Raw genomic sequence first — 288,072 nt, forward strand, 5'->3', positions numbered from 1 at the left:
CCCGTGTTTGACGTGTGTCCTTACGCACGAACTCTATCAGCTTTCAAATGAGTGTGTATTGGAGTTTCTTAGGGAGTGTTAAGACCTATTGACCTCCAACATCTGCTCCATTTCAAAAGTGCAAAACAAGCCCATTATTATTCTTATCTATCCAAACAATTTATTTCTCAGACATTCTATCCGTCTCACTTGGCTTCGCACATACAGGGAACTGGGAGCCAGGTCAAATCGACCTTCTTTGGCGCCAGATTTCCTTAGTGAAAAAACAACCTTATAAGGAATAATTTCGCTCTTACATATTTCATCATTTAATATATTTGAGCCAAAGAGCCACTTCTGTTAGCCTGTGTCTGCAGGTCTGAGGCATTTTGTTAGCATGTTTTCTATCATTCTTATAGCTTTATAGGAAGCCTTGTCCAAACTGGCAACCCACATGAATAAAATGGTTACATAATATTGACCACAAAACACTGTATTCATTAAAGATATCAACATTTTTCCTACACAATCCTAACAAACATTTTTAATGTTCTCTTCACAATATTTATTTATTTACTATTAATCTATTTGTCCTCTCCTTGGGCTGCCACCTTATCGTGGTGGAGGGGTTTGAGTGCCCCAATGATCCTAGGAGCTATGCTGTCTGGGGCTTCATGCCCCTGGTAGGGTCACCCAAGGCAGACAGGTCCTAGGTGAGGGACCAGACAAAGCGCAGCCTGAAGACCCCATTGATGAATGGCACCATTGGACTTCGTGTTCCCTCGCCCAGACCCGGGTCACAGGGGCCCCACTCTGGAGCTAGGCCTGAAGGGGGGGCACGATGGTGAGCGCCTGGTGGCCGGGCTTTTACCCATGGAGCCCGGCCAGGCTTAGCCCGAAGAGGTGACATGAGTCCCCCCCTCCCATGGGCCCACCACCCGTGAGAGGGGCCAAAGGGGTCGGGTGCATTGTGTGATGGGTGGCGGCCGAGGGAGGGGACCCTGGCGGTCCGATCCTCGGTTGCAGAAGCTGGCTCTTGGGACGTGGAATGTCACCTCTCTGGTGGGGAAGGAGCCAGAACTAGTGTGTGAGGTTGAGAGGTTCCGGCTAGAAATAGTCGGTCTCACCTCGACGCATGGCTCTGGTTCTGGAACCAGTCTCCTTGAGAGGGGCTGGACATACTTCCACTCTGGAGTTGCCCAAGGTGAGAGGCGTTGGGCAGGAGTGGGCATACTTGTTGCTCCCCATCTCGGCGCCTGTACGTTGGGGTTTACTCCGGTGAATGAGAGGGTAGCCTCCCTCCGCCTACGGGTGGGGGGACGGGTCCTGACTGTTGTTTGTGATTACGGGTCAAACGACAGTTCAGATTACCCACTCTTTTTGGAGTCCTTAGATTGGGTACTGGAGAGTGCTCCTCCTGGGGACTCCCTTGTTCTGCTGGGGGACTTCAACGCTCACGTAGGCAATGACAGTGAGACCTGGAGGGGCGTGGTTGGGAGGAACGGCCCCCCCCGATCTGAACTCAAGCGGTGTTCTGTTGTTGGACTTCTGTGCTCGTCATGGATTGTCCATAACGAACACAATGTTCAAGCATAAGGGTGTCCATATGTGCACTTGGCACCAGGACACCCTAGGCCACAGTTCTATGGTCGACTTTGTCATCGTTTCATCGGATCTGCGGCCGTATGTCTTGGACACTCGGGTGAAGAGAGGTGCGGAGCTGTCCACTGACCACTACCTGGTGGTGAGTTGGCTCCGGTGGTGGGAAAGGAAGCCGGTCAGACCTGGCAGGCCCAAACGTGTTGTGAGGGTCTGCTTGGAACATCTGGCGGAATCCCCTGTGAGACGGAGCTTTTAACTTACATCTCCGGCAAAGCTTCAAACACGTCCTGGGGGAGGTGGGGAACATGTAGTCTGAGTGGACCGTGTTCCGTGCCTCCATTGTCGAGGCGGCCAATCGGAGCTGTGGCCGCAAGGTTGTCGGTGCCTGTCGCGGCGGCAACCCTCGAACCCGTTGGTGGACACCTTCGGTGAGGGATGCCGTCAGGCTGAAGAAGGAGTCCTATCGGGCCTTTTTGGCCTGTGGGACTCCGGAAGCAGCTGATGGGTACCGGAGGGCGAAGCGGCATGCAGCTTGGGTGGTTGCTGAGGCAAAAACTCGTGCGTGGGAGGAGTTTGGAGTGGCCATGGAGAAAGACTTCCATACGGCTTCGAGGCGATTCTGGTCCACAATCCGGCGTCTCAGTGGGGGAAACAGTACAGCACCAACACTGTTTATAGTGGGGATGGTGTGCTGCTGACCTCTACTCGGGAGATTGTGGGCCGGTTGGCAGAATACTTCGAAGACCTCCTCAATCCCACCAACATGCCTTCCATTGAGGAAGCTGAGCCTGGGGACTCTGGGTTGGGCTCTCCAATCTCTGGGGACGAGGTCGCCGAGGTGGTTAAAAAGCTCCTCGGTGGCAGAGCCCCGGGGGTGGATGAGATCCGTCCAGAGTTCCTTAAGGCTCTGGATGTTGTAGGGTTGTGTTGGCTGACGCAACTCTGCAATATTGCATGGACATTGGGGGCAGTTCCCCTGGACTGGCAGACTGGGGTAGTGGTCCCCCTGTTCAAAAAGGGGGGCCGGAGGGTGTGCTCCAATTATAGAGGGGTCACACTCTTAAGCCTCCCTGGCAAGGTCTATTCAGGGATCCTGGAGAGAAAGGTCTGCCGGATAGTCGAACCTCGGATTCAGGAAGAGCAGTGTGGTTTTCGTCCTGGTCGTGGAACACTGGACCAGCTCTACACCCTGAGCAGGGTCCTGGAGGGTGCATGGGAGTTCGCCCAACTGGTCTACATGTGTTTTGTGGACTTGGAGAAGGCATTCGACCGTGTCCCTTGGGGAGCTCTGTGGGGGGTTCTCCGGGAGTTTGGGGTACCCGGCCCTTTGATATGGGCTGTCAGGTCCCTGTATAAGCGGTGTCAGAGTCTGGTCCGCATTGCCGGCAGTAAGTCGGGCTCGTTTCCGGTGAGTGTTGCACTCCGCCAGGGCTGCCCTTTGTCACCGATTCTGTTCATTACTTTTATGGACAGAATTTCTAGGCGCAGCCAAGGTGTTGAAGGGATCCGTTTTGGTGGCCTTAGGATCTCATCTCTGCTTTTTGCGGATGATGTGGTTCTTTTGGCTTCATCAGGTCGTGATCTGCAGTTCTTGCTGGAGCGGCTCGCAGCCGAGTGTGAAGCGGCCGGGATGGGGATCAGTGCCTCCAAATCCGAGGCCATGGTCTTGAGCTGGAAAAGGGTAAAGTGCCTTCTCCGGGTCATTGGGGGTGTCCTGCCCCAAGTGGATTAGTTCAAGTATCTCAGGATCTTGTTCACGAATGGGCGAAGAAGGGAGCGGGAGATCGACAGGCGGATCGGCGCAGCGTCTGCCGTCAAGCGGGCGCTGTACCGGTCCGTCGTGGTGAAGAGAGAGCTGAGCCAATTTACCGGTCGATCTACGTTCCCACCCTCATCTATGGTCATGAGCTTTGGGTCATGACCGAAAGAACAAGATCGTGGATATAAGCGACTGAAAGGGGTTTTCTCCGTAGGGTGTCTGGGCTCTCCCTTAGAGATAGGGTGAGAAGCTCAGTCATCCGGGAGGGACTCAGAGTAGAACCGCTGCTCCTTCACATCGAGAGGAGCCAGTTGAGGTGGCTCGGGCATCTGGTCAGGATGCCTCCTGGATCCCTCCCTGGTGAGGTGTTTCCAGGCACGTCCCACCGGGAGGAGGCCCCGGGGAAGACCCAGGACACGCTGGAGGGACTATGTCTCTCGGCTGGCCTGGGAACGCCTTGGGATTTCCCCGGAAGAGCTGGAAGAAGTGGCCGAGGAGAGGGAAGTCTGGGCCTCCCTTCTGAAGCTGCTACCCCCGCGACCCGAACCCGGATAAGTGGAAGAAGATTGATGAATGGATGGATGGATTAATCTATTTGTATGATTTGTTCTTTAAATGGCCATTTATATTATGTTTCGGTCTCAGGAAATGATTGAGAGATGAAGAGACTGATGTTTGGTTCTTTAGGTTCTGCGGTTCCTCTCTTGATACATTCTGTCTGATATCAAACAACCCACTGTGCGCCACTGAATATCGCCGACACATTTTTTAAATGCCCCTATTAAACGTCACTGTGATTGTTTAGCCTGTTTCCTCTCACTCACGTCTGTATTTTTGCCAGAGGTTTTACTCCGAAGAAAGGTGTAGTGTTGGGTGGACATTTTAAAAAGACGCGGGTTGGTAGCAGCTCACTGAGGCTGCGTAATGTCCGTCTCTAAGCAACTGTGACAACAGCGTCAGTTCGTGGGGGTTTGGAGTTGGGAGGGAGGGGAGGGTTCTATTTAGGTCCCGCAACGACAATTTAGCTGACCTTAATATTGCCCGTGTTTTGTTTTGGTCATTATTATTACACTTATTGTTGAGATGTGTGTGATAGGTGTGTCTATCAGACATTTATAGCAATACGGAATAAATCGCGTTCCGTATTGGTTCAATACGGGGCGGAGACAAAAACAACCGCCTGTCATTTTAGGCTAGCTTAAGCTAACCTGAATATTTATAACTCTCTTGTTGTTACACTGACATTACTTACCTTCTGTCTTTCAACCACTTTGAAAAGCTTTTCTTCGTCTCTCCAACATCTTTATCCCTCCCCCTCTTCCGTTTTCTGTTTTGTGCCCCGGAGTTTCTTTCTGCCGCCCCATCTTTAGCTCCCTGTTGTCGAGTGCATTACTACAATTCAAATTTAAAAGAAAAAAAAAACCCGCGAGTAAGCACGTTCTCGAAAGGACGCTGCCCAAGCTACCTGTATGGGAGGGGAGAGCGGCTGGCAGGAGGGGAGGGGCGCCTAATCAGTGCTATTCCTCTGTTATTGTTGGAACCTATTAACAATTAGATACATTTTTTTTTGCTAATGTATTGTTAGGGTTAGGTATCTAAAGTTATGTGAATGATAGATCTATTGTTACTTGTTTATTTATTTGGTTTGCTTAGACCAGGGGTCGGCAACCAATGGCTCCGGAGCCACGTGTGGCTCTTTCATCCTTCTGTTGTGGCTCCCAGTGACTTTGGGAAATAGAATATTTTATTCAAATTAAATCATTAAAAAAATATAAATTAAAATCATTTTAAAATAAATTTCTAAATCTGAAGATTATGGTAAACTTGTAACATTAAAACAAAAGTTTTGAACATTTTTAGCACCCAAAATATACGCCATGTCCGCCGATGTGCGACAGGCATTCCTGGCGAACCCCACATGTCTGGCAAACCGCATTTTTTTAGCGCACTGATTTATTGACTTTTTGATCCTTGCCTGGAAGATACATCATGAATAAATCCAAGAAAAGGAAACATTCTGAAGATGGCAGAACATTTAATGCTACGTGGACAGATCATTTTGCTTTCACCGCTGATGAAACTGGTTCACCAGTCTGCGTAATATGTGGCGAAAGACTGGCAAACAACAAGAAGTCAAATGTTGAAAGACATTTCAAGAGCAAACACTCTGTCTTTGCTAAAAAATATGACGAGGGAGAGGAGAGAAAAAAGGCCGTTTCGGAGCTGATGCGGAAGGCTGAAGCGTACGGAGCCCCATAGGGGACATGGGGGATTTTTTTTCCTTTTGCGTTCCCTCGCAATACTGTACTGGTCAGTTATGCAGCATAATTGAACACTGCAAGCCTTTTTTACGGTGGGCGCCGTACTTTCTGCTTTAATATAAGGTTATGTGAGGTTTTTCCATGAATGTTAGTAGCCTATCTTTTTGTGAAATATCTGAAGTTTTATATCTTTCTTTAGGATAGAAAGGCACCACAAACCTACGATATAAACAGAAACCTTCTGTAAGTAGGAAAGAAATAAAAACACATTATAATTTGGACTATTTCTGAGTTATTATCGCGGGTAATAAATCATCTGACAGTTTTGATTGTGTCTCTGTTGTGTTCGTAGTCTGAATGGTTTAAAGAGCTGCTTTCAGTGCCGCTCCATCTTAGCCTTAACAGACATAAACATGCAGTAAAAAATAAATCGATTTTCAATCAGTGTTTTGCACCAAACAGTTAATAATAATAAACAAGTTTTCACTGAGGCTCTGTAAGAGCCATATGAATGAAATAAGTAATTATTGATATGACAGGAGCAGGCGGCTTTGACACTTAGGTGTGTCGACGTGGGAGTGACGTCACCAGGTATGAATGGGAAGGATACCTGCTTTGTGTGTATGAGGAAGCGGTGAGCGGGGCGGTCAGTCCTTGCAAAGTTTGGAGCCTGATCATCAAAATGGAATAAATCGATAATTGTGACAGAACAAAGAAAAGGTTTGGAGTTGATTGATACACGGACAGATGAGATTCCCCGAGTTAACCCAGTGCGGCCCTTTACCATCATTAGTTTGTCGTGTTTTTAATAATAAAAACTTGTTAATAGTAAAAACTGTTTGGTGCAAAACACTGATTGAAAATCGATTTATTTTTTACTGCATGTTTATGTCTGTTAAGGCTAAGATGGAGCGGCACTGAAAGCAGCTCTTTAAACCATTCAGACTACGAACACAACAGAGACACAATCAAAACTGTCAGATGATTTATTACCCGCTATAATAACTCAGAAATAGTCCAAATTATAATGTGTTTTTATTTCTTTCCTACTTACGGAAGGTTTCTGTTTATATCGTAGGTTTGTGGTGCCTTTTTATCCTAAAGAAAGATATAAAACTTCAGATATTTCACTAAAAGATACTAACATTCATGGAAAAACCTCACATAACCATTAAAGCAGAAAATACTGCGCCCACCGTAAGAAAGGCTTACAGTATTCAATTATGCTGCATAACTGACCAGTACAGTATTGCGAGGGAACGCAAAAGTTTTGCGAGGGAACGCAAAAGAAAAAAATTCCCCATGTCCCCTAGAGGGCTCCGTACCGTACTACGGGACACAGAAGCAGACTGCGCATTTTTTGGTTTGCTTGGTTCGTTCAGTGCCGGTGGATAATATTTGGATAAGTTTTGATTTTTATCTCCTGAATAAGAGGAGGACAGGTGACTGCATTCTGTTTCTATTTTTCCTTCGGTGCGGGTTGGGTAAGTTTCGATTTTTATTTCTTAAATACAAAGACCCAAATAGACAGAGGGTATTTTGTTTGAAATTGAGCATCAACAAAGTGTAAAATGCGTTTTGTTACATGCAGAAATACAATTTTGTGTTCTCTGCAGCAGTTCGTTGATTTCATAAACGCAACATAGTATCGATTTTTGTACATAGCATATAGGTTTTATATATATGACGTCAAAATGGGTTGTGGCTCCAAGTGCTTTCTTTTTATTGGGAGGCGGTCCCAAATGGCTCTTTGAATAGAAAAGGTTGCCGACCCCTGGCTTAGACCCTCCTCCTTGTCAGTCAGTCTCCTGCTGTGATTAACAAGAAGAAGCAGCTGCTGTAGTTGATCTGATTGTTTGGTTAAGGAGTGAGGAGTGAAATAGTTTTTCTACAACCAAATAAAGTTTATTTTTACATTTTTTGTAAGTCAACTCGGAGAGTGTTTCTGTTATTTTTCTAAGTGAAGGAAGCTCACATTTTGAAACCTGAAAACTATCCGTGAGTGCTTTTTTGTTTTGGGTGAGTCAAAAACCTCCTCCTGGAAACTACTCTGGCACTTTTTTTAATTTTTGGGAACTTGTTATCTTGGAAAAGTAGCCGTAACAATTATTGATTATTTCATACACAAACAGCTGTTAAGTACATAAAATGCTGACTAGGAAAAAAAATTCTCCACATAGTTTTTGCGCCCCGTCTAGTGCAGCGCCCCTATGCCTTGCATACACTGCATACCCACTTTTTGCGCCACTGAATATATTGACAATTTGTACAATTCTGTGATAGTATATTGTCAATGTACTCTTGAAAAATGTGGGTAAAACTTTATTTGACGAGGTGTGAATAAGACTGACATGATACTGTCATAAACATGTCATAACACCTGTTAGGAACATACTAACAAGTGTTATTCAGTAAATAATGACACTTTTAATAAAAACTTGCTTTAAAAGTTGGATTAGAAGTCCATTAACAGTGTCAACCTGTGTCCAAATTAGTCTACGTTGTGATTCAGTGGTTTGTTAGAGGAACATTGTTGAACAAACAGGATAATGAAAAACAAGGACTGTACCTGTCTTGAAGTATGGTACAACTTTAAACATATCAACCACTCCTTGAGGTGCCATCTAGCACATGACCATTGTCTGGAAAGACATCTAGGGCTTTCCAGACAATGAAAGCACTAACTCGAGAAGTAATAAAGAATCTTGGTAAACTTCCAACAACAAACAAATTTACAGCACATCTTTTAGTAGTAGCCTGCAGAAAATCAGTACTTTATGAAAGTGTGGCAGAAAGAAAGTCAGAAGATATCCTGTTTGTAATTTACCATGTTTCCAACACAGCACACAGACAGAATAAGGTGATTTGGTCTGACATGACACAAAAAGTCTACTTGTCTGCCTAGGCAATCAGCTATGTGTGGTAAAATAAGTAAATAATAACAGTGCACATCAGCCTGCACACACTGTGCCCATGGTGAAACACCATCATGATGGCATCTTGCTGTTCTTTGGTAGGGACAAGGAATCCGGTTAGGGGAGAAGGATGAAACTCAGTACAGGGCAAATCTGGACGAAAAACTGTTATAGACTGAAAATGAAGTGAGAATAGGGCAGAGGCTCACTTCCCAGCAGCAAACATAAAGCCTGTGTGCTCAACATGTCGGTATTAACATTTTTGACTTCAACATAGGGCAATCTCTTTTTCCTGAGTGCTGAGTCAGTAGAAAAACATGAGATACATGGCATTGATATATTGACCATTGAACTGAGAAATGAGAAATTGTTTCTTGTGTTGACGGACAAGTTAAATCTATTTTTTTTTTAAAAAGTTTTGTGTTTGTAGATTGAGAGTCAGCTTTATTCAAGCCCCGAATGAGCAATTCATGTTACAGCAAGTATATATAAAAAGACAGAAAAATTAATCAAAAAGTTAAATTAAAGAAATAAAATGTACCAAAAAACCCCAAAAAAGACATCAATTATAAATCAATATGTTAGAAAAATTATCTAAGTTTATTTACTTGTGAGTTTATTTGAAAGGTTATGTTTTCATATTATTATTCTGTTTGATGTTTACTTGACTCCTTTTCTTCTGTGAAACATTATTAACTTTGTTTAGGATGTTTGCCTGGAACGTTTGCCTAAAAACGTTAAAACATTCATGTGTTATCAGCTTCATGTGAAACTGATTAGTTGCGGTCAGCCTCATGCCCTTGTAAGGGCATGTCCACAGAAGGTTCCAGAACACCCTGTAGAAAAAGGTCATTGGACAAATTCTTTGTGTGACTATGTGAAAAAGCCCAACCTCCTTCCTTGGTCTTTCTAATAAAGAGCAGTGCAGACAAAAGATCTGGCAGAGTTGATTCCAGACAGTGTTTGACAGCGATTTTCCGCGTCTGTTTTCAACTCTCCTCTTCTGCAGAAAAGTAATTTTTGTCTCTGGTTGATTCTTTGCAGGTTAGGACATAAAATAAACCTAACACAATACATGATCGGAAGAGTACAGCAGTGTACGTCATTGTCAATCGAACGTTACTATTAACACCAGTAATATAATATATGCAACAAATGGCAACAGAGGTCAACAAACAGTCAAGTATGAGTCCCTCTTTCCTACCCCGGATTAAAAAGAGAAATTGCTATAGGAATAAGAGTGCTTGAAGTTTATTCACTGGAATCTTCTCTGACTTTTAAGTTTGTAAGTCCAGGCAGAGAACAACTGTGACATTCAGAAGCAGAGGTAGCCAGAGTTGATGGATAAAAGCTAGCTATAACTAGCAGTAACTGTAAGCAGTTATAGCTTCCATGTTTGCTTTTTTAGTTCTTGTCATTATATTTATGTTTCATGTAGTTTAAAAAGTTATCCTTTCACCACCTAATTAGAATATTACCATTTAGGTTACAATTAAAGCACTAAACGTTAGGGTTTTTTTTTTTCAAATAAATATATTTTTATCATCTATTTCTCACCTCCCTTTTGTTGTGTTCACCTTAGGCTCCCTCACAACGGCAGATAGACCGGTGTGTGGCACATGGGAAACATTAGAAAAAGGTGTTCTGGTCAGATGAGTCAAAAATCTTTTGACCTTGATGCAAAATACTGTGTGTGGTGGAAAGCTAAAACTGTCACAGGTATGCACTACTTTGTGCTGATTTATCACATTGTATCACTAGTCCAAATAAAATTCACCAAAATTGTTTTGACGTAACAAAATGAAAATAACTTATGGTGGTATGAATATTTTTGCCAGCCTCTGTATCCGTGTGTTGCTAACTTCTTTTTTCATGTCTTGAATGCTGGGACAGACTCCAGCCCACACCTGGCCCTGAACAGGGTAAGCACCTCAGATATTGTATCCATAGTAACAACATCTGATTACCAAACAAGATGACTGTAGCACTCTCACAGCTTTGTAAATGTGTGATGTATCTTGCAGCACTGAAATACTGAAATGAATACAAAGTGAAGGCTGTCTGACACAGCAGAGATCTTGTTTGTACTGTATAGTTGCTTTGAATAGCCCCAGTGATTCTCTGACATTTATGAATGATCCCAATTTCACACATTTCTGCTTTGACAGAACTTCAAAATCCTTGAGAAGCCCTGGAGTTCAAGAACAGTGGCAAAAATTCTAAACATCATCTAGTTTCTTTATGTCCTGAAGAAGTAACATGCAGAATGTAAAACAGATCTGATTAGTTATATTTGATCAATTTATAAGTGCACTGTTGCACTGCTCTGATTCCCTTCTGCTAGTTCTGGTATTTTTGCTTTTATGATCTTGTGTATGTAATGCTTTTAAACTCCTTGCCTGCCTGGGTAAATTAGAGCTGCTGTCACACTGAGACTGTAGAACACTACAGCTCCACCTTACAGGGATGTCAGGGAAATAAATGATTATGTCATTAACAGGTCAGACAGTGAAAATTTTTACAGCTTGTGTTTACATTCAGCACTTGCATCATGCAAATAAAGCTACCACTGCCTCTGCAGACCAGGTTTTATAGAGTTTTTAAACCATGTCCTGTGAATGTCCTGAACATAGTACCCAAAGAATCAGAGCCTTTCACATATTTTACAGTGCTGTGATGCTTTGTTCCCCAGCATGTGTGTGGTTTCAAATTTTATATAGAAATATGTTGGGTTTTTTTATATATTTGTTAAAACCATCACTATTTTGTGATAGTAGCCATACTGTCACAAAAACAAGATGAGACCGATAAACTGTTAAAACAATCAAACTCCTCCACCTCCTCCCAGTACCACTTTTGGCGTCTACAGAAATGCACAGCTCCCAATCAGAACCAGGAGGAGGGTCTTAGCGCTGTCAGTCAAGCTCGTGTACATCCTGCTCAGTATGCTAAAGGGGGAGAAACAATTTACTGGCCATGTCCCAATATTCAAACTTCCACCCTTGTGTCCTTCAAACGTATGTTCCTGCTGAAGGGACCTAGGAAATTAAGGTGCTTTTCCACTGGTAATTCACGCACCAACTGGTTAATGTGCGGTTCGGTTCTACCCCAGGTAGTGAACTTTTCTATGATACCAGGGGTGTCAAACTCCAGTCCTCAAGGGCCAGTGTCCTGCAACTTTTAGATGTGCCTCTGCTGCACCACACCTGAATAGAATAATTAGGTTGTTAGCAAGGCTCTGGAAAACTTATCAACACAAGGAGGAGGAAATTAATCCATTTCATTCCAGTGTTTTGTACCTGTGGCACATCTAAAAATTGCAGGACACCGGCAGCAGCAACTGTGTTCAACTCTCTGCTGAGTTTTGCAGTATTGATGGCGCCGGATAGAAAGATGATAAATATTTAAAAAATTTTGAAAGTCATTGAAATATTAAATAGTGCACTGGTTATAGATCTGAGAACAAACACCGTACAGTTGCCCATGTACACTCAGTTAAATTATTGAGGACACGCTAATGAATATTCATTAATATTTATCTTAATGTTAGTTGACATATATTACATTTACCCATCAAGCTGCAGCGTAGTGTAGCAGTTATGATGCTGAACTCATCTTAAAATGAGGGAATCAATATGCCACACACCTGGTTGAATCTGTGGGTGATTAACAGCCTTCTGCAGTTCTTGATGAGTGCAGAAGGTCATACAATCATCTGAGTTAGCTGTTCTAGAATAGAGGCACATCTAATATCAGTAAGCACATCATAATAAAAATGAAAACAAGTGATTTACAGCTCACCTGCAGCAGCCAGTCCTAAACTTCCTTGTCCACCACATGGTCTCCCAGACCAAACAATAGACCCTGCCCTACTTTTAAAAACTGAAATCCCACAAAATCTCACAGGATTTCATACCTAGGCTTAGAGTGGTGGGCAGGATAAAAAAAAATGCAAAGGGAGACATGACCTTAATTATTAAGAATATCTGGTTTGCACCAAAATAACCTGGGTTACAATAGGCACAAAACAATGTAGTTACTTTTCAATAGACACATTTAAGATAAAAGTAATATTGCCAAACTTACCACAAAAGAGTTCAGAGTAGAATTAAATTCAGAAGCAGATTGCAAACAAGCCAGCAGCAAAGTGGCTGTTTGGTTGGGACAAACCACTAGTGTAAAATGGGGGTTGTGGACCATGACACTCCTTGTAGTAAGTTGTAGATGTTTTTGTGTCAACACATTATGCACAAACAATCAGTAATAATATTTACAGACAAGTAAGAAATTGTACAGAAAGGAACCTACTGTTCTCAACATGTAGTGCTTAATTTAAAACTTGATAAACCCCCATCCAGTAATAAAATGCTCTCACCCAGAACTCAAGGAGGAAGAGTGGAAGGGAAAGGACGGAAAAAAAAGAAAAGGGCTGGGAAGAGGGGTGACAAACAGCATACTTTGATTCAAAATTGATTACCAGTTTTTTCCCAACCATGGTCCTTAAGGCAAGCTGACCTGCATGTTTCCAATTCAGCAAAACCCTGTTATTCAGCCATCAATTGAAATCCTGTGTGCTGAATTAGAGAAATACCTAAAACCTGTAGGTCAGTGTGTCTTGAGGACTAGTGTTGAAAAACACTGGATTAGATGTTGGCATTTCAATCATTAGATTTCAACCACAAAACAACATTGATTCAATGACATCTCTTCAACATTGATTGACCTCAACCAAAAATCAACCATTCTGACAATAATTCAACATTGAATTACCATCTTGTGCTCTCTAGGGAGTGTCCAATTCTCTGGAGGGGTCTTTCACCCAGCCCCTTTTGCACCTTTGATCCACACTTCGGCTAAGCTCACATCCAAGTGGACTTCAGCAAAATATATTGTCCACAATTTATCGCTGCATATGCAATTAAATGGCAGAAATATGGCAATGTTCACAGAGCAAGCTGTCTGTTGCAAAAAAGATGTCTTCAAATGTTAAAGTATTGAAGCCCTTTTTGTTTATTTCTACTATATTGTACTGTAGGATACTATCAAATTTTGCTCTGTATTCAACAAGTCATACCAAAACATATTTGAACAGCCAAATATATCCTGCAATGACTTTGCAAAGCATAAATATCTATACTGTACATTTAAATTCATACTGCCACCTAAAACATATACAGCAGTTATTAACTATTTCACTATTTTCCGTCACTTTGGATGTTGCAGTTACCGAAATCTGTACTGTCCATATTCTGCACTTTGAGTACATACTTCATTAGAGGGTCATAAGGTGTAGTGCAAAATGAGACAATTATAGGAAAATCGTTTATCCGTAGTCATCAGTAGTCATGCTAAGTATCATTAGCATTCATGAAAAACTCTGCTGTCAGGAGAAGCTGCACCGTAGAGGGTGGAAGGTGTGAGCAAGTTTGCACACAAGCATGATTGACAGTGCTAAAACCTGCCACTTTGCTCTGATTGGTATTTTCTGACTGAGCAATGTATTTCTGCAGTTTGTACTTGGAGTGCTGAGAGAAGGGAGAGGAGTTGGATTTTTTTCACAGATTATCTGTCTCTTATTATTCTGTCACGACACAGTGACAGAATAATGTACCCTTTTATTTGTACAAGTTTACAAATAAAAAAAACATTTTTTATAAAAGTTACATGCAACTTTTTGCATGTACCATTTTTGTTTTTTAAATTAGTTTCTTTATTGTAATAATCTCATTTTAATGTTATATTTTCATTTGCTGTAGGTGAAAAATCACTCTAACAGAAATAAAGGCTTTCAAACATCCATTTGTGTGTAATTTAGAGTGTTTCACTTAGTAATAAAGTTCTTTAATTAGATGGGCTTTTTAATTTTATTTAATTTATTGAATAGATCTGTACAGATGCATGGAAAAGAGCTATCTATATATGCAGCTAGATAGACTGTGTACATTAATAATGAAAAATCAAGCAAAAAAACCCCAAAACAAAACAAAAAAAACACAGAAATGCAAATTAAATAATTTGATAAAAGTTTTAAAATATTTACAAATTCTAAGCTTGACTTTATTTGTTTGGTCTCAAATGAACAAATGCAAAAGTCTAATGAAACATTCTGTTTTATGCATAAGCACTAAATGAAGAAAATAAAGTAACCTGCAGGTGTCACTTGCCATCAACATTAAGTCAAATCTTTCACAAAGAAAAAGTAAAAAGTCCTAAACTTATCAGAGAACATGTTTCCTTTAGATAAAACTAGTAAAAATGTGTACCAATAAAATGTCTGCATGAACTTACCTGAAAGTGTTTCATTCCTTCTCATAAAAATCCTGAAAGTGCCATTTACTCCAGTTGATAGGCCACTGGCAGGCTGCAGGTCAAATAGAGCCTGGAGGGAGAGCAGACAGGCTGACGAGTGAAACGAGGTTCTGAAGATACTGAAGTCTAAAGTACGTCAGATGAGAACAGAAAGCCTAGCCTATGGCATCAAAGAGGCAGGAGGTGCCTAACCAATGGCAGCACGTTCTTTTATGAGCACCCACGATCCAGACGATGGATTCAGTCAAGCACTTGCGCAGGTAAGACTAATTTCTTTTCACCTTCATGCATTCAGTCTGCTGATGTGTGGAATGACAATAGTACCGCCAACGTCAGTGGATGGTTCAAGGTTGCAGGCACATTTATCTTGGTGAAAACTGCACAACAAAAAGCTTCACTCATTACATGGACACAACAATGTTCCCAGAAGTCATCGATGTAGAGAGACAGAAAGCTTGGCTAACACACAGGGACGTGCTTCAGTGTTGTTAGGCGGCATGTGAGGATCCAAAATATATTCACAATATATTCTATTGTCATTAAGTGTCATTCAGTAAATAATAACTTTTCTAATGCAAAGTTGATGTTGTTTAAAATGTCTTTGTTATGACAACTTGACATTCATGACTAAATGTTCATTGCAGGTGTAATGCCATGTTTGACAGTGTCATGTCAGTCATAATAATGTACCAACTCCAGATGAGCCGTGCCCCCACAAGTTTATAGAGTAGACAGGATGAGATGTGTGCATCACTTCCTCTGCCTCTCTCTCTTCTTACCCTGATGTGTCCATAGGCATGAACACAGTTAGCTCATTGATCGGGTTGACCCGTTACTGCAATATGTCACAGGGTCCATCTTACTGACTGTGGCATATCTTCCGCTAAGCTAATACAAGTAAATGGACAGAACTTTCTAAAGTGCTGTTCTACAAAGTATTTTAAGTTAACACCTGTCACTGATACATTCTCTCTCACACTAATATGTCTGAGAATCAAAGAAAGCACTAAATACAACATTTCTAACTTTTTGATGCGATTAATTGTTTTGGAGGCTTTCTGAATAAAGAGCACAACATTTGTATTTGATACAACATATTCTGACCAATCACTTTTATTTAGACATTGATGAACAGACACACAGCTTTACAGAGGTGTGTTCATGAACATATTTTCATGATTCCATAATTTAATGTTCATTTGTCATTTCAAGATATGAAAAAAGAAAATGCTCCTTTTAATTTTTAGGTATTTTATTATAAAAAGCCCTCTCCTTGGGCTGCCACCTTATCGTGGTGGAGGGGTTTGAGTGCCCCAATGATCCCAGGAGCTATGCTGTCTGGGGCTTTATGCCCCTGGTAGGGTCACCCAAAGCAGACAGGTCCTAGGTGAGGGACCAGACAAAGTGCAGCCCGAAGACCCCGATGATGAATGAAAACTTTGGACTTGGTGTTCCCTTGCCCGGACGCGGGTCACCGGGGCCCCACTCCGCATGATGGTAAGCGCCTGGTGGCCGGGCTTTTACCCATGGAGCCCGGCCAGGCTTAGCCCGAAGAGGTGACATGAGTCCCCCCCTCCCATGGGCCCACCACCTATGAGAGAGGCCAAAGGGGTCGAGTGCAGTGTGTGATGGGTGGCGGCCGAGGGAGGGGACCCTGGCGGTCCGATCCTCGGTTGCAGAAGCTGGCTCTTGGGACATGGAATGTCACCTCTCTGGTGGGGAAGGAGCCGGAGCTAGTGTGTGTGGTTGAGAGGTTCTGGCTAGAAATAGTCGGCCTCACCTCGACGCATGGCTCTGGAACCAGTCTCCTTGAGAGGGGCTGGACATACTTCCACTCTGGAGTTGCCCACGGTGAGAGGCATCGGGCAGGAGTGGGCATACTTGTTGCTCCCCATCTCGGCGCCTGTACGTTGGGGTTTACCCCGGTGAATGAGAGGGTAGCCTCCCTCCGCCTACTGGTGGGGGGACGGGTTCTGACTGTCGTTTGTGCTTATGGGTCGAACAACAGCTCAGATTACCAACCTTTTTGGAGTCCTTAGAGGGGGTACTGGAGAGTGCCCCTCCTGGGGACTCCCTTGTTCTGCTGGGGGACTTCAACGGCCTAGGGTGTCCACATGTGCACTTGGCACCAGAACACCCTAGGCCACAGTTCGATGATTGACTTTGTCATCGTTTCATCGAATCTGCGGCCGTACGTCTTGGACACTCGGGTGAAGAGAGCTGTCCACTGACCACTACCTGGTGGTGAGTTGGCTCCGATGGTGAGGGAGGATGCCGGTCAGACCTGGCAAGCCCAAACGTGAAGTGAGGGTCTGCTTGGAACGTCGGGTTTAATCCCCTGTGAGACGGGGCTTTAACTTCCATTTCCAGGAGAACTTTGAACACGTTCCGGGGAAGGTGGGGGACATTGAGTCTGAGTGGACCGTGTTCCGTGCCTCCATTGTCGAGGCGGCTTATCTGAGCTGTGGCCGCAAGGTTGTTGGTGCCTGTTGCGGCGGCAACCCTTGAACCCGTTGATGGATACCTTAGGTGAGGGATCCTGTCAGGCTGAAGAAGGAGTCCTATCAGGCCTTTTTGGCCTGTGGGACTCCAGAAGCAGCTGATGGATACCGGCGGGCAAAGCGGCATGCAGCTCGGGTGGTTGCTGAGGCAAAAACTCAGGAGTGGGAGGAGTTTGAAGAGGCCATGGAGAAAGACTTCCGCACTGCTTCGAGGTGATTCTGGTCCACCATCCGGCGTCTCAGGAGGGGGAAGCAGTACAGCACCAACACTTTTATAGTGGGGATGGTGTGCTGCTGACCTCGACTCGGAATGTTGAGGGCCGGTGGGCAGAATACTTCGAAGACCTCCTCAATCCCACCAACATGCCTTCCATTGAGGAAGCTGAGCCTGGGGACTCTGGGTTGGGCTCTCCAATCTCTGGGGACGAGGTCGCCGAGGTGGTTAAAAAGCTCCTCGGTGGCAGAGCCCCGGGGGTGGATGAGATCCGTCCGGAGTTCCTTAAGGCTCTGGATGTTGCAGGGTTGTGTTGGCTGACGCGACTCTGCAATATTGCATGGACATCGGGGGCAGTTCCCCTGGACTGGCAGACTGGGGTGGTGGTCCCCCTGTTCAAAAAGGGGGACCGGAGGGTGTGCTCCAATTATAGGGGAGTCACACTCTTAAGCCTCCCTGGCAAGGCCTATTCAGGGGTCCTGGAGAGAAGGGTCCGTCGGATAGTCGAACCTCGGATTCAGGAAGAGCAGTGTGGTTTTCGTCCTGGTCGTGGAACACTGGACCAGCTCTACACCATGAGCAGGGTCCTGGAGGGTGCATGGGAGTTCGCCCAACTGGTCTACATGTGTTTTGTGGACTTGGAGAAGGCGTTCGACCGTGTCCCTCGGGGAGCCCTGTGGGGGGTTCTCCGGGAGTTTGGGGTACCGGGCCCTTTGATACGGGCTGTCAGGTCCCTGTATGACCGGAGTCAGAGTCTGGTCCGCATTGCCGGCAGTAAGCCGGGCTCGTTTCCGGTGAGAGTTGGACTCCGCCAGGGCTGCCCTTTGTCACCGATTCTGTTCATTACTTTCATGGACAGAATTTCTAGGCACAGCCAAGGTGTTGAGGGGATCCGTTTTGGTGGCCTTAGGATCTCATCTCTGCTTTTTGCGGATGATGTGGTTCTTTTGGCTTCATCAGGTCGTGATCTGCAGTTCTTGCTGGAGCGGCTCGCAGCCGAGTGTGAAGCGGCCGGGATGAGGATCAGTGCCTCCAAAACCGAGGCCATGTTCTTGAGCAAGAAAAGGGTAGAGTGCCTTCTCCAGGTCGGGTGTGCTGCCCCAAGTGGAGGAGTTCAAGTATCTCGGGATCTTGTTCACGAATGACGGAAGAAAGGAGCGGGAGATCGACAGGCAGATTGGCGCAGCGTCTGCCATCAAGCGGGCGCTGTACCGGTCCGTTGTGGTGAAGAGAGAGCTGAGCCAAAAAGTGAAGGTCTCGATTTACCGGTCGATCTACGTTCTCACCCTCATCTATGGTCATGACCGAAAGAACAAGATCGCAGATACAAGCGGCCGAAATGGGTTTTCTCCGTAGGGTGTCTGGGCTCTCCCTTAGAAATAAGGTGAGAAGCTCATTTATCCGGGAGGGACTCAGAGTAGAACCGCTGCTCCTTCACATCGAGAGGAGCCAGTTGAGGTGGCTCGGGCATCTGGTCAGAATGCCTCCTGAATGCCTCCCTGGTGAGGCGTTCCGGGCACGTCCCACCGGGAGGAGGCCCAGAACACCCTGGAGGGACTATGTTTCTTGGCTGTCCTGGGAACGCCTTGGGATTCCCCTTGAGGAGCTGGAACAAGTGGCTGGGGAGAGCGAAGTCTGGGCTTCCCTTCTGAAGCTGCTACCTCGTGACCCGACCCCAGATAAAGCAGAAGAAAATGGATGGATGGATATTAGAAAAACAATAAACTTTGATCAATCAATCAATCAAATTTTATTTGTACAGTACATTTCAGCATCAAGGCATTTCAAGGTGCTTTACATCATATCAAACACAGAAACACAAAGTCATCAAGTGGGGGGTTCTTGCTTTTGCATCCATAAAAGGTTTACCAGTTACACTAATACTGTGTTATATGGAACGAAATACCTATTGGTATTTTTATTCCTACTCATGCTCACAATCACGCAGTTTAAAACGATGTAAACAGCCTTTCAACGGGCTTCCGGCACAAGGCTCCATACACCTCTTTCACGGAATTTCAAGCAGGGACTCCGTCGTCCGTCACAGATTTTTGTGCAATTCTATGGTACCTGTTAGTGTCTAGAATTTACAGGGTTTCTGTTACGCGCAATGATCCTCAGTCACTCGCCGTTTTTCTTCCGGCACGAGGCTCCGTACACCTCTTTCACGGAATTTCACTCTGGAAATTCACGGATCACGGATTTTTGTGCAATTGCAGCATAGAATCAACAATCAAAACATGACATTAAGTCAAGCTCCATCATTAAATTTGTAATTGATTACATTTCAAATACAATCCTAAACAGGAGGGTTTTTAGTCGAGATTTAAAGGAAGTCAGTGTTTCAGCTATTTTACAGTTTTCTGGAAGTTTGTTCCAATTTTGTGGCGCATAGATGCTGAATGCTGCTTCTCCTCTTGTGGTTCTGGTTCTGGGGATACAGAGCAGACCAGAACCAGAAGACCTGAGAGGTCTGGAAGGTTGATACAACAACAGCAGATATTTAATGTATTTTGGTGCTAAGCCGTTCAGTGATTTATAAACTAACAACAGTATTTTAAAGGCTATTCTCTGAGTTTTGATAAATCAGTCATTGTCAAACATCAGCTACATACTTCTCTTACTTTTACATCTTAATGCCTTTCATATACAACTACTTGATTGTGTTTTACCGTCATACTTTCACTGTCAGGTTAAAACAGCAAATGGTGTAGTTGTGTGAGTGCAATACCATCTCCACCCAGCTGGCACGTGGCTCACAGAAAATCAAGCACACCCGTCTCTCTCACTCAGGCCTTCAGGAGCCTATAAGGCAACTCAGCACACCTGTGTTTGGGATAATCTCTACAAACAAAGACCTCATCTTTAAGCTCCTGCAGAAACACCACTGGTAGGAACTGAACTTTAAACCTGTATTCGGAGGACCTAGCTGGCTTTACAAAAATGGATTTATGAAAGTAGTTTATTTTGTTTATTTTTTTTGATGACTTAAAAGTAATTTGTAATTTGTTTGTTTGTAGGTTTTCAACCTGCTTGGGTGTCATGTATTGGAAAGTACAGTGATTTAAAGAAAAAAGAGAAAAGAGAAATAAAATAAAAGGATGACACTGAGAAGAGTTGGTCCTGGATTTCTTTGATGGGAGCAAGCCCTTGTCAAGTTTGGGCAGAAGCTAAGGTGATTTGTAGAGGCCAAAAAACTTGACATTCACAATGAAGTTTTTTATAATACATCTTAAAATAATGTAGTCCTGTGTCCCCGGGCCATTTGGGGGCGCTGGTTTCCAGGGGTTTTTTCCCCTGGAAAGTAGAAAAAGTAAGTAATCCAACAAGAAGACTTCTTTTCCCAATATGGGAAATAAAGCGATACCTTTTTCTCCAATCAAACACAACATCTGCTCCTTCATATCCCTTTGAATGACAATACGAGTATCTCAGTATAAGATTGAAAGACATTACAGTCATCGTATTTGGCTGCATGCACTGTTTATTAGGTCATATTATGATTTGAATACATGCAGTGCTGTCTGGAACTCCTATTATTAGAACTTATTATGATTCTTCTCCATACATTTGTTTACAGTGTTCTTGACTTGTTGATTTTTTATTTTATGTTATTTTTTTGTATTGAAAAATTATATCTTTCAAAAGGTGAGAAACATCTCCCTACCATAGTGTAGTAATTTTCTTTGGCCACATGATGGAGCCAAATCCACATTATCTGGCCCCTATAAACTATTTAAGGCATCAAATCTACGTATATACGGTGTTCATTAGGCCAAAGTATGATTTGGATACATGCCATGCTGCCTGCATGTATGATATACAGTATATCATTATCATTTGTTGACTTTTCTTTTCTTGGGGGTGCACATGAAAAGAGGGGTGCAAGGGGAGGGGGGGGGGGGTGAAGGGTTGGGAGAGGAACCCATTAGAACTGCTTGCAGTTCTAGCGTCATTTTGCTTCACAGCTGTTCAGTCCCAATCCCTTGAGTTTCCTCCCCATGTGGATGTGGAAATGCTCAACAGCCCTGAGATCTGCTGTTGTTTTTTCTCCAGGCAATAATTTTCATATCAATTTCACAAAAATGAGCCACTGTTTTATTGGTCTATCACATAAAATCCAACACTGACATTCATGGTTATCACTGGACTGTATTAAAGATCCAGAATGATATCACAAGCAAAGACCTCTTTTCTATTAATTTTCTTAAAAACTTTTACTTATTCAAAGTTAACTCCTGAAATAATGTATCTTTGCCAAGATACTGCTCATATCTAAGACTAAGACTATCGTTTCCTTTCTTTAGACACAAAAATCAGCTTTCTACCATGTGCTACATGTCCCCTAATCTGTCCTGATAGAAAACTGAGGTGAAGAGAGTGGAACATCCACATTGTGAAAAGAGGAATAATTGAAGATCCAGTTCTTTAGATGATACAACCTGCAGAAGACTTTTCTATTGGTTCTGAGTATGGCCTGCTTCCCAACATTGACATTACCAGGAGCACCACAACCGACATGAAAAGACTCAAAGCACTAAGGACTTAATGATTAAAAGATTTGCATTTTATTTCAAATTAAACATTTCTAGCTTTGATATGTTTCAGCTTGGTCAATTAGTTTTTCTAAGTTATATAAGTGAGAGAAACTAATATATGCATTTGTTTTTAGTAGAGAAGCTTCAGTTACAATAATAATTACACTTATTTATCTCGGTCAATCAACATACAACAACACTGAGCAGGAAAATGGGAGCTTTGATGAAATGCTCCCATCTCCTCCCACATTCCCAAGAGATGCTGATCAGATTGATCATAACAATGACCGTACACCCTTTGTTTAACCTACAAGAGCCAGAACACTCTCTGCTACCAACTGTGCCACCACATTTATAGTGAAATAAAACAGTAAATCTGCCTGCATGTATGATATGCGTCAACATTTACAGTGCATTGTCTCATGATCTTATTTCTTCATATTACGTCATTTGTTAAATATTTTCATACACTTCAAATCTGTATTGAATTCCATTCTCCTCCTGAAGCTCTTTCGGGACTCCTGGGAACCTGAAGAAGAAATAAATATGATGTAATGCACAAGAGTAGAGAAAACCTTTAAATATCAGTTTTCCAAAACTGTGTTATACAGCCAAAGCCTCCATGTGGGGCTGCACCATATTAGAAAATCTAATGATGCCAATAATAACGACAAACATTGCAATGATGATCTCAGTTGCAATCCATACCAAGTTTCTTTCTCATCAGTCTTCCATCAATCAGTGACCTTCAGCATTTTAGGCAAGGTCATTTGTGTCCTTAGGGAGAGGCTGTCCAATTGGCTAAATATTACATTAACAAGTAAAATGCATCTTTAACTCTTAGAATACATTAACCTACCATTTGTATTACTGTCATTATTAGGCCTGGGCAATACAGCTTAAAAAATAAAATCTACATTTTTTTCACATATCTGATGTTTTTCAGTTTAATTTACAATTCAGTTTGTTTATATAGCGCCAATTCACAACAGTCATCTCAAGGCACTTTACAAAAAAAGTAAATTCAATTCCACATACATTCCAATTGAGCTTATTATCAATTAATTATCCAAAGTAGATTAATAAGTTTCTGTCTAAAGAAAAAGCCAACAGATAGCATCATCGACTAGCAGCATTCACTCCTCCTGGATGAACATGTAGCACTTGTGTTGTGTTATTCACTTTACAGCAATCATTGTAAAGTCAACAATTACAAACGACAAAACTTAATTTTATCTAATTCATCTACAAATTATGGATCTGGTCAGCTGGTCTCTCAATGTAATTGATCAAATTTTCTCAACGAGAAGACTGGACAAAGGAGAGCCCGCGTGTCCTGCTGGAACTCACCCAGCGGGATACATTTTGGACTCTTGGGATGTCTACAAAATTTTTTGTCTGTCCAGGTTACACCTGGAAGACGTGGAGAATCTGTGTTTATTTCATGACAACGGGATTTCTGCTGGCAGATACCTGGCATATCGACAAATTCAGAAGACGTCGGCAGCTGTTTCGACCCTAGTCAAGCTGCCTGATCAGTGTGATGGATTGGGCCTTCTGGTGAACACTGTGAATGCTGTGGGACCACAGCAAACCGGATGCAATTCTTGCTGAGATTTGCAGCCCGGCCGGAGGTACTGGAGATCACCAGCGGGTTGGAATTGATCTGGGAGAATTTGCAAGTCCGGCCCGGCGGGAAAGGCCATTTTAATCGGAATGATTGGAATTAATAAAGATGACCCGGGAGAGTTTAGGACAGATTGAAAATCTGTCCGAACTAAAGAATATTCTTATCTCAATTATCTTATCTTATCTCCCCTGTGTCTGCCTCTGCTGGCTGGCTATCTCTAATCTCCCAGAGGATATGTAAACAAGCCGCTCTTTCCTATCTCCTACCCCCTAAAGGACTTGCTCTGAGATAATATCACCTTTATCAGAAACTGTTTGCATGGGAGAGCAGGCTCTAACGGAATTCACAGTCAAACTGAATGTACTGTACATCCTCATGGTTACAGATACACACTCCCTGACTTCACTGCCTTCGCTGGCTCATGTCTTTATTGTGTATTATCTGAATGTTGCTACACGTGCTATTTTTCTTAATGTGTCATTTCTTTGCCCTGTCTGTCTAGTTTATTATTATTTTTAGAAATTGTGGAGTAATCATTACTTTAGACCAATACATTGCTTTATACTTATTAGGCCCGAGCAGCAAAGCGCTGCGAAGGCCTATTGTATCTGTACTGTTTTATTATTAGGCCCGAGCAGCAAAGCGCTGCGAAGGCCTATTGTTTCTGTACTGTTTCTTATTAGGCCCGAGCAGCAAAGCGCTGCGAAGGCCTATTGTATCTGTGCTGTTTATTATTATTATTCTTATTATTCTTCCACCCAAATGAATTGCCTTTTTGGGGGCTTTATCATATTCAAAAACTCACCAAACTTGGCGGTCGCGACTAGAAAAATTCAAAATTTTGAATTTTAAGGTTGTCGCAAAAATCGCAAAAAAAATTGCTCAACGGCGGCAACTAGCAATTTTCTGTTGACACAATGGTATGAACGTACTTCATCGTAGAGACATGAAATTTGGTACACTTGTAGAGCTCACCAAAAGACTCAGAACTTACATTTAATGTTATTAGCCAACTATCACAGGAAGTCGGCCATTTTGTCTTGAACGTCCATTTTTTACCTCGATTTTGACGTTTACAGCCTTCGTATTTGATCGAACTCCTCCTAGGGATTTCGATTGATCGACTTCAAACTTGGTCAGTCTGATCATAAGGCATGTTTGATTTAAAGTTATCAAATTGGTGAGTTTTGGAGTATGTTGAAGGGGGGTTAGCAGGGGTCAAAGTTCACCTACTCGCCATGAAACACGAAACTCTTATATTTCCTATATAAAAACACATAGAGGGACCAAACTTTCATTGATTGATCGTCATCGGGTGTCCTAAAATACCCTGTGGTGAAATTATTTTTTTAAGTAGGCCACGCCCCCTGAGAACAGGAAGTGTCATGTTTTACTGTGAACGGTCGCTATCTTAGCCCTTTGACCTAATCAACATGAAACTGTGTCCAGAGACAGAAGACATGTTGGTGTGTTGTGGATTCCAACCCCGACCGGCTTTGACATAGCAGGTGGGCGTGGCGGCGTGGCGAAGTGACCTGTAACGCCGTTGCCATACGTTTGGCTCTGAATTCCACAATTTCGGGCCCAGCTGCTCCAAACTCACTAGGATGGATCCTTATCCACCCACCGACAGGAATTCATAACAAAATTTGGTGGGCGTGGCCTAATTTCTCTATAGCGACCCCTAGAGTATTTTAAATGAACAGCCCCAAGCCATGCTTAAACCTAGAATTACGAAACTTGGTACACATGTGTATCTTGTCTGGACGTACAAAAAAGTCTCTTAGAGCCATGCTCTAAACCCAACAGGAAGTCGGCCATTTTAGATTGAATTTCATTTGACCTCGATTTTGACGTTTACAGCATTCGTATTTGATCGAACTCCTCCTAGGGATTTCGATTGATCGGCTTCAAACTCGGTCAGTCTGATCATAAGGCATGTCTGATTTAAAGTTATCAAATTGGTGACTGTCTGAGATTGCTGAAGGGGGGTTACCAGGGGTCAAAGTTCACCTACTCGCCATGAAACACGAAACTCTTATATATCCTGCACAGAAACTCACAGAGACACCAAATTTTCAGTTATTGATCAACAATAGGTGTCCTAAAATACCCTGTGGTGAAATTATGACATCGCTTAGGCCACGCCCCCTGAGAACAGGAAGTGTCATGTTTTACTGTGAACGGTCGCTATCTTAGCCCTTTGACCTAATCAACATGAAACTGTGTCCAGAGACATAAGACATGTTGGTGTGTTGTGGATTCAAGCCCTGACCGGCTGCGATGAAGCAGCTGGGTGTGGCGGCGTGGCGAAGTGACCTGTAACGCCGATGCCATACGTTTGCTTCTAGATTCCACATGTTTCGACCGAGCTGCACCAAACTTGGCCTCAGTGATGCTGTTGTGATGCCTGACAATGCTATGTCATCATATTATGACGTCATCTAAGCCCCGCCCCCTCAGAATGAATTAGAGAGATCTTCTGTGTAATTACATAATAAACAGTACATGTTCGTCGTTTGTAGGGCAATGCTGCCCTCTGCTGGCCACTGAAATAGTTTCATTATTTCAGTAATTCGACACCAGAGGGCAGCATTGCCCTGCAGATGAAATTCTTCGATTTTGTAATACACAGGAAAAAATGAAAAATTGGTATTTCTAACACAAAAAGTCACAGAGACTCCAAACGTTCAGTGATTGATCGTCATCAGGTGGCCTACAATACCATATGGTCAAATGATGACATCACGTAGGCCACGCCCCCTGAGAACAGGAAGTGTCATGTTTTACTGTGAACGGTCGCTCTCTTAGCCCTTTGACCTAATCAACATGAACCTGTGTCCAGAGACAGAAGACATGTTGGTGTGTTGAGGTTTCCAACCCTGACCGGCTTTGAGATAGCAGCTGGGCGTGGCGGCGTGGCGAAGTGACCTGTAACGCCGATGCCATACTTTTGCTTCTAGATTCCACATGTTTCGATCGAGCTGCACCAAACTTGGCTTGAGTGATGCTGGTGTGATGTCTGAAAATTCTATGTCATCAGATTATGACGTCATCTAAGCCCCGCCCCCTCAGAACAGGAAGTGCTATTTTTTTCCTTGGAAACTTTCATCTATGGCTCTCTTGACCTAATCAAGGTGATTCTGTGTTGGATGACAGATAGGAAGTTGGTCTCGCTTGCTTTAAAGTGCCAAGAGTTTTCAATGGCGGCAACGCCGTTCGTATACGTTTGCCTCTACATTCCACATATTTTGACCGAGCTGCATCAAACTTGGCCTGAGTGATCCTGGAGGCTTGCCCGTCGATCCTACGTCATCACATTGTGACGTCATCTAAGCCCCGCCCCCTCGGAACCGGAAGTGCCTTTTTTTCCTTGGAAAGCTCTGTTTATGGCTCTCTTGACCTAATCAAGGTGATTCTGTGTTGGATGACAGATAGGAAGTTGGTCTCGCTTGCTTTAAAGTGCCAAGAGTTTTCAATGGCGGCAACGCCGTTCGTATACGTTTGCCTCTACATTCCACATATTTTGACCGAGCTGCATCAAACTTGGCCTGAGTGATCCTGGAGGCTTGCCCGTCGATCCTACGTCATCATATTATGACGTCATCTAAGCCCCGCCCCCTCGGAACAGGAAGTGCCGTTTTTTTCCTTGGAAAGCTCTGTTTATGGCTCTCTTGACCTAATCAAGATGATTCGGATGATAAACTCTGTCAATGCTCACTGCTGGCTGAACCGTGTGGGCGTGGCCAAATGGCGAATATCAGTCCCTCGCCATATACATACGTTTGGCTCTAATTCACACATGGATCATCCGATTGGCGCCAAACTGGATATGTATGACCTTTGTTCTGCTCTAAAGAGCCCAACGGGTTTGAGATGTAATTTGGGGAAAATGCGCGACAGCTTCTGCAGCGGCTAGCGGGCGGCAGTGCTGGAAACTGCGGCAGAGCTTCTGCGGTGGGGAGCGGGCTGCGGCTCTGGAAAACGCGCGAGAGCTTCTGCGGTGGCCGGAACCCCCGCGGTGGCCAATAGGCCGGAGCGGCGCTTGCTGCGAGGGCCGCCCGAGGCTGCTTGCAGCTTTAATTATTATTACGATTCTGCCCCCCCAAAGAGGCGCCTTTTTGGGGGCTTTATCATATTCAAAAACTCACCAAACTTGGCGGTGGCGACTAGAAAATTTAAAAATTTTGAATTTTAAGGTTGTCGCAAAAATCGCAAAAAAAATTGCTGAACGGCGGCAACTAGCAATTTTCTGTTGACACAATGGTATGAACGTACTTCATCGTAGAGACATGAAATTTGGTACACATGTAGAGCTCACCAAAAGACTCAGAACTTACATTTAATGTTATAAGCCAACTATCACAGGAAGTCGGCCATTTTGTATTGAACGTCCATTTTTTACCTCGATTTTGACGTTTACAGCCTTCGTATTTGATCGAACTCCTCCTAGGGATTTCGATTGATCGACTTCAAACTTGGTCAGTCTGATCATAAGGCATGTTTGATTTAAAGTTATCAAATTGGTGAGTTTTGGAGCATGTTGAAGGGGGGTTAGCAGGGGTCAAAGTTCACCTACTCGCCATGAAACACGAAACTCTTATATTTCCTATACAAAAACACATAGAGGGACCAAACTTTCAGTGATTGATCGTCATCGGGTGCCCTACAATACCCTATGGTCAAATGATGACATCACTTAGGCCACGCCCCCTGAGAACAGGAAGTGTCATGTTTTACTGTGAACGGTCGCTATCTTAGCCCTTTGACCTCATCAATATGAAACTGTGTCCAGAGACAGAAGACATGTTGGTGTGTTGAGGATTCCAACCCTGACCGGCTTTGACATAGCAGGTGGGCGTGGCGGCGTGGCGAAGTGACCTGTAACGCCGTTGCCATACGTTTGGCTCTGAATTCCACAATTTCGGGCCCAGCTGCTCCAAACTCACTAGGATGGATCCTTATCCACTCACCGACAGGAATTCATAACAAAATTTGGTGGGCGTGGCCTAATTTCTCTATAGCGACCCCTAGAGTATTTTAAATGAACAGCCCCAAGCCATGCTTAAACCTAGAATTACGAAACTTGGTACACATGTGTATTTTGTCGGGACGTACAAAAAAGTCTCTTAGAGCTATGCTCTAAACCCAACAGGAAGTCGGCCATTTTAGATTGAATTTCATTTGACCTCGATTTTGACGTTTACAGCATTCGTATTTGATCGAACTCCTCCTAGGGATTTCGATTGATCGGCTTCAAACTCGGTCAGTCTGATCATAAGGCATGTCTGATTTAAAGTTATCAAATTGGTGAGTTTTGGAGCATGTTGAAGGGGGGTTAGCAGGGGTCAAAGTTCACCTACACGCCATGAAACAAAAACCTCTTATATTTCCTATACAAAAACACATAGAGGGACCAAACTTTCAGTGATTGATCGACATCGGGTGTCCTAAAATACCCTGCAGTGAAATTTTTTTTTTATGTAGGCCACGCCCCCTGAGAGCAGGAAGTGTAATGTTTTACTGTGAACGGTCGCTATCTTAGCCCTTTGACCTAATCAACATGAAACTGTGTCCAGAGACAGAAGACATGTTGGTGTGTTGTGGATTCCAACCCCGACCTGCTGCGATGAAGCAGGTGGGCGTGGCGGCATTGCGAACGCCATCGAATTTCGTTTGGCTCTGAATTCCACAGTTTCGGGGTGAGCTGCTCCAAACTCACTAGGATGGATCCTTATCCATCCCCGAACAGGAATCCATAGCGATATTTGGTGGGCGTGGCCTAATTTTTCTATAGCGACCCCTAGAGTATTTTAAATGAACAGCCCCAGGCCATGCTTTATCCTAGAATTACGAAACTTGGTACATATGTGTATCTTGTCAGGACGTACAAAAAAGTCTCTTGGAGCCATGCTCTAAACCCAACAGGAAGTCGGCCATTTTAGATTGAAGTTCATTTGACCTCGATTTTGACATTTAGAGCCTTCGTATTTGATCGAACTCCTCCTTGGGATTTCGATTGATCGGCTTCAAAGTCGGTCAGTCTGATCATAAGGCATGTCTGATTTAAAGTTATCAAATTGGTGACATTTGAACAGGTGGAAGGGGGGTTAGCAAGGCTCAAAGATCCCCTGTGATTGACTGTGTAATACAAAGGGCTTTGTCATGTGTAGGGCAATGCTGCCCTCTGGTGTTGAATTACTGAAATAATGAAACTATTTCAGTAATTTCAGTAAATCGACACCAGAGGGCAGCATTGCCCTACGGAATGACAGTTCAGTGTTGAATTAAAGAGGAAAAAATTAAATAATTTGTAATTCTAACACAAAAACTGACAGAGACACCAAAGTTTGAGTTATTGATCATCCTCGGGTGTAGAATAATATCCAATGGTCAAATGATGACATCACGTAGGCCACGCCCTCTGACAACAGGAAGTCTTGTATTTTACTGTGAACGGTCGATAGCTTCTGCACCAAACTTTGCACGAGTGACCCTGGTGGGATCCTTGACGACCCTATGTCATCATATTATGACGTCATCTAAGCCCCGCCCCCTCGGAACAGGAAGTGCCGTTTTTTTCCTTGGAAAGTTCCATTTATGGCTCTCTTGACCTAATCAAGATGATTCGGATGATGAGCTCTGTCAATGCTCGCTGCTGGCTCAACCGTGTGGGCGTGGCCAAATGGCGAATATCAGTCCCTCGCCATATGCATACGTTTGGCTCTAATTCACACATAGATCATCCGATTGGCGCCAAAGTGGATATGCATGACCTTTGTTCACCTCTAAAGAGCCCAACGGGTTTGAAATGTAATTTGACTCCACTGCGCCCCCTAAGTTCATACATCGGCTGTATCTCCTCGACGCATCGACCGATCTGCACCAGATTTTTTGACAGTCGTCGTGAAGCGCTGCCGAACGCATTAACGCGTATCGCCCGGTGGACGGGCGGGGGAAATGCGCGACAGCTTCTGCGGCGGCTGGCGGGCGGCGGTGCTGGAAACTGCGGCAGAGCTTCCGCGGTGGGGAGCGGGCTGCGGCTCTGGAAAACGCGCGAGAGCTTCTGCGGTGGCCGGAACCCCCGCGGTGGCCAATAGGCCGGAGCGGCGCTTGCTGCGAGGGCCGCCCGAGGCTGCTTGCAGCTTTAATTATTATTCTGCCCCCCTCTTCGTGTGCCTTTTTGGGGGCTTTATCATATTCAAAAACTCACCAAACTTGGCGGTCGCAACTAGAAAATTTAAAAATTTTGAATTTTAAGGTTGTCGCAAGAATCGCAAAAAAAATTGCTGAACGGCGGCAACTAGCAATTTTCTGTTGACACAATGGTATGAACGTACTTCATCGTAGAGACATGAAATTTGGTACACTTGTAGAGCTCACCAAAAGACTCAGAACTTACATTTAATGTTATAAGCCAACTATCACAGAAAGTCGGCCATTTTGTATTGAACGTCCATTTTTTACCTCGATTTTGACGTTTACAGCCTTCGTATTTGATCGAACTCCTCCTAGGGATTTCGATTGATCGACTTCAAACTCGGTCAGTCTGATCATAAGGCATGTTTGATTTAAAGTTATCAAATTGGTGAGTTTTGGAGCATGTTGAAGGGGGGTTAGCAGGGGTCAAAGTTCACCTACTCGCCATGAAACACGAAACTCTTATATTTCCTATATAAAAACACAAAGAGGGACCAAACTTTCAGTGATTGATCGGCATCGGGTGCCCTACAATACCCTATGGTCAAATGATGACATCACTTAGGCCACGCCCCCTGAGAACAGGAAGTGTCATGTTTTACTGTGAACGGTCGCTATCTTAGCCCTTTGACCTAATCAACATGAAACTGTGTCCAGAGACAGAAGACATGTTGGTGTGTTGTGGATTCCAACCCCGACCGGCTTTGACATAGCAGGTGGGCGTGGCGGCGTGGCGAAGTGACCTGTAACGCCGTTGCCATACGTTTGGCTCTGAATTCCACAATTTCGGGCCCAGCTGCTCCAAACTTACTAGGATGGATCCTTATCCACCCACCGACCGGAATTCATAACAAAATTTGGTGGGCGTGGCCTAATTTCTCTATAGCGACCCCTAGAGTATTTTAAATGAACAGCCCTAAGCCATGCTTTAACCTAGAATTACGAAACTTGGTACACATGTGTATCTTGTCAGGACGTACAAAAAAGTCTATTAGAGCCATGGTCGAAACCCAACAGGAAGTCGGCCATTTTGTATTGAAGGTCCATTTTGGACCTCGAGTTTGACGTTTACAGCCTTTGCATTTGATCGAACTCCTCCTAGGGATTTCGATTGATCGGCTTCAAACTCGGTCAGTCTGATCATAAGGCATGTCTGATTTAAAGTTATCAAATTGGTGACTGTCTGAGATTGCTGAAGGGGGGTTACCAGGGGTCAAAGTTCACCTACACGCCATGAAACACGAAACTCTTATATTTCCTATACAAAAACACATAGAGGGACCAAACTTTCAGTGATTGATCGTCATCGGGTGCCCTACAATACCCTATGGTCAAATGATGACATCACTTAGGCCACGCCCCCTGAGAACAGGAAGTGTCATGTTTTACTGTGAACGGTCGCTATCTTAGCCCTTTGACCTCATCAACATGAAACTGTGTCCAGAGACAGAAGACATGTTGGTGTGTTGTGGATTCAAGCCCTGACCGGCTGCGATGAAGCAGCTGGGTGCGGCGGCATGGCGAAGTGACCTGTAACGCCGATGCCATACGTTTGCTTCTAGATTCCACATGTTTCGACCGAGCTGCACCAAACTTGGCTTGAGTGATGCTGGTGTGATACCTGAAAATTCTATGTCATCAGATTATGACGTCATCTAAGCCCCGCCCCCTCAGAACAGGAAGTGCTATTTTTTTCCTTGGAAACTTTCATCTATGGCTCTCTTGACCTAATCAAGGTGATTCTGTGTTGGATGACAGATAGGAAGTTGGTCTCGCTTGCTTTAAAGTGCCAAGAGTTTTCAATGGCGGCAACGCCGTTCGTATACGTTTGCCTCTACATTCCACATATTTTGACCGAGCTGCATCAAACTTGGCCTGAGTGATCCTGGAGGCTTGCCCGTCAATCCTACGTCATCACATTATGACGTCATCTAAGCCCCGCCCCCTCGGAACCGGAAGTGCCGTTTTTTTCCTTGGAAAGCTCTGTTTATGGCTCTCTTGACCTAATCAAGGTGATTCTGTGTTGGATGACAGATAGGAAGTTGGTCTCGCTTGCTTTAAAGTGCCAAGAGTTTTCAATGGCGGCAACACCGTTCGTATACGTTTGCCTCTACATTCCACATATTTTGACCGAGCTGCATCAAACTTGGCCTGAGTGATCCTGGAGGCTTGCCCGTCGATCCTACGTCATCACATTGTGACGTCATCTAAGCCCCGCCCCCTCGGAACCGGAAGTGCCGTTTTTTTTCCTTGGAAAGCTCTGTTTATGGCTCTCTTGACCTAATCAAGGTGATTCTGTGTTGGATGACAGATAGGAAGTTGGTCTCGCTTGCTTTAAAGTGCCAAGAGTTTTCAATGGCGGCAACGCCGTTCGTATACGTTTGCCTCTACATTCCACATATTTTGACCGAGCTGCATCAAACTTGGCCTGAGTGATCCTGGAGGCTTGCCCGTCGATCCTACGTCATCATATTATGACGTAATCTAAGCCCCGCCCCCTCGGAACTGGAAGTGCCGTTTTTTTCCTTGGAAAGCTCCGTTTATGGCTCTCTTGACCTAATCAAGATGATTCGGATGATAAACTCTGTCAATGCTCACTGCTGGCTGAACCGTGTGGGCGTGGCCAAATGGCGAATATCAGTCCCTCGCCATATACATACGTTTGGCTCTAATTCACACATGGATCATCCGATTGGCGCCAAACTGGATATGTATGACCTTTGTTCTGCTCTAAAGAGCCCAACGGGTTTGAGATGTAATTTGGGGAAAATGCGCGACAGCTTCTGCAGCGGCTAGCGGGCGGCGGTGCTGGAAACTGCGGCAGAGCTTCTGCGGTGGGGAGCGGGCTGCGGCTCTGGAAAACGCGCGAGAGCTTCTGCGGTGGCCGGAACCCCCGCGGTGGCCAATAGGCCGGAGCGGCGCTTGCTGCGAGGGCCGCCCGAGGCTGCTTGCAGCTTTAATTATTCTTCCACCCATTTCGCGGGCCCATTTGGGGGCTTTATCATATTCAAAAACTCACCAAACTTGGCGGAAGCGACTAGGCGGTTTAAAAATTTTGAATTTTAAGGTCGCCGCAAAAATCGCAAAAAAAATTGCTCAACGGCGGCAACTAGCAATTTTCAAAAGACCCATTGCTATTCACTTACTTCATCGTAGAGACTTAAAATTCGGTACAGTTGTAGAGCTCACTAAGACGCTCAGAATTTACAAGTAATGTCATAGTGCAAGTATCGCAGGAAGTCGGCCATTTTGTATTGAAGGTCCATTTTGGACCTCGATTTTGACGTTTACAGCCTTCGTATTTGATCGAACTCCTCCTAGGGATTTCGATTGATCGGCTTCAAACTCGGTCAGTCTGATCATAAGGCATGTCTGATTTAAAGTTATCAAATTGGTGAGTTTTGGAGCATGTTGAAGGGGGGTTAGTAGGGGTCAAAGTTCACCTACACGCCATGAAACAAAAACCTCTTATATTTCCTATACAAAAACACATAGAGGGACCAAACTTTCAGTGATTGATCGACATCAGGTGTCCTAAAATACCCTGCAGTGAAATTTTTTTTTTATGTAGGCCACGCCCCCTGAGAGCAGGAAGTGTAATGTTTTACTGTGAACGGTCGCTATCTTAGCCCTTTGACCTAATCAACATGAAACTGTGTCCAGAGACAGAAGACATGTTGGTGTGTTGTGGATTCCAACCCCGACCGGCTGCGATGAAGCAGGTGGGCGTGGCGGCGTTGCGAACGCCATCGAATTTCGTTTGGCTCTGAATTCCACAGTTTCGGGGTGAGCTGCTCCAAACTCACTAGGATGGATCCTTATCCATCCCCGAACAGGAATCCATAGCGATATTTGGTGGGCGTGGCCTAATTTTTCTATAGCGACCCCTAGAGTATTTTAAATGAACAGCCCCAAGCCATGCTTAAACCTAGAATTACGAAACTTGGTACACATGTGTATCTTGTCGGGACGTACAAAAAAGTCTCTTAGAGCCATGCTCTAAACCCAACAGGAAGTCGGCCATTTTAGATTGAAGTTCATTTGACCTCGATTTTGACGTTTACAGCCTTTGCATTTGATCGAACTCCTCCTAGGGTTTTCGATTGATCGGCTTCAAACTCGGTCAGTCTGATCATAAGGCATGTCTGATTTAAAGTTATCAAATTGGTGACTGTATGAGCTTGCTGAAGGGGGGTTACCAGGGGTCAAAGTTCACCTACTCGCCATGAAACACGAAACTCTTATATATCCTGCACAGAAACTCACAGAGACACCAAACTTTCAGTTATTGATCATCAATAGGTGTCCTAAAATACCCTGTGGTGAAATTATGACATCGCTTAGGCCACGCCCCCTGAGAACAGGAAGTGTCATGTTTTACTGTGAACGGTCGCTATCTTAGCCCTTTGACCTAATCAACATGAAACTGTGTCCAGAGACAGAAGACATGTTGGTGTGTTGTGGATCTAAGCCCTGACCAGCTGCGATGAAGCAGCTGGGTGTGGCGGCGTGGCGAAGTGACCTGTAACGCCGATGCCATACGTTTGCTTCTAGATTCCACATATTTCGACCGAGCTGCACCAAACTTGGCCTGACTCATCCTGGTGTGATGCCTGACAATGCTACGTCATCATATTATGACGTCATCTAAGCCCCGCCCCCTCAGAATGAATTAGAGAGATCTTCTGTGTAATTACATAGTAAACAGTCCATGTTTGTCGTTTGTAGGGCAATGCTGCCCTCTGCTGCCCACTGAAATAGTTTCATTATTTCAGTAATTCGACACCAGAGGGCAGCATTGCCCTACGGAATGACAGTTCAATGTTGAATTAAAGAGGAAAAAATTAAATAATTTGTAATTCTAACACAAAAACTGACAGAGACACCAAACCTTCAGTTACTGATCATTATCTTGTGTCCAATAATATCCAATGGTTAAATGATGACATCACGTAGGCCACGCCCCCTGACAACAGGAAGTCTTGTATTTTACTGTGAACGGTCGATAGCTTCTGCACCAAACTTGGCACGAGTTACCCTGGTGGGATCCCTGACGACCCTGTGTCATCATATTATGACGTCATCTAAGCCCCGCCCCCTCAGAACAGGAAGTGTCTTTTTTTTCCTTGGAAAGCTCCGTTTATGGCTCTCTTGACCTAATCAAGGTAATTCGGATGATGAGCTCTGTCAATGCTCGCTTCTGGCTGAACCGTGTGGGCGTGGCCAAATGGCGAATATCAGTCCCTCGCCATATTCATACGTTTGGCTCTAATTCACACATAGATCATCCGATTGGCGCCAAACTGGATCTGTATGACCTTTGTTCACCTCTAAAGAGCCCAACGGGTTTGAGATGTAATTTGACTCCACTGCGCCCCCTAAGTTAATACATCGGCCGTATCTCCTCGACGCATCGACCGATCTGCGCCAGATTTTTTGACAGTCGTCGGGGAGCGCCGCCGAATGCATTCACGCCTGTCGCCCGGTGGACGGGCGGGGAAAATGCGCGACAGCTTCTGCGGCGGCTGGCGGGCGGCGGTGCTGGAAACTGCGGCGGAGCTTCTGCGGTGGGGAGCGGGCTGCGGCTCTGGAAAACGCGCGAGAGCTTCTGCGGTGGCCGGAACCCCCGCGGTGGCCAATAGGCCGGAGCGGCGCTTGCTGCGAGGGCCGCCCGAGGCTGCTTGCAGCTTTAATTTAGATTATTATAGAAGAAAAACTCCTATTAATTTATCCAGAGAAACTGCTTCTACTTTATAAATTAGGGTTAGAGTTATAAATTATGGCGTACTTATTCTTGCCTAGCAACCCAGAAGAGGAGCATCTAGTTTATATACTTTATAAACTGTGGAGTACTTATTACTTTAACTCATGTAAAGAACTTTGAATTGCCTTGTTGCTGAAAATGTGCTATATAGATAAAATTACCTTAACTTTTATGTCAATGTCAATTTTATTTAAAAAGCATTTTAAAAACAGATATTAACTACACCAAAGTGCTGTAAAGTATTCATAAAACGCAGACAAAACACATACGAATAAAACACAAATTAAAATAGACAAGGCAAGTAAATTACCATGTCAGGTCTTATGGAAAAGCTAAAGAATAAAAATAAGTTTTAAGGAGTGATTTAAAGTGTTCCAGACTGTGGGCAGATCTAATGTTAAAAGGCAAGTTGTTCCACAGATTAGGAGCAGTGCCCGGTCTCCTCTTCTTTTCAGTCTGGTTCTGGGAATATGTAAGAGAAATGTATCATTTGATCAACGGGTTCTAGAAATGGAATGGTTATGAAGAAGGTCTTAAAGATAAGCTGGGGCTAAGCCATGTAAAGCGTTAAAAACCAATAAAAGAATTTTAAAATCAATCCGATAAACTGGCAGCCAATGAAGAGAAGCCAATACTGGTGTTATGTGCTCTCATTTCCAGGTTTCCAGTTTCCAGTTAAGAGTCTAGCTGCGGAATTTTGAATCATCTGGAGACACTGTAAAGAAGATTGGTCCATATTTTTATAAAAAGAGTTGCAATAGTCTAAACGTGTAGTGATGAAGGCATGGATAAGCTTCTCAAAGTCTTTAAGACAAGAAGGCGCAGATGAAAAAAGCTTGATTTTCACAACAGAGCTCATCTGCTTATCCAATTTAAGACAACTGTCAAAAATGACACCAAGATTCCTAAGAGAAGATTGATAAAAAGTAACAGAGGCACCAAGAATTTTATCAATCATCTCTTCTGGGAGTTGACCTGAATTCAAAGTCCAAATAAATATAAGCTGTAAAACATGCCTGGAAACCAAGATAAAAGGCCCTGAGTGAGCAGATATCACTGAACTATGGAAACCCCGGGTGAGCAATGGTGAAAAAAAAAAAAAAATTCCAGATTTCCAAAAATGACATTTTATACAGCAAATTCAAATAATCGATAAAATTGTTTTATTGCCCAGTCCTAATTATTATTAATGAAGTCCAAACAAGCCTCTAAGATATCAATATTGTGGTGATGATATATTGTTGGCCCTGCTGCTCATATGATGGACCAGTTTGTTCCCAAATACAGGCTCCTAATATCAGGCTCCTACCATTTAACACCTGACCTCATGCTCTAATTTGCCGTCATATTCACCTCCACCCCTCACATGATCAGCCAGTTCCACTAGAGATGCATCAATATGAACATTTAGTTTGAGATTGCTATCCAATATTAATGTTGCTGTTATGGCCAATAATCAATATTAACTGATAATAGATAGCCTTTCAATATCTGTCACATGACTAAACAAATACCACATGGCCGACCCCTTCCACTTCCTCTGCAGACACAAATGACAACAGGATGGAAATAAATATTGATTATTAATAATGGCCCAGTTTTACAAATCGGAACAAAACACCCTGGCACTTTCATCAATATTATCTGCCCCAGGCTTAAGGAAACTAAGTGGCTGATAAGGGCCCCAGGGCCACTAGGGGAGAAGGACCTCGCTACAGCAAACAGAAAGGGGCGGGGACGGACCACAGTCAGTCTCATACCTTATTTGGAAATGGGACCATTGCTCTCCAGAAGTGAAGGGGGCGCTATTTCCTATATTATCTGGGGTCTCCCATTTTTATTTTCTTTTGAAATCTGATATATTTTCACTTTTAGGAAGGATTTCTACTCTCAGCATGTATTTGAACTTCTCTCTTTTATTTACTTCAGCGCAGCTCATAGTTTTTAACAAATTCTGTAGCCCAACTACTGCCTCTAGTGGCGTGGGGGTGGTAACGCAACTAATTTAATTACATTACTAAATCAGAATACCACAAATTCTTAATTATTTATTATTAATTTCGGCATTTCTGGCACCTTTAAAGATAAATTATCTCATAAAACACCATATTTTTTCATTTCCTTAAGGATGTAGAGCTAATTAAATGACAAACAATACTTTTATACATTATAAATTATATCTACAGTACAGACCAAACGTTTGGACACACCTTTTAATTCAATGAGTTTCCTTTATTTTCATGACTATTGACATTGTAGATTCACACTGAAGGCATCAAAACTATGAATAACACATGTGGAAATATGCACTAAGCCAAAAAGGGTAAAACAACTGAAAATACCCCTTATATTCTAGTTTCTTCAAAGTAGCAACCTTTTGCTGTGATTACTGCTTTGCACACACTCTGCATTTTCTTGATGAGCTTCAAGAGGTAGTCACCTGAAATGGTTTTCTCTTCATAGGTGTGCCCTGTCAGGTTAATAAGTGGGATTTCTTGCCTTATAAATAGTCATGAAAATAAAGAAAACCCATTGAATTAGAAAGGTATGTCCAAACTTTTGGTCTGTACTGTATATATCTCCATCAATTATTATAGGAACAAAAGAAATAAGGAGACATGAAAAACAACATGATCGACTATAATAAAAAATCCATTTGCAATATATATATATAAGAAATTCAATAGAGCAATAGTCAATAAACAAATGAATTAGGTACAGAAGAATAATAACCCAGGTCGTTACAACCAGGGTTGTTAAGCAGATACAAGCAAAAATTTATATTTTTGTTTTTACGGAGCCATGTATATTATTCTGAGAGACTTTTTGTTGGTACAGTCTTATATATAGGACAAAATAAGATGAAACTATTTAGTCTATCAATGTGGTAATTTTCCTTCAACTCTAAAACAACAAATCATATTCATAGAATCACATTATCAACAATTTGTGAATAGAGCAAAACACCTAGCTATAGGTAAATGTTATCATTTAGTTTGGTTAAGAATAATTATTGCACCGTCAATAAATGACTTTTAATAGATGTTCTTAGTTGCCAGAGGAACACTGTAACACCTTCATGAGCTCAGAGGCTCAAACTGGCAAAAAACAAGATGGAGGTTGCACAACCTCAAGTTGGGTAACCCCAAGATCACTAGATCGAGTTTAACAGTTCTTAAAGAAACAGGGTTTTTAGCAAAGTTGAGCTGACTGTCCAGGAATGACACAAGGAATTTAAAAATTGCCACAGTTTCTATTTATATTTTACGGTTCCAGTAAAGCCAGAATTAATAATAAATAATAAAGACTTTGTGGTATTCTGATTTAGTAATGTAATTAAATTAGTTGTGTTACCACCCACACGCCACTAGAGGCAGTAGCTGGGCCAAAAAGATGCAACTAAGGAGCAGATTTAGAAGTACACAGAAAGCTACAGAATTTGTTAAAAACTGTGAGCTGCGCTGAAGTAAATAAGAGAGAAGTTCAAATACATGCTGAGAGTGAAAATCCTTCCTAAAAGTGAAAATATATCAGATTTCAAAAGAAAATAAAAGAACAGAAAAAAAAGCCAAGATGAAGGTATGTTTTCATGTCTCTTGCTAATGTAATGTTTACCAAAAAGATTTGTGGAGCTGCTAATATAAAATTAGCATCATAGTGACCTTCAACAGTCCAGTTAAACAGCCAAAACTTTTATGGTAGAATGTTTACATTTGTGTGAAACTGAGTTTTAACCTTAAATGGGCTGATTCTCCTGGTTGGTCCTATATGTTTGAGGTTTTTTGGCTTCAAAACAGTATGTTTATAGCAGGTGCACAAATGATCTAATTGTCTAACTGTTGATTGCAGCAGTCCACATTATTAGCAGAAATAGTGGGCCCCAAAAACAGATTTTGTTTACGGCCCCATGGAGGCTTGAGTCGGCCCTGCTAACAGCCTCTGGTCTCATTTCACTCTGTTGCACCCATAATTATAATCTCTGCCTAGTTCACAGGATTACACACACTGTGCATTAGACATTCAACTCCATTTCTACTAAAAATCAGCTGAAAACAATCCTTAACCTTTAATTAACCTTTAACTCTACATTAATTAAAGGGATGTTTCACACTTAAATACATTTTACCAGAGATTATGATGCCCTTACTCTGGCAGCAGTTGATATTTTTCTGGGACGATTTCAGGAAGGAAAGTGTCACAGTCAAACTGCTGCAGGACTTGTGTGACAAACAGCCTCCTGGTTCCCGGGCTTTCCATCAACTCCTGTGCAGCCCAAAACAAAACAAAAAGTGAGAGTTGTAGGTAGCTGCAGTTACTTTGCTTCATAAAAAACAAATTAACTGAAGCAGTAAGCAGAAGGGCAATTAAAGTAAGCAAAAATGTGTAGTTTACTCAGGTCATATGTTCTACCTCGGGGTGGGATTTAAGACAAAACAGAAAAAAATAATGACCTTGTATAGAGAGCTTCCTCCTATAACCCAGACCTGGTCAGCTTGTTCTGCCAGTTCTGTGTCAACTAGTGTTAGAGCTGAGCTGAAGTCTGAAACCAGGTAGTGTGCGCCTGCAGGTGGCACCCTAGAGCAAATTAGATCAGATAAGGTTTGCTTTAACATTGCAGGTCACTTGGCATCAAGGTAGATTGAATCAATCCAGTATATACACACATACATACAGTACAGACCAAAAGTTTGGACACAACTGTGTGTCCAAACTTTTGGTCTGTACTGTATATACACGTGTACATACATACACACACATATACACGCGTACATACACGTATACATACACACACACACATTCTTTTTATCCTAATTATTTAGACATTTCTATGGAACTACGATCCTTTTAAATTTTCCATCTGTTCCTGTTTCAGCTCTTTAGGTTCAGGTTTCTGGTTCCCACTTAGTTACACAATCAATCAAATTTTATTTGTATAGCACATTTCAGCAGCAAGGCATTTCAAAGTGCTTTACATCATAACAAACACAAAAACACAAATTCATGCAACATAGACTCAACAATCAAAACATTACATTAAGTCAAGTGCCACTGTTAAATTTGTAATTGATTACATTTCAAATAAAACTCTAAACAGGTGGGTTTTTAGTAGAGATTTAAAGGAAGTCAGTGTTTCTACTGTTTTACAGTTTTCTGGAAGTTTGATCCAGATTTGTGATGAATAGAAGCTGAATGCTGCTTCTCCATGTTTGGTTCTGATTCTGTGGATGCAAAGCAGAAAATGAACCAGAAGACCTGAGATGTTTGAAAGCTTGATACAACAGCAGCAGATCTTTAATATATTGTGGTGCTAAACCATTCAGTGATTTATAAACTAACAGTATTTTATAGTTTATTCTCTGAGCTACAGGGAGCCAGTGGAAGGACTTTAAAACTGGGGTGATGTGCTCCGTCTTCCTGGTTTTAGTCAGAATGCAAGGTTTGTTTGTTTAACAAAATCACGGCACTGTTTGTTGCGACTTAATATACTTTTCTTCATAAACTCAACCTGGTTTTAATTAAGCTCATTATGCGAAAGAGACTTTGATATTGTGAGGCTGTTATAACTCATCATTGTTTTTATCTTCAACATATTTTTGCAGTCTAAGCAAATTAAGATGAAAGAGGAAGCCAGTGAACAAGAATTAGAAAACCTAAAGACTTTCCTGTCTCAGAAGAGGCTCTGGCTCCACCAGATCACCAACCAGTTCTGAGGATGAACCTCCACATCGTCTTCATGGTGGAAGGCTCTTTGTTTTTTTACACTGAGCAGCTGGCCACATTTTTAACAGCAAAAACTGGTATGTAACCAACGCTAAGTTCTTAATAAACATGATTTGATTTAAAAAGTAATTGGACAGAATTTATTCCCCTCGTTAATCTACCATTTCTCGTTCATACATTTTATTCATTGTTATCTTTCAGGGCCCTGTGATGGACTGGTGACCTGTCCAGGGTGAACCCCGCCTCTCATCTGATGACTGCTAGAGATGGGCACCACCAGCCCCCCTCACCACCATGCAAGGATCAGAGTGTTCAGATCATGGATGGAAAGATTTTAAGGTACTTTGTCTCCCTTAAATCCACTTAAAACAACTTCATAGTTAATGCCAGCATCAGCTGATTTTATGATATTGCTGAGTATTTTTTCTACTTCTAACATAAACAGGCAAAGAAGTCACCCAGAAATGTTTTTCCACACCAGGCATCCGGTCCCAATCATTGCCAGTTCTGATGATGCCACATACATAGTGAGTCCACAACGTCTAAAAATTGTAAGTCTTGTGTTTTTCTTTGCCGTTTTTCTGTACTCTTTAAAATGCAAGTGCTTTCTCTGTTTAATTGCTCTATTGTACTTTTTTGTAGGTTTCTGTAAAGTGCAGTGGTCCAGTGAATGGGAATGTTCTGCTGATCCTCACTGTTCTTAGGAAGGAGAAATGTCAGTTTGTCTGGAGTAATACTGGAATACTGTGACATTAAATTAAAACAATACTCCTTGGTGAAACATTTTCACATTTCTTCTAAAGTGTATTTATTGTTTTATTGTGCTAATTTTCATAACCATGTTGTCTATAAACTTTGACTATATTGACAATTTGTACAATTCTGTGATAGTATATTGTCAATGTACTCTTGAAAAATGTCAATATATTGAATACACAACGTAAGTTTTTCAGCTGTGGAGTGTGTTGTAGTTGATCCTTCTGTTTTCTTTTAGCCTAATATGTTTGCAGTACTGTAGTGTGTATGAAGCATGTAATGTACAAAGTGGCCATAATAAAAGATATTGATAAGTAACTGAGAAGTGTACTTCATTAGCAATTATAATAAACCAATAGTGTAATTGTAGCATACTGTAATCACACTAATATATAAAATATGTAATGCCAATATACTGAAAATACATTCTAAATATATTTTAAATGTAATTCAATCACAAAAATAGTACACTCAAAATATACTAATCAAGCATGTTTATATTACATAAAAAGCAAAATACTTAAAGTATACTAAATTTAACTTAAATCATTTCCAAAAAAGTATATGAAAGTACACTTAGTACACTTTAAATTGTGCTTTAATACAATTTATATACTATTAAAATACACCAAGTACAAAAGTTGTTGTTCCAAAATGTCACATTTTAAGTTAACTAATCCTAAGTGAACATAAAGTATACTCATGATTAGTCTGACTTAAAGTATACTAAAATTGAACATACTTAGTATATTTATTTTTCACCAGGGGTGTGTCCGACTGAATAAAACTTACATTTTTTAAAAATTATTTTGTATTCAAAACAGCAGAGTGAAATATAAACTATAGAAAACTGAAACAAATGTTAAGGAGGAGTTCCTGAACGGTGGGTCACGTGCACTCGGTGTTTGTGTGCGTCATACTTGTACTCCCTGCTGAGGACGATGTTGATCCTGCCTTTCAGTGGCCTGTTCTTCTCTGGGATTGAGAACCAGGTCTTCCTGCCCATGACCACCACATTCTTCCTGCCTACCGGAGCAGTTTCAGTCGCTTACTAATCCAACTGATTAACAATTTCTCTGTGTGCTCATCACACAAAGAAATTGATTATTTAAGAAGCAACAATTAAATCAGCAGCTCCTCCATAACGCATGTTTATGGAGGCTCTGTCATCTAGAAGGATGAAGTTACCTGCTATTGACGGTGTGGCTGTCATCTTTCGGAAATGAGCGAATTCGTTGCTGAAAATTTGAAAATACAAATTACTTTATTGATCCCAACGGGAAATTGAATGAATCAACGAAGAGGTTCAGCACTTTGACAGCTTAATTCCTTCCTGAGCAACTGCCATGGTAACTGACCTGAGTCGAATAGGATGCCAGGGCAGATTCCCATCTTTCCCAATGCCCAGGTTGGGGCACACCGCCACAATTCCGTTCAGGACCCGCGACATGGAGAATGTAGTCTGACTCTTCTCAAAACTGCTGACAGCCAGCGTTTCCCGCCAACACAACATAACCGGAAATTACGATCTTGTTTTCTGGATTACTATTTCCGCATATTTTATCTACTGCCCCCCTGTGTACATAGGTGGTATTGATTGAATTTAAACAACTATTCTGTACCCTTAAATCAAGATCTTAAAAAGGACATTTTCTAGTCAAAAATATAATTTTGTCAAAGAGATTGACAAAATTATATTTTACAAGGTTTAGGCATAAGACAAAGTGAGGATAGAAAGTGGTTCAGAAGTCACTTCTACAAGTGCCAAATGTGGCAGTATGAAACTCGAGCAAAAAACTTTTTGTTGTTATTGACTTGCAGAATTAATTCCTCCTGCAGTGACAACTGCTTGCATTGTGTTGTTGACTTTACAGCAATCCCTCATACAGAGCATGAATGTAGCAACAGTGGGGAGGAAAAACTCCCCTTTAACAGGAAGAAACCTCCAGCAGTACCAGAACCTGACTCAATACAAGTGGCCATCTGTCACGACCAACTTAATTGGTGGCAGCATTATCTCAGCTGATGTCCTCCTCCAGGAAGGAATCATAGTCAAACAGAATGCCACACAAAATGTCGCTTCTATGGAGAGGAACTATAAAAGGAGAGTAGATGTAGACTGACATTACGGTCTTTGGGGGAAAGGTGTGGTTTTGTGAACCATTTGTTTTCACAAAACCACACCTTTCCCCCCAAAACCATAATGTCAATACAGACTGGCTGATAGTTAGTTAACATTGGAATTTAAAGCTAGTGATGGTTCCGGCAACACCGATGCGTCGGCGCATGCATCAAGCCCATACTCGTGTCGGTGCACGTATTGATTTCAGCAAGTCACGTGACCGATACAGAAACTGTTTTGAAATGACGCTGACGCGCCAGACTGTGTTTATAAGGAAGCGAATCTGTAGACGGGATGCAAAAAGATTCTTTATCTTTTATTGTACGGCGTCAACTATGGAGCCTCAAGGCAAGCGAAAGTTTTCCGCAGTGTGGGACCATTTTGATCTGATCTTACATCGGAAAACAAGGTATCTGTTTTCATTTCGTTGTTTCATCCGGTTCTTTTCAGTTTGTACTTGATCTATCTGAATCCAAATTCAGCTGAAATTGAGTCTTACTTTACTTTCATATTATGTTCTGCAGGTTAAGAGTCGCATATGTTTGACAGAAATGTCTTATTTAAATAAATTCACCTCCTCAATGCTGAGGCATTACAGGGCCAGGCATCAGAATGAAGTCGCAGATACAACTAGGATAAATTCAGGTATACAGCCATTCTACAAATTACTGTTGCTTTTTATAAATTATTTCATATAAATGTATTGTTTACTTAATTTTTTTCTACAGCAGGAGAAGATGGGTCAAAAAAAACGTAACAGACTAAATTTCAAAATGTTGGAAAAACGTATTTTTTTGAATGAAAATTTGTGAAAAAAACCCAAAAAGAGTCCACAAGCGTCCTCATTCCAAACATGTTCACTTTCATTTTCATGACTTGGTACATGTTCACTTTGTTTATTGACTGTATCGAAGAATATAAAATATATTTTTAATTTAACTGAAGATATGAAATAATACAATATATAATATACAATAAAATACAATGACTTAAATCTTAATGTATAGACTAGGTCATCAAATCAGTCTGTGAACTATGTTGCCTGTAGAGATTTTTAATGTCCAGCATTTGTCAGTATTCAGTGACGCAGCATCGACACAGTATCAATACAGTTTTGCTTTGGGTCGAAACGATACATGACACCTCATTTACCCATCACTATTTAAAGCTAATGACATCCACCTACAGCAGGGGTGTTCAAGTCCAGTCCTCGAGAGCTACCCTCCTGCAACTTTTAGATTCATCCTCACTGCAACAGACCGGGATCAAATGGATGAATTCCCTCACCATCAGTCATTCAGCTCTGAACAGGCCTATCGAGCCATTTGATTCAGGTGTGTTGGAGCAGGGTGCATCTCAAAGATGCAGGATGGTAGCTCTTGAGAACTGGACTTGAGTACCTCTGATCTACAGGTACATCTTCAAAAAAAAAAAAATATATATATATATAAAGAATGTCACAAAGTTCAATGTTTTGTGTCACTCATGTCAGTAAAATTATTATCCAATTTTATTACACAGAGTGAAATACAAGCCTTTACTTTTTTGGAAGTGTCTCACAAAATTTTAATATTACATGAGATCAATAAAAAAAGGATATTCTTCACAGAAATTCAAAATTCAAAAATACTTTATTGACCCTGAAAGGAAATTAAATGTTGTAACTCATATTAATTTAAATTCTTCAGAGTTGATGTAGGTAGAAAAGAAGTAATGGGGATAGATAATTCTTCAGTCTTCCATTCTGGCTTAAGTGGCAGTGTGGTTTATATTTCACCTGATTTTATAATTTCTACATTAAACCCTAGAAGTGACAGTTTTCTAATATTTCATAGTAAACAGCAAGATAAAAGAGTAGGGACGCATGATATAGTGGTACTAAAATCGGTATCGACTGATTGGTAAATTTTTAGCATATTGGTATCAGTCCAATAAATAAAACTGGGCCGATACTAACAACTAGTATTTATTTTTTTGTTGCCGTTTGTTTTTAGAGAGGGAGGATGGGGGTTAGTCATGTGGTCTTTGTTTGGTCACTTGACTGTGATGCAACACAGGATTGTGGGAAGTTTAACTGAAGCAGAGAAGCAGTGAAGTCAATGTTGTGGAGAAATAGTAAAATAATATCGGTACAGGTAAAACATGCAGTACAACTTTGGAAATTTAACCAAGAAACACATGAAAGTCAAAGCATTTGAGTAAGTGCAAAGAACTGTTTCATTGAACTTGTCCAAACTGTATACTTCAAATCTGGATTCAGATGATGTAAAAACCCACATCAGGCACTTTGTGCTTCAAACCAGTTTTTCTTATTTTCAGCAGTTTTATCCTTAATGTTTTGATGGAAGGGAAGGAATGAATGAAAAACACAACCTCTTGCTCTTCACACAAAACATTCCAAGCATTGTTAGTTGGATGATCTTCATGCAACCCGAAAAACAAAATCGTGAGTTGTGAGAGTCAATTCTTCAGACAGAGGGATCACTGACAGGACAGACATGAGGAATCAGAGGTGATGGGTTGATACAGGGCAGGAAGACTGATTCTTTGGGCTCAGTGGCAGTTTCTGATATCGGCAGAATGGGCAACCGCTCAGGGTGTTATCTTGTGGGGTGGCATGAGAGCCCCCAGCCCCTCTCATTGTGTATATTCTCCCCTCCTGCCTTCCCCCACAGCTCTCAAACGGAGAATCTGATGGTCAATAGTGCCTACTACAAAACACCCAATCCCACCCACTCCCCGTTGTAAAGTGTTTTGCCCAGAGCGCCAAACTGGCTACGACTGCCTCTGTTTGGGCCTCATGTAGCAGTCCGATTGTGAATGCAGCAGGGACAGCAGTGCAGTGATTCATGGATGAAGAGATCACACTCTCCACAGAACACACTGCGACACAAAGGACAGGCGAAGACCTGGAAGCCAGCAGAGAGAGGGAGAAACATTCCAGATGTTGAGGAATGATTGGTCCAACAGAGCTGGTCAGTAGCCAATATAATGTGAGAGCAAATCATTCCCCAGTTTTAGTTAAATTAGTTCATTCTGGGTTCCCTAGAAACATAATTTATGTATGTTTTAAGCTCAACTGACGTGTAAAGGCTTTATGGGCTAATGGCTGAATGGTTGAATGTAATGGAGAGAAAACTAATTCCAAAGATTACAAATTCCAAAGAAATGCCAGTGTCTTTAGGAACTCAACATTTAACACTTTTACAAACACACAGCTGCTTTAGTGTTGATAAACATATGCTACAACTTTTTATACAAACCAAACATTCTCATTTATACAACTATTTCCAGGAAGAAATAGAGCCGGTTAGGCCTGTCGCGATAAACGGTAAATCAATTAATCGTACGATAAATTAAAACTATCGACGTCATTTTAATTATCGGCATTATCGTTTCTTCCGGCCTTTTTCTCTTTCTGTTAATGACACCGAATGAAAAAAGGCTCAAAACCAGTGCTCTCCACTGACCCCCCCTTCCTCATTTCCTTAGTGTAAAGCCCAGCGCAGACTGCAGGATCTTAGAGCTGTCGGCCGATTGTCGGCCCATTTTCAAAACCTGACAGACCACACATTACCCGACAGAAATCCTATGTATAACTGTTCAATCGGGTTCGATCGTGCCGTGTGGTGTCCAACAATGGGCACAAAATAATGGCTACAAGTCCAGTGAACTAATTTTAAAACCAGGCATTAATCAATGCTTTACTACAATCTACCTGCAATGCATGTGGCTAGTGTCAGCGTAAAGTCCTGACTGAATGAAAATCATTAGAACCTATTTACGTCACGTTAACGAAGAACAGCTGAAAAGTTACCAGGTTTATCAACTGCGGTAGTAATTTCGCTCCAACTCCTCCCCTTGTCATTTCTATATTCTTTGCATGTTGAATAAACATTAATGTTGTTTCCACATATCATCTCCAATGTCCGCTGGACTTCGGGTTGCGCCTTGTCAGCTGTTTGGGATTCCCCGACATAATTTCCCCTCAGAAAGCGCGGAGGAGAATCCGTGCTTTCTGATTGGCTGCCTGTCACATTCAACAGGCTGCATTAACTCTCTCAGTTGGGAAAAACCCCTGATTTAGATCGGAGCGGCAACAACGATCTACCATAACACACCACACAATCTTAGAACGTTGGTCTTTCTAAGATTGTGTGGTGTGTTCTCTTAGAATCTTAGAAAGACCAACATTCTAAGATTGTCATAAGGGGAAAAATAGGAGCAAAAAATCATGTAGTGTGAACTATTGCATCAGGTAGTCGATGTGCCCATCTTCTCTATTTAAATCTAATTATTACTGAAGGGCAACATAATATACAGACTTCATAATCTGCACTCTTTTGGTTGAATGCAGTATTTATTTCCACTTTGGCTTTATGTTGTTTAGTGTTTTTTTTCAAGTGAGTTTTTTGTTAATGGAGACTGAGAATCCATTTTATTTTTGGTTGTTTTGTTTATTTTGTTTATCAGTTCCAGTGTTTAGTGTTCTTTTGAAAATAAAGTGTATCTATCTTTGGCAGGAAATCGCATGCATTATTACATCATTTCCATTAAATCAGTGTAAAAAGGTCTTCAAACAATATTATCGTTTATCGCAATAATTTTTGAGACAATTAATCGTTGAGCAAAATTTGCTATCGTGACAGGCCTAGAGCCGGTGCTCTTCTTCCTTGAAGATCTAAAGAGAAACCAATTTTCTGGAATTCTACTTACATTTTTATCTTTCAGCTGCCCTTGACAGGCCTGACAGAACCTGAAAGAAATGACATTTAAGGCCACACAGGAGCGAATTACATGGCAATAATGACACAGGTAAATTAATAAGCGTTACCTATTCTGCTGATAATTCTCAGCTGGACTCTCAATAAATGCTTGGAGGGGAAACAGATGATGAAAGGATCTGGCCAGATGTGGAGCAGACACCAGCGTCAAACCTGAGAAGAAAACACCCACATACTCACACAGCTAAAGCTATGTTAGCTTAAAGATATTAACAGAGAAAAATGAGCATCAGCTTCATAAAACATTCCATACATAATGAATGCCTGCATCACACATACCACAGACTTTACACTCCACAGGAAGCTCGGTGTATTTTGCTTGGCACTGAGGACAGAAGTATCCTCCTAGAGTCAGAGCCGGGCCGCCACTGCTGTCTAGATGACTAGGAACAAACACACACACACAACTCATTGTGGGAACCAGCTGTTAAAATGGTGGAGTTTCATTTTTTCTGTACTTACGACATGCTGAATGACGGTTTGACATCTTGGTCACTCAGAGAGGCTACAGTGTGCTGAGGAAAACCTAAGCAAACATGGGTTCCTGTTAGTATCAACAGTCCAAACAAAGCACAGACAAAGGAACCGACTCTAGCTAGACTGCCTGGATACAAGTACTGTACATCTTTTTAATACCATTTTAATAATTAGAACCATGTGCATTTCAAGGGCCCTGGGAACTTGATTTTCAAATGAAATGCAGAATTTTCTTTAATGCGAAAACAGGACTCAACAGTCCAGGTAAGACACCTCTTCCGTTGCCTCTGGCTTATGCTTTTCTGGAATGGATTTAGCTTGACTATCCTTTCAAGTCTTAAGTTCTCCCTGTTGTTTATGCATCTTTTTCTGCCATACCTCTTCCTTCCACTCAATTTTATGTTAATATGCTTGGATATCTACATCGTTTTAAACTGTGTGATTGTGAGTGTGAGTGGGAATAACAATAGCAATAGGTATTTTGTTCCATATAACACAGTAGGAGTGTAACAGGTAAACCTTTCATGGATGCAAACTCGACTAAAAACCCACCTGTTTAGGATTGTACTTGAAACGTAATCAATTACAAATTTATTGATGGAACTTGACTTAATGTCGTGTTTTGATTGTTGATTCTATGTTGCATTGTGTTTCTGTGTTTGATATGATGCAAAGCACTTTGAAATGCCTTGCTGCTGAAATGTGCTATACAAATAAAATGTGATTGATTGATTGATTGGATACAGAACTCTCTGAACAGCCAGGTTCTTCAGCAATGATGTTTTGTGGCGTCCCCTCCTTGTGAAGGGTGTCAATGACTCTGTTCTGGACATCTGTCCAGTCAGCAGTGTTCCCCATGTTGACCCACTGACCTGGAGTGAAAGAAACCTCTGCAGGTGTCTTGAGTTCATTAGCTGATTAGGGTGCAACATCATGACACTCCACTAATGACCTTTACACAGTAACACTATTTTAATAATTAAAACCACATGTATTTAATGTCTAACTGGTCATAACACTAGTCAATGTTTGCCTTGACAACAGACTGGACTGAAGACATAGCAGTGAAGCGTCTATAAGAAGGAGCAGAGCAGACTGGACTTCTTGAGGAAGATCCTTCAAGGTTTGCACCAAGATGCTGCAGATCTTCTATCAGTCTGTTGTTGAGTGTCATCTCTTCTGCCATCATCTGCTGGGCAGTAGCATCAAAACCAGGGACCTAAAAAGTCTCAACAGCCTGAAAAAGAAGGCTGATTCTGTTCTGGAGGCAACTGTGGAACCTCGTGAGATGATTGCGCAAAGAAGGATTCTCATATAATCAAGAAAATTATGGATAACCCTGACCATCCTCTTTGTGACACTGTCTTGGGAAGGCAGAGTATCTTCAGTCAGAGGCTTCTTCAGAGTTACTCTAATACAGACTGCTGCAGGAGATCTTTTCTGTCAACAGCCATCACAAGCTGCATCTTGAAGAATTAATGAGTTACAACATTTAATTTAATTTCCCTTTGGGATTAATGAAGTATTTTTGAATATGAACTTGTAATTCTGTGTCATAGCTGAGCTCCAATAACCAAATTTTTCCTGAGGGGTGAAACAACAACCACCATTCACTGGCTGACATGTCAAACAGCAGGTAAGACACAATACCCCCTACAACCAATAGAGGGCCCCCTGGTCTCAATGTGACCGTAGCTTTACTTGCCCCCCTACTGCCATACGTCTAGGGCGGTAAACGAATATTTTAGTAATCGAGTACAGTGACCCCTCGCTATAACGCGGTTCTCCTTTCACGGTCTCGCTGCTTCACGGATTTGCATCGTGCATTGTGTTCTGCATTCTGATTGGCTAAACAGTCTCTCCGTTTCTTTTCTACTTGTGTGTCAACAACGTTGCGATTTAATATGTACACGTACGTAAAACAGCTTGCCAAATTCAAGAATCTTTTTGCCCAGAAGAAAAAAGAGCGACAACAACTACCGATAACTATGTTCTTCTCTTGACAAAACACACCTGCACCGCGGGCTTTAGAAGAAAAAAACGCTGCAGAGCGGAGTCAGGATGCTACGGCTCAGTCAGAAGAGCAGTGACACGTGAGTCACTATTTGTCCTACTCTACTTTGTATTTTTTTTCATAATCATTTTTCATTTTTTCCCGTTCTAATCCAATGATTCGGGTCACGGTGGGGCGGTGCTGATCTCTGCAATTTGAAGCCTTCAGTTCGTATTGATGATTAGAAGTATTATTTTACAGTACAGTAGTTATTTGTTAAAAAAAACAAAAACGTTTATACAGTACTTTTATTTGTTAAACAAATGTTTGGGCCTGTAAAAAGGTTTTGTTCTTTGGTTTTAATGTATCATGGATAGCCAGGTTCTGTCATTATATAATAATTGTAAAAAAATAAAGGTTACTACTTCACAAATTTCGCCTATCACGGGTTCTTTTGGAACCTAACCCCCGCGAAAAAACGAGGGTTCACTGTAATCTATTGATTATTCTTACGATTAATCGAGTAATCGGATAAAAAAAAGATAAAATAAAACATTGGTGAATCTAACATAACAGCAGTATTACTATCGCATATCAACACCAGTCCAATTTTTCACATTTGAATAACTTTTCTGTAGTTTAGAAAATTAACCTGTAACAATAACAGCTCACTCCAATTTCTAAATTAACCTAAAGAAACGTTATATAAAAAACCCGAAACTATATTCAATTTAATAATAAAGAGGCAGGCTCACAAATACGCTTATAAAAAAAATTTCTATAGTCCAGCTTTTCGTTTATGTATTCACCTTCAGTCAATGTAATAGATGAACTCTCACCTTGCCCAGACATTTATAGTTTTTGTGTCCATGTTAGCGACGGGATTTGACACACAGGAACTCATATACCAGCTATGTACCGTCACGATGAGCTCCGCCACCCATTTGCGACTGGAATGATATGAAATAAATTTTCCGGTTCGTCTGTAATTCTACACTTATGTTAATCATCTAATGCACAACCGCCCGCTGTGTTCAGTCTATTCGCTCAGGTGTATAAATACACCTGGAGCGTTCTTCCCCGCTGTTCACTCTGAACCGGCCACTAGGCAGCGGCTCAGGGAGGAGAAAAGCTGCCGTAGTCCAGGCATCGCGCCACTCATTTTAAGGATGCTTATTGGTCCCCCGAAAAATGACAAAGACCTGGACATTATCATCAATCAATAAAAACCTCCCAGGCCGAACTTGAAAACTGGACGTTATGCTGCTAACACTTAGCATTCTTCAACAAACTCAGGCAGAAGTGAGAGCGCTGCGCATCGCAAGTAATAACCCGGCCGGAACAGGTGTATTAAATAATAAAAAATTACTTAACGAAGCTTCAAGGCAGATAAATTTTCCTCGAGGAATTTTAATAATCAAGGTGCTTGAATCACTCGAGGAATCATTTCAGCCCTACAAGCGTCTCTGTGGCGCTGAACATTTCATTGGCAGAACAGAGTTATTCCTTAAAAATTGGTTTATAGTTGATGAATTTAACAAGCCACAAAGCTGGAGAATGGACCAATCACACCACTGGCGCCTCTGCACGTTTGATCTCTGAAGTTTACCTTAGCGCGGGTCGCATGCACCTCCGTTCACTCAATCTGGACACAGGCTGCCCTGTATGAACATTTACATCAACCCAAAGTGAGAAATTATGATTTGAACTGCAGGTATAGCCTGTAGTCGCGCTTTCAGATGTGCTTGTTGAGCGAGCAATGAGAATGATTTATGTCTGTGAACAAAGAATTATGTGCAGCTTTAACATCTCAACACGCTTCCCAGCTCGTGGCTCTGTGTCTGGGGTTAAGCTAAAGCACCGGCCAAAAGCTGGAGCTCCACGGAAAGAGCTAACGCACGTTATTTTATACTATTTTTTTATTTTATATTATTTTCAGTTATATTATTTTACGGTTACACGATGCATCAAATATATTAACTCTGTCCACTTAGACAGATCTGAAAAACACAGTCCATAAAGATCGGGCAACCAAAACAGTCTCTGTGGTACTTATTAAAAACTCAACAGACTTAAAATGGAAGAGCTACCAAAGTCACATTAGTAGCATTAAATTAAATCTCCCGTTTGCTGTGCATGTCTGTACAAATTTAACATATCATGCAGGGCCGGTCGAAGGCTGTATTAGGCCTTGAGCAGAAATTTACTTAGGGGCTTCTCTAGCTGTTAAGAACATCAGGACCACTAACAGCATTTCAACATGGATTTAGTACATTCTGGGAGAGGGGAGTAGTTGAATTTGCCTAACTAAAAAGCAATAAGTGATAATTGTAGTTTACTGAGATACATTTGTGAACAAACAGAGCTCAATCTCAAAGACTAAACTCAAAGCATCAGATTGTGGCTGTGGTAACAAAACAATCTAACTATGAAAATTGTTCTTTGACCCTTTACAAAGTAAACTTGCCAGCTGCTTAAAACCTTAAATTTAATGTTGCCTAACTGGTCATAACACTAGTCTGTGTTTGTTAAACAATTTAAAATCTTTTAATTTATGAAACCATTAAATCAAATTTAGTAGCATTGATATTCTCATTAAACAAATGTTACATTTGTATATCTGTGGTCTGTGTTAAAATATTAGTGTTCATGGGGTCCCTGAAGGCCTGGGGGGGTCTTACTGAGCTGCTGACTTAATTTGGATTAAAAAGAAGTGCAAATAATTGATATTCATTTTAATTATATTTTTTTTATTTGTTGTTCTTAAGATTCTACATTTGTGTGTTTAAATAGCGTGTCACTGGCGATGTCTTCCCGTAGCATATAGTTAGCTAACCAGTAATATTTTTGCATTTCTTGTCAACTTAACAGCCTTTAACACAAAACCCCAGGGACCGCCGGTGGACCACCTTGGCACCCCAAACACTGGGTTGGCAAGGTTTCTGGGGGAAACCCTGACTCCCCATCCAGTGCCAGAATACTTTTAATCTGTGACATAACCTGAAGGAAACAGCAACATTAAAGAAACCAAACATCTCTTTCAGGAGAGGAAACTCAACTTTTATCATGCCGGCAGCAAAATATGTTGCAATTCTAGTTAATTTAGAGAATATGAATGTCAAACATTCTAGTACTGACCCATTCGTATTAAAGAGCTTTCCGATGAGAAGCTTGCTGGCGGAGGTTTGACATGAAGCATGAGCAGCTCTTTGAAGTGACTCTCATCTAGGATAACATGGTAGGATCCACCTGTGTCTCTGGTCAGAACCGTGCACACTCGGACTTCCGCTGAGAGGCCAATTACTGACACTCGCACCTTAAGAGACTTCAGGGTCTGAAAGCAAAGAAAAACATGCAATTTGTGCTCTTTGCTGCCAAACAACAAGTTAGAGAAACAGAGAATATTACAAAACAAAAAAGTTTTGTTCAGATAAAACAGGTTAACTAAAGAAAGTGATGATAAACCAGTATGTGAACCTCAGCACAAGTTAAGAGCCAGTTCTTAAATTACTTTAAACAGTCACATCAAACAAAATATGCTTTTAAGGTGGTTTCATTTCCATCTATATTTAATAAATATAGATGGAAATGAATCAAAATATCCATATTTCAGATATTTTGATGATATATCTGAAATATAGTCAGATATATCATTAAAAAAAACACTTTCCTTACAACAATGAATGCCTTCTTGGCAAATGAAACTACATTATAACATTATGATCACTGACTTTACTGATTTTCTTTAATGACTTCTGCCTCGTCTGCACGTATCCCAAATTGAAGCATACTGTTAGTGTCATTTTTTCTAACAATCAACTGATTTTTTTTCACTGGCCAGTACACTATACCAGAGTCGACTATACCGTTTCAGAAGGTAAGTCCATCAACGTACGATTGCCTTAGGGTGTTGCGCCTAGAGTCTACAGTAGGACCTAGACGGTTATCTGGACAGATAACTCTTCTAATTACCAGCTTGGGATTAGAAGTCTGGGATTAAACATGTCTTCACCTTGATTAGCTCATAGATGTTAGCTGGGTCACATGTGGTCAGGCTGCTGAGGATGATGAGGATTTCTCTGCTGGTGTGCCCAGGCATGTGCCTTTAGAGAGAGAGAATCTAAGTGTTGCTGTTTCACTCAAAAAGCCTCTGTGGAACAGCATCTGTGGTGAACCCACTTGAGAGTCTGTATAGCCAGGCTGAGAGAGTTGTACAGGGAAGGCTCTCCGACACATGAGCTGTCAACTGCTTTCTTCAGAGCAGCAATGTGCTTCTTTGGATTTCCTGTTGGAAAAACAAAATAAAGGATGAGCAGGTTTAACTGGCACAGCGTAGACTGAGGGAGCAGGAGAACCCACACAAACATTTATTTTCTCTGGTGATGCACAATATTAGGAAAACATGTAAACTGTTGGAAGGACAATGTGGTGTGTAATAAACACATAGTTAGCTGAACAATATGAATGTGTTTCTGCCTTGGATTCATTGGAAACTTGGATCCCAGACAAAAAGCAGTGTATCTAGCTACTGTGAACAACTGGACATCACTATTTCTATCTTAGTAACACAGTTTCATTGAAAAAGTTTCACCTGGCTACATCTGCTGCTTCAAAATAGAAACAGCTAATCTGTAATTTATTTACAGCTTTATCAGAACATGCTATTGGCTCCTGAAACACTTTGGTTCTTTAGAAAATCAGGCCACATCAAACAAATGACTAGCTGAGAGACTGAATGCATTGTACTTCTATAATTAGCTAATATTTGTTGCAATCCAAGCTGTTCCTGTGACCAGCCTTCATTGTCTCCTAGGAATATTTGACTTGGAGTTACAGGCTGCTTTCTATACACTGTGGGGACTGTATATTGTCAGGGATAAATTAAAAGCTTTCTAAAAAACACACTGCTCATATGTCCCTTCAGTCACATTAAAGGTGTGATCCATCTGAACCTCAGATATTTAGACCCGAGTTATTTATTTGTTATGAAATAGAAGATTACTATAGTAGGCCTGTCACAATAACAAATTTTGCTGGACAATAAATTGTCCTAGAAGTTATTACAATAAAGGTTGTTTTGAGACCATTTTCAAGTAAAATAATGGCATAATAATGCAACATCTTTGAGATCTTTCGATTCAATAAACTATCAAATCTAATGAACATTTAACCCTGGAGCTGGAAAACATTTTAATTGTATCCAAAATAAGCGAACAACAACAGATACAACAACTAAGTTAATAATGACGTCTCCGTAAACAAAATTGTCCTTCAAAAAAAGGGCTAGTTGATGTCAATGCACCAGACTGAAGACTTTTGTAATCCAATTTTTGGTAGAAAGAAAAAGAAAAACAATAAATCATGTAAATGTAAATTACTGAATTTGTTTAATTATGCAATTACTTAATTTATTGCAACAGGCCTAAACTATAGTTGGTGCCATACCATACAATTGTACAGTTTTTTGTTTCCAACTGGCAAGCTTGTCTCTGTTTAGTGAACCAGAAACCATCAGAAGATTTCCAATCTGAGCTCCCAGGCTGCTAATTAGAAGAGTTATCTGTGCAGATAACTGTCTAGGGGCAACACCCTGAGGCAATTCTATGTTGATGGACTTATTCTCTGAAAGGGTGTAGTCGACTCTGGTACAGTGCACTGGCCAGTGAAAAAATATCAGTGGATCGTAAAAAAAGACACTAACAGTATGCTTCAATTCGGGATATGTGCAGACGAGGGTGAAGTCATTAAAGAAAATCAGTGTGTAAGCCTTGGGGACTACATGATGTCTGATGCCATGGTTCTAGAATCGTTCTCTGTTTAAATCCCTTTTGTAACAATGATTCATTCATTTAAGGAGGGCAGGAAATTGATGCAAGTCCACAGACTGCTGGAACACATAGCAGCAGGCTGAGATAAGCCCCTGTGCACATGAGCAGAGCAATGCTTCCTGTTTCATCATTCAGTACCAAAGACAGCTTTAACTCAGACTTTAAAGGCTGATTGTTTATGTTCCATCCTCTAAAAAAGCTGGAATACTGAAATTAAGTCTATATTCAGATTAGGCTGTGACAAAAAATATATGTGAATAAAAAAATATACTAAAAAGTTTTTTTAGGATCCTCATCAGGTGTGAGCATAAATGACAATTAAAGTGGTCAAATATATTATTGACAGGCAACGCTGGAAACTCTTAAATCCTCCTAACACAGCATTCTAAATTTTGCACAAATTTTCACCCACAGTGATTGCAATTTGATATACAGTATATTGAGCTCTTTTTTGCTTATTTACATTTTGTACAAAATGTACGTTTTGCACCGCAAAATGTGCATTGCACAAACAGCAGTGTGCAATGCATCACAAAAATCTTACTAAGTTGCCTATAAATACCAGTAAAAGTGCAGTTAATGTAGTTTGAGCTGCAGGAACAATGTTGTGCATGTAATGCAGAAGTACCCATTTGTATGCACATTATAATGTTTTACAAATTCCATAAGTGAACATGGGATTTTTTAAGAGAGATTCCAAGTGTGCCATTTAAATCTCTGATGTTCTTAGGAAATTATTTCCATTCCTTAATTGCTATGTTGACAAATTTTTTGTAACAAATTGTCTAGGCACAGTTTAGGATTAAATTTGTCTCCCTAGAGTATCTGGTAAAATGATTAAATATCAGAATAAAAAAACTTTTCATAAAATGATTTATGTTTCCCTGTTAGTATGACTTTCTTTATAAATGTGAGTAAATCATGCTCCAACCTAACAGTCAATAGAGGCCACTCAAGTGTGGTGCATTTCAGTAACACTTGTAGAGAATGGACATTTTAACACTAACTCAGCAGCCTTAATCTGGACTACCTGCAGCCTGGACTAACCTTGCTGGCAGCAGACCACATAACTGAGCCTGGTCTACATAAAACAGGTCAAACATGGTTGATTTGTGTGTAGAAACTATTCCTGGTGGTTGGGCTGACAAATACATGTTCAGCAGATAGCTAATGAACTTTGATCCTCACCTGCAAGTTCTGTAAGCTTCTCAGCCCTTTTGTTTTTGGTGGTGATAATGCCAACCTGGAATTAAACACAACCCATTTAATTAGCTTAGCTACATAATCAGAGGAGCTTTAGAACCACCCCTATTTACCTGAAACAATTGCTGTCCTCCTGCTTACATTCACTTAAACATTTATTACTCAACATCACTACTATTGAAACTGAGTGAAATAAAAAGAATTAGACAATCAACTGTAAATTTATACTGCTGCTTAATGCTTCATATTCTACCAATGTTAACACTGAGCAGTTTTAGAATCACAGAGCAATTGTTTGATTTTTCTTAAAGTAATATTTGAAACACTCCTTTTTATTAGAAGCCTGTTAAATGTTACTGAAACTGAAAGAATGTAATCTACACATAAATTGAAGTATTTTTAATATTTACACTTACACTCCTGTGAGTTGGAACAGTGAGGCTGCAGAGTGCAAACATTTACCTCTAACACAACACAACATAACTGAGTCAAGAGATAAACATTTCATTTACAGGTATGCGGATCTGATCCACAGTTCAGAGGACAGCAATAATGTTCTGAAGACAAAAGAGACGTCAAACAACACAGTTACATCACCAACAACCACCAGAGGGCAGCAGTGATTGTATTATCATCAGCCAAACTCTGGAAGATCCTTCATCATGCTAAACAACACAAAACACACTGCCAAAAAAACAGGAGAATTCATCGGGTGGAAGAGGGGGATGCTGCTGGTCGGGTAAAGTGTTTCTCCAGAAGCCCTAAAAAGTAGCTAAATATTAGTAGTGAAATATTATTCACTCTAATATAGTGAATATTATTAAATTATTAGATGCTTCAACTAACATCAAAGTGTTAGTTGAAACACTTTGATGTTCCATTCCAGATCATTTTTCTACAGTCTTCTGAGTGTAGGTGGAAGACAAAAACTAATGTAGTTTATTTCAGAAAATTCCAGATGAACTACAACAGGGGTGGGCAATCCTGGTCCTCGAGGCCCGGTGTCCTGCAACTCTTAGATGTCTCCCTGGACCAACACGCTTGAATCCAACAGCTGAATCACCTCCTAAGTGCAGTCAAGTTCTCCAGAGTCCTGCTAATGACCTCATTATTTGACTCAGGTGTGTGGAAGTAGAGACACATCTAAAAGTTGCAGGAGGCCGGCCCTCGAGGCCTGGAGTTACCCACCCCTGCCCTACAACTACCAACACTGAGCATGTTGTCCGTCTGCTCCGTTCTTTAAGCGCAAATCTAACGGTGTCATACCTGGCTGATGGGATTCTGGTCGAAGTATTCATCGATGAATCCCTCCATCAGCTGAAGATGAAGAAAGGGAATATGGCTTAGAGACAATCACCATGTGCAGTAACTGGTGCTAGGTGTGTTCTGTCTCACCTTCAGGGTAGAGGTGAGACGGTTGGGTTTTAAGTCCTGGTCCTCCATACTGCGTGAACAGTCAATAACAACATATATGTGGCGCATCTAGAGCACAAGACAATGATAATCTCCTCTGGGTTTCAAAATGATTTTTATGATAACACAACGTGTGAGGCTGTTTCTGATAATTCCATCAGACACTGGTCTCACTCAGGGCAACGCTGGAGCCTGGTTGCTCACTTCATTCAAGAAGAGAGATGCACAATATATTAGCCCTATCGTGGGTGTCGGTGGCTATTTTTCTAATAACTAGGCTGATGTTAACAAGTGAGATTTATTTTTATCTTGTTACCATTTGATAGCTGGAGGAGATTGAGTATGTGGTATTTGTTTGGTCCTGTGACTGTGATAGTGATGCAAAACAGGATTGTGGGGGGTTTAACTGAAAAGAAGCTGTTGCGAAGTCAACGGTGTGGTCTGTTTTTTTTTCGAGGTGTCAAAAGGGTAGGGAAATGTATATAATATCAGTAAAAATCAGTTGTCGGCCATGACAGCAATACTAATATTGCATGTCAATATCAGCCCAAATTTTTATATCTGTGTATCCCTAATTTAAAAAAAATTGCTGACAATAAGCTTGGCTGGTTTGTTTTGGTTCTTTTCATTAACAGTAATTCCATTGGCTGAACTTATAGAATGTCTAAAGGTGGTTGTCACTGTACAACACTTTTATTCTAAAGATACTATGTTAGCTGTGAGAACATGGCATCTATTAGAGCTGTAGCTCATATGAGATCTGCTGTAGTTTCACAGTATGGACTGAGAAACCCTGTGGAGAAGCAAAGATCCAGACTTCACTCACCATCCCAAGCCTCACTTGTGCATGGCTTTGTGTCACCCTATGAGGTAAGCAGAGCAGTGATGTAAAAACCAGGCTGAAAAACACATGCAACTAAAGACTGAAACACATCACACTCAATAAATTACAATATATGCCTTTTGAAAATAACTTTTAAGCAGGTATTGAACATATTTTTAATTAAATCCAGGTTTCTGTTTTTTATTTTCTTTTATTGAACTGATGTAAAATTCTAATTGTATCATATGTTCATCAGCTGTAAGTGGAAATAATAATTAAACAAAATTAAGGCTTTCCATTCATCTGTGTAATTAATCACTTAATGATAACTGTTTCTATAATAAATGAGCTTTTCCAATAGTATTGAAATTGCTGTCTAACGCACCTTTTTCTTTTGGACTCGTACAGAATCTCCTCCACTGTGGCTTTAAGGGAGCCAGACTCATCCTCCTTAAGCACCTCCCTGTAGAAATTCAGGAATATCCCATGTAGTTGTATCAGATACCAGCACATGTCCCAACCTGAGAATATTCTCACATTACACATCTTACCATGTCCTTTCATAACCTCCTTCCCAGCGCTTGGCTCTCTCTGGCTCTTCATCCATCGTGTCTGCCAGTCAAACACAATGAAACAATGATCAATTACAAACTATTTAACTGGAACTCGACTGTGAACTGATGGAAGAGTGTGTACAGGTATCACACCTCAAGAACAATAAAGCCTGAAGAAAAGCAAAAATATATTTCACTTATAGCTGTTGATTGGGTCGTCATTGTACCTCTTTCTAATTGACTGTTAAAATGCTTCCTCGATCAATAACCGAGGTCATGACCATCTAACATTTCATTTTTTAGGTCAAAAGCTGGAAAGTTTTGGAACCTCTGCTGAAAATTCATTTGTTAGCAACAGTGGTTGCTAACCAGATTTGTGGTCAAATGTTGGATTAGTGACCATTACATATTTATGTTATTTTTGTTTGTTTTTTCAATATTTTGTAATTCAATTATATGCTTGAAAGATTCACCACCCGTAAGAGGCTAAAAATTAATCTCCATGACTAGCTCTCGTACAGTTACATGACAGACTGAAAAACTACTAATTAATGTGGATAAAGGTTTGTCATCCATCACTACTGAGTCCGAAACACACTGAGCTGAGACGAAGCCGTTTTAGCGACAACCACCAGAATGAGGGCCCAAACGGTACACCATCACAACAAAACCCTTCGCAGGCGGTCCGCCCGACTAGAGGTCACAAAGCTGTTGCTACGGCCAGCCGGAGAGCTTAAATACTCAACGGGTGTCTCGATGAATCCTATGCTAAGTTAGAGGATTAATTTTCCGCTCCCTTTACTTACCAGAAGTTTCTGTGTTCTTGTCTTGAAACCAGAGATTTTACTAGCAGTCCAACTGCCAGTTGGTGCACCAGAAAATTCTTTCCGGAAGGAAACACGATGCAGCGACAATCCCTGACAGTCCATTAATGACATTTTTAATTAAAACTCCCGAGTACAAATTAATAGAAGATTTTATTGTGCACAATGCCGTTTACGTTGCAGAGATGAAAATCCTACACATATGTCAATTAAAGAACGCTCCAGCAACAACAAAATCAAAATTATATGATAGTTGTTAGAATGTAATTCAATTTTGTACACTTGATAAAACCCACTTGATAGGACAGAGATGCATCAATAATCAAAGTATAACTTCATTTTCCAGCAAGCTGCTGCTCTATTATTGACATGTATCCAACGAAAATACTATAAAAACACTTGAAAAGATTACATCTCAAATTCCAAAACAATCATATGATATGGATAACACAGGTTCATGCATTAAAACTTTAATGTATACAAAAGCTAGCTTTAGCATGTTATGTAGAAAGAAAGATGGCATTAAAGTGAATAAAATAAGCCAATGTATGGATGCAGATTAATAGCTAGATACAACAGATTTTATACACAGCAATTGAATTTGGAAAGTATTCTTAATGCAAAACTATACTCTTTTAGTCATCTCTTGTGGTGAGAATATAGTGAGAGACTTGGTTAAGACATCCTTCATACAGAGATTAAATAATATGCTTCAACTGAACCAAGTCACAGGAGAATGTTCAAGGGCGGCGGTCGTATTCACTGATTTTGGTCTTGATGTGTGACAGTTTGGATTTCAGATATTTACATCTCCTCTTCTTCATCTGGTAATCTGGGGACTGACAAGAAAAGAAAATACAAACTTTTCATCAACGTGGGTTGACTCATCCGAGACAAAGCCAAGTTCAACTTTGAAACATCTCTGGCTTAAAAACAATAAACTGAACCGCCTGCCCTTATAGAACAGATTTAGGTGTTTGGGTTGTGCCCAGTGCTTTACAGTGAGCTGCTGATTCATACACTTGCTGATACAGTGCTTGTCCTCGGCTAAATGAAGAGTAGCTCTTCTTTGATCACAGGAGCAGGTCATCTCCTGACCCTGCCAAATACAAAGCTTCAGCGTTGTGTTTATTTTTATTACAATTTTATTCTAGTTGATATCTTATTTTTAGTATAATTCCAATGCACTTTAGTCAATTGTTTTTTTAAATGTTACATTTATAAATAAACATGACAATGACTATCATCTAGCCCCCTGTGTCATCCTCTCTGTCCTTCCCTCCACCATTCAAATGAAGACCAAAGGATTTAGAGTCTGAACTAATTAAACCAAAAAAGATGAACTACTGTGACTTTGTTCTGTGTTTGTCCTTTACATGCTAAATATGAATTCCATTTTTCATGAAAATTTACAATTTTAGGAAAACCCTATTAAGGTTTTACACCAGCAACCTTCCTCACCATAGTTACATTTATCTTATTTTTAGAGGGACCCAACACATTTCATTGAGCGCTGACCTTACCGTGAACAAAACTGCTTTAATATTCCTAGTAAGTAATGTCCACCCATTGAAGGTTGGGGCATTTTTTGTCATTTATCCACTCATCTGGATGTGACGTGTTTGGGTCAAGAAGCATCTCATTAACTAATGTCAATTTGGTAGCATAACTTATTTTATCATGCTGTGATAAACAGTTGTAGTGTGCTGACAACATGCTGGCTAATATTAAAACAGCAAGTCATTGGCGGTTACCATGTCAACTGGTGACAGTTTAAAGGCAGGCTGGCTCTTTCTGCAGTCAGGTTGCATGTGCATCAACTGTATTTAAAAACAAATAATCCCTCTATTTTCATCATTATGGATAATCTTGTTTTTAAAAATATTTTTTAACACTTTTGTGACTTTCGTGCAGTGAAATGGTTGCTACACAGTGAGGACCATGGAATGGGAAGCCATCTGTTCTCTATACTTGCTTTGTCCACTGATCCTTTAGATTTTATCTTTTGGGAATGCTTATGGGAGGCTGTTGGGAGGCTTATGTGTTGACTGGGGTAATTAGAACATTCAGCTGCTAAGCATCTTTTTAACATTTATCCCAGTATACTACAACAAACAGAGATAATGAAGACTAACATGTTAATGCACTGGATGCTACATTCATCTAGGGTTGAACCTTTCAGAAAAAAAATAAGGGATGCCTTCCACGGTGGGGTACCCGCTGTGGAAGGCAGGCACCCCACGGCCTTTTTTATGGCTGCTTTTGGTAAAAATAAAGAAATTTAAAAAATCAATAGTGCAATTATTTATTTACAGAGATTGGTTAGAATACCCAAATATTATACTCAAATCAGAGTAGTATAACTTCAACATGTTAAGTAGAAGCTTTAAATAAGCAAGTGTAAAAAGTATTTAGTAAAAGTCTACTCAAATACTGTTTAATTGATCATAAGACATGATTTAATATTTTAAATGTGTCATTAGACAGCCAAAACTAAGTTCTGTGCAAATTCCGGTATTTTAAAGTAGGCTACTGCTTTAAAGTAGTAACTTACTTTAACACAAGCTGTTAAAGTAAGTAACTTTAACACATGGTGGTCCAAAGTACTCTTTAGTGGTGGAAAAGTCCATTGTCCACTTCATATTTATCATCAGCTTGGCTAACCTTACCTTCTTGAAGCTTTTGACTTGAGTGTATTCATTCAAGGCATCCTGTAGTAAGACCAATTCATTGTTAGTGTCACAATATAGAAAGATATTATTCAAGATTCATACACAACTTTGATTATGTAAAACACAAGACAGATGGCTGCTCCATCACTACTCCACTTTAATTATTATTTATTATCGAAGCTCTGAAACCATTACATGATAATAGAAATATACAATAAACACAAAGACAAGCTTCTAGTTCCCCATCTAACTCACTCCAGCATATTACAAAACTGACATCAAAGAAAAAAACCAAATAAACCCAACCAGACAGCCATGAATGTGTGTCGTAATCAGTAGTGGTATGCAGTACCAGTACTATTCAATTCCAGTACCAACACTGTAATTTGCACTCTGATGAAACCCACTTGTCAGATTAAAAGTATGTTTTAAAAAGATTTTGTATGAAAATGGCTTTCATTGGTCTGATGTGATATTCTAGCCACAGATATCATGTTTTCAGTAGCTCTAAGCACAATATCATCATAACAGAAAAAAGGCTTCAAAACCTCAGTCTATGTGGGATTAATCTAAATGTGTTTCACTTTGTGAATTGAGTCACTGAAATAAATTTATTTTTCAATAATATTTTAATTTATTTAATGCCCTCACCAGATACTGTGAGCTCCCCTCAGGGAGCCTGTCCAAGTCTCCTTCCAAGTCAGCTAGGTTCTGGTTTAAGTCATCCATCCCAGCCTGTAGGCTCTTGTATTCAAGATGGTCTCGGTCAAATTCTCTTTTGTAGCTTAGACGCTCTTGCTCATCCATAATGGGTGGAAATAAACTGTAAACAACAGCAAGATACAATCTCATATACAGTATACATACTGTATATACACACACACATACTGTACATACACAGGGGTGTCGCCAGGAATCTTGGGCCCCATGACAAAAAATTTTATTGGGCGCAGCTGCTGTTACAATTTTTTGAGTCTATCTGACCTATCAAAAGCGTCACAATTTTAAAGGCTTACCTTGCTTCCTTTGGTTCAATACTGATACTAGCACAATATTTACTGCTCGTGAATTTTACATCCAACAGTCCGCATATAATATGCAAGTAGGTTGCTTAAATTTTTTCTATTATTTTTAGATTACTGAAATGTCTCTCCCCACAAGTAACAGTAAAAGGCAACATGCAAAATATACATGAAGAAATCCTGTCTTCTCAAAAATGCTATGTAGTTGTATTTTATTCAAGCCTCAGTATATAACTGTAATAAAAAATATGTTTTCTTCATATTTGTTATAGCTGGCACCATGTTGTGACAGTTTGTTATGAGCTCCCTGAGCTGCTATTCCTGGTTAAAGTAATGCAACGTTCTGGCCAAAAACAACCACTCAGAACCAGGAGGAGGGTCTTAGTGCTGTCAATTAACTCATTCACTCACTACTAAATGTGCTAATGGTGGAGAAACAACTTATCGTTATTGCTAGTTACAGCATAGCACATAGCAAGGGGAAGGATCCGCCACATGAGATTGTGATTGACGGCACTAAAACTCTCCTGCCTCTGATCGGTTGTTTCTAGAAAGCACTGGGAGAAGGCAGATGAAATTAATTTTTCACAGATTATCTCTCATGCCATACTGTCACAACATAATGACAGTTTTAACAAATATGTAAAAAAAATATTTTTATAAAAGTGCAGCTTTAATTTCACTTAGGAGAGGACGGGTCAGGAGGGACGTGGGTTAGAACTGCTGCTGACTGACTCATCTGTTAAGTCTGGTAAGAGGTACAGGTACATGTTCAATATATGAATATGATGGTAATTTTTTTCCTTCGTTCATAGAATGCTAATGAAATAGAGGCAAAGAGTAGTCTGAAGCTGAGCTAATTATGCTAAATGGTTGATAATCTCACATAGTCTACCCACCTCTCTTGGAGAAAAACTGGGTTATAAATTGACACTCTTGTTTTTTTTCTCTCTCCGTCTCTCTATTTTCTGAAAACCTACTTTATTATTTTTCTTAGCAACATAGTAACAACCACAGTAGTTCTTGTCGTCTACTGACTGCTGCTGAACATGTCACCATCAAGCGCTCCAAGCAGGAACGAACCATTTCATGCAGATCCAGGGGGATTCAGGGCAAATGTGTTCTTTTTGGTCTGGGAGGGAGAACATTTGATTTTTACTGCTAAAAACTATTTTAGAAAACACAATATCATTAATTTTGTAATTGACAGGGCCCCAATTTTTTTTATTTCTATGAAAAAATAAAAAATAAATAAATTGTGGAGGGTCCCTGTCGGTCAGGGGCCCTTGGAATTGTCATAACTTTCCCCCCCTATACGGCACCTCTGCATATATATATATATATATATATATATATATATATATATATATATATATATATATATATATACACAGTACAGACCAAAAGTTTGGTACAAACTTTTGGTCTGTACTGTATATATAAATCACTTACACACTGAAATCTTCTTCTTCCAAGTCATCTCCGGACTCAAACCCAGCATCATATTCCTTCAGCCTGGATTTATAGCCTCCTGCAAAACTGCTTATGTCGGAGTCTCTGAAAACAAGAGTGAGAATCTTTAGGTTTTTGTATGAGCCAAACCATTTTTACAGTGCTACAACATACTCAGAGACAGTTTTTCCATATATAGTCCTCTGCATTCCACAGAGAATGCAGAGGACTATATACTAGTCCTCTGCCCCTTTTCCAAGTAGATCTAATTGGAAAAGGGATTAAAAGCAGTGATCTCCCAAGGCAGAAGTGGATTTGAATAACTAAGTTACCCTGGTAGGTAGAGAGGCTTGTTGTAGTCCAACTTGTCCAGGTACTCTCTTGAAACCCCAACTCTTTCATTAGGGTCTCGGACCAACATCTCTGGTTCACCTGACACATTCTTCACCTGAAGTGGGGTAATTGAGTTAATGTCAATTTAAAATCAGAAGTTCAAACAGATAATTCATTTAATCTAAACAGAATTCCATTACCCCTCACAAAAACCCGTCAAGTGATTATTTCATCATCATACTGAATGTTTCTACTTTCATTAAATGTGTCTGGAAATCTGTTTATCATCATCTTGCAAAAGAGGCAAATACAGACAGACGGACATCATTAGTTTTTTTTCTGTTTCTTTGAGTCTCTTATTCCAGAAGTCTGCTTCTTGAGTTCTATTGAGGTTCTTTTTACCCTGAGGTAACCTGTTTTCTTTTATGACAAACTCTGTGGGTGGAAGAGCCATGCACCAAGTCTGACCGGTTCCTCCACTCTTTCCTGCATGTCTGAATGCCACAGATACCATCACTGCCGTCAGCAGGAAGTCTGACAGAACTGTGTTTTAGTCTCCAAAACTGTCTAAACTGTTGAATGTTCTTCTGGAGGACTTGACTAAATTGAAAACTTCAATTTTTATTGATTTTTAAAGGCTGTTCTGACATAGTTACTAATGTTCCTAATTTCTCATCATTGGAATAAACTTTAACATAAAAGCTCATTCCAATTCTGCTTTGTGCTCAACACCTCTTCTGAGTTTCAGGACATCATCCTGAAACCAACAATTGCCCAACAGACCACACCCAGAAACTGCAAATGAAACCATCCAACCCTTTCTCACAGTTCATTGAGAAAGGTTTGAAAAACTTACAAAACAGTTTGCTTTGCATAAAACAAAACATGTGTAGCCTCTGCCAAAATAAACCTAACCCACTAACCTCTTCTTCTCTACCTTACATAAAAAAGTAATAATTTTTGAGACTTGGAGCCTTTGGATATATAACATCGTTAAATAGGAGTAATGTGTTATGAAACAACTTAAGGAATTACATGATTCAGTTCATATTTAAATAAATATAGATCTAATCATGACCAACATTACTACCAGCACAGTATTGGTTCCCTTTGCTACATCAAGACATGGAGGGTTCTAGACCCCCCAAGTTGTGCTGTAAAATCTTGCAATGAGATGTTAGCAGCAGATCATTTGAATTGGTGCCTCCATGGACTAGACTTGACAAACAAAAACTTGTATTACGCTGGGACGCTGTGGTGGCACAGGGGTAGAGCACAACCCACATAAGCCTTCATCCTCAACACGGATGTCTCCCCCTGCTTTCATTACCTACTTTACTGTATAACTACTCTCCTGGCTGTCTGAGCTAAAATATATACTGTATATATATATTGTGTGCACTATGCTTTTTCACCATCAGAACCAATGTCTTCAGGCTTCACAAACTAAATCTGTTTATCACTATTCCTTGCTTGGACCACAGCAGTATGTAGACTATTACTGACTATCTAAAGCTTTACTCAGCTCTATTGAGTAAATAGAGCTGAGCTATTTACTCAGTAAATAGAGCTGAGTAAAGCTCTATTTAGGGCAGCAGTGTGTGAAAAAAAACAGCTGAAGTTTCCCAAGCTGAAACTTGTGTGTGTTGCTAGTGGTGATGTCTAAACTTTTGTCAAAATATATATATATTCTAAAAAAAAAAAAAATGGAGAAAAACAGTACAACGGGTAAAGTTTTGATCAGCAAAGGAAAAGTGAATATCCCTTGACAGGTAGGTTCAGGAGTCTAATTTTTTTTTTTAGATAAATGTTGCAATTTCATCTATGTGTAGCCTTAATGCTGAAGTTGTCTATTAATCCAGATCACTATTTAAGAGCCACACATAAACATCAACATCATATTACAACATCAATACACAAAGAAATAAAGCCAACAGGTTACAATTAAAACTTATCTAACCGTTCACCTTTTTTAAATTTTTTTCCAGAGAGTTTGCAGTTAAAATTGAGCAGAAAATAACATTTTAGGTAAAGTGATCTGTTTTTAGATTGACAAACTCGTTCCCATTCCTACTTACCCACTCTCCAACACTGTTGTGGGGAGGAGAGTTAATAATCTTCACTTCCTCCCAGAGAATTCGGTCTTGGCCCCAGCGCTGGATCAGTGAGCGAGTCTTGACAGCAAACACCAGTAAGATGATGAGGCCAACAACGACCAGAAAGCCCAAGACAATTGCTATGGCCTGCAGGACAAAAGCATCCAATATCAGTGATCTAAAATTACATCTAGCTACAAGCATAGTAAATTCCTCCATGCTCCAAGTAAACAGTGTCTCTTGAAGGCTCAGATCTCTCACTGCATACTTAAAGGGTTAGTTGAAAAAAACATTTTCAACATAAAATCCTTACACCTTTTACAAGATAAAGAATTCTGAATGTAGCTTGGATTTGTTCATAACTAGATTTACACGTTAAAGAAATGCTTCATTTACTTGTACTGTATTGGCAAAGAAATTAGTTACTGTAGGCTAACATCATGTAACATACGATGGACAGTTGTCCATCACATTTAGCACATTAGTCAAACCTTGTAGTCTATTGTAAAGGATCACATGAAATTCCAACAGCAGCCAATGAATCTAATCGATTGTGTTTACCATCAGCATACTAAATGTATCATTTATTAAAGCTAAAATAAACCCCTACACAAGATGTAAATAAAAATAGCATCTTGTGACCAGAGTAGTTGAATGTTGCCTGGGTCACATGTGCAAAATCAAACTACTACCAACATCAAGGCTAAATAATATAAATAATATAAATTACGAGTCCTCAAAGTTTATGATAATATTATGAAACAAGAATAAATTTTCTAATATCCAATGGTTGGAAATAGAAGAGAAATTTATACAAATGTTGCTTCACCTGAGATTTAATAACCCTGTATTCATCCTAAAATTAGAATTATCTAATCGTGGTCCAGTAAGATGTGTACTGAATTTTGCACTTTACACACACAAAAAATTGGTTTTTGCTTTTACCTGCACACAAAACACACTCATACATTTTCAAAATGAAAACAGTTTCACAAAGCTTGTGCTCTGCTCTCACAGTCTCAAAAGTAATTGCATTAAAATAATTTAACTCACCTCTTGGGGCTCCACCACACAGTAATGGTAAAGGTACTGGTTGATGAAGATACCCTGGGCCTGAGTCTGTGTCTGGTATTGTGCACATAACTGGATCATCTGGTTGTATAACATAGATCCTGAGGATTGTGCGGTTGGGTTCACTGACACCAGGTAGACAATGGTGGAAATAAGCATCAAAAATGCTAAAATGGCACAGACAATAATGGGTGCTAGGTAGAACTTTGAAGAACGGGCTGCATTTTGCCTTGAAATCACCAAGATAAATATGACCAGCGTGGCTATGAAAGTAATGGCAGCAATGGCAATGATAAAGCCTTTGCCAGATTTGGGGTCAATTTGTGTTCCTCCATAGCCATAGCTGCCGGAACTGCCGCCAAGACCAGCACCGTAAGTGCCGCTGTATGTGCCACTGTAACTGCTGCCGTAGCTGCTGCCGTATCCACCGGTTAAACCCGGCATCAGGGCAGTTCCACCTCCCATGACACTCATGTCATAGTCCCATGCCAGAGTTGAGGCCACACACGCAAAGATGGCCACACACATGATGACAATGATGATGCACAGTATCTTCATCACACCTGGGGGGGAAGTCCAGCGATAGAATTGAATGTTCTTGTCTGCTTTATAGTAGGAGAAGGTTGGGTTTGACATCGGCTCACTGTGCCTATGTTTGCTGTCAACAGAAGAGAGTAGACAAGCTTTTGTCAATATATGAATGTCACAGTAGGTCAGATTCAAACAATAAGGCCAAATAGTAAGACTAGTACAGAGAATGTTTGCAGTAAATGTTTCACCAATAGCAAACTTTGATTACCTCTCAAAAGAAACATCCCAATAGTTGATTTTGACATGTTGGAAGCAACACTAACAGGAAATAGATTTACCATAGTTCTGCTTTAGCCATGACAGAATTATATGAAAGAGTGTACCATGTTTTAGCATGTGAAAATGTATACTAGAAGTAGTATAGTTTAACATTCTTATGATTTTAAGAGCTTGTGTTTAGCTCACTTTAATTAGTTGTTTTAATATTATTTACCTTGAGAGATTTTTAAAGCCTGACTGGATACAACATGATAACATTGTGTCGAAAGTCCAGTCAGTGGTTGGAAGTAGTACAAAGCACTGCAGCATAAAAATGTGATGCAGGTGATTTAGATGCCATGGAATATTAAAGTAAGCAGCAATGACTCATACAGCAACACAAAATCCTACAGCGGCAGTATATAAGTAAGCACCCATATACATGGTAATGCTATAGGAAGTTTTACCTACATGTTATTAACCTCTCACACGGTTCCATAAAGACTCCATCAATTTGATTGATAAAAGTTATACAAAGTCATATCTGAATTAAATATTCTAGATATAACTGTAAAGAATTAATTTCAATTTAGCATCAATAGCTTACTGAATATCATAGTTAATTCTAATTTTTTTTTGCAAGTATTGCCACAATTTTACAAAAGCAATTTTATTTACGGTTAGCTGAGAAAACAAGAGGGAGAAACATTTTCCATGAAAAAACACTGTATATGGATATTTTTCTGTATGCAAGACATGCTATTGCTATGTCATTTAACATTTATCTGGATGCTTCAGAGCTATGCTGTAGGCTGTCTCTTGAATCGGTCACCAACTTAAGACCAGATTTTTGGTGTCAGTGGGATGTAGTTGAAGCTCTCCTTGGATGTAAACTGGGATTCACCTACAGTGGTGTAAAAACAGTTTTTGAGCCCTTCCTGGTTTCTTTTGTTTCCTTTTTGCATAATTGACACTTAGGTGTTATAGGGATAGCTCTTAGGATAAGATGAACGCCAGGACAGCGCCGTTCTAAAATTGGGGATATTCAACTTGTTGGATTGTCTTGGCCCAATCTCACAGCATGTGATGTTGAACTCACGTTTGATCTCGAGAAGTTTTGTGGGATTTACTGTCTGATTTCTGAATGCTGGTGAGTGAAATCCGTTTGTGTGTGGTTGCTTCTGATGTGCACCACACATTCCACAACTCAAGCTGTTTTAGTTAAGATTTTCTATTGTTATGTGTGTGGTATTAGATTTTGAAAAGAAAATCAGTCATGAAGTTAAAGGTTGGGTGCAGATTGGTCTTCCAAAAGAAAAACAACCCTATAACATTCAGACAAAATAGCTATAAAGTGGCTACAGGACAAGAAAGTTCATGTTTTAGTGCAGCCCTAATCTCAGTCGTATGGAGAAGTTGTAGGTAAATCTGGAAAGGAGTGTGCTAGTGAGGCAGCTTACAAACATGAGTAAACTATATCAGTTCTAAGAGGACGAATGGGCCAAAATTCTAGTAAACTGTGAGATGCTAGTGGAAGGAAAGTCAAAAGGTTTGACCCAAGTCATTCAGTCAGTCACCGTTACTTACCAAATTCATATAAACTTGTGAATTCAAAAGAAAGAAACACAAAAACAATCTACAAAAAATGTAAGTTTCTGGCATTTAGCAAAAAATTCTGGTAATTCTAACCAACCTAAAATAAGAAAACGTGTCTTTTTATTGTGTGTAGGTAAACGTCTGATTTCAACTGTAAGTTAAAAAGATATTAAAAGTTGACCCATTTACAATGGGAAAGAAATTTGTGATGTATGATGCTCATACCTAAAAAAGCAAAGTAGAATGAGGTAAAAGTGTGATCACTCACTGTTTACTTCCACTTGGCGGGTACAGATGGTTGCTGTGCCGGTGGCTTGGCATCCTGGAATGATTCTGGCTCTCAAACTTCTTAGAAAAAAAGAACAATCCTCCGGACTTGAAGAAACAGAGAAAATGTTTGTATAAGACCTTTTGCTATTCATAAGAACTGTGACATTCAATGCTACAAGGAACTAACAACCATTAAGGTTTATGTTGAGGGCATTTTATTCAACTTCTCTTTTGATTTTTTTTTTTGTCTATTAAAATACACTAAGCTGTTCCTCGTCAGGGGCTGATAATTAAAAATAATAAGCACTATAGTATATTCAGAAAGTATTCAGTGCTTTACTCTTTTCAAATTCTCTTTGTCTTCTTCTACTCCAATTTTAATTATTTACGGATGTTTGAACTGTTAACTTTTGTTTATGTAGTAGGTTGCGATTCCTTCCTGGAGGATGGCATCGACTGAGATAATCCTGCCATTAACTAATCATTTTCTCTCTCCTGCTGTTAACTTTGTACTTTTAAAATTGTTTACAATGTTCATCAATCAGTTCATCAGTTTCTTGTGCATTCTGCTCTGTCTTCTCAAACCCCAGTCTGTCGTGGCAGATGGGCACTTGTACTAAGCCCGGTTCTGGTTCTGCTGGAGGTTTCTTCCTGATAGAAACTTTTTAATCTATTTTGAATAATTAATTGAACACACTGTATTGTTTGATAACATTCATTTGGAATGTACTGTATGTCATTGAATTGAAATGGGATTTTTTTGTACAGCCCTTGAGACAACATTTATTGTGAATTGGCGCTATATAAATGAACTGAATTTAGTTGAATTATTCTTAAGTTATGTTGAGTTGAGTTTTCTATAAAAACAGACGATGTACTTAAAAAAAATTACTTTTCAGAATAACTGGTACATAAAATGTTTTCTTTGGTCATCGTTCAGATGTTTCTAAAATGTGACTCTAGTACACCAGTTGTCATATCACAGCAAAAACTAAACAATGACGTCAAAAGGCATTATCTGTAGACATATGAGAGCATATTTGTCAGAGGACAAATATGTAGAAGGATACAAAAGATCTTGGAAGCACTAAGCATCCCAAAAAGCCTTCAAATGTAAGAATTTAGATCCGACTGCCTGACCAAAGTAAGTATTCAAGGAAGAAGAGTTTTGGTCAGAGTTGGCCAAAACCCAATGGCAACATATGGCGTTAACTTGTGGAGATAACAGAAAAATCTAGAACCGGCTTGTCAACCTCCAGTCCTCAAGATATTGTGTCCTGCAACTTTTAGATGTGTCCCAGGTAAAACACACCAGAATTGGATCGCTGGATGAACTCATCATCCAATGAAGTTCTACAGAGTCCTGCTAATCACCTAATTATTTGATTCAAGCATGTTGAAGCAGAGAGATATCTAATAGTTTCAGGACAAAAGCCCTCTAAAACTAATGTTTGACAGCCCAAATCTGTAAGGTCAAACATTGATAACCCAGTCCACTAATGTCGCATTTATGATACCTCTGAAAACACACTTTGGAAATTGTTAGACCAGGAAAAACTAAATTCTCTGGTCTGATGAAAACAAACTAGATCTTTTGGGCCTAAACTCCAGGTATCGTTTTTAAATTACATGTCTAACACCATCCCCAGTTTGAAGCATATGATAGCATTATACCATGGAGGTGTGAAGAAGTGAATGGGTGTGAATACTTTCTCGATACATTGTAATTTACAGATGAATTTTACATGCAGTGATTTTTTTTTATGTATGTCCATTTAAATTTTAGAGCAGTTTAGATAGCGATTTATTTAAGTTCCTATTTGTGTTTGGCAAGTGAATGAAGCAGTCTGATGGATGGCCCCTTCCAAATATTGACCTTGCTCAAGAGCACAAAGGAAAGGCTGCTGTTTGGACCCGAGCATGGTTGCGGTTAAAGGAACTGGTTAAAAACTAAATAAATGTTGCCTACAGATGCTGTCATTCGGAAAAATTAACAGAGATAGGTCAGGTTAGGTACAGCACTTTTAAGGGAAGACGTTGGATTACATGAAATACACAGCAGGTTTGTTTTATAGAGCACAGGCTAAAATAAACTTTTCAAGGGACTCCGTGATGCTATGACTAAAGTGCAACGGACACTGTTACTGAAATAATAACAAATTAGTTTTTCTGATACCTTGTAACAGAGTCGCATTAAAAAGTGTGGATAACAATGGACAGACTTCAGGCGAAAATTCACAGGCCTCAATAAAATATTTTTTTAAGAAAAAAAAACTGTTTAAGTAATCCATTGAAATAAGTTATGCCTTAATTAGAATACTTTTGGTCATCAAATTATCACGGTAAGATCAAAAAATGACCGACCTTGTGATGAAGCTGATCCTGAACAACAGAGTGGCGTCGTCCAAGAAGAACAAGCCAAATATGCGCACGCGCGAGCCAACATCCATCCACGCCCCGCGCGCAGGAACTCCTTACCTGGCCTCTGCAGGTGTGCTTGCATCACGTGATCTGTTCCTCAGGCCACACAGGACTATCCTGTCCCCACTCCATAACAGGTATTTATTTGGAGTGACAGTGTTACTCATAACACTGTCACTCCAAATAAAAAGAAAAGGTGTGGTCTTCTACAGTTCCCAGAAGCTGGACTTCCCACTCCAGGAAATCTTCTTCTGTCGCAGCTTTTATTTTTCTGACTAGTTTCAGTCGGAAAACCAGTCTTAATTTTAGCTCGTTGAAATGAAAAGCACTGTCGCTACTTCACATTGCATTATGTCCAGAAAATTATCAAGACTTTTAGAACAGACAAGGTCACACAACAGTTTTAGTCTGAATACGTAGGAATTTTTATTTTTTGTCTTGATTTTTTTACTTACCATAAGTATGCAGCGATTGTATTCATTCCAGAATTAATAAACGCTACAGGTGATTTAAATGCTAAAACGAATATTTATAGAATCTAAAATAGAGACACCTCATTACTAAGACCTTCCGGGTCAGAGGGGGACCAGCGAAATTAAGCATTGCGAAACCTACAAGGAGAATTACTGTCCCCAACTGACAAAACCGGCCGTTCAGGTTTTTATGGAAAGAAAAAAGAAACTTAAACCGCCATTTTGAGAGAGCCGTTCAGAGACACGTTGTTTGACAACATGTACAACTTTTATAGTCCATACAGCATGAGCCACACAGTTTGAACCATTTTTTTAACAGAAAAAAACCTGCAAAATAATTTTCTGCAATTTCTGCACAGCACATTTTTAAAAATCTGTTTCACAGAAAGAAAAAATTTCTCCTGCTCAAGTCCCAACGTCAAATATTTTTTATTCCTACCAGAAATACTTTTAAGACCTCTTAAAGTGGTAAAAAAAAAAAAAAAAAAAACAATAATAAATTAATATTAGCAATGGCATTCATAATATTTCCTTTGGACAATGACTGCTTTTTCAAAAATCTCAAATCACTATGACCTCTTTAATGCATAAAAAAATTATCTATTTTTAAGATGCTTACAACACTAGGCTGGTGGGCTAGGCTGCATTTCTTGTAAATCAAGAAGTGTAGCTTTTTTATTATTTATTTTTATAGAATAAATCCCTTTGAGACATAAAACCTTTAGTTAAAAAGAGGCGTATAGCAACATTATATTTCTATATAATGCTTTCTGGCTTTTTGGCTGTCCTCAGTGGCGTCATCGTCGACAGTAATCAGCAGCGGTTGCTGAAAATGTTTTTTTTTTTGAGTTTAGGTTTAAAGATGGCGGATTGAATGATGTTTTTCTATTAAATAAAAATTATGGACATTATATTTCTATATAATGTTGCTATACGCCTCTTTTGAACAAAAGGTTTAAAAGAAAGTCTCAAGACTTTACTAATCTGAGAAAGATAAAAGCATCAGATATTTAATATGAGATTTTAATGACAATTTTATGAAGAAATGTATTCAAATCTTTAGGTTTACTTGCTATAGTGCAAGAAACGAGGTCAGAGAGAAAAACTGTGTGTACAGCAATCTGTAAACCATTGTTGTGATCTCCAGCCTAATTTCTATCTATTATTTATATACTATCAAAAGTGATAGAATACAAATCAAGAAAAATACCATTAGGTTTTGAACAACCTCCTCCTGACTGCCTTAAAATGTTTGTACAATACTAATGTTTTCTGAGTTCTATCACACAAAATCCCGTCATAACTCAGTCAGACAAACACATCAGAGTCCCCCAGAACACACATCTGTTATAGGAAAGCATTCTAGAGTTCTTATAAAAAAACACTAGGTTATAAAACAAAACCACATCTGACACAAAATACACACATATAGGATTTAACAGTAAAGTTAACAGTAGAGTTGCACTGAAAACAAGTTAAATCTCACATTTTGCATCAGTCCTGATCTGTAGTCTGCAGAACTACAGCACAGGGTTTGGTTCACAACAATGTTTGAAAAGGCATTATATTACACTATATAATGCAACAGATGAGCTGCTTCACCACAAAACACAGCTGCAAAAACAGTCATGGTAGTAAAAAATTATAGGTGTTTCAGGAATGTACATAATTTTTTGTAATCTTTCTGTTCTGTTTGTTCATTGATAATGACATGGTGTGTTCTGTGCTCTTAAGGTTAGATTTATATCACTGTTGAAACTGTTAAGGAACTGTTCATTTCTGCATTTCTATCGGACAGATTGCATTTTCTTTTTTTTTGTATTCTGATTAAAAGTGAACATTGACCTTTGTGTGTTTATAGGTACTAATCATCAAGCAGACGTGAAGTTGAGATCTCGGACAAATCCGTGTTCAATGAGCAGCAAGTTATGTTTATGTCTGTTTTACATCCACATAAAATGTTTTCCTCAGTGTAATCTTGCCCACACTTTGCTGAATACACCATTCCATGTGTTAGTACAGACACAGGCTCAAATGAAATCAATCCATGTTTCCATGCCTGAAGCACATCTATATGATGGGACTCTTTCAAACGTAGGCTAATACAATTAAGGCACAGCAATGAGCAGATACAAGTTATTAACTTTAATTGTTCTTTTATACAACAAAGTATTTTTAAAGAAAAGTGATTACAGACATTAATGTTTCTAACACCCTAATCCATGGTATTGTTGTACTCCTGAATCTTCTGTTTGATGTGGGACAGCTTGCTTTTTAAGTACTCACAACGCTCCCTTTTTTCCAAATAGGTTGGGTCCTGACAAAAAAATGAGTAGAAGAGGAAATTAATCAGTGTCAGAAACAACTTTTTACTTAATTAAAGAATAAAACTCTTATGATGTTGCAGCTAAGTATGGTTTGTACACTATAGAAATGTTAACATTGATAAGTTCAATCAAATCTTTATTTGTCTTATTATGTCCCCTCAGATGATATTTATTGTGAATTGGAGCCACAAAAATATTGGAGCGTGAAAAAACTTGATCATAATAAGTGGGACAACGAATAGGCTGTAAATCTCAGTTTTTACATGTACTCACAGCTTTCTTCCTTTCATATTCTGATAAGATGCTACTAATCCGTTCTTTCTCCTGAAAGAAAATGAAAGGATTAATGGGCAGAAGCATTCGGTCTATGTCCAGTTTTGTATGTAGGTGACTGAGTGGGAGATGTACCATTTGACTTGAGGGCCTCGAGGGGAGATTCTGCATCATCTCATCCATCTCTTCAAACTTCTTAGCCATGATCTGGACTTCAGCATGAAGCTCTCTGTATTCAGCATACTGGTCATTGAAGACGGCCTTATACTGATCCCTCTCCTCATCCGAGAGGATGCTGGGATACTTTCTGAAAAGGCATCACACATCAATGTGCAAACAGAGGTAAATTAATTTTGTTTCAGGTTCTATAAATCCATTAGTATATATTCCAATAAAAACAAATAACATTAGCAGGTTTGTGGTTTTAAAGAAATATGAAGAGAAGAACATTTTAAAGTAAATATATTTTTAATTTGTATTTATTACGTGTTTGTTCCTTAAACAGCTACTAGGGAATGGTGATCTTGAGCAAGATGATTATGGCTAATTCCCATTCTAAGAGAATCATGAGTAAAGCACTTTTCAGACAGGGCTGTCATAGTGAGCCCTGAACCTACACTATGGAAGTTGTTCTGCTGAGAGTGCAGGGAGCGCTTTTAGAACATAGAGCAGATACTGTGGAATAAATGGCACAGTGTCAGCAGTTCAAACATCAATGTCATGATATGTGGTGTGAGGTGGTGAAGCAGATGAAGTGAACCCAGCTTGAAGTGAAGAAAGTGATGATTTAAAGATGAAATTAACAAAATCCAAAGTCCAAAATCCCAAATACCAGGCACCACAGATGAGCAGAAGGCAAACGCTCAATTCTGGTAGCAACTGGAGGAAAAAACTTGAGACATATGCAAACAACAAGACAGATAATGACAATGACCCGACAAAGATCAAGAAACACAGGTGGGTATAAATATACAGAGGGTAATCAGGGAATGAGACACACCTGGGAACAATCAAGGGGTAGACAGGACAACATGGAGACTCAGTGGACACAGAAACCTAAAATAAACACTCAGAAAAACTCAAATCCTTACAGTGAACATATAGAAGATATTTCTGTTTGGATTTCTAATGGTTATTATTATTATTATTATTATTATTATTATTATTATTATTATTATTATTATTATTATTCAGATATGTGCAAAGTTTTATTACATCTATTCAGCTTTCAGGTGTTTCAAGAACTCCTGATCATTCAAGGAACTTTTTTGAAAAAAATCTTTCTCTAGAAATGTGACCTGTGAACAGTTGTTTCCTGGATCCCTTTAGATTATTTTTGAAACAAAAATTAACCTAGCGGACCAAGAGAAGCTTCTTTGTCATTCATGTTGTTTGTAAATGTTGATTGTGCATCTGATTTGCAGGTGTACCAGAATCACACAAATACAAAGGTTCTAGCCTGGAAATTTTGTATGTGTTAAATTCTTCAATGCCTTAAATTCTATTAAAATCACCTAAATTTAGGTGTTAAAGTTCTGGGTCTAATTATTATTGATTCTTGGTGACAGCAATGCCATTTTATGTTGCAGTTTTCTAAAGTTGAGCTTTAGAAATGTTACGTCAATTAGCATCCTGTTCACTGCTTCAGTTATTGTCTATTTTTATTTTATTTTTTTTTCTGTATGCATAGTCTGGTAAGGAAAACAGCAATTCAATTGCATCCATTCTCTGATACAGGCCACCTCTGTCTTACTTAATTATTATGTTTTCTTATCTTTCCCAATAAAAGATTACATAGAGAAATCGACTCCTGTCAAATGTATGTATACCCAGGAAAGAGAAAATCATATTTAATGATCTACAAAATCCTGGGCTCTCTGGTCAACTCCACTTAAGTTTAACTTCAGATGGTTCTTTCAACTCAGCAATATTGAAACACAAGAACTTAGAGGCTTATTTGTTTTTAAGCCTTTTCAAACATAAGAAATGCCAAAGGGACACCTCAAAAAGATAACAGAAAATTGTATCATAAAAAGATGTCAACAGATGTAAGAACACATATTGGAAAATGGAATAGATCACTCACGCAACATAATCTGCTATGATGACAGGTTTGGGAATATATCCAGATGGTATGTGACCTCGAAGAATCTCTGGTTCTGCTGCCATGAGAGGAGCAGATCCAGCATTGTTTGGAGCATTCATAATGTCAGGCTGAATGGTAGGAAGAGGTGTCGTCTCTGAGGCTCTTGAGGCTGAATCCAGCTATAGCAGTAAACATTTAGTACAACATACTGTGAAGATGTCTATGCAGTATGGTGGGAAAAAAATAAAACTCTTCATACTCACTACAGACAGTGGGATGGATGATCCAGTGGTTTTCATCTAAAATTGTTGAAATGGATAGAAAACATTACAGGACATTAGCTATGTTAACTGCATAAACCGCTATGACCACATATATATTGGCCAAAGAAATATGTGTATGTGTGTATATATACCGTGTATATATATATATATATATATATATATATATATATATATATATATATATATATATATATATATATATATATATATATATATACACTGCCTGGCCAAAAAAAAGTCGCCACCTGGATTTAACTAAGCAAATAGGTACAAGCCTCCTATTGGATAAGTACTGCATAGGCAATTATCTTTCAGCTGGCAACAAGCTATTTAACCCCAGCTGATGCAATGAGTAACTCCTCATTTCTTAAACAACCATGGCAAAAGACACATCCTGTGGTCGTGGAAAAGACGTTAGTCTGTTTAAGAAGGGTCAAATCATTGGCATGCATCAAGCAGAGAAAACATCTAAGGAGATTGCAGAAACTACTAGAATTGGGTTAAGAGCTGTCCAACGCATCATTAAAAACTGGAAGGATGGTGGGGAACCATCGTCTTCCAGGAAGAAATGTGGTCGGAAAAAAATCCTGAATGATCGTGATCGGCGATTACTTAAATGTTTGGTCAAATCAAATCGAAGAAAAACAACAGCAGAACTCAGGAGTATGTTTAATTGTGAACGCAAAAGCATTTCCACACGCACAATGTGAAGGGAACTCAAGGGGTTGGGATTGAACAGGTGTGTAGCCGTAAGAAAACCTCTAATCAGTAAGGCTAACCAGAAAAAAAGGCTTCAGTTTGCTAGGGAGCATAAAGATTGGACTCTGGAGGAATGGAAGAGGGTCATGTGGTCTGATGAGTCCAGATTTAGCCTGTTCCAGAGTGATGGGCGCATCAGGGTAAGAAGAGAGGCAGGTGAAGTGATGCACCCATCATGCCTAGTGCCTACTGTACAAGCCTGTGGGGGCAGTGCTATGATCTGGGGTTGCTGCAGTTGGTCAGGTCTAGGTTCAGCAACATTGTGTGCCCAAAGAATGAGGTCAGCTGACTACCTGAATATACTGAATGACCAGGTTATTCCATCAATGGATTTTGTCTTCCCAAATGGAACGGGCATATTCCAAGATGACAATGCCAGGATTCATCAGGCTCACATTGTGAAAGAGTGGTTCAGGGAGCATGAGACATCTTTTTCACACATGGATTGGCCACCACAGAGTCCAGACCTTAACCCCATTGAGAATCTTTGGGATGTGCTGGAGAAGGCTTTGCACAGTGGTCAGACTCCCCATCATCAATACAAGATCTTGGTGAAAGATTAATGCAACACTGGATGGAAATAAATCTTGTGACACTGCAGAAGCTTATTGAAACAATGCCACAGCGAATGCGGGCTGTAATCAAAGCTAAAGGCGGTCCAACAAAATATTAGAGTGTGACCATTTTTTGGTGGCGACTTTTTTTTTGGCCAGGCAGTGTATATATATGTATATATATATAGAGAGAGAGAGAGAGAGAGAGAGGCAGAGGCAGTATTAAATTCCTCTTTATGTGGGTTTTATGAGATGGAAGCCCAAATTATGTAAAAATAAAGAAACAAATACTTGAAAAAGTCTAAACTGTGGACCCTGACTATAACCTATGAAAGTGTAATATTTTGAATGGAATTATAGGAATTACACAATGTTTCCATGACATTCTAATTTTTTGTAAAGGGTCTGTATATATTGTGGTCAAAAATATGTGTGTAGTAAAATAAAACTGATATGGACAGAGTCAAATACAAACCAAAGATTGCTAAAGCTCTTTGATTCTATATCAGCAACAATGGTTCAGAGCAGAGGCAGACACAACAGTCAAATTACTTCATCAATCAGTCAGTAACAAGTTAAACAGACATTCAAATTAACAAAAGATGGTGGTGAGGAGAACGATAAAATAGTGCTTAATAAATAACTTGAATAAAGTTATACTGAACTTTAATTCAACTGAATTCAAACTCTTTGGACTCAAGAAGGATTCAGAGAATTTCAAAATGTACTAATACTATATTAGAAATATATTTGACAGGAAAATGTATGTAATGATTTTCAATTAGAGCTACAAACAAGCATGCCAAAAAGACTTTCCCATATGGTGCAGAAAAAGTTCTTGACAATTTTTTTAGCTTAAAACTTGAAATGATTCAAAGAAAGTTACAGAGTTATAGAAGTTTGCAGTGCCCAAAGTTGCTTACTGCAGAGGTGTCTGTTATTTATTTATTTTATGCACCATGCACCACAACACAGCTTTTGTTATTTTTAATGGGCACCAGAAATGTATGTAATGGACTTCTTGTCATGTAGGACAGGTTGTATGGTGAGGGATCTGGTGAGCTTGATGAAAAACAATTACACTACTGCTTTTTTTCTTATTACCTTATATAGCATGGACACCTACAAGTAAAAGAATCCTGTTTTTACAACCCTTCTGACTCTGTAATCTAGCTCGACATGTTAGTAGTTCTGGTACCTTACAACCTTTCATGATCAATTCAATTGATTTAGATATTTGCCACATGTCCAGAGTAGCAAACAATTCAATAAAATCTCAAATATGTTTAAAGCCTGACTGCTTTAATACTGACTGTTTTAAAGTCAGTTAAAACAGTCTTTCTTATGTTCACATGGAGGTGGATTATAACTCCACCATATATGTAATGTCAAACTACTATCTGAGATTAAACATTTATTCATGAAGGTGAAGAGAGATGTTTGGGTCAGACCTCCTGTGCCAGCACCTCCTTTCTCATCCTGGCTGCTTCGTGCCTCCACAGCTTCAGACAAACTCCTGCACTGATAAAGTAGAGCACCATGGTGAGGAACAGGAAGACTATGGCTGCTGTTTGGCCAGCCTCTGTGCGACAAAATGCACCATTGACTCCATTATTGAAGATGGGCATGTAGCATAGTCCTCCTCTGGTTGTGTCTCTTACATACACTATACCTGCTGCCATATACAGCACTGCCAATACAAAGTTGATAGAGCACTCTGTCAGTGGCCACCAAGAGGAATCAAGAAGAATGGCTCTGTAGTACAGAGTCATTCCAAGAACAACAAGGATTACAGTCACTATCCATGCTATCCCTGCCACTACAAGAACAAAAGGCGTTTTGGGACCTGTGTAGATACTGCCCCCATTTCCATATGCTGAAGCCCCTCCACCAAGTCCTCCATACATCTGTGGCTGGGAGTATCCATACATATTAAACCATTCATTATCCTTGTGCACATAAGCACAGACACATGCAAACACAGCAGCTCCAAGTAGCAACTGCACACAACCCAGGATCCTGAGTAGGCCAGCCCAAGACTTCATGTAGGCATAGCGCTGATGGTACTCCTCCACCCGCTCCTGGTAGGTCTGGGCTGAGAAATTACTGTGCACTGCAGAACCCAAGTCCATAGCTTCAGTACCCAGCATCAATCCATCTTTCTCCTTTTGAAAGGTATAACCCCACCCTGACCCACCGTAAGGGTCCCGATAGGAGCCAGGAAGCGAAGGAGATGGAGGGGCAGAGTTGGGTGGTGAGCAGGGGACTCCTGTTGTGGTGTGGCAGGTGGTATTCTTATTGGCTGATGGGGCAGGGGAGTGAGGCTGTGTAGAAGAAGTAACAGGCCACCCTTTGCTGCTTCGACTCCCACTGTTGCCCCGGAAAAGGTTTTTGACAGAATCGGGAATAAAGCGACGAACTGGCTTGATGTCCATTGCTTCACAGTCCCCCTCAGCTGGTTCCTCATCACTGGAGGGATAGAAAGATTCAGGCCCCACAGCTGGCTGCTCAGGTAGGGGAGGAGGGGGGAAGGGATCTAAGCTGACTGCTGGCACAGTCACATGTAGTAGTGGTGGGGGTGGGAGAGGGGGCAGTTCAGTGTCCCTCCATCCAGGACCCACTGGGACCTGGTCATAGAGAGGCATTTCCCTCACACGGTCAAACCTAGATGCGGACATCACAACCTGAGCTCCCTCTGGAAGCAAACACAAAGAAAACATAACATAACATTGAGCCAAGAGCTGCTTTACAAATTAAAACTTTTTTATTCAAACTTAGCTTGAGTTAGCATTGGATTTTTAATACAAGTCCTTGAAAGCATTCATCAATACCACATAATTGTTATGTATTTTTTCTTGCATTGCCTTTAATTTAAAGATATGATACTTTGATTTGACCATAGGTTTTTTTTCTGAAACATGGGTGCATCTGTGATAATTCACTTTCCAAGTGTTAAGATAAGACACTATTAGATGTTCACAAAAAATGGAAAGATGACAAGGCAGACATGAGGTCAGGCAGCTTCCAACAATTGGATGTCAATTACTTAATATTATTGTTCAGCTCCATATAGTAAAAAAAAAGCATGTGCCTACTCTGGATATCCCAAGACTTTCCAGACGTTTCCTTGCAAGAATCATGGAGGGACCAAAATGTTTCTCTACCTTAGACTGTGAAATTCCTGAGTTTGGAAACTCACTAACACCAGCCAGTCAGACCTCTGGGAGTGTGACCTTAAATGCTAGTTTCACTATTTACAACACAGAGATATTCTATTGTGGAGCAAACAGACTTAACATGGCTGATGAAATGTGACTTGTCTTTTGTCTCACCAGGTAAGCTTCTCTGATTACTACTGTTAGTAAAGTCATTAAGAAAGCAGCTTACCTACTGATAATTCTCCGTTTATTCCTCAGAGTGCAACAGCTGTGGTGCTTGTGGCTGTGTCTCTGATTGGGGGTAAAGGCATCAGTATGAGCTGAGGGAGCGGAAGCTGTTCCCAAGTGTGAAACTCACTTGACCTGTCTGACCGGACCAGCCTCATGTTGCATTCACTGTCTCCTTTCATAACCGACTTCACAGTTAATGTTGTTTTAGTTGTTTTTGTCCCTCATCTCCTTTCTCTGGTATAGTGTTGGTCTGTAGTTACTGAAGGAAATTGAACTTTTTTACAATATACAGTGTGAATAGGATTTAGTTTAAGTTAAATTAAAATGTTTTTCTTAAGCATTTAATTGTCATGAACTTACTCCACTTAAGAAACTGACATGTCAACCTCTATTAATAGAAAATTATTTCTCTGCTATATTCAACTCACACGCACAAAAAAACACTGATATCCAGCAAAACTTCATAAACCATCCCTCAAAACATGTTAGGAACTTCTGAGATGTTGTTTTTCACTTTGAGTAGAAGAAAAGAAATATGGAAATACAAAAGCTGAGTCTATCTGCAGTTAGAAAACAGAACTTATAGACCCAGCAAGCTTTTGGAGCAGCTAATTGGCAGGAAACATAACCCCGAAAAGAGAGCTGTCAACAAGAGAAAGAATGATAAGATTCCTTCAAGATGGGACACCGGGATAGAGTACCGAACAAATGGGAAAGTTGTAACAAACAAAAAAACACCCAGGTACATCAAGAGAGACATGAAAGCATGAGGGTAGGAATTTCCAATTAAAATGTCTTGCAAGGAGAAAATGCAGAAACAAAAATCTGTGACTGAACCATGACAAATAATTTAGTTAAAGAAAAATTACTTCTATACAAAGAATCTGACCACATACCTTGACTAACACCTAAAAAGGCAAATTATGCATAGAGAAGTAGTCATGCACTCTGGATGAATTGATGAAAGTGGGTTTTAGAGATGAATTCTGGATTTTTACATTCATTAATGAAAGATATGAGACCCAAAGATCTGTTTCCATCCCAGTTGAACATGAAAAGGACTGTACAAATCTAATTTCCACAGCTGTTAATAGCATGGAATGGAACTTCAGGCAAATGTACAAGTGTGTCTGCCAGCTCTTCTTTGCAGTTCGTGTGATGAGAGAGGTCAGGAGGGCCCCATCCTTATGAGGGCACTTGATCTGCTGCAGGTGTTTTAGCACACGTTTCCTCATCAGGTGGAATATATTAGGATCTGGATACCAGTACTTTGATGCTTACACAAAACGATATGTGGCAACAGGAATATTTATTCAAGAGTTTAAAATATAAATTTCCAAATGCTTCTCAGATCAACTATCTGTTTTTACAGCTGAGATGGTGGCAGCCATAATAAGCTTGAAGTGAGTAGAGGAGGTTCGACCAGACAGGGTGGTAGTGTGCACGCTTTCCAAAGTAGTAGTATTCAGGGAAAAGAAAAAAATAGGAAAGACTTAATATTAGAGAATCAGCACCATTTATATAGGTTACACATGGGTGGCATTCCCTTGCAAATTTTCTTTCTCCACAGTGATTTTTGTTAAGTAACATTGGTCTGTGGTCTTATTACTGATCATTTATATCAAAGTCAATTTGATATAAAAATTGACTTTGATATAAAGTCAATTTATATCAAATTTGATATAAATTTTGATAAAATTTATATCAATTTATATCAAAGCTTTTCTCAAATATTTCCTGTTATGTCAAAAGTTTATTCAAGGTTATAAAATAAAAAGAAATTCAGGAAAAGAGGGCTTTGTTGCACTAAAAAAAAATTCCCTTCTCACCCACCGCGGGTGGTTCTTATCCTCTGAGCTCGGGTCCTCTACCAGAGGCCTGGGAGCTTGAGGGTTCTGCGCAGTATCTTGGCTGTGCCAAGGACTGCACATTTCTGGACTGAGATGTCTGATGTTGTTCCTGGGATCTGTTGTAGCCATTGGTCCAGTTTGGGGGTGACTGCCCCGAGGGCCCCGATGACCACAGGCACCACTGTGGTCTTCACCTTCCAGGCCCTCTCCAGTTCCTCCCTGAGGCCCTGGTATTTCTCTAGTTTCTCGTGCTCCTTTTTCCTGATGTTGCAGTCGCTTGGTATTGCTACATCTATCACAACGGCTTTCCTCTGTTGTTTATCCACTACGACAATGTCTGGTTGGTTCGCCATTACCATTTTGTCTGTCTGGATCTGGAAGTCCCACAGGATCTTAGCTCTGGCGTTCTCCGCCACCTTTGGGGGTGTTTCCCACTTTGATCTCGGGGTTTCCAGTCCATATTCTGCACAGATGTTTCTGTACACTATGCCTGCAACTTGGTTATGTCGTTCCATGTACGCTTTCCCTGCCAGTATCTTGCACCCTGCTGTTATGTGCTGGACTGTCTCAGGGGCCTCCTTGCACAACCTACACCTTGGGTCTTGTCTGGTGTGGTAGATCTGGGCCTCTATTGCTCTGGTGTTTAGGGCCTGTTCCTGGGCGGCCAGGATGAGGGCCTCTGTGCTGTCCTTGAGTCCAGCTTTTTCCAGCCATTGGTAGGATTTACTGATATCAGCCACTTGGGTTATTTGCTGGTGGTACATCCCATGTAGGGGCTTGTCCTGCCATGATGGTATCTCTGGCACCTCAACCTCCGTTCCCTGTTGTCTGAGATATTCACTGAGCACATTGTCTGTTGAGGCTTTGTCCCTGATGTATTTATGGATCTTAGTTGTTTCGTCCTGGACTGTGGTTCTCACACTCACTAGTCCTCTGCCTCCTTCCTTGCGGCTCGTGTACAGTCTCAGGGTGCTGGATTTGGGATGGAATCCTCCATGCATTGTTAGTAGTTTTCTAGTCTTAATATCAGTGGCTTTTATCTCCTCCTTTGGCCAGCTAATTATTCCAGCAGGGTATCTGATTACTGGCAGGGCATAGCTGTTTATTGCGCGGATTTTGTTCTTGCCATTGAGCTGGCTTCTCAGGACTTGCCTTATTCGTTGGAGGTATTTAGCTGTGGCTCCTTTCCTTGTGACCTCATCGAGGTTGCCATTTGCTTGTGGTATACCTAGGTACTTGTAACTGTCCTCTATGTCTGCTATTGTTCCTTCTGGGAGTGAGACCCCTTCTGTGCGGATGACCTTCCCCCTCTTTGTGATCAGCCGACCACACTTCTCTAGTCCGAATGACATCCCAATGTCCGTGCTGTAGATCCTGGTGGTGTGGATCAGTGAGTCGATGTCTCGCTCACTCTTGGCATACAGCTTGATGTCATCCATGTAGAGAAGGTGGCTGATGTTATATATATATATATATATATATATATATATATATATATATATATATATATATATATATATATATATATATATATATATATATATATATAGTTTTCCAACTGTTAAGTTTTAACAGTTGAAAAATAATAATCGCAACTGCCAAACTTGTTCAGGAGCCAATTATTGATAAGATCTATTTTATTAGATCTATTTTAATTTCTAGTTCTTGGATGCCCCACCCTTTTATGATACCGCCAACGGCAACATGAAGCCCATATACAATTATATACCTATGTATACTGTATATACATATATAATTTCTACAAAACTTTTTTGTATAAATGCAAAGCTAAAAAAGGTGATATTAAGGAGGAAAGTTATTAGGTTAGCTTAATTTTGGAAAAAGCATGGCTCTCCTCTCCTCCTGTTAGCCGGGTCGCGAGCGGATGACATCACGCTGGCAAGGAGACGGCAAGGCACGATGACGTCACAGAGATACAGAATTTAATTCAATAGAAAACACTGTCTGAATTTAACAAGAAACTTCAGAGTATACAGAAGTACATTTTTACCTGAGACAAAAGAATTAAAAGAAAAAGAACAAAGACGTCTTTGGAGACAGCTGATGCTTAAAAGCAAAACAGGGCAGTTGTCTGAATTCTTATTATTGAGCATTCCCTTTTCTAGTGAAGGCGTTTCTCTTTGTTAATATATGCAAATAGGGCGTACCCCTGTTTTGACCAACCAAGAGCTACCTTGGAAAATACTTAGACCTTCCCCTGAGTTTTAATGACAAATATCAAGAGTCATTTTAATTATTAAAATTATAAGTTATTTTCACAAAACCTATCTTGCTCCTCTGCAGTCAACTTCTCCAAAGATTTGAATCTTTACCTTATCACAAACAATAATGAGATAGAAGTCTTTTCCAACCTGTAAAACATAACATTCAAACCATTCTCTTTTGATTCCAATATTGTCATAGTTAGCACATTTTCAAATACATTTCCCTTTACTAGATTATTATTTGTATCTTGGGTAATATACTTTAATCTAACACACTGTTGCTATTAATATTAAGAGGTATATCAGAAATTAAACTAAGTGTTTTCCAAGATTCCTAAGTTGTGGTCAACTCCAGATGCAACTCTGAACTCCTGAGAAACCCCCGACCTCTGACCTGCGAGCCGGGGAAGATATTCTTTATGGCCTCCTAATTTAAAACCTTTCAAGAGCTTTGTGTTTTATGGCTGGTCTAAATTACAACCTTGTCAAAAGAATGTTTATCTGTGAACTCCTGCCTTGCATCTGCTTTTGTCCAAATGGAATGTTGGTCTACTTAAACGCACATGGCATTAGTTAAACCATCAAAAATAGCCATGATTCCTTAACAGTGAACAACACGTTTCAGGGTGAGAATCACACAGTGAGCATTTTGTGTTAATATCCTTTTTGAATTGTAGCATGTAGTGAATAGCTGCACAGTATTTGTGTATAATTTTGTAAGACACCTCTCTAATTTTATTAGTTATTAAAAATTTATATGGAAACATCCAGACTTTTGTCCTATTTATATTTTTAATATTACGTGACAAGTATAAAATGACATATGGGGCAGTAACACTGTTTTTAAAACAGAACACAAATACCTTGATTTATATCTTTTTGTGGATGCAATGAGAAACATATTTTACCTACAGGACAATCAGTAATTGAAGACGGGGGAGATAATAATCCAGGAGACGTATAAGTGTGCTCTTAAAGAGTATTTTATTATAATTTGATATTATAATACAGATGATTGTCCCTTCCGGCATGTCGTAAACATTCCGACGAAACATAAAGGTACACTGACCAATCACATGCTGACATTTATTTCCGTGTTTTGGGACTTGTCAGGTGTTGATTGGTTGTGGACTGAAGTAGTGCTGTTACGAGCAGAGGCTGAGCATACCGGGTGTGAGAGCGAGCAAGCTGCAAACATGGAGAGGTCGTGGTTGGTCCGGTGGCAGCTGCTGCTGTTGCCGCTGCTTCTGCTGCTGTTGTCTGACTGCAAGGGGAGAGAATCGGAGTTAAACTATGTGACTTGCGGCTCGCTTGTCAAACTACTCAACACCCGACACAACGTCCGTCTACATTCACATGATGTCAAATACGGCTCAGGTAACTGCAGGCCCAATGTAAAATCAAAGTATTGACCAGTAAAGCTATGAAGATGTTGTTTTAACTTTGTAAAGCTAATTTATGTGTGTGAAAGCTTCTGGATCCCCTCAAAGGCTCTAGAGTCTAGAGCGCCTTACAGTTAATAGCTGAACAGTAACAGAGCTTCTCATGCTCATGCCAGGGAAGATTAAATAACATGCTTCATTCTAAAATCTGTTAAAGCTGATTTTATGCAAGACTCATAGAGATTTCTTAAAAATGTTCAGCTCTTCTTTTTTTAAATGCCCAGCCTTGTCAATATTGCATGGATGTGAAATCATCAGGTGAACTGGTTTTATACTTTACCACTACTGTGGTATAATTTTGTATTTGTGTTTGAATTTGTTTTCGCCTCCTGCCATCTTTAGTCGTTACCATGTAGTGCTGTTTATTTAGTTCTACAGGAATCAGTATAATTTCAGTTTAGTGTCCTTATTTTGAAAGACTGATGGATGGAAGAATTTATTAATTAGATGGTTAGATAACCAGCACTGCTGTAGATGTAAGACTGCGTGTCTTACATCTACAGCCAGTAGATGTTTTACAGGCCAGTTTTACAGATTCAATTGTATTTAATTTAGTTTAATCTAAAACAAGGTTGTATTTAATGTTGTCCTCAGGGTGGCGCTGTTGCCTCACAAAACCTTTTTTGAAAGATTTAAAAAAAAAAACTTTATTGGGAAAAAAGTAATCAATACAGAACAGTTATACATATATATATATATATATATAAATATAAATTCCCTTCTCACCCTCTGCGGGTGGTCTCTCTCATCCTCTGAGCTCGGGTCCTCTACCAGAGGCCTGGGAGCTTGAGGATTCTGCGCAGTATCTTGGCTGTGCCTAGAACTGCATATTTCTGGACTGAGATGTCTGATGTTGTTCCTGGGATCTGTTTTAGCCACTGCTCCAGTTTGGGGGTGACTGCCCCTAGGGCCCTGATGACCACAGGCACCACTGTGGTCTTCACCTTCCAGGCCTTTTCCAGTTCCTCTCTGATGCCCTGGTATTTCTCCAGTTTCTCGTGCTCCTTTTTCCTGATGTTGCAATCACTTGGTATTGCTACATCCACCACAACTGCTTTCCTCTGTTCTTTATCCACCACCACAATATCCGGTTTGTTCGCCATTACCATTTTGTCTGTCTGGATCTGGAAGTCCCACAGGATCTTAGCTCGGTCATTCTCCACCACCTTTGGTGGATATATATGTGTGTGTGTGTGTGTGGGTGGGTGGGTGTGTGTGTGTATGTATGTATCAGGGATGGCTGGTATATGTGGGCTAGTAGGGCTAAGCCCTCCCTGACATTTACAATAAAGTTGTTAAAATAAACAACTTAAAATTAAATACCTAAAAATAAATACATTTTAGAAATAATGTATCACATTTTGTTAAATTTTCAACAAACCTGGTGTCAAACCGCCTGGGGAAAATCCCGGGGTCTTTCCAGAGGGCTAACTTCTGACAGCCCCATTTAGCGTTACTGTCTGTCAGGGCTCAGAATGATTGACAGGCGTCTAGCCACACCCCCTCGGTTTGCGGCTCATTGGGTGTTCTACCATTTGACCCTTCTGTGACACCAGTGGGCAATATATGCTTTTCTGTTAAGTTGAAAAATAATAATCGCAACTTCCAAACTTGTTCAGGAGCCAACTGATTGATAAGATCTATTTTATTAGATCTATTTTAATTTCTAGTTCTTGGATGCCCCACCCTTTTATGATACTGCCAACGGCAACATGAAGCCCATATCAAACATGCACATTCTGAAAAATGTTTTGTTGTCTCAAACCAACCATGTCTGAAGATTCTTAGTTTTCCAGGTTTTTATGTTCAGGAAGGTTTATAGAAAGTCTGTTTGTTTTAAACGTTGGTTTAGAAATGTTCCTCTACATTCATATCCTGTGATGAGGCAGCACTATGTTATCATCCAGCCAGCGAAGACCGGTGTAATTCGTGCACGTGTAATTACGGGCTAGTAAACTAGATGTGCACAACATTGGCTAAAGACCCAACACAAGAAAGTTGAAACTGTTCAACTCTTGTTGCTGTCTGCTGTCGTGGAAAAAGTATTTCGCTGTTCGTAGCTCCCCGTGTGTAACGTGCTGCTGTGAACTAGATAACCCTCTGCGGGAGAGAGGCTCTGATGTCAAAATAGATGCTGACGTCACCGTTGACAGTCCTATTTGTGAGAAAAAAAGACAAAGAAAAAAACAGCTGAGGCATCCTACCCTCAAACAACTTCCACAAAAAGACCAGAGTATAGTCATCTGCATATTCTAGGTGAATTAATTGTTGGCCTGCCCTCTAGCCTGTGAACGTTAGCCTCCAGCCGGTAAATATCCCACAATGTAACTGCACATTAAAAATTTACAGTACAGCTGTAAATTTCTGCACGTGATCCAGCGGTCCAATCACGTCCCATATACTTTCCATACACATTTCAGATCACAGTAAAGAGCTGTATTTTCAAAACCCAGCCACCTTACTGTATTTTCATGCTGTAGTTTTTACAGCCATTTGTTACAGTGTAAGGCATAAATGAAATAAGAGAATATTAATGAAGCTAAATTTGATTCAATGGTTTCAGCATAGATAAATTAAAAGATATTAAATTGTTTAACATTTAAATTTAAGATTTTAAGAAGCTGGCAAATTTACTTTGCAAAAGTTCAGAGAACAATCTTCATAGTTAGATTGTAGTTACAATCTGATGCTCTCAGTTTAATCTTTGAGTTTTAACTGTTCATAAATACATCTTAGTAAACTACAATTATCACTGGCTGCTTTTAAACTTTGCCAATTAAACTAGGCTCCTCTCCCAGATTTCACTAAATCCATGGTGAAATACTGTTAGTGGTACTGATGTTCTTAACATCAAGAGGGGCCCCTAAGTCAAATTAGGCTCAAGGCCTAATTCAACATTGGAAAAGCCCTAAATGATGAGCTAGACCCGCTGCACTGAGCATCTCTGCAGCTGATTGTAGATTTAATCTATGTGGCTTTAGAATCTCTTCTTTTAAGTGTCTGTTGAGTTTTTAATGAGCGCCATATCAGCCCTTTTAGAGCCAAAACTCATGTTTTGGTTGCCCAAGCTTCATGGGACAAGTTGTTCTGATCTCACGCGCCCGCGAGGAACTCTACCTGACTCCAAGTAGACAAAGCATTTGATATGCATTGTGTCAACGCAAAAAACAAACTAAAATAAAAACAAACCAGAGTGCTGCGCTAGTCACGAGGCAAGCTCGAAAGCTCCTCCACGGGCTGAACCACCATAACGTACCGGCTAAACGAGAACTCAAACTTTATCACCGCAAACAGAGTCAGCATGTCGAGACGTCAACGCACACGCCACATATAATGCTTTGTTCACAAAGAAATATTCTCAGTGCATGCTCAACGCGCACCTCTAAATGTGCAAGAGTGAACACCTGTAAACTCTGAGCGCAGCTCACATTTGCGGTTCATATTAAGCTGCACGAAGTGGGCAAACGCGGTGGATTTAAACTTGATTCTTACCTTTATGAATTCTACAAAGAAACATGGATCCTCACCCTGGACTTATATAGTGTTTTAAATTGATTAAATTTAATCAGTTGATAAAATTTTTTGTATGCATGTTATTCACTTCTCTGATATGAGAAAGAATTATTACTGTCACGTATTAACTACAAAGAAAAGTTGTTCAGACAGTTACATGATTGTATTTTCAAAGTGGAAAATCTCAATAAAAATATTTTTGTAAAAAAAAAAAGAAAAGAAATTCTAATAGAATAAAATGAAATACCAGAAGTTTGGAGGAACTCAGAAAAAATGAAATTCCCATTATTGTTGAATAGCTGAGTTACTAGAACTATATTGTTGTTACACCACAATTTAAAACAGTTGAATTTATTTTTGTATTGGTTGCACCTTTTTTAAAAATCTTTTTGAATAGACAAAATTTCTATGATATACTTACAGTGAAGAAACGTGAGCCACCATTTTTTTGTATGCCAAAACAACTTGTCCAGACCGCACACTCTAGGCAGAGTAATAACAATTGTATAAAATGCAAAATGCTCCTCAGTTGTTGTGCAATTCAATGAGATTCCAACGCATGACCACAAACAAAGTGATTCTTGGATCAGAAACATCCAGAAAGTTTGTCCTTTAGATCTATATGTCTGAATTTAGTGGACACTTTATCTGAGGTACGCAGCCAGTAGAGGGACAGAAATGTTTTAGTTCTTCTCATGAAGCTCTTTCCTTAACTACCTGCCTGCTTGAGTCTGAAACAGAGACACAGAATAACAAAAATATTATTTAATGTACTACTAAATTGGACACATAAACAAGATCAATAGAATGATTAGCTTGTCACGATCAGCATGTGAATGGGTGAATTACTGCAGTGTGAAGGTTTTTCATTTGAACAAGTTTGTTTTGCAAACACAAATGAAGGCATAAGCTTAAGTCTATTACTTACAGTATGATGTGTCTGTGTGCCTGTGTAGGTAGTGGACAGCAGTCTGTAACTGGAGTGGAAAGTGCTGACGATGCTAACAGTTACTGGCAGATCCGTGGGAAGCCAACACGTCCATGTCAGCGTGGGTCAGCCATCAAATGTGGTCAGCCCATCCGGATCACACACATGAAGACCAGCCGGAACCTTCACACACACCGCTTCAGCTCCCCTCTGTCTAATAACCAGGTCAAAAGTTTTCACAAACTTACTTTAGACTTTTCTTATTTCAGCTGTTTCTACTGAAACGATTCCAGTGTCTCAAGGCTTTCTTTCTTTGTTATTCTAGTCTGCTAAGGACAAAATGTTTACCAGCACTTTATTAAACACACAATGCTAATACAGGTTGAGGTTCGTATCAGAAGACTGTGGTCCTGAAGGGATTGACATGGTCAGCAGGCTGTTATGTTGGTTTCCCCTCCTCTACCAGAATGAGTCACACTCTGACCCCACCAGCTGAATTGGGGTGTTTTGCACAACCTTTTTCCAGCCTGTCATTGTCTACTTCTGGTGACTGTGTGAATTATAACCTCCGTTTTCTGCTCTTGGCTTTGTAGATGAGGCCATTGTGCCCTGTTACAGAAAAATGTTCAGATTTATTAATAATAAACTGAAGATGTGCAAAGCCCCACAACATTTCCTAGGCTAGCATAGGCCTCAGTTCTTCAGATATTAGTCCCACATAGGTGACACCTATGGGCTAGTCTGTGAATGCTAACTATAGGAGAACACATTGTGCAAATTTGAAATGTAATTCATTTCTCCACTTTTGTAATTACAGGATATTAAAACATGTGCAAAGTTGGGCAGAAAAACCTGTCACAACAATTTGCTTATTATTATGATGATTGTGACTACAAATTGTGCACAAATGACCAGCAGTGGACGGATCAGTCAACACTAGTGCACAGATCAGCATGCCTGAGCTTTCAATTTTTGAGACTTTCTTGCCACAAAATCTCACTTGGGATTCTGTAAAAAAAATTGACAATTTCTTTTGTACCGCAGATGAGCGTTCACGGCTGGTGAAAAGCTAGGTTATCTGAGTATTAGAATTGTACTGCTCCGTTCACAGCAAAAGAAAAACTTGTATATCTGAGCACTACCAGATTTATGGGAAATACCGTACTTTTGACTTGACCCAGCAGCTCAAAACAACCACATTAAAGACATGCACTTAGATTAAAATGACTGGATTCCAAAAATATTAACTTTGTAGGCTGCACTGCTGAAATACACTAATTTAAGTGAGAAGGTTTTTCTTTTTCTAGAAAAATAAAAACTCCCTGAAGACTAACAAGAGCAGCAGCAAAATATTATGGGGAAACATCCATCAGGGGCTTGTTCTCATTGTGGAGAAATGGAAAGGGTTGAACATGTTTTGATTAAATGTAGAAAATATGCAAGAGAAAGAAAGGAAATGGAAACGGCAATGAGAATTTAAGTGACAATTGCCAATATATTAGGGAAGCATCAATCATAATGTAGCACTTATAAAGCATTATAAAGTATTTAAAGGACACAAAGTTAGCTGAGAGAGTTTGATATATTTAAACTCATTCTTTGATATTTAAAAGACAAAGGGACACAGTGCATTGCTACCATTTGTCAACATTATGACAACTAGATCACAAGGTCGAACAATTCTGTTGCCACCTCGAGTTGTCTTGCTTTTTATAGGAAGTCAGCGCCTTTGGAGAGAATGGAGAGGGTGACGATCTGGACGTGTGGACAGTCCAGTGTGATGGAATCTACTGGGACCGTGATGAGCCTGTGCGCTTCAAACACGTGGGCACAGACGTCTTCCTTGGCATCACAGGCGAGCAGTACGGCCACCCGATCCGTGGCCAGCGCGAGGTGCACGGCATGAGCACTCCCAACCAGCACAACTTGTGGCGCACCATGGAAGGCGTGTTCATTCAGCCCAGCCAGGAGCCGCTCCGGCACGATGAACTCTGACATCTGACAAATAGATTTTGGACATGCTTTCTTCTGTTGTGGGGCTTTAGCAGCACATCTGAGCCAAATGTTTTTGTGTGAGTAATGTAGATAAGGACTTTTTATGTGACAAGGTGGAACATGTTCATTTATTACACATGCTGTTAGTCCCACATGCAAACTTGAATCACCCATTCAACCTGCCATGAACGTTCTCTTTTCACTCCTTTGTTCTGTTAATGAAAAGATACAGAATCGTTAGTTTAAATAGTGTGAGACTGTTTTGAATACAATCACTGTTTTTGTTGATTTGCTGCAATGCACTTAGGAAGGAAAAAAACATGATAAAAGTACTAATGTCATTTACACCCAGTAAAGCTTTCTGACAAACTTTGATGTGTTCTGTTAATAATGCTGCATGTCATGGGACACCTAACCACTAAAACCCACTAGTGGTTATAATGCTAGCCATCTTGTTTTTACTGTCTTGATCTCTTGGTTTGGATTGCTGATTATTTGGTTGGGCTTTTAGAGTTTACTACATTTTGCAAAAGAATTTCTAATGCTTTTATATTATCGTTGAAAAATGTTTGAGATCCTTGCTGAATCCTGATTATTTGTTAGAACTAGGGGTTTTAACAAATAATCTGTTGTACACTTCCTATTGGCCATAGGAAGTGTACAATAGTTTAGTTGCTTGCTCAATCTCAGAGTCCACAGTAAGATCATTTCAGATTCCTTTGGGTTTTCCTCAAGCTTTTAAAAAGGATTGAAATAAGGATTGCTATTATGGAAGTATATTAATATCTGACCATGGACCATGCTGTCTTCTATACACAGATCAATGCCTGATCAGATAAATACCTAGATGGACTTTAAGCCAAAAATCTCTACTGGATAAAGAATTTATGAAATATGTGGGGAAAGAAACAGACAACTACTTTAATGAGAACAAAACACAAACATCTGAAACGATGAGGTGGGAAGCCTTTAAAACCTTTTTAAGAGGACACATCATTAGTTCTACCTTGACTAAATCTAAAGAAAGAAGACTGAAAAGACTTGGAATCTAAAATTAGAATCTAAAGTACAAACTTTACAAAAACAGTTCTTTAATAATAAAGTCCCTGGAGTAGAAAAGGAGCTGCTACTTTTAAAAGCTGAATCTAATAAATTAATGGCAGACAGAGCAGCCATACTCAGTTTGAGTATGGTCAAACTCAACCAAGCATTTTACAAACAGGGAGGGAAGTCGGGTAAAAATCTGACCTGGCAGATTAAACAGTTGCAACCAAGACAAAGAATAACTTGCATTGTTAATGATAATGGTGAAACCATAGCAGACCCTAGGGAAATAAATAAAGAGCTCGAAGTGTATTATACAAACCTGTATAAGTCTCAAATTAAATGTGAAGCCCTCAGAAAACATTCTTAGAAGAAAGTAATCATTCCAACCATTTCCCAGGAATTTAGCGAACAGTTAGAGGCAGACCTAACAGAAGGAGAGTTGAATGCAGAGCTGGATGAGCTACATGAAGGCAGATAAAGCGCCAGACCTCCCAAAGTCAGGAAAATCCAGAGAGATGTGGAGCAACACAGAAAATCATTTCTGCCTGCAGCCATTAGACTTTACAATGTCCAAGACTGAGTAACTTAAATCTAATTTTCTCTGCACTCATTTATAGATTAACATATTTGGATGTGCTTGCTTATTATTTATTATTTATATTCAGTCATATTGAATTACTTGCATCACTTAAAAAATATATATATATAATTTATTTATTTTTTTATGGGAGGGGTGGCAACCCTAAACACCGACATTATTTACCTTCTGTCTTTCAGTCATTTTGAAAAGCTTTTCTTTGTCCCTCCAACATCTTTATTCCTCTCCCTCTTGCTTTCTGTTTTGTGCCCCGGAGAGCTTTTTTTTCTTCTGCCACGCCATCTTACCCGTATACAGTATCGTGTCAAGTGAACTATGTATGAAGATTCAAATTTAAAAGAAAAAAAAACACGCCTGAGCTCGTTCTTGCCCATGCGACCTGTGTGTGAGGGGAACGCGACAAGACGGGAGATGAAGGAGCGCCTCATCTGTGCTGTTCCTCTGTTATTGATCATTTCATACATGCAAAACAGCTGTTAAATACATAAAATTTCAACTAGAAAAAAATGTCCCCCACATCGTTTTGGCGCCCCCTCTAGTGCAGCGCCCCTATGCGTTGCATACAGTGCATACCCACTTTTTGCGCCACTATCCAAGTACACCTCGCTGCAGCAAACACGGAGTGCAATGGTCCCATTTCCAAATATGGTATTGGTCTGCCATGTGGTCTGTCCCCGCCTCCTACTGTTTGCTGCAACGAGGTCCTTTCCCCTTAAAGTAAATTTTCTTCTCTTCTCTGTTTTAAGTAGCAGAACTCATCCACATAACTTCAAGTTATTGTTTTTTAAACAGTTTCTTTAGCTCTCAAAACTTATAGAATTGTTCCAAACAGAACATCGTAGTATATACGGACCAGTATAGCAATTTTCCGTTAAAAGTACCCTGCTCCGTTCTTTAAAGTCTTGTTCCGTATGTCAAAGCAGTGGCGAGATCAGTCGTCTTTCATATGGCCATGCCCTGTTACCCCTGTTTCCTAGGAAACCAAGGCGTGGTTAACGCGCTCCTGAAACAGGTGACTAATATGATTGGCTAAAGTGTCGGATGATGTAGTAGCGTATCATCGTTCCATCGTTGTTGACTCCTCGTCCGAAAGCTGCTGAAGCTCTGCTGTACAGGCTCAGCAGGTGAGAGCAGTCCACCGCAGCAGGACCTAAGGTAAGAACCTCATTTCTTACCGTTTACTTCTAATTCCAATGTCAGTCATCATTCTGCCACAATACAAAAACTGCTGGCTCGCGCGAACACTGCATTAACTGCTGTTAATGAGATAAGCTGAAGGCATGAAGTTAGTGGCTACAGTGTACAGTCAATCTCTTCCGTTACATCTTCATATTTAACAGCAGTATTTTATTAAAATTACTCATATTGCATACACGTAATTTTTATATATATTTTAAAAATAGCAAAAAAAAGTTGCAAAACCTTTTCATAAAATTGGCATCATAATGCATTTTCTTTAAAAAATTTAACCGATTTCTATGCTGAAAAGAACGCATCGGCAGGGATATTATTTTTTTAATTTATTTATATGGAGAAGTTGGATGAGAGCAAAATAGTCATTCTAATTAATTATGTACACTTTCTCTTTTCATCCTACAACATATTTGCAAATTTTCATCTCAATATTTTCCTGTTTTATTTCTTAGCTTTGTTGCACCATGCTAAGTCCTCTGTTTCGCGCCCACGGCCTCCTGGTGGCCTCACACCCATGGGAGGTGATTGTTGGCACAATCACCCTCACCATCTGCATGTTGTCCATGAACATGTTCACTGGCAACGATCAGATCTGCGGCTGGAATCTGGACTGCCCCAAAACAGAAGAGGTAACACAACCAACAATCCTTTCAAATGTGCTCACAAGGGCTGGGTAATATGTCTCAAATAAGTTGTCACCACAGTGTCATGCCATTAATATTATATTAATATCAATAAATTTCTATTTTGAAAACAAATTTTGTTGGCTGTAACTTTTCAAGTGTCTAAAATTCATACAACGCATGCCAACAAAAAAATCAAGCTGTTTGAGCAAGTGGCCCTGCAGCAGATGGTCACACATGTCACAGGTGAAAATGTCCAAAATGCTAAGTTTCAAGGAGAGAGTTAGATATACAGTATATGGCAGATGACTGAGAGAAGAAAATCTGAATTTATTAACTTTGCAATATTAACAGTACCATCATCATTGCATGACTCCCTAACAATGCAGCCCTTGTTCTCATGTTATATTTAAGAACTGTAAAAGCTAGGAAGAATAAGGATACTTTACGGTATCTATGAATAATATTCTCCTCTTGTTGCTTTTACAAGTCAATCATGATCATTAAGATTAGTTTTTTTTTTCAAAGAAAAGTAATTTTAAAAAACTGTTTAGAGTCAATGTGAAATTGATTTCTACAAAATACTGACAATTAAATGAAAATATTTAACATAAAATAGGTGATTCCAAAACCCCCTTCAAGTCAGTATTGAATGGGGTTTTCAATACTGACTTCTATACTGTATTGAAGTCAATGTATTGACAATACTGAGTGTAGAATAGAATAGAATAGAAGTACTTTATTCATCCCAGCAGGGAAATTACTTCGCAGTTACAGCATAGAGACAAGACACAATAACAACTACCACTGAGTAGTAGTTGTAGATAAAATAAAAAATAAAATATAAAATGCTATAAATTGTAAAATATAAAATGCTGTTAATATAAAAAGCAACTTAAGAGCAGTCCTTGCAAAGATTCAAAAAATGCAGATATGTATATGTAAATATATGTACATCAACTATTGTCAATGTACATTGACAGTGACAGTTCGTCAATGTACCTTTGACTGCAATCGCAGCAGGGAGTCTGACTGGATCGGTCTCAACTAGACTGCACATCTGGACTCTGCAATTTTCCTCCATTATTTTTTTTAGCAAAACTGTTCCATGTTGCATGGGAATTGGCTCCTTTTGAAGTCTAATCACAATACTCTATCAGACTAAGTTCTGGACTATGACTGGGCCACTTCAGAACGTCTGGTTTGCTGTCTTCAAATCATTTCTGTGAAGCTTTAGCTGGATGTTCCAGGTCGTTGTCTTGAAAACAAACATGCAGTGTTGTATAAAATACTGAAATCTCAGAGTCAAGTAAAAGTATAGGTACCTCTCCAAAATATGACTTTGGTAAAAGTCCAAGTCACTGACTGAAATGTTACTTGAGTTAAAGTCTTAAAGTATCTGAAACTTCTTGTACTTAAGTATGGAAATTGCTGTAAAAATGGATGTACTCAAGTAATGTAATGAAAAGTACAAGTAAAAAGTAAAACAAGGCAAATGCAGTTTGAATGACATTTTTTATATTTTGGTAAACTTGTCAAATACACTTAAAATAATGTACACAACCAAGTGCAGGCAAAATTAAACCTGCTAATAGATATACCTGCAGGCATCATTTAGTTAAGAAAATTAGGTGCTTTACCTATAGCACAAGGTTAACTTAACCTGCTTTACAACTGAACCAGCTTCTTAGTATACCCTCCAGGACAGAAAATACAAAGTTTTTGTAAGCCTTAAGTTTTCCCTTCAAGTAAGGTCAGTGCTGAAAATGAGAAAAATAAATAGTACAGAAAATGCGGCCAACATGAAGAAAAAGAGCTGTTACGATTACTCTACTTCACAAATCAGTGAATCAGTCAATCCTACAGTCAGTAGGTGGTGCACACAACTGGTCATTATGCAAAAGAAAAAAAGAATTGGGAGGGAAATGCAGCTTATTGGCATCTGTAAACCTGGTTTTGAACTTGCATGCCTTTCCTATATTCGTTAAATTTAGTCTAAATTGCTATCGCTATGGCTTCTGTCCCCCCTTAAACAGAGGAGTCTAGGTAGCCTGCTACAGTCAACATTAGGCCTAAGCTAAATACACCACGTGTGGAACTGAAACAATGCCAAACAAAGTTCATTTATGGTCAACGTTTCACAATACAGTAGTGCCTAGTGACCAAGCTATAGTTACTGACACAGGAGGATTATAACCATTTCATAAGAAGTTACCTCGATGTGTTTCTTCAAGTTGGACGGGGAGTTTTTGTAAGATAGAATTTCCACATCTTCGGGCAGGAATAACATACACTGCATGCGGTACGACAAATCTTTAACACCCACGAAAGAGTATATTGTGTTTAAATAAGGCCATGGGCTCTCATCACCAGCTGGTGGTTCCCCTGGAGCCGTGTCCGACGTAGTTGCAGTCGTTGTGGTCTCCGTCTCCTCCTCCATGTGGCTGCTGCTGATTGCGAGACTTGCTTTGTGTTTAATGGGAGAAGCGAAACAGGTGTATCCTATTGGTGGTGATGAACAAGCCCAGGCAAGTAGGCTACCGACTTTGTTCGGTAGCCTACTTGCTAATCAGTAGGTGGGGTCAAAACACTTGCGTTTCTCTCTCTCGCTTTTTTGTAACGAGTAACTAAACCACACATTGAAAATGTATCGGAGTAAAAGTACGCAATTAAGTTCGGAAATATAGTGAAGTAAAAGTGAAAGTTATCAAAAATTTTCATACTCGAGGAAAGTATGAAGTACTCCAAAATATACTTAAGTAAAGTAGTGAAGTGTTTTTACTTCGTTACTATACAACACTGCAAACATGCTTCAAAGCCATAGTTTTCTTGGAGTTGGAAACAAGTTAACCTCCAGAATTTGCCTATGTTTTGCTGCATTCATCTTACCTTTTATCTTCACAAGCCTTCCAGGGCTTGCTGCCAAGAAGCATCCCCACAACATGATGCTGCCACCACAGTTCGTCAATGTCAATCTCAATTTTATTTAAAAAGCATTTTAAAAACAGATATTAACTACACCAAAGTGCTGTACAGTATTCATAAAACTCAGACAAAACACATAAGAATAAAACACAAATTAAAACAGACAAGGCAAGTAAATTACCATGTCAGGTCTTATGGAAAAGCTAAAGAATAAAAATAAGTTTTAAGGAGTGATTTAAAGTGTTCCAGACTGTGGGCAGATCTAATGTTAAAAGGCAAGTTGTTCCACAGATTAGGAGCAGTGCCCGGTCTCCTCTTCTTTTCAGTCTGGTTCTGGGAATATGTAAGAGAAATGTATCATTTGATCAACGGGTTCTAGAAATGGAATGGTTATGAAGAAGGTCTTAAAGATAAGCTGGGGCTAAGCCATGTAAAGCGTTAAAAACCAATAAAAGAATTTTAAAATCAATCCGATAAACTGGCAGCCAATGAAGAGAAGCCAATACTGGTGTTATGTGCTCTCATTTCCAGGTTCCAGTTAAGAGTCTAGCTGCGGAATTTTGAATCATTTTTAGATGCTGTAAAAAAGATGTTAGAACTTGGAGGGGTTTTGTTTTTGGTTTTGCTTTTCATTTTATTTATCATTATGTTTTAGTTCATTTTAGTTTAGTCCTTCATGGTCATTTTAGTTTTATAATTTTGATGTAAATTATTTTGGTTAGTATTGTCTTGTTTCTTGTTTCAGTTCCCTTGTAGTGTTTCTAGTTATGTTTATTTCTTAGTTATTTTGTCACTCTAGGTTCAGTTATTCATATATGTCCGACTCTATGTATACCTTCCTTTAGTGGTCCTAGTTAGATTATTTCTTTATTACTTCTAGTTGTTCCTTATTTCAGCTCCTTTGCAGTGTGTCTAGTTTTCTTATCTAGCTACCTTAGGTTTAGTTCTGCTATGTCTGCATCCATGCCCATCTTCCTTTAGTAATCCTAGTTAGGTTATTTCTTAAGTCCTTCTAGCTTTCCCCCATAGTGTTTCTAGTTTTCTTATCTTGTCACTTTAGGTTTAGTTAGTCTTTTTGTCTGAATCTTTCTCAATCTTCCTTTAGTAACCCTGGTTAGGTTATTTCTTTGTTTGGTCCTTATAGTTACTCTAGCTCTATGTTCCTTAGTTCTTATTATTGTTAGATCAGCCTTCTTTCTTTTATGGGTTTGTTTTTCTCTTCTAGTTTATCAGGTTTTCTTTAGTCATAGTGTTTCTTTAGTATTAGAAGTATTTTCAGCTCCCTGTCGTTTCCTCCCTTTTGTATTCCCCAGAATATCTTTTTAGCTTCCCTGTGCCACCTTCTCCCCGCCCCCCAGCTAGTTCCTGTGCCAACTACTCACACCTGCAATCAGTTATCTCATCTAGCTAGGTCCATTGTTCCTTTTGCTACCTCCCAGTATTTAAGCTCCTCTGTCTCAGTCACAACTTGCCAGTCAGTCTTGTCTCTACCCTTGCTACCTTACTGGTATTTTATGTTATTCCCTTGTGTCTCCAGTGTGCTTTGTGTTTGGATTGTCTTGTACCCTGGACTTTGGATTTTTTGTAAGTTGATTTCTTCATTAAATATCCCCAATATCCACAAACACCTTTTCACAGGGCAATAAGGATGATGATGGCGCACATAGAAATTTAATTGCAAGTTTGTGTAAGATAGGGTAATGTCTTTTTGTTTCCCAGTATTGTAGTGGATCCTGTGATCTTGTTCTGTTCGCCTCAGAGATGCATATTTATACCTCAATAATGGCAGTGGGGTTGACGTTTGAATCGGCCTTGTTCTTTTCGACTTCCATGTTCACCTGCTGCCACAGGTCGTCATTGGAGAAAAAATAAAATGCATCTGTGTAACTAATTCATTGTAATTACATGGAGTGATTTGCAAGAACATTAAAATACAAATAAACACAATTAACAATCATGACAAATCTGAACCGGGAGCAGATTGTTGAGTTGAAGGTCCAGTTCAATCGCCTGCTTTCTGGAAACACCAGGGTTTTATCACGGAGTGTTAACCGGTTCATCCCCCTCATGCCGGGCATGATGATTCCTCAGCATTGTGGAAGTGCTCCGGTTACAGACAACACCTGGGAGCAAATCCAACATTTCATCTACAATATAAATAAAAGTTAATCCATATAAATTAATTCAAATATTCTATAGAAAGGAATTGAAATAATCAGAAAGAAAAATGATCAAAAGTGGAAATGAGAACAGAATAATCATTTACCTTATTCTCTGTGATAAGATGAAAATGATCCTACACAGAGGAAAACTTCCTCTTCCTTGGTTGATCCATGCCACTATTCAAATATGAACCAAAAACCAACGCAAGGCAAAGAACATATTCTCCATCCAATAAAACCCACAAACGTGTCGACACAGTTTCTCCCTCATAAATACAATTTGGCGCGTTCACATCCAAACGACACAGGAAGTGGTTTTCCTTAAAGTGATACGCGCACATACCTAACAGGACACATCCTGGATTTATTTGGATTCATGACAACAGGATTTCTGCTGTTTGGAGTTGGCTGATACCTGGCATATCGACAAATTTGTGATGCATTTTGCTAACTAGGGAACACTCAGACTAACATGCTGTGGGACAGAGGTGCAAATGGATGTGATCGCAAGCCAGCTGTGAACCCTAGAACTCACTAGAGGGATGGAATAAATCTTGGAGAAGTTGCTAGTTTCAGTCTGGTGAACGGCCACACTAATTTGGATGATTGAAATCCAAAGAGATGTACTGGAGAGACAGAAGGGCAGATTGAAATTTAAAATCCACCCGACCTAAAGCATATTGACTGTATTTGAACTGGTTCCCATGTGTCAGCCTTGGCTGGCTTTCTATCTCAAATCTCCTCAAAAATATGTAAACATGACGCTCCTTTCCCATCTCCTCTCCCCTCTGAAAACAATCTTCAAGGACTTGCTCTTAAATGATACCACCATATCAGAGACTCTGTGTGTGTAGACTTATTGAAAACACATTTCATTGCCACAGATATACTCCCTCACCTCACTGACTTTTGCTAGCTCATGTTTGAATGTCAATATCTGAATGTTGTTACATATGCCTACATATACGTTGTATTGTCTTGTTGCTGAAAATGTGCTATATAAATAAAATTACCTTTACATGTGCCAGGCTGGGCATTTTTTGCCTAGCCTGGCACATAGTTTAGTTTATTACCTTTAGAAATTGCGGAGTACTCATTACTTTAGACCAAGATTTAGATTTATGCTTTTTAGTTTGTTACTAAACTGTGGAGTACCGTATTTTCCGGATTATAGAGCGCACGTTACTATAAGCCGCAATTACAAATTTTTTGGAAAAAAACTGGAAACATACATACATAAGCTGCACTGGGCTGTAAGCCGCTGGTATCTCTGCCGCTCTCAGTTTTTCACAAGGACTAATAAATCTGCTTTTAAGGACGCAGCCCTCCCTCTCCAACGCCGAACCATGGATTGTTCACGCTGTGCTTACGTGCAGCGGCTCTATTTCCCTCTTGCACTGCCAGATCGATAGTCCTCAACTTAAAAGCGACATCTTTTTCTTCGTGTTGTTTCCTTGATGAGGGGGTATGAGTTTGAAAACATTTCTCCGTCGTGCCTGCTGCTAGCATGTGCTTGTTCTAAATGAAAAGTAGCCCTTTCTTCTTCTTCTGTTGCGTTTTATGGCAGTTTACACACTTTGCGCATTACCGCCATCAACTGGACGGAGATGTAACTTCAGAAATTAATTTTTACTATATCTTCAAAAAAAAAATTACTAAATTATATTCATACTTATACACTTACACACACATACATACTAAATCCTCTCAGCTAATTTTGTATCTTTTAAATATTTAATAAGTGCTTGAATTATGTCATGTGATCGATGCTTCCATAATAAATTATCCATAGTTACTAAACTCCCCATTACCCTTTCCAGTTCTTTCCTCTCTTTTATATATTTCCTACAATAAAAGTAGCCCTTTCTTCTTTGATGTCCAATTTTGACTTCCAATGATTCACTTCCTGCTAAAGAGCCCCCTGGTGGTTGAAGAAAAATCCACAGAAAAGCCGCACCGGGCTATAAGCCTCATGGTACAAAGCGTGGGGAAAAAAAGTAGCTTCTTATCGTCCAAAGAATACGGTATTTATTACTTTAGTTTAGACCAACATTTAAAACAGAAACCTATTTAGTTTATTATTTTTAGAAATTGTGGAGTAGTCATTACCTTAGAATCAACATTTAGCTTTGTACTTTTTATATCAGAGCAAGACCTAGAGAAACTCCTCTTAGTTCACAAATCCAAAACAGACTTAGAAAGTGCCATCAACTTAATAACCCAGAACAAGAATCAAACATGGATAACCAACATTTAGCTCTATATTGTTCAAATCTAGAACTCAGTCCAGAACAACTTGAACCAACATTTGGTTCAAACATTTGAACCTACTAATGGAATCAAACATGGAGAACTAACATTTAGTTTTCTCAGAGCAAGAATCCAGAGAAACCCCTACCAGCTTATAAATTATTTACTTCTTATTCTTATCAAACATGGTGAACCAATATGTGGTTTTATACTTTTGTCTTTTAATCTTTCTTTTGGTTTGTATTTTCTTCTAATTCATGTAAAGGACTTTGAACTGCCTTGTTGCTGAAAATGTGCTATATTAATAAACTTACCTTACCGTAAAAGCTGTTGAGAGTTTTGAACAGGTTTTGATAGTGTATTTTTTAATATTTTCTGTGACCTTGTTGCTTACAGGAAATTCTAAGCAGTGACATCATCATCCTGACCATCACTCGTTGTATAGCCATTGTCTACATATATTTTCAGTTCCAGAGCTTAAGACAACTGGGGTCCAAATACATTCTAGGTGAGATATTGTTTCCACACCAGCATATTTGCAGGATACCGGAAGCATGTAAAATGTAACAGTTTTCAACTGTAATTCTTTGTTTATGCATTTTCTTCCAGGAATTGCTGGTCTTTTTACCATTTTCTCCAGCTTCGTGTTCAGCACAGTTGTTATTCACTTTTTTGATAAGGAGCTCACTGGCCTCAAGTAAGATTGCCCTAAATCTATCATTTTATCAGCTTGTTGTGCATTAAGCTCTAACATGTCCTTGTTCTACAGCGAGGCGCTGCCCTTCTTCTTGCTTCTCATTGACCTTTCCAAGGCCTGCACCCTTGCCAGGTTTGCCTTAAGCTCCAATTCTCAGGTAAGACAAGACATTTTCTTTCAGCTTGTTGAAGCATTCTTTACAAAATTGCTATGCTTTTTCCCTCTATGCTTTTTCAGGATGAAGTGAGGGAAAACATTGGAACTGGAATGGCTGTACTCGGACCTACCTTCACTCTAGATGCTCTGGTGGAGTGCTTACTCATTGGAGTAGGAACCATGTCAGGTACTTCCTTCTGCTCTGATGTTGCAAAAAATGTAAAGTGAGTCAATACAACCGGTATCATTGAAAAGAGCAGAAAAGTGGCCTTTAAAGAGAGAAGTGCCTACCCAGATAGCAAAGTATGAGTGAATCAATGTTGAAATATGGTTAAGCAGAAATATTGAATCCACGTTGAGGCCTGATATTGAAAATTTACAGAATATTTATTCATGAATATTTTAATGTTTGTTGACATGTATAATCACACATTTACCTATCAAGCTGCAGCACAGACACAAAACAATGCAGTCATTTTTCAATAAAAGTAATATCACCAAACTTACTGCAAGAGGGCTCAGAGTAGAATTCAATACAGAAGCAGACTGCAAACAAGCCCACAGCAAAGGTGCTGTGTAGTTGGGACATACCACTGGTGTAAAAAGGGAGAAGTGGACCTGTCCAGTGCTTGTAGTGACTTGTAGATATTTTTATGTTAACACATTGCATACCAACAGGCCACAATAATTTTTACAGCCGAGTAAGAAAATGTACAGAAAGGAATCTCAACCCACTGTCCTCAACATATATTGCTTAATTTAAAGCATGGTAAACCCCTGCCCAGTAATAAAATTCTCCCACCCAGAGGTCAAAGAGGGGAAGAGGAAGGGAGGGGACAGGTAGGGTGCAACAAACAGCATACATTGATTTAACAGTGTGACTTGAGGACCAACCCTTGTCCTCAAGGTACTCTGACCTGCATATTTTCAACACATTCCATTCAGATGATAGCAATTCAGCAAAACCCTGTTAATCAGCCATCAATTGAAATTATGTGTGCTGAATTAGTGGAATGTTTTAAGCACCAGGGTGTTTTTCAACCCTGGTGTCTTAAAAGTCCAACATTCTTTCAATGCTAGAATAGATTACAAGTCTCTATACTGGGGCCTCTGTTTTAGGCTACATATTTATTTGCTGCTGCATGTCATCCAGGACTCTCTTGAAAACAAGACTTTTAATGTCAATGCAATTTTATCCTGCTTAAAAGTTAAATGAAAAAACCTTGATAAGAGCAGTAACAGCTTTATGTGGACAAATGAAACAGGAAGTGAAAAGTCCTGCTTCATTTGAAAAGAAAAAAGCACCTTTTTTTATTATATCTTGCAAATTTTATTAGAATACTCTAGATACTACCTTGATCTTGTAATATTTTCTAAAGCTTTAACTCAGCTACACATATAATACAGTATATGTCTTTATTGACAAAAAAGAAGTAATGAAAAAGTATGCTTTAAATACTTTGTGGATGTTTGTTTTTGCACTGTGGTTCCTTCTTATGTGAATTACAACTGCTGAAATGTTTCTCTTTTGTCTTTAAGGTGTGAAACAGTTGGAAATCATGTGTGGCTTTGGATGCATGTCTGTTTTAGCCAACTATTTTGTGTTTATGACTTTCTTCCCTGCCTGTGTCTCACTGGTCCTTGAGGTAAAACCCCCTTTTTGAGCTCCCATAGATAGCTGTACTAATGAAACTGTTTTTCGTCATGTTGATTTTTTTAATATATATATTTGCTCCAGTTGTCACGTGAGAGTCAGGAAGGTCACCCGATCTGGCAGCTAAGTGACTTCTCCAGAGTGATGGAGGAGGAGGACAACAAACCCAATCCTGTAACCCAGAGAGTCAAAATGATCATGGTAATGTATTGCATGCAAAGAAAATCCTCTCTATGTATTTATTTTGTAAGGGTGTGTGCATCATTGCTGGTTCCTCTATGTGCAGTCTCTTGGACTGGTGATGGTTCATGCCCACAGCCGATGGATTTCCAAACCATTGTCCTCAAATACAACAGGGAGTAATGCACAACTTGGCATGGAGCTGGATCAGTTATCTCCTAGAAAAATCGAGCCAGAAATGCCACTGTGGCACTTCTACCTGAGCAGGTAGGGCTCATCTAAGCACTTTTCTTTAAATAATTGTTTTTGTGTTTGGCAGTGTGTGCAGAAAGCATGACATACATTTGCTTTCACTCTCACCCATTACCAGGGTCTCTTTTGTCCAAGGACTTGCACAACTTGCAGTGTGAATAAGTCCTTGTTCGCGCTGGTCAAGTGTCCAGGCCAGACTTTTTGGAATAAAAGTTAACACTCAGAACTGACCCGTATATGATTTTTTGGAGTTAGATTTGAGCCACTTCCATACATAGTCCTGAATCCGACTTGTTTCCAGTCTTTTTGGATGTAATTCCATTTGGAATAATCAAAGCAGCTTTGATGTGACTTTGATACCACTTTCCATTGATATTTCTCATAACTGTGCACTGGTGGGAGGTGTTAGTATTCAGGAAGATGAACAATACAATCCAAAACATTTTAGGCCCACCTGTAAAGACGCTGCTGCAGTAATCAATACAACTAAAGATAAACACATGGATGAGTTTCTCTAATGCTGAGACATTAGTCCTCTATTCCTGGAAATGTTCTTCAGGTGATAGAAATGGTTGTACCACTGTATATCTGTTTGTAGCCATTTTTACATGTCTGAGGTGCTAATGTAAATGCTGAGTTAGAAGGGTGTGGCCAGCAGCAGCTCTCTGGCATAACTGTATCATAGCCCAGCGTATTCTTTAAAGAGCTCAAAACAGGCAGAACTCATTGGGTGAAATCTCAATATTGGAGAATGATTTTGTCTATTAAATGTAATGAACATGTTTTGTATAACCCACAGACATATCCTAGCTTGTTCAAGGAGTCATAATAGTGAACCTTTAAATATACTGAATGTTTTGAGTTATTGTTGCAGAATATCTCCAATTCACCAAATAATTAAGTTTGTTAAATAAATATTTAGGCCTGTCGCGATAAACGACAAATCAATTAATCGTATGATAAATTAAAACTATCGACGTCATTTTAATTATCGGCATTATCGTCTCTTCCGGCCTTTTTCTCTTTTCTGTTAATGACACCGAATGAAAAAAGGCTCAACTCCAGTGCTCTCCACTGACTCCTCTAACCCTAACCCTAACCCTCCTCATTTCCTTAGTGTAAAGCCCAGCGCACACTATCTTATCCTGCACGATCTTAGAGCTGTCCACCGATTGTCGGCTCATTTTCAAAACCTGAGAGACCACACATGAGCCGACAGAAATCCTAGGTATAACGGTTCGATTCTGCCGTGTGGTGTCCAACAATGGGCACAAAATAATGGCTACAAGTCCAGTGAACTAATTTTAAAACCAGGCATTAATCAATGCTTTACTACAATCTACCTGCAATGCATGTGGCTAGTGTCAGCGTAAAGTCCTGACTGAATGAAAATCATTAGAACCTATTTATGTCACGTTAACGAAGAACAGCTGAAAAGTTACCGGGTTTATCAACTGCGGTAGTAATTTCGCTCCAACTCCTCCCCTTGTCATTTCTATATTCTTTGCATGTTGAATAAACATTAATGTTGTTTCCACATATCATCTCCAATGTCCGCTGGACTTCGGGTTGCATCGTGTCAGCTGTTTGGGATTCCCCGACGTAATTTCCCCTCAGAAAGCGCGGAGGAGAATCCACGCTTTCTGATTGGCTACCTGTCACATTCACCAGGCTGTATTCTCGCTCCCAGTCGGGGAAAACCCCTGATTTAGATCGGAGCGGCAACGACGATCTACCATAACACACCACACAATCTTAGAAAGACCAACGTTCTAAGATTGTCATAAGGGGAAAAATAGGAGCAAAAATTCATGTAGTGTGAACTATTGCATCAGGTAGTCGATGTGCCCATCTTCTCTATTTAAATCTAATTATTACTGAAGGGCAACATAATATACAGACTTCATAATCTGCACTCTTTTAGTTGAATGCAGTATTTATTTCCACTTTGGCTTTATGTTGTTTAGTTTTTTTTTTTCAAGTGAGTTTTTTGTTAATGGAGACTGAGAATCCATTTTATTTTTGTTTTTGGTTGTTTTGTTTATTTTGTTTATCAGTTCCAGTGTTTAGTGTTCCTTTGAAAATAAAGTGTATCTAACTTTGGCAAGAAATCACATGCATTATTATGTCATTTCCATTAAATCAGTGTAAAAAGGTCTTCAAACAATATTATCGTTTATCGCAATAATTTTTGAGACAATTAATCGTTCAGCAAAATTTGCTATTGTGACAGGCCTATAAATATTATTTTGACCATCACTCAGTCTGTATCTTGAGAATTACGTTGTGACCAAAGCAAAACAAAATGAACAGCCAGAAGAATACCAGCCTGCAGTCAGTCTGAACCTGACTGCCTGTTTGTCTTGTTTACAGAATGATAACCATGGACATAGAGCAAGCGATCTGTCTGGCCTTAGCTCTGCTGCTGACTGTCAAGTACATCTTCTTTGAGCAAGTGGAGATGGAGTCTACACTGTCTCTTAGGAACCCCATCACCATGGCTGCGCCCAGCCCAAACCAGCAATACAACAAGACCTGCTGCATGAGGGAGCCTTCTGCACCCAGATTTGCAGCACCTGCAGCCCCCTGCAGGGAGGAGAGAGGTGTGTCTGCCCTCACTGACGATCATGGAACAGATAAGCTTGTGTAGCACTGTGCGTTATTCCAACTTGTCTCCCTAGATGAAGTTATTCGGCCATTTCCTGCCCCCACCGCTGACTGTCAGTCAAAGAGCTTGTTTGTCATTGGGGAAGATGATGGGGAGATGAAGTATGACAACACTGAGCCCAGTCTGCTGCAGAATCCCAGAGGACTTGATGAATGTGTGTCTATCTTTAACAACCCTGAGGTAAAACATAGAGAAGAAATCCTATAATGCCCCTATAACAATTCACAAGTCATATGATTAAATTTTTTAGAATTTAAATTTGACTATTTTTTTGTTTTGTTTTTGTACACATCAGGTTAGAATGAAGACCTTTGAGAATCTGGTGAAAACCACATTATTAGGATCACGTCTGCATATTTAAAAGAGGGTGTACTTGCTTTCTTATGATTCTTACCATTACATTTATATGTATAGCCTCACCTGCATTTTAGCATCATAGACACAATCAGATCTATCTAATCGATGAGGGTATAACCAGTAAATACATAGTTAATTGGTCAGAATCAAATATGAAATAAGTGTTATGAAATAGGCCTGAGCTTTTTACAGTTTAAATAGTTGGAGTGGCCTCTGGGTGGAGCAACAGCTGTTCAGACTCCAATAATAACTATCAGCTCCTAAAACTTTGAACAGTCTGATTGTGTTTCTACAGCAAGGGCCATATCATTTAAGTGATGCCGAGGTGATGCTGCTGGTGACCTCCAAACACATCGCAGCATACAAACTGGAGACTTTGATGGAGAAACCAGAGAGAGGAGTGGCGATACGAAGACAGATGATCTCTGCCAAGCTTTCTTGTCCTTCTGCACTCTCCTCGCTTCCATACATGAACTACGACTACTCCAAGGTGACATTGAAAGCTATACAAGAAACCCTACATCCACATGAACCTGTGTCTTTAACAAGGATGTATTTTCTAGGTTATGGGTACCTGCTGTGAGAATGTGATTGGTTACATCCCAGTACCGGTTGGAGTTGCAGGACCACTACATCTGGATGGAAAACAGTTCCAGGTTCCCATGGCAACTACAGAAGGTTGCTTAGTTGCAAGCACTAACCGAGGCTGTCGTGCAATTGCTGTAAGTGTCTGAGTTGTTGTTACTGGCTGTTACAGGCACTAGCCTGACTCAGTGTTGGCAGGACATTTGACTGCGGAGAAGTATCAAGTGAACGAACATGAAATTCCGCCACCCAGGCAACATCCCTCCTCTGAGCGGCTTTATTTCCTTCCCATGTTATACAAACAGCTTCACGTGACAGCTCCTTTTTGCAGGATTTCATATACTTCTCCATATCCAGTGGGATGCGGGATAATGTATCAGCATCAACATTGGCTTTTCCCGATCGATATTTTACATCGAACCGAAAATCAGACAGTTCTCCCACCCACCGGTGTCCAGCAGCATTTAGCTTTGCTGTACTCATGACATATGTGCAGGGGCGCAACTACATATTTTTGAGGTGGATGCGAACATCTCCCTCCCACCCCCCCCCCCCCCCCCCCCCGACATAAACTTGTGCAAGTGAGCCAAAGAGCTTCTGTTAGCCTGTGTCTGCAGGTCTGAGGCTTTTTGTTAGCATGTTTTCTATCATTCTTATAGCTTGATAGGAAGCCTTATCCAAACTGGCAACACACATTAATAAAATGGTGAAATAATATTGACCACAAAACACTGTATTTATAAAAGATATCAACATTTTCCCTACACAATTCTAACAAACGTTTTTAATGTTCTCTTCACAATATTTATTTACTATTAATCTATTTGTATGATTTGTTCTTTAAATTGGCATCTATATTATTTTCAGTCTCAGGAAATGATTGAGGGATGAAGAGACTGATGTCTGGTTCTTTAGGTTCTGACGGGTCTGCGGTTCCTCTCCATTCTGTCTGATATCAAACCCACTTGGTGCCACTGAATGTCACCGACACATTTAGTTTAATGCCCCTATTAAACGTCACTGTGATTGTTTAGCCTGTGTCTTCCCACTACCATCTGTATTTTTGCCAGAGGTTTTACTTTAAGGACGGTGTAGTATTGGGTGGACATTTTAAAAAGACACTGGTTGATAGCAACTCACTGCGGCTGCATAGTGTCCGTCTCTAGGTAACCATGACAACAGCGTCAGTCTTGGGGTCCTATTTAGGTCCCACAACGACAATTTAGCTGACCCTAATATTTCCCGTGTTTTGTTTTGGTCATTATTATTACACTTATTGTTGAGATGTGTGTGATAGGTGTGAGTATCAGACATTATAGCAATACGAAATAAATCGCGTCCCGTATTGGACAACAACAACCGCCTGTCGTTTTAGGCTAGCTTAAGCTAACCTGAATATTTACAACTCTCTTGTTGATATACTGATATTACTTACCTTCTGTCTTTCAACCACTTTGAAAAGCTTTTCTTCGTCTCTCCAACATCTTTATCCCTCCCCCTCTTCAGTTTTCTGTTTTGTGCCCTGGAGTTTTTTCTGCGGCCATCTTTAGCTCCCTGTTGTCGAGGCAAATTTAAAAGAAAAAAAATGCGCCTCAGCACGTTCTCGAAGGGCCGCTGCCCAAGCTACCTGTAGAGGAGGGGAGAGCGGCTGGCAGGGAGGGGGGCGCCTAATCAGTGCTGTTCCTCTGTTATTGATCATTTCATACACAAACAGCTGTTAAGTACAGTACAGACCAAAAGTTTGGACACACCTTTCTAATTCAATGGGTTTTCTTTATTTTCATGACTATTTATAAGGCAAGAAATCTCACTTATTAACCTGACAGGGCACACCTATGAAGTGAAAACCATTTCAGGTGACTACCTCTTGAAGCTCATCAAGAAAATGCAGAGTGTGTGCAAAGCAGTAATCACAGCAAAAGGTTGCTACTTTGAAGAAACTAGAATATAAGGGGTATTTTCAGTTGTTTTACACTTTTTTGTTTAGTGCATATTTCCACATGTGTTATTCATAGTTTTGATGCCTTCAGTGTGAATCTACAATGTCAATAGTCATGAAAATAAAGGAAACTCATTGAATTAAAAGGTATGTCCAAACTTTTGGTCTGTACTGTACATAAAATGCTGACTAGAAAAAATAATTCCTCACATCGTTTTTGCGCCCCCTCTAGTGCAGCGCCCCTATTTGTTGCATACACTGCATAGCCACCTTTTGCGCAACTGCATATGTGAGGGGATTATTGTCTGTATAAATTGTAAAGTGTGGAGCGCAGTAAAGATAATCTCTAAACTTCATTCACACTGCCCATTTCAAAGCCAGAAACTACAGCTTCCCGCTGTGGAGGTTACAGTTTCTCTCAGCTGATGTCAGTCTCCTTGAGCCATAACCGGCAACCCTCAGCTTTCCTTCTTGTTGTTGGTAGAGGATGGCTCCAAGCCCCCTTTCAGATGCATCAGTGTGTAGTACAAATGTTAAGTTGAAGTCCGGGTAGGCTTTTATTTTGAAATTTTCAGTAAGCTTTATTTTAAGGAGCCATACTACACGTGATCCGGATGACCGGTCCGGAAGTGGATTTCTCCGGTTCAAAAAAAAGCAAAAATTGATCACGAGTACGCTAATGCCCTAAATAGGCTGGAACAGATAAGGCATCTCGAAAAAATACGTGTATATTTAGGATATGATCAGTATTATCTCGGTAAAAAAGACTTGTCTTATAATCTTGAGGATTTACCCGACATCGAGGCGATCCACATAACTAACTATCTGGAGCTGCAGAGTTCATAGTATACGACGAGCCAGAAGAAAGTTTTCAAAAGCCTGGAGAATACAATCATTTAGTTTCAAGTTGGGTCTGTTGGAGTTCATTCATTTCTGTCTCTGTGCTCCACTAGATCCGTCAACCAGTTTCAGGACCTGACCAGAACCTCTCATTGTAAATTACCTTCAGAAATAATGAGATTTGATTATAGGGCTTTAATGCCAAAAAATGATCACATGTTACATGTCATACAAATGGAACAGATACAGAGTTACATTCACCATCCAGCGCTGGGCCACACTTAGCAAACCTTATGGATGTAACCATGTGAGGCAAAGATTGTAGCGCAAGTTTAGCTTTTTATTCTTCTCTGCAATCTGTACCCTCCCAAAGGGTAGTCTAATCAGTTTCAGTCTGTTTACATATGACTGCTGGCAGGCACACATAAACATGGTTATGTAAGCTGCGACATGAATGTGTAAGCAGTTAAAAAGAGGCTAAAAGAGATAGAGGAAAAGACAGAACCTACAACAGTCAACGATTTAGGATCAAAAGAAGTATTAAATGGCTGTCGACTTGTTTCTGCTGGGTGAGTAGTGAGTTGTGCTATTTTAAGTAATTAGTCTATGATAACGATGCTAGCGTCATCAACGAACTAACCCATGTTATTTCTATGAGCTTGGATCTCCCGTTAAATAACTTACCATATTTTCTGGACTATAGAGCGCACCTTACTATAATCCGCATCTACAAAGGTTTTTTAAAAAACTGTAATCATACATATATAAGCCACACCGGGCTATAAGCCACTGGTATCTCCGCCGCTCTCGGTTTTTCACAAGGACTCAGCAGAGGGCAGTGTCCTTAATAAATCTGCTGGATTTATTAAGGACGCAGCCCTGCGTCTCCAACACTGAACCATGGATCCGTCCACGCCGAGCTTACGTGCAGCGGCTCTATTTCCCTCCTGTACTGCCAGATCGATAGTCCTCAACTTAAAAGCTGCATCATATGAACTTCTTATGAGGGAGTATGTGTTTGAAGAAATTTCTCCGTCGTGCCTGCTGCTAGCATGTGCTTGTTCTAAATGAAAAGTAGCCCTTTCTTCTTTGATTTCCAATTTTGACTTCCAATGATTCACTTCCTGCTAAAGAGCCCCCTGGTGGTTGAAGAAAAATCCACAGAAAAGCCACACCTGGCTCTAAGTCGCATGGTTCAAAGCGTGGGGGAAAAGTAGCGGCTTATAGTCCGAAAAATACAATATATAGCTTCTGTAAGCCCAAATTCATGCTGGAGATGTACGTTAATCTTGAGTCAAAAATGCTATCCTGGGAAGTGAGCTAACAACGGGAGCTGATGTACAAGAAGTGACGGAGCTCGGTAGGAAAAACGAACTGGCATATGCAGAACTGTGTGGTTGTTTGGATGATAAGACTCTAACGCTAATCCTCTACGAAGCGCCAGATGATGGCAAGAAAAGCCTAGGAATATTGAAACGCCATTTTGAGTCACAAGAAAAGCCACAAATTGTCGGACTATACACAGAGCTAACCAATGTGCTAATGGCTGAAGGGGAAGCTTTAGCAGACTATCTAGCCCTTGTTGAAAAGATAGTGGCTGCGTTAAAAGAGATCCTTAGTGATGCACTTCTGACAGCGATGGATCTTCAAAGGTCATACGGATGATTACAACCCATTTTCTGTGCATGTCACTCAGTCAAAAGAAACGCTAACTTTCAACGAGTTCAAGGCAAAGCTGAGAAGCTTTGAATGCACACTGTGCCCTGAACAGACAAAGTAAAGACTGCAAATTACAAAGCGTCCAAACATAAGTTTAAAGAGAAGAATATTATTCAAAGGAGAATGCTTTATTTGTGAGAAAATGGGGCATAAAACAAAAGCCTACAGAAACAAATACAAGAAAACTCAGCGCAGGGGGACCAACGCGCAAAACAGCAACAAGGAGACGCTGGACAACGAACTGTTTGTGTTAAGGGCAGGCATAAAACCATGAATGAAGAAGAGACATTTGTGCTTTGATTGAGTGAATGGCAACCCCACGGCACACAGCAGCAAGGTCTACTGGTGGACAGCGGTGCCTCTGCCCACATCATGACTGATGAGAGTGCTTTCATCAAATTTGATGAGGCTTTCCAGCAGAAGAACCAGATCATGCAGCTGGCGGATGGAACACGGATCACCGGCAGTGTCCTGAGGAAAGGAGATGCCCAGATTGAGCTGACAGACTGCGACTGGAAAGTGGTGAGTGTCAAGCTCATGAATGCATTCCTGAGGAAAGGATACCCACAAAATATCCTATCTGTGAATGCAGCAACTTTGAAAGGAGCAAGGTTCAACTTTGAGAAGAATAACAAAAAAAATGGTCCTTCCTGATGGCACAACGTGTAAAATGAAGGTAAAAGACAGATTGTACTACGTATTTGGACATTGTCACAGAGAAAGATGTAAATGGTGAGTACTCCTGCAATGTATCTTTGGATCTAAAAACATGGCATGAGATAATGGGTCATTGCAACTATGATGATATTGCAAAACTTGAAACAGTTGTAAATGGTTCCAAACCCAACCAATGTGAAATTTGTCTAGAGGGCAAATTTTCACAAAGGGCAAACAGACAAAGTGATATGAAGGCCAAAGAGCTGCTGGAGCTAGTACAGTCCTGGGTGGACCTATTTCACCAGAGTCATTTGAAGGGTACAAGTATGCCATCATTTTCACTGATGACTTTTCTGGTGCCACTTATGTGTACTTCCTCAGGAACTAAAACAAGGCAGTTGAGGCAACTAAGCAGTTCTTGGCAGACACAGCACCTGACGGTAAAGTAAAACACCTGAGATCTGACAATGGGATAGAATTTGTGTCAGAGGAGTACCAGTCACTGTTGAGCGACAATGCTATAAAACATGAGAGGTCAGCGCCCTACTCTCCCCATCAAAATGGGAATGGGCGCAGAGAGGAATTGGTGCACATTATTTGAAATGGTCCAATGCATGCTGATTAAGTCAGGTTTACCCAAAGAGCTATGGCCTTATGCAGCCAGGACAGCCACGGTTATAAGGAACAGGTGTAACTGTAAGAGAACTGGGGAAACACCCTATTTCCTTTTCACTGGAAAGAGGCCAGATTTGTCAAAAATGAAAAAGTTTGGTACCAAATGTATGGTGTATGAACAAAACAAAAAGAAGCTTGATCCTAAAGGCAAAAAGGGGAATTTTTGTTGGTTTTGATCGTTATTCACCTGCTTATGTGGTTTATTTTTCAGAGACAAACAAAGTTGAGAAACACAGATTGGTCCACCTCATTGAAAAGAGTGTGACTGAGAGGCGTAGACAGACTGACTGGCACCAACCAGAGGACCACTACATAGAGTGGGTAATTACACCTACTCAAAATAGCCATAGCTGTTTCTTCCACTGACTGAAGAAACAGGACAGACGGTCACATACATTGAGAAAGACTCAGAAATGGACACAGATCCACACAGACGCCATGTACTACAGGAAGTGTCAGAAAGAAACCTAAATACTTGGAGGACTATGAATGTACAGGGCAGAGCGGTAACTTAACCATTGACTACTGTTACAGAGCTACAGTTGGGCTGCCACAGACCTATAAAGAGGCTATAGTATTGTCAAAATCTGATATGTGGAAAAAGGCAATGAAAAATGAAATGATTTCATTTAAAGACAACAACACCCTCTCACTTGTACCATCACCAGAGGGTCGGCAGACAGTGGGGGAAAGGTGCTCTGAAAGGGGATGATAAAGGGGAAAGGTCATTTTGTTAGTGTGGATTGATGATATAATGGTATATGCTGCAAGCAATGAGATGTGTCTAAGAGAGGTCAAAGAGAAACTGAAAATTAAGTTTAAAATGAAAGATCTTGGCCATCTCACACATTTTATTGGGATCGATTTCACACAAAAAGAAGGTTCTATCAAAATGAGCCAGTCCAAATGCATTGAGAAGATACTGGAAAGGTTTGGTATGGCTGACTGTAAACCCAGAGCCACTCCAGTGAAATCAAATGTGATCTGGTTCCAGAAGAACAAACTGATCAAAGAAAATACAGAGAAATGCTGGGCAGCCTCATCTACATCATGACCTGAACTAGGCCTGATATAAGCTGGATCATGAGCAGACTGTCACAACATATGTCTGATCCCAGACAGGAAAATATGATGGCTTTAAAGCATGTGTATAAATACTTACAAGGGACTAAGAACTATGACTGAATTCCAATGTATTGCCGCCTGCAACCAGTTTTCCAGCTTCTTTTCAGAGAAAATTCAAAAAATCAGAGGATTAATCTGTACATCCACTATAAAGTCAGTACCAATGCTGTGCCCAAACAAAACAAATACAGGAAAAATGACCCAATTTCAACTACTTAATTTTAAAACCTTAGAGGAAATTATAAGTCAACTAAGCTCCAGTTCCTGCTGTCTGGATGTTTTACCCTCACATTTCTTTAAGAAAGTCCTGCCTGTTATTGTTACTGATCTGATCCAAATAGTAACTCATGGCTCTCATCAGGCGTTTTCCCCCAGGCTTTGAAAACAGCAGTAATCAAACCACTTATAAAAAAGAACAATCTGGACAAATCACTACTGTAGAACTACAGGCCGATCTCCAACCTCCCATTCATCAGCAAAGTTATTGAAAAAGCTGTGTGTAAACAATTAAATAGCTTCCTAACTATAACCAACCGCTTTGACTCCGTCCAGTCTGGTTTTTGTGCTCACCACAGCACAGAGACTGGCCTAGTCAAAGTGTTCAATGACATCCATATAAATACGGACTGTGGCAGAACCACAGTGCTGGTTCTGTTGGACCTCAGTGCAGCTTTTGACACTGTTGACCATGACATATTACTGAATCGACTGGAGAGTTGGGTCGGACTCTCCGGTCCAGTGCTTAACTGGTTTGAATCCTACATAAGGAACAGGGATTTCTTTGTTTCAATTGAAAACTTTTCATCAAAGAGGTCAAAGGTCACATGTGGGGTACCCCAAGGTTCAATCCTAGGACCCCTTTTATTCAATATTTATATGCTCCCACTAGCTCAGGTTATAACAGGAAATAATATTAGCTACCATAACTATGCAGATGACACACAGCTCTACATTACGATGTCACCAGGTGACTCAGAGCCCATCCAATCACTGAACAGATGCTTAGAACAGATAAATGTGTGGATGTGCCAAAACTTTCTCCAGTTGAACAGAAACAAAACTGAAGTTATTATTTTTGGACCTAAAGAGGAACGATCTAGAGTCAACGCACAGCTTCAGTTATTACAACTGAAAACCAGCGATCAGCCCGAAACCTGGGAGTAGTGATGGACTCTGACCTGAACCTCCAGAGCCACATAAAGACAGTTACAAAGTCGGCCTTCTATCACCTGAAGAACATTTCCAGGATTAAAGGACTAATGTCTCAGCCAGATCTAGAGAAACTCATCCATGCGTTCATCTTCAGTCGTATTGATTATTGCAACAGCGTCTTCACAGGTCTGTCCAACAAATCAATCAAACAGCTGCAGCTGATCCAGAATGCTGCTGCTCGCATTCTGACTAAAACCAGGAAGATAGAGCACATAACACCAGTTTTAAAGTCCCTCCACTGGCTCCCTGTAGCTCAAAGAATAGACTTTAAAATACTGTTGTTAGTTTATAAATCACTGAACGACTTAGCACCACAATACATTAAATATCTGCTGTTGTTGTATCAACCTTCCAGACCTCTCAGGTCTTCCGGTTCTGGTCTGCTCTGCATCCCCAGAACCAGAACCAAACGAGGAGAAGCAGCTTTCAGCATCTATGCACCACAAATTTGGAACAAACTTCCAGAAAACTGTAAAACAGCTGAAACACTGACTTCTTTTAAATCTCAACTAAAAACCCACCTGTTTAGAATTGTATTTGAAATGTAATCAATTACAAATTTATGGATGGAACTTGACTTAATGCTTTGTTTTGATTATTGATTCTATGTTGCATTGTGTTTCTGTGTTTGTAATGATGTAAAGCACTTTGAAATGCCTTGCTGCTGAAATGTGCTATACAAATAAAATTTGATTGATTGATTGATTGATGACTTGTGTTATAACAAGTGTGACACTAAACTAGAGCCGATAAGATACTTTGATGCCGACTGGGCCAACGATGTTCTTGACAGGAAGAGCACTACAGAGTATTGTGTATGTCCAAATGGAGCTGTCGTTTCAAGGAAAACAAAGAAACAGCAAACAGTTTCGTTGTCAACATGTGAGGCTGAGTATGTAGCATTAGCAGCTACCATCCAAGAAGCGCTCTATCTATCCCAACTACTACAGAACATGGACCACAGTTTTGAGCAAACAGTGAAGGTATTTTGAAGATAACCAAGAGACAATACGCCTTGCAAAGAACCCTGTGAATCGCTAGAGGAGCAAGCATGTGGAGATTAAATACCACTTCATAAGGTCCAATGTTTTGCAGGGTAAAATTGTTTTGGTTTACTGTCAGAAAACATGGTCGCAGATGTGTTTACAAAATCTGCCACAAGAGCCAAGATGGAAAAATGTTGTTCTTATATGTTTGGAAAATAATGTTATGGCTAGAATGTGTGGCACCATCGAGTGGGGGTGTTGTGTACGATGCTTGCCATTATTGTATTTTCGTTGGCACTACTTTGTGAAACAGAAGGTTACGCGCTTATAAAAACAATAAAGGCAGAGCCTACTCATTCTCTGTGTGTTCGGCCAGAGTAGCAGGGGCAGAGCCAAAGGATCCAGAGATTTCCGATACTCAGTTGCGCCAGTTATAAATAACTGTCAATATTGTACAGCATGTTGCCCTTCATTTGTTTTTTATGTTTTATCTTTGAGTGAATCTACGTGCTTTGATTGTTTGTAGAATGAGATCTAAGGGAAACAAATACCTAAAGAAATCAACTGGTTCTCTTCCGTCAACATTTACTCTCCTGTCTCCTAGAAAAGGTGGCAAGTCTCCATCAAAGTTATTGTCTTGGATCTTCCAGACATATTTGCGAGGTTGAGTGCAGGCATGTGATAGGTATTTTGTTTACCTAAATACAAAGAAAGAACCACAGACGATGTTTATGAGTTTTCAACCAAGCTTCTGCAGAAGGAGAAAACATAGCAAACCACTTCTTCAAGGTGTTCACCATGCGTTCTGACTCCCTGCAGCAGAGCCTGTCTTTTTATTAAGCAGGAGAAAGAAGGGAGTTGAGAGTGAAATGTGGGAGAGTGATAAATCAAAGACTGGCTAGTCTGAAACAAGGAAGAACACAGAAACTAACACAGTGGCCCTTTAACATATTCTTCCTCCCTGGGGTGTGAATACTAAACCTTTAAATGAAAAACAAACTAGTAACTACTTATGTAAGAATGATAACAAAACATAATTATTCTAACAGCATGGCCCTGGTGAACATTTCTCTGAGCAGGTACCATATGGACATTTTCCTCAGGTCCCTCATCATGCTGACCTCTCTCTTTATCCTGTCTTTCATCATCCTGGCCCTCATCATCTTGACTTTCAGCAACCTGACTGTCGGCATCTCCTTCATCATCCACATCTATGTTTCTAGTATTCTCTGACAGCCACTCCTCATCACTGATGTCACTATATTCATCATCAAAGAAGTCAGAGGGAATTTCCTCGACTATTATATAGTGTTCCTTATTCTTTGCTGCACTTGTGGTCTAAAAGTATGAGAAAATTATAGTTTTACTAACACAAACTACAACTGATCTGCATAAAAATGATATATTTTTAAAACTAACTTACAGATATACTTAAAATTAATTTAATTGCAAGCAAAACAGTCATAATGAAAGATAAATCAACTACATGACTTGTGTTAAAAATATAGTCAGCAATGCATGCCTTCCACTGTGTTGGACACATGGTTAATCACAATTTCCTACATATGAGGAATAAAATTTTCCAAACTAAGTTGATAATATTGTTACTTAGATACTCCTGCATATCAACATATTTTTTTACCTCTATGATTCTCCTAGAATAGAAGGATTGAGAGGATATTCCAGGAGTGGTCATCGAGTGTGTCTGTCTGCCAGCCATCTTGGACTCCAATGACATTCACTTGTAGTTACAACAACTTACCACTGAATTAACCTCAATGGGGGGAGCAGTAGAGAGTATTCTCAGTAGTTGTGCTGCAGAGCCACAGCTAACAGGTAGCTCCTCACCTCAGCGGCTCTGACGGAGCCTGTACCATTCAGCTGTGCTGTTGCTCCTCCTACACTTTGGACTGAACCATTGTTCTAACAATGGTGGGGGGGACCTAAAAATTAATACTTATTTTTTTCTTAGAGAAATGGCAGATTTACTTTATTCTTTGTTTCTATTGCCTTTTTATATTGATATTGTTTAAATACAATGGTTTATTTTATGATTTCTGTGGGGGGGACTTTTCCAAGATTGGGGGGTCCTGACCCCCGGGATTTACGCCCATGACAGTGACGCCAAAGTTATTTTTGATAAAAATGTGCTCTTAAATACAAGTAAAGTTACTAATATTAGAAGTAACAGATACCTCTTCACAATTTTACTTTAGTTACTTTGTGATGAGCAAAACAAAGTTCAGTCGTCACAAAGGAAATGAGAACATGTTGGTGTTGAGCTATATTTATTTAAAGGAGCACATTTATAAATAAAAAAGCAACAGAAAATATTATGGGTATTTTCAATGGGACATTGATTTCCAATATTTTATATCAGCTGCTGTTTGTTACTCCCATCTAATAGTTTTAAATAACCGACTCCAAACTAAGCACCCGATCTTCTGTTTTCAGTTTTAGTCAATACAAATTATAATCACAAGTACCTGATAAAATTGACATTTCGATTTGTTGTTTAAATACTATTCAAGTTTACAATGTATCATAAACCTGCTGCTTATGCAGCAGGTTAACAGTTAAACTGATGCATTAAATTCAGCAAGAGCTTTTCTTTTTCTCAGAAGTTAACTTGAACTAAACTTGACCGGTTTTCCTTGCTCCTCTGTCTTCCCATTGATGCAACACCATAAGAACCCAGCCAAAAGATCAATGCTGTTTTTTCTGCTGTTTTTAAAAAAAATCTTTACTCATTAATGAATATGATTTCAAATGTAACTGAGTAACTTTATTCAAAACAAATTCAAGGAAAAGTAAAAGTTCAGCTTTTGTAAACAACTTAAAGAAAAAATTAGGCAAATTGTAAAAAATTAGGCAATTTTTCATCAATAAATGTAAATGTAACTTATTACTTTACACCCCGTATGGCAGATCCAAAATATATATTTTTTTCCACATTGTGAAGTGCTTCTACTTTCTGCGTTATTCATACAGGTAGCATACAATACAGTAAAATATTTATGATTTTATTTGTTTTGGTTCACAAAATGTGTGAGGATTTGTTTTTTTTTTTGTATGTGTTTATTTAGGTTCCTGTGTTCAGTTGAGTCTCCATGTTGTCCCACCTACCCCTTGATTGTCTCCAGCTGTCTTGTTTCCCCTTAATTACTTCCTTGTGTATTTAACCCAACCTGTGTCTGTGTTTCCCTGTTGGATCCTTGTCATTCCTCTATCCCGTCTGAAGTCATGTTTATTGCCAGTTGTCTCACTTGCTACCAGAGTGAGAATCTTTGCCGTTGCTCGCCTGTGCTGCCTGGAAAATTGTACCAGTTGCTACCATTTCACCTTTGCTTTTAGTTTAGTTTTTTAAACATTTAGACATTTATAATTCCAAGTATATCTATTTAATCCTTTTTGTCTCCTTGCTTTAGCTGTCTGGAGGAGCCAGCAGCTGCATCCTGTCTGATGGCATGACTCGTGGTCCTGTGGTCAGACTCCCATCTGCCTGCAAGGCTGCTGAGGTCAAGGCCTGGCTGGAGAGTCCAGATGGCTTTCAGGACATCACAGAGGCTTTTGACAAGAGCAGCAGGTAAACCGCTTGGTGTAGCTGTACAGACTCACCACATAAACTGTGCTTAAGGACCAATACCAGTAATCACTTCTTCTCGTCTTCTACAAATAATTTATGATTTTTGCATTTATTATTGACAGATTTGCTAGGCTACAAAAATTGCTGGTTGGCCTGGCTGGGAGAAATCTTTACATACGCTTCCAGTGCAGGACAGGAGATGCTATGGGAATGAATATGATCTCTAAGGTAACCATGAGAAAATAGTCTTCAACATATCAACTGAATTCATCACTTTATATAAATACAGTGTTTGACATGATAAGCAACCTTTGTTTTATAGAAAACTTGATTGTCTGCAGGGCACAGAAAAGGCTCTGAGCAGGCTGCAGCAGCACTTCCCTGAGCTGCAGGTAGTGGCAGTCAGTGGGAACTACTGTACAGACAAGAAACCTGCTGCTATCAACTGGATCGAAGGCAGGGGCAAGTCTGCCGTCTGTGAAGCTACCATCTCTGCAAAGGTGGTCCAAGAGGTAAGAGGAGTCAGGCCTACAAGTGCTGCTAACTCTTTATACCAAACAGCTATGAAGGTTCTACTTTGCTTTCACATTTTATTATGCTTTCTTCTCATCACGTGCATACAGTTCAGTAAATTATTTCCATAGTTTTAGTAGCCTGGTGTTATATTATACTACATATACTTATATAGGGTTATTTTTTCCTTTCCCTACTTTTCCCACCACAGGGCCATGTCAGACAAAATGTGTATAAAAGTTTGGAAGGACCCTGAACTTTAGGTAAAGCTTTGTGATAAAAAGGCAAAAATATTTGTATCTTATTTTACCTTTAAGTTTTATAACTTCTACATTTATTTTCAAAGATAACATATAAATCTTGTTTTTAAAGCTGCTGTATGCCAACAAAAAATAAAATAAGTCATCCCCATCCCTCTCCATTCCTTCCCTCACTTCAAGGTCATGTTGAGGGGCGCCCTTAAATAAAAATATCCAATGACCTTCATGATCTTAAAATCTTCAAAGTAATTATATAAAAAAATACAGCTTTGTCCAAAGTCTATTTAAACTTGTTTCAAATCAATCTTTACTTCAGTTCAGTAAATTCCTATCATTTGTTCAGATTATTTATATAGAGTCGAATTCAGTCCAGCTAAGTAGGTAAAATTTTATATGTGTAGGACCAGTTGTGTGGCAACTGCCACCCCAGTAGATCCGCCCCTGTGTAGGACCTTTCACTGATAAAATTACAACGTGCGCCACTGAGGGTGGCAGCAGGTTGGAGTAGTTCTGTGTTTTCATTGAGATTTTTTTTTTTACTATTTAAATTTGATTTTCAAACATTAATTAATGCTTTTTTGGATGAAAAAAACTTTTTTGGACAGCTGTTGATTCATGTTTTGCATGCTGTGTTTTGACTGATTTTGGCAATATTTTTCGTATTTTTGCCATTTTGTTATGATGCGCAACTATAGCAACAGAGTGGTATACAACAGGAAACAGCTAAACAACATTTAAAAGCTGAAATAATACCACAGCTGAAGCGAGAAATCCCAGAGAAGTTGAAATGGAGGCATTGTGGATGCAGAGCAGCAGCAAGGAGAGAGAGAAGGAGGAAGATCAAACCATCTGTACCATCCATCGTAATGGGCAACGTGAGATCATTGGCTAACAAGATGGAAGAACTTCAAGCCCTGACAAGAACTCAGCCAGAGTACAAGGAATGCAGATTAATGTGCTTTACGGAGACATGGCTGTGGGATTGTATCCCCGACTCCAATGTCTCTCTGCCAAGCTTCCTGACTATTCGAGCAGACAGATTTAAGAGCAGCAGGCCAGATTTAAAAGGGAGGTGGTTTAGTGGTGTTTGTGAACAACAGATGGTGTTATCCAGAACATGTTATTGTGAAGTGTCATCTCTGTAGCCTAGACATTGAACTCTTAGAAGTAAGTTTCTGACCATATTATTTACCAAGAGAGTTCACCAGTGTTATTTTGACAGTTGTTTAAATTCCACCCTGAACTGTTGCCAATAATGCATCTGCAATACTTGGTGATTTTTTATCATGCCTCGCTCTCTTTTACACTGCCAATGTTTCACCATTTTGTCAGCTGTTCCACCCAGAAAAACAAGATTTTGGATTTGCTTTACACTGATGTCAAGGATGCATATGTCTCCAAACCAAAACCTCCTCTGGGGAAATCAAACCATAATTGTGTTTTTCTCTGCTCTGAATACAAACCCCTAGTGAAGAGGCTGCCTGTTAGGAAGATGACTGTTGGGAAATGGTCACAGGAAACAGAAGAGGCCCTCCAGGCTAGTTTGAAGCAACTGATTGGACTACTCTCTGCCAGCCACATGGAGATGACAGCAGTGCCATGACTGAGTGTGTGACTGACTATATTAACTTCTGCGTGGACGGCACCATCCCTACCAGAACAGTGAGATGCTTCCCGAGTAACAAACCCTGGATCACCAGTGACCTAAAGGAACTTTAAAACAAGTTTTTAAAAAAAGAGCCTTTAGGGAACAAGACAAGGAGTTATTGAGGAGTATACAGAAACAGTTCAAAGTCAGGATTAGAGACAACAAGGAGAAGTACAGGAAGAGGCTGGAGAATAAACTGCAGAAGAACAATATCAGAGATGTGTGGTCAGGGATGAAGAAGATTACAGGCTTCAATCAAAAGGAGGACCAAACAGATGGAAGTAGGGACAGAGCAAATGAACTCTGTTCAACAGGTTCAGCTCAAGAACAAACTCCTCATTCTCTTCTCCTGACCCCAGACAAACAGACATCCCACCCTGTTTAGGATTCTGCAGCATCTCTTCAACCTGTTGGGTAGACATCCTGCCTGGTTCCGGTACCAAAGAAAACTCACCCGTCAGTCTGTAGGCCTGTTGCCCTAACATCCCACAGCATGAAGGTCCTGGAGAGATTCCTGTTGGCCCATCTGAGTAAGAATACAAGTTCATATCAAGACCCCCTGCAGTTTGCTTATCGCCATATAGTTGGAGTTGATGATGCCATCGTACACCTGCTTCAACAAACCCACTGTCATCTGGACAAAGCAGTCAGCACTGTTGGCAGTTCCTCCGGGGGAACCCCAGATGTATAATACAATATACTCAAATTTAGTTGACCATGTTATAATAAAACATATCTAAGAAAGCTCAGCAGATTGCCTTTAATTATAAATTCTTGGATGAATTCCTCATCCAGAGGAAGCATATGGTGCCACCAGGGAGAAATATCTCACTATTAACAGTGCTCAGTATGAATGGTGATCTCCAGGACACAGAAACACCTATGAAGGTTGTCTCACAATTAATTTCCCTGTTTTTCCCATTCCTCAGGTTTTGAAGACTACAACTGAGGCACTGGTAGAAGTTAACATCAGTAAGAACCTGGTTGGCTCAGCCATGGCAGGTAGCATTGGTGGATTTAATGCACATGCTGCCAACTTGGTGGCTGCCATCTACATAGCCTGTGGGCAGGTAAGGAGGTTCTTTTTAATCATGTTTATTCCTTTATTTTATTACACTTAAGCATTAAACATGTCTCTCCATGTGTGTTTACCAGGATCCGGCCCAGTCAGTGAGCAGCAGTAACTGCATTACTCTCATGGAGCCATCAGGACCAACAGGGAAGGACCTGTACATCAGCTGCACTATGCCCTCTATAGAGGTGGGCACTGTGGGAGGAGGCACCAACCTGCCCCCTCAACAAGCCTGCCTCAAGGTATACACACACACGCCCACACACACGCCTGCAAACCTGTTTCACTAACTCATACTAAAGCTGAGTTGGCAAACAACATGCATAAATATTATCGTTTCCTCTGTACAGTTTAACCAAGTACAGCTGGTTTTGTTAGGCCTGACGGTTGCACTGAACTGGATCAGTTTATTAAAATATGGTACAGTAATTACAGATTACTGTATTTACAGCTCTACAGCTGTCAGGTGAGCTGGTTAAACACCAGCCTAATTTTAACAGGATTCCTGTAGCTCCATAAACACACTGTTCGTCTGGGTTACCTTTAAGGTTTCACAGGTTCAAGTGAGGAATTGTTTCTTATCATATGGGGGAGTTTTTAATATATATATATATATATATATATATATATATATATATATATATATATATATATATATATATATATATATATATATATTATGTTTATTAGGTATTTTGAAATTTATACAGAAAGGGGGGGGAAAAAAAGGAAAGAACAATAGCAGGACAAAACTTATTACACCGATACAGAAAGCAAAAAACAGGATGCATGTACATAAGTTACAGCAATTACTTGAGAAAAGTAACCATTTATATATAAACTTAAAGATATACATCATTCGGGTTCACATTACTGGTCTTTTAATTTTGAAATATTCAAGTACACGTTCCCATCTTTTTTAAAAAACATAGAATTTCCCATTCAGACAGTATCTCAATCTTTCTAATACAATAATTTCAGAAATTAAGTTTTTCCATAGCTGGATCGTAGGGGCATCACAACCAACCCATTTAAGCATTATTGACTTTCTCATCAATAGGAATTGTATACTCTCTTTGTGGGAATCCAGGTGACTGGGTATGAGCCCAAGGAGACACAGCACTGGGTTAGGGAGAAGTGTTTGTCCTAGAGCAGAGCTAATTTCTCGACATACTCCTCTCCAGAATGCCTCTAATTTTACACTCCCATAAGCAGTGAATTTTAGTCCTTGTGGTTAGTTTACATTTGGGACAGTTTGGAGAACTTCCTGGTGTGTACTTGCTACATGTACATATGGAGATATGTATGCATTGTGTAAAATATTATATTGCATTTCTTTATATTGGTTACATACTGAGATTCTGGAAGGCAGAGTTAAAATGTCTTCCCATTCTTCTGAATCAATTGTGCTTTTCAGAGTTATGTTCCAGGTTGATCTTAAATTCTCCATATTTTTCCTTAGGGCTTGTAATTCAGTGTAGAATCTTGACACAAATCTCCCATATTTATGATAATCAAGAATAGTTTTTCAGGTAAATAATAATCCCCTGGGAACATTATGTTTTTGTCTTAACATAATTCCTTAGTTGAAGATATTTATAAAAATCCCTGGAGACAATGTCATATTGTGTTAAGTCCTCAAATGTCTTGAATTTTCCATTATTCCCTAGATCATGTATCCTAGTAATGCCAGCATCTTGCCAAAACCTAAGATCAAGACCGTCAGATCAGGGTTGACTACCAATGTTGTCAAAGATGAAAATTTTTTATTGTCATAACATTTTCCTCAGAATGCCCCGTGCCTTAATAGTATTATTAATTAGAAAGTTATCTCTGACAATGAGTGGGAGTTCTCGGTTTTGTTTAACATATTTATAGGGTGACAAGGTTTACAAACACTTTCCTCAATCTCAAGCCATAGATTAGTGTGTTTTTGGGTAGCCCACAGTGAAATAGTTCTTGCATGTAAAGACAGTACATAGTTCTCAACCTTGGGCAGACCCCATCCACTCGAGGTTCTAAGAAGTTGTAAGACTTCAGTTTTAATTTTAGGTTTCCTGCCTGCCCAAATAAATTCTGATATTGCTTTATTGATTCCAGCTAAATCTTCAGAGTCAATAAACAAACCAACATAGACACTGGATAAATTAACTTAGGGAAAATTATCATCTTAATAAGGTTAACTCTCCCCAGAAAGGATATGGGGAGCTTCTTCCATTTCACCAACTTATCCTTAATATGAATAATCATAGGATTGATGTTTTCTGGGTAGAGCTGGCTAATTCTAGGTGTAATGCGTATTCCTAGATATTTTAATCCTGTAGGAGCCCATCGAAATGGCTTGATGAATGCTGGTTCTCCCTTGTCACAGGCATTTAAAGGAATTATTTCTGATTTTACGTAATTTACCTCACATCCAGATATCTTACCAAATTTGTTGACATAGTCAATTAGAGCCAGGATAGGTTTCACAAGGTCTGTCAAAGTTAAAAGTATATCAGCGTATAATAATATTTTATACAATTTTGTTCCTATTAATATACCTTAACTACATACTTTCTGAGGCGTATGCAAACATGTCATCGGAGCTGTATTAGCAACACTTCATTTATAAAAGATATCGTTTTTCCTACACAATCCTAACAAACGTTTTTAATGTTTTCTACACAAAATGTATTTATTTACTATTAATCTATTTGGAGGAGTTCAAGTATCTCGGGATCTTGTTCACGAATGGGGGAAGAAGGGAGCGGGAGATCGACAGGCGGATTGGTGCAGCGTCTGCCGTCAAGCGGGCGCTGTACCGGTCCGTCATGGTGAAGAGAGAGCTGAACCAAAAAGCGAAGCTCTCGATTTACCGGTCGATCTACGTTCTCACCCTCATCTATGGTCATGAGCTTTGGGTCATGACCGAAAGAACGAGATCGCGGATATAAGCGACCGAAATGGGATTCCTCCATAGGGTGTCTGGGCTCTCCCTTAGAGATAGGGTGAGAAGCTCAGTCATCCGGGAGGAACTCAGAGTAGAGCCGCTGCTCCTTCACATCGAGAGGAGCCAGTTGAGGTGGCTCAGGCATCTTGGTCAGGATGCCTCCTGGACGCCTCCCTGGTGAGGTGTTCCGGGCACGTCCCACCGGGAGGAGGCCCCGGGGAAGACCCAGGACACGCTGGAGGGACTATGTCTCTCGGCTGGCCTGGGAACGCCTCGGGATTCCCCCGGAAGAGCTGGAAGAAGTGGCCGAGGAGAGGGAAGTCTGGGCCTCCCTTCTGAAGCTGCTACCGCCGCAACCCGACCCCGGATAAGCGGAAGAAGATGGATGGATGGATGGATGGATGGATGGATGGATGGATAATCTATTTGTATGATTTGTTCTTTAAATTGCCATCTATATTATTTTTCGGTCTCAGGAAATGATTGAGGGATGAAGAGACTGATGTCTGGTTCTTTAGGTTCTGGCGGGTCTGCGGTTCCTCTCCTGATCCATTCTGTCTGATATCAAACAACCCACTGTGCGCCACTGAATATCGCCGACACATATTTTTTTAATACCCCTTTCAAACTTCACTGTAATTGTTTAGCCTGGAATGTGTGTCTTCCCACTTCCATCTGTATTTTTTCTAAGGACGGTGTAGTATCGGGTGGACATTTTAAAAAGACGCGGGTTGATAGCAGCTCACCACGGCTGCGTAGTGTCCCTCTCTAAGCAACCGTGACAACTGCATCAGTCTGTGGGGGTTTGGAGAGTCCTGTTTAGGTCCCGCAATAACGATTTAGCTGACCTTAATATGTCCCGTGTTTTGTTTTGGTCGTTATTATTACAATTATTGTTGAGATGTGTCTGATAGGTGTGTCTATCAGACATTTATAGCAATATGGAATAAATTGCGTCCCATATTGGTTCAATACGGGGCGGAGACAAAAACAACCACCTGTCATTTTAGGCTAGCTTAAGCTAACCTGAATATTTACAACTGTCTTGTTGGTACACTGTGTACACTGGCTAGTCCCACAATAGCCAGCCCCGCCCTAAACCTCACAACTCCCATGGATTGACTACTGACCAGCTCTCCGTCTAACGGGTCCGGAAAATCTCTAAACCTTCGAGTTTTACCCTAAGACAGGTCTAGGAGAGATAATCTGTCTAAACTGGTGTGGAGAGAGACTCATCTACCCTTTAACTACCTACAATCCAAGAGCTATGACCCTTTTCAGTTAAGAAGCAATCATCTGAGTAGCCCTCGCAGTTGCGAGTGTAACTAACTATTGTGTAACTTCAATAACCACTCTTGTTAATGGTAGCTCTCTCTCTATTAACAATGTGCACTTGTTACAGACTAGATCATTTTTAGTGGCTCAACATAAGCCCCAAAGTCATTATTTTACCAACACTAAAGGAACTTCTGAAGCCACCACATTTCTAGAAACATGTTCATGGATTTCACACTAATTAGACGAACTAAAAACAATAGATGACTCAATTAATTTCACTGTCCACAAATCTTATTAGAATTTTAATGCATCTTTATTAAGCAAGCTTTGTAGCAGGGGTAAGCGACAGACGGGTTAATTATCAATGATTACAAATTAAGAATAGAAATTAAAATTATTAAAAAACACCTTCCTTATTTCCTAACTTCTTTCCCTAAACTGTGTCACTAATTTACTGAGTGAGACTTTGGGGTGCAGTTCAACTCATACCCAGATGGTCGATGATCTCGGCAACAGAAAACTTCAATGTCCTTGGTTAGAGTTTTTGTCTTTGTATGGCAAAAATCCTCTTCTTAATAGAAGCAAAGCAGAACTGATTGTGGTCTTCCGAACACTCAGATCTTCATCACTCAGTGACCTTTGTCTTTCCTGCAACAAGTCTGTTGCAATAGCCTTGAGATCTTTGGGTTGAGCACAGAGCAGCTGTCGAATCAGGAACCAGGGTTGAGGGTCGATGGATCTTGTCCCCCTTCTAGCAGTGTGAAGTCTCCGCTCCTCCGTGGTTCCAGGGTGCGGTCCTCTGCTGATCTTCTGTCTGCATGTTTTTGTTGGCTTGACTTCAGCACCGGAGACTAAGAACACTTTGTTCCTCTTTTCATGGGTTTTTATACTCTCTCACCCCACAGTTGTGTATGGGGTGATGGCTTAAGTGACTTCTCGAACGTTCGATGGCTTCGTGGAAAGTACCAAACCTTCCGACAGCAGTTAACGCCTTGCTCACTTCTCCTTTTTTGTTGTTTGTCCACTGACCATCTGGATTCACTTCTCTAATCTGGTTTTTGAAGAAAACATTCTAGTTCCTCTTTGGAGTCCCCCTGCCTTCCCGCTCAGCTCAGACTCTTGACTGGCCCTGACCTCCACTATAATTATAACACAGTCTGAGAACAACATGTCACCATGCTTCATACAATGTATGATTACTTCAGTTGCAATTCTGTGTATGCTGTGTGATCACCATAAATCATTAAACATAATCATCTTTCTGATTTAATTCAAACATAACTTATTATAATAATCATCTGAGTTTAATTCTATTCACCATTTATTCATCATGTTATTCATTTCTTGATCTGCTTCTCATTACATCAACTCTGTATAATCATCAGTAAATCAAAATACAAAAATCCTTATTTTAATAATCATTAATAAATCAAAATCCAAGAATACATATTTTATAATCAGTAAATCAAAATGCAAGATTACTTGTCTCTCAGGCCTTTATGATCTGTTTTCTGTGTTTACCTGGAAAGATCTCACCACTCTATACCAGTTTTCACGACAACTGACATTACTTACCAATTGTCTTTCTACCACTTTGAAAAGCTTTTCTTCGTCTCTCAAACATCTTTATCCCTCCACCTCTTCCATTTTCTGTTTTGTGCCCCAGAGTTTTTTTTTCTGCGCCCCATCTTTAGCTCTGCGTTCTCGAGTACATTCCTAAAATTCAAATTTAAAAGAAAAGAAAAACGCCCTTATGCATGTTCGCGAAGGGACGCGTGCCCAAGCGACCTGTATGGGAGGGGTGAACGGCTGGCAGGAAGGGAGGGGCGAAAAATCAGTGCTGTTCCTCTGTTATTGATCATTTCATACACAAACAGTTAAGTACATAAAATGCTGCCTAGAAAAAAAAATCCCCACATTGTTTTTGCAACCTCTCGAGTACATCGCCCCTATGCGTTGCATACAGTGCATACCCACTTTTTGCATCACTGTACGACACAGTCAAAGGCCTTTTCAGCATCCATTGAGACAATGATGCCTGGTATTTGTGTCTGATTAAGGTGTTGAATAATATTGATAAGTCGTCCAGTATTATTTGATGACAGACGCTCTTTTATAAAACCAGCTTGGTCTATACTGACTATGTTGGAGACTACCTTTTCCAATCTAGTGGCCAAAATCTTGGATAAAATCTTTATGTCTGCACCAAGCAGGCTGATTGGTCGATATAACGAACATTGTTCTGGGTCTTTATCTTTTTTTGGGACTACAATAATATTTGCCATATACATGGTATCAGGTAGTTTAGATTTTTCAAGAAATGTATTAAAGACCGGTTGTAACAATCAACTAATTTTGCCTTTTAAGGTTTTAAAAAATTCAACAGGATATCCATCAGCACCTGGGCTTTACCAAATTGGAGAGAAGAGATGGCCTTTTCAATTTCTAGAGTTGTTATAGGTCCTTCTAATAAGTTTGCCTGTTCTGGTGCCAACTGTGGCATATCTAGGTTATCCAGCAGTCCATGTTCTAGAGCATCTTTTTTTTTTTTTTACTTCGGAACAGTACAATTTTTCATAAAAATGTTTGAAGCATTCATTTATGTTATCCATATGACAATGGCCGTTTTCGTCCTGAATTGAGGCTATAAAGTTTGTGCCAGGGGTTTTGTTTACTAATCTTGTCAAAAATTTGTTTGGTTTGTTGCCGTGTTCGAAGAATCTTTGCTAGAATATATTATTTTGCTGTGCAAATAATATATCCTCTTCAGCTTTCTTTATTATGTCGGATAGTGAAGCCCAAGCTGTTTTTAGTTCCCCTAGAATTTTAAATGATTTAGATACAATATATTCCTCTTCAAGTTTTTAAATTTTATTTTCAATTTTATTTTGTTCTGCTAATCGTTCTTTCCTCTTACGACTGGAATATGATATTATTATCCCCCACATATATGCCTTATAAGCATCCCATACCAACCTGGGGTCAGTATTATTATTGTCATTGAGTTCTAAATAAGTATCTGCTCTTGTAGCAATTTTTGTAAATCTTTTGTCTTCATTTAGCAGCAGCAATCTACTTAACCTCCATGAAGCGGTGCGATCCAGTGGTCTGGGAGGTTGCATCGCTAGCCTAACGGGAGTATGGTCAGAGAGGGAAATAATTCCTATCCCTGACTCTTCCACAAAGTGGACCAAATGATTCGAAATAAATAAATAATTAATGCGTGTCATTGTTGAATGTGGCAATGAGTGAAAGGTGAAGCTTTTTGTTAAGGGGTTGAAATGCCTCCATATGTCTATTAAATCCAGTTCCTCTAGTATATTTCTTACTGCCCTAGAGATTTAAACTGGGTGTTTTGGGGAGGGCACCTGTCCATGAGAAGGCATAAAGACCAGTTAATCACCACCGATAAGTATGTTTGGGCAATCCATCTCAGCAATTTGATTAAGAAGCACCTCAAAGAAGTCCTCATCATTCATGTTTGGGCCATATACACTACCAAGCAAAAACCTCTCTTCATATAGAGTACCCTTAATCAAGATGATTCTACCTTCTGTGTCTTTAAATGTGTCTAAAGCTGTGAAAGGGAGATTTTTATGTATTCAAATTATGACCCCCCTTTTATTTGTTGAATATGATGAGAAATTAACTTGTCCTACCTAGGCCTGTCACGATAAACAATGAATCAATTAATCGCATGATAAATGAAAGTTATCATCGACCTAATTTTAACTTATCAGCTTTATTGTTTCTTGCGGCCCTTTTCTCTTTCCATTGATGACACTGGATGAAAAAAGGCTCAACTCCGGACTCTCCACTGACCCTTCCTGTCCTCATTTCCTTATTGCCCAGTTCACACTACACGATTTTAGAATTGTCGGCCGATCACCGCCCATTTTCAAAACCTGAGACCACAAACTAGCAGACAAAAAACCGTAGGTGTAACGGGTTCTATTGGGTTTGACCGTGCAGTGTGTCCAGCCACACGGCAAGAGCAACACACCACACACGAACCAATTTCTCTCACCGACATTCACATTTCAGACAGAAAATCCTGTAAAAGCCCACTATATCACACGTGAATTTAGTGTAAACAAACACGGATGATGACGTAGAAGCAATAGCTATAGCTCACAAACTTAAAAAAGAAAAGGCGTTGGATAAAAGAGTGGAGGACAGGGCTTCATTTGCTGCACTATGACGTGGGGTGAATTATTGTGTTTCTTCGTCTTTACCATTTGTGTGTTTAAGCTTCATCGGTTAATTAGCATTTACCGTTTTAATGTTTAAAATTACATTGAGATCAATGGGCACAAAATAATGTCTACAAGTCCAGTGAACTAATTTTAAAACCAGCATTAATCAATGCTTTACTACAATCTACCTGCAATGCATGTGGCTAGTGTCAGCGTAAAGTCCTGACTGAATGAAAATCATTAGAACCTATTTATGTCATGTTAACGATGAACAGCTGAAAAGTTACCAGGTTTATCAACTGCAGTAGCAATTTCACTCCAACTCCTCTCTTTGTCATTTCTGTGGATATTCTTTGCACAAAATGTTGAATGAACATTAATGTTGTTTCCACATATCATCTCCGATGTCCGCTGGACTTTGGGTTGTGCCATGTCAGCTGTTTGGGATTCCTTTCTGAATGGCTACCTGTCACATTCAACAGGCTGCCTTCTCGCTCTCAGTTGGGGAAAACCACATGCTGCAGTGATAAACTGGCCGAGACAATATAACATGTTGAATATGCCTGATTTAGATCGGAGCGGCCACGACGTTCTACCGACTGGACCCGATCAGTCGTAAAACACTACAGGATGATCAGTTACGATTATCATAAGCGACAATCTTAGTTGGTCGTGTAGTGTGAACTGGGCTTAAGGTAGGAGTGAACTATTGCATCAAGTAGTTGGATGTGCCCGTCTTCTCTATCTAAATCTAATGATTCTCTGGAGAGTCTACCATTGTGCTGCTGTGCGGCTGTAGAACCACACACAGAGACAACAGCAGATGATGCTCTCAATAGAGCATCAATAAAAGGACACCAGCAGTTTTTGAGAAATATTATTTCTCTCTGCTGGGCCTTCTTTGCCAGTTTTGCTGTGTTTACATCCCAGGCCAGGTTATCCATGATATGAACTCCCAGGAAATGGAAGTTTGACCCTCCACTGGATCTCCACAGATGTATAGTGGTTGAATGACCCTTTTACTTCTCCTAAAAACCCACTATGATCTCCTTGGTTTTGCCTGTATAAAGAATGAAGTTATTGTCTGTGCACCACGCTCTGAGTCACTCCACCACGTTCCTGTAGGCAGACTCATCCTTCCCCGAGATGAGGCCCACTACAGTTGTGTCGTCTGCAAATTTGACAAGGGTGGTACTTTGATGGACTGAAACACAATTGTGTGTGTACAGTGTGAAGAGCAGAGGGCTCACCACACAGCCCTGAGAGCCAGTGCTGAAGAGGTGAGGGCCCATTCTGACTCTTTGTTTGTGATCTGTCAGGAAGTCCTTAATCCAGCAACAGGTGGGAAAGGGGATTCCCAGGTCTGCCAATTTACACACTAATATGTCATGGAGGATGGTATTGAAAGCCGAGTTAAAATCATTGAAGAGTATGCGTGCATAGCGCTGTGGGACAAGACAACATGCAGGACAGTGGCAACAGCATTTTCAGTTGACCTGTTAGCTCTATAAGCAAACTGGTGTGTATCAAAGGTGTGAGGAATGAACGCTAAGATGTGACTGTGAACCAGTCTTTCAAAACATTTCATCACCAATGGGATGAGAGCCACTAGTCCAGGGGTGGGCAATCCTGGTCCTCAAGGCCCGGTGTCCTTCAACTCTTAGATGTCTCCCTGGTCCAACACGCTTGAATCCAACAGCTGAATCACCTCCTAAGAGCAGTGAAGTTCTCCAGAGTCCTGCTATTGACCTCATTATTTGACTCGGGTGTGTTGAAGTAGAGACGCATCTAAAAGTTGCAGGAGACCGGCCCTCAAGGCCTGGAGTTGCCCACCCCTGCACTAGTCGGTAGTCTTTCAGGCAGGTGATCTGTGATTTTATTTTTATTTTTTTTTTAGGAATGGGAACGATGGTGGAGGATTTCAGGCAGTATGGGACTCTAGCCTGAGACAGGGACAGATGTAAGGTCTTAGTAAATACCCTATTCAGCTGTTCTGCACAGTTCCTCAGCACACATCCAGGAACACCATCAGATACTGCTGCCTTTCTGGGGTCGACAGACTGTAGCGAGCGTCTCACTTCATATTCCTTCACTTTGAGGATAAAGGCGCTTATCTGCACTGCTGCATTCAGAACAGCTGCCACTGGAGGCTCCTACTCGAAATGAGTGAAGAAATGGTTCAACTTCTCCACTAGTGAGATGTCGCCTTCAGCTGCTCCATTGCTAGTCCTGTAGTTGGTGACAGGGGTGGAGCCAAAGGGGGGGCCAAGGGGACACTGGCCCCCCCTGATATCTGACTGACGACCCCAAGTGTCCCCTTTGATGATTGACATGTAACACCAGGTCATTCCTATACATTATTTGGAATCATTGTAAGCCAACCTAATATCCAAAGAAGAAAAACAATAATAAATATATGAAAAGAACATTTTTCATCACATGGACTTTATATAAGTCCATGTGATGATATATATATATATAAATAGATTTATATCAGGCGCGATGCCAGCCTCCATTATACTCGTACTCATAAAAGCTCTGCTGGATGTTTCTCTTGTTCTACGCTGTGGTGGAACGCAAAGGCTAAACCACACTCATACCAGGTGGTGATGGTAAAACACCAATAAGTTATTTACTGATCCTCCACAAAAAAAAAAAAAAACTGAAGAAGAGAGAGGGGGGCGACAGTGTTTGCAGTTTGGAGCAGAGGTTGCACTAGATTCTTTTTGTTGTCCGTCAAAGAAATAAATAATTTTATTTCCATTCTGTAGTCATTAAGCTGAACATGTAGCTTTTTCTCTCTAGTGAGAACGTTTTTGAAATCGGGTAACATTTTACCAAATTAAGTTATTAGAAGACGGATAAACGCTGATCATTACCCGATTTCGCACTCACTCCCCTCGGCGGGAGAAAAACCCCGCAGAAGCGGATCAGCTATGCTAAACGCTAAAAGGCCTCTGGTCCATTAAAGCGTCCAGATCAGAGATGATACTCTGACAGATATTGTTCTTATAATGATTTATAGTGAGCTGCGCCATGTTCTCTGTGCGTAAAGTTGAAACTGTCTGCGCACCAAGTGGTCAGCTGCGCGTCATCACAGTCTGGATACGAAACCAGCGGACTGCTCTCTGTGCTTATCAAGACGAGGGTGAGGAGGGAATCTGACATATTACTGCAGTTAAGTTTTTACTGGTTTCATTTTTAGGCCACCATTAGCATAAAGCAGAATAACTATATATTGTATATTTGTCGTTTGTCATCTGATGTGTGATTAATTGTAGCGTAAAGGTGGAGCATTTATGTGCAATCATTGTCCAGTGCGCTGCGCTTGTTTCTGTCAAACGGACATCTGCACTTTAATTTTTTTCCTTCAACAGTCAACTGCTACTCCTCTATTTAAACTACAATAAGTAGATCAACACAACTTGATCACACATTCTCTTTAGGTTTTCTGTGTGCTGCAAACTCATTAAATGCATTAGAAGCCCCAGCCACCATCAATTGTGGTCCGACCCGGACCAGATTTTGGGTCGGGCTACAGATCTAAATTCTAGCGAAAATGCATCTTTTAACCATTAATATGATAAAGCATTGGAAGACTAAACTATCTGTACTGCTCCATTTGAGATTTGTTAAAACAGTCAGAGAAGAAGAGCCAACCTTTTCTAAATAAAATAAATTTGTCTTCAAAAGTTTTTGTGTGAAATATAAGGGCCAACCTTTTAAATTGGTATCTCTACAGGAAGTACCTGTGTCTATACAGTTTAACCTGATCTGATTGTCTTAAAAATAAAAGTGAAGTGTTCACAGAGTAGGTTTAAATATTCAACAAAATGATAAAAAAAAACAGACTGTTGTATTCCATTTATTCTATACATATGTACTGTATATACACACTATATGTGTGTATACATACACCTCTGATATATACATGTGTATACATGCATATAGATAGATGGATCTATATATAGATGCACATTCTCATTTTTGTCACCCCCGCCCCCTCGAGATGGCCCTCTCCCCTCCTTGGGCCCCCCCAACTTTAAAAGTCTAGCTTTGCCACTGGTTGGTGATGTGCTGGATTCCCACCCAAACCTGCCTGCCGTTATTGTCTACAGGGCCGTGCAGAGACCTTTGGAGGGGCAGGGCCTCAAAGTTAAAAAAGGGCACATTGAACAAGATCTTAAAAACTGTACAACAACATAGCAGCAACCCATATTAATCAAGAATTTAATTGAATCCTACTATATCATTGCCATCATGTGGGGACAATGCAAAGCAAATGTAATATATTTTCCCCAACAGGTATAAAGTTTCTGTTTCTGCTGCTGACAGTCCTGGAGGGCTGCGTTGATCTGAGACTGTAGCTGTTAAACAGACCAGAGGAGAGAAAGTTACTGGTTATGAAGTTATGAAATAAGTAAATTTACTGAAATTTTACTAATTAAACCCTAATAGTATCTGTTTAACCTCTACAACAACTTGGCTGCAGACTGATTTATAGATCAAAATAGCTCAAAGGGGTTAACGCTATATAATTTTTTGATATTAGCACCACTGAGATGTAGAATTGTAAGACTGGGATAAAAGGCAAAGAAAACTCAGTAGCTGCTCGTAGGGGCCATTCAGGGGCCTCCAGGCATTCAGGGGCCTCCAGACACTCAGGGGCCCCAAGAAATGGTTTAATTGTAACGCAGACCATAGATCTAAACCTGTAGCATCATTTATAGAGAATAACAATGTTATTACATTTTATTTAATTAATGCATTCGGCTGAGAAAAATAAATAGTACATTTAGGATTTAATTAGGAAGTTTACTTTGTAAAAGTTTAAAGAATCATCTTGATAGTTTGATTGTTGTGTTACCATGGCTACAATATGGTGTAGCCATGGTCATCTAATCTTTGTGTTTGAATTGGGTTTGTTCACAAATACATCACAGCAAATAACCAATAATCAGTGATTGATTTTAAACTTGGCCAATAAACCTGGTCTCCCTCTCACAGATTCACCTTATCGATATTTAAACATGTTAGTGATGCTGAGGTTCTTAGTAGGACGGGTTCTGGGGGGAGGGCGGTTCTGTCTAAGGCCCCATATTACCTTGATCCAGCCCTGGAGGAACAGCTGCGGCGATGCGCATCTCTGGAATCTACCTGGAATCTACCTTTAATCCCCCGGTGGCCCCTGTCAGTCCCCCGATGCTTTAGGGTCATTTTGATTCATTTCATTGTGGCATGTTTGGCTTTATGCTGCGGTTCTAATTATTGCTACAATATTTTCTCTGATGTTTATTTTGTGAACTCTAAATGCTCTGGGCTGAATCTTCCTTTAACACTTGAGGTTCTGCAGTAACTTCTATTTACAGCTGCGAACCTCCAGCCCAGATCCCATCAGCAGCGGCTTTAACCTGCCTGGTAGAAACGTTAAGGAGAAGCAGAGCGAACAGTCAGCAGGTGGTACCGGGTGGTACCAGGTGGTACTGGGCTTTGATTTGTGTCACGACTCGCGGTGACAGTCGGTACCGTGTCTTATATCAGGATGTCTTGATATAAAGACAGACATTCTTTCTACCTGTCGGTGGACCGACTCAGACTGCCTGTAGTGAACCGGGCATTTAGCAGAATGATGAAGTTAAAGTCAGAGGTTTTTTCTGCAGTTAAAGCATTTCTGTGTTTAGGGGAGAGGCGGGTTTTTTCCTGCTACTGTAAGGACAATTACCAAAATATAAATAGAAACAGTTTTTCTAACGTCAACGCCTGTTTTTAATCACAAACCAGTATATGAAAAAATATTCTTGCCCATAATTTGATAGTTAGAGGTCACACAAAGAATTTGACCAATGACCATTACTACAGGATATTCTGGAACCTTCTGTGGACATGCCCTTACAAGGGCATGAGGCTGACCGCAACCAATCAGTCCCACAGAAAGCTGACAACACAGGAATGTGCAAACGTCTCTAGCCTCCAGGCAAACATCCTAAAAATGGTTAATAGTGTATCACAGAAGAAAAGGAGTCAAGTAAACAACACACAAAATAATAATATGAAAACATAACCTTTCAAATAAACTCACAAGTAAATGAACTTAGATAATTTTTCTAACAAACGTGTGCGTGTATTTGTTCAGATGCTGGGAGTCCAGGGTGCCAGTCAGCAGTACCCAGGGGAGAACGCCTGCCAGCTGGCCAGGATTGTATGTGCCACTGTGCTGGCTGGAGAGCTCTCACTGCTGAGTGCTCTGGCTGCTGGGCACCTTGTCAAGAGTCACATGACTCATAACAGGTAAGAGCAAAACATGCTAGCTAAAAGATTTAAATCCCCCACTTGTTCAAATCCTCCTTCAGTTGTGTATTGATTTCCCATGTAGTCCGGTCCGTTCTCCTGTGTTCCTGTCATTGTATGTGCTAGCACAAGCATTAGCAACATACCACTGTAGCTTCCCTATCCTGAAAAAGCTAATTTAATTAGTAGTTCAGTTTCGGTTTATTATGACATGTATGCATGGTTCAAAAAAAATGATTCCAGCTGTAATGTAAGAATGTAAGGTTCTCAATAATTTTCAGTTTTACCTTCATAAGGAACTTTTTTTTCGCTGGCACACAATCACCTCATTATCAAAACTAATAAGTAAAATGAATGGAACAGCTTGCATTTCAAAGGGGGTATTGCGTAAAATCAATTTTTTTGCGTTTACATCAGGTACCCACTTTTGATGTTTCATGTTTCACTGTTTGTTCGATTATTACTTTAACTTTTAGAGGTTGTTTTTTTTTAAAAGCACATCTAGGGACAAGTGCTACGAATTAGCTGTTGCTATTGCACTATGACGTAAACATGGGACTGCTGTTTTGTTCAGTTTGTCTATGTCGCTGTATGTCTGTCCCTACCAAATAAACCAATGAAATTATAGTGATATTGCGTCATCAAAAACACACCTGGAGTGTTGCTTTGATTCTTTAAACAAAATGGATCAGTATAGACAATATATTGGTTGATACTACAGCAGAATTTTTGGACTTGAGAAATATTTTTTTTTAAACTATCAATACAAGTATACTAAGAGAAAATACTTACATTTGGAACTATATTTACAATCACATCTCTGATTCTTCTTCATCAATGCACCCATGAAAACCCATTTTAAGGGCTACAAAGCCCCTGTATACATAGCTACAAGAGACCTGTGGGAATAACTTTGCTTTAGTCTGCAGGGTTGTTCAGAAAGGGGGTGTTGGAGTTAGGCTCTTATAGTTGCATGCTTTTGAACAGAACAACTTAAAAGTTGTCAGGACAGAATACTGAGAGTATAATTATAATGTTTTGTTTGCAGATCTAAGGTGGACTTACATGGGACTCAGGGAACATGCAGCAGGAGAGGCTCAATGCAGACTGACAGAAGTTAGGTCGTGTTCAAGAACTGGATGGAAGCCATAAAGATTAAGCCAGTTTGAACGGATTAATCATTTATCAATGAAGAAAAGACCTCACCTGTCTTCCACAGCTCTTTATACAAGGTCATATTTTGATCAACTATTGTTCAGTTCATAAAAAAAATCTTAAGCAACTCAGTTTTTCTTACTGTATCTACTTGTATTTGGTGATTTTGTCATCAAGCATTTTGCCAAACTAATCACAAACTGAGATGTACAAAGGTAAGACTTAAGCTCAATAAATGTTTCTTGCTGGGTAGTCATACTCACCAGCAAAGTTGCTTTTTACACATTGTTGTTTCCTTTTTTCATCAGTCTTTGCTACTAAAATGCTCTGTGTCAGAACTGGGGGAACCCACTAAGAAATACAACAGTCCAGATGATCCAATACTGGCTGAGGATATACATTTATTTATGCATGTTATTCATTTTAGCATGTATCCAAGGACAAAGAAGTGGAATAATTCTAGCAGTCCTAAATGACAAAAATGGCTCAAAACTGCATTTTTCAAAGCACAAGAGAAGGGTGAAAGTGAAACAAACCAAATCTCATTTGTAATGCATTTTTGACCTCTGCTTTACAAATGTAGAACTGGTCTGCAAGAGGAAATGTGGGGTACTTAACTAGAAACCAGTTTTACTCAAAGTTTCTGCCTGGTAGTTTGAGTTGATGAGTCATTATCCAACACTTTCCGTTGTTTTAAAGAAATGCAATAAAGATTAACAATGGTTAATCGAATGCGTCAAATATTTTGGGTGATTATCTTAAAAAGAATTAATATAATTTGTCTTTTCCTCTGTACTTTCTGTGCTTCTCAGCCATTGTAAAGGGTAATATTTTTGAAGACTGTGGTGTGTATTTTTTTTTAAAATGCTTTTGATTGTGGTCATTATTCACCCACAGTTTGTGGTTTGGGAAATGTAAAAAAAACCAAACTCCGTTGTGTTTTCTAGGTGGATTTATTAAAGGCTTTAGGAGCTATTGGGAGAAGTCCACTTAGAGCTTTGGAGCCATAGGTTGAAGACCGCTCTCTTAGAAGAAAGGAAGCATGTAAATGGGAGAAACGTTTATGGGTTAGGATTTTTAAAATCCTTTTTCTATGGGTTCTTTTTTCAAGATGGCAGAGAGAATAGGAGCATAGTCAGCTAGTTCCCCAGAGTCGGGTAAAAAATGCCCACAACGAAATAAGCACTTGATAGACAAAACTAAGGCATGAGTGGGATAAGCAAGAGAAGAAGCCAGAAAAACTATAAAAAGCACGACAGAACCAAAGAGATGCCTGTAATGGAAGAAATCTCCGAACACGAAGCTAGCGAGCACAAAAAATCTCCAGCAGAGAAAATGGATGAACACGATAGCAAGGAGATGCTACAAAATGGGCGTAATAGTGCGCATGCACATGTATGCAGCCTGTTGCGGTCACTCCTCATTGTTTCACTTTTTAAATGCTTTAAATATTTTTTTATTTTACCACTTTAATTATTTTACTTTGCCAGAAGAGTATCTCCAACAATGTTGACTAAGAAAGTCATAATCTTTTTCTTCGTTATTGAGATACTTTTTATACTCTGCCGAGCGCAGCAACTTGGCTGCATTGTTCACACCAGGGATCAGCCGATTGCGCTGAAACCAGCCGGCATGAAGTCCAGATCCACTGAAATCCCCGAGGAGATCTGGAGGACACATCGGGGTTGCAGAAGAGGAAACAGAGGAGAAGAGCAAAAAGGAAGAAACAGAGGCTTATGGAGAAGAGAAGTTATAAGCCGTGTCTCCCCTCTGTTACCATGGGCAACGTTAGATCGATGACTAACAAGATGGATTTTTTTTTTTTTTCTCCGAAGAGTTTTTGCGGCGCTAGTGGCTCGTATATCTTTTTATTTTTTTTAATTTTTTTTTAGACAGTAGGCAAAGGTTGTCGGGACCGGGAGTCGAACCCGCGACGTCCTCATCGAGGACTAAGGCCTCCAAACGTGGGGCGTGCTAACCCCCTGCACCACCACAGCACGCCCCGGATTTTTGCTATTAGAGCAGAATAATCCAATCGAGGTTTGAAGTGTCTAGGTGTTGTAGTTTTGGAATGAGAGCAGATCTCATGTGACCGAGACCAAAAACAAAGGTAAAAATAGCCTTTTATTGCAGTTTCACAAATCAGAAAAAAGTTTCACAAATCCCAAACCTGGTTATAAATATTCTGCTATTAGAACAGAATATTCCAGTGCTGATTTGAAGTGTCTAGGTGTTGTAGTTTTTAAACTAGAGTCTATTAAAGATGCGGAAGGTAGTAAAAAATTAGGTGGAATTGCCCTTAAGCCATTTCCCAAATCGGAAGCTAGAATCGGAAACCAACTTCAGCTTCGTGCAACTTTTTAAGGAGGAACCCGAACTCCAGATTCAACGAGCCCAGCGAGCCCTCACCCTAAACCCGAACAAAAATGCGGCACCAAGGTCTGTCGTGGTTAACTTTCTACAATTTGAGACCAAAGAAACGATTTTGAAGAAAGCAGAAAAAGATCCAGGTAATGGGTAAACAAATCGACTTTGACCACGATTATCCGACCGAGATTGTCCAGAAACAAAAGGCATATACACAGGTACGTGCAGAGGGGGTTGGGGGCGAGGGGTTTGAGCCCCTGCCCTTTTTATCCTTGATGCCCCTGGTGCCCTTTTTGAGTTTTCTTTTTCAATTTGTTATTTTTATCTGTACATCAGAAGGCCTGTTTGTGCCCCTCAGCAATAATATTTAGTTAAATATAATAATTTAGTACAAATAAACTAGTCTGGCTGCCCTCAGTCTAATAATGACTCTCAGAGCCTCCATGTTGTTCAGACTCCGGGTCCATGGTGAGGAGGAGGGCGGATCTGTACCTCTAACTATCAAATTATGGGCAAGAATATTTTTTCATATACTGGTTTGTGAATAAAAACAGGTCTGATGTTGACGTTAGAAAAACTGTTTCTATTTATATTTTGGTAATTGTCCTTACAGTAGCAGGAAAAAACCCGCCTCTCCCCTAAACACAGAAATGCTTTGACTGCAGAAAAATTCTGCTAAATGCCCGGTTCACTACAGGCAGTCTGAGTCGGTCCACCGACGGGTAGAAAGAATGTCTGTCTTTATATAAAGACATCCTGATATAAGACACGGTACCGACTGTCACCGCGAGTCGTGACACAAATCAAAGCCCAGTACCACCTGGTACCACCTGCTGACTGTTCGCTCTGCTTCTCCTTAACGTTTCTACCAGGCAGGTTAAAGCCGCTGCTGATGGGATCTGGGCTGGAGGTTCGCAGCTGTAAATAGAAGTTATTGCAGAACCTCAAGTGTTAAAGGAAGATTCAGCCCAGAGCATTTAGAGTTCACAAAAATAAACATCAGAGAAAATATTGTAGCAATAATTAGAACCGCAGCATAAAGCCAAACATGCCACAATGAAATGAATCAAAATGACCCTAAAGCATCGGGGGACTGACAGGGGCCACCGGGGGATTAAAGGTAGATTCCAGGTAGATTCCAGAGATGCGCATCGCCGCAGCTGTTCCTCCAGGGCCGGATCAAGGTAATATGGGGCCTTAGACAGAACCGCCCTCCCCCCAGAACCCGTCCTACTAAGAACCTCAGCATCACTAACATGTTTAAATATAGATAAAGTGAATCTGTGAGAGGGAGACCAGGTTTATTGGCCGAGTTTAAAATCAATCACTGATTATTGGTTATTTGCTGTGATGTATTTGCGAACAAACCCAATTCAAACACAAAGATTAGATGACCATGGCTACACCATATTGTAGCCATGGTAACACAACAATCAAACTATCAAGATGATTCTTTAAACTTTTACAAAGTAAACTTCCTAATTAAATCCTAAATGCACTATTTATTTTTCCCAGCTGAATGCATTAAATAAATAAAATGTAATAACATTGTTATTCTCTATAAAAGATGCTACAGGTTTTGATCTATGGTCTGTGTTACAATTAAACTATTTCTAGGGGCCCCTGAGTGTCTGAAGGCCCCTGAATGCCTGGAGGCCCCTGAGTGTCTGAAAGACCCTGAATGTCTGGAGGCCCCGAAGTGTCTGAAAGACCCTGAATGTCTGGAGGCCCCTGACTGGCCCCTACCAGCAGCTACTGAGTTTTCTTTGCCTTGATATCTCAGTCTTATAATTCTAGGTCTCAGAGGTGCTAATATCAAACTATTATATAGAGTTAACCCGTTTGGGTTTTTTGATCTATAAATCAGACTGCAGCCAAGCTGTTCTAGAGGTTAAATACATATTATTAGGGCTTAATTAGTAAAATGGAAGCAATTTTGCTTATTTCATAACTTCATAACCTTTGACCTTCTCTCCTCTGATCTGTTTAACAGCTACAGTATCAGATCAGCTCAGCCCTCCAGGGCTGTCAGCAGCAGAAGCAGAAACTTTATACCTGTTGATAGGTTTATTTTATGTCCTAACCTGCAAAGAATCAACCAGAGACAAAGATTTACTTTTCTGCAGAAGAGGAGAGTTGAAAACAGACGCGAAAAATCGCTATCAAACACTGTCTGGAATCAACTCTGCCAGATCTTTCTTTGCATTACTCTTTATTGTATAGAAAAAGGAGGTTGGGCTTCTTCACACAGTCACACAGAAAATTGACCAACGATCTTTATGTTCTGGAACCTTCTGTGGACATGCCCTTACAAGGGCATGTGGCTGACCACAACTAATCAGTTTCACATGGAGCTAATAACACATGAATGTTTTAACGTTTTTAGCTTCCAGGCAAACATCCTAAACAAAGTTAATAATGTACTACAAAAGATTAATAAAGTACTACAAAAGAGAGAAGTTAAGTAAACATAAAACAGAATAATAATATGAGAATAATAATATAAAAAGAATAATATGAAAACATAACTCGTAAAATAAACTCATAAGTAAATTAACCTGGAGAATAATTTTTCTAACACCTGTTGGGGAAAATATCGACTATATTTGCTTTGCATTTCCCGCATGATGGCAATGATATAGTAGGATCCAATTAGACTCTTGATTAATATGGGTTGTTGCTATGTTGTTGTACAGAGTTTTTGTTCAATGTGCCCCTTTTTTAAATTTGAGCCCCCGCCCCTCCATAGGTCTCTGCACAGCCCTGCATATACAGGCATTATAAAAATATTCAAGGAGAAAGGAATACTTTTCGCTAAAATCCGGAAACACTGGAAGAAAGGAAGGAAGACATATGAAAGTGCCAGGACAGCAACGCAGGACATGAAGGAAAGGGGGACACTGTTGCTGAGCCTGGAGGAGATGCCGCGGCAACGGAGGAGAGACAGCGAGGAGCCGCGGGATGGCAGCGAGAGAAGGGGAAAGAACGGGAACGAGACGCGGCACACTGAGTGAGAGGAAAAACTACAACGCTTCATATGGAAATCTTAAGTTTTGCTTTAAAAAGATGCTGACACTGCGGGAAAAGAGGTATGGATAAGAAACAAAACAGACTATCTAAAAAGACTAGTTATCAAACATTGTACAATACCATACCCATGTTATGGATAAAATGACTGACTGAAGACAAGACTAGCAGAGAGAGTACCTGAAATCATTCAGGATTTTTTATTTTACAGGATTCAATTAAAATCGACTGGGAGAGGGTGAGATATTTAAGTGGTACATGTCTAGAGGGAGTGGTACCCCACAGGATGGGAGTAGTACTAGATTTAGGGAGGGCCCCTCAGTAGAGGTGAGTATCTCCTCTCCACCCACCAACAGGGACTTGATGAAGAAGGATACCCCATGTTTGAAAGTCCGTCGGATTTTTGGTTTATGTTTGGTTAGCAAAAGTTCATCCTGGTTCTGTTTTGAGTTGCTTGGGAGCATATTTAAAGGGAATAGTAAATCATAGTTATGACTGATATGAAGATAATGTTGCTGAATGTGAATGGTTTGAATGCATTCAGTAAAAAAGAAAGGGTGATGACAAAACTGAAAAAGGAAAAAGCGCAAATTATATTCTTACAAGAGACTCATTTATCCAAAATAGAACATGAAAAATTAAAAACGTATGGCTATAGAATCTATACCGCAATTCATATAAAGAGGGGCGTAGAAGAGGTGTTGCAATATTAATATCGAACACAATAAAATTGGATTACAAAAAGGAATTAAAAGATAAAGAAGGAAGATACATAATATTAAAAGGAAGAATAGAAAATTAATTAATTACCTTGGTAAATGTATACGCACCCCGGAGAGAAACAAAAACCTTTTCAAGAACCTATTTGATGTAATAATGGTAGAAACAGAAGGAATTCTAAGTTGTGGAGGTGAGTTAAATAAAAACATAATTTTTCTATTGTTTATAACGCATCAGTGAATAGAATAACTTTTCTCCCAGTACACTAATGAAGGCTAATTTTGTAATTAAAAAAAAAAAAACTGTGATTATTTTAGACAAACTAAAATAATCACTCCTTTATTACAATAACTTTGTCGTGTTCTGTGTTTTCTGTGTGTTAATTTCGAGTTTTCTGTGTCCTTGAGTTTCTTCGTTGTCCTGTCCTCCCCTTGATTGTTCCCAGGTGTGTCTCGTTCTGTGATTACCCTCCCATGTATTTAACTCCACCTGTGTTCCTTGTCGGGTCCTTGTCAATTCACTGTCAATGTCTTGTCAATTCGTCGTCTAATGTGCGTGCTGCCTGTTGTTTGGACTGAGTTTCTGCCATTAAAATTCATTATTCATCTTACCTGGGTCCGCTGCGTCTGCCTCACCACCCCTCACCGCACCACTTCATGACAGAAGGACCCGACCAAGCCAATCGGTGAGGCTGCTTAAAAATGGACCCAGCTGGAGTGAGGTTCCCTCCTAAGAGGCAGAGCGGACCGAGGCGGAGATCCGGCAGGGAGGAGAGGGCGTTGGCTGAAGCCCTCGCCGACCTGCAGTGGGAGTTTTTCCGGGGGACAAGACTGGTGTTGTCAGCCCCCCGGATTCGGCCCCCGTCGATTCCTCCGTCCGGGAAGTCAGCGACCTGAGCCGCCGGTGGACCCGGCCCCTCGTCGCTTTCCGGAGCCGCCACCTCCGCTGCCTGCCCGGAGACAGCGACGTGAGCCGCCGGTGGACCCGGCCCCTCGTCGCTTTCCGGAGCCGCCACCTCCTCTGCCGGCCCCAAGGCTTTGCTCCGGCTCACCTCCGCTGCCGGCCCCGAGGCTTGCTCCGGCTCACCTCCGCTGCCGGCCCCGAGGCTTCGCTCCGGCTCACCTCCGCTGCCGGCCCCGAGGCTTCGCTCCGGCATTCCCCCGCAGCCAGCTCCAAGGGTCAGCTCCGGACCACTTCCGACTCTCTGCGTTCCTCCCGAGACCCTCTGCGTTCCTCCCGAGACCGAGACCCTCTGCGTTCCTCCCGAGACCGAGACCCTCTGCGTTCTTCCCGAGACCGAGACTCTCTGCGTTCCTCCCAAGACCCCGACTCCCGAGACCCCGACTCTCTGTGTTCCTCCCGAGACCCCGACTCTCTGTGTTCCTCCCGAGACCCCGACTCTCTGTGCTTGTCACCGCCGCTGGGTGGCCCCCGGGACACCTCGTCGTCGACGCCGCCTCTGGGCGGCCCCAGAGACTCCTCGTTGTTGCCTCCAGCGCCGCAGACGGCCGCCGGACCACCTCCGTGGTTCCGGCCTCCAGCGCCGCGGACGACCGCCGGACCACCTCCGTGGTTCCCGCCTCCTTTGCCTCCGCCCACCCTATGGGTAGTTTTTTGTTGTTTTTGAACTCTTGGCCCTTCCTGTGCCTCCGCCCACTCCGTTGGGTCGTTTTTTGTTGTTGTTTCTGGACTCTGGCCCCCCGTCCAGCGCCCCTCCGCCCACCCTTGTGTTTTTTTTGTTTTGTTGTTTTTTGGGCGTCTGGTAGCCGCCCTTGAGGGGGGGGGGGGGGCACTGTCGTGTTCTGTGTTTTCTGTGTGTTAATTTCGAGTTTTCTGTGTCCTTGAGTCTCTTCGTTGTCCTGTCCTCCCCTTGATTGTTCCCAGGTGTGTCTTGTTCTGTGATTACCCGCTGTGTATTTAACTCCACCTGTGTTCCTTGTTCCTTGTCGGGTCCTTGTCAATTCACTGTCAATGTCTTGTCAATTCGTCGTCTAATGTGCATGCTGCCTGTTGTTTGGACTGAGTTTCTGCCATTAAAATTCATTATTCATCTTACCTGGGTCTGCTGCGTCTGCCTCACCACCCCTCACTGCACCACTTCATGACAAACTTCCCCATATTAAGAACTATAATCATCCATTATTGTCCAGGTTTACCATGAGTAAACCTGGACAATTGTAAATATTGTAAATAGATTATGGGTGAAAGGAAAGAGACCTTGTAGGTGTAGGAGAAGGTTTGAATTTGTAATTATCAGATTTGTGAGGTTGTAGTTAAAAAATCTGTGTGTAGAAATTTGAGCTTTGTAAAAAATTGTAATTGTATGTGTGTACTTTTATTTTGTATTCGTAATTTCTTCATATTTGTGTATGCATTTGACCACATATTAACAAGTACCCGGAATTATGAACAAATATTCTTTTTACGGTATAAAAATCATGTTGCACAGATACAGCTATCCAAAGTTACACACAATGATGCTTACACAGATTACAAATCCTGTATTACACACATGCACAGGTATTTTGAGACTATTTTCCCTCCATATTAATGGGATTAAAAGAGTGAGTGGATGTCCAATACTAAATGATGGAGAAATAACAGCAGTGAATGACAGAGAAACGGCAATTTTAGAGAACAAGAATTTATTGCAGCAAATGGAAAATACAAATGATTCATTTAATATGTTGTTTACAATAACAGAACTGAATAGGGCACTTAAAAAATATAAATGATCAGCTCCAGGAAAAGATCAAATTTGCTATGCTGTGGTTGGTAATTTAAGTGAATCTTCTAAAAATATTTTATTAGCACTATATACATATATGTATATTTATATGAGTACGTATATGGAGTCTCGGTTTATAAAGGAGAAATGTTTGCTTTACTTTTAGCAGTTCAGTGGGTGGAAGAGGTAAGAACATTAAAATCAATCATTTGCTCAGTTTGCAACATAACCAGTGAGACAGTGGACCAAATATATTAATTGAAATATATAAAACACTTGGTAGAATCAATATGATGGGGCTTACAGTAATTTTTACATGGGTTCCAGGATATCATGGTGTTAAGGGGAATGAAATGGCTGACAGGATTGCTAAAGAGAGCACTATTGGTTGATTAATGGTAAATGGACTGAACTTATATAGCGCTTTTCCAGTCATTTTTTGACCACTCAAAGCGCTTTACACTAGAGTCACATTCACCCAGTCGCACTCACAAACACGCACACATTTATACACCGATGCGCAGATCGGTAGGCAATTTGGGGTTAAGTGCCTTGCCCAGAGGCACATCGACATGTGGCAGGAGGAAGCTGGAATTGAACCTACAACCTTCCGATCGCAAGACGACTACTCTACCAAAGAGCCACAGTTGCCCCCCTTAATTAATGTTAATGTTAGTTTTAATAAAACAGAAATAAAGGGTAGAATTAAACAAAAAATGAAAGAGAGGTGGCAAGTTATGGGTAGAAGAAAGGAAAGGACAGATGGTTTTATAAAATCCAAAGGAAAATTGCAGAAATGAGACGAAGAGAAGAGATAATTATTTCACGACTTACAATTGGACACACTGGACTGAATAGTACATTATTTTTGATACAGAAACATCAGACAGGGAAATGTGACTGTGGGGAAGATGAGAGAAACAGAAGGGAAGAAATAATAATGATCAGATTAAGAGTAGGTCAGGCAGGAGAGATGGAATTTAAAAGAAAGAGGAAGGCATTTACATAAAATACAGAAGGAGGTAATCATAAGAAATAATAGCATAATGAATAGGAGAGAGGAAATATGGATGAACAGGTTGAGGATTGGGCATACTAGTTTAAATAGTGGTTTAAAAATAATAGGGAAACATCCATCAGGTGATTGTTCTTATTGCGGGGAAACAGAAGGAGTAGAACATGTGTTGATTTATTGTAGGAAATATACAAAAGAGAGGAAAGAACTGGAAAGAGTAATGGGGAGTTTAGTAACTATGGATAATTTATTAGGGAAGCATCGATCATATGACATAATTCAAGCACTTATTAAATACTTAAAAGATACAAAATTAGCTGAGAGGATTTAGTATGTATGTGAGTGTGAGTGAATAAGTATAAATATAATTTAGTAATTTTTTAAAATTAATTAATTTATTTATTTTTTTGATTTGAAGATGTATAGTAAAAAATACATTTCTGAAGTTACATCTCCGTCCAGTTGATGGCGGTAATGTGCAAATTGTGTAAACTGCCGTAAAACGCAACAGAAGAAAAAGAAGAAGAGTAGGTCATACCTATTTAAAGGACATTTTATGTCTAATAGGGAGGAAAAATAACGATAACTGAGAAAGATGTGGCGAAAAAGAAAATGTAGAACATGTATTGATAAATTGTAAAACATATGAACCTGAAAGGGAGAGACTGAGAAGAATGGTTGGAAGGACAGGTCAAGAATGGAGTCTTAAAGGAATATTGGGAAATGAAGGAAATATAGTGGATATTTACTGATTAAGGAAAGCATTATTTATTTATTTTCAGAATACAAAATTAAAAAATAGAATTTAATAAATGTAAAGTAATGTTGATACACACTCGTATACAATAGGTGGCGGTATGCACCTTAAAGTTGCTTGCGATCCCCCATAATAGAAAAGAAGAAGAAGAAGAAGAAGCGGAAGAGGAGGCATAATGCTCCTTTTTACAAAAACATGGAACATTTCTCCACAGATCTGCCACCTTGCAGGTTCAAAGCTTCACCTGGGGACAGCGAAGAGAACTGCGGGGACTTACTTTCATCAGGTAACACCCAGGGAAAACATCCACACAGGAAATTTCTGTCTTTTTGAAACTTCCTCATGGTGTAAACTGAGTCCCGTTTCAGAAAGCAGGATAAGTGATAATCCCGAGTAAATTATGGGTAACTAAGTGCACATCCTGGGTTTTCGGTTTCAGAAAGACGTGTAGTCGTTATCCCGAGTGAAGGTAATCCTTACCATGTCTTACTGTTTAGTTGAGACCTAGCAGGGGGAAAATGTCAGAAGAGTGTGATCACACCGCGATTAGATGGTTTATCTTAAGAGGTCTTGTGCGAAATTCTGTTTCCTTCGTGTCGGGATCGCGCACTGCAGCCAGAGAGACGGATTTGATCACTTTCACTGCGCTGATCAATTTATCGGTAAAACAACCCGTATAATCATGTCAAGGTTGTAACTTTCAGTTAAATCGGCATCTAACAAAACTGTAAAATAAGTAAATAAACGAGGTCTGGTGTGGAGTTTTTCTTACACAGTTTTGTGTTGTTTTTTTTATCGGGTTATTTCCAACTGTTTTCACTTATGGCCGACAAATAAGTCAGTCACCAAACACAGGTTTCCAACACGGTGTGTGTATTTATGCTTTTTCATTTCTGATATCAGAGGACGGAAGCTGGCCGATAACAGGGCACAAAAATTAAGACTTCCTTACAAAATGAGAGTGTAGGCCCAAGGACGTTAATCCCATCTCATTGTTGGGGGCGGGGGACCATAAACAGGAACATTTCTTAAGAGCAATTTTGGGGGGGGGGGGGGTCAGCGAGGTTCCATTGAAACGTAACGCAAAATGTGGTTTTAAAAGTTTTTAAACCACATTCAAGCAGCAGGACTAAAAATGACTAGTTTTTTTGGAATTAGAGCAGATCGTGTGTGAACCAGATGCAAAAAAGTGGCAAAATCCACCTTTTATTGAAGTTTCAAAAATCAGAAAAAGGTTTCACAAATCCCAAATATGGTTATAAATATTCTGCTAGTAGAGCAGAATAATCTAGTTCAGGTTTGTAGTGTCTGGGTGTTGTAGTTTTGGAACTGGATCAGTTCTAGTGTGAACCAGATGCAAAAAAGTGGTAAAATCAACCTTTTATTGAAGTCTCACAAATCAGATAAAAGTTTCACAAATCCCAAACCTGGTTATAAATATTCTGCTATTAGTTGAACATAATCTAATCCAGGTTTGAAGAGTCTAGGTGCTGTAGTTTTGAAATTGGAGCAGTTATACTATGACAGAGATCCAAAAAAAAAGTGGTGAAATGAATCTTTATTGAAGTTTCACAAATCAGAAAAAGGTTTCTACAAATCTCAAACATGGTTACAAATATTCTGCTATTAGAGCAGAATAATCCAGTGCAGGGTTGAAGTGTCTAGGTGTTGTAGTTTTGGAATTGGAGCAGATCTCATGTGACCAAGACCGCAAAAAAGGTAAAAGTTGCCTTTTATGGAAGTTTCACAAATCAGATAAAAGTTTGACAAATAACAAACATGATTTGAAATATTCTGTTATTTGAGCAGAATATTCCAGCCCAAGTTTGAAGAGTCTAGGTGTTGTAGTTTTTAAACTAGAGTCAATTAAACATGCGGAAGGTAGTGAAAAATTGGCCTTTTTGCCATTTCCCGAATCGGAAGTTAGAATTGGAAACCAATTTCAGCTTCGTCATTTATCGTCCGATTAATTGATTTATTGTTTATCGCGACAGGCCGTCAACTTTAAACATTTTTTTACTCAAATCCATGACAGGTCGCTGGATGAGTGACTGCCTTAGCGCCCAGACAACAGGTTTACCAGGTCTTCTGGGGGAACCCGACTTTGTTTTGTATGCAAAGCTAAAGTTGGCTTCTGATTGTAGCTTCCAATTTGGTAAATAGCTTAAGGGCTGGTCCACCCAATTTTACACAACCTTGAGTGTCGGCTCTAGCTTAAAAGCTGCAAGATGCTTTAACCGTGACAAGAATATTGTGGCAGTTTTTATAGTAACTGTTTCCTGAAGAGAAATTGATGTCAATAACTGCAGAAGTAAGGGAGCCCAACATCAGGTTTTCTGCAATTTAACCTTTGTTTTGTCTTTACATTTTAAATTAAAGTTGCTGGAATGTTTTTTTTTTCATACCCTAAATAATTTGCTTTTTAAATCTTTAACTAACCCGGTTTTCCCCCTGATTTTAGCTCCACATGCTCTCTGTCCTGCAAAAGGCTCGAGGTTGGACATCACACCACCTGCATCCCAGTGTCCTTCAGCCTGTCGGGGAGGTCAGACATTTAGTCACACATTTACATTCACATATGCTTATTATGATGTTAGTCTTTAACAGTTTTGCTTTCTCAAGGTAAAATAACTATGCAACACACAACTACTATTTAAAACCAAAATCACACTTTGATATTTAAGCTGCACATATGGGCTTAGATACATCAATTTCCTCTAATTATAATTATTTGTGCTGAAAAATTTGGGAGCTATGCTTATGACAAAGCCTGTCACAATAAGCAATAAATCAGTTAATCATAAGATAAATTGAAACAAACTCAATAATTCCCATTTGCATGATTTATCGCTTTTCTCATTTCTGTCACTTTTTCTAACAAAAACTGGATGACTAAAATCTTCAGGCTGGTGCATTGACATCAACTAGCCCTTTTTTGAAGGACAATTTTGTTTACAGAGACTTCAGAATTCTTTTTATTTGTTGTTTGTTGTTTTGTTTATTAATTTTATATATTTAAAATATCTTCTAGTTCCAGTATCAAATGTTCATTAGAGTTTAAAGATTATTAATTTTTGAGAATGTGTTCTTGCTTTATTATGCCATTAGCATTTTATAAACAACAATGTTATTGTTTATTGCAATAATTTCTGGGACAATTTATCATCTGGCAAAATTTCTGTTATCATAACAGGCCTATTTGTGCCCTATTCTTACTAGGTTTGTGTCAGGAAACCAAGCAGTTTAAATAAGCTGCACCTTTTCTTCTGCTTTGGTTTTATGTCATTTTGGCTGCGTTCACACTGCCACCTTAGGTGACCCAATTCCGTTTTTTTATTTATTTTTATTTTTTATGCTTTAATGCAACCTGTATTTGATATTTTCATGACAGTCTGAACAACACAGATCAGATTCCCTAGGTCAGACACTACCAGCACTGAGGCTTTACTCAAAATCAATGGAATGTTAGCAGGTTCCACTTCAGTTTCTATATTACACTTTGTGCTGCCAATTTTAGCAGTTATCTTTACCTTTTTGATGCATAGTATACAATTTTTCCATCTCCAAACTCGAATGGCCTGTGACTTTGTGTTTCTGTCTCTTTTTGATCCTCACTCTTTTTGTTTATAACAGTACTGTAGATGTCCACAAGCTGTCCTAGTGCAAGCAGTGTCTACTATTGCCAGGCCCAAACATTGTGTCATGAATATTGCTACATCTGTGGGTGATTCTTTGGTGTATGGAGTTCAGTGACGTGCGGTCAGGGGAGGCAGAGCCTCACCTGTTATCATGGAAAAGTAATATATAATGATAAAATAATTTATATTGCTATTTTAACTCTGTGGTTTGTACTATAAAGTACCTATTTTTCATTTAGCTTAACCAATTCTGATTATTTTTTCTTCAAAATTGCTGAATCTTTGCATTTTCCCATTCAAATGCTCGGAAGCGAAGCAGGTGAGGCAGCAGTGAGCTGAGCCTCATAGACCCCTTTTTCTCTTTTAGGAACAAATTATCTAGCTTAGCTACAAATGTGGTTATTCCAGGGTCTTTAGTTAGATCATCAACTGGAATTTCCATAGCTGTGTCTAGAGCTTACTTTTTGTTCTCCAAACCTGTAACTCTCGTCCAACTATTGACTTCATCCTTCCAAGTTTTGTAAGGCTTTCCTTCTTCAAACGTTAGTGGAACTCTGGTTACTATCCATTCTCTGCTTACCAATGTTAAAAAACAATTCTCTTTTGGATCTGGTGAAGTTTATTCTGCTGTGCACTTCACAAACGCATCTAACATGCACTATTGGCATGATGGTGCTGACCTTGCTACACATTCACCAATGGCTGTGTGTCTGGACTTTGACTGAGCCAGTCAAACCCTTGTTTCAAAACTTTCCCACTGTAGCTATGTCTGCATGTTCAATGTTCAAAGCTTTGGATAGTGTTTGTTTCTGTGAATATTGTATTATAAAAAATTTCACTTTGCAACTTTCCCTATAGAAGACATTGTCAACACCAAAACACATGAAACTTCACCATTAAGTGACTTATATGAGGTTTTCGTTCCTCAGCATGGCTGGAGAAGATTTGATGATGGGTTAATCAGAAATCTTTCTCTAACATCAAGAAGAAAGAAGAAACTGACACATGTGCATATAAGGTATTATTGTTCCTATGTAATATCACTAGTAATTATTGAGTTGCCCAAATAATTGATATTTTTGTGTCTTTCTCTGGAAGAGAGCTGTCAGAAGCAGCCTATGAGAAGCTGGCAGATGAGACCCTGGATGCTCTATGTGATTACTTTGAAGATCTGGCAGACGAAGCTTTCACTGGCACAGAATACGATGTCGTATTTTCTGTAAGGCATTATAACATCAACTGGTCAGCTCTGAACATCAATTATTGTAGGAGACAGAAAACTCGATGGCTCAAATAATCGCAGAAGAACTTTATATTTCTGTCATGAAATGGTGTGGTGAGGGGTGGTGAGGCAGACGCAGCAGACCCAGGTAAGATGAGTAATGGAGGTTTTAATGTAAAAAAAACACAGTCCAACCAACGGGCAGCACGGCCGAGCAGAAGCCAGGGCTCGACACCGGTAGCAACCGTTAAACCAACGGACAACACGAAGGACTCAGAACACATTAGACGAGGACCCGACAAAGAACAGACACACAGGTGACACTAAATACACAAGAGGTAATCAGGGAACGAGAAACACCTGGGGACTAATCAAAGGGAGACAGGACAACACGGAGACACAGATACACAGGAAACTCAAAATAAACACACAGAAAACACAGATCCTGACAATTTCAGAGGAATTATAAATTATTTTCTATTAATAGCTGTTTCAGTTTCCTTTTAGTTTATTATTTTGCAAAGTAAATAACCTAAAGCAGAAAAGGCCATCCATTCATTGAATCACTTTTTCCCACTGGAAATTTTACAATTTATCTATAGTGTAAATTTTATAGGTAGGTAGACCTCCATGTCTTAATTGTTACCCCTAAAATACACTACAGCCGGCTCTGCCACAGTGTAACCTCTGCAGTAAATATGCACACGTTATTCTCAATAACAGCACTTGCAGTACATGCGTGTGGCGGCTCAGTCTGCCACCCTTCTGCAGAGCCATCCTCCAAAATTAGAATCGATTCTATTATTGCTGGACGCTGGAGCAAGTGTGGAGTCGATCTTTAAAGATTACACTGATCCAACAGGAAGCTGCACGAGCACCACATCCGTATTTTTAAAATAATTCACCAAGACAGACTAAATTTGCGGAAAATACTATGTTAATAAAAATATGGGTATATTGCTGGCAGCATGTATCACTGATGGCTGTGCATAACTGATACATGAATAACTCAAATATGTCACAGCAGGAGCGGCAGTCAACACAGAGCAATGGAGGGAAAATATTAATTTTGGAAGTTGAGAACTACAGCATTTTATGACACCATACATCTCTTTTATCGTTGACTTTATTGCACAATCTCTCTTTTCCCACACATGCGTCTTTCAGAACCTCTCTGCAGTTCACAGTGGGGCGGAGCTGAGAATGCATTCAAGCAGGGGAAGTTGGGGTATTCCAGAACTGCTGCAGTCTGCCTGCAAAGTGGAGAGCAGCACAGAGCAGTGTGGTGGTGTTCTAACTATCTGTGCTACCCATAAATCCGTCCTGCCTTGTGGTAATGCGCACATCAATGTTGCGTCACATACTGCTTACTCAGCAGATTTCTTATCAATACATCCTACCTGTGGATGTTTCATTTCAGCCTTTTTATTTCATCGAAGATTAAGATAAGCTTTAATTAATTTATTTTATACCTGGCTTTCATTAAGCTGCTGTACTACTTCATGTTTTAAGTTTACATGACAGGCAGTTTGTAAACATACTTATGGCTTTAGTTTGCTGTCTGCAATGTTGTTACTCTACTGTATACTGCAAACAGAGTCATTGCCTGCCATCAACCATGTGAATTGGGACAAAATATGTTGTTTTTGTGGGACATTTGGTCCCAGAAAAATACTTCAAAATAGTTTACTTTAATAACACTCCTTTTATGGAATAGAACATGTTGGTAGCGATATTATGTGAGGTTGAAGCTGTGTAATAGCGGTGTAATATTAGTGTATATTATTCATATCCTATCATTTCAGGTATACAGTGACCTGCTCAGTTCGGTGGACACATTGTGGCCGCGCTGCATCTGATAAAGACTGTCATTCAACCTCGTCACTCAAATAATGTTATCCAATGTATTTAACATTAACACAACCTGCCATAGTTTTCGGTTAGTAAATATGACGTTAGCAGTTTTAGACGCATATATCACTGACACATACTGTAGACATAGCTATCTATCCGTGCTACAGTAGAAAAACCTGACAAGGTAGCACATATAGTCAGAACTGGGATGCAGTGTATTTTAGGGGTTAATTCCCTCCACAGATTGTTAGTAAGACTGAAATATAGACTCTGGTTTTGTCCACCCCACAACAGTAGTATTACTTCCAGAAAACAAACAAAAAAACGTGTTTTTGTTTTAAACAATGTTACATGTTACAAAAATTAAGAGGTGCATGAGCAACCATGGTAATTCGGACCAACAGGCAGGGACGTCCCAAGTTCTATGAGACTACCATAAACCTAGTTGGTAACACTTTATTTGAAGGTGAGCCTAAGACTAGCATGACATTGTCATAGAAATGACGACACTTGTCATGAACATGGAGTCTTCATAAATGATTGACTGTTGTCATGAAGTGTCATTCGGTAAATGACACCTTAATTCAAAGTTGCATTAAGACTTGTATTTTAATGCAAAGTATTGACTTTGCATTAAAAGTGTCATTATTTACTAACTGACACTTAATGACAACAATCATAAACATTCATGAAAACTCCTTCATGGTCATGAAGGAGTTGTTGTCATGTGGCAAATGTGTCTCTTTTACAAGAGACAGAAAAAAATGATCTTGATGCAGCTGGATGCTCACAAAACCTCACCTGCATCTCTCATAGTTCATTTCCTATTTAAGCCAAACCAGTTGATGTTTGTCAAATTCCAACCATTTTCTGTCACCCTGCTGGATCTCCTGCCTTGGATCACCTTTTTGTTTAAAATGTGATGGATGGTACAATCAGAACTGTTCAGGCTGTTTTTCTTTATCCAGGGGACTTTAACATGGACACTTGTAATAAATAGTTAACTAAATAGGAAGCCATTCACTTAATCTAAAAAAATGTTTGATTGTAGTTTAAATTTAACACATATGAAGGACTGTGTAATTGTATGTGTTCTGAATGTGTGCACAGAGTGGTGTGTTGACAGTAAAGTTGGGTGGAGGCCATGGAACCTACGTAATCAACAAACAGACACCGAACAGACAGATCTGGCTTTCTTCTCCTACCAGGTAGCACTGCAGTGTTGTCTATTATCTATTATTGTAGAATATAATATATAACCTATAATTATTTTGTTTGAAGTTTTATTTCTTGAGATTTTGTTTTTGAATTTACACTTCTTGAGTTATTTATTTTTCAACATACAGTACAGACCAAAAGTTTGGACACACCTTTTGAATGAGTTTCCTTTATTTTCATAACTATTGACATTGTAGATTCACACTGAAGGCATCAAAACTATGAATAACACATGTGGAAATATGCACTAAACAAAAAAGTGTAAAACAACTGAAAATAGCCCTTATATTCTAGTTTCTTCAAAGTAGCAACCTTTTGCTGTGATTACTGCTTTGCACACACTCTGCATTTTCTTGATGAGCTTCAAGAGGTAGTCACCTGAAATGGTTTTCACTTCATAGGTGTGCCCTGTCAGGTTAATAAGTGGGATTTCTTGCCTTATAAATAGTCATGAAAATAAAGAAAACCCATTGAATTAGAAAGGTGTGTCCAAACTTTTGGTCTGTACTGTATATAATTTAATTTGAGGCACAAACTGCAGTGCAGTTCTCTCTCGTTCTGTTCATCTAAGCAATAGATAAATAGAATGCTTCAGATGCATTCTATTCAGCTCCAGATTCATTTCCTGAAGCAGCGAATCTGAAAGTCTTATAATCTTGCTAATTTCAACAATTTTGCCCTTCAAGAAGGCTCTTGAAGGGTAAAAAAAGAATGAAAGGAAAAAGAGGAGTAGGAAAATTATAGAAGTTAAAATTGCAAAGAAGAAAGTTTGGCCAGTGTTTAAATGACCTTCATGTGAGCAGCTTTGCCCAGACTTAACCCATTGCCTTTGGACAGTGTTAAAGATGTTAAATGTCCATCTTTAGCTTTAGGTCAGTGGGAAGAGACTTCTGAGTTTGAGAACCTTAAAGGAGAAACAAGACTGTTTGAAGGGGGGCCTTGAAGTCCCCACTGACTTCAAGATCTAAGAGCACAATGATGTCTGATGACAAGAGTGGAAATCAGTGACAGTTTTCACCTCAAATTTATAGCATTTTCAAAAGACACATTAGTACAGCTCACAAAAATATCTGACCTTCTCTAGTGTTTGGACTAGAGAAGGTCAGTGCACTCCAGTGGCGCTCTGATTTTGTTATAAACTGAAACTCATACCAAATATATCTACTCAAAGGTTACAAAAAATCTCTAAAAGTCTTCTTGCTACGTTTTCTGGCATTTAGCAAATATTAATAACTTGGATAATTCTAACTGAACTAGAACAAGAGAAGCTTGGCCAGATTTAACTTTATACAAGTGAAAACAAATATGCCTTTATTTAGTGTATGTAAATATCTAGTTTTAGACTCTAATTTTATTCCCCGCTTCTTTTTCCTTTTGCGTTCCCAGTGGACCGAAACGCTACGACTGGACGGGAGAACGCTGGGTGTACATTCATGATGGAATTAGTCTCCACCAACTGCTTTCTAAAGAGTTTTCTGTTCTCTTCAATAAAAACGTCCATTTGTGTCATTTGCCATATTCCTGAAGCAGCGAACCTGAAAATGATGGACTGAGTGCAGTATGCTAACCAGAATGTTTCTATGGAAACCAAAAGACCTGTATTGTCTGTTCCTCCCTCCCTTCTGAAGTTCACTACAGTCCAAACAGAAGGTCCCACAGATTCTCTCATTCCTGGTGTGGGGTCAATATGCTTCCATATTCCTACCAAAGCCTTCTGTATTCTGCTGTAATGTGTTGTTATGCCTGACTGTACTTGAGTTTTATTCTGTGTTCACTATTCTTCCCTGTATTTCCTTCCTGTAGAAAATACAACAATAAGGAAAGATTATTTATCTTTTCTAATCTGTTACCGTTTTAAACCCATATAGTTGAGCTTTTATTTTGAAAATGTGCATTTCTTCATTTTATGTTATGTTCCCAGAGTCCCAATTTGTTTCATAGCTTCCCTGTTATACTTTAACTCAGTCTAACCAAGATTAAGAAAATGTTATTAAAATGAATGAGGAATGACACATGAATACAATTTATTTCAATAAGTATTAAAAACATTGGAAGTGTTTCTATGAGCAAAATTGTGCATCATTGACTTATCACATTTGTCACTTGCAAGTTTCAAGCTTGGTGTATATAAGGTAAATAGAAACCAGCAAAATGTAGTAATATAAGAATCTATCTAAATTATTTTCGATGCTGAAAACAACGTGGACTTGTCATTACAAGTCACTGTCAGCATAACACAGCATTCTTCATACAGGCCCTGGCTGACTGTTAGCGATTATTGGTTATACTGATTATTGCAGGTGTTGGTCAGAAGGGCTGACGGTGCAAAACTTACACCGTCAGCAAATTTATAAAGCCCCTGGGCAGGCTTTTGTCAGCCTGGACAGGGCTGATGATCATCATCAATGTGTGAATGAGCCCTTTGAGATTTCAACTGGAGATATAACGGGCTTTATGAATAAAATTTATTGTTCTTATTGTTATTACTGACAAAGATGCATGATGGAAGCTGGTTGCTCTGTTCTACACCCACTCATTGTTTCATTGAGTTTTTCTGAAGTTCAAGGTTGCAGGAGGATTAGAGTGGCTTCATGCAGCCAACCAGTGAATGAGGGGTTCTCCCACTTGCTGTTAACAGATGCCAAAAAATTAAGCTAGAAAAAAAACAGGTATTTCAGTAGAGATTAAAAGCTTTCACACTGGGAATGACTCCATAATGCAAGTGGCTCAAATATACAGGAAATGGGCTGAATGAATAAAAATGTTCTTTTCCCACCTTTTTTTTTTTCAATTACATCAGCACACAAGGTTAGAATGCAAAGTGAAAGCAAGATTTGTTTCTTATAACGCATGGCTCATAAATATAGTTATTCCACACACTAAGAGAACGGTCTGTTTTTCATATAAACTCTTATAGTTGCCTAAACAGCAAAGAGATACTAAAATGTTTCTATTTTTAAGCTGAGGTTAACTTCAAACAGCAACAGCAAATCACAAAAAGAACAACTTTATACTTTGTGCAGCTGGAGACTCGCATTCAAGAAAGGGCTCTCATCCTTTCCAATATATTAAACCCAAAAGAGAAGTCTTGTAGTTATAGTTAAATAATTCTGATTTTAAGTTGCAGTAGACAAGAAAAAAAGCTCCACTTGTGAACTATCATTTTATGTAGTAAACAATGCTGAAAGGAGCTGACTTCAAACATGGGCTTAAATTTTGTAAGGTTTATCATATGTAGAGGGGCTGCTCCTGAGCAGTCAGCAGGCGATACATGGCTGCAGGCATGGTCTTCATGTGAATCTAAAAAACAGACAGGAGTAAAAAGTGCAGTTAAAGGAGACATTTTGCAGAAGACAGGGCAAGAAAATAAGGAAATAAAGTCAGTTTTTCCAAGCTCCCAGTATGGTCATAAAATTAAAATATCATGAAAATATTGATTTAAATTAGTAATTCCATTAAGAAAGTGAAACTTGTATATTATATAAATTCATTACACACAGACTGATATATTTCAGATGTGTTTTTGTTTAATGTTGATTATTACTGACAACTAATGAAAATCCAAATTCAATAGCTCAGAAAATTAGAACATTAAGACAAATAGAAAATACATTTTATTTAGAAATGTTGACCAAACGAAAAGTATGAGCATGTACAGCACTCAGTACTTAGTTGGGGCTCCTTTTGTCTAAATTCTGTAATTAAGCAATGCAGCGTGGCATGGAGTCCATCAGTCTGTGGCACTGCTCAGGTGTTATGTGAGCCCAGGTTGCTCTGATAGTGACCTTCAGCTCTTCAGTCTGGAGTATCACATCTTCCTCTTCACAATATCCCATAGATTTTCTATTGAGACAAGTTTGCTGGCTAATTAAGAACAGGGATGCCATGGTCCTTAAACCAGGAACTGGTAGCTTTGGCACTGTGTGGATGCAAAGTCCTGTTGGAAAATGACATTTCCATCTCCATAAAGCTGGTCAGCAGCAGGAAGCATGAAATGCTCTAAAACTTCCTGGAGGGGTAGGGTTAGGTGGCTGTGTTGACCTTGAGCCCCAGAAAACACAGCTGACTAACACCAGCAGATGACATGGCACCCAAACCGTCACTGACTGGGGAAACTTTGAATGGACCTCAAGCAACATGGATTCTGTGCCTCTGCTCTCTTCCTCCAGACTCTGGGACCTTGAGTTCTAAAGGAAATGCAAAATTTTCATCAAAGAACATAACTTTGGACCACTGAGCAGCTGTCCAGTCCTTTTTCTCTTCAGCTCAGGTGAGACACTTCTGATGCCGTCTCTTGTTCAGGAGTGGCTTGACACAAAGAATGCAACAGCTGAAATCCATGTCTTGCATGTCTGTGTGTGGTGGTTCTTATAGCACTCCAGCTGCAGTCCACTCTTTGTGAATCTTCCCCACATTTTTAAATAGATTTTGTTTCACAATTCTCTTCAGGGTGTGGGTATCCCGACTAGTTGTACACTTTTTCCCTACCACATCTTTTCCTTTCTTTCACCTCTCTGTGAATGTCTTTGGACACAGAGCTCTGTGAACAGCCAGCCTCTTTAGCAATGACCTTTTGTAACTTGACCTCCTTGTGCCAATGGTCATCTTTGGACAACTTTGGACATCTTTTGTCAAGTCAGCAGTCTTCCCCATGATTGTGTAGCCTAAAGAACTAGACTGAGGGACTATTTAAAGACCTTTGAAGGTGCTTTGAATTACACTGAACAAAAATATAAACGCCCAAATGTTTTATGAACATTTGGATTATGCAAGATATAGAGAAACTCAAAATATATTTTCAGTAATTACTGATCTTAATATTGCCATTGATTGACAATCAATGGCAATATTGATTGCCATTGACAGGGTCTATTGAATGCGTCTACTGTGCAGACCAATAGTCTTATCAGCTGTGTGTGTCGCTGGTCTTAGCCGATTCTGCAGATGGACGAGCTGGATGTGGCAATATTGAGCTGGAGTGATCACACATGGCCAACGACGATGAGATCGATTTGCAGTAGTGCCAGTCTGTTGGAAACAAACTTTTAATGTATTTAATATATTGTTTAAGAGTTTGTTTCCAGTCTGTTGGTAACAAACTCTTAAATGGCCTATGGTCCGATAACGGACATTGAGCAGTGCAGCTACTGCTCTGGTGAACATCCCTGCATACAACATGCCAATGGCACACTCCCGCACAACTTGCTATGTCTGAGGCATTTGTGACCAATTTTGACATTTAGGGTTGGCCTTTTTATGTCCCCAGTTCAAGGATTGTCCAGTTGTTGCTAATTTTGTCTGATCACCCACTGGACATGCCCCACCCATGCACTGAGTAAAAAAACAACTCTGAGTAAAGGTCACTGACAGGAAGTTGGATTAAAAATTATACACAAATCAAGAGAAATATTACTTTTGTACAATAAAATGTCAGCAAATGCTTATTTACAGTTGTTAACTCCACATGGCAACAATATTTGACATGGGGCGTTTATATTTTAGTTCAGTATCATTAGCTGATTTGAGTGTAGCACCAGGTGTCTTCAATATTGGACCTTTTCACAATATTCTAATTTTCTGAGATACTGAATTTGGGGTTTTCATTAGTTGTCAGTTATAATCATAACCATAAAAGTATATAATGGATTATGCAAGTTTCACTTTTTGAATGGAATTACTGACAATAATCAACCTTTTCATGATATTCTAATTTTATGACCTACACCTATAAAAGAAAACTTAATAAAGTTGAAAGTCAGAAGATGATGAGCTGAGTTCTGTTGTGGCTCCAAAACCAAACAGTGAAAGTTGCAGGTTCAATTTATCAGGTAAGATTTGTGTCTGCATTTTATTAAACCAGCAGCACACCAAATACTAAACAACCACTAGTTGCAAACGCAAAACCACAGCCTAAACTACGGGTGCCAGTTTTTTCACCTTAAAAGAAAATTTAATAAATGTTTAATTACACCGTGGAAGATGAAGCTGTACTAAAAACCTGAGTTTGTTTGTTGAGCTTAAATCCCGGATAGATTTTGGCTACTGTAAGGACTTCACTTTGAGCAGCTGATGTTATTCAATCTGCCTCTCTTGATTTTCATATTTAATTGGAGAAAGCACAGCTGAAATGCTGTGCTTTACTTTTTTTGCACCAATATTAATATGAAAGTCTTCTCCTATACTGTATGATCACATACAAGATTGCGAAAAAGTGATTTCTTCAGTTCTTGCTTTTTTATAACAATGTTAATGTTAGATAAAGATAATCTGAGGAAATGTTAAAATAAAAGATTTCATCCATTAAGAGTAAAAGCTATCCAAACAAAAATGGTTTTATTTGTAAAAGTTCTTGCCCTTCTTGTTAAGTCATGAATTCACTACGATTGAACATTTTTAAACCTTTTTTTGGAAATGCTTTCAATTTCACAAGTCAAACCCAGACCTGACTATTACCTATTCTTACCACAAGAATACAACAAGGTCACAAAGCAACCCAGATCAACATCTAAGGCATCTCTTACTTTGCTCAGTTAAGGCCAGAGTTTATGATTCAACAATAAAAAAGATACTAGGAAAAATGATCTCCAAGGCAAAAACCATTGCTGACCAAAATGAACATGAACACCAATCTCACACTGGCCAAAGAACCCCTCTTGAACATCCCCAAAGAATGGGTAAAGGCATTTTCTGAATGACAAAACAAGTCAAGTTTGGAGTGGCTTAGCCAAAGTCTTCAGAACTGAAGTATGATGTTAAACATACGTCAGTCCATCTTCTTTCGCTTATCTGGAATCGGGTCGTCAGGGTAGCAGCCTAAGTAAGGAGGCCCAGACTTCCCTCTCCCCATTCACTTGTTCCAGCTCCTATGGGGGAATCCCAAGGCGTTCCCAGGCCAGCTGAGAAACATAGACTCTCCTGGGTTTTCTCCTGGGCCTCCTCCCGGTGGGATGTGCCTACAACACCTCGGCATTCTAACCAGACGCCCAAGCCACCTGAATTGGCTCCTTTCGATGTAAAGGAGCAGTGGCTCTAATTAGAGTCCCTCTCAGATGTCTGAGCTTCTCACCCTATTTCTAAGGAAGAGCCCAGACACGCTGCGGAGAAAAACTATTACAGCCCATTGTATCCATGACTGTGTTCTTTTGGTTATGACCTAAAGCTCATGATCATAGATGAGGGTAGGAACATAGATCGACCAGTAAATCTAGAGCTTCGCTTTTTGGCTCAGCTCTCTCTTCACCACGACAGACTGGTACAGCCCCCACGTCATGCAGACGACTGTCGATCTCCCGCTCCATTTTTTCCCTCATTCGTGAAAAAGATCCCGAGATACCTAAACTCCTCCACTTGGGGCAGGACATCCCCCCAAACTGGAGAAGGCACTTTACCCTTTTCCGGCTCAAGACCATAGCCTCAGATTTGGAGGCACTGATTCTCATCCTGGCCGCTTCACACTCTGCTGCGAACCATTCCAGTGAAAGCTGTATATCACGACCTGATAATGTCAGTAGTTTCTACAAAAAGCAGAGACTCGATCATAAGGCCACCAAAAAAGATCTCAACACTGCAGCTAGAAACTCTGTCCATAAAAGTAGTGAACAGAATCGGTGACAAAGGGGGCAGCCTTGGCAGAGTGAAACTCTCACCAGAAATTAGCCTGATTTACTGCCAGCAATGTGGACCAGACTTTGACACCAGTCATACAGGGACCTAACAGCCCGTATCAAAGGATTCAGTACACCATACTCCCGCAGCGCCCTCAAAGGGGTGTCTGAGGGACATCATCGAACACCTTCTCCAAGTCCACAAAACACATGTAGAATGTGTTGGGTGAACTCCAAAGCACCCTCCAAGACCTTGCTGATGGTGTAGAGTTGGTCCACCATTCCACAACCAGGATGAAAATTACACAGCTCTTCCTGAATCTGAGGTTTGTCTATCTGACAGATCCTCCTCTCCAGGACCCCTGAGTAGACCTTGCCAGGGAGGCTTTGTTAGAGGAAAATGTTATTTGTAATGCTGTCGTGTAAGGAAAAAGTTATGGCAGAGATTCAGGTCACTCTGACTGGAAAGAATGTTTGCAGAGAGCTGGCTGGAGCTGAAAGAAGTCAGAAGGAAATTTCTGTTTGGACAGATAAGGAAAACAACTTGACAATGTGTTCTGGGAACCTTCATGTGATGGAGCAGATCTTTTCATTCATGGGAAAACACACAGTATGAATTGTGCCAGGATGACTGCATAAATGAAGGGAAACGATGCCATTAGTCGAAACTTTCAACTACACACATATAGAGATTAAATCCTATAAAAAGTGATGTAACCAACAAAGGTTGGGAGATTATGGATACTTCTAGACAATGTGCTGTATTGATTAAGCATTCGCAGATGTGTAATTAAAGTCTCCTCCCATTGGATGGAGCAGTGAGAAATACGAGTCCTGCATGTTTTTTATATAGTCTGATTTTCTCACTTTTATTCCCTAATAGATTCCCCTTTGGGATCAATAAATTCAAATCTATTCTACTCTATTCTATTAAGAGTGTGACCACAGAGTGGGAGCACACTCGGTGGTCCCCTTTTTTAAATAAGGGGATCACCACTCTGGTCTGCTAATCCAGGGGAACTGCCCCTGATGCCCATGCAATATTTCAGAGTCACTCCAACCAACACAACCCTACAACATCCAGAGACTTAAGGGACCCATCCACCCCTGGGGCCTTGCCACCGAGGAGCCCCAGAGATGGGAGAGCCTGACCCAGAGACCTCAGGCTCTGCTTCCTCAATTCAAGGCATGTTGGGATAGAGGAGGTCTTCAGAATATTCTGCCCATCGATCCACAACTGGATCGATGGGTCCAGTTGTGGACCCATCTGATGGCATCAGCTGATGGTGTGCTGCTGATGGTGTATCAGCACCATCCCCACTATAAACAGTGTTGGTGCTGTACTGCTTCCCCATCCTGAAATGCTGACTGGTGGACCAGAATCATATCAAAGCCATGCGGAAATCTTTCTCCATGGCCTCTCCAAACCCTTCCCACATCTGAGTTTTCACTTCAGCAACCACATGGGTTGCATGCTACTTGGACTGCTGGTACCCACCAGCTGCTTCTGGGGTCCCACAGGCCAAAAAAGCCTGATGGACTCCTTCAGTCTGACAGCGTCCCTCACTGAAGGTGTCCAACAGAAGGCTTGAGGGTTGCCGCCACGACGGACACCCACAACCTTGCGGCCACATCTCCGATATGCCACCTTGACACTGGAAGGTGTGGAACATGGTCTACTCAGACTTGATGTCCTTCATCTCCCCTGGAATGTGTTCAAAGATCCGGGGGAGATGGGAACACTATCGCCCAGAGATAGAAAGAAATCATGATCTAACATAAATTTGTTATAAAAGCATTACTGATTAAACTTTAAAAATTATGTAGCTTTATGTTATTTAAGCTAAAGTTTAATCAGTAATACTTTTTATGTCAGATCATGATTTCTTGGTTAATATCAAGTTGTCATAACAAAGACATTTTGAATAATGTCAACTTTGTATTAAAAGTGCCATGATTTACCAAATGACACTTTATGACAACAGTCATAAATATTCATGAAGACTTACTCATGTTCATGACAGGTGTTATGTCATATTTATGACAGTGTTATGACAGTCTTATTCACAACCCTTCAAATAAAGTGTTACCAAAAAAAAAAAAAAAACAGAAGAAAAAGCAAGGAGTCAAAGGTTTTTTTTCACAGCATCATAAGCTCCAGGGATCTGGATTGGGATTTAAGTTCATCTTTCACTGTTGTCAAAATTAATAAATCCCCAAAATTGTGTAAAAATGACACTTTCCACTTTTCTGCCAAAGGAAACTTTGAAAACAATGTCAGCACTCTCATATTCAAGTTCTAAGCAGCAGGATTTAAATGGCATATTTTATCTCTAAATAAAGTATTGTGCAACGTCTCACCTCTCCCACAGCGTTGGACAGGATCTGGACAATTTTTTCATGGGGAGTTGCCACCACACTCTGATTATTGATCTCAATGATGCGATGGCCCACTCTTACGCCTCCTCTTTCAGCAATTCCACCACGCATAAGGCTACAAATCTGATGGATAGATGCAGTAGTTTTTTCAGACGAAAAACACAACTTGAATTAAAAAGTTGACAGACTATAAACATATTTTTCTAAAAGAGTAAAACACCGGCCCTACTCACAATGCCATTCTGTACACTGAATCCCAGCTGGTAGCGCATATCTGGCCGCCTGATAAGAACTGTAGTTACTGGTGGACATCTGACAATATTCAATTTTATCCGAGACTGGTTCTTTAGACCCTATACAAAGGAAAGCATGTAGAATTTGTTTACTCTCAAAATGTACAATTCATTAAAGATGTGAAAGAAATTTAAAATTAGCATAGGATGGTAAAAAAAAATTTAAGGTGCCACAACAACATGTGCCCCCTTAGTTTTCATGTTGTGGGTTGTCAGGGCAAAAGGTCTATAGTCATTGATGACCGATAGATGAGCTTCCCTTGGTACCAGAACCAGGTAGGATATTTTCCATAATCCTGAAACCTTCTCTTGGATCAAGCTAAGTTTGAAAAGATTTTGCAGAATCTCATAGAGCTGTTCTGCACAGGCCTTCAGGACTCTGGGACTAACACCATCAGCCTTGCTCTAGCTCAGTCTTTCCAGTTTCCTCTTCACCTGACTTCTAGAGACAGAAAAATGGAAGGGGGAGGCAAAGGGACCAGCAGCAGATGTAGACACAAAATGTAGAAGCAGAAGGATCAATAGTTGAGGTGGACTATAAAATATTTGAGGTGTGACCAGTCTAAATGTTTCAAAGGATGGTAGGAGGTACATTTGTAGTTTTTTGCAGTTCTTTTCAACACAGGGTGCCTCTGAAAAAGGGGTTTATATTATTCCAAGCAGAGAAACTAGATTGTGATCAAATATGGTCAAAGGAAGTCTTGCTTTGGAGATGTATAAATTCTAAACACTTGCAAAAAACAAATCCAACATTTGTTTTCTCTGGTAGTATGGCTGACAAGGTCAAGTGTCTCTGTTGTTGTATGATTGAACAGAGCCAGTTTTCTTCATCGGCTTGTTTGAGTTTTTTTAAGTCACTGACTCTGCTGCTGCTAACCCCAACACAGAGCAGACTGCACTCTCCACAACAGATGTAAATGAGATCTGCAGCATCTTGCTTTAGACCAAAGGTCTAAAATTCCCTCAAGCAATACAGTCTGCTCCAACTCTTCTTGTGTACAGCTCCACTGTTGTGTCTTCAGGCTTGTGTCTCTCCACAGTAAACTGAGGTCTTCTTGTCAGATAAAGATTGATCAAAGTGATTGTCAAAGCCTCCGTCTTTGTATTTTGAAGATTCTGATAAAATAACCCAGAAGGCTTTATCCCTTCTGGACTTTGAATTTTAGAAAATCTGTAAAACAAAAAAAACCAACAACAACAAACAAAAACACATTATTTTCTTTTACACACATATTACATGTGTATATATAACTCCCATTTAACAAGAAGAAACCTCCAGCAGGTCTGGGTTCAGGATGTAACCCGGTGGTTTATTAGTTGTAAAATGGTGTTTAAGTATTAGTGGCTGTAAATTCCCACCCATGAGGGGCCCATAAACACACTTATGCCCTTTTCCCCATATTCACTTACACTTGTAGTGTTGCCTGGCTCATTAGTATATATGGGCACCGGGTGCACACGCCAAGTTATTGATTCTCCGAGCATTGGCTGTTAGGCCAGTCACTGCATATGGTTTTAGGTGTGAGTCGGATCTTTACTGGGTGAGCGCTGGCGCAGTGCTCAGGCTGATTGTAACAAGCCCTGTATCATTGGTCTGTCTAATTAGGTAAATGGGCTTTTGATCCGTCACTTATGGCTGGCTGTGTGCTATGTCAGTGTCGTTTTTGGTCTGTCTGTTGTGACTTCTAATTGTTCTTTTAGGAAGTATGTATTTGGATTTCTACTGCAGCTGTCTGAATTTACCTCTTAGTGTGGTTGTGAGTGATTAAGGTACATGTTTTTAATTTTCACTTTTGTGGTTTTATTGTTAGCAGGCACTTTATTAATTGTCATTTTGTGTACTACAGATTGCTGCCATTGCATATTATGTTCTCATCTATGTGCCTTTTTCTTTTTCTGTTGCTAGGAGATTTGGAGTTTGTGTTGGAGTTTGTGCAAGGTTGGTTGTTGCACTTAAACAAATTTGTTTCACAATTATTCAATAAATAAAAAAGTCGAATAAATAAAAAAATAAAATTGTGATCAAAACTTTAGGATTTGCAAAAGAAAATAGTTTCAAACAAAACAAAAATCTTCTCAATAAAAAAATGAAACTGGTCAAAACCTTTTGAATTGTAATAATTCTTTTAAAAAAAGAAATTGTTAAAATCTTTTATTATTGTTATTATTATTAAAACCACTCATTTTTGTTTGATGAAGTGAAAACGTTATATGCAGAATATAAACTTTTATTTGCGTTAATCATACTGTAGTATTTGTAGAGACCGGTCTTAGTCTCGAAACCACTGTCGATGGTTTCGGTCTCGTCTCGGTCTCGGACATTGAGGACTCGGGATTTTATTTCAAGACCAGTCAAAACCACAACTGTGGAAATATCATTAAATTGTCAGCATATTGTCCAGTTTATTTGTCAACATCCTTGTTTTCACTGGATGCAAAACATGCCGATTAAAGTCCAAGCAATAACTTACTAATTAGTGTTTCTGTTTCCGCTGCCACCCGTCGCCTCCCCCTTTAATTCGCACGCGGCACTCTGAGACAGTGCGCAGTGTTTGTCTCAGAGCTGATAAAATATCTGTCTAATCGTAGGTAATAAATTTACCTACATAATGACAACATGTGAATTCAGCAACGCTTCGCTTTCAGAGACCGTGGGGGGTACGTCCCATTTTTAGCGTCACTTTGAGGAACCTCAAACAAAGGTAAGCTATGTGGAAGTGAAGTTAGCAAAGCTAGCTGTGCAGTGACAAAATGTTGCGTTTGTGATGAAATAAAGCTATCACTTACTGCGCTTATTGTGCGGAGGTGTTGACTGACGTGTTGCACATGTCTGCTGACATGTTGCACAAGTCTTTAATACGAACGAGCCGATTCTTCTGAACGGCTCTTTACTATGAACATAGGACTGGAGTCTCACTGAGGACCGTTCTTTGTCTTTGTAGTGCTCCGCAGCAGTTATTATTATTCTATTTTATTAAATAGATATGTTTATTTAATCATCAAATAAATAAAATACAAGAACGTAAGATAATACACAGCGCATGCTCATTGCTCTTTGATTAGTTTCGTCACCTGTCATCTGCTGTCTGGCTTCATGCAGCGGGAGAGAACAAGAACAGTCACGGTTCTCCTTTTGCCTGATTATTTTTTGCTTGTTGCTCCTTGGACAGTATTCATAGTTGACTGTTTACCGTTAGTGCATTGTCATGATTGCTATGTTTAGTGGTGCAGACAGTGGTGGTTTCTGACACAGGCGATATGAGCAACCACCCAGGGCGTTATCTTGTTAGGGGCGACATGAGACCTCTGCAGATTATGACTCAGAGACGGAAGCAAAGCAGAACAAAGAAGAATTTGAATTGATAATTATAATTTATTTCAGCTCTAAGCATTTAATATCTAGGTGTTCTTAGGAAAATGTGGATCTTTCAGATCAATTTGAGAAGCAGTTTTTTTAAAATCATATTTCACATTTTATTGTGTTGTGTAGAGCGGGGCGTTGGTCTTGGTCTTGACTCGGTCTTGGACCCTAAAAATCTTGGTCTTGTCTCGGTCTCGGGTTAGGTGGTCTTAACTACAACACTGGTTTGTCAGAATTTTTTAGTTGACAGCCTAAGTTTTTGGTTAGGCTGTCAACCAGCCTTAGATTCTCTAAGTTTTGTTTGAGGCTCCCTTTTTCTGGTTGCTTGCGAATCTCACATTAACATCCTGGGTGGGGCCTAAAGACGAACGATGTAAGACGTGTCCCTCTTGGTTAGCGCTGACTAAAGCGAATGACTCTGACTCCCTGCGATCTCAGAACTCTGTCCTGAACTGCGGAGCTTTCTACTTCAGTTCGGTGATGGGACACAGAATGTGAATGGTAAGTAATCTTGTCCACCCTTTTTTCAAAGAAGCCTTGCACAACTTATGACGACAGTCACATATCTTGTCTGCCACGTCCCTGTTAGCATATCATGCTAGCTAATGTTAGCACTAGGTCAAGTGTGTAAACTAGGCTTGTGTAATATTCACTTGTTTTATGTTGAATTGTTATGTTATGTTGAAGGTGTGCAACATAATAAGTGAGTTCTAATAAGTATTGCAAAATGTCAACTGTATCTGGAGGAAATATGTTAAAAACTGTTATGTAATGCCTCCTTGTGTGTATTAACTAGCATTGAAGCTAAAGTGGGTCAGTTTCTTTATTGGTTTTAAAACTAACACAGGCATATACTGTATATGTGTTGATGCATTGTAATAAAAATACAAAAATTACCAAAGTCCTGGCAGACGTCCAAAATAGGTTTATATCTGAGCTATTTTTGCATCTGGAACACATTAGAAGTGAATTATCAAATTTGTTTTATTCCCTGTTATTTTAACTTTCTGTTATTTTTCTTTTTTTTTCATTTTCCTTGTAGCTCAACCTGGACTGGAGTTCTGTTTGGCCTTGGTGGCTTCCTGGATGGAGACATCAGATGAGCTAATGCTGCTAACAACTTTACATTTCCCCTCTCCTGTCATTAAGTTTGCTGTTGTCATGATGGGTCCTAGTTTCTTTACCCACATACAGAACACCACCAGGAGAACAGATGATCAGATAAATAAAGTTTATTTTAACAATGATGAAAGATAAGATTGTGTAGTTCTCGTCCTTGTGGATGGCAACCAAGGGTTGTCTGTACTCTGAAGAGCAGTGAGAAAGAGATGGTGAGTTTGAGGTTGTCAGAAAGTGGAACTCCAAGAAGAATTAGATTGATCTTACTTGGAACGAAGATGAACTTCCGCCAGGGGGACAATACAGTGGTTTCTGGGGTATGGCCTCTTTGTAAGTGTCCTTGAAGTGATCTGGGTATGAGGTCTTGCCGGAGTGAGTTCTTTGGGAGTAGGTGTAGAGGCTGCGGTGGTTGGCAGACAGGTAAGTTCAGGTGCAGAGGAATGAGGAGTGAACCAACTGCCAGCTGAGAATCTAGGAACGATTTATGGTTAATCTGCAGAGGCGAAGAAGGGACTTGGGCACCAGTGGGTAACAATCCACAGTGTCAAGAGGGGAGAAATCCAGAAAGCCAGGAACTTGGGCTTCACAGGGGTATTTCCAAGGCGTCACAAGGAAACACCTGAGAGAGAGGCAACACAAATATGTTACCAGAAGAAACTTCAGAGAAAAACACAGAGAGCAAGCTCGTAGGGGCGCAGAGTACCATTACTGGCAAACATTCAGGCGTCAAAGCGCTGGCAGACTGCTCCTCATATACTCCTGGGTGATTAGGTGATGAATCAGGGCCCTCCAAGGTGTTGAAGCCTCTAGGCACCATCTAGTGGATGAAGAGGGAAGCAGCAGGCAACAGAAAATCCCCAACAAAGAGCCAAACCCCGGTTCCCAACAGTACCCCCCCTCAACGGCTGCCACCTGCCGGCCCAGTAGAGCATGAAGGAAGAGAGGAATGGTAGTCAGTAATCAGAGAAGGGTCAAGAATAAACGACCCAGGAACCCAAGAGCGCTCCTCCGGGCCGTAGCCCTCCCAGTTAACGAGGTACTGCCAACCACAAACTCGGCGACGGGAGTCCACGACCCGGGGGACAGTGAAGGCAGGATGCCCATCCACGTCTTGGGTGGGAGATGGGGCTCAGAAGGAGGGCACAACGTGCTGGTCTGAACAGGTTTTACTTGAGAAATGTAGAATGTGGGATGGATTCGTTGAGAAGTTGGTAGACGGAGATGAACATGGGCTGATGACTGACTTGACTTCATATGGACCGATGAATCTGGAGGAAAGTTTCTTGGACATGGATTTTAATGGAATGTCTCGAGCGGATAACCAAAGCTTCTGGCCAGGGTGTATGTGGGAGCAGGGATTCTTTTACAGTCAGCGAGGCGTTTGTTCTGTTCAGAGGTGTTGTTGAGAGCAGTGATGGTACTTTTCCGGATGTTCTTGCAGCGGCATATGTGATGCTGGACCCAGGTGACTGAGATGTTACTGTCATTGGAGGACAGCAGGGGTGGCTGGTAACCTAGGGAGATTTCAAATGGAGAAAAACCAGTTGCAGCATAATTGTGACAGTTATGAGCATACTCAACCCAGGGAAGGAACCGACTCCAGTCGGAGGGATTTGTGGAGGTGAAGCATCAGAGTGTAGATTCTAATTCTCTCGTTCTGTTTAGCCATTTGATCATGGGTGGTATCCGGAGGTTAAGGTGACTTTGGCGTTCAGAGCTAAACAGAAGTGTTTCCAAACCTGAGAAATGAATTGTGGTCCACGGTCTGACAAGACCTCCTGTGGAGTTCCATGCAGTCGGAATACGTGTTTGATGAGTAATTAGGCAGTTTGGAAGGCTGTAGGGAGTTTTCTGAGGGGAATTAAATGATATAATTTGGAAAAACTGTCGATGATGGTGAAAATGATGATCATACCTTTAGATGGGGGTAAACGGGTGACGAAGTTGATGGAGATATGGGACCAAGGGCGTTTGGGTATTGGTAATGGTTGTCGAAGACTGGACGGAGGCTGATGAGATGACTTGTTTCTGGAGCAAACTGGACAGGCTAGAACATACTCTTTTACATCTTTATGGACTGAAGGCCACCAAAACCTGCGATTAATGAGTGCAATGGTGCGACTGGTACTTGGTTGTCCGAAGAATTTAGATGAGTGGATCCAATGGATGAAACGAGCACGGAAAGAGGTGGGTACATAGATCTTGCTAGTGGGACATGAGTCAGGAGCGGGTTTGGATTGTTGAGCTTTTTGGATTAGGTCCTCAATCTCCCAGGTCACAGCGGTGACAGTATAGCTGGGAGGTAGAATGGTTGGATCTTCTCTGAATCATCAGGTGAATGGAGTCAGGACAGGGCATCAGGTTTAATATTTGTGGATCCTGGGCGATAAGAAATGGAAAGGTTGAATTTGGAGAAAAACGAAGACCAACGAGATTGACAGGGGTTTAATCTTTTGGCGTATTGGAGATAGGAGAGGTTCTCAGAGCAGCAGGGGATGTTCTGCACCCTCCAACAAATGCTGCCACTCCTCCAAGGCAAGCTTTATGGCTAGCAGTTCTCGATCGCCCGCATCATAGTTGCGTTCAGAAGGAGACAATCTGTGGGAAAAAAAGGCACAAGGATGGGTTTTATTATCTAGGTGAGAGATTTGTGAAAGTATAGCTCCTACTCCGGTATCTGATGTGTCTACTTCTACAATGAACTGTTTGTCTGGATCTGGTTGAATGAGTACTGGCAAAAAGTGACTTGAGCTGTTTGAAAGCTGTATCGGCTTTAGAAGTCCAAACGAAAGTTGTCTTGATTGAGGTTAGGGCGGTTAAAGGTAATGCTGTTTGGTTGTAATTATGAATAAAGCGGCAGTAGAAGTTAGCAAATCCAAGAAACCTTTGTAGTTGTTTTAGTGTTTCAGGAATGGACCAATCCAGAACAGCTTTGATTTTTTTCCTCCATTGGTCTTATCTGTCCGCCCTGAAGAATGAATCCAAGGAATGACACTGAAGATTGATGGAAATCACATTTCTCAGCTTTGACATACAGCTTGTTTTCCATGAGGCATTGTAGGATGAGACGGACATGTTTTGTGTGTTCAGCAAGGGACTTGGAATAGATCAAAATATCATCGAGGTAGACAAACACAAAAACATTCAGAAAATCTCTCAATACATCATGTACAAGGGCTTGAAAACATGCTGGAATGTTAGATAAACTGAAAGGCATTACTAAATACTCGAAATGACCAATGGGTGTTTTGAAGGCTGTTTTCCACTTGTCCCCCTGGCGGATTTGGAGAAGATGATATGCATTTCTGAGATCAAACTTTGTAAAAATAGTGGCTCCATGAACTGGTTCGAAGGCTGAGGAGAGCAGTGGCAGAGGTTACTTTTTTTTTTACAGTTATTTGATTCAAACCTCTCTAGTCAATGCACGGCCTAGGAGATCCGTCCTTCCCTAAGAAGAAGAACCCAGCACCCAGGGGAGAGGAGGAGAGACGAATTATGCCGGCAGCCAGGGAGTCTTTGAGATATTTACAAACAGAGACAGGAGGTCATCCTTTTTTGTCTCTCTTCCGGGGTGAGATGCGTGTGGCCTATTTGCATAGGTTCAGGGTCCTTTTGATTCTGTGGAGAGGAAACAAAGTGAATAGGCGAGGAGACAGAAAACGTTCTGACAGGTGGGTTTCTTCGGTTTCTTTCCTTTGTTCTTGAAAGGATTCTGTTATCTAGTCGAATGGTCTGATTAATTAATTCTTCCAATGTGTCAGGTTCATTTAGTGTGGCCAATTCATCCTTTATTGAGTCATTTAGGGCATGAAAATAAGTGCTATTTAAAGCAGCGGCATTCCAGCTAGAGACAGCGGCTTTAATCCTGAAATCTATAGTGAAGTCTGCTACAATTCTCTGTCCCTGTTTAATTGTCCATAACTCGTGAGAGTTGGACGTGTTATCAGGGTCTTGGCGATTACTCAATTCTTGTAAAGTGGAATCATGGGACTGGATTAAGGAATGTTGAACAAAGTTCTCCTGATAGTATCTGCGGGGTTAGACTGTAGGCCTGAGTGTTCTGTCATGATGAGTCCAAGTTTCTTTACAAACATACAGAACACCACCAGGAGAACAGATGATCAGATAAATAAAGTTTATTTTAACAATGATGAAAAATAAGATTGTGTAGTTCTCGTCCTTGTGGATGGCAACCAGGGTTGTCTGTACTCTGAAGAGCAGTGAGAAAGAGATAGTGAGTTTGAGGTTATCGAAAAGTGGAACTCCAAGAAGAATTAGATTGATCTTACTTGAAACAAAGATTAACTTTCGCCAGGGGGCTGAAACGAAGATGAACTTCCGCCAGGGGGGTAATACAGTGGTTTCTCTTTGTAGGTGTCCTTGACACCTTTGACTGGGAGACAATACTCTGCATTGTCTTTCTAATGCAGAGTATTACAAAAGACACTGGTCTTGACCGACCACACACTGGTGTGTCAAGACCAGTGTGAGGTCTTGCCGGAGTGAGTTCTTTGGGGGTAGGTGTAGAGGCTGCGGTGGATGGCGGACAGGTAAGTTCAGGTGCAGAGGTATGAGGAGCAAACCGACTGCCAGCTGAGAATCTAGGAACGATTTATGGTTAATCTGCAGAGGCGAAGAAGGGACTCGGGCAACCAGTGGGTAACAATCCACAGTCTCAACAGGGGAGAAATCCAGAAAGCCAGGAACTTGGGCTTCACAGGGGTATTTCCAAGGCGTCACAAGAAAACACCTGAGAGAGAAGCAACACGAATATGTTACTAGAAGAAACTTCAGAGAAAAACACAGAGAGCAAGCTCGTAGGGGCGCAGAGTACCATTACTGGCAAACATTCAGGTGTCGAAGTGCTGGCAGCCTGCTCCTCATATACTCCTGGATGATTAGGTGATGAATCAGGGCCCTCCAAGGTGTTGTAGCCTCTAGGCACCATCTAGTGGATGAAGAGGGAAGCAGCAGGCAACAGAAAATTCCCAACAAAGAGCCAAACCCCGGTTCCCAACAGCTTTTCATTAATATGGAAAATACTCCTACATCAGTAGTCAATTGTGTCAGAAGCACATGGACTGAGCTGGTTTCGTCAGAGGGAGCTAAGACTTTTCTTAATAAAATGACTTCTCGTATTTTAAGATGTTCTTTTGATAAGATTGCATCTTTATTCTGCTAATATGACTGCATTCTCATAATTAAAAATACTTGTAACCTGGCCATAATACTCCATTATACAACCCACAAGAGGAATGACTGAAATAAAGCCACTTTGTGAAAGTATTTTCTGTATTTTTTTTATTAGAAAAGAAATTGAGGATGACTAAATTTAAGTCTGCTATGAATAAACTGTTCAGTCATATCACCCAGCATTAGGATGACTGCAGTGTGGCTATTAAAGTCTGCAGGTAGATTTTTGCGTATCTGGTCCTCCGGTTTCCAGATCCCAATTTAACTGAATACTGTAAATAAAAAGTTGGTCCATGTGATGATGATCCAGCTGATTGTGGACTGATGGACCGTACCGGACAGCAGGTCCACGTGCTTGAATCCAAGGGAAAGGTAATTTAACAACATGAAGATCTCAGGGGGCTGATGGAGTGGATGATAGTTCCTCTCTGTCCTGGGTGAACATCATAGAGCTACTCAATCTATGGCTCAGAAATGACTTAGTTTTATGATGCAAACCTGAAAGATATAAAAATACCAATAAGTGATCAGATTTACTTACTTGTGTAAGTAAATTAAAAACAAATAAGCCCTAAAACTCTTTTTGAGCGTTTTAATTGAAAATAAATTGACAATACCTCAGGAAATTAAATGCTTAAGTGAAACTGTTCCTATAAGGGAAACTGCAAAAAATATTTCAGAAGTGTAACAACACTGAAGTTACTGAGAGTAAACTGACATATTTAGTATTTAGAAAATGCATGTTAAAATCTGAATATTCTTTTGAAAGTATGTAGCTGAAATCAATTTAAACTGCTAGCAGACACAGTACAGGGTGCGCTCATTATCAGTACTAAAATGAATACAAAAAATTTAACATAAAAGAGGTATTATTAGTTCGAATAAAATCAAAGAAACCGACTTGCAGATACAGTATATAGTTAACCAAATACACCTGGCCCTTAGGTTCTGATCCTCTCTAGGTGGAGGAATTGCTCTGTTCAGTAATTCCTACAAGCCTGTCCTGCTTCAGCTTCAGCTTCCCCATTCTAGTATGACTCTGCTGGTCATACTAGAATGGGGAATTGTTAACACCAATTTAACTTCATAACATAACACAGCAAAAGGCATATTACATATAATTCGAAATAAAATTAAATACAAGATATACACACATCAATTAACAGTAAAAAAAGACATAAATTATGTGAATATCCTACTTCGGCCTGTGATCTACCAGATTGGCTTTTCATGTTGCATCTGGAAGAAAATATATATTTAAGAGTTACATTGCCTCCCTCATCCACAGCACTGATTATGTTCTTGGTAAATAAATAATCTGTACAGTCACTTGACATGTGGTGCAGATTAATGTAGACCTAATGACACACTGGTGCAGCGGTCAGGTGTGTTTTCCCACTATTGCTTCAATGCTAGCTAATACACACACACACACACACACACACATTACATAACAGTTTTTAACACATATTCCTCCAGATACATTTGATATTTTTGCAACGCTTATTGCAACTCGACAAAGGTGCGCTGGTTAACGAATTCAACATAAAGACAAGCAAATATTACTCAAGCCTGGTTTACAGACTTTACCATTATGCCAACATTAGCTAGCATGATATGCTAATGGGGACCGTGGCAGACAAGATATGCGATTGTTGTCAAAATTGTGAAGATTTCTTCTTTAAAAAAAAGGGTGGACACTTTAGTAGCTGTTAAATGGTGTAATTTTGTGAAGATTACTTACCATTCACATTCTGTGTCCCATCACCGAACCGAAGCAGAAAGCTCTGCAGTTCAGGACAGAGTTCTGAGATCACAGGCAATCAGTCATTCGCTTTAGTCAGCAATATGGACACATATAACATCGTTCGTCTTTAGGCCAGAGGTGGGGACTCGAGTCACATGACTTGGACTCGAGTCAGACTCGAGTCGTTAAAATCACGACTTGAGACTTGACTTGAAAAAATGCTCAAAGACTCGGACTTGACTTTGACTTTCATGCCATTGACTTGGGACTTGACTCGACTTGAAGCTGTTTACTTGAAAAGACTTGATATTTTTTACTCAAAGTCTTAAAATTTAAAACACATTATTTATAAAGTGGCGTCATTAATTAATGTCACTCATTCCGTATCAATATGCGCAGACAGTCACTATGTTTTTCCTCTCTCCTTATGTATGTATGTGTACGTAGCTGCAGCACAACCAATCAAATTAACAGGATTTGGACGTTTAAAAAAACGCGGCAAAGCTACAGAGCTCAGGGAACGAAATACGAAATAACCGCTCGAATATGCTTCCGCGAGTAATTTCTTTTGGCTATGTAGGTTATGAACTTTCGACTAAAAAACGAACTGCAACTTGTAAAACATGCAAGAAGAGAATATCGGATGGAGATGCCACGACGTCCAACTTTGTCCGGCATTTGAAGCTTCACAAAGATCGGTAGGTGGCACTTTTCTTTTGCTGTAAGATAGTTGACTTTAGCTAACTTCGTGTTAGCATGTGTACTCCGGGTTAAATTGGTGATGATTTACCATAAATCCGGTCCTTCAAATGCCTCCACAAATAATGTGCACCGTGTTAGCTCAGGAAGCCGGTGGATAGTGAGCGGGGCTCCGGAACAGAAAGCAGATTCTGGACCTGAACACAGGGAACAGAGTCTCTCTGTCCCATCATGATGATGAGCCGGGTCTAGTATCATCTAAGGATGGTTGGTGTATTTGAAGACATCTACGTTGGGAAATTATATTGACAATATATTGTTTACTGCAGTCAGTGCATTAAGTCAACTGTTTTTGACTTAATGCACTGACCGGCGTGAGTGTCACATGTCGCACAGAACCCATTTCCAAGTAGTATAGCTTTGCTGGGAAAAAAAAAAAGACCAAATACAGTGACTGTCCCAAATAAATTTTGTGTTTAGAATATCTGTCCCATATTTACGGAGGACTGAAACTAACATACTTAGAAATAAAAGCAGAAAAATAAATGCACCAGACCTTCCTGAGTTTACTTGTGATAACTTCATTTATACTTATTTCATTTTATGAAAACTATGATTGTTGTAGAGTTGATGTTTATTTATGAATAGAAGGAGTAAACTGAAGTCAAATGTAATTCATGAAAGGCTGTAATTTATTGTCTGACATCTGTTTACTTCTGACAGATTTGAAGAATACCAGATGAATAAGAGGATCACAAATGAACCTCAAATACATATTTTAAAAAGAACAAATGGTCTAATATTTGAATTTTATGTATAATTGCAAATTATTAAAAAAAAATAAATAAAAATGACTCGAAATGACTTGAAATTAAAAGCTCCTGACTTGAGACTTGACTCGACTTTTGCCTGTCTTTACTTGAGACTTGACTCGGACTTGAGGACAGAGACTTGAGACTTACTTGAGACTTGCAACACAGTGACTTGGTCACACCTCTGCTTTAGGCCCCACCCAGGATGTTCATGTGAGATTCGCAATCAAAACTTGTTGAGTTCAGCCAGAAAGAGGGAGCCTCAAACAAAACTTTGACAATCACAACAAAAAACTTAGGCCCTGTTTACATGACAATGATCCAACGAAAGTGGAATTTTTGTTTCGTTTCTGTTAACACATTTACATGAAGACATTCTAATTACAATCTTTGTTTACACAGTAACGATACACATCGGAAAGGTGTAATGCTCTCGCCATGCCACCAGTTGGTGCTAGGTTCTTTGAAACTAAGTGCGCATGTGTTTAAAAAAAAGTTCTACTTGAAAGCACGTCGGTTCGCATTTCCCCTCAGGTACCATTCCCCCAGACACTGGGGGAAAACACGCACTATGTACACAGTTGGAAAAAAGTGGGATAACTTCGCTGAAACACATTGTTTGAGATTTCATGCTGTCCGTAGTTCTCTAGATAAGAGAGAGCGCTGAACAAGCACGTGGCACCTGGGCGGTGCGAACGGTGAAGAGACACTCGGGGAACCGAATCTGATGGGGAAATATGAATTGTAGTAACACCAGCATTGTCAGTAGTTTCTTCTTCTTCTTCTGTGGATTGTAAGAAGCAGCTATGTTTTGCGTTAGACTATGCATGAGCTAGGGATTCCCTGACAGAAAAGATCCTTTTATTTTGTTTACAAGACAACGGACACCTGTACATTTCGGAACCATTGCACTCTGTAACTCGTTTTCAAACTGTGCCATTGTCAGAGAAAACATTCGGTGGTTTCATTAGGCTGTCAACTAAAAAATTCTGACATCCGCAAATAAAAGTTTGTTCTGCAAATAACTTTTTCACTTCAAACAAAAATGAGTGATTTTAATAAAAAAGCTTTTTAAACACATTTTTTTGTTGTTTTTAAAAATGTCTGGAGCACCTGACTGTTAAATATCATGCACATACCTTTATGATGCTCTGGCAAGTTGACAGGGGTAGTCCAACCAGACTGGTTCCATTGATTGACATGATCTGATCCCCTATGTTGACTCTACCAGACCTCTCAGCTGGTCCAGCATGCATCATATTAGCAATGATAACAGTGGGTAGAATGGAGCCCCATCCACTCTCCACAATGACCACACCCAGAATCTCACCTTTAGCTTTTTCTATACACACCTGAGATAAAAGAGAGTAACCCAAAGGGAGATAGCATAAAATTAGCACACATAAAAGACAACACACTGAAATACTCTGGAATCAGAATCCTAATTCTGATTCTGACCTCTGGTTGTGTTCAGCTGGTTAAGTTCAAGCTCTTCCTGAAATGTCTTACCGAATGTTTAGGGTGCCTAACTAAGGGAGATTGCTGTCAATCTCCCCTAACAAAGGGGAAATTGGCAGTGGGAAAAGACAAAAGATCGAAACAGGCCCACTTTATGTATTTTTTATTATTCTTCAGTCAACTTGAAAACTGCATCCTGAAGGATGAATATTTGAAGCCAGTAAGATAATACCAACAGTATGTCAAATTAATTATTTTTCTTCTATACATAGTAGTTCTGACAAAGAAAAATAGAATCCAAAACATCATTGAATAAATCATTGAAAACTTACATCTTTGCAGTTTTCAGACCTGGAGAAGTGAACAAGATCCTCATTATACATGTCCTGAGTGCTCATCAGGTCACTGTATTCTGTCTGACTAAGGTCCTCAGGATTGATTCCATTTGCCCTTAGGAATTCCTGGTATGCCACACTGAAAGCCTGGCCAATGGACTGGGCAATCAACTGGGCCTGGGAAAATTAAAACTTAGAAATAAATAATTCAAGAGTAACCCAAAAGGAGATAACATAAAATTAGCTAAAATGCCATGATAATCGACAGAACTCACATCTTCAGATTCAAACACATGGCAAATCATCTTGTGCTGGTGCTTACTGTCCTGACTTGGGTCTGAAACCTCCACTTTCTCCTGAGAGTCACAGTGAGGCAACCTTCTCCTGGCCATCAGAACCACAATGTTGCCAATATCAGCAATGTAGGAGATGGTTCTCAAAGCATTGTCTATCATAGTTTCCTTAAAAACAACAAAACATTTTAACCAAAGAAGAAACCAAAAAAACAAACAAAAAAAACATTTTGTGGTTCTCAAAACAGAGATTGTGACCGCAAAGTGGAATGTTTTGACATGGTCTCCAGAAAACAAATTAAATGTAACAATTATAAATTAAAACAAGAAGAGCATTTTTTTAATCAGGTATTTTACAAGAAAAGGCAAGATTAGTCAACCAGTTGATTTCTCTTTTGGTTTACATTAAGCCTGTTTTCATTTGGCTGCTGCAAGGTCTTTGGATTTATCCATTCCTGGTATTAACTTTCATCCTGACATCCTTGATCATTCACACCTGGAGGGATCAGACTTCAGTTAGCCTCATGGTGCAAAGAAACACTGAGACACTCCATGTGCTGATGGTGTCATCCACAATTTACTGATGTTTTTGTAAAATCACTAATGTGATATGTCATTTGCACTGCATTATTTTTCTTAACACTGTTGTGGCTGTATTTAACTGTATTTGAATGTAGCTCAACAGATAGTGAGAATAAAAATATTTGACTGCACAGAACTCGACTAAAGACTTTATCCTCCACTGACTTTACAGTTCCCTGGCATCTGCAGGTGTTTTATACACCCCCAGCCCTAGCAGTGTGTAATGGTGAATAATAGCATCAAACAAGGCTATATAGCTCATTTTCTTATGTGATTGATAGGATATTTAATTATAGTTTGGGTAACATAAACCCCCAAAAAGGTCCAAATAAGCTCATTCCAGTTCCTCAATTCACTGATCGATAAAATAAAAAAAGAGCAGCGCTACCCAACCTTTCTTCTTCTTCTTTTCTATTATGGCGAATTGCAAGCAACTTTAAGGTACATACCGCCACCTACTATACACGAGTGTGTAGCAACATTACATCTATCAAATTCTATTTTTTTATTTTGTATTCTGAAGATAGATAAATAATGCTTTCCTTAATCTATAAATATCCATTATGTTTCCTTCATTTCCCAATATTCCTTTAAGACTCCATTCTTGACCTGACCTTCCAACCATTCTTTTCAATTTCTCCCTTTCGGGTTCATATGTCCTAGGGTTCATCAATACATGTTCTACATTTTCTTTCTCTCCACATCTTTGTTATGACCTACTCTTAATCTAATCATTATTATTTCTTCCCTGCTGTTTCTCTCATTAATATTTTTAATTAATACTGACTTTTGTACTTCATATAATCTTCTTCCTTTCTAATTTTCATTCCACCTTTTTTGCCATTTTTCCATTTCTTTACTCTTAAGTGATTTCCCTTCCCCTTTCCCAAAAGGAATTGTAATCGTTATTGCCCCCTCTAAAGCCCCTTTATTTATCTGCCTTTTCATTGCCTTTTACACCTTCATGTGCTGGCACCCAACAGAACCAAATATCAATGCCACCCCTATATAATCTAAATAGACTGTGCTGAATTTCTAATACTAAATCTTTCCTATTATTTCCTTCTCCCTGAATACTTTCTAAAACTGCTTTGGAATCTGTGCACACCACCACCCTGTCTGGTGGAACCTCCTCCACCCACTGTAAGCTTAATATAACTGCCACCATTTCTGCTGTGAAAACAGATAGTTGATCTGATATTCTTTTAGAAATATATTTTTAAAACTCTGGTATATTTATTCCTATTCCCACACATCCTTTTAGATTCTTAGAATCATCTGAATCTATTTTAAGGTAATTATAATATGAGTTTTGTCAGGATCTGTGTTTTTCTGTGTTTATTTAGAGTTTTCTGTGTCCTTAGTCTCTTCGTTGTCCTGTCCTCCCCTTGATTGTTCCCAGGTGTGTCTCGTCTCTGTGATTACCCTCCCGTGTATTTAACTCCACCTGTGTTCCTTGTTCCTCGTCGGGTCCTCGTCAATGTCTAGTCTATCCGTTGTCAGTGTGTGTACTACCTGTTGCTGGGTTTATTTATAATTAAAAATCATCATTTTCATCTGACCTGGGTCCGCTGCGTCTGCCTCACCACCAACACCACACCGCTTCATGACAGAAGGACCCGACCATACCGAACGGTGAGGCTGCTAAAAAAATGGACCCAGCTGGAGTGAGGTTCCCTCCAAAAAGGCAGAGCGGAGGGAGGCAGAGATCAAGCAGGGAGGAGACGGAGCTAGCTGAAGCCCTCGCCGACCTGCAGCGGGAGCTATTCCGGGGGACAAGGCTGGTGTTGGCACCCCCCGGATACGGCCCCCGTCGATACCTCCGTCCGGGAAGCCAGCGACCTGAGCCGCCGGCAGACCCGGCCCCTCGTCGCTTTCCGGAGCCGCCACCTCCGCTGTCTGCCCGGAGACAGCGACGTGAGCCGCCGGCAGACCCGGCCCCTCGTCGCTTTCCGGAGCCGCCACCTCCACGGTCAGCCCGGAGACAGCGACGTGAGCCGCCGGTGGACCCGGCCCCTCGTCGCCTTCCGGAGCTGTCACCCCCGCAGCCGGTTCCAAGGCTTCGCTGCGGCTCGCCCCCGCGGCCGGTTCCAAGGCTTCGCTGCGGCTCGCCCCCGCGGCCGGTTCCAAGGCTTCGCTGCGGCTCGCCTCCGCGGCCGGTTCCAAGGCTTCGCTGCGGCGGCCGGTTCCAAGGCTTCGCTGCGGCTCGCCTCCGCGGCCGGCTCCAAGGCTTCGCTGCGGCTCGCCTACGCGGCCGGTTCCAAGGCTTCGCTCCGGCGCACCCGAGGCCGAGTCAGCCGGCGTTCCAGCCGGCGCACCCGAGGCCGAATCAGCCGGCGTTCCAGCCGGCGCACCCGAGGCCGAATCAGCCGGCGTTCCAGCCGGCGCACCTGAGACTCCCTGTGTTCCTACCGAGACTCCCTGTGTTCCTACCGAGACTCCCTGTGTTCCTTCCGAGACCCCGACCTTCTGCGTTCCTCCTGAGACCCCGACCTCCTGCGTTCCTCCTGAGACCCTGACCTCCTGCGTTCCTCCTGAGACCCTGACCTCCTGCGTTCCTCCTGAGACCCTGACCTCCAGCGTTCCTCCTGAGACCCTGACCTCCAGCGTTCCACCCGAGACCGAGACTCCCTGCGTTCCACCCGAGACCGAGACTCCCTGCGTTCCACCCGAGACCGAGACTCCCTGCGTTCCACCCGAGACCGAGACCCCCTGCGTTCCACCCGAGACCGAGACCCCCTGCGTTCCACCCGAGACCGAGACTCCCTGCGTTCCACCCGAGACCGAGACCCCCAGCGTTCCGACCGAGACCCCCTGTGCTCCACCAGAGACCCTGCCTCGGGGGGCTCGTCGTCGCCGTCTGTGGGCGGCCCCCGGGACTCATCGCCACCTCCAGCGCCGCGGACGGCCGCCGGACGGCCTCCGTGGTTCCCGCCTCCAGCGCCGCGGACGGCCGCCGGACCGCCTCCGTGGTTCCCGCCTCCAGCGCCGCGGACGGCCGCCGGACCGCCTCCGTGGTTCCCGCCTCCAGCGCGTCTGCCTCACCACCAACACCACACCGCTTCATGACAAGTTTCTTAAATATATATCAGTCTTTATCCCTATTTCATTTAAATTTCACTCATTTTTCATTTTAAGAAGTCTCATATCTACATTTACCTCAGGAAATAGCCATGGAGGAATACCCTATATTTTCTATCCTCCAATCTATACATTTTAATCAATTTGCTTACAATCCATCCAAATCCATTACTCTGGAACTTTGAATATTCCCAACAGTTATGTAAAATTGTTGAAGTTACATTTTCCTCCTTACTACTTTTAATTTTCATCCAATATACTAGAGTTAATTTTATTCTTCTCATTTCCAGTGGAGTTTCTCCAGTCTCTATTAAAAGAGCATTGATAGGTGATGTCTTTACTTCTCCTGTACATATACGTAAAGCCATACTCTGTAATCTATCTATCTTTTGTAGTGTTGTAGCTGTTGCTCCATATATAAAACTGCCATAATCTATTATTGATCTCATAAGAGCCCTATATGTTTAATAATGACTGTCTATCTGCACCCCAGTTATTTCCAGCCACAGCCTTTATTAGATTTATAACTTTCTTACATTTAGTTTCCAAGTTATCTATATGTGTTTTCCATGTATAAGAATTATCCAACCATAGTCCTAGAAATTTAAATTCTGTTGCCCTTTCCAATGGCTGTCCATATAATGTTATTGTTCCTACATCAATATTTCTCTTATTTGTAATAACCATAAAACAAGACTTGCTTGCTGATCATTTAAAACCCCATTCATAAGACCATTTTTCTACTTTACTAATTGCTTTCTTAATATTTCCTACCACATGTTTTATATTCTTTCCTCTCATCCATACGGCCCCATCATCTGCATATAGTGCAGATTTTATACATTTATCAGTATCAGAAAAAATATCATTAATCATGATATTGTTTCCCAACCCTGGCCCTCAAGGCTCACTGCATGTTTTAGGTGTTTCCTTGATTCAGTCCAGCTGATTTCAATTGATGGACGATTAACAGGTGTGTGCCGAACTTCAGTCAGTTGAATCAGGTGCATTAAAGCAGGGAAACACCCAAAATGTGTGCCTTGGGAAACACTTCTTTAGACTATCCTCTTAGAAAGCGTAGGACTATTTTAAAATTGTCTGAGACTTACAGTCACAAAACGTTTATTGTAAACTCAAAGATATCCAGGTTTAATTCTGCCACTTAAGTGCAGGGTCTGAGAATAACACTCCAGAAAATATTTTGAGGTATGAATTCACTCACTGCAGGGACACAATATAATCACCCAGGATGAACATTAGTGTGTATCCTGGACACTATATAAACAGGGTCAGTGTAGTCCCTTCCTAGTCTATTCCTCTTGGTTATTCCATTAAGAAATTCCTTCCTCCCTGACTGCAAGGGCATTCTAGTAAATATCAGGGTTATATTTACAAAAAGTGGTTCAAGGAGCATGAGATAACACAGTCAAGACATTAATTCCATCTTTAGGATGCACTGGAGAAGAATTTGTGCAGCAGCCTGACTCTACCATCATACATGATCTTGGTGAAAAATAATACAAGTTTGGACAGAAATAAATGCCAATTAAAGCTAAAGACAGTTCAGCAAGTATCAAAATGTGCAACAGACAGTGTATAAGACTGTTAAAACAGTGAGGATGGCACATTGCGTTGTTCGTCCGTCTGAATGTTTACCTGGGAGTCGGCATTGAGCACCTTGATTCTCTGAGTGGAGATAAAGAGATCCACCTCTGTGATGGGCTGAGGTTCAGCCTGAGGTCAGAAACAAACAAGTAGTGATTTCTACAACACAGTGACATTCATTCATAACTTCTGAGAAAAAGAAAAGCTCTTGCTGAATTTAATGCATCAGTTTAACTGTTTAACTGTTAACCTGCTGCCTAAGCAGCAGGTTTATGATACATTGTAAACTTGAATAGTATTTAAACAACAAATCAAAATGTCAATTTTATCAGGTACTTGTGATTATAATTTGTATTGACTAAAACTGAAAACAGAAGATCGGGTGCTTAGTTTGGAGTCGGTTATTTAAAACTATTAGATGGGAGTAACAAACAGCAGCTGATATAAGATATTGGAAATCAATGTCCCATTTGAAAATACCCATAATATTTTCTGTTGCTTTTTTATTTATAAATGTGCTCCTTTAAATAAATATAGCTCAACACCAACATGTTCTCATTTCCTTTGTGATGACTGAACTTTGTTTTGCTCATTACAAAGTAACTAAAGTAAAATTGTGAAGAGGTATCTGTTACTTCTAATATTAGTAACTTTACTTGTATTCAAGTGCAATTTTTTAAAATCAAAATAACTTGGGCAAATTAGTTATTGTTTTCTGCATTTTATCAGGTTTTGATTTAACTTGTATTAAAAATTCACCGTCTCACTGTGTTTTCACAGTTTTTATTTTAAGGTCAGTTAATGATAAGCAATTTATTGTTTACGGAGCCCTCTAACGGACATGAGGAGAAATTTTCTTTTGCGTTGCCTCGCAAAACTATTGCGTTCCCTCGCAATATGCTTACTGCAATATTTGGTGGTCTATTTTGTATACAGTCACAAATGTCAATTTAGAATTTCAAATATATACACATTTAAAGAGCCTCAGTGTTTATTATTAACTCTTTGGTGCAAAAAACTGATTGAAAATGAAAGCCTTATGTTATAGCAGAAAGTACAATGGCCACCTTAAGAAAGGCTTACAGTATTATAATTTGTGCAGTATATTATGGCGAAAGAACACAAAAGTTTTGCGAGGTAACACAAAAGAAAATAAATTCCCCATTCCCCACTCAAAGTCATTTTATGTGGCCCTCTCCCCCCCAGCACCGTTTTATAGCCCCATTGATTGACTTAAAATAGGTTTTGAGCACGAATTGACTACAAACTACATCTCCCATAATGCCTTCCGATTCTTACCAGCCAACATTACGGTTTCTCGCCACTAGAGTGCAGCAGAGTCACCTCAAGCTGATTATTAATTTTCCCAGCGAATAAAACTGAAACATCGACAAGCTAACAAGCTAAAGAGCGAAGTTGAAGTTCCGTGATGTTTCAATCGAGGACTTTTACCGTCTCCTGCCCCCTGATTTGATGCCACAGCTTCGACTCCATGCAGCTCGTGTTTTGTTCATGTTTGGAAGCACCTATCTGTGCGAACGGATGTTTTCAATAATGAATTTAAACAAGACCAAGCACAGATCGCGCATTACTGACGAAAACCTACACACCGTTTTGCGGATTGCCACAGAATAGAACTAAAACCAGACATGGACGAACTGACCAGGGGAAAACGGTGCCAGACATCCGGTCAGAAAACATTGGTAAGCACGAACAAACTAAATTTAAATAGAATGAATGTAAAACCAAAACTCAGTATACTGGAATATGCATATAGTTTATTGATTTTGCTTGTGTTTTGTTTTGTGTTTATTACAATGAGGATGTGTGAGTTGGTGACAGGGTGAAGAGGATCAGCTTTGTGTTCAAGGACAGGCAACTTCACCTAATTGTTTTGCTCTTATGTGAAATACATGTTCGTTGTGTAATGAAAACGAAAAAGTTTTGTGAATGAAGTTGAGAGTTAATATCAAAACTTGTTTTTATTCTTTGTCTGCTTATCTTTAAAGCAGACAAAGATTAATTTTCCCAGCGAATAAAACTGAAACATCGACAAGCTAACGAGCTAAAGAGCGAAGTTTAGCTGAGCAGTTTAAAAATACTGAGCATATTTTTAATAATTTTACATCCATGCAAACTCAAATGTAATATTTCAAACTTGAATACATAAAATCAGTTATTTAACAATATGAGGTGTTGTTTAATTTATATTTAACATTGTATTTTCATACATTTATGCTAGGTCTAGTTTTCCAGACCTATCACTCTGCAACTTTAGACGCGTTCTTTCTCTAACACACCTGGATCATTGACTCATTCATAGGCCTCTACAGAACTGAGTTGCTGCTAATGAGGGAAGTCAACTTTTTGTCTGGGGTATGTTTTAGCAGAGACGCATCTAAAAGTTGCAGTCTGGAGGACTGCACTTGGGCATTCCTGATTTATACCGTCAATGTGGCCCATTGAGGGTGGCCAATATGCTGAAGTGGCCCTTGGTGAAATTGAGTTTGACACCCTAGAGCAGGGGTGTCAAACTCCAGTCCTCAAGGGCCGGTATCCTGCAACTTTTAGATGTGCCTCTGCTGCACCACACCTGAATAGAATAATTAGGTCATTAGCAAGGCTCTGGAGAACTGATCTACACAAGGAGGAGGTAATTAAGCCATTTCATTCCAGAGTTTTGTACCTGTGGTACATCTAAAAACTGCAGGACAGCGGCCCTTGAGGACTGGAGTTTGACACCTGTGCCCTAGAGGGTTCCGTAATTGTTCGTCCTGTCCCAGTGCACGCCGCACTTTTTTGATGCCTGTAGACAACCTGCGTAAAATGTCCCAGTCCATAAATCAAACGCACCAGTCGGATCAGTAAGAATGAGAAGGACCTCACTGCAGCAAACAGAAAGGGGCGGGGACGGACCACTGGCAGGCTTATACTTTATGAAGATATATCACAGATTTCAAAAGAAAATAAAAACAGGAGATCGTGAATAATATAGAAAATAGCGCCTCCTTCACTTCTGGAGTGCAATGGCTCAATTTCCAAATAAGGTATGAGACTGACCGCGGTCCGTCCCGCCCCTTTCTGTTTGCTGTAGCGAAGTGAACTTGGCAAGAATAGTCTTTTAGAAGAAGACATGCCATGCGCTATCGTTGTAAAATCTACAATCAAGTTAATAAGCAGTTGTTTTCGAGGTATGCTGTGTTGTTTTTAATTGAGAAAAATAGCATGAAACACAACTAGATACTCTCCGTTTGTTTTTAATTGGGACATTTTGAAATAAGCAGACAGATGTTAAACATAGAGGAGAACGTTTTGAAGGCCGCTGATAAAAGCTACGAGTTCCGGGAGGGAAATGGAGAGGAGAGAGAGAGAGAGACTGCTGGAGGGGTAGAAGCTCAGCACACAACCGTTCAGAAACAATAAGGAATGAGAAAAAATATATTTATAGACATATTACCTCGTGTCTTAGACTGTCTATTGATCGTAGATCTACTTTGACTCAAAGTACAGCCGTTCTGATTGATGGCCTTATTGCAGCCGTTCTCCCGGTACTGCGTACCGGCTCAGAATATTTACCGGAACGCAGTACTGGACCGTACCGGCTTACTTTCACCCTGCCTTTGCCCCACCTCAGCCCCAGTCCCCTAGAACATTTTGTTTGGAGGTCTTGATCTAGGGGTCAGAGGTGGGGGGGTTGACTGACAGAACAACAAAACTGTCAGTCAGAGACATATAGACATTAAGGTCAACATGTGATTCTCATTACCTAAAGGCTAATTCATGTTCATTCTGTGGGATTCCTGATAAGTGTTTACCTTGATGCGGTTAACTGCTTCCTGTGCTTGGATCATGCGAATGTTCTTCGATGGTGTCTTCTCTGATAACATCTGTGTGGATCCAAGACAGTTAGCTGCAAAGATGATCCCATCAATTAGGTCCTCTGGGTCACAGGGGCCAGGCACTATAGACAGAGATTCAGTCTGTTATTAGTCTCACCACATCACTAGTCAATGTGCTACATTTCCCCATAAGGATTAAAGTTAGTTAAAAGTTACCATGGACACCAAACACATACCTAAGGGAAATTTTAAGACCAATTAACCTAACAGTTAGGCAAAGGAGCTGGAGTACCTGGAGAGAACATGAAAACTCCATGCAGAAAGATTAAAACATTGTGCCATTCTGCAGCCTAATATTGTTTAAGCCACCAAAAAAGGAAAACAAAACTTTTCTGCAAAATCGTTTTAAAAAGTAAACAAAGGATGAATATCATCCATTTACCTCCTATTATCTGCAAAATGTTTTTTAATTAGACCAAGAGCTTCAGTGATCCAGATGATGTTTGTGTGAAAGATGCTAAAGGATCCACTGTCTGATATGCCAAATCACAGCAAAACTAGGTCAACTATAAAGCAGCATTGCTGCATAACTTGGATCTAACTGAAACACCATCAATCTGTTTATTTTGGCAAGAAACAGTCAATCAAGTTTTCTGACTCGAAATTGTTTCTAGTGGCTTGGAAGTTTTCCTTTGTGACAGGAAAACTTCAAGCCAACCAAAATCATTTAAGAATGCTCAGTCTGTTTATTGGTCATTAGAGTCCAGAGTGGGAGAACCAAATATAAATACAGAAATAGATTCTGTGTTGCTGTCTTGGATATAATCATATCAATTGTGTGTTTCCCAGTATCATTTCTGGTAAAATGATTGGTACAGTATACCAAATGATTTTGAGAAGATGTCTTGAAAGTTGCATGTGGTTTTATACTTTATGAATAAACACATGGCCGTTGTTTATTAATTTGTTGACTCCAGCTCATCCCAAAACGCGGGATGGCGCTTAGCTTAAGCTTCCAGTGTACAGCTGTTTTGGATCGAGGTTGGATGACATTCACACCATAAATGAATCATTCTAGAGATCATTTGGAACCATACAGACACTAACTCCTTTGAATGGCTTCAGGCACCCTATGGTGAAATTGCTGTGTTCACATCTACACAAATGAACTAGACCAAAGGGGGACAGTTTGTTTTAAACAACTCGGGTGTAAAAACACCATAACTTAAAATAAGTTGAATTAATAACTTATCTACATTAATACAAAAAGCATTACTTTGTTTTCACCTCATTGATATGTTTCATTTCAGTTGTTTAAAACCTTGTCCCATGTCTCCTGAGATGAAATCAATCATGCTCACCTTCTACATATGTGGGGAAGGAAGTAAGCCTTTTCCTGGACTGTGAATAAAACAATTAAAACAAGGGTAATGTTTCTACTGTTACTTAGTCAAATGAATAAAAAGTGAATATTATACAAAAATAGTTATATACAGAATCAACCTCTTTATGAGACAGAGAACCTCGAAAGCCTTCATCCTGTGACAGAAGCTTGCTGGATGACCCAGCTCCTGGAGGGGAAGAAGAGCCTGAGCCAGGGGACTGCAGAGACACAACAAGAAACTTGTCTTAGGTTAGATGTTAGAGGAGAAGGAAAGGTTGAATCCCAGAGAGATTATATTGTATTATATCACAGTGATGGATCAACAAAAATGGTGACAAGAGTACATATTTGTGGAACCTAAAGTTTGAGAAAAAGAAGAAAGTTCCATAATAAATGAGAAAATATTTTTCTTGGCAAAACGTGGGCAACATTTTTTTTAAGCCCCATGTGTTTTCATCCTCTTTTTCTTAATCATACATAAAGTTAAGAGAAATAAGTAATACAATATTTTTTGTTACACAAAGGTTGACATTTAGCAAAAACCTGTGAGGGTCTGCACTGGATTTTATTTTAGCATATCAGAGTAGAGGGATTTACACAAATGCTGACCACACTCAGATTGTCAACTAAACTTTGTTTTTGTGTGTTGATCATGTCAAATTGAATTGTTTTGTGAATATTTTTTCTCTTAATTAAGTGACTGACTAAATTGATTTCTCCAAGAAACATTTATGGATCTTGTATCTTCATCTTTCAACTTTTACAATGGAAAGACTCACACACAGAGAAAATAGTTATTAGAAAGTTTATTTAGCAAGTAATCTTTGGCGCTCAAACTCCAACAGAGGACATGGCGTTGGTAACCGCCATCAGAGAGGATGAGCTGCTGTGGATAAGGATTAGAAGTGTCTTCCTTCGGACACTGGTGGATGCCGAAGGACTGAAGGGATACTGAAGAAGTCGAGAGTTGAAGGTGAAGAAGGTGGAGGTGGGTTAAAGATCGACTGTGGAGCAAGTAGAAAACCAGACCTTATGAAGGAAGCGAAGCCTAATGATTGGAGGAGATGAGGAGAAGACCGACGCCAATAGACCACGAAGGAGGAGCATGATGAGGTGATTGGCTGGTAGGTGAGATGAATAGTATTCCAGTTTGAATTTACGCCTAGGTTTCATGTATCAACCTTGCCTAAGTGTAAACCCAACCACTGTTTAGACAAGACCTGCAATTTTTTCTTAGTTTTTATTTATCATAGTTTGTTGTCACTAACATATTGTTATCATCATACATCAACTACTGATAATGCAGGCCAGTTTTGCATTGACTGTCATTGTTTAAAAAGAATAAATTTCAATACATACTTGAGATTTTTATTTTTTAAAAATCAAATAATTTTTTAACCATATTTTACCATCTAAATTGTATCATCTGAATTTGATTGTAGTTGGATTTAACTTCATTGTATGTAATTAGACCTTAATCACAATATATTTCAGTAGATTTTGCTGAAATGAATCTGATTGACTTCAACTGCAGGTTCTGTATGAGGGATTGCTGTTAAGTCAATGACATAACTCAACCTCTGTGCTATGTGCTCTTACAGGAGGAGCAAACGCTGCAAGTCAATGACTCGATGCAATGTTCTGGGTTTCCTTAGAAATAAACTTTTTAATCTACTTTTAATAATTAATGGAGCATACTGCACTGTCTGATAACTGGGATCAATTGGAATGTATGTGTGATTGAATTTTGTAAAGTGCCTTGAGATAACATCTGTTGTGAATTGGTGCTATATCAATGAACTGAATTGAATATAATTTAATTTAATTACTGTAGTAAATTCTGTACATCTGAACATGAATTGAACAATTTTGTCTCTGAAAAGTGCCTTTAAATATCATTATTTAACATGGCTGAACTTAACTAATTAACATAAATATTTTAGATCATTACTCTTGACTTTCATGCTGATTGTTAAGTTCCGAATTCAAACATATGTATAATATATAACTTTTCTGCCAAATAAAAAAAGGCGTCTTTATTTGGTTTAGCCAAAACATTTATATATTTTTCTATTTATTTTTTCACAAAAAAAAACTAATTAATGTGGGAACGACAACACAAGAAATTAATCCAGAAATTATAACTTGGCACCTTACAGTGAGTAAGAAATAATTTAAGGAGTTAAGCTGTTAAAGTGGTGTTGAACATCTAAATTCTTTAGCTATTTCAGAATGTCCCACTCCACACAGTAGGATTTCTGCAAATATAAAGAATCACCACACAACAGGAAAACCTCAAATATCCTCACCTCACTTTGAGCAGCCTGGTCAGTCTGTTCCTTCTGCTTGGCTTGTTCTTCCTCATGCTTTTCTACCTGATACAGCCAAAAATTTTCCATAGTTTTTGGTTATTGCCAGGAGGTAGTTTAATCTTAAAGAGTCACCGAATAACATGCACATGAAGGGCAGAGTAGTTGAAATGCATGAGCAAAGTCACAAAAAGTAAGCTCAGGTGACACATTCAGGCTGGTCATGGGAAGATCATGTCAGACCGGTACGTCATCTTGTTTTTTTCCTCTGCAAAATGTCAAACATAAACCTTAATTCCCCCCAAAATTTATGAAGCAAGTAATCGCAACACATAAGTAAATCAGCATTAAAACAACAAAGAATACAAGAAACTTGTAATTATAGTGTTAGAAAGAGGAAAAAGGTTAACAGGTTATTCCATGTTGATACTAGATCCCAAATTAAATATTTAGTTTGAGTTATCCAATACGCTTCTCTTTTTTGTTCCATGATGAATAAATTATTAGGTGGGCAGAGGTAGAAGAAAGGGAGGTAAAAGGACTTTGCTGGAGTAAACAAATATAAGAAAGCAAACTGATATAGAGACTAGAGCTGCACAAAATCTTAAAACGGAGTCACCATTGTTTAAATAATTTCAATATCACAACTGTAATTATTTTTAATTTTGATGCAAAATTAAAAAGGTCATAAAATGTTTCCAGCACCATACATTCTGATTCATCCTGGCAATAGTGCATTTACTCAGCTAAAATAACTCATCACTAATATGTGGCTAATCTTAACCCACATACTACAAAACAGAGCGCGTCTTTCTATCTTTGTTAAATGTTTATTATTTCACAAAGATAAAAGTCTTTTTTTTTAATTCCAACTTTCATAGCCATTATGGATAAAAATACATTAGTTAGTTTGATTTTGTGTGCTTTTTGAAGACTTTATAAAGCTGTGAGCTAATTTATATGATTCCCTGTTCCTGCTGTCTCTGTCTAATAAGCAGCACAGGAGAAATTTATTTACTTGTTTCGGAGTGAAAGGTGTTTTCTAACACAGAAAGGTGTTATGTAAATCAGGTGTAAGATCTATCTAAGTAATAATGGCGTTGTCACTGTTTGTCACAGAATAAATGCTTTAAACACAATGTATGACAAGGACATCAAATGTTGAAGTTACAGTGAAGGAAAAAAAGCAGAGATGTCATATTATTATTATTATTATTATTATTATTATTATGAACTACTGAAAACTTTAAAAAATAAACTACAAACAAAAATAAACTACCACAAATAAGAGAAGCCATAATAATCCTACAAATAAAACAAAAACACATAAACCTCATTGACTATCTGAAAACACTATATTCTGAGTCAGAATACACTGAAAACAATAATCTTAATAACTATTGACCACATTTGCATTTAGCCCCAACTGGAAAAGGACAAAAGAATACATCTAACTACTCCTAAAACAACTAAATTCTGCTAAAGAACCATAAAGAATATCAAAAGCCCAGATAGTGATGGTTACTTCAATGACTGGTGCAAAATATTCAAAAAAAGCTAGAATTTTTAAAGTGCATTTTAAAGGTAGTTTTGAATGGTAGGAAAATATTTTATTTTCTGAGGTCAAATTGTAAACCTGGTTGCTGTATTTGCTCTTTAATTAGCTAGCGAATGTTTTAAAGTGTTGAATCAACAAAAAGCTCTCCTAGATAAATTGTGCATTTGCGTAATGTAACTGGAGGAAAACTGAGCTCAACGGCTGTGGTCTGATTGCTGAGCTCAAGGAGGTTTTGTTTGCTCAAATATGATTAAAACTTATGTGCGGATGTTCAGGCTGCAACAGGTCTGGACATAGTGAGAAGGAAAAAACTTATTTAAGCCTTGGGTGAGATTCATCCAGCTGAGAAGGGAATGTTTCACCACTAGCAGTATTTCAACTATCATGGCGATTTGCAGTGCTCTCTTCTGTGAGAAGGTTTACAACGAAAGTGACCTGAATGAATATTAGATGGGAATTCAGGCTGAAATCTACTGCAGTACCACCATAACACAGCAGAGGCAGCGAAGGGAAAGAACTACACTGATTGGGAACAGAGACAAAACAAAGCCAGAGTCCCAGCTTCAACCTGGAAGGTCGATGGAGAGTTATTAAATTTTCCAAAGGTATGAATACTTTTTCTGTGTAATATAATAATATACAAGTTTCACTTTTTCAATGGAATTACTGATTGAAATAAACTTTTTCATGTTAATTTAATTTCATGGCCAGCATCTGTGGATTAAAATACTTCTAAAAAAATTTTAATTTTCTATGAAGGTCATTACTTGTTTGCAAACTACCTTTGCATGACTTTTTTCAAATTAAAGTGAGTTTAAAAAAAAATAGGCCTGCTAAACAAATTAACATGTTTAAGATCCCGGGCTGCACAATGGCGCAGTTGACAGCACTGTTGTCTTGGTCCTTGGTTCGATTCCCAGCCCGGGAATTTCTGCATGGAGTTTGCATGTTCTCCCTGTGCATGCGTGGGTTCTCTCCGGGTACTCCGGCTTCCTCCCACAGTCCAAAAACATGACTGTCAGGTTAATTGGTCTCTCTAAATTCTCCCTAGGTGTGAGTGTGTGTGTGCATGGTTGTGTGTCCTGTCTGTCTCTGTGTTGCCCTGCGACAGACTGGCGACCTGTCCAGGGTGACCCCACCTCTCGCCCGGAATGTAGCTGGAGATAGACACCAGCACCTCCTGACCCCTCTAGGGACAAGGGTTTAAGACAATGGATGGATGGAAGAAAGTTATTTTTTTACGTTTTTTAAATTGGATTGATACATAGTTTGGCATATTTAAATATTCTTAATGGGGAAAACAGAATAGATTTCAAATAGAATATTTTTATACTGATGTTTGATGAGCATTTTACAAACCACAAAACCAATCGGAATTTCTTAATATTTTATTTAGTAATATCATTACATATTTATAAACACAAAATAATACAATCATTGAGAAACAAAGATGATTAAATAATGATTAATACTGAATAATGTATTAAACTACACATATTTATATGCACATGCGTATATACACAATGTGTATATAGATTTTATTTGTTTTTCCAGCCGAGGAGTTGCAGCTTAGGAGATTCAGCAGCTGAGATTCATCAGCAGTGAATCCGTCTCTCCCTCTTCTTCCTCACATCATGTCTTTATGAAACCCTCAAAACAAAAATGGGAACTATCTTACTTTTGACAGAGTGAAAAAATTACATAAATATAACAGTTTTTGCTACCTTGTGTCACATAATAAACTTCCTAATCAATGTTAGGAAATAATTAAAACTTTTTCAGATTTACAAAATCTCGATTAACCTTCATAGAGGGGCTGAACCAGGTATTACACCTGAATGAAGTTGGCCCCCCCACCTTCTTCAAATCAGACAAAATGGGTGTCAATCAACTCGACTCTGTGCTGGTTTGTGCAGCAGAAATTTTTATTTGTGCAGCTTTGGCTTTGAAGATATTACTTAAAGTTTAAAGGTCAACCAGCCCCCCCACTTTCATAAAATCAAACAAAATAGGTGTCAATCAACTTGGCTACTTTTGTGCTGGTTTGTGCAGCAAACATTTTCGTTTGTGCTGCTATCATTCTAAAGATATTAAGAAAAATGCTTCTAGAGGTCATCAAAGGTCAATGAACATCTGTTCATGCTGGATCTGTGAATTTCATTTGAAATTGTTAAGTGCTAACCAATGAATATGAATAATTTAATTTTAACGTTGATGAAATTCAGTTGGAACCAGGTCTTATTTAGAATGAGCTGCTACAACATCTCCCAAAATACACTCAGTGACCTGTATTTTAGTTTCTGATCACCAGAGGGCGCTATTAGACAAACTGTACTGTTGAAATACAAAAAGTTATTAGGATTCAAGTTGGTGTGAGTGCTCCTCAGATAGACGATCTTCGTGGGAGAGTTCTGGCAGGCACCTGCAGCGGATTCCTGCAATCGGCTGCAGGATTCTTAAGAAGCGGTGGAGCAGCCATTCATCGCTCGGCCATGTTTATGAGTGATCAACTTACTCCTGTTTTTGCCATCTCTCAGATTTCGATAAGCTGTCTGGATCAAGACAGGAAGCACGTATCAGCGACTGCTCTCTGTCAGCCGGACGCTGCCGCCTGCCGCTCGTGTTCCCGCTACCGTCTCCGTGCTTCTGCGCCTCCTGGATCCTTTCCCCTCCCTCAGCAAACCTCCATCAGATGAACTGTAAGCCATTCTCTCCGTTCCCCTGTCAAGATTCCCTCAACCTGGTTCCCACTAACCTCTCCCCTCTCCAAGCAGAACCTGAGCCGGCCAGCCGCTCCCGATCCCAGAAGGCCTATCCGGATAATATTACATTCAATATTTATTGTGAATAAATCATTTAATCAAGACCTTCCGGCCTTAAGTTTGAACCTGCATGTGGGTGAAAAAACTCAAATCCAACATGACAAAAGTAGGACTAGAGCAAAACATGTGCTATCATGTTATCACTATCTAGTCTGCTGTTTCCATCTCAGTTTCATGATCGACAGTCATCATCAACACTTATTTTCACGACTTCAAATCAGTGCACAAACTAGCATAAACTGTTTATAAAAGAAATGATGTTCATTGACCTTTGATGACCTCTAGAAGCATTTTTCTTAATATCTTTAGAATGATAGCAGCACAAACGAAAATTTTTGCTGCACAAACCAGCACAAACATAGCCGAGTTGATTGACACCTATTTTGTTTGATTTTATGAAAGTGTGTGGGGGCGGGAGCTGGTTGACCTTTTGACCTTTAGACTTTAATTAATATCTGCAAAGCCAAAGCTGCACAAAGGAAATTTTTGCTGCACAAACGGAGTCGAGTTGATTGACACCCATTTTGTTTGATTTGAAGAAGGTGGGGGGACCAACTTCATTCAGATCGGTAACACACCAAGTACTACAGCTAATATTAGCTAGAAATTTGCCGGTGGGCGTAAATACAGTACAGTAATATTCTATTCACGCAAAATAGGCGGTAATATGTGAATCATACTTATGAAAAGTTATCCCCCGAGATCTCAAGTCAATAGTCCGTCGATCTGAACAAAAATATCCCTCAGTGCTAAGGCTTCTTTTGCTGTTTTGGTTTAGTGTTAAGAAAAATGATTATTTTTTGGTGTTTAATACAGCTAATATACGACATGTGTAAAGGTATAGCCAACACTTTTATTTGGAACGGTTTTCTGTTGAGCATGTGGGAACTGGGAATGGCAGACAGGCAGGCAGGGCCCTTTTTTCCTCCCCCGCTGAAGACAGAGTAATAAATTTACATTCCGATAGGGGGCAAGAGACTTCTTGGCGCCTCTCCCCGTATCAGAAAGAGATGACCACGAAGTGGTCCGTCCTTTTACTTAGATAAAAACCAGACATCGGAGCGGTAATGAGGGGAGTTTCCAAGTTTCTTTGGGGGCCGAATAGGTCTCTGAGTGGTCGAACAACAGAACGCCTTCTTTGCATATATTAAAGTGAGGAAACACCCACTCAGCATAAAGTTAGATGTAGCGCTAAAAAAGAGAGAGTTTTTTCCATCTTTTCTCCACGTGGGCGCCTTTGTCTGTCTTTGTGTTCGTTTGTCTCCCCTTGTGTGTCTTATTTTGTGATAAAATGTATATCTCTGTATCTCTGCAGCTTTGTTAACGGATACATGCGTGGCTTTGTATGAATTAAACTCTGTGATCTGTGACGTCAACACGCTTTGTTGTTGTTTCGTTTTAGCAGCACGCCGTCGCTGCACGTTGCCCACGGAGAACGTCACTTGCCGATCCCGGGCAAAATTAAAAGAGGAAGAAGGAGCCAAACATTTTGTCCAAAGCTAGCATTAAATTACCTCTTTTTTAATATTAGCCAAGTAGGAGGGACCATAGACATAAATACGTAGACATCTCATTGAACTCTGAGTCCTACGTTACGTCGCCGCCATCTTGCATGTGGCAGCAGAGCGATCGGAGCTCCCTAAGTCATGTGCTGTGTGGACTTGTTTCAACCTTTTTACAATACAAACTGAATTCATTGGCATTACATTTCACAGGTAAGGATGAAAGAGCAGAACTACTTGACTTTGCAGCCAGCAACCCGCTTCTAAACAACCGAGAAATATTTCCTATGTAGCTAAATTGGCCCGAAGTAACCACTGATTGTAATTTTCGTAGTGTAGCTAACGTTTTCATACTGTGTTTTCTAATGAGAGAGAGCTGATGAGAAAACGCTGTTAGAGAGGAAGTGCATTAAAGACCAGGGGCCTTATGCATAAAAGAATGCGCAGTTTTCACACTAAAACTTGGCGTACGGAAAAGTGCTGTGCACAAAGAAATTCGGATGTATAAAGCCTACGCACGCACGTGGCTGCGCATCTTTCCTTTATAAATCCCAATTTGCAGGAAATAAAGCAGCTGGTCCGCCCTGTTGCCACCCATAAATACATATGTAAATTAGTATAAATACCCCGAAGTCTACCACCACGTGACACAATAACCATGGCAACGTCCTTGTTTGTAGCAGTATAAATATTTATAATAATAATAACTATATATTTTATTTAGAAGGTGCTTTCAGGACACATAAGGTCACCTCACAAAAATAAAAATAATGCATTTTAAAGAAAGAAAAATCCAAATAAATAAAGATCGTGCAAATGCCTGTTTGAACAGTAGCGCGTTCAGCCGGGTGGACAGCGTGTCAGAATGTCGTTTGAGTGGGGAATGTGGACGTTTATTCTTAATAGTAGAATCGTACCTATAAGTTTACATTTACAGAATAGATATGCTTTCTGTCCCTAAAGGCGCATTCACAAAGCAGGCATCACTAGACTGAAGGATGACTCCAGCTGAACCGGTACCGGTACCGCGGCTCCTTTTTAAAGTTTTGCTCAGAGATCCAGGATGATCAGTCTGGATTAATCTAAACACTAATAAACTATCATCAACATTTCCCAGCAGATCAATATGATCTCTGATCAATCGCTCCCTCTGAATCCTTCCATTGGCGATGTTCTCCATCAGAGCCAAAGAGCTCCATATTTACGCGGCTCACCTTTATGCAGCTACTGATATGCGTGTGATTGTCTCCACACCTGATCACCTTAAAAAATAATCCAACATGACCTGCCTGGAGTTAATCTGCTGATCCAACCCTGTTTTCTTTTTCAGTCAGAATAAAATGACCCCATAGATGCATTTCATGCGCTTCGGCGCACAGACCGATGAGTTACATCTTTATGAGACAAAAACTGAGGAAAAGTACTATTTACATTGGAGTGAGGTTCTCACATCTTTTTATTTTTATTTTCTTTATTTTTTGTGCGTGTTTGGTTATTGTCTGAGGACCAATGCGGCTCAGTTTCATCGTTTACATTTAAACAATACAATATTAAAATAATTTTTAAAAAGCATCGGGTTTGAGACTTCTTGGTCTAAATAACTGAATGTAGTCAGATTTCAGTGTATTTAGGTGAATTTTAACACTTTGTAGTTTGACATTGTTCACAGAAAAAGTTTGCCTGACTGCCGCACATTTTCACGTTGACGTATATTTACGCAAACTTTGATGCAAAGTTCATTTTTATACATGCCGACTTATGCGTAAAATACGGCGCCGCATATTTTATGGGATCATTAGCATGTGATTCTCTGAATTTAAACACCTGCTCTCCTGATTATTTGTCAGAAAATGTGTGTGGGTCACCTTATTTTTGTGTTAATTGAACCGAAATACTCCGAACTGCGCAGCAGGCGCACATGATGAAAGTTAAACTGGCATAGCTAACCTGCTGCTCCCCACTGTCTTTATATCTATATTTTTAATTAAAGCTTTTTACTGACCTGAGAAGTGTGATCCCTATGGACCTTGTTATCTTTCTGCCTTAGTGTTGGCAATTAATGTAAAAACTTTGCGTCCCTTTTTCAGATTATTTGCTTGATTATGTCATTTTCCCCACCGATATTCCTGACTCAATGCAAAGCAGTAGTAAGCATGTGGCTCACTGCCACGCACAGTAAGTCACGAGACTTACTGAGCGTAAGTCACCGGGGGTTGGGGATGCCGTCATCCACAACCCCCGGTCTGTGGACCAATTGGTACCGGGCCGCACAAGAAATAATTAAATATTTCCGTTTTAGAGTCTGGAGGATCTTTTATTTTGAAAATCCTCTAACCGGATTCTCTCGGTTACGTCTTGCGCACCAACATTGAGCCACAAGCAGCAAAATGAGTAAGAAACAGATCAGATTCTTTGGAAAGTTTCTTTGTGAAGATGAAAAGGCCCAGAGAATGGATTTATCCCGGTAGGTGATTCCCACAGTCCAAGCTCTGCATGATATGGTGACCGGATGTTAATGAGGCAATGAAGCTTCAAACTGCTTCGCGCCAAACACCCTGTGCATAAGCAACACTTCGGGTGTCATTGTCTTCCGTCCATCCCAGATGGACCGTCTCGTTGCAGAGAAACAAGCTCAGGGCTCCCATTAGTTAGCGTGAGTTAAAATTCTCACGAAATTAAAATGTTCGTTTTTGTGGCGCATCTGTATCTTATTTTGAAGGGATTTGTGAACGTTACCATAGCGACCAGAGTCAGAGAGCGTTAGGGCAGTGGTCGAGACGAGATTAGAGGAGTAGAGCTTGTGAGTTTTAGGTCTGGTTCACGCTGCACGATTTAAGGATTGTCGGCCGATTTTCCAAACCTCCGTGACCACAGAGCCGATAAAAGTCCAACAGGTTCGGTCGGTTCGTGAGTCCAGCCATACGGCAGGAGGAACACACCACAAGAACCGATTCCACTCACTCATCCCGATTCCAGAAGAAAATCCCGCCCAACATACTGTAACATACTGTAACCCAGGCTTTCCCTCTTTAAACCTGCAGCTGGTGGAAGACACCCTATGGACTCTGCGTGGTGTTTTTTGTGTGAAGGTGGGATGTGTTCCGTGCAGAAGAGGAACCAGACACACGGCTCTTCGTTGTGGGGAGACTTTGGCGCGTTTATTTCGTCCACCTTACAGGCAGTAAACACACTGTCATCATTCAACAGTTTTCATTTTACAAAGTAATCAAACATCACCAAAACAAAATGGAATTTGTACTTCACTGGCAATCTGAACAAACAGAAATAGATCGGTATATTAATGTACAGTGAACCCTCGTTTTTCGCGGGGGTTACGTTCCAAAAGAACCCGTGATAGGCGAAATCCGTGAAGTAGTAACCTTTACTTTTTTTTTTACAATTATTATACAATGAAATACTCCATAATACATTGAAACCAAAGAACAAAACCTTTTTACAGGCCCAGGCATTTGTTTAACAAAGAAAAGTACTGTATAAACGTTTTTTTGTTTGTTTGTTTGTTTGTTTTTTACAAATAACTACTGTAAAATAATAATTTTAATCATCAATACGAACTGAAGGCTTCAAATTGCGGAGATCAGCAAAAATCCCCTGCACTACGGTGTCCCCGGCAGGACAAACATGTCAGAATTGTGGTAGTGCCAGCAATTACAGAAAACAACAGCACCCTCTTTTGGAACATTTATGCACTTTACAATACCATACGTGAATTTAGAATAAACTAACACGGATGACGATGTAGAAACAGTAGTGATAGTTTGTGGCTCATTTTAAGCGATAAAAAACGTAACAAACAGAAAAGGCGTGAGTGGAGCCGCTCTATTTGCTGCACTGTGCGCTAAACCGGACTCTCAGTTGCGCCATGTCAACTGTTTGGGATTTCCCTCCGTGCTTACGTTATGGCGTTTTCTGATTGGCTACCTGTCACATTCAACAGGCTGCGTTCTAATTCCCAGTCAGGGAAAACCCCACAGGCTGAGATAATCGAGCCAAGACAATCAAACATGTTGAATATGCCCGATTTTAGATCGGAGCGGCCCCGACGTTCTACCGACTGGACCAGGTCAGTCGTGACACACCAAACACTACAGACAGTAGTATGGAGTGAAAATAGTCTCAAAATATCTGTGCGTGTGTAAAAGTATCTGTACGTGTGTAATACTGGATTTGTAACTCGTTTAAGCATCTTTGTGTGTAGCTTTGGACAGTTGTGTCTGTGAAACATGATTTGTAAACCTTAAAAATAAAATACGGCTACAAATAAACCTTCTCCTACGCCTACAAATGTTGAAAAACTACACAGAGGTCACCTGGTACACACACACAAAACTGCATTTACACACAGATCCGGTTACGAGTGCACGAGTATTTTTGAGACTCGTTTCACGCTTCGGGAGCTCCCAGATTTGTGTGTAGATGGTGCGTTTACATGCTAGTAGAAAGCTGGGTCATCTGGGTTTTGCTCTGAGTCTAGTGTTTTTATCCTCTAAACCAGGGGTACCCAGACTTTTTGATTCCAAGATCTACTTTTTCTCTCACCAGCCGGCTGAGATCTACCTCATGACACGAAAGACATAAAAATTGTAAATTAAACTCTATTGTCTTATTTTATGTGCGAATAAACATCAGTTATAGCAAAAATATTAAAGAGATAGAAAACCTAATGCAGTTTCTTCCTCAGTGAGACTCTGTCACTGGGAGCAGGTTACTGGTTTCTCAGTCACAAGCTGGTTGCAAACCTGAGGCCAGCAGGTGTCAGTCAGTTATGATAGATCTGAAATTTGGTTTGATGACTGAAATATGAGAAGCTACAGACTGATAGGAGGAACCAAAGAGCTCTGTAAAGGTAAAGGCAAACCTTCTGGAGTTGGGATATAATTAATTTAATTTCACATAATTACCACGGTAGAACCCATTTGTTTGTTACAACTTAATGAAATATATTTGTCCTTTTTGATGTTTGTTGTGAATGACATATACTCACAAACAAACGAGGTAATTAATCCAAGTTTGTCGTTTATTGAAGGTTTAGAAACTACAGCGGCTGTAATGCGCCACAGCAAAGGTAAACAAAGGTAAAATAACCCGAACAGGTGATCAACTCAAAACCACTCCTACCTTTTTACTCTCTCTCTTTCTTTGTCGTTTAAGCACACCCGTTGCCGTGGCAACCGCCTGCACCCCGCAAGCCGAGCAGAGATTACGTTAAAAACATAACATTCAGTCCGTTACGATATCAGGTTTCCCGGCTTGATATTTATTTCTCGATTATTAATAAGCCTTCCCTGAACACAGCGATGGTTGAGTAGCTAATTTAAACTCCTGCTCTGCTAGTCAGTCGATCTTTGAGTCGCCTTTTTTTGTGTTAATGGAACCGAAACGCACTGAATTGCACAACACCTTGTTGAAACAATAATTACTGAGATTATTAATTTTAACAGGTTTTGTTGATTTTATTTCATTGTTAACTTTAGGTTGCTGTGAAACCACCCATGTTAATCTGAACCTATTTTGTTAAAGATTCAACAGATTTGTTGCAATCTTAAATATTTAATCTGTCCTTTCTGCAATGAGGTGAACATTAAAGTTAATTCAGGAAACACTTTTGTCATCTTCTTTCTACATTATAAATCGAATGATGCCTCTATTAAAATCATATATTTGTGACATCAAACTTTTTTCTGCCATAAAGCAGTGGTCAAACTATGGGTAAATGTTTGTAATTCACTTTCAACAAATGGAAACCAAAAAGGTTTTAAAGTAAAAACACTGTGAATACTCCTCGTCTACCTCAACACAGGTAAAGTTTCCACTGTATATAAGTAAATGTGATTATAATTGAGTGAAAATTGTACAGCAGGGCTTTAGCTCCAGTTCAGGAGGGTCAGTGTCCTCCACCCTTTAGATGTCTCTTCTTTAACGCACCTGAGTCAAATCATGAGGTCAGAGGTCATTAGCACGACTCTGGAGAACTTGACTCCTCTAAGCAGCCATTTAATTCAGTTGTGTTGGACCAGAACGTATCTAAATGTTGCAGGAAACCAGAAATCAATGCCTGGATCTGAGGATCCCGTTAGAGGATCAGTGTGTTGAGATCTGAAAGCTTCTGATCCTCCAGTAAGTAAAATAACACCAGACCACCATCAGTCAGCCGTTTCGTCCTGTGTAGAGATAAATATAAAATACCGTTTTCCACCGAACTAACATATTTGCCACTTCGGCACAAGCACAGTGAGAAACGTTTTAGAGGATAAAAACACTAGACTCATAGCAAAACCCAGATGACCCAGCTTTCTACTAGCATGTAAACGCACCATCCACACACAAATCTGGGAGCTCCCGAAGCGTGACAAGAGTCTCAAAACCAGATCTGTGCATAAATGCAGTTTTGTGTGTGTGTCCCAGGTGACTTGTGCATACTTTTTCAATATTTGTAGGCGTAGGAGAAGGTTTTTTTTTTTTAAGGTTTACAAATCATGTTTCACAGACACAACGATCCAAAGTTACACACAAAGATGCTTACATGAGTTACAAATCCAGTATTACAGACGTGTAATAGTTGTGAAAAGGATCAATAACGTCACACTGGAATCAGAATCTGTGTCAGTTTATTCCTATAAGACAGTGTGGGACACACTCAACCACCGGGTATGGTACACACAGTCACAGTCAGATCCCAGCAGCTCAGTTAGGCAGCTTCTCCCTTTTTATATTAACAACAAATGGAATAAAGAAAAATAAAATCATGTACAAATCAGTATCAATGAAATATGTTAATACATAAAGCAAATTAATATAAATAAAAATCAAAAATATAATACAAAACTTAAAATTCTTACTTTATGTAAAAGAATGCATAAAGGACCTATTCTGTAATTAAATTAAAAGTAATGAGAAATTAAAAGTAATTAAATGAAAAGATATAAAACTACGACAGAAAACTGTGTATTCATCACATACCTATAAGACACAGTGTGGGACACACTCAATCACCGGGTATGGTACACACAGTCACAGTCAGATACCTGCGGCCCAACAAACACATTTTGGAGGGAAAACTTCAGACAAACTTTATAAGAGTAACAGTTTAATTTTAACCAAACCCAAAGTTTTTAAAACACTTAAAGACACTTAACATTATATTTTTATGCGGCACAAAAACTGTGAGAACTATTTGTAACGTTATAAACATTACTGAGAGTGAGAGGTAGCATTAGCACACATCTTACCAGCAGCTCAGTTAGGCAGCTTTTGCCTGGCTGCTGCATCTACGTTACAGTACCTTACTTTGTGCAACACTAATAACCGTCCTCCCAGAACAATATTTACAGTAGGAACCAAAAATAAACGCAGTTTAAACAGAAATAGCCTGCAGCAGTGCAGAAGCGATAACTGACAGGTCAATTGTTTTGAGAAGGTTCATAATAAAAATAAATAAATAAATAAAAATTAACACACACAGATATTTTTACACATGCACAGATACTTTTATACACGCACAGATATTTTGAGACTATTTTCACTCCATACAGGAGGATCGGTTATCACAAGCAACAAGCTTAGAACTCAGTATGCTCTAAGATCGTCAAAATTTTTAATTGTGCCGCATGACCCTCCCCTCCACCTCCCCGGACAGCAGTAAAATTGCCAAGTCTTGACTGATCTGCTGTGACAAAAAGGTTGGTTACTACTGACCTAGAGGACTTGCTATTTATGTTTTACAAAGGAATTTTAAAAAGCATTAACTGGCTGTAACTCGGCGCAGCTGCTGCCGAATTACTGTCCGCAGTTCGCATATACGTAGATTCAGGCACATAAAGAAAAAAACGGTACAAGAAAGATTGGTGGAGACTGTCCCCTTTAGTCCAAAGTTGGTGGGGACATGTCCACACCTTCGGGAAGTTACGCCTTCAATGCATATGCAATGAGTAAACGATTAAATCAGATTTAACTGCATTGATAGTTAATTTATGTCTTGGGCCAAGTCTAAATGTGATCAGCATTACATTATGCTTTTAGATCCACTAACTGATGATTTGATTTGGATACAGAAGTACAAATAATTGATATTTACAGTATTTTAATTGCATTTTTTTTAATTTGTTGTCTATAGTTGTAGGTTTAAGTATTGTCTTCCAGTAACATAATTACCCAGCAACGCCTCCGTGCCACTACTAAGGCTCTAGAGACCTGAGTGAAGTTGGCCCCAGCACCTTCTTCAAATCAGACAAAATTGGTGTCAAACGTTTGTGCTGGTTTGTGCAGCAAAAATTTCCGTTTGCACCTCTATCATTTTAAAGATATAAAGAAATGTTTCTAGAGGTCATCAAAGGTCAACCAGCCCCCCCCCCCCACCCCCCACCTTCCTCAAATCAGCCAAAATGGGTGTCAATTAACTTGACTACGTTTGTGCTGGTTTGTGCAAAACATTTGACACCAATTTTGTCCGATTTCATAAAAGTGGGGGGGCTGGTTGACCTTTTGACCTTTAACCTTTCATTAATATCTTCAAAGCCAAAGCAGCACAAACGACAATTTTTGCTAAAGTTAGAAAACCAGCACAAACGTAGTCGAGTTGATTGACACCAATTTTGTCTGATTTGAAGAAGGTGGGGGGCAAACTTCACTCAGGTCTGTAGAGCCTTAGTAAGTTTTCTGGGGGAAACCCGGCCCAGACCATCATTGTATTTTCATTATGGTGTTGCTGACTGATTCTGCATGTGGGTTAAACAACTCCCTACAAACATGGCATTTAGCAACGCTAATGCGTAATGCAATGACATTATTATTAACTGCATACACAAATTGTTTGTGGAAAATGTCTTTAAAAACTAAGGAGAGACAGGAAAAACTTTGGGTTTCAAATGAGCAAGAATCTCCTGGAAGGAGAGCAACTTGCTGAAACTTGTCAAAGAGAGAACTAGAAGGAAAGATCTTTGAGGGTAACCTTGCCTTCAAACAACAACAGCTGTTCAAGAACGTCAGAATTTTCAATCAGAAATGACAATACAGCCTGGTTAAAGTTCCAGTCTCCTGAGCCCCACACCATGTCTCACTGTTTCACTGGTCTTAAAGTCTGGAACCAATGACTCTGACAGTCTTGCCAAGGCAGATTAGAGTGGTTAATTTCTCAGTAGCAAACAATGCCAGATATATTTGATTATATTTTAAGAAGCTTATACATTTTCAATCTTTGTTGATATTGTAGAACCCTGTCAGTGTTTAGCTACTGTGATGACCAATTGAGAGGTTGCATGTGTGCAAGTCCACAAGGATGAGACAAACATTTAAGCGAATGCTGAGTTTACGTGATGTTCATGAAATGCATCATTCCAACTTTTGCTTTGTATCCGTTTTCCAACTGCAGAGAGGATCTTGTAGTGAACACCTGATTGACAACATGTGAGTCTCACGCTCATAAGTGGTAACTTTGAAAGCCATGTCCATGTTGCACATCCTCCTCAGCAAACTCTGAACTCTGTGACTCATTAGTCCTGATAAAGACTGAGTCTTTTTGTCACATGTATTAATTCTGACCTTGGTCATCTGTGGACACGTGCTGTGTTTTTTTTCAGATCTCAGTAATACTTTGTGAGGACACTGGACAGGAAATTGAATCAGTTCTGTTTTTCACAGAATGTTTAAATAGAAATAGTTTCTTAAAGTGGATCAATCATAATCTATTCTTTAAACCTTTATTATTATTATTATTATTATTATTATTATTATTATTATTATTATTATTATTATTATTATTATTATTATAACAAACGAACAACAAATATCTTTAACCAAAAATTGTCAATGTAATGATATTTTTTCCTTTGAGATACCAGATATGCAATCATGATTTTCATTTTTGTCTGTCTAATTACATAATTTTTACAAATTAAGTCAGATGTGGTCATGTAAATTTATTTGAGTTGCCTTTTTTTAATACCAATTATGTTTTGACTCTTACTTGAGTGATTTTTTTAAATTAACTTTTTAGTTCTGTTAAGATTACAACTGAAAACTGGTTATGAGTGACGGTGCCCTGTCTTTTCTACATCTTTGTGTGAATGTAATGCATTAAACCTATTAATCTGTGAGAAGATGAATGTCAGTGTTCTGATACTCACTGTCAGAACACTGATACTGAATCCTGGAACATTGCTTACAATGAAAACCAAAGGAAATATGGATGTTTTGTGTTAGGTGGGAATTCACCAAGAGAAACAAATGTGTAAATTCAATCCTCTTTCTTCCTACAATTGTTTCTCACACATCTTAAATGACAGTCATCTGATTTACCCTAGGAGAACTTTAAGAACCCTAAAGTTAACTGTTAACATAATTCAAATAATCATGTGCAGTGTAAATCAAAGCTTTGTACTTACATCATCCCCAGGAAATGGCTGGAAATCATACTCTGTATTTGAACTCAAATCCTGTCTCATCACCCAAACTGGTTCCTTTGGTTCATCCGGTGTATATGGGGATCTTATAGTTCTCGTCTTCACCTCTTCAATAGCCTCCTTAATGTCCTTAATAACCAAAGAGATAGCATCTGCCTTCTCCTGACTATTCTTCATTGATAAAGTCTCATCAGAACAATTCAGAACCTGGTGTGTGACTGAGTCCTCCCGGCTTGCAGCTTCGCAGTTTTTGTTTGAAGTGATTTGAGTTGTAGGTTCAGAATGATCTTTCAGGGGCCGTTTTTTAGCTTTTGCTTTGCTTCCAAGATTTTGAGGGCCTAGACTTTGGTTGAGCTCAGCTACAGTTTGTTCATTGTCCTCATCCAGGTCACAGCTAGCAGTGCTTCGGGGCTGGGCAAACTCTGCATCCTTTTCTGGACTGTCTAACTCACCATCAGAGCGCTGGGTATAGTGACGCAATCTTGAGCCAACAGCCTCCTTTAGATGGTGATGCCTATCTCTCTCTTTACTTTGCAAATGCTGAATGCTGGTTTTTCTCTGATTTAGAAACTGTTTTTCATTTGAAAAAAACGGAAAAAGGGAAGCTGGAACATCACAGATTTCTTCATAAACTTGGTCAGAGAATGAATAGATCTCATACAAGTCAGTATATACATTTTCTGAGTTTTCACAGGCTGCACAAATAGCTTGGCCTACAGAGTAGCTAACTGGTTCGGAATAGACGTTGCCGGTGTAGTCAGCATTCAGCATCTCATCTGTTTCATTTGGTCTTTCAGGATCTGGACTGTCTTGCATGGGTTTGCATGTCAGAGACAGAAATTGAGAGGGGGTGTCATTAGGTGAAGAAGGATGTTGCTGTTCAGCCATAGCACTTTCTCCGTTTTCTTTCTTTCTATACTGTTCTTGGGGGACATGGGTCCTCACCTGGTCTTTTAACACTGATTGTTCCTCATTTACTGACATTAACCCCCGACAACTATTTGTCTGCTGTGTATAGGGGGATCTCTCTGCCTCTCCCCGTTGCCACAATGTTTGCCTCTCCCACTCATCTTTCATCTGGGCTTTACTCCCTGCTGATCTGGTGACAGGATAAGCCATCTGTGATTGAGGAGTTTGGAGGTCCATGTCTACCTTCTGTGGTCTGCACTGATCAGGAACCCTAAGTCTTCCTCCATTACTTTCTGCAGTTGAGGTTTCAAAGCATCTAATGCATTTCTCTTGGTTGCCCAGGTTACAGTATTGGCCATTTTGGCACATGTTCTGATGACAAAGTCCAGTGTCCGTGTCTTCCATTGTTCCCTCGTCAGGTTTTGATTTCTGGTGACTTTTTGGTATCTGGTGGACTTAACGGTGTGAAAAAAAACTCTTACCACACTACCCAAAGACATCTGAAAAAAAACTGAAAAGAGAATAGAAAAGAGAGAACATTTTCAGATACAACATAATAATCAAGACAATTATTTTATAGGACACCCAAGTTAGTCTTTCATCCACTGCATGTCCTGCTGCACCTCTTACTTACAACAGTTTTATACCTGTGAATTCTGAAATAATCAACAAACATACCCACCAGCATAACAAATGACTCTGACTAACTTGTCCAGAATAGAGAAACATCTAGCTAAATACAAGTTGATGATTTGTGGATTAAGAGGAGATTGAATATTTCATGATCTGTATCTGAACACAACATAGCCTGGCTATGGGTGTTTTGTTTGGACTGATTTTAGATCACATGATTAAATGCCAACTTCCTGTTTTAGTCAAAAAACGGGAAAATAAGTTTACTGAATGACATTTTAATGTCTGACTTGAGCCAGCTTGGTGCATCTTCATATTTAAAGTATTTGTTATGATTTAGAAATAGAAGTGCTAGGTGGTTGTGGTAGTGCAGGGGTAGAGCACAACGTGGGTAAGGAGGCCTTAGTCCTCGGTGCGGCTGTTACAGGTTTGAGTTCTGGCCTATTGACCTTTGCCTCTTCCACCTCTCTCATTACCCAGTCTTTTGTGTGACCATTTCAAATAAAGGCCACTACAGCCAACAACAACTCTTAAAAAAAAGAAATAGAAGTGCCAGAATTGACTTATTTAGAAGCAAGATCAAGTGACATTGTGTACGACCCAAAAATAGTTTTAAAACAAATTTAATTTAATATTAAAAGTGGCAGTTCTATGCCAAGGAAGGGCTTTATAATAAATATTTTTAAAAGGTACAATTCTTTCAATTGGCCTTTGTTTTCCTTCTTAACAGCTGGAGAAAAGTACTTAGCAATAATGTGAGTGAATAAACCGTTTCCTATAGAAAATATTTCGTCCAGACTACCTGGAGAGAAATCAGACTGTCAGGACTCTGGGGTTTGGGGATTTTGTTTATTTCTGTTTTACTAAGACCTTGCATCTGTCCCTGTCTCAGGCCAGGGTCCCATCCTGCCTGAAATCCTCCACCATCGTTCCCATTCCTAAAAAAATCACAGATCACCTGCCTGAATGACTACAGACTAGTGGCTCTCATCCCATTGGTGATGAAATGTTTTGAAAGGCTGGTTCAGAGTCGCATCTTAGCGTTCATTCCTCACACCTTTGATATACACCAGCTTACTTATTCATTTTTCTTTTGAATCCTTATTTTAAACAAATAAGGAAAATCAATTGTCACATCAGCCCCACCAAGATTTTTTTTCCACCACTTGCCACTGGGCATCATATACCCACAATGCAGCTAATAGACACATTGAAATACATAAACACACTAGCACACACATAGACATGTAAACATATTTCTTGGCATTAATGACAACCCATAACCTCAGCTGGTTTGAAATCACTGCATGACAGTCTTTCAGCGCCAATATTAGATGATCTATCTATCTATCTATCTATCTATCTATCTATCTATCTATCTATCTATCTATCTATCTATCTATCTATCTATCTATCTATCTATCTATCTATCTATCTATCTATCTATCTATCTATCTATCTATCTATCTATCTATCTATCTATCTATCTATCTATCTATCTGGATAGATAGAGACATTGGTCTGGTTCTCTGAAACAGCATCTATAAAAACCTAACTAGGCAGGACTGTGGAAGCTGCGCCTGGCAATAACAAAGCTTGAGGCCGATTCATCCAACAAGGTTTGTTGTTGAAGGATATCAAGAGAAACCAGCTCGTCGTCGTGAATACGATGTCCTAGCTTTGCAGTCAATTTGGATCTGAGGATAGTCTCTCTTCGGAAAGCCAGCGAATATTTTTCTGTAACTGCTCCGATAATCAGCAATGTGGGCGGCGAAAGAAAACCTTTTCAAAGAGCACAGCTTGTTGGGATATTCACAGAATTTAGACAGTGAAAGAATTTCAGTAGATTGTTGGACAAACTCACCAGCTGTAAGGAGGAATGTTAGCAGCGTGGAGCGGTTTATTCCACCAGCAATTATTGTCCATCATCCACGAAGCGACTGCTATGTGGAAGAGAGGAGAGAGAGAAAGAGAGAGGAAAAAAAGAGAGAGAGAGAGACAGAGAGAGGGAAAAAGAGAGAGAGGAAAAAAAGAGAGAGACAGAGAAAGAGAGAGACAGAGAGAGGTAAAAGAGAGAGGAAAAAGAGAGAGACAGAGAAAGAGAGAGACACAGAGAGGTAAAAGAGAGAGAGAGAGAGAGAGAGAGAGGGAAAAGAGAGAGAGAGACAGAGAGAGAGAGGGAAAAGAGAGAGAGAGACAGAGAGAGAGAGGGAAAAGAGAGAGAGACAGAGAGAGGGAAAAGAGAGAGACAGAGAGAGAGAGAGAGGGAAAAGAGAGAGAGAGACAGAGAGAGGGAAAAGAGAGAGACAGAGAGAGAGAGAGAGAGAGAGAGAGGGAAAAGAGAGAGAGAGACAGAGAGAGGGAAAAGAGAGAGACAGAGAGAGAGAGAGAGAGAGAGACAGAGAGAGACAGAGAGAGAGAGAGAGAGAGAGAGGGAAAAGAGAGAGAGAGAGAGAGAGGTCTGCTCTCTGTCTTCCAACCTCTTTATGATCCTCGGATCAAAACTGCAGATTGCATCTCCATGCTTCAAGTATCCTACCTGCTCGTTTATATTAAAGGTGTTTCCTTCATATTATTATATTATTTTTGATTGCTATATGAACATAACACATAGCATATCAACCAAATAAATGTCAAATTAATGTTTTACATTATTACATTATGATGAATGCCATCACCAAAATCATTAATACACATGAACTATAAAAGTTGCTTTTATTTTGGCCACTGCTGAAGACATAACACTCCTCTGATGAGCGATCAATCTGGAGCTAACAATCATCAATAACCCATGAAGCTGCTCGGCTCATCACGCTTTTATTTTGAAAACCGACACACAAAATGAAGTAGTCACGTGACCCATGCAATGGCGGCATCGTTTGTTGCCAGTCACATGGTTTTCAGCAAGACGACACAAGTGTCCAAACGGAAGTACATCTGAGAAGGACCTCGCTGCAGCAAACAGAATGGGGCGGGGACGGACAACTGTCAGTCTCATGCCTTATATGGAAATGGGACTATTTCATTCCGGAAATGAAGGGGGCGCTAGTGACACTATTTCCTGTACCGATCGTGTTATAATAATTATACTAATAATAACGTATTTTATTTGACAACGCCTTTTAAAACACCCAAGAAGACTTTCAACATTAAAAATACAAATTAAATAGTAAAGAAATGGCTACAAAACGTGATATGTCACGTGGTAAGTCACTTTTTTATTTCCAAATCTTTATTAAATCTTTATTTAAAATTATATTAGTAACAAACAATCTAGAATAAGCAACAATAAGGAAACATTATGGAGATGTATTTATCTATCCTTACACCCAATCTATCTCAAACAAAAGTAATAAAACATGAATCAAATCAATATTTTGGAGACAAATGTACATTACATTAAGAGCACATTTATCCATCCATTAATTATCATGATTGATCCCTATAGTGGGGTCATGAGGGCTGCTGACCCTGGACAGATCGCCAGTCCATCGCAGATTAAGAAAACAGATATAAACAAATGAAGTTCAAATAATATATTTTGATGTTGTGAATGGTACTCTTAAAATAAATAAGTTAAAATCTAAAATATAATAGCCTCTGGCTTATTAAATAAGAACTAGATGGTAAAGAGGTTTGGTCTGTAAAACATTTAGTCAACAATTTTGGCCAACTTAGTACGTCCATTCACAGAGCACTTTTGTTGTTTATTTGCCAAATATTTTTCTTATTATTCACATTGTGAATATAATTTACAAACAAACCAAAGGACTTTTGAACAAGTGAAGTTCAGAAAACTAGAATATTTTTGGTTGCAGGTGACCTGGCTCAGCTATTATCATTGTTTACCATAATGTCTCATTGGAAACTTTTGCTATAAGGACTCCAGTTCAACCAGTAAACTGATTGGTGTCCCACTATTCCATTTAGAAATTCCATATCAATTCTACCAATTGCAATTGATTCATAAAATAAAGCCCTTAAATATCCAATTGTTGCAAAACCCAAAGAGATTAATTAAAACTTTAAATGTAGCTTCAACCTGGAAAGACTCACACAGAAAGTAGCTTTTAGAAAGTTTATTTGACAAGAAATAATCTTTGGGGCTCGGACCCCGGCAGTAGACACTGCACTGGTAACTGCCAGAGAGAATGATCTTTTTTCTATATGAAAACCTTTTTCAATAAAGTCACTGGTTACATAAATTAAACCAATGTGTAAATTCTAACTATAACTGTCTTCATCTCAGCTGCTCAGCCAATCACCTGATCATGTGTCTCCATCCCAGCCTAACGGCGCCGGGCTCATCTCCTCCACCCTTCATAAAGTCCGGCTTGATGTGTGCAACTGCTCCTCATCTGAGCTTCCATCACCTCCACCCCGACTACACCTTCGCTCTGCTCGTTTAATCTTGTTTGTAACCGAACAATATGTTTCTGTATGTGCTTGCTTTATTACAAAAAAACCCCAAGTTGATTCTGACTGTTAAAACATAAACAACTTGGCTGTATGTCAGGTTTGTAAAAAAATTTGTATCGATTCCAGTCATTGTTCAAAATGTATAGGAAACATTGTATTTACACATATAAAATATTGCAAGTTATTAGCTTTGCTTGCATTTAAAATTTTTAAAACAAGGTTATCCTATTGTTAAATAACGCTGTTACAATATATTTACAACTACTTTATTGGTTCTACTCTCTCCAACAAATTACAGCCACAATGTAACTTTGTGTGGAAACGGCACCATTTCTATGAAAACTAAATAATGCAAATCAACTGAGCTACAACAAAAGGAACATTCAAAAATGTAAATAATATTGAAAGAACACATTATTAAAAAGGATGACTGCACAAGTCAAAAGGCAAATATTCTTTAGAAGAAATGATTTAAAATGGCATGTCACAAAAAAAACGAACAATGTGTGACAACTGAAATGTGTGAAAGACCTCAGTCTTTAACTAATATTCTCCTTGCATTCAGTATTGACAGTCAGTGCAGTGTCCAGGTCGGCCATCACAGTAGTAACCAGGGTACTCTCCTCGTCTTCCATCGCCGGTGAAGCCCACAGTCTTTATATTACCGGTTGCAGGAAAAACACGTTACAACCGCAAAAGGAATCCGGTTTTCTGCCTTGAATGTTTTTGAAAATTTGCCCCAGTTGATCTCACCTGTTAATGAAAAATCGATTTCATGTAGTTGAAATCTAATTTCACATGTTTTAGGTGAAAAAAGTCAAAGGTCCTTACCATCCAGCCAAGCAAAGTGAGTCTTCTTCCTGAAAACTGGCTCAGACACAACGGCTTCAAAGCACTTGCAGGTCAATGCCAAGGTGAGGTAAGCTGAGTCTCCCTGTGCTGGTATCACCTCCTGGAGAACAGCTTCAACAACATTCAGAGGCATCTGAAAAAAACAAACAAAACAAACAAAATAAAAAATCACATTGCACATTATGATCAGTAAAACAGTAGTTAATAATAGCCATTTCACCAAATACTTTGTTACTCTTACTAGTGTAGTTTATTGCAGTTACTTACTAAAACTATATTGAAGTAGTGCTACTGTCATTAGAGTATCACATCTGGGTACTACACCCAACTATAATGGCAGCTGTTAGTTTATAAAATATATTAGACTTTCCAGAAATTTAACATTGGTGTACAAAACATATTTAAAAAGATTAACCTTTAAAAATAAAAGAAAAACACTAGAAAACTGGTATGTAAAAAATATTTTATATTTTTCAAGTGTAGTTATACATACCGTTATGTTGAACCATAGCAGTTTGTGCTAAATGGTTCTGTAGCTTGTATTAGCAAAGGGAACAGCAATATTTATGTTCATGTTGCAAATAGATACGTGGATCTGTATAATGAAAATAAAAAACAGTTTGAGCATAAAATACATTTCTCAATTATACATGTTATCTACTTTTCTATTTTTATCTAATGGTGCCAGCGGGATAATAATTAGCTATGCTACATGCTAAAATTAGCCTTCCCCTGTATGAATTACGAATTTCACTAGCTGTTAATTGTATTTTCAACCTAATCTAGAAAAGCGTATTGATTTACTATGTGAAAAAATTTAAGAAGGTAAAAATACCTTTTGTTGAACTTTGTGAGTTTTGCATTGTTGATCGTGTGCCGAACACCAGTGGAAGAACCTCTCAAACTTCTTTCTTTCTTCTTCTGTTCCTCTTGCCTGTTTGTGCCCCTCAGCAATAATATTTAGTTAAATATAATAATTTAGTACAAATAAACTAGTCTGGCTGCCCTCAGTCTAATAATGACTCTCAGAGCCTCCATGTTGTTCAGACTCCGGGTCCATGGTGAGGAGGAGGGCGGATCTGTACCTCTAACTATCAAATTATGGGCAAGAATATTTTTTCATATACTGGTTTGTGAATAAAAACAGGTCTGATGTTGACGTTAGAAAAACTGTTTCTATTTATATTTTGGTAATTGTCCTTACAGTAGCAGGAAAAAACCCGCCTCTCCCCTAAACACAGAAATGCTTTGACTGCAGAAAAAACTTCTGACTTTAACTTCATCATTCTGCTAAATGCCCGGTTCACTACAGGCAGTCTGAGTCGGTCCACCGACGGGTAGAAAGAATGTCTGTCTTTATATCAAGACATCCTGATATAAGACACGGTACCGACTGTCACCGCGAGTCGTGACACAAATCAAAGCCCAGTACCACCTGGTACCACCTGGTACCACCTGCTGACTGTTCGCTCTGCTTCTCCTTAACGTTTCTACCAGGCAGGTTAAAGCCGCTGCTGATGGGATCTGGGCTGGAGGTTCGCAGCTGTAAATAGAAGTTATTGCAGAACCTCAAGTGTTAAAGGAAGATTCAGCCCAGAGCATTTAGAGTTCACAAAATAAACATCAGAGAAAATATTGTAGCAATAATTAGAACCGCAGCATAAAGCCAAACATGCCACAATGAAATGAATCAAAATGACCCTAAAGCATCGGGGGACTGACAGGGGCCACCGGGGGATTAAAGGTAGATTCCAGGTAGATTCCAGAGATGCGCATCGCCGCAGCTGTTCCTCCAGGGCCGGATCAAGGTAATATGGGGCCTTAGACAGAACCGCCCTCCCCCCAGAACCCGTCCTACTAAGAACCTCAGCATCACTAACATGTTTAAATATAGATAAGGTGAATCTGTGAGAGGGAGACCAGGTTTATTGGCCGAGTTTAAAATCAATCACTGATTATTGGTTATTTGCTGTGATGTATTTGTGAACAAACCCAATTCAAACACAAAGATTAGATGACCATGGCTACACCATATTGTAGCCATGGTAACACAACAATCAAACTATCAAGATGATTCTTTAAACTTTTACAAAGTAAACTTCCTAATTAAATCCTAAATGCACTATTTATTTTTCCCAGCTGAATGCATTAATTAAATAAAATGTAATAACATTGTTATTCTCTATAAATGATGCTACAGGTTTAGATCTATGGTCTGCGTTACAATTAAACCATTTCTTGGGGCCCCTGAATGCCTGGAGGCCCCTGAATGGGCCCTACCAGCAGCTACTGAGTTTTCTTTGCCTTGATATCTCAGTCTTATAATTCTAGGTCTCAGAGGTGCTAATATCAAACTATTATATAGTTATATATATATACTATTATATAAAGCCAGGTTGTTCTAGAGGTTAAATAGATATTGTTAGGGCTTATTTAGTAAAATGGCAGCAATTTTGCTTATTTCATAACTTCATAACCAGAGACCGTGATTTCAACTGGAGATGAGGACTGTCCTCTCCACCCCTTTTTTTTCTTTTTTCCTCTTTTTTTTTACATTCAATATATCACTCATTTGGCTGTCCGACACTTTGAACCATGCCTGGGAATGTCTGTCTGTATTTTGTATATGTAGGCTGTATCATAATCGTAGTATTTAAGTGAGTAATTAATTAAACAAAAGCCAAAATCCAACTTACAAGAGGTACATTGAAGGAAGCTCAGAAAAAATATCCAAAAACTGAAGACATGAGGGAATCACAAATAGACTAGGTGAGATGAGGAAACAAGACAAACTGGTGACTAGTGACAGAAAGAGAGGAGTTTAAATACTGGGAGGTAGGGTATGGAAGCAGTGGACTGATGAGTAAATTGATAACAGGTGTAAGTGGTTAGAGCAGGAGCTAACTGAGGGCGAGAAGGGAGAGAGAAAGTGTCACAGAGAAACGGTATATAATTCTAGCACTAAAGAATAACTTAGACTAAAGAAGTAGAACAGAAAATAACTAGAAATATGAAAAACATAGCAAGAATCACTAAGGAATACCAAAAGTGGAAAATAGGGAGAACTAAATAGAGAAGCCTAAGGAACACCAAAAATAACAAAAATCTAAAGCCAAACTCAAACAAACCCGGATCCCAAAAGTATTATCCTGTTTTGTTAATAAACTTTTTGAGAACAATAATAAAATATAACCTGATTTCTTGTGGCCCTGGAATCAATGGTATTCTTTATTTCAAGTTTTTTCCCCATTCTGATTGATCCCTAAATCCACAGACAGGACTTTATCTTTATGTTGAGGGGGGGACTTAACTGCATTGACCCAAAAAAACTCAATTAAGTAAATGATTATAATAATTATCCCAAATCCATACAATTGCTTAAAAAATGACCTCCAAAGATTATCAAGCTAACTTTAGGTTCAGTTAGGGCAGTGGTGCCCAGAGTCGGTCCTGGAGGGCCGGCATCCTGCATGTTTTAGTTCTCTCCCTGGTTTAATGCACCTGGATCAAATGATGGCTCATTAGAGGCCTAATGAGCCTGACATGCTGAAAAGGTTGTTGGTACCACCAGGGAGAGAACTAGAACTTGCAGGATGCCGGCCCTCCAGGACCCACTTTGGGCACCACTGAGTTAGGGGTTTTCAATATTTTTCCCCTGGTGGATCATCATCAGTGGTGATGGAGTAGTTAGTAGATTGTACAACTCAGTTGAGTGACATTGGTGACTGATTTATTAAACTATGTAACTTATGATAAAATAATAATCAACTGTTAGTGACAATTTTTACTGTCACTGACAATTTTGTCAATAGTGACAATTAAAAACTGTTTTTAAACTGAAACCATGAACATAGACCATGTTCAAAAAGTTTAAATAGTATTTAAATTATTGAATTATTATATATATAGAGGAAGAGAGAGGGAGAGAGAAAGATAGATAGATGATATAGATTAATTACATGTAAGCTGTTTCCAAGCCTTAATTTTTGTTTGTTTTTATTGTCTTTTTATATTGATATTGTTTAAATACAAAGGTTTGTTTTATGACTTCTTTGGGAGGGATCATTCTGGAATTTTCCAAGATTGGGGGGGTCCAAACCTCCCGGGATTTACGCCCATGATTTAGGATTTACGCTTAAATTCTATTATTTGTAGCTGCATTTCGGCTGCATCTTTAATTGCTTTCCATCGAGTAATACCTTTGCAATTATGTGTCGCCGGCTGCCCCCATTCTGTTAATTTTTTTCTGGCCACATGATGACGCCAGAGTCTTCATACGTTAACCTGAGCCAGAAAGCCATCTCTGCTCATGGTGTTTCATTGACGTTGTGTCAAATAATGAAATATGTAAATTTAGTTATTTGTATTATGTTGTGTATTTGTATATTCACATATGGATGCTTCAGTTTTCTTATTATATATGTTATATACTTATATTCAGTTCTCAAAACCCAGATGGTTTTCACGACCAGAGAACCAATGAAGATAATCGAATTGTCGAATCTCAGGTATTTTGCTACCCTCAGGTGGACGGCAGAGGAGCATCCAGAGGAAGACCAGCTTTTGACACTGGATAAAAAAGACTGCCTACATTGCTTCTTTGCTTCAGTTATACACCCATCAAATGTCTCACTATTAAATGCTGAACAGCAACAAGATGTAAATTAATACTGGCTCTTATTGGATACTTTTTACTTAACTGATGGGTTAAAAAGTGACTTACACTGGCCAGTAGTATTGATGCCAATACATTGTGCATCCCTACTTCCAAGTAGTTAAATCATCCAAAATACCAGTAGAAACATGCAAAAATATTTTTAGCAATTCTACGTTTTTAATTGCTGTAATGTTAAAGACTGTTCCATTAAGGTCTTACATTTGGCATGATATAAAATAAAATTTTAAAATAAAATATATTTTCAAAAAAACATGAATGGAAACAGAAATTCTTTAAAGTATATGTCTAATTTCCTATTACATTTCTTAATAGAGTGAATATAATTTAAACTCTAACCTGCCAAGGACATGGCTGCTTTGGGCTTAATTCAATTCAAAAGTTCTTCATTATGGTAAAGGAAAATTAAATATATTGTAGCTGTTGATAGCTGTTAGGTAAATTGTATTAGTAATTATCAAATATTTGTTGTATCATGTAGCCTTGTAGTTACATTTTAGATAATGTTTCTGTGTGTTAAATAACTTTGATTCTATCCTGAGACTTCCCTGGGAAATAGAGGTGACAGCTACTCTCAGCAGCTGTTGCCTTGCAGGACTTCCTACAAGACAGAGGTGTTAATTGCTCCCAGCAGAGTTTTACATGCCTGACAATAAACTCTGCTCTGTGCTTTTTTGTGATACAAAGCCGTTGCTTTGAAGCTATGCAACGTGTCTTATTCAACGCCGTGCCTGGAGAAAGAAAGATTTAGAGTATAGATAACATGTGTCTAGAAGTGAATGTTATTTAGCGCTGCAACCATGTGATGAATGCTTTGACTCCACCCTTTTAGAGTTGCAGCGCCCCGTGTGGCAGGGTTTCCTAAAGATCAATAAAAGAGAGGAACAGACAGATGTGTTTCCAGAGTAGTTGGAGATTTGTGACTGGAAACATCTCTCTGTCTGCTCTCCTCGCGAGTATAACAGAATCTAACTCTCTTGTCTTTCCTGTATTTGTTTAAATTGTCTCTAATAGGTATTTAGACCTGACATTATTTGGTCCTTCGCAGCCGGATGCCAATATACCGGAAGGATTCCAGCGGGCATGGTGGACCCCAGTAAAAGACCGTGCGCACGGCAAGTTTCCTAGTGGAAGCTTATCAGAACCTGTTCAAGGGCTGGCGCTCTGCCTGCCTGCTGGGATCTTACGGTTGACGGCTCTGAGGGGAAGACAGGAGAGGGTGAGTGGATTCTTGTTTAAATGTGTGGCGAATGGCTGAGGGTCATTGCGCGAATAAGAAAACCCTGTCAATTCTAGACTCTAACAGGTAAAAATAAAACATAACATCCGTGGAGGGCGTCCGAAGTCCTTGGCCAAAATTTCGTGGAAAAACAACAGGCGCACGGAGCCTAGTATAAACCTGCAGTAAAATTTAATAAATTGGAAGATAAAAAATAAAAATAATAAAATTTAATCAATTAGCCGATAAAACTAAAAATAATAAAATTTCCTCAATTCGATATATAATAATAAAATTTAATCAATAATAAAAATATTTAAACAGGCATTAAAATTGTAATTGGAACGGATGGCGGAGTCCGGCGGAGCAGGCGCTTAAGTTCCGCAACAAACGTATGATTGTGAGTGTGATTGGAGATATAAATACCGCTTGGTGTTTTATCTCATATAAAAACAGTAGGGTTGTAACCAGCAAACCTGTCTTGGATGCAGAGGTAAGAACCTCCCACTCGAAAGAGTTGAAGCGGGGGTTACCACTACAGGTATTTTTAATTGCTGGCCTACTGGAAAGATCTCCAGTTATTAGGATTCCCTAGGAGTCGAAAAACTGGACCAAATTTTATAAAAACGAAGATTTTTTATAAAAAAAAAAAAAAATGGGGAAGAGTATCAGTAAAAATAAGCCGACAGCCAGTTTAAAATCAAATGACTGGAAATATGTTGAAGATCGGGATCCGCATAAAATAAAACATTTAGATAAATGGATAACAAACTATAACTTTGACGGCCGTCTAAATTCACAGAAACTAACAGTATTGCAGGATAAAATAAAGCAAAAAACAAAGTCAAACCCAAAGAAAATGTGCAAAGAAGGGTATGAGGATGTAAAATTTTGGTTAGAATTAGCACAAAAAAGAGAAGAGGAGGAAGAATCGTTTGATGAATACAGCCTGAGAATGCATCAACATTACAAAGGATTGAAAACTGGGATTTTAGATGGATACATTAACCGCGCTATACGTGCAGAAAAGGTCTTAATAGAAGAGAAAAAGGTTTCAGGAGCCTTTTTCCCAGATGAGGAGCAAATATTATATCACGACAGGAGAGGAAGAGGAAGATTTAGGGGTAGAGGTCAGAACCCCAGAGGACAGAGAGGGCACTACAGACAAAACAATTTCAGACAGAAAAATTTAGGAGGATGTTGGTGTTGTGGGAAAGAAGGGCACATAGCCAGACATTGCCCAGAAAAAATACATAGATCAGTCAGCATGACTAGAATAAGAAAGTTTAGAGAGTGAAGAGGTCCCATTTAAATCTACGGGATTTATTATCTATGGACAGTGTAAGACCAGAAATAACACTTTTCATGCAGGGATGGCCTTATGTAGCTAGGATTAGCTTTGATTCCAACCACTGATGGGCACATAGTAGTTAAACGGCAGTCAGAGAAAAAAAAAAAAAGGGGAGATTTCTTTGTTGTTAAGGGCAATGGAAATCCACACTATTGTTATACATTAGATGTGCCGACAGACCCCCACCCAACTTTACTCAGGCACTCCTGACTGAGGGAGCCTTCTCTGCCCCCAGGATCAAATGCCTCTTGACAATTTACACATAACTCTTTGGTTCAGGAATGCGGCTGGGCCTGACAAGATTTATGAAGACAGGCTCAACAAGGTCACTCCAGCTAAAATCACAGTGACCTATCTGTATACAGATACAAAACACACAGCCGTTGCAGCTGTTGCTCTTCCTGATGATTTAAAATCTTTAGACAGAACCCGCATGTATCGCTGTTTAAACAAAGAAATGAGCAGTGGAATCATTTAGGTAATCTTGTTGAGGAAGGAGAAGCAGCTACCGATTGGGTAACTACTTCCTCAAACATAGAAACTAGTGCTTCTACTGTTTTAACTAGAAAAGCATTGTTCTGGACAACAAGGGTGCAAAAGGGACAGCATTTGTACTCCAAACAAAACTGACAAATGTTACTTACAGAAATACAGAGTTTAATTCAATAGAAAACACCGTATGAATTTAACAAGAAATTTCAGATTACACAGAAGTACATCCTTTACCTGAGACAAAAGAAATAAAATAATAAAAACAAAGGCACCTTTGGAGACAGCTGATGCTTAAAAGCAAAAAAACAGGACAGTTGTCTGCATTCTTATTATTGAGCATTCCCTTTTCTAGTGAAGGCGTTTCTCTTGATTCCGATATTGTTATAGTTAGTACATTTTCAAATACATTCCATATACTAGATTAGTACTTGTAGCTTTGGTAATATACTTTAATCTGACACACTATTGCTATTAATATTAAGAAAGTATATCAGAAATTAAACCTAAGTGTTTCCAAGATTCCTAAGTTTGTGATCAACTCCAGATGCAACTCTAAGCTCCTGGGAAACCCCGACCTCTGACCTGTTAGCCGGGGAAGATACTCTTTATGGCCTCCTAATTTAAAGCCTTTCAGGAGCATGTTATTTTATGGCTGCTTTAAATTACAGCCTTGCCAGGACAATGTTTGTCTCTGAAGTCCTACCTTGCATCAGCTTGTCCAGATAGGAATGTTGATCAACTTAAACACACATGGCATTGGCTTGGCTGTATTGAACCATCAAAAATAGCCTTATTTCCTTAACAATACCCAAAACAGAGTTTAGATCAAAAGTTAAGCAATATCCTTTAAAAACAGATGCACAGGAGGGTATAAAACTAGAAATTAAAGATCTTATTGTGGCAGGAGTCATAGTGCAGTGTGAAAATTCTTCATGTAACACTCCTATTTTTCCTGTTAAAAAAACAACTTGTATAAGTGGGCTGCTATATTGAGCCATGGCGTTTTTGCATGTCTCAACTGGGGGGATGGTAAGATAGATACATTAACATTACTCTATGTATGGATTTATTTCTTTTTCAAGAACTTTTAATGTATTACAAAAGGTCACTTCATTTCAAAAGTGCCTACAGAAAGAAGAGAGGGCTGCAAATGAAATAAGGAAAAAATAAAATACAATTAGCTATAATGGGACTTTTTAAATGGGTAGAGGATATAGATAAAAAATCTTTAGAGAAACAGGCTCTAACTGATAAGAGGCATTGCTCCGATAACAACAAATTGTAGTATGCAACCGATTCTAGATAGTTTCACAATCAGTCTTTTTAAACTGACCAAAACTTTAGGATAGATAAAATATTATTAAATCTACAGGAATTATTGATAATTAAGACAGACTAAATTAGAAATAACTCTCTTGTTAACTAGAAATTGATTAAATATAGAAAAGTTTGCTAAAATTTATAAATTTGTTGTTGAAGGATAATATTAAGTTAGAAATAACTTATGGGTAAATCAAAGAGGATCTGGTGGAACTTTTGTAGAGAATAATGTAGCCCAAGGAGGAGTTTCAACCCCCACTTACAGAAGTTCAGCACGGGAGAACGAGCAACAGCTGGGCTGTAACTTCTACCCCCACTAGATTCAACTAATTAACATGTGAAGCCTCTTTGCATACCATTTTTTTTTTTTTTTAAGTGCAAAGCGACCTCTGCTCACAGCAGCTCAGCAGAAAAGGACAAGCAGCTGTAAGGCAAATCATTGTCTCTCCCATCATTTGAAGTACCTTCTGACAGAATATCAGTATATAAGTTACAATTTTAGTAGTGGAACGACAAAAAGGTTTTTAAGTTCAAATTTTAAAATTAGAAGAAACTAAAACATATCTGATGATTCCAGTGCCAAAGCCTAATAAAGAATTAGGAGTTCCTCCTGAAATCCTTATCGGCTCTCTTCCTGCCATAAAATCAGCCCCTCCGAGAGGTGAGGGAGGGGTTTTATGGTGGGGTTATAGATTTGCTTTGTACTCTGGCAGAAGAGGTTGCTCGGATAAGTGTAGTGACTTAAAAAAAAAAATACAACTTGTAAAATTTAAAAATACAAAAGGATTTAATTTTTCTTTTTTCCTAAGGAACATAGAGATTGGCTGTTTAAATTTTAGGGTATTGTTTCACATTATAGATTATAGGAAGTTGTAGAGAGTCTTTTCTCATTACATAAGACAGAATTTTGATGTAGTTTGGTTTCCAAGCTTTAGTGAAACATTTTCTCTTTAAAGTAGATAGTTTAAACAAGCAAATACGTAGTGAGCAAGGAATAATGTGGAACATGTTAAATATACGTTTTTTGCATCCAAACACTGATTTACTGTTTTCCTTTAATATTACTTTATATATTGATTAGAGAGTAGTTTAGATTTTTTTTATTTTTGAATTTTGTTTTTGTTGGTCTGACTTTTTGTTTAGCTATTTGTTGTGCACTAATTTAGTTAACTTTAAGTGTCCGTTCTTTATATTTGTTAAATATAACAAATTAATTTCTTTCTTTTGAGTTATCAGTTTCCTCTGGACCTGTTGCTCATCATACAGATGAGCTCCAGCTGATTGGTGTCCATATATGGGTGTCAAACTTCCCTAGCGGGCCATTCCATTTGTTCACCTAGGGAGGGGGAAATTTGGTTTTTAGTTTAATTTCTTTCATTTGTGGATTTAGTGATATACTGACCAGTATTTGTTAGGGTTTTGTGTGTTTAATTACCCCTTAGTGTGTGTTAATGGTCTGATCAGCCACTATTTAAGTTCCCCTCATGTCTTGTTTGTTAGGTCAGTTTGTGTTTGAGTTTGTTCTGTTACCGACTGAATTGTATTTGTTATGTTGATTTTAGTTTGGGCCCAATTTATCATCTTTGGATTTTCTTTGTAGACTATATTTTTGAATTTTCTTCAACGTCTCTCTGGCTGGTTAATGCAAAAAACCTTCACAGAGTCTTAATTGGTAAACACGCCTTGTCAAACACTAGTGAAAATTTTTGAGGAGTTTATAAAATGACTTATTTGACAATTATAAGAATACAATGAGATAAGGAGCTTTACAACTGTAATGTAAAGTGTTTTGGGAAAATAGTAATGTTGCAGATAAAGCATGCTAACATAAATTGTTTTGTTTGTTTTGCCGGGTTTTACCTTTTGGGAAAAAGGCAGCATTGAATTTGGTAGAATTTCTCGGGGAACATCATGAACCTGTTTTATCAACATCGTTATTTAAAAGTAGTGGAAATGTGATGCGTTAGCAGATAATGCATCAACAGGGGGGAGAATGTTATAGGGTTATCTTTTATATTACTTGAATATTACTTGAATAATATTTTTATTTTTGAAGAACATGTTTGATCCGTGTTACACATAAAAAGTGAAAGGAAAGATATGGTCTGGTGAAATATATGTTTCTTTTGAATGGATTTGAGTCGTTCTCCATTGAAACATGTTCTGATAATGGGCTAAAGGATTTTGAAACAATAGATAACAAATTTATAGCGATTACTGAAGCATATTTTGGTAAATTAACTTAGGAAAACAATTATAGAAATTAAAAATATTATTGTGTTAGCCATTTTCGGAGCATTAATTTAATGGAGCAAGAATGTTCAAAGAAATGTTTTGAAGAATCTGTTCTTGATTAAAGTTATCCCTAATCAGTAAAAGTACTCAGGTGGGATTATAATGATTTTTCTAAACTTGATTTTTGTTTTGATTTACATCCATTTAAAACGATTTTGAATAAAACTTTAAATTCAACGACAAGTAAAAGACCTAGGTAAAATTGGTATATTCTGAAAATGTCTAGATTTGTTAAATTATACATTGACATTATAATTTCTCCAAGTTTAACTCTTTTGAATTTTGTTTAAGGAACGCATGTAAAATGGTTTAGACAAACAACCAGTAAGATCTAGTTTGTTCTATAAAAATTTAAACTGGACAGTTTAATTAACAGTGATTTTCATTTTTTAATGGTACATGTAAGCTTTACAACTACATTTTTGAGTTTTTGTTTATTGTTTTGTTTCGTTTGTTAATCCTATTTTTACAAGATTAGTTTAAGAAAAGATCTGCATATGTTTAACATTTTGGCAAAACGTTACTTTGGAAACATGTCTTTTGACACGGGTGATTACAAGGTTTTGCTATTTTCCATCGGTTGGAGTTGTGATATATATAAATAATAGAAACGTAAATTGAAGGGATCACATCCACCATTAATGAGCAGAACTGGACAAACTAAGAGATAAGGTTACACGTGATGTGTTGCTCATGGTTTTACACACAGACTGCCCTGGAGTTCCGAGCTCCAGGTGGGACTCTGGATTCTGTCACACAAGCTGTCGTTAGAGGAGGAGTGCGGCTGCTTGGAGGAGCGGTTTCACACTTTTTCGACGATAGCAGCCACAGAGTCACGAGCGGTGGAGGATTCACTCAGACACGGAGTGACTTGAAGATGTTTGTGTTGAATACACAAAATGAATGATGCTTTTGGAAAATCTGAACTCTGCTTTCTCGTTCCAGTTGGCAGCTGTTGTTCCGGTGCTGTCTGGATGTGATCTCATTCAAAGTCTGCGTTCTTTGATAAAAGATTAGAGTAATTACCCTGATGGACAATAACAAAGCAAAATTTATTTTTGAGTTAAACCATTGTTTGATTATGCTGACACTGATGAAGATGACACTAGAGAATGTTGTACTTATATTACTGATGCTAAAGAAACTCATTTTGATGACAATGTCTGTTTTGAAAAATCTGCAACAGGCCATGTCACAGGATGCAGTTCCCTCATATGGAGAAGTTTTTTTTTGGCTCATATCTGGACTATGGTGGAATCTGCTGTTGAAATTAATGATGCCTCTTCTTATTCTTTTCTTGTTTTGTTCTGTGCCTGCGTTCTTTGTTTAACCGTCTCATTACCACAGCGATTTCACCCATGGAGGACCAGATGGCACAGATCTGAAAATCATTTGAAGAGACTGTTTTTTTTTGGAGTTATATGAGCGGTGCAACAAATATTTGTTAAACAGGGCGGAAATGTTAGGTAAATTGTATTAGTAATTATCAAATATTTGTTGTATCATGTAGCCTTGTAGTTACATTTTAGATAATGTTTCTGTGTGTTAAATAACTTTGATTCTATCCTGAGACTTCCCTGGGAAATAGAGGTGACAGCTACTCTCAGCAGCTGTTGCCTTGCAGGACTTCCTACAAGACAGAGGTGTTAATTGCTCCCAGCAGAGTTTTACATGCCTGACAATAAACTCTGCTCTGTGCTTTTTTGTGATACAAAGCCGTTGCTTTGAAGCTATGCAACGTGTCTTATTCAACGCCGTGCCTGGAGAAAGAAAGATTTAGAGTATAGATAACATGTGTCTAGAAGTGAATGTTATTTAGCGCTGCAACCATGTGATGAATGCTTTGACTCCACCCTTTTAGAGTTGCAGCGCCCCGTGTGGCAGGGTTTCCTAAAGATCAATAAAAGAGAGGAACAGACAGATGTGTTTCCAGAGTAGTTGGAGATTTGTAACTGGAAACATCTCTCTGTCTGCTCTCCTCGCGAGTATAACAGAATCTAACTCTCTTGTCTTTCCTGTATTTGTTTAAATTGTCTCTAATAGGTATTTAGACCTGACAATAGCTTTGGAAGGCAGAATTTTCTGTAATGGTCTATATCATTAATTAATAGAGCTAAAGCTCTATTTCATCACTGAGCATAATATCGATGTTATGTTTCTGACAGAAACATGGTTGAATGATAATAATGAATCGATCGTACTAATTGAATCAGCGCCTCCTAACTACAATTTCTTCACTGAGAATAAAAAACACAAAAAAGGAGGAGGCGTGGCTTCAATATTTAAGAATACCATAAATTGTAGTAAAATCTCTTTGGGTCACTTCACCTCTTTTGAGTATCTTGGAATTGAGGTTAAAGGCCACAAACGAACTTTGACAGTAACTCTATACAAAACTCCAACTTTTGTGGAAAATTTCTTTACTGACTTGAATGAGCTTCTATCTCTCGTATGTATTGATTATGATTGTTTAATAATTGTCAGTGATTTCAACATTCATGTTGACAACCCCCAAGACAGAGGGGCAAAAAAGCTCGCTAATATTTTAGAGACTTTTGGTCTAACACAACATGTCAAACAAGCAACACACACTCAAGGACACACACTGGACCTGGTTATCAGTAAGGGTGTGAATATTTCCAGTGTCTCTGTAACTGATGTCGCCCTGTCGGATCACTTCCTGTTATCTTTGAAAGTTCTTTATCTTGGGGTACCCCAAGGTTCAATCCTTGGGCCCCTTTTATTCAATATTTATATGCTCCCACTAGCTCAAGTTATAACAGAAAATAATATTAGCTACCATAACTATGCAGATGACACACAGCTCTACATTACGATGTCACCAGGTGACTCAGAGCCCATCCAATCACTGAACAGATGCTTAGAACAGATAAATGTGTGGATGTGCCAAAACTTTCTCCAGCTGAACAGAAACAAAATTAAAGTTATTATTTTTTACCTAAAGAGGAACGATCTAGAGTTATAGATCTAGAGTCAATGCACAGCTTCAGTTATTACAACTGAAAACCAGCGATCAGCCCGAAACCTGGGAGTAGTGATGGACTCTGACCTGAACCTCCAGAGCCACATAAAGTCAGTTACAAAGTCGGCCTTCTATCACCTGAAGAACATTTCCAGGATTAAAGGACTAATGTCTCAGCCAGATCTAGAGAAACTCATCCATGCGTTCATCTTCAGTCGTATTGATTATTGCAACAGCGTCTTCACAGGTCTGTCCAACAAATCAATCAAACAGCTGCAGCTGATCCAGAATGCTGCTGCTCGCGTTCTCACTAAAACCAGGAAGATAGAGCACATAACACCAGTTCTAAAGTCCCTCCACTGGCTCCCTGTAGCTCAAAGAATAGACTTTAAAATACTGTTGTTAGTTTATAAACCACTGAACGGCTTAGCACCACAATACATTAAAGATCTGCTGTTGTTGTATCAACCTTCCAGACCTCTCAGGTTCTGGTTCTGGTCTGCTCTGCATCCCCAGAACCAGAACCAAACGAGGAGAAGCAGCTTTCAGCATCTATGCACCACAAATTTGGAACAAACTTCCAGAAAACTGTAAAACAGCTGAAACACTGACTTCTTTTAAATCTCAACAACAACCCACCTGTTTAGAATTGTATTTGAAATGTAATCAATTACAAATTTACTGATGGAACTTGACTTAATGCTGTGTTTTGATTATTGATTCTATGTTGCATTGTGTTTCTGTGTTTTTAATGATGTAAAGCACTTTGAAATGCCTTGCTGCTGAAATGTGCTACACAAATAAAATTTGATTGATTTTGATTGATATGAAGACACCTCCAACTGAAAACACTGTTTGACACTCTGATGTCTGCACAGTTCTTCATTCTAGAAAAGGGGGATTACAGAAAAGACCAAGACTAAATATGCAAAGCTTTCAGATTTAACATTTTGAAAACCATATATCATGTTTCTCCCACGTCACAGTTTTGAACTACTACCTTGAGTTGGCTTAATTAAAACATCCACTCAAACAGACTAAAATTACAAGTGGGTAAACTTTTATTGTAAGCTCTTTAACATGACTTTACCATTATGTTTACCACTATTAAAAAACAAACCAAAGAATATATTGTACATACATTAGTAAAATGTTCAAGGTCAAAAACATGTATGCAATATTTTACATCAGATTTATACAGTGTGAAGAGCTGAAAAATAACAGAAAAAAAATTCCAGGTGATACCGCTTCCAGTAGTCTGCTATTTAACATGAAAAAAAAAATTAAACTGCAAAAAGTTATTAATTCATTTCATTATTTTACTTTTTCGTTCCATTTGGCTATTTTAAAACTTCACACTATCATGTTTAACGACTGTTAGTAAAACCAATTCTTCGTCCACTTTCTCATCTGATTCTATTCTGCTACACAAACTTCACATAATTTTTGCTTACACATATGAAGAGAAACAGAAATTTGATCTAAGGCCTGGGCAGACAAAGAAAAAAAAATTGCTGTCAGACACAAACAGGGTCTATGTAGCTCAGCTCACACTCAAACAGGACTTCTGAAGAATACGCTCAAACTGATCTTGCATACTGACTCCTCATAGCAGATAGTTCTGAAAGTAACTCCATGTTGATGTACACCTCATTTTAATTATAACTACAGGTAAGTAAGTTATTCCTAAATCAGTATCTAAAGGCCACTTTAGTGTTGAATGTATGGGCCTAGATCTTATATGTCTAAAGACTGTGCACTAATGACAGTATCTAACCACTTTTTGTATGCCACAGCATAGTTGTTCTGCTCAGCATTACAGCAACTGTTCAGTATGCTGTTAACAAAGGTGTGTTCATTTTGTAGGGTCAGAAGGTTGGGCAGAAGGATTCCTCTCCTTAGACGCTTGCTGTCATGGTCAGGCAAGGACACCCTATCCACCTCCATAGGAACACTAGCATGTTTATGTCTGTCCACACTCCTCCCCTGGCTGCCATCTGGCTCATTGATACATGAAGGCTTCAACTCATTCTCTCTGCCATCAGTGCAGAGATCTTGATCCTGCCTCCAGTGGTGCCATAAGTAGTACACATGCCGCCTAGAAGAGAGAAAATCCTTATTACTGCAATTTATTACTGATTTTACACTAACAGGCCATTTTATTAGGTACACCTGCTGATTAAGGCAAATGTTGAATCAGCCAATCACATGGCAGCAACTCAATTCATTTAGGCATGTAGACGTGGCCAAGACGATCTGCTGCAGTTCAAAGCGAGCATCAGAATGGGAAAGAAAGGAGCTTTAAATGGCATGGTTATTGGTGCCAGACGGGCTGGTCAGAAACTGCTGATCTACAGGGATTTTCACATATAACCAGCCTGAACTGTTGATACAAGACAGCATGGATTCATGCTTTTATGTTGTTGACACCAAATTCTGACGCTGCCATCCGAATGTCACAGCAGATATCGAGACTCCTCAGACCAGACAGTGTTCTTCAAATCTTCTATTGTCCGATTTTGGTGAGCCTGTTCGAATTGTAGCCTCAGTTTCCTGTTCTTAGCTGACAGGAGTCAGAGATGTTCTTCTGCATACCTGGGTTGTAACAAGTAGTTATTTGAGTTACTGTTGCCATTCTGGCATTTGCGCCCACAGAACAGCCGCTCACTGGATATTTTCTCATTTTCGGACCATTCTCTGTAAACCCTAGGGCTGGTGATGGTGGTGCCCATTAGTACCAATTGAGCATCGTGTCAACGCCACAGTCTACCTGAATATTGTTGCTGACCATGTCCATTCCTTTACAACCACAGTGTACCATCTTCTGATGGCTACTTCCAGTAGGATAACGTGCCATGTCATCAAGCGTGAATCATCTCAGAATGGTTTCTTGAACACAACAATGAGTTCACTAAACTCAAATGGCCTCCACAGTCACCAGACCTCAATCCAGTAGAGAACCTTTGGGATGCGGTGGAACGGGAGATTTGCATCATGGATGCAGCAACTGCATGATGCCATCAGGTCAATATGGACCAAACTCTCTGTTTCCAGTACCTTGTTGAACCTCTGCCATGAAGGATTAAGGCAGTTATGAAAGCAAAAAGGGGGTCCAACCCGGCACTAGCAAGGTGTACCTAATAAAGTGGCCAGTGACTGTATATCTACAGTATATATTCAATACAAGATCCCATCACGTCTGCTGCAACAGATGATGAGTTTTATGTCTTGAATATGAAAAGTAGCTTGGTTATAGACAAATATTCAACATCTGTTCTGAATGAGTGTGAATAGATGGTTGTCAAAACTCTTTCTACATGTGAATTAAGACTTAGTTTCAGAAAACCATGGTTTCAACACTCATCAAAAACAAAAAGTTATTTATTTTCAAAAGTGAATAAGCTGACCCATAGAGCAAAATTAAAATCCAGAACCAAATACCAAAAATCTCTTTATAAAATTGAATCTCCATAAATGTCTTGAACCACTATGCACTGCAGATATATTTTTTCCTGCAGTAATGGGTATTCAAATCAGAAAACATGTATTCAAATTATGAACGCTCACCTGTGACTCCAGAGTGTTTCATGTCCAGGAAAAGACTGAATCAGGTCAGCGCACAGTTCAGTCTCCTGGTAAAAAATTTTAAATACTGTAGTGATCCTATCCCCGCAGGCTGCATCAGCCAATGACAGCTCACCATTAGCCTGAGGACAGGTGCTATGGACTGTATTGCTCTGGTGCTGGGATGGACAAAAGACTGTGCTAGCAGAATCAGAAGACAAAGACGGGCTCAGTTCAGTGTTCAGTAACTCCTTGAGAAGGAACTGCCGGTAGTGAAACCCACTGTGATCAGATACGTGCATGGAGACCCATGGATGCACAGATGACAGTTCATCACGGAAAACCTGTGAGAAAATGATCCAATAAAGGTAGATTAACAACAGGAGACTGAAGGTTTAAAATCAGCAGCAAATGTTCACTGCTATGCTAATAATACTCTGCTATTTTTAGCCATAAATCTAATCTGTTTGGTGGACTATAAACATGTCTTGAAAAACTTGGTGACTTCAAATTTTCTGCTTTTAAATGCAGATGTTGTTGTTCTTTGAAAAAGAAACTCTTTACACAATCACTTTATCTAGATCAGGGGGGCCCAAAGTCGGTCCTGGAGGGCCGGCATCCTGCATGCTTTAGTTCTCTCCTTGGTTTTTGACGCAACTGGATCCAATGATGGCTCATTAGAAGGCCTAAGAAGAACACTGACATGCTGAAAAGGTTGTTACTACCACCAGGGAGAGAACTAAAACATACAGGATGATGGCCCTCCAGGACCCACTTTGGGCACCCCTGATCTAGATGGTATTAAGTTGGCCCTCAGTGACAGAGTAAGGAACCTTGGTATTATTTTTGACCAGGATATGTCACTTAAATCCTATATTAAACAGGTTTCTATGATTTAATTCCTTTTCTCTCTATAATATTGTCAACAGTAGAAATATTCTGTCCAGGAGTTATGCTGAAAAACCACCCAATGCATTTGTTACTTCAAGGCTGGACTATCATAATTCTCTACAATCAAGAAGTTTATAAAATGCAGTTAAAAGAAAATGCTGCAGTAAGACTTCTGATGATAATAAAAAGAGGGATCATATTTCTGCTATTTTAAATGATATTCATTGTCTCTCTGTTAGGTCAAGAATGAAATTTAAAACTGTCCTTCTCACATATAAACTTTAATAATCTGCTCCATCATACATATGCTCCTAATACAGAACTTTGCTCTCAGACTGCAGGTTTCCTGCTGGTTCCTGGAGGTTCTAAAAGTAGAATTGGAGGCAGATCCTTCAGTTTTCAGGCTCCTCTCTGGTGGAACCAGCTCCCAGTTTTAGTCCATGAGGCAGACTCCCTGAATACTTTTAATACTAGGCTTAAAACTTTCCTTTTTGATAAAGCCTGCAGTTAGACTGGCTTGAGCCAGGGTTAGCCCTGTAGCTATGCTGCTATAGAGATAGGCTGCTGGAGGACATAGTGACCCCTATATTGAATGTATTTGATATATTGTGCTTGTGGGTTGGATAATCTATTATTTAGATTGACCAGCTATAATCCAAGAAATCATCTTAGTAAATTTGCTGCAATATTTAAACCCTGACACAAAAAATCTTTCAGTGGCTATTGAGTGATAAAAATGTATAAAGTAATATGACAAGTAATATGTAAGATGAGCTTTATGTTGACACATATGTACATTCAATGCAATAACACACTTGCTTTGAAGACATAAACAAGTAACATTAAGCAAATAAAAGTGAAATATGAGGTAATATTTTTTTAATAATGTCTTAGTCAAACCTTTATGTTGCCTTTGGCCATGTGCTGCAGTACCCAGATGCGGTGGGACCAGGCATTATAATTACTAGGATAGCGACAAGCAGCATCAGAGCACACCTTCATCTCCTGGTGTATTAATCTGTCCAGATGACTACCCAAAAACTGGCTCCTCTCTGCATCAGGCTGCTCTGCTTCAACCCGCTGCTGAGTCTTGTGGGCCACAGCAGAAAACTGACGCAGGATGTGCTGCAACACCCAGCGTCTGCAGCGAAGCACAGAATATTCAAGAATCAGGTGTATAATTTTATCAGTGGAGACATGATATAACATATCAGTATTTGCATAATAAGTGTTTTTAGCTGTCTTTTTTTGTTATTAAGGTGCATGATTTCTGTGTTTATTTGAAGTTCTGTAGCTCCTATGTGGATTTTTCACTCCCACTAAGCATTGTGACAGTATCTGGTGCGTCACTTTTGGTGATTTAGGGGGTGAGGGTTAAGGTGTTAATTTTTTTATTTTACGGAATAAAAAAATGTGAACTATTCTCACAAAGTAACTGACTGCATCAGTTTCTTCTTTGTGAAGAAAATGCCATTTTGAATTTCCTTCATAAGTACTTTGTTGTTAATGACCAATTTTTCCAAGTATGACATGGAGATAATTAGGCCGAGCAGCAATAGGGCTACAAAGACCTATTGTAATTGCAAGACTTATTATTTTTATGTAATACATTTCTAAAATGTAGAAATCTACATTATTCACGTTTACACTCCTTGAACTTTAACAAAGTCTTTCTAGGGATTTTGAGCTATCAACTTCATGTTTGGTCAATATGCAGTTAAGGGATGGGGGATTAAAATTCCTCAAAATCATGAGTTTTTGAGCATGTGGCCAAGCGGTGATCTAGGGCTACTCTCCAAAGCATTGGGAGTGAAAGCTCTCAATGGCTAAGTAGTACCAAACTTGGTATGAGTGATTTAGGTTGGATGTTGTATCTAAGCAAAGGCTTAATAGACTATGTCATCATTTTCTGATGTCACCTATGCCCCACCCCCTCAGAACAGCAAGCATTTTTTTTTGGGAAAGCTCCACCTCTCACTCCCTTGACCTAATCAAGATGATATCATGTCAGAAGACAGATAACAAGTTGGCCTCACTTGATTTAAAGCACAAAGAGTTTTTGGTGGAGGAACTCACCATGATTAGTCCTAGTCAACCCCCAACAGGCAAGATGAGTGACTGAGTGATGGATGGATAGATAAATCTATTGTCAAGATAGAGATCTAGACAATAGATCTCTATTGTAGTCCAAATTTCTATTGCTTTTACTGTGTACAATATATATTGCGCATTACCACTATGTAGTAGATAGGCTCTGATCAGGTTTTTTGCTGCCGATTCCAATCACCCATGAGGGCCGATCACTGCCGATCATCTGGATTGGCTGTTAATTTTTCGCTTAAGGTATAAATGCTACTATGTGATCTGGCAAAATGGAAAACAGGTCCGGCCATAAATTCACCTAATTTAGTCATAAAATATGTCAAAATACTTGCAAGAACAATACAGAAGCTACTCAGTCAAAAGTACAACTGAAAAACCTGCAATCAGTAAAACAATGTTTAACAGTAAGGCTTTCTATACCCTAAGGCTTTTTATATAGGCTGTGTTGTCAAATAAATCTCACAACACTGTCTTTATCAAATAATGACAAGTAAAAAAGGAAACATTCATTCAAAGTCAAATGCAGGTTGGACCAAAATAAACAATCCTGAGTTACTAAATCAAAACTTCCTGAGAGCTTGGCTAGCTGATTAACGCTGGTTCTGACTGAGCGGAGTAATTCTGCAGAACACAGGGAGGAGGAGATTGATTTTTTTCAGAGATTATCTGTCTTTTGTTAGGACAGTGAAAGTTTTAATACATATGTAAAATTGTATAAATTTTTTGTTAGTTTGTTTGCTTAAGTTACATGCTGCAGCTTTAGTTCCCTGCCGGGTACTCTCACACCAAACAGATGGTGTCTGTGAAATATTACTACCAATATCGCGTAGCGGCGGTCAAACAAAGAGCAGAACCAGCCTCTTCCACCACTGGCTAGTTGACTTCAATTATTTTTCAGGTTAATTGCTTAGCTTTCTGACCGTCATGCTCTTCCAGATGAGTGTTGGTAGTTGTGCGTTGCTTTACCTGCTGTCTGGCCGCTCTGGATGTCTTTTAATTCTGCAGTGAGCCATTTAGCCAAACTCTGTTAAGTGCTTGTTTTGTAAATGTTATATTAGATTTGTTGTGTTGATGCATTTTGACGTGTTTCATCCCCAAGGTATTTTCCCGTCGCAACACCCAAAATGTGAGCACAACAAAAATATTTGCAATAATAGAGAACATTTGTTCTGTACTTTAAAAAGGGAAATCTGAGTCTTAAAACCTTACCTATGTATCCATGTCTCAGGGCTTTTGGGGAATTTGGTGAGGGCCAGTTTGCTCAGGTAAAGGTCTCTTTCTGGATTGAGAGCACCACACTCTAGCAGCTCCTTCCTGTAACAACACACATCATTATATTCCTCTGAAAGAGCCAGCCATGTTTAAAATGCAGAAAAAGATTTGCAATAAATTAATCAATGAAACAGTAGTTTTGTCAAAGATGATTTAAAAACAAATAGTTTCCAATTGGAACAAAATGTCGCCAGGCCATCGCAGGGCAACACAGAGAGAGACAGGACCAATAACCACACGCACGCACACACCTACACACACACACGCACACACACACACCTAAGGATGTGGCCATTTGCCAATTCCTGCTGGAAAATAAAATAAAATCAGCATCTCCATCCAGCTTGTCAGCAGAGGGAAGCATGAAGTGCTCTAGGACTTCCTGGTAGACGCTGACCTGACTGTGGACTTCAGAAAACACAGTGGACCAGCACCAGCAGATGACATGACACCCCAAACCACTGACTGGAACCTTCACACTGGATTTCAAGTAATTTCTATTCTGTGCCTCTCAACACTTCCTCCAGACCCTGAGACAATGATTTCCAAATGAAATGCAGAAATTACTTTCATTTGAAAACAGGACTCTGGGCCAGTGCACAAGTGTCCAGTTTCATTTCTCAGCCCAGGTAAGACATCTCAGACATCGTCTCGAGTTCAGGAGTGGATTGACTCGGGGGATTACGAAGTCTGTACCTCATGTCTAGTAATTTGTCGGTATATGGTTGCTCTGGAATGGATTTCGCTTAGCAATCCCAGAAGGCAGAGCTTTTCCCTGTTGCTGGTGCATTTGTGGTGCTTTTCCTACCACACTCAAGCAGCTTTTTCAGCAATGACCTTTTGTGGCTTCCTCTCCTTGTGACAGGCGTCAATGACTGTCCTCAGTCTGGACATCTGTCCAGCCAGCCGTCTTCTCCATGATTGTGTGTCCTACTGTCCCAGATTGTGAGTCCATTTAAAGGCTCAGGAAACCTCTGCAGGTGTTTTGAGTTAATTAGCTGCTTAGGATATGACACCATAAGTTGTCATTAATGACCTTTTTCACAGTATTCTAACTTTCTGAGACTCTGAATTTTGGGTATTCTTTTCCTGTATACCATTATCAACATTAAAAGAAACAAAGATTGATGATTCTATATAATAAATAAATTTCACTTTCTGAGATAACTGGCCTGAAATAGTGCAATTTTACACAATATTAAATTTTTTTTAGATGTTCTAGTAGTGTTTCTCAGGATTTATTGTGTTTTTTAAAACTGTAAAGACAACTATATAATCATTAAGATGCAATATTTCTTTTACCTGACATTCCAGGCAGTGGTGAAGTCCGGATTGAGCAGCAAAAGAGTGCAAGTAATATCCACTAGAGCTGTTGGACACAAAAACACACACAACGTTTGCCTCAGTGCCGTGCCAACAATCAGGACATGTATTATAAAAAACCTAAGTAGTAAAATAGTCTGGAGAGTCATTTAAAGCTGAACTGATTGTTGAATACTTTAACTACACTAGCCTTACAAGTGTGATGTAATTGCTAGTATGCAAGAAACTTCATATAGGCAAATTTGAAAGAAATACTGTAAAAGGATGAAGAAACAGAAAGCTAGATATTATTTTACCTTGCATGTCGGCTAGAATAGACCATGGGCCTTGTATCCACCTTATTCCTGGGTGGTTTACTGTGGAAACGATTATGGTCTTACTTCCGGCGCCCACCGGAAGTAGCAGTATTTCATTGTAATTTGTAGGGTTTTTTGCTAATCTATATTCATGATAGAAGTTACATCTCTCTTTTCGGTTATAATACAATAACACACCGTCTGCTATCAGAGAGCTGCTCTATCAGAGAGCTGCTCAGTACAGAGGATCGTAATTGTGAGTTTAATCACGGGGAGTGACAGGAACACCATCATTACGTTTTGTTACGGAATGACCGTGAATTAGCAGCGCTGCTAGCAGCTCGTTTTTCTGAAGAACTGACAGTAATAAAGAAGAGAAAAGCAGAGAAGCTGGTCAGAGATCTGAGCTGACGTTCTGCGCCGACAGTGTAAAACACCAGAACTACATAATATTAGCTTGGTGTGATGTGAATTTTATCTTTCGTTTGAATTCAAAAAATAATAAAGTTCATGAAGTGGCTGCAGCAAGTGTGTTTTATCATTATGTTTGGGCCAGCAATGCATTTTTATAAGACAAAATAACATATCTGGGTTTATTTAGTCCATCACAACCAGAACCTGGAGGTTCTCCGTTGCTGAGTGTCGCTGCAAATCAGCGGAGAAATGACCGCAGCTGCTGCGCTCCAGACCGTAATATGGAGAATCTCCCCACTGGACTCGAACCGAACCGAATCACACATTGACCTGTTATAAAGAGCATCTTGAAACTGGAAAGTGTCTGCCCTTGCGGAGCTCGGGTAACTGTTGTGCTGTTCATGGTTGCACTTTAATAATCAGACCAAGTTTAATTAGTGGCAGAAACAGGTGTGTCTTGAACGGCTCCCAAAACAAAAGCGGTAGTTTAGGAAACAAAAAGAATTTGGCTAAAAATGCTAAATTTGAACCGAGAACCCAAAATGCTTTTATGTGTGCTCATTTCATTGTGTGAATAAAAAGCCATCCGAAGTAACTGAGTCAGTGAAGTAGCTAACTATGTTAGTGCAGGTTATTTGTGGCCATTTCTTCAAGTCGCCATGCCTCCCCGCATTAGCTGTAGGTAGCGGTAAAACAATATTGCCACATGTAAGCTGTAATAGCTGGAGTTCCTACATTCTTTATAGCCTGAAACCTCTGACGAAAGCCGGTTAGCGAGTTGCTAACATGTAAACAAATGGATGGCTGTTTGCGGTGGAAGTCGCACCGATAAATCACGCAAAGCCTCATGGGGGCTCGGAATAAGGTGGATAGAAAAGGCCCAAAAGTCAGTAGTTTACAGTTTTTAGTTATGGTTTAAGTGCATTTGATTATTGTTCCTCAGTGTTTCTGTAAGTGTAAATCTTGTAGGAACGACTGGCTTAGTAGTTTACATTATTAAGAGAGATATCACCAGGAAGTAGCTAGTGTGTTACTGTTTTGTGTTGGGTTGCAGAATGCAATAAGCATGCTGTACCCTGCTGATTACAGGAAGTGTTACGTTAATACAGACGGTAAATTGACATGAAAGAGAAATATGTAAGATTATAATATTTGATTTGGCAACCTTATTTATTTTTGTTTATAAACTGGCAACAGTTGAAGGATAAGCTTATGCATAGATGTTTATGTATTCAAAAATTTGTTGTATTTGTTGTTATTTCTTATAGGAAATCACACACTATATGTATATGTGTGAGTAGAATAAAGTACAGAAGAAATCCAGCATCAGCCCCCTCGGCCCTTTCTCCACACATAACGACAATCATGAACTCTTAGTATGAATTTGGTGACACCACCCTGAATCAGTTCTTTTCAGTCGGCGTGTTAGACGCAAAGATCATAATAAGTCATATTATTCAAAATAAATACCTTCTCTGTCTAGCCAGTGTTTTCTCTGGCGGTAGAGGAGCAGCTTATTGTGGACATATGGTAACAGAAACTTGACACACCAGCTCTCAACACCAAGCTTGTTCTCCACCAACACAATGGGACTGCGGTTGTAGCGGGCCTCTGGACACTGGATAAGGCCGATCTCGTCTCTGAAAAATACGGAGACAAGAACAATCAGGGGGACAGGGGAAGAGCTTGCATAGTTTGACAGCAACAACAAAATGCTTCACTGCTGCTATGGCGTGCATCACCATGTGTTAAAGTGTGCATTCGCTGGTTGTAAAGAAATCCATTTTTGTGCTAATGAATTAAATTGAATCACTGAGAATAGATCAAACTGTCATATGTTGTGGTGTTTTTGGAATGACATTGTACAGGCATGATTGAATTTGCGACGAATCCGCCGGTACAAAGAGAATAAGACTCAATTAGCGATGTAATCCGTCTGTCCATCTCTATATCTATACATTGTTTGTATAAATAGGAATGTTTCAAAAGCCAATGCTACAGTATGAAGAAAAATTAGCCAAACAGGCTTGCAAAACACAAAAGTTTTTATACATTCTATGCAATACTCTGAGCCGCAGGTAAAACATCTGATTTCGGATGTTGTTTAAATCAAGGTTCACTAGGTCCCAAACACAGCCTTCCACTGTGTTCAAACTCAACAACTTACATGTTGGGGTGTCTTTTGAGTGCGATACTGATGTCTTTGACAACTCTTTGGACCAAGACGTCAACCTCCTCCTTTGACTCCGCCATTTTTTCGTCGCCGGGCCGCTGGATCTACTTCCGGATTAACAGAAAAACACTACGGAAACACAGTAGGGGCAAGTTTATTTACTTAAAATGTGTGTCTTTGTTTAGCGAAGACAAGAACCAGGCTAGATCGGTTTTTAAAAAAATCTATGCCTGGGCAAAAGTAGTGTTTTACCAATAATATTACTGTATTAATTTAAATAATCATTTAGTCATCTTTTTAGCAAATAAACCACATAAAATGTCAAAATAGACAATACACGGTTTAAGTAAACATTTAATTACCATTTCCAAAATGTTCGAGTGGTGACATCAAAAGAAAATGTGTACACTAATTTAGTTTATAACTATAGGATGAACATTGATTATTTACTTCAAGTATAACCCCTTGAGATGTGTTGTCTCATTTTTGAGGCGGTACTTAAAAAAACAAACAAAAAAAACAATAATAGAATTTGAAATAAGTAAATCAAGAAAAAAACAAAAACAAAACAGAGTCAGACAAAATAAATAAAATAAGACAAAACACAAGTATATATAAATTCATGACAACTTCATGCTACATACACTCATACCAAATAAGAAAATGCATATTCACATGCACTCTGTACACATGTGTGTACAGAGTGCACTCTGTACACATGTGTACAGAGTGCATGTGAATATCCATGTCAGAGGAGTAGGGCTAGAATAAATGAGTTTTTGGTCTTATTGAAAGCAGGAGCAAGATGTTTGAAAAATAAGTAAATAAAGACAAGTTAAAAATATGAAAAGAGGTCATACATGTAAATGAGGGACTTAAATTATTCCAATCTGATGGAGCTTTAAATTACATGATGTTAAATTTCTTTTCTAACCCTTGGTATGAAAAAAACTGATCAGTATTTATCAGGCTATACATTTAACTAAATGGCATTAAGTTTGTTTGTTTTTTTATCTAGAGGAAAATTAAAATAGATACATTTAAAAGTAATTAACAACCGATTAAATTTTCTGTTGGCCTGGGGAACTAAGCAGTTCATAGACTTGTACATAAGGTAGTGATGAGTCCATTTATTCTAAAATTAAACCTCAGTCCAAAAATAGTATCTTGCATGGATGGCATTTATTAATTTGAAATGACTTTCTTTACATTTAGGTGATGCAGAATATTGCAGATATTTAATTAAGTGTAAATAAACTCTTTCACACTATGTTGGTATAAATTATTTGTACTTATCCAACAGGTATGACCTGTAGGTGATCATTGACATGCAATTGGAATCAGGTTTGTGGATAACTACTCCTTTAGATATGCAAGAAGGCCTAAGAGAGGATTGATATAACAAATTAATCTAATTTAGTACAGAAATTGTCATATGATAGTATCTTCCCATATATGTGTAAGAGATCAAAACCTTTGTTTTATAAAAAGAGATAAATAAAAATACTAAGTTTTATGTTACGCCCCCCAAGGTCTAGGGGTTCAGGGACGGTAACATAAAGATGTGTCCAGAGAAAAAAGAGGAATGAAAATAGGATTTATTACAAAACGAAGATTTTCACAGAACCAAAACACAATACAACTTAACCCAATTAAACAAAAGTAAAGGACCAACAAATTCAGAAATCAGAGTGCAAATTAAATAACAAGATGTTCAAACACATCAGTCTAAAGTAACTCAAAACAACCAAAAAGAGAGGACAAAAGGGAGCACCAAAACCTCCCAAACACAAGCCTCTAGCTTGTTCAAGATTTACCTAAAGCAGATTCACCACTTAGCAAAATAAGCGAGAACAAAATTGTTCAAACTGTCCAAAACCAGTCACCAAACACAGAAGGTGGAGGTCAGCTTTACACAACCTCTTCCTGCTAGCTGCCCCACTGGAGGAATGAACTCAGACGTCTTCTATATGGTGCAGGTGGGCCTCATCAACGTCTGATTGGCTTTACTGCTCCAATGGGGTGGCTGCTCTCCTGCAGCCTCTAGACAGCCAATCAGAAAGCTGTGCCCGCAAAGCTGATCCTGCATAATAGAAAAAAAACAAAGAGCCTGCACAGCCTCAAGAGGCCAGGGGCCGTAACACTACTTATGATATTTCTATTGTTAAACATGTGTAGAACAAGGTATAAAGGCGTAAGGCATAAAGTTTTGTTTGTGCAGTGGTGATCTGTAACAGAATACATTTACTAGACTAATGTACTAAAGTTGATATTTGAGTATTTTTACTTTACTTTTTTTTTGAAAGCTTGTGACTTTCACTCTACTACATTTCAAAGACAAATTCTGTCAACTCCACTATATTTCTAAGACACTTGTCATTACTTGTTCTTTTGGCTCAACATAGTTTTGTAGGCTGTTGTTACTGTTTCTCTTCAGGACAAGGAGAACCAAATTGTCCACTACTGTATTTGTGCCAGTACAAACAAAACTACTTGGGTTAACTGTATATGTATAGTTGTATGTAGGTATTATATTATTACCCAACAATCTTTTACACTACAGTTTACTAGTTGTTTGCAACCATGTAAAACCATTTCAAAACAAAATGAAATAGGAGAAAAAGAAATATTAAAACCTTGCTTAAATATTTCTGTTTTAATTCATTGGTTGCTGTTCAAGCAGAATAGTTCTCTGCAACACTAACCCTTTCCTTCTCTCTTTGCTGCTCCGTCTGCAACTGACCATGCATCTTTATGCACCTGTACAATCAGTAGTTTATAATCAGTTGCCACAGGCTTTCTGTTTTACTCCCATTAGCGATATTCAGCCTGAATACTAGAAATTCTTTTTAAAATGGGTTTGTCCCCTATAAATTAGAGGGCAAAATCTCATTTTATAGCACAATTCTGCATGACCACTAGATGGAGCTGGCTTATTGTCTTCTCTAGTGCTTTCAGGTCAAATTGAATGAAAACAAACTGACTGCATTTACCACTAAATTAACATCGTTTCAAGTACAGTTTCTCTTTTCTTCCGTACAACATGTAAAAGGAAAACAACTGTTGTACCTCAACCTTAACTTTTATATTTACAAAAAAGTTTGAGAGTAATTTGCAGGATTTAATTTGTTATTTGCAGAAATAACTTTTTGGGCATACAAAATGTATTAAATTATATAAATTGAACTACATTTATTAACATGATCTAAGACTACATATTCCTGCCAGGTCATTCTAACTGGGCAATAAATAAATCAATTCAATTCAGTTGAATTATATACACTACAAAATGTTGCCTGAAGACGCTTTACAAAAAAATCATTTCAATTCAGTTATACGTACATTTCAATTAATTCTAGTAATCAATTACTTGGTTACAATTAATTGATTACTATTAAGCTCAGTTTATTATTCAAATATGTTTAGAACGTGGCTATCTAAGGAAACCTATAGATTTCATTGAGTCATTAACTTGCAGCATTCACTCCTTCTGGACAAGCACATGGAAACAGTTTGAGTTATGTAGATGACTTTACAGCAACAACTTCATACCAAGTGTGCACACCAGCAGCAATAGTGGAGAGGAAAATCTTCCTTTTATAGAAATCTCCAGCAGAACCAGAGCCTGGCTCAGTTCGAGCGTCCATCTGCCACAACCGACTAGGGGTCAGAAAAAGACGAAGCATATCCTTGCCGTGTGTTTCTGAGGATAAATAGCACATTATTAATTATTAGTTTTTCTCTGAAAGCAAGGGTTATGCATTTTAAAGCAATTTAACGTAAAAAAGCACTATCTTGTTCTGATTAGTTTGGGTTATTTGCACTACTCTCTCAGAGACAAGACAACATATCACATCCCACACACACATACCAATGTGTGTGGGATGTGATATGTGTTGAATTCAGATTAAAACCGCTAACAACTTACATCCTCTGCATTCTGAGTATGACATCTGCACATGCAGGTGGACTCTTCTCAGCTGATACATGTTAAATGTAACTTAACAACTCCACTTTAAAGACCAAATATTAAATTTTCCATGCATTAAATTCAGGTCAGTTTATTTGCGTTGCACTGATTCACAACAGTGGTGCAGTTGGTAGCACTGTTGCCTTGCAGCAAGAAGGTCCTGGGTTCGATTCCCGGCTGGGGTCTTTCTGCATAGAGTTTGCATGTTCTCCCTGTGCATGCGTGGGTTCTCTCCAGGTACTCCGGCTTCCTCCCACAGTACAAAAACATGACTGTCAGGTTAATTGATCTCTCTAAATTCTCCCTAGGTGTGTGTGTGTGTGTGAATGGTTGTTTGTCCTGTATGTCTTTGTGTTGCCCTGCGACAGACTGGCGACCTGTCCAGAGTGAACCCCGCCTCTCGCCTGGAACATAGCTGGAGATAGACACCAGCAACCCTCCCAACCCCATTAGGGACAAAGGGTGAACAGAAAATGGATGGATGGATGGATGATTCACAACAAATCTTGTCTTGAGATAGCTTACAAAACAAACAACCTAGTTTTTACACAAGAATAACAAGTCAAATCAATAAAACGATTAAGCTTTAATTACACGAGTTTCAATTAGATTATTTATTCTTAGTTGTTTGTGCAAGTTAATGCAAGTTTTACTAATGCATTATGACTATTTTTAAAAAATCTTAAGTATATATAAGTAAGCTAGTATCAGTTCTGTCATATATATGTTAAAAACAGGTAAATGGCCCAACAATTACATTATAAAGGAAATATTCATAAGTTGAATGATGATTGTATTTAAAGAAACATTATGTTTTCTAAATTGCATGTTCTCCCTGTGCATGGTGGGTTCTCTCCTGGTACTCCGGCTTCCTCCCATTCCTAAAACATGACTGTTAGATTGATTGCTTTCTCTAAATTCTCCCTAGGTGTGAGTGTGTGTGTGTGTGCATGGTTGTGTGTCCTGTCTGTCTCTGTGTTGCCCGGCTGCGACAGACTGGCGACCTGTCCAGGGTGACCTGAACAGATCACCCGGAACGTTAGCAGGAGATAGGCACCAGCACGTCCCGACCCCACTAGGGACAAGGGTGTACAGAAAATGGATGGATGGATGGATAAGTTTTTCTAAAGTCCTAATAAATCACATGTGAACATTTTATTAGAGTGACCCATGAATAGATTATTTACCACCAAACAGTGGTTGATGTCTTGAAGATGAGTAGAAACTTCTGTGCTCACAATCAGATTCGTCCACTAGAATCTGATTGTGGGCGAAATACAATTTTACACAGAGAATTGTAAAAAAGAAACAACTGCAAGACCTGTTAGTAGACATTTATCAATATTCACACAGTCATCCTGTGTAAAACGTGTGCAAATTCTATTCTGAAAATCTGACAGCAGAAAAACTGATAAAAATGCTTCATAACTCAGATGCAATATCCTCAAGTAAAGTTTACTGAGTGTCAGGAACATGATTTAGCCATTGCTCGGCATCTCAGAGGTGTAGCCTAGTCATCTTGATGAAAGAGGTGTCTCAGGATCAGAGGTGTTAATGCGTTGGTAGGGCTGGTCTCTGCATTCATTGTGATGAACAAGCACCACTTGTTGCCAAATTCAGCTCAGGTCACCCACATTCAACACTTATCGTTAGTCAATCAAATATTTAAATCTTGTATTCTTGGATTGAGAGTCAACTTTGAATAACTCCTGGAAAAAGATGGCAAGCAAACATATGGTAAGTGTCTTTATTTCTGTTTAGACGTTAAACCTCTCCAACTTTACAATAGCTCAGGTTTACTTTGTCAGTGTGTCAATAACTTGAGCTGATGTTACTTAAGTTATTTTATATTTTACTTTCTTGTAGACATTTTCATATTTTAAGTGACCCAAATTATTTCTGAATCAATTAGACTCATCACAGCAGAAGTTTTTAGCTGAAAATGCAAGTAATCAAGGGGTAAAAAGATTAATTTATGATCTCTTGACAGCCTGGCTCCTGCTCGGCCCCCCGCAGCCTTCCACTTCAGGCGGCATCTGAACCCTGCTACAGCGGCTTCCACCATGCCGTCACCGGGGGCGGCGGGACCAGTCTGGAGGCGGTAATGGACAATCTACAGCGCCAACAGGCAGCTCGTTTTGCCGTAGAGGAGAAGCTCCAGCAGGAGGGAAAAAACAGAACTTTCCGCAGTGTGGTACAGTCCCAGATCCACCAGCAAGCTGTGGCTTTTAGCCACTACCACGGCGCGCTTGGCAACACTCTCGCAGCTGGAGCTGGTTCCTCCACCGGGATGACGCGTCTTCACCGGGAGGACAAGGACGGGAATTTAAAACCTTGCATTGGTGAGGAGGTGTGGGTCACAGATGAGCAGGAGATCACTGATGAAGAGGAAAGTCACAAAGACATGTCAAACTCTTTCCAACTCCATGAAGCTTGTTTGTCTCCAAAGGGCGCCACGGTGCGCTTCCTTACCACTGATCAAGTTTCACGCACAGAGTCTCCGTCCGCGCACTTCCATTCCCAGCAAGAGTGGACCTACGAGGAGCAATTTAAACAGGTAAGGCAACGCTGAGTCTTCGCTGATGACCCTGTTCAAAAAAGGAGTTAAAGACTAATCTGAAAAGTAAAAGGGCAATAAATGCCTCTATTTAATTTGATCATCACCTCTAAACTCATAATTTAATGTAGTAGTTTGGTTTTCGTCAGTTATTAATCTTGCTTTACTTACAAAGATTGAACTGGCGAAATCCTTAAAGGAACCAAGATCAAGAGGAATGGTTTTAAGCAGTCGGAATACTCTGCGCAAATCCAAGCATCAGTTTTTTTTTGTTTGTTTTGTTTTTTTTTAAATAAATACTCATCGGCCACTAAAAAAATAACTTGTAACAATAATAGATCACTTTTCTGGTCAACCTGGACAAACAGTAGATAACAATCTTAAATTATGTTCAGTGTAATAATAGAACTGAAAACTGCAGTCTCACAAAGACACTTTAAAAATGTCTATGCTCCGGGGTGTGCACAGATTAACGCTAGGTGGTGCTAGAGCCCTCGACCTTTTCCCCTTTTAGGAAAAAAAAAAAGCCCTTTTGATTTGTTCTACAGTACGGAGCCCCCTAGGGGACATGGGGAATTTTTTTTTTTCTTTTGCGTTCCCTCGCAAAACTTTTGCGTTCCCTCGCAATACTGTACTGGTCAGTTTGCAGCATAATTGAATACTGTAAGCCTTTCTTACGGTGGGCGCCGTACTTTCTGCTTTAATATAAGGTTATGTGAGGTTTTTCCATGAATGTTAGTATCTTTTTGTGAAATATCTGAAGTTTTATATCTTTCTTTAGGATAGAAAACCTACGATATAAACAGAAACCTTCCGTAAGTAGGAAAGAAATAAAAATACAACCTAATTTGGACGATTTCTGCGTTATTATCGCGGGTAATAAATCATCTGACAGTTTTGATTGTGTCTCTGTTGTGTTCGTAGTCTGAATGGTTTAAAGAGCTGCTTTCAGTGCCGCTCCATCTTAGCCTTAACAGACATATCAGGGGAGGCAGGTGCTCATGGAAAAATAATATATAATGATAAAATAATTTAGATTGCTATTTTCACCCTGTGGTTTGTACTGTAAAGTATTTATTTTTTATTTAGCTTTTTATTATTTTTATCATTTTTTCTTCAAAATCGCTGAATTTTCCCCATTTTCCCATTAAAATGCTCAGAAGTGAAGCCGGTGAGGCAGCAGCGAGTTGAGCCTCACCTGGGATTGATCAACCTCTCACTAACTGCACTGGCTGCCATTCTATGGTAGCATGCTCGTCCTGTCTGTGCGTCTCCAATAAAATGGCTAAAAAACATTTAATGTATGAACTGATTTTCCATAATTTAGTTTATGTATATAATGTACAGTGTTTTTTGTCACCAACTGTGTGTGTAACGTGTTTCATGTGCGGAGGAGCGATCAGAAACCAGAGAACAGATTCGAGGTGAGGCAGGCAGTTCTCTTGTCTCAAGGCAGGGGGCGCTCATGATCCCAGACATTGTGACTCCACAACTGCAGAGTAAGAGACAGTAACAGCGAGCTAGTCATATAGTAAAGTGCAGCAATATATTTATAGTTTTCTCCTCGTATCACAGCAATCACTTATAAATAATCGCAAAATAAACATTAAGCCTAAAACCATACTACTGCAACAGACTGAATGTTCTGCTCTTTGTGTGGGAAATATCTGAGTGGCTGTTTTTTTTTTTGTGGCATTGTTGTCAGTTGCTATGGCAACAGGTCTGCGTGTAGCTGCGCTGATACAGAGAGGGAGAAAGATGTGGTTTTGAGTTGTACTTTAACGGTTTTTCCCTTTGCTGTGGAGCATAGCACGATATTAATAATATCTACATGTCCAAGTTTGATTGAGTTAACGGAATTATTCTACCGCGGCAGCGCGGCTATGGATGACATGTAGAAGAATTGTCTTTTTGGCCTCCAGCGTTGTCTGCATGCGCGAAATTTCCTTATGTAAACAATAACATGCAGGGGGTCTATTCTCTCTCTCTCTCTCTCTCTCTCGACATTTTGAAAATGTAAAAAAATTACTGGGTAATTTTTTTTGCTGACGATACGTTGCTGACGATACTTAAACACACAATTATAGTCTTAAAAACAACCCAAGAAAATTAAAATTGAAGTAAAAATCTATTAATTTCCAGTTAAACAATCAGTGGATCTTAAAATACAATGTAGTGCTGGTTATATTTAGAGCATATATTTACATGGAATAAATTAATTAAGAAACTTCCCAGACCTTCAAGGTCCATCATACATGCTAACATTTTAAAGCTGTTTATTGGTGACAGAGTTGTTAAATTTGATGTAATGGTTTCATTGTAGATACATTAAACAATTTTAAATTGCTTAATATTTAAATTTAAGATTTACAGTAGCTGTGAAGCTTACTTTGTAAAAGTGCAAAAACAATCTTCAAAGTTTGTTGTGTTAGCAGAGCTCCTGTCTTATCTTAAGTTTAAGCTTTGTGTTTGAGCTTGGTTTATTCACAAATACATCTCGACAAGTTACATTGACCAGTGATTGGTTTTAAGCTCAACCAACTAAACTTGGCCTGTGGGTCCCATGGGAGACAGTAGCGACCTTTCAAATCTATTAAAAGAATTAAAAAGTCATTTGGGTCTGTTTGAAAATATTGTTGTTTTTTTTATACGATATTTATAGTAAAATAAATACTTTACATGGATAAAGTGGAAATTGTCATCCTTTTCAAACTTTCAAATTACCCACAATTATTGACATGCGCTACCTGTAAATGAATCCAGTGGGTTTGTCAGAAGCTAACTAATTGAGGGTTGCAATTTGCCCCAAAATAAACACCTCTTTCCTGGAGAGACTGATCCTCTGAGAAAGTGTTGGGATTTATAACTACGGATGCGCTGCAGTCACAGAGGTTAGGTGAAAACTAATCGGAGAAAAATGTTATACGTGGGGAACATGCACTTAAGACATGTTTTACCCAGCGTTTCAAGGGCTGAATAGAGTTTATTCCATTTCCAAAACCCAAGAAAAGTCTGGAAAAATATAAAAGAGAGATAAATTCCTGTGATCAACCTCATGAGCAGCTGCCTTCTGCAGTGATTAATGGTATAACTACCACCACTGCATGAAGGTTTTTATCATTGTTACATTGCATGTTTAATGGTTAAATCAAAGATTAAATTGCCAAATTGGGTTCATAACAATACGGTAACTATGTGCTGCATCTACAAATGGATGCAGTATCTTTGTAAAGCAACTTTTCAGAAAACTGGCAGGGAGAGAGAAAGATGAAAGAAAGTGGAGAGAGCCTGAAAGAAACCTGAAACCATAAAATATATCAGTAAACAGAAAGAAACACTAGTCTAAAGAAACAAGTCCAAAGCACAAATGATAATAATAAACTGATTTAACACAAGGAATTAGCTAAAATGGCAAGATCTAAGCAATAAAGAAATGATCAAAACAGAAATACACATGAAAGCCAATTAGGGCTGGGCAATTCTGCCAAAAAATTATATCACACTATATTTTCTAAATACCTCAATTATAATATCACAGATGATATTCCACATTTTCTGCTTTTTTGAGGGTTCTCTCTCTCTCTCTCTCTCTTTCTCTTAAATTATATTAAAACTCAATATAATTTTAAATATATATATATTTATTTTCCATTATAAAGTAATTCATACAGTCATATTGTATATATAAATATAAAGACATAAAAAATCACACAATATGTTTAATGAGTCAAAGAAAATATACAATTGATAAATAAAAATGTAAAATAATGTGACTAACAAAAAACAGCCTGATATCAGCTACCAAATGGAAACAACAATACTTAACTAGACAAGTTAAACAAACTCTTGTGGTTAAACAGAACATTAGTTTTACAAGATGTTAAAAAGTATTTTCCCCCTCATGTTTTTTTTAAACACAAACATTATGTGCAAAACTAAGAATCTTGTTTAATATTTTTTTAAATGCTCTAGAGCAAAATATACAGTAAGGACAAAAAGTACGCAGACCTCTAAGTTTTTCATTGCATTTGCAGACATGACTAGCTGCAGCTGATTAGCTTCTGCTGTATGTTTCTGAGCAGCCTGTGCAGCAGCAGCAGCTCCCCACCACTTGAATTACTCAGCCAGGCTCGACGGGTGAATTTAGCGTTTTATTTTCTTTGATGAAGATCAGCCATGATCATCACAGTCACCACAGTTACCTCAGTCACCGTGAAAACTAAAACATATACAGATATTAGAATACAAAACATAAACTTACAATACAAACAACAAAACGTACCTCGCTGCTTCTGTATCAACACTAAGTGTTGATTTCTTTGTGCCAAACATCTTGACAGTTCAAGTCATTCATTGGCACAATGATTCTACCAGCTTTTATATGTCCTGTCCTCAATAACCACGGACAGGCCCTGTCCCCAATAACCACGGACAGGCCCTGTCTCCAATAACCACGGACAGGCCCTGTCTCCAATAACCACGGACAGGCCCTGTCCCCAATAACCACGGACAGGCCCTGTCTCCAATAACCACGGACAGGCCCTGTCCCCAATAACCACGGACAGGCCCTGTCTCCAATAACCACGGACAGGCCCTGTCTCCAATAACCACGGACAGGCCCTGTCCCCAATAACCACGGACAGGCCCTGTCCCCAATAACCACGGACAGGCCCTGTCCCCAATAACCACGGACAGGCCCTGTCCCCAATAACCACGGACAGGCCCTGTCCCCAATAACCACGGACAGGCCCTGTCCCCAATAACCACGGACAGGCCCTGTCCCCAATAACCACGGACAGGCCCTGTCTCCAATAACCACGGACAGGCCCTGTCCCCAATAACCACGGACAGGCCCTGTCCTCAATAACCACGGACAGGCCCTGTCCCCAATAACCACGGACAGGCCCTGTCTCCAATAACCACGGACAGGCCCTGTCCCCAATAACCACGGACAGGCCCTGTCCTCAATAACCACGGACAGGCCCTGTCCTCATTAACTACGGACAGGCCCAGTCCGTACAAAAAATTTATGTACCTCACATTTTTTATATGTGAGGTAAATATAAAAAAAAACATTACAAAGTGTAAATACCATTAAACAAAACAAAATATAAACCACCAACAATGCTAATCAAAACAGACAAACATCCATAAACAATCTGCGACATTCTTAATTTAGAAAATTCACTTTCAATAATTTACTTTAAATAGTCTACAAATTTAAATAATTTAGACAATTAATTTGAAATAGCTCACTACCCATTACAGCCTGATATCTTTGCAACTCCAGTCAACCGAGTGCTGACAAAACGGTCAGGAAATATTTATCCTGAGCTTTGAGTTAAACTTCAAGTTATTTATTTTTTGCGGGGAAACATTGGTGTTTAAGAAAGTTTTTTCGCTGTCGCTGGTCAGACTGTAAACCATCTGACCAGCTTCTTTGTTTTTATAGTGGTTCAGTCGTGTTTGCTTTCACCTTTACAACTTTAATATTGCTGCATGTGTGATGGTAGGGTGACGTATTTACGCCATGAAATTAGTACATCATAATAAAATGTATTTTCCGGTGTTATTGTGAACAATTTGATATGGCCCAGCCTTAAAACCAATGGACCAACACCTACAGAACAGAGACACACAAATGTTATACTTCCAGTCCATGGAAGTTCTTGGTTCTTGTTCTTTTCACCTTGCAATCAGCTGAAGGGTGTTCAAATGAACAGGGTGTCAGAGTCAATAGTGATGAAACCCTTGACTGTCTTTTGGCAGAGAGAGAAACATGGGATATGGACCTAGCACTGGTGATGTCATGCTGCAATGGGTCACACTGCATGTATTTATTTGAAAGTGTTTTGCAGATTCCCTTGACAATACATTTTTGTTTATAATCAACAAAAATGTATTGTTTCAGCCATGGTACTTGAGGTTATTGTATATTTTTAATGGACATCAGTTTAGAGTTCAGGGGCCTCATGTATAAAGCGGCAAAAGTGTTAAAATTCACCTAAATACACTGAAATCTGACTACATTCAGTTATTTAGACCAAGAAGTCTCAAACCCGATGCTTTTTAAAAATTATTTTAATATTGTATTGTTTAAATGTAAACGATGAAACTGAGCCGCATTGGTCCTCAGACAATAACCAAACACGCACAAAAAATAAAGAAAATAAAAATAAAAAGATGTGAGAACCTCACTCCAATGTAAATAGTACTTTTCCTCAGTTTTTGTCTCATAAAGATGTAACTCATCGGTCTGTGCGCCGAAGCGCATGAAATGCATCTATGGGGTCATTTTATTCTGACTGAAAAAGAAAACAGGGTTGGATCAGCAGATTAACTCCAGGCAGGTCATGTTGGATTATTTTTTAAGGTGATCAGGTGTGGAGACAATCACACGCATATCAGTAGCTGCATAAAGGTGAGCCGCGTAAATATGGAGCTCTTTGGCTCTGATGGAGAACATCGCCAATGGAAGGATTCAGAGGGAGCGATTGATCAGAGATCATATTGATCTGCTGGGAAATGTTGATGATAGTTTATTAGTGTTTAGATTAATCCAGACTGATCATCCTGGATCTCTGAGCAAAACTTTAAAAAGGAGCCGCGGTACCGGTACCGGTTCAGCTGAGCTGAGTGAAGCTGACACCCACCCAGGTCAAAAAATTCAGCAAATAGTCTGAGTGGTTAGCTGCAGTAATCCTTCAGTTTGTGAATGCGCCTTTCTGGGCAGAAAGCATCTCTATTCTGTAAATATACAACTTCTGCACGATTCTACTATTTAGAATAAACGTCCACTTTCCCGACTCAAAGGACTCTCTGACGCGCTGTCTGTCTAAATCTCGGCTGAACGCTCTGCTGTTCCAACAGCCATTTGCACTTGGATCTCTTTACTTATTTATTTATTTTATTTGGATTTTTTTTCTTTAAAATTTATTATTTTTGTTTTTTTGAGGTGACCTTATGTTCCCTGAAAGCACCTTTTAAATAAAATATATCATTATTATTATTATAAATACTTATACTGCCACAAACAAGGACATTGCCATGGTTATTTCCCCACGTGGTGGGGCATTTGTACTAATTTCCGGGTATTTATACTAATTTACATATGTATTTATGGGTAGTGACAGGGCTAACCAGCAGCTGCGCTCAATTTCCCACAAATTAGGATTTATAAAGGAAAGATGCGCAGCCAAGTGCCTGAGCACGGCTTTATACATCCCGATTTTCTTCTTTTCTAAATTTGTCCGTACGCCAAGTCTTAGTGTGAAAACTGTGCATTCTTTGATGCATGAGGCCCCTGGTCTCTGATGTCACTGAATCAAGGTATTTTTCTTTGATGAAAAATGTTTATTTCCAGTGATTTCTCTGTTTTTCAGTTGTATGACCTTGATGAAGATGAAAAGCGCAAAGACTTTCTTGATGACCTTTTCAATTTCATGCAAAAACGAGGTAAGCTATTTCACAAATAATGTGGATTTATTTGTGGCCATTTTAATATATATATGGTGTAAATCCCATCTCATTAGTTGGGGAACCATAAACAGGAACATTTCTTAAGAGCAATTTTGGGGGGTCGGCAAAGTTAAAGGTAACGTAAAATGTGGTTTAAATAATATTTTTTGTGTTCAAGCCTTAGGACCCAAAATGACTAGTAAGTAGCAATACATAAATGTGTTTTTCTCAACCTATTGAGACCCACAGAAATCAAACTAAGACTCAAATGTTTAGATATGAGTTTGGTTCAGTGTCAAAGATTTAATCTCTTAAAGCTCTAAATAAAACAAGTTTTAATGAGTGACTCCACTTAATAAAAGTAAATATTGATTTATTGCAGTGGTTCTCAATACAAGTTATGTGTTATTTAAATTATAACTTAAGTTGCTTTAAACTTTAATATTTTGTTTGTTTGTTTTTCCATGTCCTGGATGGCAGAGAACCTATAAATATGTAGAAATTGAATATCTGGGAGTATCATAACTTAAAGTTAAGGCTCAGCACCAGAGTTTTATAGAAAAGTATTCAGATTTTATTTTATGGTTTTAAAGGCTCTACATTGAAGATGATAACAAATAAAGGCATACTTTATTTTTTTTTTACTGTCAGCTGCTCTGCAATAGCTCCTCTGCTCTCGGCTCCCATACGGAGCTGTCAGCTAGTGGTAATGCTCATCCGCTCCCTCCAGTTTCAAACTCAAAAGGGCAGGGGGACTTGAGCCCCTGCCCTTTTTTATCCTTGATGCCCCTAGTGCCCGTTTTGAGTTTTTTTTTTTTTTTCAAAGAATTTTGATTTTGATTTTTATCTGTACGTCAGAAGGCCTGTTTGTGCCCCTCAGCAATAATATTTAGTTAAATATAATAATTTAGTACAAATAAACTAGTCTGGCTGCCCTCAGTCTAATAATGACTCTCGGAGCCTCCATGTTGTTCAGACTCCGGGTCCATGGTGAGGAGGAGGGCGGATCTGTACCTCTAACTATCAAATTATGGGCAAGAATATTTTTTCATATACTGGTTTGTGAATAAAAACAGGTCTGATGTTGACGTTAGAAAAACTGTTTCTATTTATATTTTGGTAATTGTCCTTATGTAACGGTCGTGAAACAGGGAGTCAGGACCACCTCGGAATCAGGATTCAGGATAATTTTATTCCTGTTCAAAACAAGAACATTTTAATCACAGCAGCTCCTGGGCTCCGGATTCTCCAAACACCCTCTCCCCAGCGCAGCTTGGCGCGAACTGACAGAAATGCATTAAACAAAACTAAAATTCCCTGACATACAAAGCAATTAAAATAAAACCTAAACAGAAATAATCTGCCCTACAATTACAATTTTCCACCATAACATAGAAATGTGCTAAATACATTAATTTAACATCCGAATAAAATCTGAAACAACCCACATACCTGTTCAAAACAAGAACATTTTAATCACAGCAGCTCCTGGGCTCCGGATTCTCCACAAACACCCTAATCAACCAAAAGGAAAAAAAAATAACCACGTTGATACAGAAAACTTGATGGGTGTCACCAATGTGGGAGACAAATGCCCAGCATAGTGCTGCGCTAAACATGAATATATATATATGTGAGTTTACAACATATTTTTAGAACGTTTTCAATATTTTAATACTCGAATGAAAGACAACTCTGTACACTTACCTCTCCCCAGCGCAGCTTGGCGCGAACTGAGGAGGGCAGCGGGAACACGCAGGATGTAGCGCGCAAACAGGAAGTAAGAAAATAAAAGCTTCCCCACCAAAACAAAATACAATTAAAAAAACAAAGGAAAACCAATATTCATAGATGAGGATGGCCTTTTACACACTAGGGACCAAAAATGAAAGCAAGATAAAACAGAAATAATATATTACAGACATGTCAATTCAAAGAAAATTAGTTTTGAGAAGGTTCATAAAGAAAAACAAAATAAATAAATAAAATTAATTCTGCTACATAATTACATTACATGCTACATACTCCCCCCTGAACTTCTCAAAACCGTCCCAACATTAATCAAGACTGGACACAGAATAACATTCTTGCCATCTGACAGACAACGACCACACACACTTGAGCGACATTAAAGGTCTTCCTCTAGGAAAGGAAAAGCGACATTGGAAAGTTGGCCAGACTCAACAATGCCTGCTTGCTAAAAGATTGTGCCGTAAACACAATCTCACAGTCGGTGGCTGTTACTCTCCCATGCAGTTTAGCTAATGGGCGTGGACTTATTTACAGAGGTGTAATACTACCATACTCCATTCACAAACAAAAGTTGTTTACTCCTACAAAAATAAACTCCTTGCAAATCCAGAGACTGCATTACGTGTCTGTGTGTTCCTTTGTGCCATGTGTTGTATCAGTCTGTTAACTGGTTTGATTATCCTGCCAGCCCTGGATCTGACAAGACTTACAGCACCAGTTGTTGGAGTTGTTGGCCTACCAGGACTTATAGCAACTGCTTCTTCGTCAGTTCCTGGCTGGTTATGCGGCGAGTCTGGGCACTTAGTCTCTCCAAGACTCTCAGCATCGCTTGCCCCTGGTTGGAGATTCCTGACACAACTTTCAGCATCCTGGAGGTCTTCAGGGTTTGAGGTGGTATTGGCCACCCAATCAGCAGTGCGGTCCAATCCATTACTCTCCGAATACACAACTGAGACATCCTGGCCACCACCGTTAGCAGTACTTGGATCTGGGGTGATGTCAGAGGAAAACACCGACTCTTGCTCTGTGTCCAACTCAAGTGGCAGGAAGTTTGCTGCCAGAAGTAAGTTGCGATGGACTACTTTCTCTTGTCCAGTTGCTGCATCTCTGATACGGTAAGTATGGCATCTGGGATCATGAGACACAACAATGTAGAGGTTAGAAGACCACTTGTCTGCAAGCTTCCTACGGCCACGTTCCCCTTTATTAGCCAAGAGTACTCGATCCCCGTCAACTATGTCCATGCCCCTTGTTTTCAGATTGTACAACTGGGCCTGATGTTGCTGGCTGGAGTAGGCATTAGCCTGAGCAGCAGCTAAAGCCTCTTTAAGGTCCTCTCTGACTCTTTTTGTGTAGCTGTGGTAATCCGTGACTTCATTATCCCTTTCCACATTGTGGAACATGACATCGACTGGGAGGCGAGGAATCCGACCAAACATCAAATAGAAAGGCGCATAACCGGTTGACTCATGGACAGTACAATTGTAAGCAAAAGTCAATGTTTGTAACATCCGTGGCCACATGCACTTATCGCGGGGTGGCAAGGCTCTGATCATATTACCAAGGGTTCTATTAAACCTCTCGGTCTGGCCGTTGCCCATCGGATGATATGGAGTGGTCCTCGACTTCTTTACCCCTGCCACTTGCAGCAATTCTTGGATCAACTGACTCTCGAAATTTGCCCCCTGATCCGAATGGATTCTTTGAGGGAAACCATAAATACAGAAGTATCTGTCCCATAGCTTGCGGGCCACTTGTTTGGCGGTTTGATCCGGGCACTGGAAAGCGTGGGCCATCTTGGTAAAATGGTCGGTTACCACCAACACATCAACCGTTCGACCCCTTGCATCTTCTGCAGACCAGAAGTCGAGGCACACCAACTCCAGAGGGCTTGTGGTTTTTATGCTCTCTAGGGGGGCTCGACCCTCGGGTTCAGGAGTTTTGCTCACAACGCAACGTTTGCAGCATTTGACATATTCACGAACACTGTGCTCCATACCGAGCCAAAAGAATCGTTGCCTGGCCAGGTGTAATGTCCGGTGTTGGCCTTGATGTCCAGCCTCATCGTGAACGCCATGAAGTGCTTGGTCAATCAGAGACAAGGGAGTCACAAACTGGTATCGTTTCTTGCCAGTACTTAGATCTTTACACACCCTATATAGAATGTTGTCAAGCATCCTTAGTTTCTCCCACTGTTTCAGGAGCTTCACAGCTACTGGCAGCAAGCTAGATTTTCCTCTCCTGGATGGCCGCCTGCCTTGCATGACGAACGGGATGACCTGCGATAGTACAGGGTCATTTTGTTGTGCCTCCTGGAGGGCCTGAAGGGAGAGCACAGGTAGAGGCACCGAACCAGTCGGCACTAACCCCTCTACGTCTTGAGCCAGCCAAGTCAACACCCTTTGCTCATGGCTGAGGTCCCACTTTGCATGTCCCAGCAGAACTGCAGATACCTCTTCTTCACTCAGCGACTGATGTTCTGGGCGTTGAAGAGACTGGAGGTATTCATCCCCTTGATGGTCGGTACTGACCCGGAAGACCTCCTGAACTGCATCCTGCCTCACTTGTTGTGATTCTTCCAGTAAAGCTTCATAGGACTCAGTCACCAACCTTTGGGAGACTTTATTCTTGATGAATGGTTGTCTGCTCAAAGCGTCAGCGACTACATTTTTACTTCCAGGTATGTATTTGATGCTGAAGCTGTAAGGGGATAACTTCGCCACCCATCTTTGCTCACATGCGTCGAGTTTAGGTTTAGTGAGGATATACGTCAAGGGATTGTTATCCGTCCAAACGGTGAATGTGTGTCCTTTGAGCCAATGACTAAACTTATCGCAAACCGACCATTTGAGTGCAAGAAACTCTAATCGATGGGCAGGGTAATTGCTCTGGGCACGGGTCAGTGCTTTACTAGCAAAAGCGACTGGTCGGGCTTTGCTCTCCCCTTCTTGAACCTGGGATAATACAGCCCCGAGTCCATCAGTGGAGGCATCAGTTGAGAGGATGAACGGTTTGTTAAAATCAGGATGTGCAAGAACAACAGATTTCAAAAGTGCAGACTTCAGCAGCTCGAATGAGTTTTCCTGTTCCTGCTTCCAGTCACTTGCATGTAGTTTTTTGAATGAAGCGACACCACGTGGGTTGCCTTTCCTCCCTCTCGGGACAGCTGTAAGAGCAAAAAGGGGTTTAGCTAGCTTGGAACAGTCCTGAATGAACTGCTGATAGTACATTACCATGCCCAAGAATGATTTGACTTTCCTTTGAGAGGGTGTCACCCCGTCCTCCATCATAAGGTCCGCAACCGTCATTGATGTTATAGCCCTAACCTTGTCTGGATCAGTCGAGACACCATTACTGTCCACAATGTGTCCGAGGAACTTTACGCTCTTTTTAAGAAACTGACATTTTTTAGGGGCTAACTTTAGCCCATGGTCTCTCAGTCTGCTGAAGACCATTTCCAACCTTCTCAGGGCCTCAGCCTCATTGGATGCATAGACTAGCACATCATCCAAGTAGCAAAGAAGGGTCAGGAAGTTTTGATCTCCAAATATACTCATCATCAGTCGCATAAAACTAGCTGGACTATTGCACAATCCCTGGGGAAGACGGTTGAACTCATAGAGCCCCATGGGTGTTGTGAAGGCAGTCAACTTCCTGTCCTCTTCTGCCACAGCAACATTGTAGAAGCCGGAGGTGAGATCCATAGCACTGAATATAGTGCTACCACCCAAGGCTGCGAGACAGTCTGCTTGGTGTGGCAAAGGATGGGCATCCTTTATTGTGCGAGCATTTAACCATCGATAATCTACACAGATCCTAAGGTCCCCATTCTTTTTCCACACAAGGACCAGCGGTGATGCCCATTCACTCTTTGACTTGCGGATTATCTCGAGTTCTTCCATCTCCGAGAGCACCTGTCTAAGTTTATGGTAGTGCCCAGGTGGCACACGGCGGTATGGGAGCCTGAAGGGTCGGGAGTCAGACAGATGGATCCTGTGAACAACATCCTTTGCTGAGCCGCAGTCAAGCTTAGTTTTTGAGAAAACAGTCTCATACTTTCGGATGAGTTGCAACAGCTGGCCCTTCCAATAGTCTGACACCTCACAGGATTCAATGTCCAAACTCTCGAGTCCAAGTTTGGCTAAGGACTCTTGGTAGTCCGATGAGTGAAAGTCTTTTGCGTCATCAGTCGTTTCACTGTGCACTGCCTGGTTTTTTACCTCAAATGAGTTAGCTTCAGTCAGCTCAGAGGTTTCGTCCAGATCCTCCACAGCAATGCAAACCGACACCTGTGCCACCTTTGTATTGCGTCTCAGAGTTACTGGTTGACTCGAAGTATTTAGGACTCTGACTGGAACCAACCTCTCACCGTTCATAGTGGCAATGGATCTACAAACCATTATGTCATCCTTATGGGTCATTGCTTTGGCTGGTTCTATCAAGACAGCACTGCCTTCAGAACAGGATGAAGCTGCCGGCAACTTGCTCCAGATTAAATGTTCCTGCCTGGGCAGAAGAGTAACAGCCTGCATTAACTTGGCTGTCCCAATAACATCAGGGATAGTTTCTCCATTCCATCTCTCAATGCCAGACAGCATGTTGAGGAATTGCATTACTTCGGGTGCTTCTTCTGAATCAGGCTTACTCAGAACCTGCCAAAACTGTTTAGATTGTTTAAACTGCTTAAGGAGGTACTTGATAACATTTGTTCCTAGAATAATTTCATCTTGCTGCCCAGGAACAACCAGTACGGGGACCCTGAAGGTGCAGCCATACACTTTCATCTTTAGGTCATAAATGCATTTAGGCTTAATTTTCATCCCGCCACAACCAACAAGCGTGATGTCAGGGCAAACATCTCTGGACATGGAGACTGAATCTGAACAAATTAACATCTGTTCAGCTCCTTCGCTGATAGTACATGTCATCGAACCAGTGTCAAGCAGGGCTTTCAATGACACTTCATCCCCCACCTCAGCGTCTGTATAGAACAGACTGTCAACTTTGTCAAGCCTATTTATGTTCTGGAATAGAACAGTGGTGTTAGGCGGAAAGGAATTTACACACTCAGAATATACGGTCTGCACATCATCTTCAAGTTTGAGGGTTTTGTCTCTCCCACTCACATTATCCCCTCCCTCATGTGAGTGTTCTAGTTTCCCTGATGTGGTGAGGTGTTGCCTGGTCGATTTGAAGATCCCTTGGGACAGTCCTTTCTTTGATGCCCAATCTCTAAGCATTCCAGACATCTTTTCTCCCTCATACAATGTGTACGTGTGGAATGTGAGGTCTGTCTGCAGACCCTGCAGGGGGAACCATGGCTGAATGTGACAGTCTCTGGTCGGACAACAGAAGGACTAGACTGGCTTGTACGCTCTAGTACTCTTTCTAGCATGCTAAGTACTCTCTCCAAAGCATTTGACTCTGAAACAACAGCTGTACTTGGTTTAACAGGGTCAGAGAGCTTGGCTATGTTTACATTGGTGTACTCTGCGTTATTTTCTAGGGGTTCACTGGCCGTTGCAGCAGCAGCTACACAAAGAGCATGTGTATTGGGCAGGGTTGTGGTTGGTTTTTTAGCTTGGTACTCCCTCTGATGCTCATCAATAGCTTCTTGCACATCAGCCAGGGACCATTTGCTTGTGGGCTTGCATTTAAAGACACTAGCAAGGTTGGGGTCTGGGCAATTTCTGACAAACATCATGGCAATTTCTGAGTCCATGTTGTCCATTTTACCCCCCTGGGACTTTAGATGCCTGTCTGCCACTTCTGCAGCAGTATTTAATCTGATCCAATAGTCAACAGGCGTTTCCTTAGCTTTCGGCTGGGTGGCGTAGAAATCGGCCAAAGGTAGACACGAGCCAGGAGTATCACTGAAGTAGCGCCTCAGAATACTGTATATCGCCTCCGGTGCTACTGGGGTGTTGCCGGTTGAGCTACTCTTCAGGCCCACTTTGACAATACTTTTAGCTTTGCCACAGAGATGGTTTAAAACTTCCTCTGCTTGTTCACAAGGTAGGAGGTCTCGTTTCTGTAAGTACACTTCAACTGTGTCTATCCACTCATGAATGGAGTACTTGTCGGTGTCATCACCACGAAACATGGATGGGTTCTTAATATCAGGTCTGACTATCAGACTCAATTTGGAGGTGTCGGCAGTTGCTGTGAATGATTCAGCTCTAGATGATTTATTGAGAGGAGCCTGTGAGCTAAGAGCTGGCTGGCAGGCTAGGAGCCGGCTAGCTATGGATTCACCGATTTGACTTCCTAATTCTCCGATAAGTTCACGTAACTGATGTGTAGTGGTGCGCTCACTGGAATCAATGGGTGTCGAATACAATGGTTCATGTCTGTCTCTACCATCATCCGATGCAAACTGCGCTTTAGAGGTAGCTCCTGGAGTGTCATTAACAAAGGTTTTCTCTAGGCTAAGTAAACCTCTCCCTCTTCCAACAGGGGATGAAAATACATCATATGTTTGATTATTTTTCTCTGCCATAGTGTATAAAACAAAACACAGAAAACAATCTTGCTATAAAAACGTCCCTTAACAAAAAGTAAATATACAGGAGGCAGTAGATACTTCTTTTTCTTTTTGCTCAAAAACAGTTACATACAGTTGCAGAATAGCAACCAGCATGGAGCCTGACAGAACCCACTTGTCCACCAACTGAGCATTCGACGTTCCAAGCACACGGCAGAACCTCGGTGATCGGCAGCGGCTGATCTGAGTATCCGGGTCACGGCACCAGATGTAACGGTCGTGAAACAGGAAGTCAGGACCACCTCGGAATCAGGATTCAGGATAATTTTATTCCTGTTCAAAACAAGAACATTTTAATCACAGCAGCTCCTGGGCTCCGGATTCTCCACAAACACCCTCTCCCCAGCGCAGCTTGGCGCGAACTGACAGAAATGCATTAAACAAAACTAAAATTCCCTGACATACAAAGCAATTAAAATAAAACCTAAACAGAAATAATCTGCCCTACAATTACAATTTTCCACCATAACATAGAAATGTGCTAAATACATTAATTTAACATCCGAATAAAATCTGAAACAACCCACATACCTGTTCAAAACAAGAACATTTTAATCACAGCAGCTCCTGGGCTCCGGATTCTCCACAAACACCCTAATCAACCAAAAGGAAAAAAAAATAACCACGTTGATACAGAAAACTTGATGGGTGTCACCAATGTGGGAGACAAATGCCCAGCATAGTGCTGCGCTAAACATGAATATATATATATGTGAGTTTACAACATATTTTTAGAACGTTTTCAATATTTTAATACTCGAATGAAAGACAACTCTGTACACTTACCTCTCCCCAGCGCAGCTTGGCGCGAACTGAGGAGGGCAGCGGGAACACGCAGGATGTAGCGCGCAAACAGGAAGTAAGAAAATAAAAGCTTCCCCACCAAAACAAAATACAATTAAAAAAACAAAGGAAAACCAATATTCATAGATGAGGATGGCCTTTTACACACTAGGGACCAAAAATGAAAGCAAGATAAAACAGAAATAATATATTACAGACATGTCAATTCAAAGAAAATTAGTTTTGAGAAGGTTCATAAAGAAAAATAAAATAAATAAATAAAATTAATTCTGCTACATAATTACATTACATGCTACACTTACAGTAGCAGGAAAAAACCCGCCTCTCCCCTAAACACAGAAATGCTTTGACTGCAGAAAAAACTTCTGACTTTAACTTCATCATTCTGCTAAATGCCCGGTTCACTACAGGCAGTCTGAGTCGGTCCACCGACGGGTAGAAAGAATGTCTGTCTTTATATAAAGACATCCTGATATAAGACACGGTACCGACTGTCACCGCGAGTCGTGACACAAATCAAAGCCCAGTACCACCTGGTACCACCCGGTACCACCTGCTGACTGTTCGCTCTGCTTCTCCTTAACGTTTCTACCAGGCAGGTTAAAGCCGCTGCTGATGGGATCTGGGCTGGAGGTTCGCAGCTGTAAATAGAAGTTACTGCAGAACCTCAAGTGTTAAAGGAAGATTCAGCCCAGAGCATTTAGAGTTCACAAAATAAACATCAGAGAAAATATTGTAGCAATAATTAGAACCGCAGCATAAAGCCAAACATGCCACAATGAAATGAATCAAAATGACCCTAAAGCATCGGGGGACTGACAGGGGCCACCGGGGGATTAAAGGTAGATTCCAGGTAGATTCCAGAGATGCGCATCGCCGCAGCTGTTCCTCCAGGGCCGGATCAAGGTAATATGGGGCCTTAGACAGAACCGCCCTCCCCCCAGAACCCGTCCTACTAAGAACCTCAGCATCACTAACATGTTTAAATATAGATAAGGTGAATCTGTGAGAGGGAGACCAGGTTTATTGGCCGAGTTTAAAATCAATCACTGATTATTGGTTATTTGCTGTGATGTATTTGTGAACAAACCCAATTCAAACACAAAGATTAGATGACCATGGCTACACCATATTGTAGCCATGGTAACACAACAATCAAACTATCAAGATGATTCTTTAAACTTTTACAAAGTAAACTTCCTAATTAAATCCTAAATGCACTATTTATTTTTCCCAGCTGAATGCATTAAATAAATAAAATGTAATAACATTGTTATTCTCTATAAATGATGCTACAGGTTTAGATCTATGGTCTGCGTTACAATTAAACCATTTCTTGGGGCCCCTGAATGCCTGGAGGCCCCTGAATGGCCCCTACCAGCAGCTACTGAGTTTTCTTTGCCTTGATATCTCAGTCTTATAATTCTAGGTCTCAGAGGTGCTAATATCAAACTATTATATAGTTATATATATATACTATTATATAAAGCCAGGTTGTTCTAGAGGTTAAATAGATATTGTTAGGGCTTATTTAGTAAAATGGCAGCAATTTTGCTTATTTCATAACTTCATAACCAGAGACCGTGATTTCAACTGGAGATGAGGACTGTCCTCTCCACCCCTTTTTTTTCTTTTTTCCTCTTTTTTTTTACATTCAATATATCACTCATTTGGCTGTCCGACACTTTGAACCATGCCTGGGAATGTCTGTCTGTATTTTGTATATGTAGGCTGTATCATAATCGTAGTATTTAAGTGAGTAATTAATTAAACAAAAGCCAAAATCCAACTTACAAGAGGTACATTGAAGGAAGCTCAGAAAAAATATCCAAAAACTGAAGACATGAGGGAATCACAAATAGACTAGGTGAGATGAGGAAACAAGACAAACTGGTGACTAGTGACAGAAAGAGAGGAGTTTAAATACTGGGAGGTAGGGTATGGAAGCAGTGGACTGATGAGTAAATTGATAACAGGTGTAAGTGGTTAGAGCAGGAGCTAACTGAGGGCGAGAAGGGAGAGAGAAAGTGTCACAGAGAAACGGTATATAATTCTAGCACTAAAGAATAACTTAGACTAAAGAAGTAGAACAGAAAATAACTAGAAATATGAAAAACATAGCAAGAATCACTAAGGAATACCAAAAGTGGAAAATAGGGAGAACTAAATAGAGAAGCCTAAGGAACACCAAAAATAACAAAAATCTAAAGCCAAACTCAAACAAACCCGGATCCCAAAAGTATTATCCTGTTTTGTTAATAAACTTTTTGAGAACAATAATAAAATATAACCTGATTTCTTGTGGCCCTGGAATCAATGGTATTCTTTATTTCAAGTTTTTTCCCCATTCTGATTGATCCCTAAATCCACAGACAGGACTTTATCTTTATGTTGAGGGGGGGACTTAACTGCATTGACCCAAAAAAACTCAATTAAGTAAATGATTATAATAATTATCCCAAATCCATACAATTGCTTAAAAAATGACCTCCAAAGATTATCAAGCTAACTTTAGGTTCAGTTAGGGCAGTGGTGCCCAGAGTCGGTCCTGGAGGGCCGGCATCCTGCATGTTTTAGTTCTCCCTGGTTTAATGCACCTGGATCAAATGATGGCTCATTAGAGGCCTAATGAGCCTGACATGCTGAAAAGGTTGTTGGTACCACCAGGGAGAGAACTAGAACTTGCAGGATGCCGGCCCTCCAGGACCCACTTTGGGCACCACTGAGTTAGGGGTTTTCAATATTTTTCCCCTGGTGGATCATCATCAGTGGTGATGGAGTAGTTAGTAGATTGTACAACTCAGTTGAGTGACATTGGTGACTGATTTATTAAACTATGTAACTTATGATAAAATAATAATCAACTGTTAGTGACAATTTTTACTGTCACTGACAATTTTGTCAATAGTGACAATTAAAAACTGTTTTTAAACTGAAACCATGAACATAGACCATGTTCAAAAAGTTTAAATAGTATTTAAATTATTGAATTATTATATATATAGAGGAAGAGAGAGGGAGAGAGAAAGATAGATAGATGATATAGATTAATTACATGTAAGCTGTTTCCAAGCCTCAATTTTTGTAAATTATGATGACTACATGCAATTAAATCACTCATATTGCATTGGCATTTTCATAATGAACAATTATACTGTCACAATTTTAAAGTGGTTAGGGAAGACTGGCCACTTTAAAATTGGTCAGAAGATATAGTCTGTCTTCTGACCATATCCAATTTTAATTCGGGCCACATCATTTCAAACATAAGTCTATGTGGAATAATGGAAGTGCTTCTAACTTGAAAGCAAAGACAGACAACCCTCTTTTTAAAGATTCTAGAAAAAACAGGAGAGACAATGGTTGTAATGGCTTCCTTTGTGTTTTGATAAATTCTCTAATGATTTAGCGTTGCACCCAGATAGGGTCATTAATTGATTAAAGTAGCATCAGCAGCTTTTTTTTTTCTCAAATAAGTCAATTTTAGTTTAAATAAAAAAGAATAGAATCGTCAAGGATAAGCCAAAAAGTTTTATGAAACTATTTTTTTTTTTATTATTAAAAGTTTATTAATTTACCAAATATTTATTTTGTCTGGATTCACAAACATATACATTTTAAGTTCACTTATTAACATCTTTCTAGGAGGTGATTAACACTCACACACTGACAGCCAGTAATTACAGCAAGCAACCCTAACCCAGCAGAAGAAGACACATGGGTGCCCTAGATGGTAGAATTAGATATGTTGATGTGTCACAGATCCTGTAGGTCCAGCTTCACTCATCCATTGGTTTGTGATGTTATGCAACTTTGAACTTCATGATGAACTAAATGGAAATGTCACTTTTCTAATGGAATAATTTTAGAGACTTTGGAAAAGTAGTCAATTGTGATTTCTCTGCACAAAGTCATTACCATTGGGCTATGACTGTACAGAGAAATCACAATGGGTGAAAAACCATGAGGATGTGCAGTGGTCCGGACAGAGATAGCACTTTTAGGTAATAAAGCTGTGTCATATGTTGGTATAAAAAAGCAATTTTAGATATATCCAAATGTGTAGACAATATGCTGCCTCAGTGCAGCCCTCTGCTTATTGTCTCGTTATTATTATTATTATTATTATTATTATTATTATTATTATTATTATTATTATTATTATTATTATTATATTGTCAATGTAAACATTATTAGAAAATTGCAACAAAATTTGTGACCAAGTAAAAATGTTTATTTCATTGCTTTGCACATAAGCATTGTGATGCCTATGTGTATGATAACTGGCAACTTTAATTCCCCATACTCATTCCTGTTCTAACCCTACCTTACCTGGAGAGTACAATATGTCAGATGCATAGAAACATGGTGCAAGAATGTTATTTTCTCGCAGCCAGTGATGTGCAATAATAAAATAATTTATATTGCTATTCTCACCCTGTGGTTTGTACTGTAAAGTATTTACTTTTCATTTAGCTTAACCAATTTTGATTATTTTTTCTTCAAAATTGCTGAATTTTCCCATTCAAATGCTCAGAAGCGAAGCCGGTGAGGCAGCAGCGAGTTGAGCCTCACCTGGGATTGATCAGCCTCTCACTAACTGCACTGGCTGCCATTCTATGGTAGCATGCTCGTCCTGTCTGTATGTCGCCAATAAAATGGTTAAAAAACATTTAATGTATGAACTGATTTTCCATAATTTAGCTTAAGTATATTACGTACTGAGTTTTTTGTCACCAACTGTGTGTGTAACATGTTTTGTGTGCTGAGGAGCGATCAGAAACCAGAGAACAGATTCGAGGTGAGGCAGGCAGTTCTCTTGCCTCAAGGCAGCAGCCCAGCTCCAGAAGAGTTTATCGGGGGGCATTTGGCTTATTTTGGGGGGGGGCAGGTTATATTAAAGTAAAAACAAGTCTTTAATAATAAATACATAAACAAACCTTTATGTAACATTTCAAATAAAATAATCATGTTTATCAATGCAAAATAAACAGTAAGGATATAAACAGTGACATGTATAAAATGCTGAATCTGAAATCTTCATAAACTTTAGCTCATATGTTGCAGAAATCTAATGTTTCCCATCTCTGAAATCCATTTCTTTATGCAAAATCAATCTAATCAAGAAAGAGTAGAAATAATATTAGTCAAGTAAGAGAAAAAAGTGCAGTGCATTAAAAGCTGTGCGAAGTTCTTTGCGTTTTGTTGGTTTGCTGCCATGATTCTAACACACCTGAGTAGCTCTGCACAGCAGCAGCAGGTCTCCGTCGCCACCGCTCTGGTGTAAAAAGGCGAGAGCGTTTTAGCGCTCATGTTGCGTTTAAATACGGCTCGGAAAAACAAGTTACAACATGGTAACAATGGATTACGCAGTTGTAGCGGCTGAAAAAAGTGCGGGAGGCAGAAGGCTCTGATACGGGAAGTACAGCAGCACCTGCTGAATCAAATTGAGATAGGACTACCAGAAAGTGGGCCACTCTGAGGTAAAAATGAAAAAACTGCTTCCAGTCCAGTGGGGGCACGGCTGACTGCTGCGAGCCTGTGTGCGCACGGGGCTGTGAGTGACAGAGCAAAGACACTCCTCCTGGCTCTGATTGGTTGTCTTGGTTAAAGAGTGGAGTATTTTTCTAAATGCTATTGCTAAGTTTCAGATGAGTTACACCGACCCAACGCAGAAGGAGGGCAGGAAGTAAATGCAGTAAATGCCATGGACCTTACCAGTGTTGTATAAAGTACTGAAATCTCAGAGTCAAGTAAAAGTATAAGTACCTCTCCAAAATATGACTTTGGTAAAAGTCCAAGTCACTGACTGAAATGTTACTTGAGTTAAAGTCTTAAAGTATCTGAAACGTCTTGTACTTAAGTATGGAAATTGCTGTAAAAATGGATGTACTCAAGTAATGTAATGAAAAGTATAAGTAAAAAGTAAAACAAGGCAAATGCAGTTTGAATGACATTTTTCATATTTTGGTAAACTTGTCAAATACACTTAAAATAATGTACACAACCAAGTGCAGGCAAAATTAAACCTGCTAATACAACCCCTGGCAAAAAGTATGGACTCACCAGTCTTGGATGAGCACTCATTCAGACATTTCATGCTGTAAAACAAACTCAGATCAAAAACATGATACAATATTAAGGTCGTTCCAAAGTGCAACTTGTTGGCCTTCAGGAACACTCAAAGAAATGAAGAGAAAACATTGTGGAAGTCAGTGAATGATACTTTAATTGACCAAACACAGGGAAATAAATATGGAATCACTCAATTCTGAGGAAAAAAGTATGGAATCACTCAAATTGGAGGTAGAAAAAAAGGACACACCCAGTCTATTTCCTTTCCCTAAATGGACACCTGCCCCAGATTAGATGTGCCCGTTAGTGTGCAGTTCAAAACACCTGCAGTCATGACACCTTGGAGGGCTGCTGGACGAAGTGGAGTGGTGAGAACCATGGCTCCAACAAGAGAAATGTCCCTTGAAACAAAAGAGAGGATTGTGAAACTTCTTGAGGAAGGTAACCCTTCACGCATGGTTGCTAAAGATGTGGGCTGTTCACAGTCAGCTGTATCCAAGATATGGACCAAATACAAACAGCATGGAATGGTTGTTAAAGCCAAGCGTACTGGTAGACCAAGAAAGACATCAAAGCGTCAAGACAAACAACTTAAGGCCATTTGTCTTGAAAACCGAAAAAGTACAACTAAACAGATGAAGCATAAATGGGAGGAAGTTGGAGTCAATGTATGTGACCGAACCGTAAGAAATCGCCTAAAGGAGATGGGATTTCAATACAGGAAAGCTAAACGAAAACCAGCATTGACACCTAAACATAAAAGAACGAGACTCCAATGGGCTAAGGAGAGGCAATCATGGACTGTGGATGACTGGATGAAAGTTGTCTTCAGTGATGAGTCAAGAATCTGCATTGGACAAGGTGATGATGCTGGAACTTTTGTTTGGTGCCGTTCCAGTGAGATTTATGAAGAGGCCTGCCTGAAGAAAACAACCAAATTTCCACAGTCCTTGATGATATGGGGCTGCATGTCAGGCAAAGGCACTGGGGAGATGACTGTGGTTAATTCTTCTATCAATGCACAAGTTTACATTGACATTTTGGACAGTTTTCTCATCCCTTCAATTGAACAGATGTTTGGTGATGATGACATAATTTTCCAAGATGACAATGCATCGTGCCATCGGGCAAAAACAGTGAAGGCATTCCTTGAAGAAAGACACATTCAGTCGATGTCATGGCCTGCAAATAGTCCAGATCTCAACCCAATTGAAAACCTGTGGTGGAGATTGAAAAAAATGGTCCACAAGAAGGGTCCAACCAGCAAAGCTGATCTGGCAACTGCTATCAAAGAGAGTTGGCACCAAATTGATGCAGAATACTGTTTGTCACTCATCAAGTCCATGCCTCACAGACTGAAAGCTGTTATAAAAGTCAAAGGTGGTGCAACTAAATACTAGTGATGTATTTTGAATGGTCTTTTGTTTATGCGTTTTTCATGATTCCATACTTTTTTCCTCAGAATTGAGTGATTCCATATTTATTTCCCTGTGTTTGGTCAATTAAAGTATCATTCACTGAGTTCCACAATGTTTTCTCTTCATTTCTTTGAGTGTTCCTGACGGCCAACAAGTTGCACTTTGGAACGACCTTAATATTGTATCATGTTTTTGATCTGAGTTTGTTTTACAGCATGAAATGTCTGAATGAGTGCTCATCCAAGACTGGTGAGTCCATACTTTTTGCCAGGGGTTGTAGATAGTTCCAGTTTTAAAGAGTAGCACATTGTTAATGGTTTTGAACTTGCATGCCTTTCCAATTTAGTCTAAATTGCTATCGCTATGGCTTCCGTCCTCCCTTGAACAGAGGAGTCTAGGTAGCCTGCTACAGTCAACATTAGGCCTAAGCTAAATATACCACGTGTGGAACTGAAACAATGCCAAACAAAGTTCATTTATACAGGTAACGTTATGCTCAAGATTTCACAATAGTGCCTAGTGACCAAGCTATAGTTACTGAAACAGGAGGATTATAACCATTTCATAAGAAGTTACCTAGGGTGACCAGACGTCCTCTTTTTCCCGGACATGTCCTACTTTTCAGACCTAAAAAGATGTCCGGGGGGAATTTAAAAATCGTCCGGGATTTTGGTCAACTGCAAATTATGTAATCCCTGAGCCGCGTCAGTGCGGGCAGCCCTGTTCTTAATGAGAAGATGGCTGTCAGTACGCCAGCAACATGCGAAAGCGCAAATGTATGTAGTTTTCCCGCTTTTAGACTTTCTGTCCAGCGCACCCCCCCCCCCCCCCCCCGCTCCAAGGTGTTCTGGTTTCCCCAACCCCCCCCCCATTGCAGGTTGTCCGGGTTTTCCCAAAGTCAAATATGGTCACCCTAAGTTACCTCGATGTGTTTCTTGAAGTTGGACGGGGAGTTTTTGTAAGATAGAATTTCCACATCTTCGGGCAGGAATAACATACACTGCATGCGGTACGACGAATCTTTAACACCCACGAAAGAGTGTATTGTGTTTAAATAAGGCCATGGGCTCTCATCACCAGCTGGTGGTTCCCCTGGACCGTGTTGTGGTCTCCGTCTCCTCCTCCATGTGGCTGCTGCTGATTGCGAGACTTGCTTTGTGTTTAATGGGAGAAGCGAAACAGGTGTATCCTATTGGAGGTGATGAACAAGCCCAGGCAAGCAGGCTACCGACTTTGTTGCAGTCAATCAGTAGGTGGGGTCAAAACACTTGCGTTTCTCTCTCTCGCTTTTTTGTAACGAGTAACTAAACCACACATTGAAAATGTATCGGAGTAAAAGTATGCGATTAAGTTCGGAAATATAGTGAAGTAAAAGTGAAAGTCATCAAAAATTTTCATACTCGAGGAAAGTATGAAGTACTCCAAAATATACTTAAGTAAAGTAGTGAAGTATTTTTACTTCGTTACTATACAACACTGGACCTTACCACAGGGGCCGCTTTTCATTGGCTGATGCCCATTCTACGTGGTCACGTGCGTGGCCGTCTCACAAACACACGCTTCCCGTTAGCCAAGTACAGCATAATGGCAGTACTGATACAACTTCTACACCTTGAAGCCTGTCTGCTACACAGTCTTACGTTAGCTAAACAGATCAATATCCAATGTGTACTGTATCTGACATACATTAAAGATTTTATTTTAGCAGAAAAGGCTTTGGACTAAACTGTTACTCGTGTTAGCCACTCTAGCACCAAGTACAGCTAGTCAATCAACCATCGCTGTGTTCAGGGAAGCGCTGATTAATAATCGAGAAATAAATATCAAGCCTGAAAACTTGATATCGTAACGGACTGAATGTTATGTTTTTAACATAATCTTTGCTCGTCTTGCGGGGCGCAGGCGGTTGCCACGGTAACAGGTGTGCTTAAACTACAAAGAGAGAGAGAGAGTAAAAAGGTAGGAGTGGTTTTGAGTTGATCACCTGTTCGGGTTATTTTACCTTTGCTGTGGCGCATTACAGCCGCTGTAGTTTCTAAACGTTGGACTAATTACCTCATTCGTTTGTGAGTTTACGTCGTTCACAACAAACATCAAATAGAACAAATATATTTCATAAAATTTTAACAAACAAATGGCTTCTACCGCGGTAATTATGTGAAATTAAATTAATTATATCCCAACTTCAGAAGATTTGCCTTTACCTTTACAGAGCTCTTTGGTTCCTCCTATCAGTCTGTAGCTTCTCATATTTCAGTCATCAAACCAAATTTCAGATCTACCATCAGGGGCGCAACTACATATTTTTGAGGAGGATGTGAACATCTCACCGGCCCCCCCCTCCCCCTCCCCCACATAAACTTGTACAAGTGAGCTTCTGTTAGCCTGTGTCTGCAGGTCTGAGGCTTTTTGTTAGCATGTTTTCTATCATTCTTATAGCTTGATAGGAAGCCTTATCCAAACTGGCAACACACATTAATAAAATGGTGAAATAATATTGACCACAAAACACTGTATTTATAAAAGATATCAACATTTTCCCTACACAATTCTAACAAACGTTTTTAATGTTCTCTTCAGAATATTTATTTACTATTAATCTATTTGAATGATTTGTTCTTTAAATTGGCATCTATATTATTTTCAGTCTCAGGAAATGATTGAGGGATGAAGAGACTGATGTCTGGTTCTTTAGGTTCTGACGGGTCTGCGGTTCCTCTCCATTCTGTCTGATATCAAACCCACTTGGTGCCACTGAATGTCACCGACACATTTAGTTTAATGCCCCTATTAAACGTCACTGTGATTGTTTAGCCTGTGTCTTCCCACTACCATCTGTATTTTTGCCAGAGGTTTTACTTTAAGGACGGTGTAGTATTGGGTGGACATTTTAAAAAGACACTGGTTGATAGCAACTCACTGCGGCTGCATAGTGTCCGTCTCTAGGTAACC

At 39.7% G+C, this 288,072-nt stretch overlaps 9 protein-coding genes and 3 long non-coding RNA genes across 30 annotated transcripts; 5 read left to right on the top strand and 7 right to left on the bottom strand.

Moving 5' to 3' along the window:
- The first annotated feature begins 19,999 nt into the window (after positions 1–19,999).
- On the top strand, positions 20,000–20,654 carry LOC116729489 (uncharacterized). The gene is made up of 2 exons (XR_004341167.1): positions 20,000–20,430; positions 20,561–20,654. It is a non-coding gene; the product is annotated as an uncharacterized LOC116729489 (long non-coding RNA).
- A 109-nt stretch (positions 20,655–20,763) lies between these two features.
- On the bottom strand, positions 20,764–44,816 carry dhfr (dihydrofolate reductase). Of its 2 annotated transcripts, none has more exons than XM_032578075.1 (6): positions 44,508–44,816; positions 44,338–44,387; positions 44,070–44,175; positions 41,124–41,247; positions 40,799–40,935; positions 20,764–22,607 (listed from the first exon to the last, which is right to left on the bottom strand). In XM_032578075.1, the coding sequence occupies exons 1-5, from the start codon at positions 44,660–44,662 to the stop codon at positions 40,816–40,818; spliced, it is 555 nt and encodes a 184-aa protein (XP_032433966.1). In that variant the 5' UTR covers positions 44,663–44,816; the 3' UTR covers positions 20,764–22,607; positions 40,799–40,815. The 2 variants fall into 2 exon arrangements, with proteins under 2 accessions (XP_032433966.1, XP_032433965.1); XM_032578074.1 differs by having other exon boundaries at positions 40,820–40,935; positions 44,508–44,805.
- Positions 42,072–43,103, top strand: LOC116729485 (uncharacterized). Its single transcript, XR_004341163.1, has 4 exons — positions 42,072–42,470; positions 42,595–42,732; positions 42,839–42,944; positions 43,036–43,103. It is a non-coding gene; the product is annotated as an uncharacterized LOC116729485 (long non-coding RNA).
- A 1,296-nt stretch (positions 44,817–46,112) lies between the features above and the next one.
- Positions 46,113–63,270, bottom strand: gtf2h2 (general transcription factor IIH, polypeptide 2). 2 transcript variants are annotated; one of them, XM_032578067.1, is made up of 15 exons: positions 63,153–63,270; positions 62,344–62,404; positions 62,178–62,255; positions 61,796–61,832; positions 60,952–61,038; positions 60,823–60,873; positions 59,542–59,596; positions 56,705–56,810; positions 56,538–56,628; positions 55,664–55,859; positions 50,518–50,581; positions 50,335–50,438; positions 50,106–50,208; positions 49,988–50,027; positions 46,113–48,180 (listed from the first exon to the last, which is right to left on the bottom strand). In XM_032578067.1, the coding sequence occupies exons 2-15, from the start codon at positions 62,397–62,399 to the stop codon at positions 48,070–48,072; spliced, it is 1,179 nt and encodes a 392-aa protein (XP_032433958.1). In that variant the 5' UTR covers positions 62,400–62,404; positions 63,153–63,270; the 3' UTR covers positions 46,113–48,069. The 2 variants fall into 2 exon arrangements, with proteins under 2 accessions (XP_032433958.1, XP_032433959.1); XM_032578068.1 differs by lacking the exons at positions 62,344–62,404; positions 63,153–63,270 and having other exon boundaries at positions 60,952–61,000.
- A 34-nt stretch (positions 63,271–63,304) lies between these two features.
- oclnb (occludin b) lies at positions 63,305–76,963 on the bottom strand. Of its 2 annotated transcripts, none has more exons than XM_032578062.1 (9): positions 76,836–76,963; positions 74,470–74,576; positions 71,799–72,474; positions 70,728–70,892; positions 68,649–68,764; positions 68,317–68,421; positions 66,494–66,665; positions 65,840–65,881; positions 63,305–64,009 (listed from the first exon to the last, which is right to left on the bottom strand). In XM_032578062.1, exons 2-9 carry the CDS (start codon positions 74,520–74,522, stop codon positions 63,911–63,913), a joined length of 1,428 nt encoding a protein of 475 aa, XP_032433953.1. In that variant the 5' UTR covers positions 74,523–74,576; positions 76,836–76,963; the 3' UTR covers positions 63,305–63,910. The 2 variants fall into 2 exon arrangements, with proteins under 2 accessions (XP_032433953.1, XP_032433952.1); XM_032578061.1 differs by lacking the exon at positions 76,836–76,963 and adding an exon at positions 76,648–76,680.
- A 1,385-nt stretch (positions 76,964–78,348) lies between these two features.
- marveld2b (MARVEL domain containing 2b) lies at positions 78,349–87,152 on the bottom strand. 2 transcript variants are annotated; one of them, XM_032578059.1, is made up of 7 exons: positions 87,040–87,152; positions 85,100–86,343; positions 82,315–82,350; positions 82,052–82,230; positions 80,101–80,272; positions 79,966–80,016; positions 78,349–79,682 (listed from the first exon to the last, which is right to left on the bottom strand). In XM_032578059.1, the coding sequence occupies exons 2-7, from the start codon at positions 86,324–86,326 to the stop codon at positions 79,581–79,583; spliced, it is 1,767 nt and encodes a 588-aa protein (XP_032433950.1). In that variant the 5' UTR covers positions 86,327–86,343; positions 87,040–87,152; the 3' UTR covers positions 78,349–79,580. The 2 variants fall into 2 exon arrangements, with proteins under 2 accessions (XP_032433950.1, XP_032433949.1); XM_032578058.1 differs by having other exon boundaries at positions 87,036–87,152.
- A 5,105-nt stretch (positions 87,153–92,257) lies between these two features.
- sdf2l1 (stromal cell-derived factor 2-like 1) lies at positions 92,258–99,363 on the top strand. Its single transcript, XM_032578072.1, has 3 exons — positions 92,258–92,489; positions 97,024–97,220; positions 98,712–99,363. The coding sequence occupies exons 1-3, from the start codon at positions 92,309–92,311 to the stop codon at positions 98,988–98,990; spliced, it is 657 nt and encodes a 218-aa protein (XP_032433963.1). The 5' UTR covers positions 92,258–92,308; the 3' UTR covers positions 98,991–99,363.
- A 2,296-nt stretch (positions 99,364–101,659) lies between these two features.
- Positions 101,660–149,146, top strand: LOC116729469 (3-hydroxy-3-methylglutaryl-coenzyme A reductase). The gene is made up of 20 exons (XM_032578056.1): positions 101,660–101,790; positions 102,282–102,458; positions 110,186–110,297; positions 110,399–110,486; positions 110,559–110,643; positions 110,724–110,829; positions 112,182–112,288; positions 112,381–112,497; positions 112,583–112,743; positions 115,102–115,331; positions 115,410–115,576; positions 116,049–116,243; positions 116,317–116,475; positions 128,920–129,077; positions 129,200–129,305; positions 129,419–129,589; positions 132,428–132,568; positions 132,654–132,812; positions 147,110–147,264; positions 148,313–149,146. Exons 2-20 carry the CDS (start codon positions 102,294–102,296, stop codon positions 148,383–148,385), a joined length of 2,655 nt encoding a protein of 884 aa, XP_032433947.1. The 5' UTR covers positions 101,660–101,790; positions 102,282–102,293; the 3' UTR covers positions 148,386–149,146.
- Positions 149,147–159,167: 10,021 nt separating this feature from the next.
- On the top strand, positions 159,168–169,024 carry fxn (frataxin). The gene is made up of 6 exons (XM_032578073.1): positions 159,168–159,319; positions 161,495–161,578; positions 163,601–163,689; positions 163,770–163,890; positions 166,858–166,955; positions 168,352–169,024. The coding sequence occupies exons 1-6, from the start codon at positions 159,209–159,211 to the stop codon at positions 168,488–168,490; spliced, it is 642 nt and encodes a 213-aa protein (XP_032433964.1). The 5' UTR covers positions 159,168–159,208; the 3' UTR covers positions 168,491–169,024.
- LOC116729467 (amyloid-beta A4 precursor protein-binding family A member 1) lies at positions 168,973–224,932 on the bottom strand. 12 transcript variants are annotated; one of them, XM_032578046.1, is made up of 13 exons: positions 224,765–224,928; positions 221,341–222,778; positions 205,059–205,124; positions 202,860–202,967; positions 202,727–202,766; positions 201,342–201,487; positions 197,578–197,655; positions 192,241–192,426; positions 191,963–192,142; positions 191,312–191,524; positions 177,182–177,301; positions 176,931–177,071; positions 168,973–170,265 (listed from the first exon to the last, which is right to left on the bottom strand). In XM_032578046.1, exons 2-13 carry the CDS (start codon positions 222,670–222,672, stop codon positions 170,194–170,196), a joined length of 2,682 nt encoding a protein of 893 aa, XP_032433937.1. In that variant the 5' UTR covers positions 222,673–222,778; positions 224,765–224,928; the 3' UTR covers positions 168,973–170,193. The 12 variants fall into 12 exon arrangements, 10 of the variants coding, with proteins under 10 accessions (XP_032433937.1, XP_032433938.1, XP_032433939.1 ...); XM_032578047.1 differs by having other exon boundaries at positions 224,757–224,928; XM_032578048.1 differs by having other exon boundaries at positions 202,869–202,967; positions 224,765–224,926.
- Positions 224,933–243,546: 18,614 nt separating this feature from the next.
- On the bottom strand, positions 243,547–254,664 carry ptar1 (protein prenyltransferase alpha subunit repeat containing 1). Of its 4 annotated transcripts, none has more exons than XM_032578064.1 (8): positions 254,537–254,664; positions 253,840–254,009; positions 251,639–251,705; positions 250,274–250,378; positions 247,862–248,102; positions 246,354–246,414; positions 246,074–246,266; positions 243,547–244,604 (listed from the first exon to the last, which is right to left on the bottom strand). In XM_032578064.1, the coding sequence occupies exons 1-8, from the start codon at positions 254,620–254,622 to the stop codon at positions 244,244–244,246; spliced, it is 1,284 nt and encodes a 427-aa protein (XP_032433955.1). In that variant the 5' UTR covers positions 254,623–254,664; the 3' UTR covers positions 243,547–244,243. The 4 variants fall into 4 exon arrangements, with proteins under 4 accessions (XP_032433955.1, XP_032433954.1, XP_032433956.1 ...); XM_032578066.1 differs by having other exon boundaries at positions 244,454–244,604; positions 246,074–246,271; XM_032578063.1 differs by having other exon boundaries at positions 246,074–246,414.
- Positions 254,665–277,072: 22,408 nt separating this feature from the next.
- On the bottom strand, positions 277,073–277,926 carry LOC116729488 (uncharacterized). The gene is made up of 2 exons (XR_004341166.1): positions 277,610–277,926; positions 277,073–277,417 (listed from the first exon to the last, which is right to left on the bottom strand). It is a non-coding gene; the product is annotated as an uncharacterized LOC116729488 (long non-coding RNA).
- Positions 277,927–288,072: the final 10,146 nt, after the last annotated feature.

This window comes from Xiphophorus hellerii, chromosome 12 (genome assembly GCF_003331165.1).
Source record: "Xiphophorus hellerii strain 12219 chromosome 12, Xiphophorus_hellerii-4.1, whole genome shotgun sequence".
Classification (NCBI taxonomy): domain Eukaryota; kingdom Metazoa; phylum Chordata; class Actinopteri; order Cyprinodontiformes; family Poeciliidae; genus Xiphophorus; species Xiphophorus hellerii.

Excerpts from the sequence above, each read along its gene's own strand:
- dhfr (XM_032578074.1), bottom strand. The coding sequence starts at position 44,662 with ATGTTGTGTTGGCGGGAAACGCTGGCTGTCAGCAGTTTTGAGAAGAGT. Across the intron at positions 44,388-44,507 it reads TGGCATCCTATTCGACTCAG|CAACGAATTCGCTCATTTCC; the intron begins GTCAGTTACCAT and ends TCAAATTTTCAG. Across the intron at positions 40,936-41,123 it reads GAGGAAGCTCTCTATACAAG|GAGTTGATGGAAAGCCCGGG; the intron begins GTCATTATTTTT and ends TGGGCTGCACAG.
- gtf2h2 (XM_032578067.1), bottom strand. The coding sequence starts at position 62,399 with ATGGATGAAGAGCCAGAGAGAGCCAAGCGCTGGGAAGGAGGTTATGAA. Across the intron at positions 56,811-59,541 it reads GAAGCTTACAGAACTTGCAG|GAAATCCAAAGAAGCACATT; the intron begins GTGAGGATCAAA and ends TTTTTCCAACAG. Across the intron at positions 50,439-50,517 it reads AAACCGTCATTCAGCATGTC|TCATCTAGACAGCAGTGGCG; the intron begins GTAAGTACAGAA and ends GTTTGTTCCTAG.
- oclnb (XM_032578061.1), bottom strand. Across the intron at positions 70,893-71,798 it reads GTGTGGTGGAGCCCCAAGAG|GCCATAGCAATTGTCTTGGG; the intron begins GTGAGTTAAATT and ends TTTGTCCTGCAG. Across the intron at positions 64,010-65,839 it reads AAGTCAAAAGCTTCAAGAAG|TCCCCAGATTACCAGATGAA; the intron begins GTAAGGTTAGCC and ends TTTTCTTGTCAG.
- marveld2b (XM_032578059.1), bottom strand. The coding sequence starts at position 86,326 with ATGTCCGCATCTAGGTTTGACCGTGTGAGGGAAATGCCTCTCTATGAC. Across the intron at positions 82,231-82,314 it reads CATCCATCCCACTGTCTGTA|CTGGATTCAGCCTCAAGAGC; the intron begins GTGAGTATGAAG and ends TTACTGCTATAG. Across the intron at positions 79,683-79,965 it reads AATATGAAAGGAAGAAAGCT|GACCCAACCTATTTGGAAAA; the intron begins GTGAGTACATGT and ends TTTTTTTGTCAG.
- sdf2l1 (XM_032578072.1), top strand. The coding sequence starts at position 92,309 with ATGGAGAGGTCGTGGTTGGTCCGGTGGCAGCTGCTGCTGTTGCCGCTG. Across the intron at positions 92,490-97,023 it reads TGATGTCAAATACGGCTCAG|GTAGTGGACAGCAGTCTGTA; the intron begins GTAACTGCAGGC and ends GTGCCTGTGTAG. Across the intron at positions 97,221-98,711 it reads CCCCTCTGTCTAATAACCAG|GAAGTCAGCGCCTTTGGAGA; the intron begins GTCAAAAGTTTT and ends TGCTTTTTATAG.
- LOC116729469 (XM_032578056.1), top strand. The coding sequence starts at position 102,294 with ATGCTAAGTCCTCTGTTTCGCGCCCACGGCCTCCTGGTGGCCTCACAC. Across the intron at positions 110,644-110,723 it reads CCTTAAGCTCCAATTCTCAG|GATGAAGTGAGGGAAAACAT; the intron begins GTAAGACAAGAC and ends ATGCTTTTTCAG. Across the intron at positions 132,569-132,653 it reads TCTACATAGCCTGTGGGCAG|GATCCGGCCCAGTCAGTGAG; the intron begins GTAAGGAGGTTC and ends TGTGTTTACCAG.
- fxn (XM_032578073.1), top strand. The coding sequence starts at position 159,209 with ATGCTCCTTTTTACAAAAACATGGAACATTTCTCCACAGATCTGCCAC. Across the intron at positions 163,690-163,769 it reads CTGACACATGTGCATATAAG|AGAGCTGTCAGAAGCAGCCT; the intron begins GTATTATTGTTC and ends TTTCTCTGGAAG. Across the intron at positions 166,956-168,351 it reads TGGCTTTCTTCTCCTACCAG|TGGACCGAAACGCTACGACT; the intron begins GTAGCACTGCAG and ends TTGCGTTCCCAG.
- LOC116729467 (XM_032578046.1), bottom strand. The coding sequence starts at position 222,672 with ATGGAAGACACGGACACTGGACTTTGTCATCAGAACATGTGCCAAAAT. Across the intron at positions 201,488-202,726 it reads CTTCCCCACATATGTAGAAG|TGCCTGGCCCCTGTGACCCA; the intron begins GTGAGCATGATT and ends CTCTGTCTATAG. Across the intron at positions 170,266-176,930 it reads TGTCCAACGCTGTGGGAGAG|ATTCACATGAAGACCATGCC; the intron begins GTGAGACGTTGC and ends TCTGTTTTTTAG.
- ptar1 (XM_032578063.1), bottom strand. The coding sequence starts at position 254,622 with ATGGCGGAGTCAAAGGAGGAGGTTGACGTCTTGGTCCAAAGAGTTGTC. Across the intron at positions 248,103-250,273 it reads CCTGAGACATGGATACATAG|ACGCTGGGTGTTGCAGCACA; the intron begins GTAAGGTTTTAA and ends GCTTCGCTGCAG. Across the intron at positions 246,415-247,861 it reads TGGCCAAAGGCAACATAAAG|GTTTTCCGTGATGAACTGTC; the intron begins GTTTGACTAAGA and ends ATTTTCTCACAG.